This window comes from Lissotriton vulgaris, chromosome 5, assembly GCF_964263255.1.
Source record: "Lissotriton vulgaris chromosome 5, aLisVul1.2, whole genome shotgun sequence".
Lineage (NCBI taxonomy): Eukaryota > Metazoa > Chordata > Amphibia > Caudata > Salamandridae > Lissotriton > Lissotriton vulgaris.
In genome coordinates, this window is record NC_141693.1 from 1,205,547,132 (window position 1) to 1,205,835,489 (window position 288,358).

Below are 288,358 nucleotides of genomic sequence, written 5' to 3' on the forward strand. Positions count from 1 at the left end.
ACCTTTAATAGAAGGTTCAGGAGAAGTACAACAGTCTCAAAAAATACAAAAAAGAAAATGAGGGTTGGGCACCCAAAGGAGGTTGGTTGAATGGACCATCTGCCATGCGAAATAGGTCTGTCTGGCTATCCGCGAGGTAGGGAGGGCGATTGCGGTGTAGGGCATGGCCAGAGGCCTAGACCCGACTGACTGCGGCTGGGGTATAGGCTGCAGGATGCCCAACGGGGTTGGACACATGTAAAAGTCACTGAAAAAACACAAACGTTAAAGTGATGATGTAATTAGGTATAGTAATAAGGTTTTCACTTATGCAGAAGAGGAAGAAAAAAAGCTGAAAAAATGGTTCGTGACGTTATTAGGAGAACAGAAATAAAAACTAACATTTAAAAACAAAAAAATCAACTGAGTTATAGTTTAAACTGCCCGCCATGCACTGCTTATCAGCTCTAATATGACATCTCAAATGGCACCACCATAAAACACCAGTCATAAACAGGACAGTTTGTGTGTGTACACTTGCATTGCAGCATTTCTATAATGCTTACTACCCCTATGAGGGGCGCTTGCCTATGAGTAACTTGCTTCACCATGTAGAGTGCGTGTGGTTGTAAGGATGCTATTTTTGTTTTGTTCCTATGTGGGAAGTGTTTCCATGCCATGCATGATGACCACTGAACTGCAGTTATCGTGCTAAGGGACTCCGCGAGAAGCACTGTGTTGGCTGATGAAGTGTAAGAGACAGACATCCAATTTTATGGTTTACAGTGTGCTGTTAGCTTTGAGACTTTGCATGTCCTTCATGGCATTTCATATGATATGATATGCTTCGCTGATTACTGCACTGCACTCAGTTGTGCAATATGAAATGTGTTTACTTGTTGTCCTGAGCTTGCATGGTTGAAGGGAGAGAGAGAAGAAGAAAGATCTGTTTGGACAAGCATTTTTATTTTCACTCATTGCTGAGTGTCTATGTGAGATGTAAGGATGTACAGATATTTGGGACCTGCAGTGAATGGACTATATTAAAGAGTACATCAAAGTTGTCCACTGATGTGTGATAACATTCCATGCCTCTTCATATGCTGATGCCGCTTTTTTGGGCTGTACGGGCTGGTGATGGGCAACCCTCATAGCAGATCTGTATTATGAAATTTAAAAGGTATAAGTTACAATATGTTGCTGACTGGTGCATATTATGGTTTTAGTGTCATTGTAGGCCATAACTGTTATATATGAAGTACAAAGCATTTGGGGTGTATAGCATGAAAATAGTACAAGCCCTGGAGGCAAGCGTTGCTGTGCAAATTGAAAGATATATATTTCACCATTTACAAAGTGGAATTTGGGGTGCAAATATACTCCAAGTTAAACAAGGTCAAGGCGATGAGTTGCAGAGGTCTGTTTTAAAGCAGGTTGAGGCTTATAGCCAAAGTCTAAAATAAACCTGTGAGAAAACCCAAAGCTTCTGTTGACAGATTATCCATAGGGCCCCCGGTTTTATGGTACTTGTTTTTTTTTTTTACATTTCCATCTGTATTTATCCATATTTATTTTTGGGCCATTTTATCTGCATTTATCCACATTTATTTTGTGTTAAATGAAGTTGTAAAACTGTACAATTCCATATTTTTTAACTGCTAGACGAGCACTCCTACTTTGATGTCTGTCGTGTTTTAGCTATTTATGCGGCCAAATATTACATAGCAATACATCCACTGGGACATACTAGCATTATACCACAAATGTATATTGACACATGCCGTTATTTAAGGAACTTTCATCCTGGTATTTCATTTCCCAACCTGTCCATCTGCTTAGCTGTTGGGCTATAAACCTTTAAAGACCACACTGAGCCACTTAAATAGAGCAAAATTTTTTGTATTTATCCACTTTTAAAAATAAATGCCGACAGAAAACACATTGTTTTTCGTCTGTATTTATCTGTAAAAATCCATAAAAAACGCATAACAGGCAGCCTTAATGATTCACCAATGGATATCTGGGCATATGCATATGTTAAATAGTTGTACTACAGTGATATGGGCAAGCTCGGTATAACAAGGATGTTTAGAAAGTGGGGCTGTTCATTTCTAGAACTTCGCTGAAGATTTTGAGGCATTACACATTTTAGAATAATGTAGGGATATCCAATGTAGTGGTAGTTTATCTCACTCTGAGGTTGTAAGCACTGCTCTAGGTTTGTATACCACTCTGTCCATTTTAGGAATGGGTGTAATTTATTTTAGCAAACTATGGAGAGCTGGCCATAGGGCCTGGCAGAAGATGTCTTTTTATTGGCAATTGCATATCTGCCAACCTCTTCAGAGAAAATTGGTAGTCATTTGAAGTCTTTAAGAGGATCATCACATTAAGGTGAATTGTTATGTTATGACCATTTATTAATGCCACATATCACTCCGAAGGGTCTCATGATGCTGTATCGGGCCGATTAAGGAAGAATCCCAGACATAGGAAAATGGATTCAAATAACCAGGTTTTCAGCTGCTTTTGAAATAATTTGTGATCTGCAATGGCTCAGATATGTGTTAGAAACTTGTTCCAGTGTTGAGGAGCTAGGTGGGAGAAAGATCTACCTACATTTCTGGCAGTTCAAACCCTAAAGGGGGTCAGAAGGTGTTTTTTTCTCCAGACCCAAGATTCCTTTTTGGTAAATACCACTTGTCTTGCACGCATTAAGCTGTAGGTAGTTTATTTTCATCCAGTTGGTTATGTGAGTCATTCGCTTATAAATCTGGTTCTTGTATCATCGGGGTTTGGTCCCAGGATGATTCTCAACTGGGTATCATCTGCATATGAGATTACATCAAAGCCATACGTTCTGACTACCCTTGCCAGAGGTGCTACATTAAACAGGGCGGGGCAAAGCGCTGATAACTGGGGGACCCCTTTGTCAGCCCTTGAACGAAAGGAGACTAGGGATTCTATTTGGACAATGCTGGTATGTCCTTTTAAAAAGTTTCTCAGTCAGTTAAGGACTTTGCCTCCTACTCCTCTCTTCTGCCTCTGTATAAATATTGTGTGAAAGATGGTGTCAAAGGCAGCCGATAAGTCCAATAGGACCAGCATTGCTGACTGCCCATCATCTAAAGAGAGTTTTAGGTTATCCACTACCTCCACCAGGGCAGTTTCAGTGCTGAAACCAGCCCTGAAACCTGATTGGGAAAGGACAAACAATTGATGGCTTTCTAGATAGGCCATTAGTGGTTTGTTATCCAGGGATTCAATTACCTTCCCAAAGTATGGCAGCAGGGATTTTGGCTGATAGTTATTGAGTTCTTTCGGATCGGCCGATTGTTTTTTAAAAAAAATGGTTTAACCCTTGCTGATTTCAATTTGATAGGAACAGTCTCAGATTTAAATACATATTAGAAAGCTTGGTGAGACTATTAAGTAGTGCAGGAGACAGAACAGACAAAATGTGAGGTAGAGCTAGATTGTACGGGGAACCTGATTTGATCCTTTTAAGTGCAACTCCAACCTCCTCCTGAGTTAGTTCGGTAAACACATCAAAATGTGCTGTCCTATGAATGTTCATGCAGAAGTCCTCACTGTTTAGATCTACTACCCTGGGATTAGAAAAGGTGTTATAAATGTTGTCATCAAAAAAGATGGAGTTAGTCTACCCAGTTTTTTAAGGAGGGGCTGAAAGTCTGACAAGATGAGGGATTCGCGAATTCATTCATAATTCAGTATAGTTCCTTTTGGGAGTTGGATGCCGTGTCAATTCTGTTGACAATATAGGTTTTCCTGGCTTCCCTAATGTTATTTAAATAATAAATGTGGGTATATCTGTAGGCTTTTTTGTCCTCTGTCGTTTTTGTTGCCCCCCCCCTCCACTTACATTCCGCTCCTCTGTTTGCCTGCTTGTCCGCTTTCAGAGAGTCTGTGACAGTTTACTTTGCTAATGACTTTTGATATCGGTGCATTTCCGTCTAAGTGATTGATTTCTCCAAGGCATCTAGTGCGAGGTCTAGGCTATCTAGATCTTCCAATAAGGATAAACTAATATGGGTGGTAGAGGAAACGTGGCAGATTTTTCTCCATGGCCTCATCAATTTCTGTTCTGGATCCTTTTTTTCCTCGAGAGATTCATGCTTGTATGTGGAATTTCAATAGACTGTGGTCTGACCAGATCAGGGGGTGGGGAGGATCCACCATGACATTGGCTTAGTTTGTGAATACAAGGTCAAGTGTGTATCCTGCAACGTGTGTGGGCCCAGTCACCCTTTGCCTTAGCCCTAGTGTGTTGAAATTGGTAATTAGCTGACTGGTGTAAATTGAAATCTCCAATAAGAAGAAAATTATCAGCTGCAAGTATAGGGAGGGCAATAGTTTCAATCAGGTAGTTACTGGAATTAGTTTTTAGGATCCGGGGGTCTGTAAACAAGAGCACCTCTCCAGTATCAGGATCCCTTACCGGGTGTCTCAAATCTCAAAATACAGAGTTCAATCCAGTCAGAGATGAGAGATTCTGGTGTGCTGATCTTTGGTCTTGCACCAAAAGCTATCACTAGATCACCGCCTCTTTTCTTATTTCTATCTAGTCTAATTTGCTTGTATTCAGGGGGAAAGGCCATTGCCACGTCTGGAAGGGCTGTAGGGTGTAGCCATGTTTCTGTTATAAAACAGATATCCGGCTTCTCTGTGTCTAGCAGACTCCAGACCTCTAGTGCATGTTTAGGGATGGATCGTGCATTAAAATAAAACCCCAGTAGTTCTTTGTTAAGTCCCACTGCGTTCCTGCCTCCGCAGACAGTGGGAGAGGGCCTTTGGGAGAATATGAACTTACATTGATTACACTTGAAAGGGTATCTGCTGTGGGAAGCTTCCATAGAGGGATTTGCAATACAGTGTGTGTTTTTAAACACGTCTTTCTTATTCAGTTGTGAGTTCCTTTTTAGAATAGCGGTATGAGACCATTATTTGAGAGCACATAGAGGTTGCTCGAGTACCCTGATGGAAAAAGGAGTTACGGGGCAGGGGTCCTGCCGGCGGGCATGTACAGGTGCTGACAGGCTTGCCATTGGCCCGCCGGCGCCCATTTTCATCCTAAATAGGCAGGCCCTCTGGAAAGTAGGTGGTGATGGCAAATAAAGCTCTAGCCTCCCACCTGTGAGAGTGCTCTGCTTCCTGTCACGTGAGCTCGGTCCCTCCGTTCAAACAGCACAAGCCGCGACTGAACAGGGATGCTGGGTGATGTGGTAATGAAAATTCTGCACCCGCGTCATAAACATCGTCATATCATGACAATTTTGGTATCAGCCGACCGGTAATGGTTCGAATACTATGCACAAGCATTTCCGTCATGTTCGAGTGACGAAATCACCCTGTAATCGGAGTTTTCGTCCTGAACCCTTGGGTTCCATTTTGTGAACGGCAGCCATTTTGTGATTGCCCTCACATAGCCAAATAACTAAGACTAAATTCGATCTGAAAGGACACGTACACCTTTGCTGACTCTTCTGTGACCTGGGCAAGCTGACTCCACTGCCTGAAGCCAAACCTGTTCGGCCAGTTCCTTTCCCAGTGGCCGAATGAGATTAGCATCAAGGCACAACATGTCATAAACCGTTCATCGCACACAAACCATGTCTAATCTCACACATACCTGTCCCTGTTTCTTCTTTATGACCTGCTTTACGAGGAGGAGGTGCCCGTTTTTATTAGGGGTCCGTCAATATCTGATGAAAGTTCTGTGCCTTGCCGGGTAATAGATCATGGACTGGACAAACTGAAATGTGGGCTTGTCATCATGACTCTGCTTTTTCTTTGTAGTGAAAATATGTGAATGGTCAACTGTAAAATAAGGAATGTTTGCCTGAAGCATATTATTTTGTACAAAAGGAGAAGTCTGGCTTTGTAATTTGGAGCAGTCTCCTGAGAACATACATGCTGTTGTACTTCTAGGATACCTGTTACTGGCTGCAGCCAATAAGTACGATCTTTGACTTCACCAAGAAGACTCTGTGTTTCTGTAGTCTGAAACAGGAAGGACTCGAAGTCTTTAGGTGTTCTCCCTGGCACCGCTGGGTTCTTAAAAAACCTGGTACTTCAGTGAGGCAGTAAAATGATAAGTGAATTCTAACAGTACCCATTGGGAAGAAAAGGTAACAGTACTAGAGGCTAAAATATGGCTAAAAATGCCGTAACATATAAAGTAAGAAAGCTCACAGTTGAAACAATATGAAAGACATTCCAAACAAATTACACACAGTGTGGGGTGAAAGAGGAACAGAGTCCTCAACCACCACAACATTAACCTCCTGACTGGATATTCCGCTGCGCGTCAGCACACTTTCCTGTCCTAAATAGGCAGGTGCTGGGGCAAGTAGGTGGTAAGGTGGAAACTAGAGCGCTAACCTCCCACCGGTGAGAGTGCTCTGCTTCTTGTCCCGTGAGCTTGGTCCCTCCGCTCAAACAGCACAAGTTGCGACAGAACATCAACGCTGGGTGAGGCAGGAAAATGGGAAGTGAATTCTAATAGTACATGGTGGGTTGTAGATATGTTGAAGGAAAAGGTCAGTGTATCAGAGGCTGAAATATAGCTAAAGATGCCTTGATATATAAAGTAAGAAATCACAGTTAAAACAATGTGAGACACTACAAATAAAATACCTGTGGTGTGGGGTGAAGGAGGAACAGTCCTCAACCACCATAACACGAAACTCCTGACTGGAGATTCAGCAAACTCTTTATTGGAGGGTGTTCGAGGTTTAAAAAGGGGGTAATCTCCATTAATGTCTATATAGTTATTTTGTTTGTTATATGGAAAAATACAGTTAAAAAATAAAAAAATTAACATCCACCAAATGAGGATGACTTGAGAGATATGCTATGTCCAGCATGTGTTGAAGGTGTATGTCCATTATCACATGGCTGGTGATAGAAAACTGTCCACATGTGTGGCGCACTTGAGTGTTTCAAGTCAACAAACCCTACAGGACGTTGTCACAATGACAGGATGTCACCTGAGAAGCCATCGATTATATCGTTTGAGATGCCATCAATGATGTCATTTATCACTTCACTAGAAATATGTGTGTTAATAAGCGGTGCATTTGTGTATGTTAATTTTATCTCATTTCAACACCTAACTAAAAGATCACCTTAACCATTGTATTTTTTCAATGAATTAAAAAAAAATGTAAACAGAAGCTAAGATTTTATTACCATACCTAATTATAATGTCACTGTTTCTTTTGTGAATATACATATCTATATATTTTTTTCATTGGAAAATCACTACGGTTAAAGTGAATTTATAATGGGTACGGTGATGATAAAACTAGAAATTTACTGACAAATACCAAAGGTGACGTTTTAGTTTGGTGAAAAACTCAGTCATAACGTTGCATATTAAATGAAAAAGAAAACCACTGAAATTCAGCAGTTGTACTGAGCTAACTATAATATGCGGCCCAGCCATGCACTGCTTAGGACCTCACAAATCATACGACAAAGACTGTCCGCAGCACGAGCTTGGACACTTGTGTCTGGTTAATTGCCATGTGCTCAGCTATCTACAAAGTACTTGGTTCACCCAAGGAAGGCTGTGTGAGTAAATGGCAATTTGTGGTTTACATGATTCTGCATCAATTTATACTTAATTTCATATGTAAAATCCTTTACTATCATATACAGAGCGTGGAGGTGGCACAAGGTATTGTTTTTGCTCAGTAAACTTTAAGTAGTAAAAAATACCTAGTGAATTTTGGTGTTTTTGTAGTTAAAACGTGATAGTATGACTGACATTTTCATCTGAATAAAATGTCACTTAAACCTTTGTGTTTTTTTGTGAAGTTCAGGCTTTTCAAAATGTAAAGTTAGAAATTATTATTACCATAAAAACTATAACGTCACATTAACCTTTTTTAAATAGCAAATTTCCGGGTTTGCTTTTTTTTTTTTAACATGAAAGTAAGATGCTATTCCCATAAAGAACCTCTGCAGGCAGTCAACCCCCCGCTGCTCATGGCAAATAGTCACGCCCTGCAGGGATCCCCCACCCCCGTGTGCGCCTTTGGCCCCAACCCTCATTTTCTCTAGTCCCACAGAACCACACGGGGCCCACGCTGAACTCAAATTTGTCCCCTTTGGGGGGTCCTTCTTGCAACCCCACACAGTCTTTAGGGTTCGGGTATCCCTTACCCTGCTGCCTTCTGTATGCTTTAAACAATGTTTTCAGTACTCGGGGCTGGGTGGCTTCCCTATTATGGCAGCAATAAAAATATTCTTTATGTTTCAGCCGCCAATCACATTGATCAGTTCCAACCAATCCGAATTTATTTTTATTGTTTTTTGTTGAGTGAGTCCAGTAGCACCAGATATCTATAAATGGCGAACTTTAATCTCTATTAAATGGCTGAACAGAATTACGCCTAATCACAAAATGCATGCTTTCTGAGTAAAGAACTAGTTTTCCTCCACATTTGTTTTAATTCTTTCCAGCCATTTTTTCATATCTGTCTACTTTTATTTATGGAAACTGCACAAGGAAAAGCTTTTTGGGGACCCCCCTGCCATTTTTTTCTTGCCTCTGAAATTTTCCAGGAAGGAGATCAGATGGACTGACTTTTTGGGGGGACGGTTTTGTGAAGATGTTTCAAACACCAACGTTATTAGCAAAACCAAAAACACTCTTCCTATGGAAAGTGTGACCTAACTAGAACTACACAGTGTTGATCAACACGGGGTGTGTATTAATAATATATATATATTCATTATGCAACAATGTCACCAAGATCTGGTACCAATATGAACAATATGGGTTGTAAATATCAAATCCAAATGATTTATTGGACCATAGTATGCAATGTAACCCACTGTGTATTTTTTATATATCATTTATTTTGGTGTTGTCTGCGTGTAAAAGATGATTTTATTTCAAACAGGACTTTTTTAAACAATTAGTTAAATACTAGATTATACCATTTGGTTTTATGAAGTAAATTAAAAACAAGTTTAATTATGTTGTTTAGAACGTGGGGTTTTAGTGGATGTAGCATTTGTTGTGCTGTCCATAGTGAGAGGTTTTTGAAGCGTTCAGCTGCAAGTTACTGCTACAAATCGGCCATAAGTGCATACACAATGTTCAGGTTTTGTTTACCTTTCATGAATTCCATGCTAATTAAATAAAGGGCAACAGTGAAACTCAACAGCTTGGTTTTTGGGTGTCATTCTCCAAATTCATTATAATGTCAGGAGACTAATTAGAGAGGAATCCAAGTTAAAACATAGAGAGGATCCTTAGGAAAGTGCTTTGTCTGAGTCATTCTACTGTAGGCCTTATGTGGCCCAAGCCCGCTGTTTCCTTCCTGTGCAGCATATTCACACTCCACTGCTGAAGGGGTGCTGCCCTTGAGGAAAAGAATGGGCTCCAAACATTTCCAGGAAGAATTCACATTACTGGTTGGATATAGAAACACACAAGTGAGATTCCTGCAATCATGTGATTCAAAGGGCAAATAGGAAAACTACTGTTCTCCTATATGATCTAATGTGCGCACTGTGTATTAAAGATCCCTCTTTTGTGCTTTTTGTTGATCCTCACTCTCTCTCCTTTCATCTAAGCTAATGTAAAATCATGTCTTATTAACCAGCTGAGTTTCCTTTTTTTCCTATCTCAGATTCACACATTGAGATTACTATTCTAACCTTGAAGGTAAATTAACAATAATGAAGGAGACTGCTGCCTTGAATGGTTTCCTCTGGACCATTTGGGAAGACATACAGATTTTCTGGGGCTATATAAACTGCAGAATATGTGCTAAAGAAAGCAAAACCTAGTTTGCTTCTTATCTTATTGAATAACGACTCTTTAAAATAAAGTACAGTTCACGATGTTGGTATGAATTACCGGAAGGTACCTTAGGAAGACGCACAGAAAACTACCATCCATACATGCTTTGCGCAAGAGTTTAGATTATGGAATAGACATTTAATACTCTAGATCATTCCACCTTAACAAAAGATAACTGCTCAGGATGCAGAGACGACAGACTTAAAATTCTTAAATAGGAACGACAGACTAGAGACCCAGCAAAATATTGAAATAGCACTAAAACGTGCTTATAAATTTGGTGGCAATGATGAAAGGAGACAGCAATTAAGGGTCTTAAACTAACAGAAGAATGCAAATGTCATGCAGCACAGAGGGTGGTTTGAGGTAGTTACCTCAAGGGGTGGCATTGTTCATCATTTAGATGTATATTCTGGAACAAGGAGGGGCAGAGTGATTTCCAGGAGCAGAGTAAGAATCAGAGGCAGTTGACATGAAATAAAAATCTAGAAGAGTCCAAGAGGTACGATCCATTTCTGGAGGACTAAGCTCTTGTCCAGGGCAAAAGGTGCATTATCTAAAGACGCAGCTTGACTGTATTATCTACATGCCCACATAAGTGAAAAATAGGAATGTATGACCTCAACAACCTCATATCGAATAGTTTCAGTTATCAGGTAAGGTCTTTGTTATCGAATTGGCTACATTATTAAAACACTCTCAGGCCGTAGCTAGTGAACACAATTATACACATTGAGGCAAATCAAATACTCTGTGCCCATCACAGTGGTCTGCATTTACTTTATGAGAAGATAAGAATCCCAGATGAAGTGGTCCTACTGGTTAATAAATAAGAGACTTGCTTAGCTAGTCTCAGTTACTTTTCCACTAGGCCAACACACTCTTGGATCCTTAGGTGTTAGGCTACCAACAACCCTGCATTAAAATGAAGGGGAGAACCTTTTTTTCTCTCAAGTGTGGAGGGAAGATGGGGGGGGGGTTAGAAATGGTGACCTTAGGCTAAAGACCAATATGGTGAATGGTGTGTGCGGTGTTTAAAGTATTTAACTCAGACTTGCAAACTTCAGGCCAGGGGCAGCTTTATAAGTATTGAGTCCAGTGAAGTGGGATGCATTTGTGTGGAGGTCTTGTGTAAGGGGAGGGTACTTTTTACATTTTAAATGCCAGTCTCTGGAAACTTCTTGGCAGGAGCATGGGAGCAACCATGGATGTTTGAATTCCCATAGGTATGTGTAACAATGGAATGGGTGTTTACTTGCGTATGGAGCCTAAATCAAATGCTGTACTTGGGGGATTTACCAGCGTTGAGGTCAGACTGTTGGGTGGGTGAATTGGGGGTTGGGGGGTGCTTTCACAAATGTAAACCACATTATAACGAATATTCATATACTCACATACTAATTTGATTTGTCTGTAGGCACTTAAATAATTTAAATTATTATCCACCTGAATTACAGTTATCTGAAGAAAAGCTGAGTTGACCCTGCCAGAACTCAAACCTGTGACCACAAGGTCTCGGGACTTGTGCTCATTCGAATTGGAGGGAAACGTGTTAAGTCAAGATGCTAGCCTCGGAAACACAAGGAACATTAGGAGTGATAGTGGTGTAAACAGGGACTTTCCAAGTGCCAAGCAAATGCAGTTAAAGTCTCTACCTGAGATTGAGAACAAGCCAAATGGCTGTTGTATACAGAAAGTTCTTTCTTCGAACTGTCTGGCCCTTGCATTGACTTTCTTTTCTTGCCGTCTTCCATAATACACATACATGCCCCCCTCCTTAAGTGATGGCAGGTTTGGAAATAAATAAGATGTTAATGATTTGGGACAGTATGGTGGGGCAGAATTTAAAGGAGGGGGTCAAGGGAAGATGGACATCAGTCTGCTACAGAGGATGGAGACTGGCCATATGTTGAAGAAAGGTTGCACTGTCTGCGACTACAAGGATTTTTTGGAACAATATAAATTGTTTACAAGAAAGAAGAGATTATTTTCTATAACAGAATGTTAAATGTTTCTTAGAACCTTTTAGTTTGGGGTGAGTGAAGAGCTATCCCAAACACAAACATTCCCTAGAAGTTCCACTAAGAACATACTCTCTGCATACATTGTGCACTTTAACCTACAAAGAAAGTTATGTCTTTTCTTGCCATATCAGGTGGGTGGATGGTTAAATTCCCATCTCTATAATCTATATACTAGGAAAAGCAGGGCAAAAGCAGTATTCTGACACTAGGTGTGGAATCTCTTCAAACAAGGCCTTCTAAAAGTGTCCCACCACTGAATGTCATTTGCTTTATTTCTCCTTCGAGGACATTGCATAAACGCGGCACATTTCAAGTTTTCCTTTAATTGTTTTCTACCTGTTCAATGTCTAATTCTCATCTATATTAATTGTTTTCTATCTGTTCAATGTCTAATTCTCCATCTATGTGAAAGATACAGCTGCTAGTGCCTCCCTCAACCCAGGGTTCAGCCCCACGTAGAGCTCTGCCACTTCCCTGATCAGCACTCGCCCTGAGAAGTTCTTGGTCTTCCCAGCTCACTCTCCAGTCAGTGGTGCTTAGGCTCTGTCCTAGGCTTGGATGGGGCATTTGGGCAAGGCTATCTCTGTTGTTTCTGGGGTTTTCTGGAGCTTGAGTTCTTCTAAGGCTGTGCTTAAGCGCTGGTGCAGGAGTAGAGGTTGCTTCAGGGTTGGTGCGAGGCACTAGTGCATGACGCTCTGCAGTGCTGGTGAAAGTCTCTGGAACTGGACTGGAAGCTGGAGTGGCGCCTGGCATGACATACATGTCCCAGGAACGTGTTCGCCAAGAAGTGGTGCTGGTGGTACTACGTGGGAATGGGCTCTGCAGGCTACATTCATCCGTAGTGCTGTGAAGGCAGCTTAGGCTGTGGAACGTCAGAAGATCCTGTCAACGGAAAAACATTGATCAGTATAACTTCATAAGCAAGTACATTACACACTGCATGACTGAGTGACTTCCACTTTTCCTCAGAAAACAAGAGAGCACACTATAGGTGTGGTGTGATTGTTACCATTTACACCGTTATGACCTGTGATCCTTGCAATCTCCAGGGTGCTTGAAGGGAGGGGACATTAAACGTGTTACAGTTAACACAAGTTGAGGGTTTTTCAAAGAATTGTTCTATTTATTTTGCTGCCTTTTGCCTGCATAGAAAAATATTAAGTGGTAACTTGCTAATTAAGAAATATTATTAACTAAAAGCTTGATTAACTTCCTGTGAGCAACTGTCTAGATTCAGGGCACTGTGAGAACCTTTTCAGGAGTCCCAGGGAGATGGTGATTACTGGGGACAAACTGTGTCTATCAGAACGTATTACTATTGGAGTCCTGAGGCTAAACTTACTATGAAGCCCAAAACTGAGCACCAAAGACACCCCTTCAGGATTTGTCTTTTAGTGTAGCAAAATCGAGCAATCCAAAGCTTACTCATGGAGACTGAATGGGGTTGGAGACTCAGTACTGTGAAATAATGTATACAAGTTAGTAAGTCCAGCCAGTGCTTAATCCTTGAGAGAGAAAAAAGGAGTACTTTACTGAAATCAAACTTAAATGTACAACACAATACTGGACATAATGTGTGTGAAGCAGAACATTGAGTTGGGCATTAATAATACTCTTCAGAGATTACTGAGGAAGACAGTTTAGGCTACTCCTGCAGACAACCTCGTAAGATACTCTTGTGACAAAAATCCCAGAGATTTCCTGGAGGATCCCCTCTGCTAGAAAAGGAGGATTCATAAAGTCTTTGTAGAGCAAAATGGCTGGACCGCAGATCAGTTCTGCAATTTTCTTTTACATGCCAGATGTTCTAATTCAGAAACATCGCCAAATATCAATTGTGTGTCATTAACCCCTTCCGTGCTCGTGACGGAACCACCCAGTCACAAGCACAGCGCGCCCGTGGCTCGTGACGGGGTGGTTCCGTCACGAGCATGGCGACGGCGCGCGGCCCCCCCCCACACCCCAGCCACGCGGCGGAATTACCGCCACAGCCAAGGGGTTAATGTACATAAATAATTTTAATGCTGCTTATTTATGTTAAACAGAAGTGGGGTCAGGACTGAACCCTGTGGGACTCTAAACCGGAGGTCCTTAGGGCTAAGGAGAAAAAGAGGAGGTTGAACTAAGAGTTTCCAGTCAGTTAAAAAGATTAACCAAGATAAAGCTGGCCCCTTATACCCATCAAGAACAGACTTGTTAACAGAATGGAACGATCTGTAGATTTGAAAGCTGCTGAGTGTTCCAGATGCATTAGTGCTCCTGGACCTCTGGCATTATTCACCCTCCTAAGGTCTCCCAGCACCGGAATAACCAATTCGGTACTACAAGGACAAAATCCAGTTTGTTAGCAACCCAGAAAAGAGGGTCCTGCAACTGAGAAAAAAAATATTCTTTCTAAAATCTTGGACAATAATGATAGGAGAGAAATAGGACAGAAGTTTCGTGGGTCAGCAGTTTCCAAGAGGGAATTTGTTTTTGTAAACTAAGGATAGAACACCGCATCCTTCCAACAAGAAGCTGGCTCGTTTTAAGTGACGGACAGGATAGTCCCAATTGCGGTGTTGAAGAAAGGCAGCAATTGCTTAAAATATTTATCAGGACAAATGTCCAAAGGAGAGCCTGAGGGGTGGCTATGCTGAATCATTAAGTGTAGTATTGATTATGCAATAGGTGCAACTATTTCTAAACTAGGCATAGGGTCTTAAAAAACCAGGAGACTTGTATGTTTGCCTTCAGGAGAACATCTATCTGGTGCAGTAAAGCAACAGTTTATTCCTCAATAACAGCTCTGATGTTTGTCAATGTATCTATAAAAAACTAAGGGCTGTTTACAAAAGAATTTGGATGAATGTCCAGATTGCAAATAACTGGTTCTTGAAGTTCCTTTACAATTTTAAACCACTTTCAATAGATAGGGCAACACAATCATTTGTTTTAGCATTCGATGGAGAGGCAACATTAACAATTACATTTATAAAATTGTGGGGGGTTGCCCGACTGACGTTCTTTTGGAGTTCCTTTGTTAAGATAAGGATATGTTATATGCGTCATTTGTATGACCACTGGGCACCAATAGCTATGAAGACTGTAGACACTTTGTAAACACCCAGATGATTTAGCCTGCCAAAAGTGTTACAACCCGCTGACCTTATGAGGCAAACTGTGAGCAGGATTTGAACAATTATATTGTTAAACTGCCTGGACTTTCAAGCAATGCCTTCAGGAAGTACCCAGTTACTCGTGAAATAGTCATTGTTCAACCATTGGGCTTGTACTGTCTCTTGCCTTGTTATTTGTGTTTAGTATATATGCTCACTATTTGAGCACTGTGTCGTCTGCATTATGATCATATTGTGTATTTCTTACCTTGCTCTTAAGACAGTGTAAGAAATTGTGTCAATAAAAAAAAAGAGTGTACAGTACTTTTACAAATTATTTTCAATAAGGATTGAAATGTACAATTGAATTGGATATGTCTGAAGCACAAAAGAGGTTCCCTATCAAATGAGTCCCATAGAACAATTGTTGTATGATAGCATGTTATATCATCTGCTCCAGAGTGAAATCTTGCTTTACTTATGCTCATCTAACAAGCACTGGCGTTGCCAATAGGTCTCGCAGTAGGAAAGTTGGAGCTATTACAATTGCAAATAACAATGCCTTTTATTTTTGTTTTCATTTTAAAAACATAAAGGGCTTTGTCATTTACAAAACCAATAGCTCCAACTTTCCTACTGCGAGACCTATTGTGCACTGCACAGTGTGGGTGAAAGTGGCACTGCGTGGGTGTGAGTGGCTTTGAGAGAGTGGCGTTGCGTGGGTGAGTGGCGTTGCATGTGTGAGTGTTGTTGCGTGGGTGAGTGGCGTTGCGTGGGTGAGTGGCGTTGCGGGGGTGAGTGGCGTTGCGTGGGTGAGTGGCGTTGCGTGGGTGAGTGGCGATGCGTGGGTGAGTGGCGATGCGTGGGTGAGTGGCGATGCGTGGGTGAGTGGCGATGCGTGGGTGAGTGGCGATGCGTGGGTGAGTGGCGATGCGTGGGTGAGTGGCGATGCGTGGGTGAGTGGCGTTGCGTGGGTGAGTGGCGTTGCGTGGGTGAGTGGCGTTGCGTGGGTGAGTGGTGTTGCGTGGGTGAGTGGTGTTGCGTGGGTGAGTGGCATTGTGTGTGTGAGTGGCATTGTGTGTGTGAGTGGCGTTGTGTGTGTGAGTGGCGTTGTGTGTGTGAGTTGCGTTGCGTGCGTGAGTGGCATTGCATGTGTGAGTGTGGCGTTGCGTGTGTGAGAGTGGGCTTGCGTGTGTGAGAGTGGGCTTGCGTGGGTGTGAGTGTTGTGTGTCTGAAAGTGGTGCTGTGTGGGTAAAAGTGGCACTGCGTGGGTGTGAGTGGATTTGCGTGAGTGGCGTTGCGTGGGTGAGTGGAGTTGCGTGTGTGAGTGGAGTTGCGTGTGTGAGTGGCGTTGCGTGTGTGAGTGGCGTTGCGTGTGCGAGTGGCGTTGCGTGTGCGAGTGGCATTGCATGGGTGAGTGTGGCGTTGCGTGTGTGAGAGTGGGCTTGCGTGGGTGTGAGTGGCGTTGTGTGGGTGAGTGGCGTTGCATGTGTGAGTGGCGTTGCGTGGATGAGTGGCGTTGTGTGGATGAGTGGCGTTGTGTGGATGAGTGGCGTTGTGTGGATGAGTGGCGTTGCGTGGATGAGTGGCGTTGCGTGGATGAGTGGGGTTGCGTGGATGAGTTGCGTTGCGTGTGTGAGTGGTGTTGCGTGTGTGAGTGGCGTTGCGTGGGTGAGTGGTGTTGCGTGGGTGAGTGGTGTTGCGTGGGTGATAGTGGGCTTGCGTGGATGTGAGTGGCGTTGCGTGTCTGAAAGTGGTGCTGTGTGGGTGAAAGTGGCACAGAGTCTTTGATGTGGCCTGGCGCAGGAAAAGAGCACAACGGAAAGACAAAATCCAATACGAACTAAAACATATAAACTTGTTTTGGAGGTGAACTACAAACATAAAACAAAACACAAAGAAACCAATTTAGCATTGAGAAACGAAACGGCGTAATAACAAAATAGATCAGAAAAAACGTATCAACAAAACACATGACATGTTTTTAACAAACACAGCAGGCTCGAGGACTGGATACGTGTAAATCTGGGGTTCCTTCTGACGGCAGAGACTGGGATGGGATTTTTTGATAAAAAGATAATTGTTTATTAATCTGAGAGACGTGCCCAAGTGTAATGACGCGCGCCGTCTCTGTGGGGAGTTCCTCCTCTCTGGAGTCAGAAGAGGCATTGGTAAATATTCGAGCCACGCGAGGGGGCCTCGCCGCTGTTCGGCTGCACAGCAAAGCCACGCTACTTTAGCCACTCACAGGCGTGGCGGACGGGATGTCTGAGCAGGAGCGGGGGCGGTGCGAGCGAGACAGACTCGCGCGTTCCATGGAATGTGGTGTAGGGCAGCCAATGAGATGCCTTGGGACAGTAGCCCGTAACTACTGTTATTGTGTTGGGCTGTTCCTGGCGGAACCGCAACTGCATGACTTAGCTTACCTGCAGAGCCATGGACCTGAGTTAAGGGTAGCCAGGGACAGCAGCTGCAGCTATGCTTGGCTTGGGCACTGCCTGGTTGCAGACTTTCGAGGCTGCTGAAAGTATTTTGTGTTCAATTCAGCACATCCGCTGCCTGGTATAGGGTGGGGGGGAGGAGTGGGCAGGTAGGGGGTGGGTCTGAAAAATCACGGCGGGCCCCCAGGGTTCCCTTGCTGTGGAGGTGACTCCTCAACTCCTAAGCCATGATATTGCATGCCTGGGAGAACGTGTGCAATGGCAGGATAAGAAAAATCTAAATGCTCGGTAAAGCCACTCTGTTTATGAAAGTAGAAAAACAAGCATTCAATAAAAAAAATAAAAAACAAGCGTTGGCAAAGCAGGCAAGTCTTCCGTGCTGAAAGTGAAACCAGCCCTCGGCATTGCTGTGGTGGGGGAGGGGGTTGGGGGGGCGGGGGAGAGGCAAGCAGGGAACAAGTTTTAAAAGGAGACGAAACTGAAAGCCTTTGAAGAACACAGGCATGCTGTGACGGAGGTGTGAGAGGTCTGGCAGGGAACAGATGGCCTGGCCGTGAAGCAGGGGGCGCGGCAGCGCTGGGGAAGCCTGTGGGAGGGTGATTGATGACTTTGATGTGGGGAGGGAGGAGAGCCTTTTGCGAGCCTGCAGGAGAAATGCTGCCAATGCGCGTGCATGTTTAAATCACGTGATTCACGTGAACTGCATGAAAACCGCGGGGCTGAAAGCCCTTGGTTTGACGATGATTTTCGCCACTTGAATTCTCGCTCCGCTCGATGCGCTTGCGCGCATCGATAGGTCGCGAGACCTAAAAACCATGGGTGAGTTTATTCTGGCTGCCATAGGGAGATGCGTGGAGGGGCTTCTTGAAATACATTTCTAACCATCATACAGACAATATAGTACAGACTTTCAGTAAATGTAATAGATGTTAGGCACTTTCTTAATGTTCATATTACTAATAATGCTTTTGCTGATGTATAAGGATTTACTATTAACTCTATACGTTCCCTAGTGGCACAGTTCACTTTCAATAAAAATGTATGAACAGATGTATTATGATAGTTCAGAATGTCTCAGTGATTGGTGGTTACACCAATTCTGGCATGTTCTGAGGTAATCTGTATACTAATCTATCCTTGTGAACTATGGCCAAGAAAAGTCTGGTGAGACTCCCGTTTGTTCCCCTGATTTGCACATCACTAGGCTCCATACAGCACATGGGTTTGAGTAGTGAGGAAAATCTACCCGTAGAGTGTAGGTTGGCAAGTCAGAATTACTGCAACTCAATTTGCTATTACCAGTTCGTATATTAGCAGAAGCAGCATTTATGTGCATCTAATTGCTGTTATACGCTCTATTGGAAGATATGTAGCAAATGTAGCAAGTGTTACAAATGACAAAATACATATCATGCTAAGTGTGTCTCATCCAGCAAAGCTTTCTGACACGATTTGTCGGCATTTATGCTGCAGCCACAATTAAGACGCTTTAATAGTGCAATTCAGGCAGTAGGTCCAACTCAAACTGATTACTATGATAGTGTAATGTTAAAGATAATTATACATTGTAAGCGTGTATTGACCATTCCCTCAATTTTACTGTAACTACATTTTGTGAGCACAGTTTATTCTTGAGTCTGTCTGACCCTGCCTTTCAGCTGCGAATGAAGGCAGCCAAAGGTTACTTGCACACACATAATTGTTTATGTTTCTCACTTCACCTAGCATGAGAGATAAGCTGCTAGAACAGACAGTGTAGAATGTGTACATTATCCTAGAATGAGTAAGTGAAGATTTCTGCCTCAGCTCCCAACGGAGCCAGACCAGCTCCGTTTAGTGACCTAGACACAGCAAGTGTAGCCCGCACCTACAGCGCAGATGAAAGGAGGGGGTGGGCCTTTTAGAAATCTCTCTCCAAGTTAGTAAAGAGTATAAAGATGAAAAACTCTTGGGACTTTGACAGGTACTCTCATGGGAGTGGACGCGTTGCCCAGGGTTTTTGTGCCAGGATGAGAACTCCGACCTGAGACTGTCAACGGGTTCCCCAGAAATGCTGAAAAGGAGGATACTAAACGGACAGCCAGTTAAGTATTTCAAGTTGTAATTATTTAGTCTTGTGCACATAGTTATCTTTCTGGCATTTAATCTTGTATATACATTCACTATATGCATTTATTTTACATGTGCATTATTGCCATTTGATGTATGGGAACTTGCTGCAATAAAAAGTCCCCTTTATTTACCAAATGAGAGTTGAACTTTGTTTAGGTTGTATTTCAGCACTCTAGAGTCCTATTTTGAAGAGTGTCACGTTGTGTCCCGGTATTTTGAAGTCTTGCTCAGGTGTTCTGAAGAAACAGCAAGACATTTTGGCGTCACTTGCAGGATTCAAAGTGAAAGGGGCAGCACGTTTGGCAGAAAAACAAAAATGGTTAACACCTTGGCTGCTAGGTGTTTTCCCCCCCTGTGCTGGAAATTGCTCTTAGTATGTATTCATGACGAGCTCAGCTCGTCATCAGCACAGCTCAACTGTGCATCATGACGAGCTGAGCTCGTCATCAGCATCGAAAGGGTTAAAGTAGGTTCCCAGATACCAAATGAAATACCAGGATGGGAATTCAATTCATATAGTCAGCTGGCTCATGGTCGCATATTACTGGGTTGAGGGAGAATTGGAGTGAAGATGTATTAATTTGCCTGCAAAAGGTGCCAATTGAAAAAGGAAAATAATTTTGTACACTGGGTCAAAGAGGATGAACCCTCTTAAATGCTAACAGGAAAATGCAGAAAAAATATATTCAGTTAGAAAAGGAGAGTGAAGAATTGTAAAAAGGGTAGTGGAAGCCAAGAATATTTCTGTAATGCAGTCATTACAGAATTGATTGTTGAAATCTAAGTTGGAAACTTATCAGCCTATGATCAAAAAACGGCGATTCGTGTGGCACAATATAAATGAAAAAGTGTAGAGGATGGGTTAACAAGAGAAAAAAGCGCTTTTGGCTATTGCCAAGACTGGTTTCAAGTGGAATCCAGAGCAGTGGGATTGTAACATATGGATTCATCAGATTGTCAGTTTCTGGAGGAGTGTTTTTAGGATATTAGTCAGAATGATGATCGAAAAACCATCCAAGAACAGCCAATACACTGGCTAAAGTTACAGCAACACATACACAAAATCCACAGGGGGTTGTGCCGATATCCTTGGAGGATATCACACAGCAGATTAGAGATGTGATGTAGACAGAATTTGGCAGAGGTTGGGTGAAACATTAATTGCACGGATGGTGCGCTTGCTTAATTTAGTTGCACAGTGAGTGCATTTTAGATCATGAAGTTTTGTTTACTAAGCAGTGACCCTGTTGTGCAAGATTTTATTTATTTATTTATTTTGTGTTTTCTATAGCGCGAACATGACCCTGCGAGGGGTATCAGAGCGCTTTACAGAGGTGTTTCAACATTAGAACCATAGGTTGCAGAATACAAACTCTTAACAACAGTGCTCTTCAGGGAAGCGTATAACAAATATATCAGAAGCGCATTAAATCATACCACCATATGAGTTACAGATATACCCTCTCATGTGTGTGAAGTCAGATGCTGACGTATGACTGGAAGCAAAGCATGGAGAGATTATATCCATAGGCACTGCTGCCAGGACTTATTGTAGAAATTTTTTCATATAGAACAATTTCGCTTCTTTTTTTAATGCTGCGATGGATGGAATTCTTCTAAGTTTAAGAATTTCATTGAAATGCGCAGACCACTTTATTGCGGTTGGCAGCAGAAGGATGTTCACGCAAATACTCAACTGAATCAGATTGGCCGCCAACTGATAAGCCCTGGTTTACACTAAAGAATGTACTGCAGTGAATGAAAGAGGATGTAACGAAGATTGCAATTCTCATGGGTGCTCCTCATTATTTGATGAAAGGGTTGTTAGTGTGAAATGAGATAATTTGTTTAGCTCCCTTGGCCTACAAACAGGTTACAATGACGTTGTTTATTAATCAAACAGGCAAACCCTTGTCTCAGGTGCTTGAGGCAGTAGATGAATTGGGTGAGTTGAGGGGAAAGGAACAAGACCCAAGGGATCTCTTTTTTCATATGGCAATACATCATACACCAACATTCCAGCAAACCTGACTGGTGGACCACATGCCTTAACACACTTAGGACTTATGATGTTTACTTTGCATTAAGCTTTATGTTCTCGCTATGCCAGAGAGACATTTCAATTGTCTAAAAACGGATTCTGAAATTATTTTGTTATTCACAACTGAATATATTAGTCTAGCTACATCCATAGTAGGCGTTCCTGGGTTAACTCTGTATAACACCAGGATAATAAACAAGCTTGCACGTTTAATCGTGAATAATATAAATGAAACGTCTCCTCCTTTAGCCAAATTGCTACTGGATGTTCAGGGAATAAGAAAAGCAGCTTTCCAAAAAAAGACTGCTATTGACTGTTTATGTTTAAAACATAACCATGGATGTGCAGATTTTGATGGATCGAGTTTTTTTTCCAATGTATCTGACCATTCCAGGCCCATCCATTCGCATCTTAATGAATTGCATGAATTAGTCAAGGGAGTGAAAAAAAGATGTGGACAAGGGATAATGGGACTGGATATTTGGATCATTACCTGATTTTGGGCAACTTCGCTATATTTGGAGAACATTTTTATTATAATTTTGATAACTATTTGTTGTATGCAATGTGTGGCTAAACTTTATATCCTAGTGTCATCCTAGAGCTATAACTTTCACACCTATGAGTTATGCTAATTATTGGTCAATGGTCAAGCGGTGGTGTGTAATGCTACTGCACTGATACATTGTGAGATCGTTTATGCTACATTTTGTGAGCACGGTTTCACCTTGTGTCTGTTTAACCCTCCCTTTAAGCTGCGAACACAGGCAGGCCCAGGTTACAGGTGCACACAGAATTGTTTATGTTTTTCACTTCACCAAGAGGGATATAAATGTTAGAACAGACAGTGTGGGATGCGTACAGTGTCCACAGATGAGAAAGTGAAGAATTCTGCCTCAGCACTCATTGGAGCATGGCCAGCTCTGTTTAGTGACCTTGACGCAGAGAGTGTAGACAGCACCTACAGTGCAGATGAAGGGAGCCTCTAGAACTCACTCTCCTGTTAGTAAAAGACAGAGACCTCTTGGCGCTTTGACGGGAACTCTCCTGGGAGTGGACAAGTTGCCCATGGATTTTGTCCCTGGTTTAGACCTCCTGCTTGAGACTGTCAACTGGTTCCCCATGTCGTATTGGCAAGGATGATGCTAAACAGACAGCCAGTGAAGTATTTCAAGTTCTAATTATTTACTATTGTGCACATAGTTATCTTTCTATGCATGTATTCTTGTGTATATAGATTCACTATATGCATTTGTTTTACAAGTAAATTAAAGCCACTTGATATATAGGAACTGGCTGCAATAAATATTCTCCTTTATTTGGTAAAGGATTGTAAAGCTTTGTTTAGGTTGTATTTTGGCACTCTAAAGTGTGTAAAGTCGTATTGTGAAGAGTGTTCACGTTGTGTCCTGGTATGTTTAAGTCTTGCTCAGGTGTTCTGAAGAAAAAGCAAGACAGATCGCCTGCTATCAAGGTTAACAACACAGTGTAAAATAAGAGGCCAAGCACCCTATGGATTACAAGGGAAAAAAGGAAATAACGTCAGAGAGCACTAAAAAAATAAAATAAAGATAAGGCATCCTGGAAGTGAAGACTCCTTACAGCCCAGTGGCATAAAAGGAAATTAAAATTGGCTTAAACAAGAAGAATTTTTAAAGCAATGATTTAAACCTCGCTGGAAAAATACAGACAGTCAGGCAGGAGGTCTGAAACTCTGCCGAACTCTAGGTAAAAATACTTTCTTTAAAAAAAAAATGAAAAAAGCAGCATGTCCATTTAATGGACAAGGGCTTTCCCCATATGGGAATGAAAATGAAGGCATGGTGGTCTGTCGTCTTTTTGCAGGCCAAACACAAGGAGATGATGGACAGAGCGATGAAACTTTTCAGACTCTCCCTCTAGTCACAGATCTGGCTTGAATTCATCATCATTCTTTAGCTCACTTCGCTACCCCAGTTCAGACACAGCTATATGCAAATCAGTCTTGGTCCTGTGCCTCATGGGAACAGTCCAGCCAGAACTGCTAGGCCATGTCTTCCCTGGACCAGAAACAAGCATCCTGGGACCGGTTTTGGGCTAACAGCAGGTCGCCACACTAATTCATAGCCATTTGTAGTGGTCACAAACAACAACCTACCTAATCAACATTCATTAGGTAGGTGGCTTTGCGGCATCCTGTGCCTGGGAAGTTTGCAGTTCAGACACTTTGTACACAGATCTCACTGCAAACCTGTTCGTAAACCAATTTGCACATGCTACTTTTCAAACAGATATTGGCACATTGGACCCACAGTCTGCAATACAACCAATGAAATGCACACTAACCAATATTTGAGATCATTCTTCTTGACCACGAAGTGGAAGTATGCTGCCGGACACAGCTGACTAGAATTGCCAGAGATTGAGGCTGCAAATTACAATGTTTAACCTTTATTTTAGACAGTTGTTGGGATCTAGATTTTTTTTTCTTTCCTTTTTGTCTACCACAATATACTTAAGGTACACATCTCACAATTGTTAATGCTAGAGCACTTCTCTACTACAATCTTTGACAGAAAGGCTGCCAACTCCTTTTGGGGGTGCTATCAAGGAAGACCGAGAAAGCCTAATTTTGACTCACAAAAACTTTAGTACATATGAGCATATATGAGATATGTCCGCCAAAAAATTCTTTTGAAGAGAAAGGGTGCCTCTAGAAGATAAAAAAGCTTGTGTAAAACACAAAAGGTGCTCTTTGGACTTGCTCTATTGCATGTTAGAAAAGAACTAAGGTACAATGGATGTGCATATGGACCCTCAACCCAAACATCAGTTGTGGTCAATGTAAAAAAACTCATTGCAGTTCTGATGTATTTTTCTGTAATTATGCTTATTTATATGTTATTTGGTATAAGGAAAGGGTAGAAAATCATGTTATATATAAAGAAACTTGTTTTTCTCTGAGGAGCAGCTTTGCAGCTACAAATAATCGAACATTATGCGCCTGGGGGGGGGATCCTTTACTGGACAAATCCAGGCTTTTGAGAGTGGGTAGGGAAAGCCTTTGGGAGAATAGGAGTTTTTGGAGTACAGTGACCTTGGTTTTGACAGATTTGAGCATTAAGTTATGTAGCACCTCAGACTGAGACCTAGGCAAAAGGAAAGTGGTGACGTGAGCCCAGAGGCAAGGGAAGGAGTGATAGAATGTGTCACCAGAAAAAGAGAAAGCATACAAAACCGAATGATGACATGATGTCCAAAGGGAAGAGGTGCATAATGAGGGGGAAAGGCTGGATATCCAATCTGGTTTTAGAAAGGGATGCAGCACGGAAACTGCGATGCTCAACATTACCGATGACATCACCGCTCTCTGGACAGAGGCGAATCCTCCCTCCTCATCGTCCTTGACCTCTCCGCGGCATTTGATACTGTTAACCATCTCACCCGTATGAAAACTCTCAAAGACTGCTCCGGTTTAAATGGCATAGTCCTCAAATGGTTCACCTCCTATCTCCATAACAGAACCCAACAAATTAAACTGAATGGTTGCCTCTCCAAACCACTACCTGCAGGGAGGAGGAATTTGTATCGCCCGACGCCCGAGACATCTAGATTTATTACCAGGGCAAGAGGTTCAAATGTTTTTTTTGTCCAAAGGACAAGCAGACTTGATATTAGTTCAAATAGGGACAGAACTGCTACTTTCACCGGCTGACCGCTAATCATGAAATCCGAAGCAGATGCCTTCAGTAACTAAAATGATTTAAGGCCTATTTTTCGCTGAAAGCCTCTGACTGTAGTCACTATTTGTATGGGCTCGAGACTGCCGTTGTGAAATTAAGATTGTTGAAATGCAAAATCGAGCGGCTTTTTTTGCAGACTATTAATCACACGTCATGGAGCAGGATGCTTGCATCGGACTGCCAAATAAAAGAAAGGAAAGCAGGGGAGGAGAGGAATGGAGGCCCTCTCAGTTCTGCTCCTCAGTTTCTTGCCCGATTACCTTTGCTCCTCCTCATGCATTTCCTTGGGCCTTATCTCTTGCCCTTGCGCCCTCTGGGCCTTGTCGAATCATCAAAGTCTGCCAGGCGGGCATATCTCTGGCATTTTCCTCCCTGGGCCTCTTGGAGTCCACACAAGTCTGCTCATAGTGGGCATTTCCGTTATCTTTTACTTTCTGTGACTGTCACATCTGAGCTGATGTTGGAGGCAAACGCTACTGCTTCCCATTACCCTCTTGTGCTTCCTGCTTGCCTGCATTTTATTTAGTTAGTGTAATAAGTAGAAAACCAGGTGCTTTGTGAAAACGATTTGTTAGGCCGTACTTCACTCTAGCAGCATCTATAAACAAAAGGTATGCTAAAGAAAACATGAAAACATAGTGCATACTTTTGAAGATTTACCTGTAGACAGTTTTCCGATAGTACATTTTCCATTAATGCCATATATTGAACACACTGAACAGCTTTTGTAGGAGTTTCAGTGCAGGGCATACCTTTGCGGAGGCAGGATAGCAAAAAACAGCTGCTGTCAATATAGGCGACTCCCAATCCTCACAGGGACATAAGCTGGAAAACTTTAGGTCTCAGTAAGAAAACCATTTAAATAATGTTTTAAAAATGGTGGTGTTGTGTTCTCAAGTAGTTACGTAAGCTTATGTAAATGCCAAGCTGTTAAGCATAACACAAAGGCATTAGCCAAGTGCAAGCAGTTTTGACAGGTAAAGGAAGATTCCCAGTAGAATAGAACATTTGCCCAAGATCACACATTGTAGTTAAGTGGGCAGCATTAGAAAAGGAGCTCCCTCGTTTGATTGCTAATCTGGCAGCAAGGATACATACTGATATCCTCACTGTGACTACTTTTACACTTTAATAAGGCCTGGCTAACCAGAACAGAATGTATGGCAATCGTGTATTTGACTGCTTTTTTTAAAAGGATAGTACATCTTAACTGCAATATTCAAATGTTAAACATATAGAAATATTTAAACATTGCGAATGTATTAGAATAATCGTTAAAAACACTTGGGGGCCCGTTTTTATTTTTATTTTAAAGTTTGAAGACCATTGATAAAGGAAGAACCAACATTTCAATGCTCAGTATAGGAATTCAGTAAGATAGTAGCCAGAAAACAAAATGGATGCATTTACGTAGTGTTCTTTACAGAGGCTACCAGCTTTGGTAAAAAAAAAAAACAATGAATGCATCAAAAATAGCCCGTGCCCCTACCTAACACCTCCACTATATTTATCCACGTCTAACACATCTATCTACTCATGCATCATAGCAAATTCTTGAACCATCTCTATCCACATCTTTCCAGTCTCTTGCACACCATCAACCCCAACCCTTCTCCCATCTCTAGTTCCTAGTGTAACCCTTTCACCATGCCTTTAGGACTTCAACTTCCAACTCTTCTCTTTCTTCTTATCTAAAGCCTACTGCTATTTTGTAGTTCCCTGTTAAACGCCCCACCTTTCTCTAATTCTATGGCTAACCTCTCAATTATCCCTCACTCTTCTCCGGACACCAGCCTAACACCCCATGTAACCACAAAGCCATCAACAGCTTCTCAGGGACACTTAAGGCATTTTTAGCTGAGAATCCCTGGGCCACTACTGGCTCGCTTTATAAATCTTACTCTAGCACAGGCTGCCGGTGTAACTCCATCAAGACATCCCTGGCTTCATGCGTAACCCCTCAGTCCTGATTGGCTTCCAGTGGCTCTCCATGTATTCCCTTACCCATCTATAGAACCCCTCAAAACTGCCTCTCTTCACTGATTGTGATGTGAATGTCTTGAAGTGTCTTTGGTTTTGTCATACATTTTATGACATGAGTGTCACATGATTGTGTGTCAAGGCGTGCCTGGATCATATGATTTACTGGCAGAACCCATTTCTTGCATTTACCCTCCCTACTTTAGTGCGCAGGCTCTACAACAAAATCTCTGGTCTCTTGTACTTGTTCTTTAGCTGCTGTCCTCGGGAAGACACTGCCACAGTTTGAAAAGCTGAGGATGCAGTCACTTTTTGGATGTTGGAAGCTAGTGTAACCTCCTCATACAAATATGAGGACTACTATATGTGGCATATACAGTTACCTCCAACCCAGATACCTTCCTGTGTCATTTCCTGTCCTGTAAATTCCCTAAAACTCCCAATCTCCCCATCTCTACTTCTCCCCATATTAACTTCCTACCCTCCAACACACCATTATTTATTAAAGGTGTTTGTGGGGTCTTACATATACAATAACGTATCAAAATTCTTTCTGAGTTACCCAGTCTCCTGACATTCAAAGCTCAATGTAAAACAGATTCACAAGCCCATGTATGGCTGGTCTCTCCTTTCCCAACACCAAATCCAGGCCCACAACATGCCCCAGCATCCTCTCAATCACCTTCCGCTCAACAGCTGAGGAGTGTTTTGAGGACACATGATCTTTTAAGCTTTTTTGCTTAGAGATTTCTCCGACCAGCCACCTTCTTCATTCTTCTTCCTGGGCTCCTGCCTAAACCATAGTGTATCTGATTCTAGAAATGCCAGACTCTGGGTCAATTTCTTGTTAGCCTGCAGGTAAGCAAGTGGTCTTAGGGTCAGATCACCCTGCAGACGTGATCCCTGTTTGATTCCTTTGAAAGTAGATCAGGAAAACATGTCTATTGTTCTCTGTCTTATGTCTGACGAGGTTACAATTGACCTGGAGAAAGTGATCTGTATTTTCTTACCGGGCACACTACCCTCACTGGAGAATATAGGTTGTGGTAAATGCAGGCCACTCCTGCTAGGAGCTTACTAAAAATGACATTGAGTTGTCCATGCACACTAATTTTGCAGCTCTCCCTCTTGTGGAATTTTTGTGTTAAATTTGCTGCAGAATTTATGCCACTGCACTTTGGCAAGTATTGCTGGTGAAACCTCACAACTGAAACCACAGCTGTTTTGAAAGCGCTGCCATTTCTTCTAATATGTTATCCATAGTTATAACGAGATTTAGTCTGCTGTTCATCACGAGCACACCAAGGCATTTTCATAGACTAGATTCCTTGAAGTTTGTATAATGGGATATTACAATCCTGCCAGGACTGACAAGATTCACAAGAGAAGGATTTTTACATCCTTGGCCCTGATACTAGCTACTTGCATGGGTTTAGTCATTTCGGACTTCCATTGCTGCACAACCTGTTAGTGTGTACGTTTTACTTAGCTAACACAGGTAAGGTAAATGGTTCTGGAATCTACTGCAGCCTTCCAAGACTTTCCATCAACTGTTTCTTATGGGAAGACTTGGAAATCCTTTTTGTGAATCTGTAATACATATTGGGCTTTGTTCAAGAGCCTACTGACTCCTCACCAAGTTTAATGGTACACTGCCTCTCTTTGTGACTGCTAGTAAGACTGCCGTACCTTAGGCATAAACCTGAGCCTTCTTCCCTGGCGGCTTGCTCAACTGTGGGCCCAGGCCCAAGAGTTAGCTTTATTACTATTATGTGTTGCAATGTCACACTCACCCACATGAAAATCTTTCAAATCATGTGAGATGATCCTTGGATGTTAATTTGACTGAAATATGCAGAACTGTCTCCTAAGAAGAAAGGAATTCTTACTCCTGTCCGTCACTGATGAATTAGAAAAACTCTCCTTTCCTCTACTGAAGAAAACATAGCTCTGGTTGAGGCATACTGAAGAATGACATTTATGTCCATCTCTGACTTAGGGCTGGATCCCAGATGTTTTGTGGAGATCAGCTTGGGTCTACAATGTTTGTTACTGTATTTTATTTGCCAATACCTAGTGCAAAAAGTATATGTAATATCGTTTTTTTTCCAGTACATACACATCAAGTAAATGTATAACAGATACTGTTTTACCCCATCAAGTCAAAAGCGTCACAGTGTAAAGTTAATAGTGCCATAGTCTCCACTACAAATAATAGGCACTTTCTTTGGAAGCTCATCTAATTGAATTAAGCAATAAGCTGGGCAAGTTGGTTTCTTTTCAGGGCAAGTAGATTTCTGTAGCATGTTGTCCCTTGGACAAGTAAATTTTTTAAAAAATTCCACATCCCTGTACCTGTCTCTCTGGGTGTCCCACAAGGCTCTATCCTCTCTCCTACTCTTTTTAACCTCTTCATGGAACCCCTCACTACTATTCTCAAACAAGCTAAAATTAGCTACCACCTCTATGCCGACGACACGCAATTATACTACAAGATCAAATCACACAACGACATCCTACATCTTAATGATGCCTTGACCAAAATTCAAACCTGGTTCCATTTTAACCACCTCAAACTAAATCCCCCAAAAACTGAAATCATCCTTTTTGCTCCCCAAAACAACCCTCTGCCTATCCAACACTGGATTGCCGATATCAAAGCACTCAATTGCCCTCTCACCACTTCCAACTCTGTCAAATCCTTTGGCATCAGCGTCAACCAGAATCTCAATCTTATCCCACATATTAAAAACGCGGCTAAAGGTGCCCTCTTCACTCTACATCATTTAAAAAAAATCAAACCCTTTATTCCAATTGATGACTTTAAAACCATTGTGCAATCACTTGTCCTTTCCAGAATTGACTACGGCAACGCCACCCTTGCTGGCACCCCCAAAGTCCAACTTGACCCAATTAAATCTGTCCTCAACCTGGCGGCCAGACTGATCTCTGACAGTAAGCGTTATGAGCACATTTCTTCGGTCCTCAAAAATCTCAAATGGCTCCCAATTGAAGGAAGATCCACCTACAAGATTGCGTGTATTACTCACAAAGCCCTTCACCAAAACACCCCCTCGTACCTCTCTGACAAACTCCAAAAAGCAGGTTGTTCTAGATCTCTGAGGAGCACCAACGCCCTTGTCCTAATCCCCCCTCAGAGCAAAAAGACTCAATCATGTTCTTTCTCAGGAAATGCCCCATCTATTTGGAATTCTCTTCCCAAAGACCTGCGTTGCAACCCCTTCCTACCCCCTTTTCAAGAAAAACCTCATGCTGCTGCTTCGTAACTAATTTTGGGGTCCCGAATTCCTATTGTACTTTCTGTCCACTTACTCGTGGCAGTCTTCTACAATCCCTTTTCCTACCACTCCTCCTACTCTTGCTCTTGGAGGGCTTTTTCATCTAGTCTATGTTAAAATTTGCTGTTTGCTGGCTGACTTTCTCATGTTGTGTTAAGTACCCTGTAAAGCGCTCTAATATTCTTGGGTGCAGTAGCGCTATATAAAACCTTTTAAATAAATGAATCATATATACCAATATACCAGGTATTGCAAATGAAAAGTGTGTGCTGGCTAATGCAAAGATGCCAGGAAGTCAACAATAAGTAGGATGTAAGAAGGGTGATTTGATACAATTAAATATGTAGGCAAAAACAGCTTTCATAAAGGGCATTCTGCTATAGCAAGATTGCATGTGACCATATAGGCTCTTGGTAGGGATGTATGACGGTACAACGCGTGCTTTTACAACGCGTACCGTTACGACGCAGGATTTACAACGCAAGTCGTTACAAAGACTTGCGTTGGGGGACGCTGGATAGTGAATAGTTTAATTACTAATCCAACTCCAGTCCCCGTGGATAGTAGGGAAGGTGTTGGATAGTAAATTAAACTATTCCCTATCCTAGAGTGCCCTCCAGCGAAAGTCGTTGTAACGACTTTCGTTGTAAAACTTGCGTGGCAATGGTACCGCGTTGTAAAACATTCGTTGTAAAGGATGTTTCCCCTTGGCAGTTAGGTAGTGGGGAGCTGACTGAAGACAATCTCCTCAAAGACCTTGAGAAAAATGAGGGAAAAAATATTTATTGAAAGGATTAGAGCTGTTAAAAGCAGTGGTTTCATTTCGAGATAAATGGTAGCGGCCAGATAAATATCCCGAAATGCAGGCTTCTGTGTGTTGGGAATAAGGGTTGTTTTATCAAATGTCCGTAGGATGAACGATATTTGAATATTTCTTACGGTAACCACAGACCTTCACTTACAAAACAAGAGTTAGGATCAGGAGTTTACAGGCCAAATACAATTGTTTTAAGTACGGGCATGCGGTGGAATAAGTATTATCTCCTTGATGCAATACTATGTGCAAAGGGAGGAAAATGCATATGGCTGTGTGTTGTGTTGCAGTCCCCAGGGGTTGAGAGGAACACAACCTCTGCGCGAATTGTTTGAGGCCTCTGGGGCTTCATGAGCAATGTCCATGTTCTGGCTACAGTGTGATACATTATAGGCAGGAAAAGGTGGATGCACTGGGTATAGTACGATGGTGATGCCAATAGCTGGGAGAAGACGGCTATTCTAGAGCAGTTGTGAAACTTGCTGTGTATAAAAGAGTGAATATTCTAGCTGCCCTGTGAAAGGGCTTTAGCAAGAGAGTACATATTGTAGGTGAAGTGTGCCAATCACAGAGACTGAAAGGGTGTGGCTATTCTTGTAGTGAATGAAAATAGACTTTTCAAAAGAGGGCTAATATAATGGGTACAACCTAAACATACACAATGGAATGGTTGTGATATGCACAGCTGCACTCAAAGTTGGTCAAAGATCAAGGTACCCTCCTCCTCTTTGGCCTACCCGTTCCAACCCCTTTGTAGATAATCTCTAAACACTGTGAGAAGGAGCACCACAAGAATTACTAGTCATAGGATCAATTAAAAATACAGATAGGCCTCAAATTCATATTTCGATTCAAAATGTCCAAAAATGTCCAATAATGTATTTTTAAAAGCGCAAAAGTCACAGCAACAATTTGTGGAAGGAAGATTTATTTTATTTTATTCTGTCTGATCATTCCCTGTATCAGGTCAAATAAGTCTTATTTGCAAGCCAACAGAACACCATAATGTCGTACTGGGTTACTGTGAGGAGAACAGACCCTTATGTAATGCTGAGAACAAAATCCACTAAATGAATCGAAGGAGCATTGCATCATACCACACATACTGGGTTACTTACTTTATACAGCGGAATGAGCTGTTGGTATAAGGAACAAGACTAGATTTTGTTTACAACTCAATGCCCTGAAGAAGTCCCTTTGTCTATGGGACGAAACACGTTGGCTGTGTTTCATATCAGAAGTAACAAGAATAAAATTAAGAATTTCTTACACAGCAGGCGCCTCATATCTCAGGTTGTATAAGGCCATGAGGGCTGATGCGACTGGTCCTCTCCCAAGGGCATTTGCAGCACAGAACACTGGCACCTCTGGGAGACCGGGACTGGTAGATGGTGGGCACCCACACACACAATCTCAAGTAATGCCTGCATCTGGCTTATTCACTATAATTATGCACATTGTACATACATGATACCGGAGAGAATAAATTGCACGGCTCCAGATAAACCCAACTCATGTCCCAGGTGTCACGAGGAGGGGGCTAATTTCATGCAGCTGGCCTGGGAGTGGCACGGGTACTACGCTTTGGGACAGAGATAGTGGAGAGGGTCAGAAGCAGTGTTAGCCGCCGTGGTCAATTGACACCAACCAAATTCTTGCTGGGGTTAATACGCAAACATAAAAAACAAACCAAGATGGCCTATAAGCTTCAGCAACTACTAGAATTGCAATTGTCTAGATGACAGTGGGGATGCCGGAGGTCACAGCGTGGCTGAGGGATGAGCGTGAATGGACATTAGTGGAGGAGGTGCACATGAAAAGGTGTTGTAGAAAAGAGAAACTAGAAGAGGACTTTAGGAGCATGGAGGGAACTCAGACAGTGGCTTCTGGTTGGGGAGACACAGGCCACCCCTCATAGTACATCTGAGGGTAGCAGTTGCCCGAGCTCTGAAGAGGAAAGGAATTAGCTGGCTGGTGTGATTGGGAGGGACCCACATGGGATTGTTTATGTATGTCCAATAACCGGGAATGTAACTAATGTGGCTAATTCCAAGCTATTCATGAAGGCTCACTATGGAATGTACACCTGTATTAATTGTTATTCAAAATGAATAAATAAAGTTAATAAAAAAAGAAGGTCTTACACAAATTGTTCACGCAACTGTTTGACATTTTAAATACATAATTGGACATATTTGAATGCTTTACTTTGGAATTTGAATTATGAAGCTCATCTGTATTTTTAATTAGGCAAGGGGCCAGTAATTTGTCTGATGTGCCTCTCTCAAAGTGTATACCCATTGATATAATGGGTGTATTGTGATAAGATTTAGAATAGCCATTTGGGGGTAGTTTGAGACTCCAGCTGCTGGGAGAAAGTGAGCATTCGGTGAGCTATGTGATGCTCCAATAGTTAAGAAGATACTTATGCTCTGGGTGTAGTGTTTGTATGAAGCTGAAGACTTATGGTGCAATCACAGGAAAGGAAATGTGGCCATTAGTATTTGCTCCCCTGGCCTGGGGTCTCACCTGAGTCATCTTGGCAAGGTCCAAGGAAGGTCTTGGCTCTTGTGCTTGTGTTTTTTCTGGGTGCCGCCGCTTCATTGCTGCCTTTTTCTCATGAAGGACACAGGGCTGGGAACGGCTCCTAGCCAGCCCTCCCCCTGTCCGTCTCAGCAGCTCAGGGGTGGAGGCAGGTGTACTGCTCATGGAGGGTGGGCCATACTCCGAGGAGACCAGCTCCCTGGAGCAGGAAAACGACCTTTGCATATCACCCACCATTGGGTCATGGCACCAGATCTCGCCTGCTTGCCCATAGTTGCCAGACATCCTGAGGGAATGGTGTCCAAATCCAGATGGCTCGTATGATGGGGAAGTGGCAGCAGAGCTGGACGGGAGGCTGAAGCTTGAGCTGCGCTGCATGTGATTGGAATCACAGGAGTAGTGCTGGACGCTGCCCCCACTGTAACATCGCCTCTTTTCTACAGGTGTCCACACTCTGGAGCCATGGGGTCTCCAGGAAGTGCGGCCTGAAGATCTCTCATCTGAGAAGGAAAGAGACCGACACTGGCGCTTGCTAGGAGGTACAGATGGGGTGGTACATGAGTCACTGATGCTGAGGCCCTGGATCAAGCTAGTCACCCCACCTGCACCAAAGGACTCCGAGACCTGGGAAAGGTCATCTTTGTCATGTTTTGGAGGGCAGTCCCAGAGAGGGGGGCTTAACTCGTCCATCTGCAGAGGGCACTTCATGGTCAGACTTTCCCCATCACAAGGGTCCTTCTCCTAGAGGGGAATAAGAGTAAGGGGGAGTTATTTCTACATATGAAATACTGTAAAATGTTGCATAGCATAAAGCACCATTATACATAGCAGAACAGAGAAATAAATGCAACAGAGAACATATACAGAATGCTGTGTATGTTTAACTATATGGGTATTTGTATGGCGTGAACCTATCCAGGAAGCAATGGAGCGCTAAAAAGTTCCAAATTTACTGAAGAGATGCTATACCAAATCAATGCTGGGACTGGTGATTGAAACTGACGATATATTTGTTATATTTTAAATAGTGGGATACAGAACTCAATTTAGAAATCCCAGAAAGTATATGGGATATTATATAGATTAGTGCTGAAAAGTCCTCAATTTGCTCACAGTGCAAAGAAAACTCATAACTGCAATCAATTATGTGCAAAGCCATTACACATTTTCGGTTAGCAGTCAGGCAAATCTACATACTGTTTCGAGAAAATGGGTGAACGCCACAATATATCTTTGGTACCAAAATATGAACAACATATGCCATGGAGAACCTCAGATCTATTATAATAGAATGGAAGTTCATGAAGGTGTGGACTCCATTGAACACAGACGTAAAGAGGCGAGAATTGGGTGGAAATGTTACAGTCTATATTCTAATCGCAGTGAGACAATCTGATTTGTCTAGCATTTCCCAACACCTGATTACTAAACACTTGTGCCTATGATAACATTATAATCATATGGTGGCACACTTGAACAACTTTACTTCCAGTCATGCATAATTTTGATATTCTGAATTAGTGTGCAGCTATGAATGCCTGATAAAAGTGTGCTTATAACTTTGGGGCTGTTTAACTCCTGAAGGAAGAATTTGCAATAACTTCCATATTTAGATAATTATAACAATGTGCCAAAAAATTATAAAGGTTTATAGACGCCTATTATCCAGAAGTTCAACGCTGGGCTTAAGCTGAATGTTTAAATTTGAAAGCACACCAAATGTGACTGAGGCATGAACTGAGAAAGCAGTAAAGTCCAAAGCATCCAGTGGTGCCACACTAAAATAATAGATGAGCTTAAAGAATCACCTCTGGCATAACAATCTGAGGGTGTTTAGCTTAAATGAGGGGGGATGCAAAGCAAGCCTTTTCTAATTGGAAGTACTCAGTCTGAAATTACACAACACGCACAGTACTTCCCACACAAAAAAAAGTATTAAGAGGATGATAACCCTTACATGCGCTAAGAGTTGTTAACTTCCAACTGACCTATGAGCTATTATGTAATATTTTTAGCAATCTGCAAAACTAAATACAGAACTAATACCAGTTTTATACCAAAGCAACTGAATTTGTACTCTTATGGGTTTAACAAGTTTTCAAGGGATAAAGTGTTGTATGGCGTTTTAGATTCCGAATGAATTTTCCCAATTCATGCCCTTATAGAGGTACAATCTACGTAGCCCTTATATAGGCATAGAAATCAAGCCCTTATTTAGGCATAGCCCATGCTGCCCAAATACAGGCATGGCTACTTCCATCCGTTTATCAAACGTCACAATGATTTCTTGGAAAACCAGACTCTTAAGCCGAAGGGACTTCCCCTAGCCTGGATATTGATTTATCCAAGAAACTCATTATTATGCATGAACAACTATTCCTTAGGAGTTCATCCATGAGGTTCATATGCCCGACTTTACGTCAAAGCTGGCATTCCTAAACACCTTCAAGGTATAAATATACATTCACTTGCTATAGCAAAGCACGGTGTGGTTCGGTGCAGTTCGACGACCTACTTGCCCGACGCAGCTCGCTACAGCAAGTGCCGAACAGTGGTGTGGAATTTATTAAAATATCTACTTGTCCATGGGGCAAGTTGCTTCATAAATCTACTTGTCTTGTAACAAAATCCACTTGTTCCTTTGGTGCCATGTGGTTCGGCGACAAATTATGGCAGCAATCTCATTATATAAGAGCTCCTATATAGCCTCTCTGATTATGCCAGGGCTCATACCATAGTAGTTTTTGAATACTAGCAGTCCATTTATGTTGCCACGTTTCTGCAGATCTACATACTGGGACTAAAGGTAGTGGTAAGCAATAGTTCCAGGGTTGGAATGCCCTTTCAGTCTGTGCAAATCTACTAACTTGCATGTTTTAAGGGTTTTCCACATCTCTTCTCTAATCTTTTCCCATACTGAGAAATGTTCGAAATTTACTCCTGACAATGGCAGACGTAAACCTTCTACCAAAGTTGGGAAAAAAGTGGTTGATGGGAAAATGACCTTGCAAACACTCGGGTTTTCGCATGAGCAAATCTACACATGCATATTTGCTCATGATAAACTGCAGTTCACAAATATTTTCCAGGAGTACATTTCTTGCCCTACTTCTATAAATTCTTGTAAATTCACGAAAGCCATACAGCTGCACTTAATGCAAGGACATATACCAAGTGGGCACTTTTGAGACTTTCTTTAATAATAGGGCCCCTAATTTGGTCTGGCGTTAACCACAACCTTTTGTGTTTGTTAAAATTCTCTCCCCCCCTCTCTGTATCGGCTGGCTTCACTGTGAGGGGCGGCATTAAGCTCTTTCTCAAGGAGTATATTGACACGCAAAGTAGTTTTGTTCAGTGGCAGTAACTAATGTGGCAGTGTGTGCTTTTTTTAGACCAATTGTTTTTGTTACTTTTGCCAATATTTGTTATAATGGTGAGGGCCCGGCAGTTCTCACATCAAGAAGGCTTTACAAAAACCATGCCAAAACAAGTCACGTATTGGCAAAACTAAAAAGCTGATCACTAATTTCAGACCCACTGGCTTTGCCAATGCTTGTTTATTTTTATGTTTCTCATAATCTTATTGAAACTGGTTACACTGATTTTCCAATATGAATATTTTTGCGAAATACTAGCATGCATCAACACATTTTACTAAATGATGCTGCAAAAAAACGGTACCTGAAATTTCACAGTAGTTTAGCAAACTGTTTTTTTTCCTACTTTTATTTTTTTTAGGAACATTTTATATTGAAAGCAAAGAGTCATAAATCTTGCTCTCAAGCTTCTGCAAATATATGCATCTAATCAGAGAGCATTCTGGGAGCATTATGCATAGCCTCATATTGCTAAACTTTGAAACGGAGTAGACATTTTTATACTGTAACCACTGTCAGTAGTGCGATCAGAACTTACATTTACTCAGAGCACTCACCCTAATAATAGAGGCTTTCAATTAATGAACCATAAATACAAGTTTGAACAGCATTAGCATAGGCACACAAATAATAACTTAACTTCAGGCAGTGCCTTTCCCTGGCCCTTAATGTGCTACTGCAAATTGGCAGCCAAAGCGTTTGTTCTGCAGGGGGTTGGGCCTACTTGTCCCAAGGACAAAATACACATTAAAACTTGTTGCCCTTGACCCCAAACAATATGTCCTGGGCGTCTGGCTATAGGAATTCCACATCCCTGTGCCGAAGGAAGCGGACTCTCAAGCTGACGCACTGACAAGAAGCTGTCCTCCTCTGCCGAGAATCCAACTCCAGTGTTTCTGACTCCCCCTGCGGGATGTGGGGAAATCGAGTCCGAGGCAGAGATACCAACCTACTTCATTCTAAGGGTTGGAGCTGATTGGAACTAGAGAAACCTTTGGCAGTTCTTGGCAAAAACTAAACCTATGCTAAAGACCATACTTACTTCTTCCCTCGTACTAGAACTAGGTTAGGTACATTGGGGAAGGCGTATTTTAGAAGCACCAGTTGAGTATTTTAGCCTGTGTTATTTATGTATTTTTATGGCTTAGAAACCATACAATGCTATTACAGTATTATTTTATAATACTATTCTCGCTGTACGCATTATACTTTGAATTCTGTCTAACGATTGTAGCAGTTCGACTCTCTTGCATGAGAAAGACTGTTCAATAAACCTTTTATTGAAAACGCCCGTCTCACTATTTCTCTGCCACTCTGTAGAAACGAAGCATGCACGATTGACTGAGTAAAACAGTTATCTATTGTTTCTACGACTGAAGATATTTTCCAGTCCTAGGGAAACAAAGTTATCATGTTTATGCAGTTGTCAGAAACTAATCTCTTCTTGTGTATTCGAGAAAGTTTCTAGTAACCTCTGAGCTAGCTGGCACTCACAATTAAGTTTAGTATATTCGGAGGAGCTTCGCGCGTGACCAAGATGGCCGCGTGAGCACAAGGCTCCCGAGACCCTCGTAGCCTCCCACATCTATCCTGCCGTTTATCCTGTCCTTCATTGACATATCCGTGAAGATGAACCACGGGTGAGGCGAGATCTGCTTTCAGATTCCGAATCGGACCCCGGAGATCGGAGTTGTGGTGCTCTGAAGATTGCGGCCTACGCCTCCGTGATGCCCGGCTGTGGAGTTGGCTCAGTGCCCGAGCTGTAGTTGAACAACATCGGCCTGAGGTGGTGGGGTCGACCGGTCTGGTTGACTTTCACTTTCGATTTGGTCTTTCCCCGAGGGAGATTTGACGGCAAGCGGCCCCTTGGTGCCGAGGTCGGCTATTCTACTCCACTTCAGAGTGTACCTCCTCACCGCTTTGAGAATTTTGATAGGATACCTGGCGTGTGCCCTCCTGAGTAGGCTGGGCCGCGGCCCATAGGTCCTGGAACCGCCATCTTCCTACCTGGTCTATCTGCCTCACGTCGGTCTGTTCTCTGCAATGGCGGGGAAACCAGAGGGTGAAAAGCAGAAGCTCAAGACAACCCGGCGGGGCGGCTATACCCAGACTAACAATATGGACCGTTATGCCCAAACTAGGGGATCTCCTAGCGGACCGGGCAGATCGCTGGAGGACACTAGAGATGTTCCGACTTCGGCAACCGAACCGACCCTACAAGACGTTATGGCCGCCATAGATGGGATCAAGTCCTCCCTTGGGCAACAAATGGAGACCCTCGCCCATAAACTTGACACTGTGGCGATCGATGTTAATCTGATCCGTACAGACCTGACAAAAACTAACGAGAAAGTCAAGTCGTTGGACATTAAGACCTCCAGTTTGACGAGCGATGTTGCTCACCTGCAGACGGAGGTCCGCAATTTGAGGGCCTCCAATGATCTCTTCGTCCGTCATCTGGAGGATTTTGAAGGGAGGGCTCGGCGGAACAACGTTCGCATTATTGGTGTCCCGGAGAAGGCGGAAGATTCTGCAGCTGACCTCTTCTTCGAGAACATGGTTGTTAACCATCTTGCACCCAAGGGACTAAGTAATTTTTTCATGGTCGAGCGGGCCCATGGAGTTCCGAGTGGTAAGCCAAAGGTGGGGGCCCCACCGCGGCCTATGATCGAAAGGATTTTCAATATTCGTGACAGAGACGCTATCCTGCAGGCTTCGCGGATGAGTTGACCTATGAAGTTCAAGAACACTACTATCAACTTCTACCCGGACTTTACCCAAGCTGTTCAAAGGCAGAGACTTGGTTTCCTTGGAATAAAGAGGAGACTGCGTGATATGGGCCTTAAGTACGCTATGCTTTTTCCGGCCAAGTTGAGGATCGAACACGCCGAGCACACTCATTTTTTTGATCGGCCTGATGCGGTGGCCGACTGGCTTGACACTCTACCGAACCATCCTGCGCCAGAGGTACAATCCGGAGGGGCGGAAGGCGGACCCATGGAGCAGGAATAGACACCTTTGCCTGGTTTCTGGGGTCCCCAGTTGGCCTCGAAATGTGGTTCGCTAATCCTGCAATGTGAATGGTTGTGACATCCGGGGGGGGGGGGGGGGGGGGGGGTGTTGCAGGGCTATTGGTGGGTCTCTTTCCTCCTCCGACTTACTTTTTGTAGCTTAGTTGATGTGGGGGCGACGGGCACACTGCAAGTTGGGGTTGCTTTCTAGTCTTACGCAGGGGTGCAGGGTGGAGGGGGATTTTATTGGGGTGTGTGTTTGTTTTCCCGCAAGGCAATGTATTGTCAGACTTTCTGATTGAGGTGCTGGATTCTCGTTGCATCGATCTCCAATGGGAGATACCAACCCCCCTTGAGCCTGAGGAAAACCCGGCATGGGCGAACAGACGATACCCCTTCCTATTCATGGCATGATAAGTATTACCTATCAAGTGAGTCTCCTGAAGAAGGACTACATCTGGGGAAAGACGTTTCAATAATTGCAGCACTACCCCTCGTCTGTTCGCCCATGCCGGGTTTTCCTCAGGCTCAAGGGGGGTTGGTATCTCCCATTGGAGATCGATGCAACAGTCCTAGATGACAGGGGGCCCTATGTCGCTCTAACGGGTAGGTGGGAGGGTCGAACTCTTTCCCTGGTTTCTGTTTATGTCCCCTCTGGCTTACAGTCAACTACTTTCGCGGACTTGGGACGGGTGGTCCTCGCTCTCCCCGAAGGGTCATTGCTATTGGGTGGTGATTTTAACGCTGTGGCTTCTTGTATGGCTGATTGGCATCCACCTAGAGATCTTAAGGGGGCGCAGAACTGGCTTCATGATTTCATTGATACTCTGGGCTTGGTAGATTGTTGGAGGTTGTTGCATCCCGTTCAGCGGCAGTACACCTTTCAATCGGGCGCGCATGGTAGTCTTTCTAGAATTGATTATGTTTTGGTCCCGGCTGCACAGGCGCTTTCTGTTACGAGGTTAAGCATCTTACTCGGGGGATCTCTGATTATTCTCCAATATGGCTTTGTATGGGGTCCAGTCCTGGGACGGAGGGTCGGGTAGCCCCGATCAACCCATAATACCTCCAGAACCCTAAAACTCGTGCGGATCTGGTGAAATCTCTTGACCACTATTTTCTTGGGAATGAGGGTTCGGTTTCGTCGGCGGTGCCCCTTTTGGAGGCTTTAAAGACTGTTCTTAGGGGCCAGGCCCTGTCGTTAATCGCAGGTGTTAAGAAACGGAGAGACGAGGAGGTGGTTAAGATTAAAGCGGAGATAGCAGACCTTGAGCTCGGCCTGGAGCGAGAAGTTGCGCGTGCTAGGACGCATGTTTTGCGACTCAAGCAGTTGGAATATAGGGCGTTAGTTATTGACGCGGCTAAGGCAATGAGTAGAGAACAGCAGGGACGGCTCTATGACGTAGGAGATAAAGCTGGCAAATTGATAGCGTGGCTGGATAAGAAGGATAGGGCTAGTCGTGTGGTGCCTGTGATCGAGACGGCGAGCGGTTGTCGGGTTACTGACCCTGAGGAGATCGTTCAGTGTTTTGCAGATCACTTTCAGTCAGTATATGCCTCTGTGTTGGATAGGCCGGAGGAAGATTCACATCTATTGTTGCGTGATATTGCTCTACCACGTCTTTCTGATTTGGATAGGGAACAGATGGATGCTCCAATAACTGCAGACGAGGTGGCTCTCGCGATTCGCTCCTTGCCATCTGGAAAGGCTATGGGTCCTAACAGCCTGCCTATTGAACTTTACAAATTACGGCCTGACAAGATAGCGCCCTATGTAAGAGATATGTTTTTGGAGTCTCGTGAATGCGGCTCTCTACCCAGCGATCAACGTCTCGCGACCATTGTGGTGATCCATAAGGAAGGGAAACCAAGGGACAGGTGCACATCGTATAGGCCGATTTCTCTTTTGAACGCCGAACCTATGATTCTTGCAAAACTGCTGGCTAACCGCTTGATCACCGTTATCGGTGAACTGATACATCCGGATCAATCCGGTTTCATTCCGCATAGAAATACTGCCCTGAATCTCAGGCGGCTGCACGGCGTTCTCGCGAGAGCTGCGACGTTGCGTGAGCCAGCCGTCTTGGTGTCGTTAGATGCCACAATGGCTTTTGATACCGTAGAATGGCCATACTTATGGGCCGTGTTGGCTAAGTTCGGGTTTGGACCTGGTTTTATTGGCTGGGCGCGGCTTCTCCACGAGGACCCCCTTGAGCAAATTGTCGTGAATGGTCGTGTTTCTACTCAGTTTAGTCTTCGAATAGGCACTCGTCAGGGCTGTCCCTTGTCTCCGTTATTGTTTGCCCTAGCCCTAGAACCCCTTGCTGCGTGGGTCCGATGGGAACCCTCGATGAAGGGTATTCAATGGTCTTCTAAATTCGAGGATCGCATCTCGCTCTACGCGGATGATATCTTACTGTATTTGACCTCACCCCGGAAGTCATTGATGGTTCTGTGCAATGTCTTGGCCTCCTTTGGAAGGAACTCTGGTTTGATTATCAATTGTGCGAAATCCTACGTATACGTTCTCGCTGGTGATGTCCCTCTTCTCCCACGTACCTGCCCTATTCAGGTGAATGACGGGATTTAAGTACCTCTGTATCTTTATCTCGTTGGATCCGATGGCCCGTTATGAACAGAATCTTCTCCCACCTCTGGCTAGATTGAAACAGGACGTTGCGGGTTGGCGTAAACTTCCGCTTTCGCCGCTCGGTTGTGCGGCCCTATTTAAAATTATGTCTCTGCCTCGTTTTTTGTATGCTCTCCAGAACGCTCTTGATATTGTCCCTGCTAGCTATTTTCGTGCTGTCGAAGACCTGCAGAGGAAGTTGATATGGGACGGCAGACCTCGCATTGCTCTTGCCAAATTGACGCTCCCCTGGTATGACGGGGGAATTGCTCTCCCTGACAGCAAACGCTATTACTGGACTGCTCAATTGGGTGCCATCAACCATGGTATGTATGGTCCTGCATTGAATCCTGCTTTCGCTATGGATAGATGGCTGCTGCCCGGGGGTAATTATTATAGGGCGCTCTACTCAAAATCGGTGGTTAAGACTCTGTCGGGGACTACAAAGACGGCGGTGCGTACGTGGCAGGATGCTAATACTTCCCTGGGATGGAAAGATTGCTTGACTTTAGCGACCCCGCTCTTCGGTTCGGACAGGCTTGGGAAGTTGTGGAAAACCAAGGGGTTCGATAGATGGGACCTTATCGGTATTAGTAAGGTGGGCGACCTCTGGGTTAAGGGCCAGGTGAAATCATTTGAGATGTTAAGGACGGAGTTTGAATTGGGTGACACAGAGTACTTTCGCTACGTCCAGGTTCACCATGCCTTAATGTCGGTCTTCCCTTTGGGTGAGGTGATTCCGGAATCGTCCCCACTTGAGGATAGGCTGTTGGATGGCCATGTACCCGACAGTACCATCTCCCTTGTTTAAAAGAAATTAATTAATAATAGGCCTGATCTCTGGCTATATCTCCGGGATTTGTGGACCCGTGACGGCCTTGAATTGGATGACGAGGACTGGCAATCTGCGATCTCCTCTCCCAAGGAGGTTGCGATTCCAGCTCGACTCCGACTGGTACAACTTAAGATCCTCCACAGGATTTACGTCACGGGCCCCCGTTTAGTTCGAATACGCTTTTCTGAGGAGGGATTATGCAAGCGAGGATGTGGGCAGGTTGCTACTTTTCTTCATATTATTTGGGAATGTCGCGAGATTGCTGCTTTTTGGAGTGGGGTCCATGAGGTCATGAAGGAAGTGACTGGTGTTGCTCTCTTGCCGGAGGCCAGATGCTGCTTGTTGAACGTTTGGGAACCTACGGACTATAATGTAGCTCGGACTCAGTGGGCATCCCTGGGGGCCATGATCGCCAAGCGAGATATTGCTCAGTTGTGGGGGTCCCAGAGGCCTCCTACAGTAGACTTATGGAAGGAAAACATGGATTGTTGTATGTTCAGGGAAAAGACTGTGTACCTAGCCAGGGGCTGTCCCTGGAAGTGGTGTGGAGACATTGGAATAGTTATCGTGGAAACATATGTATACCGCATGCAGTTGATAACATTGATGTTCCACCTTCCCCCTGACCCATGCATTTTGACCATTCTATTGTATTTTATTACATCTGACCCCTGTCCCCCCCCCCCGCTCCCCTTTCTTTATACTGATTGCTGCTCATTGTATTTCTTCCTTCCTTGAATGGACTGGCACTTTGTACAACATGTTTTATGCCTTCCTTGTGTTTATATTTCAATAAAAAGAAACAAAACAAAACAAAAAGTTTAGTATATTCGATAGAGATCTACTGACCTAAGTCCTACGTCAAATCTATAGGATATATTATTCCAATGCGCTGAGCCTATTGGGAATATAGAAACTACACTACAATAGGGTAGAGGTTCTAGTGTTGCAATAACAGTAATAGTAGCAGTAAATGTATAAATGTGTGTACACAAATATACACAATGAAAGCAATTCGATATAACAATTTTGTTTTCATGTTGGAAGGTTTTCCACACACTGCTACATGTTTTGAAGGATAGGGTCTGGGGGGTTTTGGGGCAATAGTTTGCAGAACCAACAGTCTAATTTAATTTATGTTCAAATCATTCAACAACCTCATTTAGATAACAATGAACCTAACAAATGCCAAGACCACAAATTCAATGCATCATTGTGAGTACTAATTCATAACATATTAAAAGGCTGATGAATTTATTTCAAAATTCTTGGGAGTATAGATTGCTACTTATGCGCTAATGAATTGTTGTGCCATTGACTCATATGGCAGACTAAAATATTTAGAGTGGTCAGCTTTTGTGGAGCAAGCAAGGACAGAGTTTAGGTGTGAAAAGAGCTAAGAATAAAACTTGCTGTGACACCTTTTCATGTATGTACAGTAAGTGAGTGTAATACCCCATGAGTTGTGATTATGGTTAAGTTATTTCCCAAGGGAAAATATACAAACGTCAAGCTATGTGCAACTCATAGAGACTTTAAAGCAATCCTGCACTGCAGCATTTCAGGCACTATACTCCAGTTCTGCAAACTTTTAAATCCTGACTTAAGCACACAATGTGGTTACAGTACTAACTCCACACAAAGATCTACCTTTGCATCTTAATCCAAACCTGCATCACTCTGCTATTACACTACTAACAACAAATACACCACTATGTGAAGGTTCCACAATGGTGACTGTCAGCTATTCCAAAAGACACACACAACCACCCTTTGTCGAGGATTTTTGATCATGACTAAAGGCATACCATACTATTAGACTGGTAGCGCCATACAACCTGGTCTGTCAATGAATCTCAGTCCTGACCTGCAGCACCCAAGTATTGCTCCTTGGGCACAAGCAAAGCATTGCCTAAACACATCAGTTACAGGATCCAGGACACCCTGAATTACAGTATAACCCCCCCCCAAAGCTCTGTTCAATCAAGACCCGTTACACCATCCATTACTACTCAATAAGACAACCCCTTGGAGTTCTGATGACAAGTCCCAATCCCATCTTGCAGCATCATCTGTACCAGAAATTCAGCTATAACAAAGCTTCCCAAAAATGACTTAGTGCTTTTCCTGGCATTCCCCCAAAAAGCCCACACACACACAGCCACCATACATCTCACCATCTGCAATTCTATGCAACTGAATCTACAATATACTCGTCTAGTTCACATAGTTCCTGAGCAGCAGCCCCTCAGAGTACTACTTATTGAGGCATGTTGTAGAATCCTACCTCCGTGTCAGGCTTACAGCCTTGGCTTGGGAGACAGTCTGCTGCTGTGGCAAATTCTGAAGCACAATAGGAGTCATTGTGATCCTCATTTCTTGGTACTGAGCACAGGGCAGCCAAAGGTCATGAGGGTGAGTCTAGTGTGATACTGCTCGTCCAGCATTTCAAAGTACAGAAAATACTGCGGTAGGATCTGCACAGAGAGTTGTCGGGAATACGGATCTCACCTACAGAGAAAAGCGAAACATTATCAAAGCATGTTCTTAACCACACAGGCGTAAATAAAAGGTAAATAAGAGTAGGAACGGAATCTATGCACATTCACAACTCCATTGACACTGGGAAAGTAACAGAAAATAAAGGAGGATCAACAGAAGGAGGAAAATCACACCAACCTCACTTCCACGTCTCACCCGCACCCCCACTCAAAAAAAGAACAACAAAACAGAGCATTTTTCTTCTATCACTCTGAGCCCGTTCCAGCTGAACACACTTCGATGCAGCAGCACGTTAGTCTCCTCACTCTGCCTCAGTTCAACTCTGCTTCCGCTTCCGTTCCATCCAGGGGCGTCTGCGGCATGGTAGCCTGGATACTACCAAAATTGGCACAAAGGTAGCCTGTAGTGCTATTCTGAGGCAGATGGGGCTGGGGAAATTAATGCAGCCAGGAACTCTCGCCTGACCTCCCACATCAGAATCAGTGTGCAAAGGGACAAATTATGTCAACAATTCTTTATTCAATCAGTCCAATATTTTCAGCTTATTTATCTGCAAAAGGCAAAGACTCTCCCTAAAATGTTAATCAAGTATTATGTCATGAAAAACAGGTATCTATAATACAAACAGTGTTAAAACAAGCCTGGGTGCTGTAAATATCAGGACCAAACAGCACAAAAGGCAAGAAGTTTGATACTGTCTAAAATGCACCTTCCAATAAGCACTGAAATTGCAATCGGTTTCGCATTTGTTTGTTTTGGCGCTAATGACATTTTAATTGGTAATGTCTTTTACCTATGTGTTATGGGATGAGGAGTAAAGCAGAGTGGTGTTCAGTGAAGTAGAGTCAAGCAGAGTGGCGTAGAGCAGAGTGGAGAAAAGCAGATTTGCGTTGAGCAAAGTAGAGTGGCGTGGAGTGGAGTGGTGTAAAACAAAAAAATGTAGCTGAGCAGAGTGAGTTGAGTAAAGCAGAGTGGCATGGACTAAAGCAGAGTGGTGTTGAATGGAGTGGAGTAATTAGAGTGGAGTTGTGTGGAGTAAAGCTGAGTGGTGTACAGTGGAGTGGTGCTGAGTGGAGTAAATCAGAGTGGATTCAAACAGAGTGGAGAGGAGTAAAGCAGAGTGGTGTGGATTAAAACAAAGTGGCTTGGAGTGGAGTGATGCAGAGTAGCATTGAGGAAAGTGGAGTAAAGCAGATTGACATGGAGTAAAGCAGAGTGGCATTGAGTGGAGTAAAGCAGAGTGGGGTACAGCAGAGTGGTGTGGAGTAAAGCGAAGTGGTGTTGAGTGGAGTAAAGCGAAGTGGTGTTGAGTGGAGTAAAGCAAAGTGGCGTGGAGTAAAGCAGAGTTAAGTGAAGAGGAGTGGTGTTGAGTGGAGTGGCTATACTATTTGAGCTAGCACATATAAAAAGCAACTGTTTGAAAATAAACTGATTTTTAAAATTTATTTTTAATCGGCATAGCACCCAGGCCTTCTAGCGTTGAGGTCTCCACTAATACATGCACTGTAGGTATAATTGCAGAGTTGAAAATGCAGTAATGTTTAAATGGTGTTCATTATGCAGTAAAAAGGAGATTCTGAAATATTCCAACGGGTTGAATGTCTCTAAAAATAAACAAATGAACTAAAATGTTGGGCGTGTACCTGAAGCAATCAAATCATCCTAAAATGATCATGAACCATTCTTTTTAATTAGAAGACTGTGGTGCTAGTCAAGTAATCCGACAGTCATTTTCAAAAGATTCTAAAACCACCAGTATCAATGCATCTTGTGAAGTAATCATGGACTTAGTTTCAAGTGATCCTCAAATCATCAGGAACAGTCACACCTTGTGTAGTCGTCGGATAATCATTTTCAAGTCAGAGCTTGATGACGTCTGATAAAAAGAAAATGACTTCGAGAGTAGTTGGATGATCATCCAATGACTCTGGGATGGCTTCTAAACTAATCCTGTTTTATCTGGGCTGTTTTCAAAAAGCTGTCCCAGGTTAGCGTTGGGTGGTTCAGGAGAGACTAGTCTTTATTAGTCACAGAGCTATTGAGATACACGGATATGACAGCAACTTTTGTGCCCTTTTGAGATGTATCTTGGATTTTAAAATGTCGAGGTTCATATAATTTCTGGTACAACACAGCTGGTTGGGGGAAGATGGGAGGTGATTCTCCAGCTGCCATGATGGATAACCCTGGGATCCACGCAGCTAACTGGAAATCCATAGAGCTGCTCTGGAGCCAAAGACTATGCATGGGGTCATAAGGTTTTTTAAAGTGGAGGTGTTTTGGTGCTAAATAACTATCTCCAAGGCTTCCGTGGTTCACAGAGCTGCCACGTCGTCCCAGAGTCGCACTGGGAGCACACCTCTAGTCAGGTGACAAGCGATCTCGTCGGGACCCAAGGGGATCGCCGGGGTGTCACAAAACCACTCTAGGATCTATAGCGCTGGTGTAGGTCATGAAGTTGCCATGGGATCCCAGAGCGGTTCTATGGCTCTTTCCAATACTCTAGGAGTTAATGAGGTGACCTTTGAATTTAAGCCAACGTAATGGACATACAACTCCCCCAGCGGCCTATGGGGTTGGGCTTCTCAGTGGACCTGAGATACTGAGGTCATAGACCAACAACTAACACACTCACCAGCCCCTGGCTCGTTCTCTCTCTATGGCCGCTTCCTTTTCCGCATCCCGCCGCGGGCAGCGTCAATGTCTGAGACATAGAAGGAGGACTTCACCAGTCTCATAACAAACACAGAGGAGGGACTACATGGCTATTATAGAAGGCTCTATGATAGAACTAAACTACTAAGAATAACATTTACTAAACAAGGATGAAGACAGTTATGGATGCCGTCCTACGCATTCGCATAAATACAAAGAACACAGCACGGTAGTTCACTAGTAGAACTCTAGAGAGGTTAACGAAATACCGCGCACCGTGAATAAACAAAAAAATCACCTGCAACACCATGAGCACACGTGCAAAAAAGTGAGAATACTTCAAAAATATCTATTGTCAGTTCAAAACATTACGGCGCAACACAGAGTATACAGCTAGCGGGAGAATGGCCCGATCTGCTGCATTAACACAGAAGAGGGACTACAACATTACGAATCTGTATTTCCGGTATTTTAAGGTTGGCGCTTCTGTATAGATCAGTCGGTGAATTGCCCCGTGGATACCCAGTTTACTGTATCCACGCTTCCATCCGATATGAGTGCGAGAGAAGAGCCGGAGCTTGACTCAGAAGGCACGTTCTTACCTTCAAAGCTTGGCACCAAAGAACAGTGAGTATTTGCGCATGCGCGAGACTTACTGCGTACTGCCATGATGGAGCAGGCTAATAAAGCTGAAGTTATAGAAAATAAGCAGCGTGTCTACTTGATCGCATTCTACTATCTTACACATAGCGTGCGTGTCCGGGCGCACAGAACCATGAGCCATGTATATAGTATGTTGCAGGATCAGTGATATTTAAGTCTGCGAGTGCATTATTTTCAGCCAAACACTTTCTGATAAAATGTCTAAAGTATGATCGTCAGGGTTACCATCTTTCTCGGAGAAATATATTTACCTCCTGTAAAATATTGGTTAAGTGGCAGCCATAACAGTCATTGCCCGGTTAATCTTTCATAGCTGCCAAGGTTTCAGATTGCTATGTGTGATATTTTCATTATTTCAGTGCAAATATGAGTGACAATTCAACGACCATGAGTGACACTCACAAGCAAAATAAAGCAACGAAGAAGAGGGAAACGTGATATAAATAACATAATTTACATCAATTTAAGCAATTAGAAAAAGAAGATTTTAAAACTGCAGCAGAGCATCAGAAATTGAAGGGCACTTCCCTTGTAACCTTATCGTACTGTTAAGGTGGGAGGGACGCCCAGTTCTGCTAGAAATATCGCTGTATTGACCGGCACCGGGCACTATACTTGCATGCAGCATTAACCAACTAGCACAGCTCCTTATTACACCTCCCTCTGAGATAAACTACAGTAATGTCCGCTAGAGAGTCATTCCTCAAGCAAAGACAGACTGCTTGACTGCACAATTGCTTCAGTATAGGGGCAAGGAAGGCAGCTCAGAATGAAGCCATTTTTATACCATTTGAGAGTGCAACTATAGATACCAGGCAGGCACAGGACGTGAGAAACCTGTCCGTGCTGAACTAACTATAAAGGTGTGCACTGAGCAAACAGCAAGTGATTTTAAGTGCTTGTCTGTACTGCAACACCTGCTCATTCTCCTTGGAGTGAACAAGTTGTCATTGTGCACAGTCACAATTCGGTGTTCGGGCGTGGAAGCCTCCAGTCCTAGTCACAACAACTCTTCAAGCGGAGGCAAACCGTCAATGAATCACAGTCAGTGAATAAGTAGTGTACTGGCCTGCTCTGGACTCCATCGCTGCGGTCCCTGGAGTTCAGGCCCCAGTTGTCACTGGATCAAAATGTAGGATTTATTTTAAATTTGTTGCAGCTTCCTGATCGAGCTCTGTCATTCTTTATTTTAACTTAAGCTTACTGCGGCTGATACTTACTTGGGCCGGGGCTGGAAGCAGAGTCCCAAGGAGTGCAGCGATGAGGGCTCCCAATAATGACTAAGGCAGCATCTCTTTGCAAGGCAGTGGCTGCAGGCTCAATTAGGCCGTGAGCCACTGATGGCCACCGTAATTTGGGTCTGCCGGCCGCTTCAGTGATAGTTGCCCTCTAGGATAGCTCCAGTCCAGTGAGTCCCAGGAGCGGCCGTCCAGTGACACTCGGACCCAGGGCTATCGAACGTGCGGTTGGGTCTGCATCAATTTCAACGGATGCACCGGTTACTCACATACTAGTCTCAGTGCACTCACGGCCATGATTGACTGAGAGAGCTGCCGTTTGGGATACAACTCCAGGTAATATGCACAACGCAGGCAGGAGCGCACTCAGAGTTTATGCTGCGGATGCTGGGATGGACACGGACAGTCAAATCCCCCGCCGCTTCTGACAGACCTCACTTCCTTACTGTTCCAGGACACGAGGTCTCAACATCCCCCTGTGCATCGACAACCAGTACACGGCAACCACTTCTGAGGGCAGGCCCCTCCCTGGGTAAATAAGGATATTGGGCAGTGAAATGATGAAACACTAGTGTGACAGCCGCGCGGCGCAGCGGGCAGAAATTTCAGTGCCGCCAAGCAAAGCAGGGCTAAAGATTGTAACATTGTAGCAAGGCTGCACTCAGCCAACAAGTACATCAACTGTTTACTGAGCGAGCCTGAGTGCTGGCAAGTCACGGGTGCTGGCGCGCTCGCTAGCAGCCTGTAGCAGCCAGTGTCAGCGCTGGTACAGCTGGCAGAGTGAGACAGTGGCATTAAAATGCGTGACAATGCATTTCAGTGCGGTGGTGCGGAACACCACACTGAAATGCGGAAGTGTCACACCTGATGTGTGATACTTGGCAGGCCTGATCTTAGTCTCTATGTCCTCGTCACAGTCACTATCCTTACGTCCCACGTTCTCGTCCCAGTCATTACTTTTGAGGCTTAACCACACAAAAGCTGACCTTCACGACCAACCAAAATATCACTGGAAAACCAGTGGGCATTGTTGCCAGATTTTTTCACAACTTTCAAGCCCAAAAGCAATGGAAAGTAGACCAAAATAGCCCAATGTTGCCACTCCATTAACTTACGTGTAGCCTAACTACAACAGTCAAAAATATACTTCTATTTCAAGGATTATATGTTTAGTACTAAACATTAATCAGATTACCTATATTTTGTACACTAAAATCAAAGTTGGTCTGTCAGGAAAACTGTCACTCACTTGATATATAATTGTGTGGAGCAAGCTGCCCAAAAGTTTTCTGGGTCCAATTTTGAGGACTGCAACTGCGGAAATGTTCTTCTTGGGAAAGTGCTCCACAGCATGAAATTCCTTTTGCATACTCACGTCAGGCTCCCCCAGAGTAACAGCAAAATAGGCCAATGCTCCATGTTTTTTCAAATTTGTTTTAATGCTCCAAGAGCAATCCTGAACATCTTTTTATATATGTAAATTACTTATTTTTCGTACTTTTTGGTACTCCTCAGAAGCGAGCAGTCCATGGCATGGGGTGCAGAGCTTGCTGCTTGATGTTCCCATGAGCTAATACCCGATAAAGTGTAAGTGCATTCTGCAGACTCACAGAAGAATCTCCATCTCCTGTTCTTTGCCAGGCAACAGTATGGTGGATCCTTGTTCAGTCAGCGGACAGTTCCTTTTTGCACTAGGTGCATGTGAAAGGTAGCATGTATTTCCATACTTATCTATACTTTTAATTTGCAAACGTTGCATTCAAATTAAGAGGTAGAATTTGGAAAGAAATGGGAAGAAATTTAAAAAATGGTGTTGCATTTGTGAGATTTAGAGGTATTGGCGTTTTAAATAATTGGTCTTTATAGCAGGGTTCTGGGGGACATAGCTCTAACAATGATGCATGGTGTCAGCGGCAGCACAGCTAAGTTGAGCACTGCTCTCCATCTGTGCAGGGATATTGGGAACAAAGCTCTGATAGTGGTGCAGAGTATGAAAGACGACATACGAGGTCGGCCTTATCTTCCATGACAGCATGGATGTTGACAATGAAGCTCTGCTGGTAACGCTCTCCTCTGTGGACTCTTTGCAGCTCTGCTACCAGGACTCAAGCCTTATGAAGCAGCATGCTGTGCTAACCCTGGTGTGCACTGCACTCTGCCTGTGCACGAATGGAGGCACTCTTCGACAGAGCAAGGTTATGTGTGGCAACCTTTAACCTTGTACTGTAGGCTTGTAAAAATGGTATCTAAGAGGACACAGGACTTTGTTAATCACTTGAAGTGTATAAGAAGGAAAAGGCGCTTCTGACAACATTCAAGTGTCTGTGCAGAAATGGCTCAAAACTAACATGGTGCCTTTTCTCTTACCCAGCAGTCCTTGAGTGTGGAATGTCTTCAACACTTCTGTATTCCGTGTGATGCCAACTATCTGGGTGTACAGGTTTAATTTGTATTAATTTATTTCATTAGCACTTTGACCAACAAGTGATGTCACCCTTTTACACAGCATGGAAGGCAAAACATGTAACAAGTGACAGAGGATGCATCTTAGCAGTTGCAGTTCAAACACACAAAACCTCATGTATTTTTGTGGGACTAACCAATATAGCATGCGGAGGAGAGACAACACAGAATCCTTTGATCCCTTATAGATGTGCGGTTCAGGTGCCAGTATGCTACCATCCTTTCAAAGTGTACCAATTATACCATCTGTTTTACTTTTAGACTTACTCGTGCAAACCGTTCTGAAACATAATTTTTTTGCAGATTGCATATGTTTGCAAAAAATAAATGCATAAAACAATTGCATGCTTGCTCGTGCCAAGCCTGTTGGCTTTAACAATTCTTGCTTCAATTGCAGCTGAAAATGAGACAGCAAGATGAAACAAGCATTTGCAATGCAATGGTCTCGGCATCATTAAAGGTAGAGCTATTGGCATTGCTCATGACATTTCTTTTTTTTTCTTTAAATCATAAATAAATGGCATTGTCATTTACATTGCCAATACACACCACTCTGCACCTGCACACTCACTCTGCACTCACTACTCTGCACTCACTACTCTCCACTCACTACTCTGCACTCACTACTCTGCACTCACTACTCTGCATTCTGCACACTCACTCTTCACTCACTACTCTGCACTCTGTACTCACTACTCTGCACTCACTACTCTGCACTCACTACTCTGCACTCACTACTCTGCACTCACTACTCACTACTCTGCACTCACTACTCTGCACTCACTACTCACTACTCTGCACTCACTACTCACTACTCTGCACTCACTACTCTGCACTCACTACTCTGCACTCACTACTCTCCACTCACTACTCTGCACTCACTACTCTGCACTCACTACTCTGCACTCACTACTCACTACTCTGCACTCACTACTCTGCACTCACTACTCACTGCTCTGCACTCACTACTCTGCACTCACTACTCACTACGCTGCACTCACTACTCTGCACTCACTACTCTGCACTCACTACTCACTACTCTGCACTCACTACTCTGCACTCACTACTCTGCACTCACTACTCTGCACTCACTACTCACTACTCTGCACTCACTACTCTGCACTCACTACTCTGCACTCACTACTCTGCACTCTCTACTCACTACTCTGCACTCACTACTCTGCACTCACTACTCTTCACTCACTACTCACTACTCTGCACTCACTACTCACTACTCTGCACTCACTACTCACAACTCTGCACTCACTCCTCTGCACTCACTCCTCTGCACTCACTACTCTGCACTCACTACTCTGCACTCACTACTCACTACTCTGCACTCACTACACACTACGCTGCACTCACTACTCACTACTCTGCACTCACTACTCTGCACTCACTACTCTGCACTCACTACTCTGCACTCACGACTCACTACTCTGCACTCACTACTCACTACTCTGCACTCACTACTTACTACTCTGCACTCACTACTCTGCACTCACTACTCTGCACTCACTACTCTGCACTCACTACTCACTACTCTGCACTCACTACTCACTACTCTGCACTCACTACTCACTACTCTGCACTCACTACTCTGCACTCACTACGCTGCCCTCACTACGCTGCCCTCACTACTCTGCACTCACTACGCTGCACTCACTACTCTGCACTCACTACTCTGCACTCACTACTCTGCACTCACTACTCACTACTCTGCACTCACTACTCACTACTCTGCACTCACTACTCACTAATCTGCACTCACTACTCACTACTCTGCACTCACTACTCACTACTCTGCACTCACTACTCTGCACTCACTACTCTGCACTCACTACTCACTACTCTGCACTCATTACTCTGCACTCACTACTCACTACTCTGCACTCACTACTCTGCACTCACTACTCTGCACTCACTACTCTGCACTCACTAATCTGCACTCACTTATCTGCACTCACTACTCACTACTCTGCACTCACTACTCTGCACTCACTACTCACTACTCTGCACTAACTACTCTGCACTCACTACTCACTACTCTGCACTCACTACTCTGCACTCACTACTCTGCACTCACTACTCTGCACTCACTACTCTGCACTCACTACTCACTACTCTGCACTCACTACTCTGCACTCACTACTCACTACTCTGCACTCACTACTCTGCACTCACTACTCACTACTCTGCACTCACTACTCACTACTCTGCACTCACTACTCACTACTCTGCACTCACCATTCACTACTCTGCACTCACTACTCACTACTCTGCACTCACTACTCCGCACTCACTACTCACTACTCTGCACTCACTACTCTGCACTCACTACTCTGCACTCACTACTCTGCACTCACTACTCACTACTCTGCACTCACTACTCTGCACTCTACTCTGCACTCACTACTCCGCACTCACTACTCTGCACTCACTACTCTGCACTCACTACTCTGCACTCACTACTCACTACTCTGCACTCACTACTCACTACTCTGCACTCACTACTCTGCACTCTCTACTCACTACTCTGCACTCACTACTCTGCACTCACTACTCTGCACTCAATACTCTGCACTCACTACTCTGCACTCACTACTCACTACTCTGCACTCACTACTCTGCACTCACTACTCACTACTCTGCACTCACTACTCTGCACTCACTACTCTGCACTCACTACTCACTACTCTGCACTCACTACTCTGCACTCACTACTCTGCACTCACTACTCTGCACTCACTACTCTGCACTCACTGCTCACTACTCTGCACTCACTACTCTGCACTCACTACTCTGCACTCACTACTCTGCACTCACTACCCTGCACTCACTACTCACTACTCTGCACTCACTACTCTGCACTCACTACTCACTACTCTGCACTCACTACTCACTACTCTGCACTCACTACTCACTACTCTGCACTCACTACTCACTACTCTGCACTCACTACTCACTACTATGCACTCACTACTCTGCACTCACTACTCTGCACTCACTACTCTGCACTCACTTCTCTGCACTCACTTCTCTGCACTCACTACTCTGCACTCACTACTCACTACTCTGCACTCACTACTCTGCACTCACTACTCACTACTCTGCACTCACTACTGTGCACTCACTACTCACTACTCTGCACTCACTACTCTGCACTCACTACTCTGCACTCGCTACTCTGCACTCACTACTCTGCACTCACTACTCTGCACTCACTACTCACTACTCTGCACTCACTACTCTGCACTCACTACTCACTACTCTGCACTCACTACCCTGCACTCACTACTCTGCACTCACTACTCACTACTCTGCACCCACTACTCTGCACTCACTACTCACTACTCTGCACTCACTACTCTGCACTCACTACTCTCTACTCACTACTCTGCACTCACTTCTCACTACTCTGCACTCACTACTCTGCACTCACTACTCTGACTCACTACTCTGCACTCACTACTCTGCACTCACTACTCTGCACTCACTACTCACTACTCTGCACTCACTACTCACTACTCTGCACTCACTACTCTGCACTCACTACTCTGTACTCACTACTCTGCACTCACTACTCTGCACTCACTACGCACTACTCTGCACTCACTACTCTGCACTCACTACTCTGCACTCACTACTCTGCACTCACTACTCACTACTCTGCACTCACTACTCTGCACTCACTACTCTGCACTCACTACTCACTACTCTGCACTCACTACTCACCACTCACCATTCACTACTCTGCACTCACTACTCACTACTCTGCACTCACTACTCTGCACTCACTACTCTGCACTCACTAATCTGCACTCACTACTCACTACTCTGCACTCACTACTCTGCACTCACTACTCACTACTCTGCACTCACTACTCTGCACTCACTAATCTGCACTCACTAATCTGCACTCACTAATCTGCACTCACTACTCTGCACTCACTACTCCCTACTCTGCACTCACTACTCTGCACTCACTACTCTGCACTCACTACTCTGCACTCACTACTCTGCACTCACTACTCACTACTCTGCACTCACTACTCTGCACTCACTACTCTGCACTCACTACTCTGCACTCACTACTCACTACTCTGCACTCACTACTCTGCACTCACTACTCTTCACTCACTACTCAGCACTCACTATTCACTACTCTGCACTCACTACTCACTACTCTGCACTCACTACTTTGCACTCACTACTCTGCACTCACTACTCACTACTCTGCACTCACTACTCTGCACTCACTACTCACTGCCCTCACTACTCTGCACTCACTACTCACTACTCTGCACTCACTACTCACTACTCTGCACTCACTACTCTGCACTCACTACTCACTACTTTGCACTCACTACTCACTACTCTGCACTCACTACTCTGCACTCACTACTCACTACTCTGCACTCACTACTCACTACTCTGCACTCACTACTCTGAACTCACTACTCACTACTCTGCACTCACTACTCACTACTCTGCACTCACTACTCACTACTCTGCACTCACTACTCTGCACTCTCTACTCTGCATTCTCCCTTCCGTAGTGTAAATGCCCTTCACGGCCGGATGCAGTATGTAGGTACTCTCATATTTCTTGGCACCTACGATGTAAGACTGTGTGTTGGATCTAGGAGGACATATATAGCAGTTTTGTTTCACTCATTGCACTAGCACTGTGCTTTTATCCTCTCTTCTCCGTTTGATTAAACACATAAGCCAGCATGTAAACATTTGTATTAATGCTTCGCACGGACTGCATCCACAGGTAAACACTTGCTTTTCATTTTTTGGCTTTCATGCACATGTTATTTTTCAGGGTTTTTTCGGTACGTTATTATTTCACACATCAGTTTTAAGCTTTTCGATTTTTAGTGCCCATCACAGCTTTAGCATTCATGTTTAACTTCTTTTTATTCGTTCTGTCCACATAATTTTTACTTCCTTGAAGCATGGCACTGTATGAGCAAGTGCGTGCATGGGCGCTGGTATGTGTCTGTGTGAATGCACGACAGCAGCTGCCCACAGCGAGCGCGATCGCGTGCGCGTTTCAAATCGCCCTCCAAGGCGATGCGCGCGGCCAGGAGTGTCTCCTGGGAAGCACACTCGCTAACAATAAGTTCTCGGCGACAACGCGCTTCCGCGCGTTTAGCCGAGACCTAAAAACTAATTTTGAAATAGAAAATGGTGGATTTGGAGCAGGTCCAACTGCTTAAATTATGAAGGTACTATACCTAGGTCTAGCAGTAATTTGTGTGGCACAGTTTGGGACTTCCATAATGTGGAATAGGTAACGTAATGTAAGACTGTGGCACTCCGGTTGCAAGGCGTTGTTGTCAAAACAAAGGTCAATGCTGCGCTACATGAGAAAATATAGCACAGCTACCGATTGTGCTTAGTTTGCTGACAAAAAGACTGTCGTGCGGTTAATGAAAAGCTTCGCATCACATAGAAGCGCGGCCTCTGGATCATGAATAGTACATACAGGCAAATTCCAAGAGTAAAGTACGATGGCTGCACTCTCAGCAGCGCCATGACCTGAAAAGACAATGTCTTTCTTCGCTCCTGAAGTCTAGTGACATCACCTTAAATGTTTACTGCCTTAAAGACATATACTATCATTAGTGCAGTAGGTGCAGTGCCTCTGGGGTTCGTGGATGTGAGAGGCCTGCTTCACTCCAATTAGGGTAAGAAGCCTTTCCTCCATGAGTGCGTCCATCTCAAGGGCCACAGTGGTTGCAAGAACCTACTTACCTTTTGACCCTTCTGCTTACAGGAAAGGGTGTTTTAACACACAAACTCACCACAATGTGAAAGGAACACGATTTTTTAAAGTGTGCCCAGCTTAATACAAAAGATAAACCTCAAATGAAGGTCTGCGTGCATTACAAACCTGCCAAATAAGCTAGGAACTACAAAGGCACTGACAACGAATATGGACGAATTACACTTGGACATTCACATTACCAATAGCCCCAACTCAAACAAATGTGAGAACACTTGAATTCCAATGCTTGTTTCACACAGCTAGCACGGTTCTGTGTGCGAGGCAACATGAAGTCTTGTGGCCTGATCAAAGAAAAATGGAACAAAGGCAAAGAAAAATGGTACTAAGGTGCCTGCAGGCGATTCATAGCTGCCAAGGTTTCAGATTGCTTAAGTGTGACATTTTCAAATTTGTTGTGTAATTATGAGTGACGTTCAACTACTACGAGTGACACTCTCTCACAAACAAAAATCAAGTTAAGAAGATGAGGGAAACATATAAACATCAGAAATTACAGCCATTCCAGCAACAAGAAACTCTATGAAGATCTTAAAACTATTTCAAAGCACCAGAAATAGAAGGACACTATCCGATATGGAACATAGACTGCATAGTTGACATGTTTTAAGAGTGCTTAGGTGAGCCATTTTCAAGGTTTCAAGAGTACTTATAAATGACATAGAACTACGAATGGAATGACACTAAAAGTGACACTTAGAGCAAAATCAAAAAGTTAAGTACGTGGAAACAGATAAAGAAATTACACTTATTTGAGCAAGGCCAAACTATAACAAGCATTTGCAATGCAATAGGTCTCGCATTCATTTGAGCTATTGGCATTGCTAAATATTGCGACACCAATTGCAACAAAAGTCTATAAATTGTAGGCCCAAAAAATGTGTATTAATTTTTTTAGCAATGGTGGCATGCTGCGCTTTAGATGAATATGTTTAAAAGTAAAGTGTGATCACGAGATATAGAGGTACCCAACCATGTATGAATTGTTATAACGGTACCAACATCAGTAAAGGTAACTTGTTACTATCACCAGAATTCAAAGAAAAAATCAGTTTAAGGGTTAATGGTACTTGTGACACCACGAATGTTATGTAATAACAAAACACAACTCTTAAAAAGAGAGAACTTTTGGATTTATCGTTTAAAAACTTTAAGACCGGGGGGGCTTAATGAAAGAGTTGAATTCTTATGTTACCTGTAATTATATGTTAGCATATACCCTACTTTAGATCATGGAACCACAGGTTTATCGTTTTTCAATATACACATACCACTATGTCTTTTTTAGAATACAAGGACCAGAAACCTTAGCGAATACACACAACCTTGAACCCCACCCCCTAATTCTTTTATGTTTCCTGCTCAACACTTGAGCGAGTTTAAACGGAGCAACACGCAACGGTTGACAAATTGGCTAGCGATAAACTTCTGGCTACCGGTAAGCGGCACTCGGCGTAACTGCATCGAGTAAATACATTTTGGTTAACACGTTATACTCTGTTATTTATACAAAAACATGTTTGTAGCGGGCTTGCCAAACCTAATATCACCGACTTCGAGCAAGCTACTAACGGTCTTTGATTTGAACAACTCCGACCATAGAGCCGTAGTTTTTTAACACTTGTGCCGAGTATTTTCCTCATGTTTGTTTTCGTGTTTAAACACCACGTTAAAGCCACGACACGATATATGTTTTTGTTGCCTTTTGACCATCATTGTAACAGTTAAAATGAAACTATGTTTTTTTGATCACGGGGGATGTAGCCTGTTGGAAGGCGGTGACCCCAGGGGTCAAGATGACTCTCCTAACCACCCGGGACCTCCTCTCCCACAATTACTGCCGAGTCTTATCGAGGGGGAGTCCCCGCCGGGGAGGACTGATCGTACACACTGTTGACACACCACACTTACGAACGGATACCACACAGTGAATCTTTATCAAGTAAGAACTTTATCAAGATAAAAATAAGGAGCAATACAAAGCAATCGAGGGATCGCAAAAGTCTTGTAACAAGGGAACGGGGAAGCGGGACAGTTTTAGGGGGCCAGCTGGTATGCCACGCACCCTGCGCACAGTTCTCAATCCTCGAACTGGGGGGTACGGGGGGCTGGCGATGGGACTTGCTGTCCTACTCACTTCGGTTTCAGATGGTCGTGAGGGTAGCGTTGATGGTCCAGCCGGACCAGAGAGTTCTTCAAGCCGCGACGAGGTCAGCAGGGCTTGGTCAGGAGTACTTCGTCGTACTCGTAGACAGGAGGAGCCGCGACAGCGTCAGCAGGGCTCTGGATAGTAGCAAGTGTCTCTCGTTCTCAAGAGTTGGCCGCGACGAGGTCAACAGGGCTTCGATGGTTCAGGCCGTACTCTTCGAGAGGGAGCCGCGACAGCGTCAGCAGGGCCCGGTGGTTCAGTTCCGTAGTTTCGAGGATGAGCCACGACAATGTCAGCAGGGCTCAGTGGGTCAGAGTCTGTTCTCCTCAAGGTCAGCCGCGATCAGATCAGCAGGGCTTTCTTGCCCAAGATACAACTGCTGGCTAGATGGAAGGCAGGCTGTCTTATAGTCCAGGAGCTCCTTGATGTCCGGGACCCTCAGAGGCAGGAGGCCGGAGGTCCGAGGGCCAGGCGCCTGATTGTCTGGGCGGCTGTGTCTTTGATGCTTTTGGTCCATGCGTCCAGGGAATCCCAGACGCTCCTCAAGGCCTGGACCCAGCTCACTAGGAAGCCAAAAGGTGCGATCGAAACCAGCCGCCAGGGATGGTTCGGAGGTGTGAGGACAACCAGCTCCTCTGGAGGGGGCCGGAGGTGTGATGGGAGCCTTGGTTTTGGGTACTTGGTGAGTCGTTCACCCCCCTGGGCGAGTCGGGGCGCGCCGGACGCGCACGCCTAGCTACAGCCGGGAGCGGCCAGAGGCTGCCGAAAGGGAAGAAGGCGGCTGGCTGGCCGGGGTGGCCAAACATGGAGTCTGATGGTCACGTGCACGGGTGCAGGCACGCGGTCTGGAGGTCGTCTCAGGTCCGGTGTAGAAGTCTCATGTATAGTTCTGGGTGGACGGGAATCAGTTCCATCCGTCGTTCTGGGGTTAGGGGGATCAGCGAGGGCCACGCCACGAGGCCGAGTCCAACATAGCCCATCACCTAAAAAGCGAGGTTGTGAAGAGCAGAGCAATTTTAAGAATGCGCTTTATACCTTATAGTGTTTCTATGTTATGCAATTAGCTAGGTATAGCACTGTACGGATGGCGATAGTAAGTAGTACTAATGATTTAAACTTTGTTTCACAGATCCCTTGACAAAGGCGCTTCCGCGCCGAAATGCATTGGGAGGCTATCTAATGTCAATAATATAAAGAAAGTCAAGTTGCTGACCTATTGTGAAAATTGGATTGATGTGAATTAACATTATGAAACATGGAATATACTATGGATTACAATTAAAATGAAACTATAGAAATCAACTATGGATTTGTTGACTCACTAAACTATTGCTGGAGATCCAGCCTATACTTGTGCCCAGGGAGACAAGTTGATCAAAGACTTGCTTTATTTTTCATTATCTAACCACACCTGAGTGGGGAGTGGACCGTGGAGCACAGTAAACTAAAAGGAATACACACACGAATATAAGCAGTGCTCAATCCGTTCTACATATTTTTTGTTAAAAGTAAAGTGTGCCATACTGCGATTGCTACAATAGTTAATTGTGGATGCGTTAATAATTGATGTGTGCACTGGCTGGTAGTGTGTGTGCCTGTAGAAATTGTGTACTGATGGCTGGTGGTGTGTGTGTGTGCCTGGTGGAAGCGTGCACTGCCGGCTGGTGGTGTGTGTGCCTGGTGGAAGCGTGCACTGCCGGCTGGTGATGTGTGTCTGGTGGAAGCGTGCACTGATGGCTGGTGGTGTGTGCCTGGTGAAAGCGTGCACTGACAGCTTATGCTGTGTTTGTGCTTGTTGTATGTGTTGTTGTGTGTGGTTGTATGTGTGGTTGTGTGTGTTTTGTGTGCTTGTGGTTGTGTGTGGTTTGGTGTGGTTGTGGTTGTTTGTCAGTGTGGTTAAGTGTGGCTGTGTGTGTGTGTGGCTGTGTGTGTGTGTGTGTGGCTGTGTGTGTGTGGTTGGGTGTGGTTGGGTGTGTGCAGTTGTGTGTGTTTGTGTGGCTGGGTGTGTGTGTGGCAGGGTGTGTGTGTGGCTGGGTGTGTGTGTGGTTTGGTGTGTGTGTATGGTTGGGTGTGGTTGTGTGGCTGTATGTGTAGTTGGGTGTGTGTGTGTGGTTGAGTGTGGTGTGTGTGGTTGTGGTTGTGTGTGTGGTTGTGGTTGTGTGTGGTTGTGTGTAGTTGTGGTTGTGTGTGTGCTTCTGTGTGTGCTTGTGGTTGTATGTGTGGTTGTGTGTGGTTTTGTGTGTGTGTGTGTGGTTGGGTGTGGTTTTGTGTGTGTGTGTAGTTGTGTGTGATTGGATGTGTTTGTGGGTGTGGTTGTGTGTGGTTGTGTGTGCATGTGGAGGTGTGGTTGTGCGTGTGGTTGTGTGTGTGGTTGTGGTTGTCTGTGTGGTTGTGTGTGTGGTTGGTTGTGTGCTTGGTTGTGTGTGTGTGTTTTTGTGTGTGGTTGGGTGTGTTTTTGAGTGTGGTTGTGTGTGTGGTTGTGGTTGTATGTGTGGTTGTGTGTGGTGTGTGTGCTTGTTGTGTGTGGTTTTGTGTGTGTGTGGTTGTGTGTGTGGTTGTGGTTTTGGATGTGGTTGGGTATGGTTGTGTGTGTGGTTGGGTGTGTGTGTAGTTGTGTGTGTGTTGTGCTTGTGTGTGTGTTTGTGGTTGTGTGTGGGGTTGTGTGTGTAGTTGTGTGTGTGGTTGTGTGTGTTTGTGTGTGTGATTGGGTGTGGTTGTGTGTGGTTGTGTGTGGATGTGTGGTTGGTCGTGTTGTGGGTGTGTGTGTGGTTGTGTGTGGTTGTGTGTGTGGTTGGTTGTGTGGTTGGGTATGGTTGTGTGTGGTTGTGTGGGTATGTGTGTGGTTATGTGTGTGTTGGTGTGGTTGGGTGTGTGGTTGGTTGTGGTTGTGGTTGTGTGTGTGGTTGTGTGTTTGTGGTGTGGGTGTGTGTGTGGTTGGGTGTGGGTATGTGTGGTTTTGTCTGTGTGTGTGGTTGTGTGTGTGTGGTTGTGTGTGTAGTTGTGTGTGGTTGGGTGTGTTTGTGTGTGTGGTTGGGTGTGTTTGTGTGTGGTTTTGGTTGTGTGTGCGTGTGGATGTGTGGTTGTGCGTGGTTGTGTGTGTGGTTGTCTGTGTGTGGTTGTGTGTGTGGTTGTGTGTGTAGTCATGTGTGTGTTTGTGTCAGTGTGTTTTTGTGAGTGGTTGGGTGTGTTTTTGTGTGTGGTTGTGTGTGGTTGTGTGTGTGTTGTGGTTGTGTGTGTGTGTTTGTGTGTGTGTGGTTGTATATGTGTGGTTGTGTGTGCTTGAGTGTGTGTTTGTGGTTGTGTGTGTTGTGCTTGTGTGTGTGGTTGTGTGTGTGTGGTTGTATGTGTGGTTGTGTGTGCTTGAGTGTGTGGTTGTGTTTGTGGTTGTGTGTGCTTGTGGTTGTGTGTGTGGTTGTGTGTAGTTTTGTGTGTGTGTGGTTGTGTGTGGTTTTGTGTGTGATTTTGGATGTGGCTGTGTGTTTGGTTGTGCATGTGGTTGGGTGTGTGTGGTTGTGTGTGTAGTTGGGTGTGGTAGGGTGTGTTTGTGTGTGTGGTTGTGTGTGTGTGTGTGGATGTGTGGTTGTGGTTGTGTGTGTGGTTGTGTGTGTGGTTGTTTGTATGGTTGTGTGTGTAGTTGTGTGGTTGTGTGTTTGTGTGTGTGGTTGGGTGTGTTTGTGTGTGTGATTGGGTGTGGCTTTGTGTGTGTGGTTGTGTGGGTGGATGGTTGTGTGTGGTTGTGTGTGTGTGTGCTTGTGGGTGTGTGTGTGGTTGTGTGTGTGTGGTTCGGTGTGTGGTGTGTGTGATAATGTGTGTGTGTGTGATTGTGAGTGTGTGTGTGGTTTTGTGTGTGTGGCTGTGTGTGGCTGTGGTTGGCTGTTTGTGTGTGTGTGTGGTGTTGTGTGTGTGCGGTTGTGTGTGTGTGGTTGTATGTGTGCTTGTGGTTGGGGTGGTGTGTCAGTGTGGTTGGATGTGGTGTGTGTGATTGTGTGTGGTTGTGTGTGGTAATGTGTGGTTGTGTGTGTTTGTGGTTGTGTGTGTGGTTGTGTGTCAATGTGGTTGGTGTGGTGTGTGTGTGGGTGGTTGTGTGTGTGGTTAGGTGTGTGTGTGGTTGGGTGTGTTTGTGAGTGTGTGCTTGTATGTGTTGTGTGTGGTTGAGTGTGGTTGTGTGTGTTGTGGTTGTGTGTGTGTGTGCATGTGGTTGTGTGTGTGGCGGGGTGTGGTTGTGTGTCAGTGTGGTTGGGTGTGGTTGTCTGTGCGGTTGGGTGTGGTGTGTGTGGTTGGGTGTTGTGTCTGTGGTTGTGTGTGGTTGTGTTGTGTGTGTGGTTGGGTATGTGGTTGGTTGTGTGTGTGTAGTTGTGCGTGTGTGTGTGTAGTTGTGTGTGTGGTTGTTTGTGTAGTTGTGGGTTTTGGTTGTGTTGGTGTGTGTGTGGTTGTTTGTGTGGTTCGGTGTGGTTGTGTGTCAGTGTGGATGGGTGTGGTGTGTGTGTGGTTGTGTGTGTAGTTAGGTGTGTGTGGTCGGGTGTGTTTGTGAGGGTGTGGTTGTATGTGTGGTTGTGTGTGGTTGTGGTTGTCTGTGTGGTTGTGTGTGTGTGTGGTTGGTTGTGTGGTTGTGTGTGTGTGAGGTTATGTGTGTTTGTGTCAGTGTGTTTTTGTGTGTGGTTGTGTGTGTGGTTGTGGTTGTATGTCTGGTTGTGTGTGGTTGTGGTTGTGTGTGTGGTTGTGTGTGTGCTTGTGGTTGTGTGTGCTTGTTGTTGTGTTTGTGGTTGTGTGTGGTTTTGTGTGTGTGTGGTTGTGTGTGTGGTTGTGGTTTTGGATGTGGTTGGGTATGGTTGTGTGTGTGGTTGGGTGTGTGCTGACCTTGTCGCGGCCCACTCTTGGAAACGAGAGACACATGCTACCATCCAGAGCCCTGCTGACGCTGTCCCGGCTCCACCTGCCTACGAGTACGACGAAGTACTCCTGACCAAGCCCTGCTGACCTCGTCGCGGCTTGAAGAACTCTCCGGTCCGGCTGGACCATCGACGCTACCCTCACGACCATCTGAAACCGAAGTGAGTAGGACAGCCAGTCCCATCGCCAGCCCCCCGTACCCCCCAGTTCGAGGATTGAGAACTGTGCGCAGGGTGCGGGCGTGCCAGCTGGCCCTCTAAGACTGTCCCGCTTACCCGTTCCCTTGCTACGAGACTTTCGCGATCCCTTGATCGCCCTGTATTGATCCTCATTTTTTATCTTGATAAAAGTTCATACTTGATAAAGACTCACGGTGTGGTGTCCGTTCGTAAGTGTGGTGTGTCGACAGTGTGTACGATCAGTCCTCCCCGGCGGGGACTCCCCCTCGATAAGACTCGGCAGTACTTGTGGGAGAGGAGGTCCCGGGTGGTTAGGAGAGTCATCTTGACCCCTGGGGTCACCGCCTTCCAACATTGGTGGCAGCGACGCGATACGAACCTACGTCTAAAGATCGTACCACTGATACACTACCTGAACCCACACGCAGCAAACGCACGAGAAAGAAGGAGCAACAATGACGTCCACAGAATCTGGTGTGAAGACGACATTCGATAAAGACTTCTTGGAAGACTACACCCATAGAGAGCTAAAGCAGTTATGCAAAGAACTGAGTATTCCGAGTACCGGACTAAGTACTAAGGAAGATTTCCAGAAAGCGCTAACCGCTTGGGTAGAATCCGGAGCACCCCTCCCCCCGACCGAAGACGACGAGGGAGGGAGGCCACAGACCGAACCCGGTACACCGGCCGGTGAGAGAATCCAGCAACCAGGAGAGATCGGTCCTCGGAAGAGAGGGCCGACCGAGAACGTGACCGAAGCCATGAGCTCGAACTGGCGCGCCTCAAATTGGAGGGCGAACTGAAACTTGCAGAAAAGAAGTTGGCGGTTTAGCAGTTGCGGCTCCAGGGAGAGCTAGAGGAGAAGAAGCTCCAGAGGGAGCATGAAGGTCGGAAACTTCAGCTCGAGCACGAGCGCAGCCTCAAAGAACTCGAATTGAAAGCCAAAGCAGAAGCAACCGGATCACCGGGATTTGGAGAGCAGGTTGTCCCCAAAGAAACGAAGGTGCACATCCCCAAAGACGTCGTGAAGGAGTTTTACAAAGGAGACGACATCCAGCAGTGGTTCAAGGCCTAGGAGGTTGCCATGTCCGCCCACCGGGTCCCCGAGAAGGACTGGGGGGCCGGCCTGTGGAGCCGCTTCCTCAGCGAGGGAAGAGACGCCCTGCTGGACCTACCGACCGCACACATGAACGCCTACCCCCACATTTAAGACGCTCTCCTATTCCGCTACGGCCTAACGCCGGAAATGTATCGCCAGCGGTTTAGGGAGTGCAAGAAGATTCCTGGCACCACCTGGGTAGACTATGTGAACGCCTACACCCGGGCCCTCGATGGGTGGATCAAGGGCAGCAATGTGACCACCTTCGAAGGCCTAGTCGACCTAGTCGCTTACGAGCACCTGTCCGCCAATTGCTTTGTGGAACTAAGACAGCACCTCCTGGACAGCAAGCTCGCCAACCCACGGAAACTGGCTATTGAAGCCGATCGCTGGGTGGCCACCCGAGTCCAGAAGGGGCCCGGGGGAGACCCCCCATGGAACGACCAAGGATCTTCCCGCCAGCGAGGTGGGGGAGGTCGAGGCAAACAGCAAGAATCCCAGTCAGGGTCCCAGCGTAGTCCCCCCAGAAACCAGGCCCCATGCTCTCCTCCCGCGACGAGAGCCGCCAGAGTGCAGGACCCCCGGGGCTCCGCCCCAGCTCCACATGCTACAAGTGTCAGCAACCCGGACACTATGCCGGTGATCCCCCGATGTCCCATGACCCCGAAATCCACTCCCACGGGCCCCTCCACCAGACAGATATCCTCAGTGGCCCTAGAAGAGGAAGAGATAGAGGAACAGGGGGAGTGGGAGCCCGCAGCCATGGTCTTAGCCTCCCTGGGAAATAGCGAGATGATCCCTGGAGATTACCTGCCCGACAACACAGAAAAATATCGCCAGACAGTTAAGGTTAACGGGCGCAGCGTAGGAGCCCTCAGGGACACAGGAGCCAGCATCACGTCTGTTAGATACACGCTAGTCCCGAGTCCATGATCATCCCCCACACCTCCTGTAGAGTGATAGCAGCTGATAATTCCGTCCGCACCTACAGGATAGCACAGGTCCCGTTTGAGTGGGAGGGAGTTTCGGGCGATCTACGGGTAGCGGTCCACACGGACATGCCTGTAGACTGCCTCCTGGGGAATGACTTAGAGAGTTCCCAGTGGAAAGAGGTAGAAAGAAGGACCCATTTAGAAATGTTGGGTCTGCCCCAATGGGCCTGTGTGAGCACCCGAGCCATGACCACCAGAATGTCCAATCCCGGGAACGAAGAGCCCGAGTTCCCCAGTGCAGCCCCTGATGTACCCGAGGGAAGCGAGCACCCCACGGTCCTCGACCAGCCTTCCATCGAAGGAAGCGAATCCGACGAAGGTCCCCTCGGACCCGCCGTCGAGCCAGTCCCCACCCTAGCAGATATCCCCGAGTTGGCCCAGTGGCGCCAAGAAGGAGGACCGTCCCGAGAGGAGTTCTGCTGAGAGCAGACCTCCTGCCCTGCCCTTGAGGGGCTCCGGCAACAGGCCGCAGCCCAGGCCGCTGGAGACCAGTCCGGCTCCCATTACCTTTATTGGGAAAACTGCCTACTTTACAGTGAACAGAAGACCGCCGAACTAGGGTCAGCCCGCGTGCTGGTGGTACCCCTACGTTTCCGCAGCCTCCTCCTCAACCTGGCCCACGATGTGCCCCTGGCGGGACACCTGAGTCAAGATAAAACATTCCAACGGCTAGTGACCCATTTCTACTGGCCCCGCCAGTAGAAATGCCGATGTGGAACACCACTGTAAGTCCTGCCCCACGTGTCAGGCAAGCGGCAAAAGCAGAGGCAAGCACAAGACTCCGCTCCAGCCCTTTCCAGTTGTCAGTACCCCCTTCGAGAGGGTGCGGATCGACATCGTCGGACCTCTGGACCCCCGGACCTCCTTAGGTCACTGGTTCATTTTGGTTCTGGTCGATCACGCCACCCGATACCCCGAAGCCATCCCCCTCCGGACCGTGACGGCCCCGGTCGTGGGCCGGGCCCTCATGGGGATCTTCTCCCGGGTGGGATTCCCCCGGGAAGTGGTGAGCGACCTAGGCACAAACTTTATCTCCCGGTACATGAAGTCCCTTTGGCAACAGTGTGGGGTGTCGTACAGGTTCACCACCCCATACCATCCCCAGGGTAACGACCTGGTTGAGCAGTTCAACCGCACCCTGAAAGGGATGATCATGGGTCTCGAGGAGCCCTTGCGACGCAAGTGGGACGTCCTCCTGCCCGGCCTCTTGTTCGCATACCGAGAGGTTCCCCAGAAATCCTTGGGGCTCAGCCCTTTCGAGCTGCTCTATGGGCACCCCGTCCGGGGTCCCCTCAGCCTGGTCAAGGAAGGCTGGGAGACAGCCCCCCCGAGCACACCCACCGATGTGTTCTCCCACGTCCTGGCCCTCCGGAACCAGACACGGAAGTTTCGCAAGCTGGCCGAGGCCAACCTGGAGGCCAGCCAAGAGGAGATGAAACGCTGGTACGACCAGAATGCCACTCTGGTCGAGTTTCAACCAGGCCAACAGGTTTGGGTCATGTCCCCAGTGGAACCTTGTGCCTTGCAGGACAAGTGGACCGGACCCTTTAAGGTGATAGAGCGCAAGAGCCAGGTCACCTACCTCATTTATACGAAATCAGCCAGGAACACCCTGAAAGTCTTACACGTGAACGGCTCAAACCCCATTTTGTGCGTTCTAAGTTGGGATTACTCCTTGCCACCGACGACGGAGAGGAAGAGGAAACGGACCCTCTACCAGATCTCCTGTGTGCAAAGGATCAAGATGGCTCAGTAGAGGGAGTGAGTCTCTCCTCCTCCCTCACCCCCTTGCAGCGTGAAGAATGTTGCCACTTGCTGGGACAATTCTCAGACCTCTTCTCCCTCACCCCCGGCGTCACCAGTTGGTGCGTCCACGACGTGGACTCCGGGGACAGCCCTCCGGTACGACACAGAGCCTACCGAGTCCCTGACCGAGTTCGAGCCTCCATCAAGGCCGAAGTTGACAAAATGTTGGACCTAGGAGTGGTGGAAGCCTCCGACAGCCCATGGGCTAGCCCCGTGGTCCTGGTTCCGAAGGCAGCCGCCCCCGGCACCGTTCCTGAGCTGAGGTTCTGCGTAGACTACCGCGGACTCAACGCAGTCACCCGAACCGACGTACACCCCATCCCCCGAGCCGACGAACTCATTGACCGCCTAGGATCGGCTCAGTACCTCAGTACCTTCGATCTCACCAGTGGCTACTGGCAGATCGGCCTCACGGAGATGGCCCAAGAAAGGTCTGCTTTCTCCACTCCGGATGGCCATTTCCACTTCAGAGTGATGCCCTTCGGCATGAAAAACGACCCCGCCACCTTCCAGCGACTGGTCAATCAGGTCCTGGCCGGGTATGAAAGTTTTAGCGCAGCATATCTCGACGACATTGCGGTGTTCAGTGCTCACTGGCCCGAGCACCTGCACCACCTCTGGGAGGTGTTGGACGCCCTGCGTCGAGCCGGGCTCACCATTAAAGCTAGCAAGTGCCAAATAGGACAAAGGTCCGTGGTATACCTCGGGCACCAGGTCAGAAGCGGCCTCGTAGCCCCCCTCCAACCCAAGATAGACGCTATCACTGCCTGGGAGACCCCCACGACCCAGACCGAGGTGCGGGCCTTCCTAGGACTCACAGGGTACTACCGTAGATTCATCAAGGGGTACGGGAGTATTGTAGGCCCCCTCACAGAGTTGACAGCCAAGGCCAACCTCAAGAAGGTTAGTTGGACCCCCGCCTGTCAGAAGGCATTCGAGGAATTGAAACAGGCCATGTGCACCGCTCCAGTACTACAGGCCCCTGACTACTCCAGAGAGTTCATGGTCCAGACCGACGCCTCCCAACATGGCATTGGAGCCGTGCTCTCCCAGGTGGACGACCAGGGGATCGATCATCCAGTAGCCTTTATCAGCCGGAGGCTACTACCCCGGGAGCAGAGATGAAGCACCATCGAGCGAGAGGCCTTCGCCGTAGTCTGGGCCTTAAAGAAGCTGAGGCCCTACCTGTTCGGTACTCACTTCCTGGTCCAGATCGACCACCGTCCTCTCCGGTGGCTCATGCAGATGAGAGGAGAGAACCCTAAACTGCTACGCTGGTCCATCTCCCTCCAAGGGATGGGTTTTACTGTGGAACACAGGCCTGGTGCCGACCACGCCAACGCCAACGGGCTGTCCCGCTTCTTCCGCCTCAGCGAAGAGAACCCCCAAGAGGATGGGTAGTTCCCCTCGTCTTTCAGCTGGAGGGGACGCATGTTGGACCCGGCCTCGTGGCGTGGCCCTCGCTGACCCCCCATAACCCAGAACGACGGACAAAACTAATTCCCATCCAACCAGAACTATACACGAGACTCCTACATCGGACCTGAAACGACCTCCAGACCGTGTGCCTGCACCCCTGCACGTGACCGGCAGACTCCATGTTCGGCCACCCCAGCCAGCCGGCCGCCTTCTTCCCTTTCGGCAGCCTCTGGCCGCTCCCGGCTGCAGCTAGGCGTGCGCGTCCGGCACGCCCGACTCGCCCAGGGGGGTGAACGACTCACCAAGTACCCGAAACCAAGGCTTCCATCACACCTCCGGCCCCCTCCAGAGGAGCTGGATGTCCTCACACCTCCGAACCATCCCTGGGGGCTGGTTTCGATCGCACCTTTTAGCTTCCTAGTGAGCTGGCTCCAGGCCTTGATGGGCGTCTGGGATTCCCTGGACGCATGGTCCAAAAGCATCAAAGACACCGCCGCCCAGACAATCAGGCGCCTGGCCCTCGGACCACCGGCCTCCTGCCTCTGAGGGTCTGGACATCAAAGAGCTCCTGAACTATAAGACAGCCTGCCTTCCATCTAGTCGGCAGTTGTATCTTGGACAAGAAAGCCCTGCTGATCTGATCGCGGCTGACCTTGAGGAGAACAGACTCTGACCCACCGAGCCCTGCTGACGTCGTCGCAGCTCATCCTCGAATCTACGGAACGGAACCATCGGAGCCCTGCTGACGCTGTCGCGGCTCACTCTCGAAGAACAAGACCTGAACCATCGGAGCCCTGCTGACCTTGTGTGGTTGTGTGTCAATGTGGTTGGGTGTGGTGTGTGGTTGGGTGTGTGTGTGATTGGGTGTATTTGTGTGTAGTTGTGTGTGGTTGTGTGTGTGTGGTTGGGTGTGTGTGTTGTGTCTGTGTTTGTGTGGTTGTGTGGTTGTGTGTGTAGGTGTGTGTGTGTGGTTGTGTGGGTGTGGGTGTGGTTGTGGTTGTGTGTGGGTGTGGATGTGTTTGGGTGTGTGTTTGTGTGTGTGGTTGGGTGTGTTTGTGTGTGTGGTTGAGTGTGTTTGTGTGGTTGTGTGTGTGGGGGGGGGTTGTGTTTGTATGTGGGTGTGGTTGTGTGTGTGTGGTTGTGTGTGTGTGGTTGTGTGTGTGCTTGGGTGAGTGTATGTGTGTGTGGTTGTGTTTGGCTGTGGTTGTGTGTGTTTGGTTGTGTGTGTGTGGCTATGGGTGTGGGTGTGTGTGGTTGTGTGTGTGGGGTTGTGCATGTGTGGGGTTGTGTTGTGTTGTGTGTGGGTGTGTGTGTGGGTGTGGTTTTGTGTGTGGCTGTGTTTGTGTGTGGCTGTGTGGTTGTGTGTGTGATTGTGTGTATGGTTATGTGTGTGGCTGTAGTTGCATGTGTGGGTGTGTGGTTGGTTGTAGTTGTGGATGTGATTGTGTGATATTGTGTGTGGTGTGTGGTTGTGTTTGTGGTTGTAGTTTGTGTGTGGTTTTGCGTGTGTGTGGTCAGGTGTGGTTGTGTGTGTAGCTGTGCGTGTGGTTGTGCGTGTGGTTGTGTGTGTGGTTGTGTGTGTGGTTTTGGTTTGGTTGTGTGTGTGTGTGTGGTTGTGGGTGTGTGGTTGTGGGTGTGTGGTTGTGCATGTGGTGTGTGGTTGTGTGTGTGGTTGTGGTTATGTGTGTGTGTTTGTTTGTGGTTTTGTGTGTGGTTGTGTGTGTGTGTGCGTGTAGTTGTGCGTGGGGTTGTGTGTATGGTTGTGTGTCTGGTTCTGTGTGTGTGGTTGTGTGTTTGTGTGTTTGTGGTTGTGTGGTTGTGTGTGTGCGTGCATGGGGTTGTGTGTGGGGTTGTGTGTGTATTGTGTGTGTGTGTGTGGTTGTGTGTGTTTGGTTGTGTGTGTGGTTGTGTTTGTGTGTGTGTGGTTGTGTGTGTGTGGTTGTGTGTGGTTGTGTGTGGCTGTGGTTGTGTGTGTGGTTGTGTGTGTGTGGCTATGGGTGTGGCTGTGGGTGTGTGTGGGTGTGGTGTGTGTGGGGTTGTGCATGTGTGGGGTTGTGTTGTGTGTGGCTGTGGTTGTGTGTGTGGTGTGTGTGGTTGGTTGTGTGGGTGGTTGTGCGTGTGGTTGTGTGTGTGAATGTGTGGAGTTGTGGTTTGGTGTGTGTGGTTGTGGTTTTGTGTGTCTGGTTGTGTGTGGGGTTGTGCGTGTGGTTGTGTGTGGTTGGTTGTGTGTGGTTGTGTGTGTGTATGGTTGTGTGTGTGTATGGTTGTGTGTGTGTGGTTGGGTGGCTGTGGTTGTGTGGTTGTGGTTGTGTGTGTGGTTGTTTGTGGTTTTGCGTGTGGCTGTGGCTGTGTGCGTGGCTGTGGGTGTGGTTGTGTGTATGTGTCATGGAGATGGGCTTTGTCTTCTCACTGTGTTAAGTTAGCATGAGCTTGTTAGAAGTTTAAACACCGTTTTTCCTTTCTGCTGCATTTCTGCACACGGCACATATTGTTATTAATGCTTTGAGCCTAGTAGAATCTTTTGCTTCACACAAGAATATTATGTTTTCCTATTGTATCAGCTTTGCTTGGTTAGCTATGTCTGAACAGTGAGTGCCGAGGCCTTCAGACCGAACAACAACCACTGTGTTGAAATAACCTTGATCAGCGCACGTCCTAGACATAACACATATGCAGCTGTGGCCAACTCTGGTTTTGGCTCGTTTAATAATGCACTGCGCAGAGCATGCAAACACACTTGATGAACATTCACATGCAGAGAACTGGTGTAGAAGATGATATGATCCCTTTCTACCAAGACCAGAGGTGTGGGGCTGCCCTTCTAAAACCCAAAGAGACCTTCTGTAGATATAATATAATATACTAGCAAGGGAGAGTAAGATTGAGGTGTAATTTAGCCTTCTTCCCTTTAGCATTTTAACATGCTTTCTCCCTTTGTATTTTATGGAATAGTAACTATGCTGATAACTTTGTTGCTTATAATATGTTTGCTTGTATTAGCTAAGATACTGCACCTGAGAACAAGGCATTAGAAATAAATATTTCAAACTTGCACGTGTCTTCATTTACTCCTCGTTTTGGACTAGTATGATAGTATAATGAAAGAGTGTTCATGTGTTCCACGTTACCTGAGGTGTTCTAAGTTCATGTTCTGGGTTGTCTAATCATTGGGGGTATGGAAGACACTGATTGCTAGTCTGGCAGGGGATTTTGGCTACTAAGGTGAGTTTTGGCACCCCCTAATTCACTGAGGTTCCAAGTATCTATGCACAGTTCTGTGTAGGAGCAGAATCCCTGCGACATGGCATCCAATCGTTGGTGGTCTTATTACATGACACTCGAGTAGTACCTCTTCAGTCCTTATCCTCCTTCACTAGTGTTTCTGGAAGACAGTGGTGTCTTTTCAAACGGTTTCCTTTTGAGTTACTACCCAGTTGTGCTATGTACGCTTTTCATTGTACCACTTTCTTACTGCGTCGTTATGGCTGACGTTGACATACCGCAGCATAGTTGTATTGCGGTTCACAATCATTGGCAAGCTTATAACGTCGGATTAGAGGGCATGGCAGTTATTATGGTAGTGAGTGCGGAAGTAGCTTACCCTTTTGAGATTTTCTACTCGTGGGTGACCTTCCCTGCTATGAACGCAAATCCTGGTGTGTTCGACACTTCTGCTCCGACTGCTGTGCCGCAAGAATATGTTCCGCATAGGACACCAGAAGTTCCGATTAATGCTTGGCAGCTCCGAGTTTGGTTTAATGGTGCCCTACCCCACACTTTGTTAGTAACAAGGTTAGGTCCTTTGTCCATTCCAGGCACTACTTGGCCTGTTTTGGCTGGATTTACACCTCATCCTCGGCATGGAGCGGTTCCCGTTGCAGATTTACGGCTGCTACATACAGTCGCAATTAGTGTAATTCGGTCGTTAGTACAATACATTACTCGCAATCTCCCAGGCGGGGCCCCAGGTGTTGCGGCGCTTCCAGCCAGACCTAGCGGCATGAAGCTTAGTCCTGTGATGGTCAACACAGTGATGGGCACGCGCCCCCTGGATAAGGAGCCTTTCTGGCTTGCTGAGAAATTTGACCAGCTGGAAGCAGTATTTCCTAACACTACTCCTGTTAAAAAACACCGGATTCCGACAATTAGTTTGCCGAAAGACTTGATACCAGAGGCTGGTGACTGTGAGTCTTGGGGTAAGATTTTTGCGGCAGTGTATACGAGGTGCTTCGGCACTGCGTAAATGACTGTCCTTCCCTCGGTCATTAAACAGGTTCAAGATGAGCACGGACCTGAGGCAGCGGTTGAATTGGGTATGCGGCTATGTAGCAGTTTTGACGTAGTTTCTGAACTTGTACTTGCGAATGTCAAGGGAGATGCGGTAAGCTTTCAGGTATCTAATGCTTTTCAGGCTGTTACCGATGCCGATAAACCCCGACAGTTACCGAGAATTATTACGGCGGCTTATAAGACCATGGGCCGTAATAGTTTGGGTGTGAAGCCTTTCTCTACTAATGAGAAAAAGCAACCCCAAGGGTCGAAGTCAGAAACAGACGAACAGCCCAAGGCTAAGAAGCAAAATTGGCCTAAGAACAAAAAACAGGGTAAACAACAGCAGCAGAAGCAGGGGTCACGTCCTGCATCTCCAATGCCTACACCTACAGAAAGTGTTTATGACTTGCGCGATTGCACGACGATAAAATCACCTGATCGTTTTCAGGTTTCTGAACAACGCTCTCTTCGTTCTTTTCAGGACTCATCGGCCTCATCGACCGGTGGTGGAGGAGGCTGCAGAGGTCCGGGTGGCCAGCAGAGACGCGACCAGCCCCGCCCGAAAGACAGTAAAGGCAAGCAGGACGATTCAACACCGAAAATACCTCAGTTTCAGAAGAAGAAAGTTGCCGCTTTAACAGCGAGATATGCCACAGATAGTGAGAACGCAGCTTCAGAATCAGACATGGGTGCTGACGTTGTTGGACAGCGCGGCGGAGATTACCATAGTGCGAGAGGCCCCTGCGTCCACTACTAAAGGTGACCGCGACTGACCAATATGTTGTGGAGACATCTGATACCAGAGTAGCTCCCCCTGATAGACTTTATAACATAGTCCTTTTAATTGAAGGTTACATACAACGTACCATAAAAGGGGTATTTTGGGAAAATCTCACAACTACTTATGACATTTTGTTAGCAGAGGCTGACTGGCTCCCACCTTTTGTTCTCACGGCTCCGAGAGGGGAGGAGGTAATCCTCCCTAGTTTCACGCACACAGTCTTAGAAAGAGCATGCGCTGAATTTTGCAGAAGAGTGGGCTAAGGCCCTTGCACCGGCACTGTACTGTACACATTGTGGTTGGGATACATTTTCCCCATGCCGCGAGATTCCTTTACTGTTTATAATCCTACAGTCTCAACCTCACTATCCAATCCGACATGAAGCTAAGGCTTCCGTCGCGGAAATCCTTGAACAATTGGAATATCAAGGTGTAATTGAAACTTGTGTGTCACCGATGAATAACCCTCTTTTTACTGTGACCAAACCAGACGGGTGGTACCATTTGGTATTGGATTACCGGCATTTGAACTCGCATTGCCATAACCCGTGCAGTACAGAATACCCACGGCTATGCTCTAGTGGATGGTCTTGTGAGAAAACGGTTTAAAACCACACTTGACATTTCCAACTTTTTTTGCCCACAATTTGGATGGTCTAAGTTCCCAATGGACCAGTTTTACCTATGGTGGCAAACAACGCCAATTTAAATGACTGGCGATGGGCTATAACAATAGTCCAGGCTTGTTTGCTGCCCGTATTGTCTCTCTCTTGGAGAGAGAAGACACAGATGCGTGTTCATATGTGGATGAACTCTATCTCACAGACGTCGAGCTTTGGGCGCATCTGTGTCGCGTTGGCCGCATAATTTGTAACTTTGCGGACTTTGGTCACAAATTCAACTTTGCAAAGTCTCACAATGCAGAATACACAGTGTTGTTCCTGGGCTATGAGCTCAACAATGAAGGTCGAGGATTGGCTCCCCACTTCTTAGAGAAATGCGCACAACTGCCCGCTCCTACAACTCTGAAAAAATTACAGTCCTTGCTGGGATTTTTTAATTTCGGATGAACATATATTCCCGAATATGCCCAGCGTATCAAGCCTTTGTATGCTTTGATACAACCTACTTTTACCGAATCTTGCTGGCTGCCAGAACATTCAGCCATTTTGCAATCTTTGCAGGCTGATCTCCTTGAATCTAAATTCTTACTGACTTGTGATAACCACACCAACCTGGTGATAAGAATCATCAAGCGGTGGGTTTCACTTACCTTACTTTTAACGAAGGAGACACAGTACCTATTGCTTACAAGTCACACTTGTACACTTCGGCTAAAATGCGTTTTTTCACTGTGGAAAAAGTTTTGACAGCAGTGCAAATGGTGATTCTAAAAGAACGTGCACTGTCGCAGGGAAAACGCATGTTGGTTGTTACCCTGTATCCTGCACTAGAGGCAGTGACGAAAGCCAGTGTACCAAATTCTAAAGCTTTGCACCCCGGTGGATACAATGGGCAGCATCATTGACATCTCCGGATGTCACATTTATTTTTGATGCCTCCCTACAGTCGCAGGAGTTTTTGCATTATGAATTTGTTCATCTTGCGCCTTTGACTATGCTGCCTTTGGAGGATTTCCATTGCATCATATAAGCTGATGGTTCAGCGCAAGTTGCGCATGGGTCTAAGCACGCATACGTTTCAGCTTGCGCCATTGTGGTAGGTGCCATGGTGAATGATGAGTTCAAGTCCAGAGTCGTGCACACGCACACTTTAGAGGACTTCACCACACAATTGGCAGAGCTTCGTGCTCTGATGCTTGCATTGGAGTACGCTCATCCTAGTGTGACAACTCTTATTGTAAGTGATTCTTATTACTGTGTCCAGTCTTACAACGAAAACCTGTTCTTTTGGATTCAGAACGATTTTCGTGATTCCAAAGGTAGCACAATAAAACATAAAATTATCTGGGTCCGAGTGGCTGAGCTTAAAGAGCAGTTGCCACTCGTGTATGTAATTCACACTCTTGGTCATCAGCGCGTAGGAGTTCACTCTGTTGGCAATTCTTTGGCCGATGAGGCCGCAAAATCAGCAGTATCGACATATTTGGTTGCAGCAGTTACACGTTCCAAAAGTAAGATTGATGATGATATCTTGGCAGCCGTTGCTGCCACTGAGAAGGGAAGTAAATATCCTAAGGGATTCCCTTCTAAGTATTCATACCACTTAAGTCCTGATAAAGTTCCTTATGTGAAAATACCTGACGTTGGTGAACGATTAATTCCAAACGCGGATCGCAGGTCAAAGCTAATTACTGCTGCCCATGAAGGTGTTGCGTCTGAACATGCAGGCGTTTCGGCTACTGTAGCTCAGTTACAACAACGTTTCTGGTGGCGGGGCTGTACAAACAGACACGTGATTATGTCCTTCAATGTGACATTTGCCAGCAGATTAAGCCTTCGAATGCTACGCGTCCACTCCAAACACAGTTGTACATTTCTAATAAACCACTTGGATGTGTTTATTTAGATCACTGCAGTCCTTTTTCTTCCGATACTGCGTATAAGTACATCTTAGTAGCAGTTGATTCATGGACACGCTTTGTGTGGGTGTGGCCACACCGCAGCGCTGATTCACGAACTGTCATTAGAGACTTGCGTGTCTTTGTAGGGATTTTTGCCTGTGGTACCTTCCACTCAGATCAGGGTCCGGCTTTCGCCTCTAAGGCATATAAGGATGCCATGACTTCATTGGGGGTCCAAGTCAAGTTTTCGTCTCCGTACAGACCAGAGGGTAATAGTGTTGTGGAACGAATGAACCGAGATTTAAAGCAGTCTTTGACGGCTAGAGTTATAGGCACTGGCAGGAAATGGCTGGCCACCTCAATAGCGTGCAGCGTGCTCTTAATAATCTCCCTAGAAGACCCCATATGAAATGCTCTTTTGTATCAAGATGTTCGTACTGGACCTTGACGGTCTAGACCAGGCGGCTGTTGCTGCCTCCTTAGACGTAGATTATCTTGAATATGGGCTCCGATTTCCATGGTTGAAACTTATGAAAGAAGGGTTTCATTGGATTTGGAAATTTGAGTTTTACTGCTTCTGCCTACAAAAACTGAGTTGAAAGTTCTATTTGAATCTAAATCGAAGGGGGCCACAATTTTCTTCGCAGGTGTCCAAACCTATTGTCAGTTCCTATCCTCCAATTTCTGTGTCTGTGGATATCGAACTATATCTTGTGTTTATTACTAATTCTTATCACATATTTCTTTTAACCCGATTTCGGTTTCATCTTGTGCATTTTCTAGTGACTCTTCTTGTGAAGGGTCAGTGGAGGGGCTTGTTCTGTTGTCCCTTTAATAACTAGTCACTTCAATCAACCATTCACTTCATATTATTTTGTCGTTTTCACAAAGCACAAAAGAATATTTGTGTGTTACTGTTAGAAGGGGTGATCCCAGAGGTCGGGTTAAGTCTACCCAGCTCCTCTGTGACCCACCTCTCCGACCAATAATGCTGAGCCTTATGAGGGATCTCCACCGGGGAAGACCTCAAGTAGCGAATCGTACACACGAGGACCACACCACACATATGAACAGACACAGCACCGAAGGATTAGTTATCAACTTCTTTATAATCACGAAGAAAAGTAATATCACACTTATGTACAACGATCGAGGGATCGCAGAGAGTCTCAAGTCTATTTTTTTTTTTTGGAAAACCTTTATTGATACTTCAACCAGTTACAAGTATGGGCCTACAACCACCAGGGCTGGCCGCTAATCAATATCATTTCAATCAAGCAATTAGAACCAGACTCGGCCTTCCGGGAGGCGAATACAGCACGACTTCAATTAAAACTGGCAGCATAGCATACTATACGAATAGCAGGATAATAAAGGTTCCATTTTATAATATAAGATAGAAGGATCAGGTGCCATACAATATCACGAAGGTGCAGAAAGGGCGGGCAAAACAGTAGGAAGTCCACAGTTAGGTCGATATCATTCAAAACAGTGGCGCTGAGGCATACGATTCAAGATCAACAAGCATACAATTAATTTCGCACCAGTAGAGCGCCCGCCCGATGGTACTGAAGTACCGTGAAAGTATAGGCACAGATAAAAAGTCGATAATTGACAAAGGAATAGACCCACTACGCTTACCCAAAAAAGAAGAAACAAAAGAAAAGGCGAAGAAAGATAAGAAGAAAAAAGGCCATAGAAACAAATAGTAAAAACAAAATTCCCCCCTCCAACCCCCCACCCTGCACCCCTGCAGATGACTACAGCCTACCCCCCAAGCAGCGTGCCTGTCGCCCCGTAAAGGAACCCGAAATATAGAAGAACAAAGGGAAAAAAAAGAAAAGGGAAAGAAAGAGGGGACTAAAACCCTGCCCAAAAAGGGGAAATTGAGGAGGGCTGTGTCATACGCATTCCCGGACTCTCCCCCCGTCTTAACGAAGAATCCCCCGCAATGTTAACACAATCAAGCAGACCACAATAAAACAGTACATCAGAGGAAACCTGAAATCCCTCCCCGGACTCCAGTAACCAAATAAAGCAGTCCCGTTACCGATAAATCAATATTGTGAAACCTCAAACAATAGTCTCAGCCTTGGCCCCGTCGATCAAGTTTGCTGATCCCCTCCGATAAAGAGCGCCCCACCGTAAAATTGTCAAAGGTCAAACAGAAGTTGTCGAGACATAGTCTATTAGTCGAAGATAGGATGGCAAGTCCCAAAGTAGACGCTCAAGTCCAACGATGCCCCTTCCCGACTCTAAGACCAGGCACTATCCCATCCGCCATCTTGATGGACCAGCTGGGAATGGGGTGCGACACAGTCGCACACAGATCACAATTACAAGCAAACATCTCCAAATCGGGAAAAGCAGTGAAATGTTCCGCCAATTGCAGTTCCAAAGATTCCGACTTTGTAGGTGCATCGCCAATCTCCACATGTTCGAACCGTTCCACTTCTGTAGGGGCATAGAAAGCTCCAAGCACCGGGTCAAATGGCATTGCTGAGGTAGCAATAGGGAAAGGAACAGGCCACCGGGTCTCGGGCAGCAAGACAGAGTCCGGTCCCGATCCTCTAAGCCCGTCCACCGCCAACAGCAGATTCCAGGCCTGGGTCTCCATAGTCGCCTGAAGTGCCTCAAGGGCCGCCATCACTGACCGCAATGACGGGCCGCACTGGACCCGCTCCGTCGGGTTTCGCATAGCATCAAGCATATTGACCCCCACGGAGAGGCGCCTTCCCCGGGGTAAGATTAGGCGGAGCAGGAATGAACCGTGAGGGACTGATCGTCAGTAGGCGTTAGTGCGCACTGAGTCTCCGATCCAACGGCACCGGCGCTACGAACGCCAGGCCCCCGGGTCTCGGACCCCCATACTCACCACCTCGGGCATCACTCGTCTCCGCACCTCCGGTACAGTTCCAGGCAGCAGATCGGCAACAAATCAATCATAAAGATGTCGGAAGTTCCGTGGATCGGACCCTGCCGCTCTCTCCGGTCCGCTGTTGTTCAACTAGGACCCGGCTAGACCAAAACTTGAGACTCCGGCTTCCAGACTGGGCTAGGTCTCAAATTAAACCTCGACATAACTCCATTCCACCATGTCGGAAAATCCTTGGGATTGCGCCATCAGTTCACAGAGTAGTTCATGCACCCGGGTATGGGGCGAGAAACCAGGATATACGACAGGATCTTCGAGCGAGAGACGGGGGTCAGCGGAGCCGGGAAGCTATGCAGCCATCTTGCTTGCTGTCGTAGCTCCTCGAGTCTCCAGTCTTTAGGGAGGGGGTAGCAGGACAGTCTTAGTTTCGTAGGCCAGTACGTAGCGTACTCTGCGCACAGCTCTCAGTCCTCGAGCCGGGGGGATACGGAAGGTGATAGTCGCACTGGTGATCCTACTCACTGGAGGATGGTTTTCTCGGGTTGGTAACTTCGATAGTCCAGCCGGACTAGAATGTTCCTCGAGCCGCGACAGCGTCAGCAGGGCTCGCTCTGGAGAAAGTTCGGGAGGAGCCGCGACCACGTCAGCAGGGCTCAGAGAGTTCCGTAGATGTCTTCAAGGTTCAAGCTTGAGCCGCGACGAGGTCAGCAGGGCTTCCTTGTCCAAGATACAACTGCCCGCTAGTTCAGGGGCGACCCTTGATATAGTTCAGTGACCCTTTGAATTCCGGACCCTTGCAGGCGGGGGTCCGAGGCTGTGGGGGTGGTCCGTGGGTGAGGTCTGGCGGTTGGTTCTTTGATCCTTTTGAGGATGCGTCCAGGAATTCCCAGACGCCCAGCAGGTCTGGAGCCAGCACTCGGGGAGGCCAGAGGTGACATCGAAACTGGCCCTCAGAGGGGAGACCAGAGGTGTGATCGAAACCAGTCTTCCAGGGGAGGCCGGAGGTGCCATCGAAACTCCTCGCCTTCTCTCACTAGGGTAGCCCTCACCCTCCCAACGGGAGATGGTGCGTCTGAAGCCTATGCTGCGCTGGGGCTGGGGGTCATGTTAGGCCCACGGCATCAGGGATCTCGGGAAGGGAAAATGGCTGCCGATGGGCCTATGGGGCCTTGCGGGTTTGGGGCGGGCTGGAAGGGTGGCCGGGGACAGGTCGATGCGGGCAATGGGCGTTTGGTCGGACATGGGTAGGGCAGCTAGGGGTTTCTATGTACGGAGCTGGGCTAACGGGGAGCTGAGTCGCGGAGGGGGAACCACGCTACGAGGCCGGGTCCAACACGCGTCCCCCCCCCAGCTGAAAGGCGGAGAGAACTACCCATCCCCTTGGGGGTTCTCTACACTGAGGCGGAAGAAACGGGACAGGCCGTCAGCGTTGGCGTGGTCAACATCTGGCCGGTGCTCAACAGTGAAGTCCATCCCCTGGAGGGAGATGGACCATCGCAGCAATTTGGGATTCTCCCCTCTCATTTGCATTAGCCACCGGAGGGGTCGGTGGTCCGTTTGGACTCAGAAGTGAGTACCGAACAGGTAGGGCCTCAGCTTCTTCAGAGCCCAAACCACCGCGAAGGCCTCCCGCTCGATGGTGCTCCACCTTTGTTCTCGAAGGAGTAACCTCCGGCTAATAAAGGCCACTGGCTGATCCAGGCCTTTCTCATTCAACAGGACGGCGCCGATACCATGCTCGGAGGCGTCCGTTTGGACCACGAACTCTTTGGAGTAGTCGGGGGCCTGCAACACAGGGGCAGTGCACATGGCGTGCTTTAGAGCTTCAAACGCCTCTTGGCAGGTGGGGGTCCAGTTAACCTTCTTCAGCTGGTTTTTGGAGGTCAATTCTGTGAGGGGCACTACGATGCTACCATATCCCTTTATGAACCTGCGGTAGTACCCAGTGAGCCCGAGGAACGCCTGCATCTCCGTTTGGGTGGAGGGGGCCTCCCAGGCCACGATCGCATCGATCTTGGGTTGGAGAGGTGCCACGAGGCCGCTGCCGACCTGGTGCCCCAGGTAGACCACGGACCCCTGTCCGATTTGACACTTACTGGCCTTAATGGTGAGACCGGCCCTCTGTAGGGCTAACAAAACCTCCCGGAGGTGGAGGAGATGTTCAGGCCAGTGGGAGCTGAACACCGCAGTATCGTCCAGATATGCGGCGATGAATTCTTCCAATCCTGCCAGTACCTGGTTCACCAGTCTCTGGAAGGTGGCGGGGGCATTTTTCATGCCGAAGGGCATCACCCGGAAATGGTAGTGGCCATCCGGGGTGGAAAACGCGGACCTCTCTCGGGCCCCTTCGGTCAGGGCGATCTGCCGGTAGCCACTGGTCAGATCGAAGGTGCTGAGGTATCGAGCAGACCCTAGGCGGTCAATGAGCTCGTCTGCTCGGGGAATGGGGTGAGCGTCGGTTCGGGTGGCGGCGTTGAGCCCGCGGTAGTCTACGCAGAACCTCAGCTCTGGAACAGCGCCGGGGGCGGCCGCCTTCGGAACCAGGACCACGGGACTGGCCCATGGGCTGTCAGAGGCCTCGACCACTCCCAGGGCTAACATCTTGGATACTTCAGCCTTGATGCAGGCTCGGACTCTGTCGGGAACGCGGTAGGCCCTGTGCCGTACCGGAGGGCTGTCCCCGGTGTCCACATCGTGGACGCACCAACTGGTGACTCCGGGGATGAGGGAAAATAGGTCAAAGAACTGTCCCAACAACTGGCGACAGTCTTCGCGCTGCTCGGGGTGAGGGAGGGGGCTAGACTCACTCCCTCTACGGAGCCATCTTTTTCCTTCGCGCACAAGAGATCGGGGAGAGGATCAGTCTCTTCTTCGGCTCCGTCATCGGTGGCGAGGAGTAGACTCAACTCGGACCGCACGAAGTGGGGTTTCAGGCGGTTCACATGGAGGACCCGCAAGGGGTTCCTCTGGGACTGCACAACAACGAGGTAGGTAACCTGACTCTTCCACTCCACCACTTTGAAGGGACCTGTCCACTTGTCCTGCAGGGCACAGGGTTCCACAGGGGCCATCACCCAGACCTGCTGTCCGGGTTGAAACTCGACCAGAATGGCATTCTGGTCATACCACCTTTTCATTTCCTCTTGACTGGCTTTGAGGTTTGCCTCGGCCAGCTCGCGGAACTTCCGAGTCTGATTCCGAAGAGCCAGAATGTATCGAAACACATCTGGTGGGGGCTCCAAGGACGTCGTCTCCCACCCTTCCTGACCAGGCTGAGGGGTCCTCGGACGGGGTGCCCGTAGAGCAGCTTGAAAGGGCTGAACCCCAGGGACTTCTGGGGGGACTTCGCGGTATGCGAACAGGAGGCAGGGAAGGAGGACGTCCCACTTGCGTCTCAGGGATTCCTCAAGGCCCATGATCATCCCCTTGAGGGTGCAGTTGAACCGCTCGACCAGGCCATTTCCCTGGGGATGGTACTGGGTGGTGAACTTGTACGTCACCCCGCACTGTTGCCAGAGAGACTTCATGTACTTGGAGATGAAGTTCGCTCCTCTGTCGCTCACTACTTCTCGCGGGAACCCCACCCGGGAGAAGATCCCCATGAGGGCCCGCCCCACCACTGGGGCTGTCACCGTTTGGAGGGGGATGGCTTCGGGATATCGGGTGGCGTGATCCACCAGGACCAGAATGAACCGGTGTCCTAAGGACGTTCGGGGGTCAAGGGGCCCCACGATATCGATTCCCACCCTTTCAAAGGGGGTACTGACCACGGGGAAGGGTTGGAGGGGAGCCTTGCATCGCCCTCCGCTCTTTCCGCTGGCCTGACACGTGGGGCAGGACCTGCAGTGGGCCTCCACATCTGAGCGCATGTGTGGCCAGTAGAAATGGGCGACCAACCGGTGGTATGTTTTGTCTTGACCCAAGTGTCCCGCCAGGGGTACATCGTGGGCCAGGTTCAGTAGGAATCCGCGGAAACGTAGGGGTACCACCAGCACTCGGGCTGACCCTAGTTCGGCGGATTTCTGTTCGCTATATAGCAGGCCATTTTCCCAATAAATGTGGTGGGAGCCGGACTGGTCACCGGCGGCCTGCTGCCGCGACCTCAGTAGAGAGGGACAAGAAGTCTGTTCCAGGCAGAACCCCTCTTGGCGCCACTGGGCCAATTCAGGGAGGTCGTCCGAGCTCAGGGCTAGCTCACCAGCTTGGTCCAGGAGACCAGGGTCGGGGTCGCTGCTGACGCTGGGGAAGAGGTCCAGGCCTTCGGTCTGCCCGCTGTTCTCCGGCTCGGCGGGGACGGGGCAAGGGTTGTCAGGGGTCACCTCATCGGGGGCAGCGGCCCAGGCCGACATGGATCGGGTGGTCATGCAGGCCCACTCGGGTAGGCCCACCATCTCAAGGTGCGTCTTTCGCTCTACTTGCTTCCAGGGGGAGCTCTCCAGGTCGTTACCGAGGAGACAGTCCACGGGCATGTTGGTGCGGACCGCAACTCGTAACTCTCCGGAGACGCCCTCCCACTCGAATGGGACCTGAGCTATCCTACAGGTGCGGACGGAATTGTCAGCGGAGATCACTCTGCAGGAGGCACGGGGTACTATTTGGTCTGGGGTGACGAGGTGCTCTTTCACAGCAGTGATACTGGCCCCGGTATCTCGGAGAGCCCCTATGCGGAACCCGTTGACAGTCACCTGCTGTCGGTACTTTTCTGTGTTGTCTGGTGGGAAAGTTCCGGGGACCATATCTCTATCCCCCAGGGAAACTAAGGTCATGGCTGCTGGTTCCCACCCCTCGGGGTCCTCAATCTCCTCTTCCTCTTCTAGGGCTACGTTGGCGAGGTGGCGCGCAGGGGGACCTGCAGCAGGGGTCTTCTTGAGCAGGGGGCAGTTTGGGTCATTGGCGTAGTGCCCTGTTTGGTTACATCTGTAGCAGGCTGTGGCTATTCTGGGTCCTGATCTAACAGGAGGGAATCCGGCCCTGGCGTCTGGCGGAGAGGTCCCTGGCTGGTTCCTAGGGGGACTGCGAGGAGGCCCTGTCTGGGGACCCCTCTGTCTATTCGGATTCCCCCCGCCCCTCTGACGTGGCTTTTCTTGCTCACTTCGGTTGTAGTCTCCCACTGGGTTTCAGGGGACTCTGGTGTTCACCCATCGATCAGCCTCGACAGCCAATTTCCGGGGGTCGGCCAACTTGCTATCGAGAAGGTGCTGTCTCAGTTCTATAAAGCAATTGTTGGGTAGATGTTCATAGGCGATGAGGTCTATCAGACCTTCGAAGGTGGTCACTTTGCTGCCCTTAATCCAACCGTCCAAAGCTCGGCTGTAGAAATTCACATATTCCATCCATGTGGTGCCGGGTATCTTTTTGCAGTCTCGAAATCTCTGTATGTACATTTCTGGGGTGAGCCCATAGCGAGCCATGAGGGCGTCCTTCATATGGGTGTAGGAGTTCACGACGGCGGAGGGCAGATCCAGTAGGGTGTCTCTCCCTTTGCTGAGGAAGCGGCCCCATAATCCGGCCCCCCCATCCTTCTCAGGTACTCGGTGGGTGATCATGGCGACCTCGTACGCTTTGAACCACTCCTGGATATCGTCTTTCTTGTAGTATTCCTTCACCACATCCTTGGGGATGTGTACTTTCGGTTCGACCGGGGATCCAGGGTCTCTGTTCCCCGGGGTCGGGTCTCTTTGGTCCGGGCTTTAATTTCGAGCTCCTTCAAGCTGCGCTCGTGTTCGAGTTGGAGCTTCTTCCCCTCATGCTCTCGCTGCAGCTTCTTTTCTTCTAGCTCCTGTTGGAGCTTCTTTTCTTCCAGCTCCCGCTGGAGCTTCTTGTCTTCCAATTCCCCTTGCAGCCGTAACTGTCCGATGGCTAGTTTCTGTTCTGCCAGCTTGAGTTCACCTTCGATTTTAAGTCGGGCCAGTTCTAACTCGTGGTTTCGGTTGCGCTCTCGGTCAGCCATTTCTTCTATCGACAGACCTCTCTCCATGCTGGCATTTCGTGATATGGAGTCGGCTCCCTCTTCCCTCGGGCCGTCAGTTTTAGTCGGCGGCTCTTCCTCTCCATTGTTTCCTTCAGTCGTAGGGAGAGGGGCCCCGGCTTCTACCCAGGCCGTCAGGGCCTTCTGGAAGTCGTCTTTGGTGCTCAACCCAGTGGTAGCGATGCGGAAATCTTTACAGAATTGTTTTAATTCTTTGTGAGTATAATCTTCCAGCTTTTCTTTCTGAAATGCGTTTTTTTCGTTGGTTCCGATGAGACTCACGATTGGTCTTGTTCGGGTGGTGTGTCAGTCGCTTTACTGTACGATTCTAGGCGTAGGCTCTTATCTCGTCGCTTGCCACCAATGTTAGAAGGGGCGATCCCAGAGGTCGGGTTAAGTCTACCCAGCACCTCCGTGACCCACCTCTCCCACCAATAATGCCGAGCCTCATGAGGGATCTCCACCGGGGAAGACCTCAAGTAGCGAATCGTACACACGAGGACCACACCACACTTATGAACAGACACAGCACCGAAGGATTAGTTATCAACTTCTTTATAATCACGAAGAAAAGTAATATCACACTTATGTACAACGATCGAGGGATCGCAGAGAGTCTCAAGTCTTTAGGGAGGGGGTAGCGGGACAGTCTTAGTTTCGTAGGCCAGTACGTAGCGTACCCTGCGCACAGCTCTCAATCCTCGAGGCTGGGGGATACGGAAGGGGATAGTCGCACTGGTGATCCTACTCACAGGAGAATGGTTTTCTCGGGCTGGTAACTTCGATTGTCCAGCCGGACTAGAATGTTCCTCAAGCCGCGACAGCGTCAGCAGGGCTTGCTCTGGAGGAAGTTCGGGAGGAGCCGCGACCACGTCAGCAGGGCTCAGAGAGTTCTGTAGATGTCTTCAAGGTTCAAGCTTGAGCCGCGACGAGGTCAGCATGGCTTCTTTGTCCAAGATACAACTGCCCGCTAGTTCAGGGGCGACCCTTGATATAGTTCAGTGACCCTTTGATGTCCGGACCCTAGGGTAGCCCTCACCCTCCCAACGGGGGCTGGCGCGTCTGGAGCCTATGCTGCGCTGGGGGTCATGTTAGGCCCACAGCATCAGGGATCTCGGGAAGGGAAAATGGCTGCCGATGGGCCTATGGGGCCTTGCGGGTTTGGGGCGTGCGGGCTGGAAGGGTGGCCGGGGACAGGTCGATGCGGGCAATGGGCGTTTGGTCGGACATGGGTAGGGCAGCTAGGGGTTTCTATGTACGGAGCTGGGCTAACGGGGAGCTGAGTCGCGGGGGGGGAACCACGCCACGAGGCCGGGTCCAACAGTTACCCATGTTACGCAAGTGCAATTTTAGATATGACAAACATTTCTTTGTATTTTTACAACTTTCTAACCATTTTTTCATTCAACACAAACTTAGAAGTTTACTGATTTGACTGTAATGAATTAAATTATAAAATGTTCATCTATATTTATATTTTTAAATTGTCTCATTTTAATTATATGGGCAATTTTATTCTATTCCTAAATAATTTTTAGGTTTATTCATATTTTTTTAAATCTTTTATGGCAAATCAGCTGAATAAATATTACTTTATTGACTAGCGTATTAAAACATCTATCTATGTTGTTAATCGGGTTTCCCATGATCTCTGTATTGAATGCTCCCTAGCGAGCAGCTCTACGCACCGGCCCAAGAGGCCGGCTATCCCAGGCCAACGAGGCTCCATGGCACTGCGGTATCATTACGGTTTAGGGGGGATTCTGACTTAGATGCGTTCAGTCATAATCCCACAGGTGGTAGCTTCGCCCTATTAGCTCCTCAGCCAAGCACATACACCAAATGTCTGAACCTGCGGTTCCTCTTGTACTGAGCAGGATTACTATTGCAACAACAGATCATCAGTTGGGTAAACCAACCTGTCTCACAACGGTCTAATCCCAGCTCACGTTCCCTGCTTAGCTCAGAGGATGACTTTCAATAGATCACAGCTGCTCTGCTACTTACGAAATCCTGACCCAGAATCCGGTTGTCTACGAAAGATTTAGCACCGGGTGCCCCACGAACATGTGGTGCACTATGGACGATGGAGGCGGCCTCCATTGTCCACACTCCGGTTCCCAAGCGAGTGGCTCTACACACCGGCCCAAAAAAAACTGTGTGAGGGGGTGGGGGTTGGGGTCTGTGAGGCCCCCTGTTACAAAGAAATTAGCCCTGGTGTGGCACCCCTGATTTATTTAGTATTAGCCCTGGGGACCATTGGGGGGGGGGTCCGCTCAGCCCCCATTAAACAAAATAAGCCCAGGTGGTGGTGGAGTATCCCAGGGTTATACAAATACACAAGAAGGGGGCCTGTGCACCCCGGTCCATCAATTTTGTGTTAGTACTCCTGACCTCGGGACCTGGCCCACCTGGGGAGCCTGTGCCTTGAAAAAAATTATCGGCTGGAGCTAGGCGTCCAGCGCGACACCTACCGCTTTTTAGTAAGCATGGGCAAATTTTGCAAATTCGCGATGCGCGAATTTGCGGATTTGCAATCCGCGAAATTCGTGAATTCGCGCGAATTTGCGGATTTTTTATTTTTGCGTGTTCGCGGGGAACTTTGCGTTTTTTTTTTGCCTGGTTCATCACTGTCACCCCCTTTTCTTTTTTTTTGCCCTTCTGCCCTCTGTACCACTTGTTTTTGTGCCTTTCTGCTCTCTGCCCCACTCTTGTTTGTGCCCTTTTGCCCTCTGCCCCACTGGTTTCTGTGCCCTTCTGCCCTCTGCCTAACTCATGCCCTCTGTCCCACTTTGTACCCCTCTGCCCTCAGCCATAAGTCAGCTTCAACAGGAAGCACTAATAGATAAAGTAAAACAGGTGCTTGTGTTGAAGGTCCAATTAAGTTACACAGTCATTAATCACCCCAAATTTGTCCCACCTTGTGGGTATTCCATTCCCGTCCTGGCGTCTGCCCCAGCTACCCCTGCCCCTCTCTGCTGGCTGGCACACGGCTTCTTGTTCTATTGGCTTCCCTTCTAGAAGCTCGCACACTGCAGAAGGCAAGAGGCTCGCCTTGTAGGGATCGGAGCACTAACTGTGTGTATGTATATATATATATATATATATATATCTATATATATCTATATAGACATGTACATAGACAAATTGACAAGCAGTTTGTTTAGAAAAGCGACTGCTGTCATCCAAAGAACTTGATCAACAGCATACCTTATGGTGAGCTCTTAAGAGCTAAAAGAAATTGTAGCTCTGAACAGACCTTCCAACTTGCGCTGCTAAACATGAAAAGTAGATTTTTGTAAAGAGGTTACTCAATGAAAATTGTTAATCAAGCATGTAATAAAATAATGACCATCAATAGAGCAGACTCACTACAATCAAAGAATGCGGATGTGAGTGTGGAAGAACCCTTAAGAATCATAAACCTCGTACAGTAATCAATCATGGGAGGAAATACTGGCACATTCAAAACACTGATGTAACACTAATAAAATATGGAGGTGGGCAACCTAAAATAACGTACAGAAAATGTACTGCATTGAAGGATATACTTTGCAGCAACATATTACAAGATGATAAGGACCTCAGTCCCATACAAGGCTTTTTTCCTTCTAATTCATGCAAAGCCTGCAGAAATAGTTTCAAGCGTAAGGATATCAAATTGTCCCTTTGTTATAACTAAACATCTCACTTTGTTATAAACCTTTTGTTATAACTAAACATCTCACTTGCAAATCTGATTATTGTGTGTATGCACTAAGCTGTCCCTGTTCACTAATATACATAGGAGGTACTATCCATCAAGTGAAGAAGCGCATTTTGGAGCATGTCAGGGTGATTGTCAATAAGGATAGACCATATCCTGTTGTCAGACATTTTAAAGAGTTCCATAACAAGGACACAAGTCTCTTACGTTTCTGCGCCCTAGACAGAATTCTTAAATCTGAGAGAGGAGGGAACAGAGTGAGGAAACTAAGATGTCTGGAATGCAAAGTGATTATAAAATATGGTACAGGACACCCTAGGGGATTGAACAAGGATGAGGAGATGTGGGTCCATTTGGGTTAATATGTTTTATCAAAATGTGTAATGAACCAGGTCTGTTCCGTTGTTTATAGAAAGTGACCAGTATATTGTAAGCCATGTTCATATTTTTAACTCACATTTTCAACCATTGATTGGACCATGTTTTAAATCTTTTGTAGGAGACGGGTTTATCAGCTTGTCAGGTTGAAGAAATGCAACAGAGCTTTTTGATACTGCATTAAAGTATACATTTTGACTGAATTGATTTTTGTTGGACAGTGCAAGATATGTTACATTGCTTAACTGGGCAGGATTTGGCCAAAGTCATGATTAGAATCGAATAGATGAACTTTTTTGGATAAGGCCCACTGGGGCAGAATTATATGAGCAAAGTCGGGTGAATTTTCTGTCTAATACAATGAAGATTTTTTTCCCCAGTTATGGGCCCACTGGGGCAAAATTTAGAAATCATTTGATATATTCATTATGTTCGCCATGTATTCAAACACATTTATTGTTCAAGCACTTGAATATCTGATGTAACAACGTTCAGTCATATGATGATATGTGGTTGATTTGGTTAATGTTGCATTGAAAATTACCATTATATATATATTCACTGAAAAAAAACATAGGTTTGAGGGGTGTTATAGTTAGATGGACATTTCGTTCGTACAAAACCATTGAAATTACTCAGTATAATTTGCGCGACCGCAATCCACTGCTGATGATGTCACATATTACATCATTCATGACATGGTCAGGGACATCACTGATGACATCTCAAATGACATCACTGATTACATCACTGATGACATCATCCAGTGAATGTGGTTTGGTTTGATATTTAAATAAGTATTATATATATATATATATATATATATATATATATATATATATATATATATATATATATATAGCAATCTGCAATGAAGACTGAGTGGATGTATTAGTGTCTGAATGGAGGATTTTGTAGCAATGTGATTGACTGTTTAAGTGACTAATTTAAAGTGTCTCACTAAATATAGGGGATCGTGATTAAACTGTGTGAATACCTATATCACTCTATCTCTTGTTGTGTAAACTACTACATAAGTTGGTTACTAGCTATGTGAAAGTCTATATTAGTATTAATTAGTTAAGTGAGTATTTGTATGGGATATTGAATGTGTGTGTGGTTGGGTGGGAGGTGTGTGACTGTCCAAAGATGTGTAAATAGTTGATTTACTAGGTATATGAGGTTAAAACTGTATGTGGAAACAGTTGTTTGGGTGAATGAATCTTTTTATGGGTGTGGTGATGAGTAAATATATTTCTCAATGATACACTGACTTTTATATTTCTAGTTTGTTGAACATGTATGTGAGAGTTGTTTCTAAATAAGTAGACATAAGATTCAGTGATTGTATGAGTGACTGTATTGAAAACTGTATATCTGTAATAGTGATTTTATAACACAGTAAGTATGAGTTACTATATATACGAATAAATAAAGTGGTGTTTGTATAAGTGGGTAGCTTAGTAAATGTAAGTATGATCAATTGTTTGCATAAGTGAGTAGGATGACTGCATAAGTGAATAGGATGTGTGCTGGTGTGTAAGGTCGATGAAGGTGTATACCTATATTTAATAGTGTTCGATTGATCTTGTTATCATGTATCAGTGAATCTATAGGTAAGTGTTTAGATGTGTGTGTAGATGTAGGAATCACTGAGTGGGTTTTTAGAAATTGGTATTGGTGTGTCAATGGTTTCAAATATGGTACTCCATATTTTATAATGAGTGTTGAAAGGTTATACTAGTGTATGATAAGATGTATCAGATTGTCACATGGATGATGTCATCAGTGATGTCACTGACCATGTCATGAATGATGTAATATGTGACATCATCAGCAGTGGATTGCGGGCACGCGAGTTATACTTAGAACAACTAATTATAACAGAGGAATTTCAATGGTTTTGTACGAGTGAAGTGTCCAGCTAACTATAACACCCCTCAAACCTATGGTTTTTTCAGTGAATTTCTAAGGTTTTTTAAATGCTAATTCCTAACTATAACATGTCTGAAACCTATGTTTTTTTTTGAGTGAATTTTAAAGGTTATTTCAATGACAATTTTTAAATTTATTAATTGTTGAATTAATTTTTTTGATACTGATTTACTACATTTTTTTAAACTATTTATTTTTAGACATTTTATTTTTTAAATTACATTATAATTACATTATACGTTACATTACAAAATATACTTTCTCAGAATGAATTCCTTTAGTTTAAATACTTTGCAAATAGGCAATAGACTTTTAAGTACAGTAGTAGTTGTTGCAATGGGCAACACAATTTCAAACACAAAACAACATTGAGCTCAAGGTGAATTTCTAGTTAAATGCAATTAGTTACTTTATAGATTTCTTTTCTAACCACAAAACTGGATCCTAGATTCAGTCCTTGGACATCTCCTGTAAACAGTTGAGTAAAAGCTTTTTGGTTACAGTAGAGATTTTTAAGGGATATTATTTTATTTTAAAAGTTGACACTTAGACATTTTTAGGTCGAAGCCTGCTTTGCAGGGCATGCTCTGCTGCAGGCAAAGAGATATTGTGAACAGGGGATTTCAGTATGGCGCGAAGCCACGCCCCTTTTTTCCATTGGCAGGCCTCTGGAAATGGAGGCCTGCCATTGGAAAAAGCTCCTGTTTAGTAGATTTGTCTGCTCTGGATCCCGCCTCTCGAGGACTCCATGACCTGCCTTACGGTAGCACGACAATATTTTTAGAAATATTGCCTTGGCAACCATGAGGCAGGTCGGGGAGTCCTGGAGGGGCGGGATTCAGTATCCTGTTCCCGCCCCTTTTTTAGGTCTCGCACCTGCGAACCGGATCGCGAAAGCGATCCGTCGCAGCGAGACTCTATTGCAATCATTTCAGCTTTCAAGGACTCAAGGGGAACAGACAGGAGACAAAAGATGTGCAAGCACAGATTTTCGACTTGGATTAGGTCGCGCGCGTCAACTGTGAACAGCATGTCAGTTTCAGTTTTACACTCGCGCTTCTACAGTTTGTTACTTTGTTGCAGTTTTAAAGTTTTTGTTTTTGTTCTTACTGGTTCAGGGGCAGCTGGCTTTTTGATTAATAAAATAACATAACGTATCCATGTTACAAGTGCTTTTCAGCTTGCCAACTGTGTGCAAAGAGCTTGTGTAGAAAATATTTTTTTTATAGGTGTTTTTAATATAATGAGCGTGTTTTTAATACAATGAGTGCATTGGAAAGTGGGTGTTTTCGATATAATTAGTGCGTTAAAAAGGCTTTGTGGTTAACTACAATGATAATGTGTGTGTTTTCAATACAATGAGTGCGTTAGGAAGGCTTTGTGGTGAAGGCTTTGTGGTTAAGTACAATAAAAATGTTTATGTTTTCAATATAATACCGCGTTATAATATGCTGTTGTCTATGAGACCAGCATCAGGACTAGTATTAATGCACAATGGTTTCCCCATGAAATAGAGATTCAATATCAATATCAAGGCGTTTGGGGGATACTCGGTTGATTAAACGAATGAAAAACAAAGAATCATCAATATTTTGCAGTATGGCATGAAGTAATAGAGCCAGACGTCCAGTGAGTCGATAGGGATACCATCAGTGTATCTGCAATAGATATTTAATATCAAGGCGTCTGTGGGATACTCGGTTGATTAAATGAATGGAACACAAAGTATCGCCGATATTTGTGGTTTTATCGAAAATGCGGGCAGCGCTTCGCGGAGGCAAAACATCAGGGTCAATATGAGCCGGTTTTAAGGCTCTCTGGTGTTAGTTCACACACAGCTGACTTCAGGGGCTTTTAAGCAGTGAGAAATCTGTATATGTTTATCAAACAAGTACATCTTATATCCGTAACCCTTTATGTAATTGAGGGCGTCCAGTGGCACCACATCCTCCTTGTTCAGCTTCCTTGCCTTCAACTTCAGCTCGCAGGGCTCCTCTGACTTCTTACTCTTTTCGAGAATTTGCATACACAGCATTCCTGTACACTCTCAAGGAATTGTAACGTACGACATGCACCTTCCCTGACCCCGCTCACGTAGGCATCTACCACTGCAGGGGAATCCACCCAGCACCACTAGTGGCATATCTTTATTGTTTAACTAAGAGCGCATGTGCAGCAACTTTTAGCACCCGGAAGCATAACTAATATGGGAGCCGGTTTTGTTCTAACACAGACCTCAGGGCCAGCTTTAGCATTGGTGGCGCCCTGTGCGACAATGTTTGTTGGTGCCCTCGAGTGACCATCTCCACCACAGATTCCTATTCCCTCACTACCACCAGTTAACAGTGCCCCTCAAATCTCCATAACCAGTCTCTCAGATTTATTTCGTTTTATAGCGCCACTCATACCAGTGTGAGGTGTCAGAGCACTTTACATCATACACACATTTAAAAGAGACAATCACGCATGTAAATCAGTGTATAAGAAACATATCACATAAGACAGAGGATTACAAGATGTAAGAGTCACATGTCATCCATACTTTAATGATAGGCAGATATAGTGCTTGGTCTGGAAAAGCACAAATTCAGAATTTAAAACATAACCCTAATTGTTAGGGGTTTTCTTCAATAGTAATAATTCATTTCTACCCAAATGAACCTTTTTAGCTAGATCAGGTTAAGGAAAAGGCGGGCAAAAAAAACATGTAGGTCTAATATAAACCCTGCAGTTTGCATGCAGACCTTTGATGACAGTTAATACCTCTTTGTTCTCTATTAGGATTCTAACTTATAAACTGCAAAATAACAAAAATATCTCTCTGACAATAGCAGTAACCTATTTACCTATTAATATTACATGCACTTTGCAGTCTGCATGGCACATGTTTTTAGCAGCAGGCATAGTAACCCTCTGAGCTAACTTACAAGTAGTCAAACTTCCACTAGAAAAAACTGCTTCTCTCTCCAGGAAGAACATTAATCACCGGAGTAATCTTGACATTTTTATTGATATCCAAAAATTGCTGGAGGGAAGGAACGAGGCAGCAGGTGATTTTTAAGCCATAATATATTTGCAAACAGGGCGCCCTTTCCAAGTCAACGCCCGGTGCGGTGGCACTGATCGCACCGCCCTGACGGACCTTACAGATAAAGTGAGCAATAACGGTATTTCTTGACTTTTTGGCAGGGCAGGCTGGGGAGCTCAGAAAGACATGGCAAAAGTTTATTTTTGCAAATGCACTTGCAGGGTTAAATATGTGTGCAGATTAAAACAACGGAGGGGAGATTAAAACAACAGCACAAACTTTCTCACAGCTGCAGCCAGGCTTTTAGTTACCGTAATTACCTAAAAAAAAGGCGCATTCACTAAGATTGCATATTCCAATCGGATAATAACTGGTTTGGGATTATATTAGAGGCACAAGGGTTAAAGAGAATGTCTACTTGTCCGGAGGACTAAGCAGACAATAAAACTTCTTGTCCGCAACAAGAATACTCATGTCCAGGGCTTCGGGCGATACAAATTCCCCCACCCTTGGCCTAGGTCTGCCATAATGTTGTCGATTTGTTTGTTTATATCGCCGTGTTCCTCCCATGCATTTTCAATCAGAATTTCCATCATGCGTCTGGAGCAAGCGTTAGTGTTATCTGTCCAGTTTTGCAATACATGGGGTTTAGGCACCGCTAGTGTTGGAATAATGAAAATGCGTAAGCCTCGTGGGATGCGATTAACTTCCAAATAGTTTTTTAATGAGGTTGCCTCCCACCACCGACTGATCTCTCTCCTTTTTAATCTCTCCAGTGAGTTAATTTTGCTCATTCAGCTCTGGGGCACGTCGGGTTGAATTGTGGCAGTTGCTCCCGGTGGTGTAACAGACTTAGTGGGTTGAAAAATAGTCTGGGCTTATTTTTCTCGTTCCTTCTTCAATTCACCCGACATCTTGATTATGCCTCTGATGTGAAAGGCAGGAGATGCCGCGTTTGGTTGAACTTGCGTTTTACGGTTGCTTAAAGTAACCAACGCGCACTCTGGTCAGAAAGGAATCCGATGCTGCAGTTTCACTTTGTTGACCCAGAAGTCAAGCCGTATGCCTCTTGCAGGACCCGCTGTTACCGGTCCGTCGGCCGCCTCGGGAAAGTTGCCTGAACGGGCTTCAATCCCAGTGTTTCCCGATGGTTAACCGGATTGCAGATTCCTTGGTCTTCACGTCTCTCTTACTGATTGAGAGACCACTTGTATCGGCTCCGTTTTCCTGATCGGCGGGTGTCTTACGAGGCAAAACAACCAGAGATCCAATTTGGATGGAAAGGACACCCAGCCCGCGAGTGAGGGTTTCGTCAGGCGGACGCCGCCGCCCTTACATCCGAAAAGCAGAATTCAGGTCAGAGAATTCAGACGAGCCCGTAGTTCTTCCAAAATCATGTTTATTCGGCAAATCAAAGAGTCGAGGGATAACGCGTTTCGAACAACAAGTTGTTCTTGGTCACATGACCCGCGTTCGTCTCATACCACCTTTTAAAGGTGTAACCACACAAATCCCTAGAAATAGAAATCATCTTTTCATATATGCTCAATACTTCTTGATATATAATAATTCTAATATCGGTTACTGTCACTGATATTCTGTGAGACAATTGATTATATCCATGGTGATTTTATGCGTGCTTACATTATTTCATAAGTGAAAAAGTGCTAAAACCCAGCTTATTATTTTTAAACAATTCGGACTATTGCAAAATTCATTAGTTGGTCCAAGATGAAGGTTTAGTAATAATGCAAAATGTATGGCATTCGTTGTCAGAGCTCAAAAAAACACACATATATATATATATATATATATATATATATATATATATATATATATATTGCCACACACAAGTTGCCCTCGGGAGGGTTGAAACACAAATGCTGCCCGTGGCGCTGTGACAGTCTGCTCCACGCTATCCCTTTCAGCTTGCCAGACGCGTTTCGGGCGTGTCTGCCGCCCTTTCTCAATGGCTGCACAAATGGGAGACAAGACTTCTGTTCCACACCTGCATTTTATTGGAAGTAAGTCAGTCCCGCCCATGTGGGCTGTTGCAAGGCATCATGGTTAATGAAGTTCCTGCACAAAGACCACTGCAGGTTTAGCCCCAGTGGGCGTCTCGAACATCCACTTGTAAATGTCTGCCCCAGTGGGTGGAAAGGCATGAGGCATCGCTGGCACAAGTCCAATATATACAGGCAGCTCAGGCCTCTCTCGTTCGCTCTGCCGCTCGGATTTCATGAGCAGCGACGATCCGCCTAACCAGCGGCGGGGCTTCCCAGCGACCGGACCAGCCGCTAACTATTGCCACACACAAGTTGCCCTTGGTAGGGAAGCCACACTCGGGAGGGTTGAAACACAAATGCTGCCCGTTGCGCTGTGACAGTCTGCTCCACGCTATCCCTTTCAGCTTGCCAGACGCGTTTCGGGCGTGTCTGCCGCCCTTTCTCAATGGCTGCACAAATGGGAGACAAGACTATATATATATATATCCACAAAGTGCATACTAATTTAAGTATATATATATATATATATATATATATATATATATATATATATATATATATATATATATATATATACTGTCGCTCCAAGGTTGTCCACCTTTGAGTAGCACACGAGCAGCAGCTTGATTTATGTGTAGGTGAGGACGGGTATCCGCTTGTAGATGCCGCTCCGTAATGGATCTGCCCGACGCGTTTCGAAGCTCCATATGCTTCTCTTCCGGGGCTTTAACAGGAGCGGTGTGCGCAACCGCTAACCCACTTCTCCATTTTCCATATGACACACCCACCAATGGGAGGCTCAAATGAGACTGTGTATTATGGGAAGTGTGGTGCGGAAAGCACACAATCAAGTCCTGCATGGACCCCGCAAGTGAGCCCGTCCTCGATCCCGTGTACGGCTGCTGTTTCACTTCCGTGACCCCCAAGGATAACGGGGTGGTGCATACTCCGCGGCTGGACGGCTGCGTATAAATTGTCGCTCCAAGGTTGTCCACTTTTGAGTAGCACACGAGCAGCAGCTTGATTTATGTGTATGTGAGGACGGGGATCCGCTTGTAGATGCCGCTACGTAATGGATCTGCCCGACGCGTTTTGAAACTCCATATGCTTCTCTTCAGGGCCTTTAACGGAAGCGGTGTGCGCGACCGCTAACCGACTGCTCCATTTTCCATATGACACACCCACCATTCGGAGGCTCAAATGAGACTGTGTATTATGGGAAGTGTGGTGCGGAAAGCACACAATCAAGTCCTGTATGGACCCCGCAAGTGGGCCCATCCTCGATCCCGTGTACGGCTGCTGTTTCACTTCCGTGACCCCCAAGGATGAAAGGTGGTGCATACTCCACGGCTGGACGGCCGCGTATAAATTGTCGCTCCAAGGTTGTCCACTTTTGAGTAGCACACGAGCAGCAGCTTGATTTATGTGTATGTGAGGACGGGGATCCGCTTGTAGATGCCGCTCCGTAATGGATCTGCCCAACGCGTTTCGAAGCTCCATATGCTTCTCTTCAGGGGCTTTAACGGAAGCGGTGTGCGCAACCGCTAACCCACTTCTCCATTTTCCATATGACACATCCACCAATGGGAGGCTCAAATGAGACTGTGTATTATGGGAAGTGTGGTGCGGAAAGCACACAATCAAGTCCTGTATGGACCCCGCAAGTGGGGCCATCCCGATCCCGTGTACGACTGCTGTTTCACTTCTGTGACCCCCAAGGATGGGCGGGGTGGTGCATACTCCGCGGCTGGACGGCCGCGTATAAATTGTCGCTCCAAGGTTGTCCACCTTTGAGTAGCACACGAGCAGCAGCTTGATTTATGTGTAGGTGAGGACGGGGGATCCACTTGCAGTTGCCACTCCGTAATGGATCTGCCCGACGCATTTCGAAGCTCCATATGCTTCTATTCAGGGGCTTTAATGGAAGCTGTGTGGGCAATAATTTGAGATGTCATCAGTGATGTCATGAGTGATGTCACTGACCATGTCATGAGTGATGTAATATGTGACGTCATCAGCAGTGCATTGCCGGCGCGCGAGTTATAGTTAGCTGAACTAACTATAACGGGGGAATTTCAAAGGTTTTGTATGAGTAAAATGACCAGCTAACTATAACTGGTGTGAAACCTATGTTTTTTTCAGTGAATTTCAAAGGTTTTTAAAATGCTAATTTCTAACTATAACGTGTGTGAAACCTATGGTTTTTTCAGTGAATTTGCAAGGTTTTTTAAATGGTAATTCCTAACTATAACGTGGCTGAATCATATGGTTTTTTCAGTGAATTTCAATGGTTTTGTAAATGATAATTTTTAATTGTAATAATTGTTATATTTTTTATACTGATTTACTACATTATTATAAATTATTTATATTTAGATATATTTTATTTTAAATTACATTACAGATTTTTAATATAAATTGAAAAAAAAATGTTTGTACACCTCTCTGCAACGCAGCCCCCTGGCGTGTTTGCAGAGGGGGAACGAATTCCCCTTGCATACTGGGGGCCAACTAGCCCACCTGGAACCTCCAGTATGCGCCAGGGGGCTGCATTGCAGAGAGGTGTAATGAGGCCACGCCCGTTTTTACACCTCTCTGCAACGCAGCCCGGGGCGCGTTTGCAGAGGGGGAACTAATTGCCCTTGCATACTAGGAGACCCTGGGGGCCAACTAGCCCACCTGGAACCTCCAGTATGCGCCAGGGGGCTGCATTGCAGAGAGGTGTAATGAGGCTATGCCCCTTTTTACACCTCTCTGCAACGCAGCCCCCTGGCGTGTTTGCAGAGGGGGTACTAATTCCCCTTGCATACTGGGGGTCCCTGTGGGCCAACTAGCCCACCTGGAACCAGGCGGCAGACCCGAGAGCAGAGGACAGCCCGGGACCAGGGTTCGATTCCCGGCACGGCAGGTTTCTGGACCAGGGTCAGCGGACTCGATAATTCTCTCGCCTCGGTGCCCACTCTGATCAGCGATCACACTCGGCAACTCTGGGCATTAGCTTGCCTCATCCTCACTAACGGCCCCACCAGACCGCCGGGGATGCCTGGTCTCACCCTGGAGATACCCATTAAGGGACCATCTCTCAGGGAAGCCAGGAAGGGTTTCGCAGCGGTCGAAGCGCCTTGGGACCCTCCGTGTAAGTAGTGCGCTATATAAATGCCTATACATTTACATACATACATTGCAGAGAGGTGTAATGAGGCCACACCCTTTTTTACGCCTCTCTGCAACGCAGCCCCATGGCGCGTTTGCAGAGGGGAAACTAATTCCCCTTGCATACTGGGGGTCCCTGTGGGCCAGCTAGCCCACCTGGAACCTCCAGTATGTGCCAGTGGGCTGCATTGCAGAGAGGTGTAATGAGGCCACACCCCTTTTTACACCTCTCTGCAATGCAGTCCCCGGGCGTGTTTGCAGAGGAGAAAATAATTCCCCTTGCTTACTGGGGGTCCCTGGGGGCCAACTAGCCCACCTGGAACCTTCAGTATGCGCCAGGGGGCTGCATTGCAGAGAGGTGTACTGAGGCCACACCCTTTTTTACACCTCTCTGCAACGCAGCCCCCGGGCGCGTTTGCCGAGGGGGAACTAATTCCCCTTGCATACTAGGGGTCCTTGGGGGCCAACTACCCCACCTGGAACCTCCAGTATGCGCCAGGGGGCTGCATTGCAGAAAGGTGTAATGAGGCTATGCCTCTTTTTACACCTCTCTGCAACGCAGCCCCCGGGCGCGTTTGCAGAGGGGAAACTAATTCTCCTTGCATATTGGGGGTCCCTGGGGGCCAACTAGCCCATCAGGAGCCTCCAGTATGCGCCAGGGGGCTGCGTTGCTTTGCCCTGGGGGGCGGTGGTCCCTGGGGCAGTGTGGGGGGGATTGGGCACCCCCCACACTTCTTTATCACTATGCCCCCCCGATTTGGTGCCCCGGGGGGTAATTTGAAAAAAAACATACCAGGTTTTTTGAAAAGAAAATTGGGCCTTGGGGGTCCTTGTGGGACCACCTGGGCAAGCCTAGGGGTCAGGGTGTTTCTACCCTGCCCCCTTTTTGTGTTCTACACGTTTTGTTTTTATGCTTTCTTGTGCCTCTGTCTACTGAGCACGAGATGGCTGCCAACACTTCCTGGTTTGGAGTGTTGACAGCCAATGAGCATGCAGCTTTCTCGAAAAGGTACGCGTACCGTAGGCGTACGTACGCGTACCCGTGCGCGCACGGTACGCGCACCCCACGATTTCCCGAAGAAAAAAGAAATGGGGGGCCTTGGGGGTCCTTGTGGGACCCCCTTAGCAGGCCTAGGGGGTCAGGGTGCTTCTACCCAGCCCCCTTTTTGAGTTCTACACGTTTGTTTTTCTGCTTTCTTTGGCCTCAGTCTACCAAGGCACAAGATGGCTGCCAACAATTTCTGTTTTGGAGTGTTGACAGACATTGGCAGCCAATCAGCATGCACCTCGCGCACGCGAAGGTCCACGCACGCACGTACGTGTACGTACGCGTACGGTACGTGGACCCGTGCACGCACGTACATGGACCCGTGCGCGTACGGTGCACGTTTATAGATATATATATATATTTTTTTACTTTTGATTTTCTCAGGAACTACTGGAGGGATTTGCACCATTTAAGCAAAAGGGCGATCTGCGAACCGAACTCTACCTCTCTGCCAAATTTGGTGTAATTCCGTTCAGCCGTTCGGGCAGTAGCCGTGTCTAATCGTCCTATGGAAAATAACATGGAGAAAACACGTTTTGGGACCCCCCTTTTTTCTCAGCCCCCACTCGACGAATCTCCCCAAAACTTTCAGGGAAGGATCGGAGCGGAGCGGGCCATCTTCTTTGAGAAAAATTTGCGAAGATTCATCAACCAGGGCCAAAGTTATTCCCAATAGAATGTTGCGGATTTCCTATGGAAACTAGGTCCTAACTATAACTACCTACTGGCGACCGCCATTAGGTAATATATATATATATATATATATATATATATATATATACTTAAATGTGTATGTACTTTGTGGGCTAGAATGCTCGACCTACAAAGCACTCTTTCTGGACCAAAAGCCCACTTTCTACCAACTTTGGTGTAATTCTAGCAGTTCAAGCTGTAGTCGTGTTCAAAATTCCCTATGGAAATTAACATTGGAAAAAGCCTTTTTTGCCTCCCCCTTTTTCTCTGTCCCCACTTGACGGATCACCCCAAAACTTTTCATGCGCAATGCGAATCACCTGCACACTTTTTAGGGGGAAAGTCAGTGAAGATTTGTCAAACGGGGCTAAAGATATAGGCAAGTCAAAAAACGCTTTTTCTATGGAAACATGGTTCTAACTATAACTACCTACTGGCGACTGCCAGCAGGTAATATCTATCTATAACTGCAAACATTCGAACATTTTCATTGTATAGGCATGCGTGGTAAAGGCATATACGTTGCAAAATGTTGTGTTGTAAAGGCATGTAAGGGAAGGGCATGCATGGTTCCGTCATACATCCTAACCCACATGGATACTTTCAGGATAAGAATTGAACCTGCTGATCAGCCAGCTTTAGAACTATTGTGAGATCCAGAAGGACAAGACAGTCAGACTATTTCCCATCACCTCAATGCAGAGTTTACCAACTGTATTGTTTAGCGTGGAGTTTTTTTTTTTATTTCTTTTTATTAATACAAGGCATTTCAATAAGTGCACAGAACAGAGATTAAACATTCCCATTCATCATTACACATTTCAAGAATACTTTGGGGGAAATGAAAAGAAGGGGGGGGGGCGCAAAATACTTTTACATACAAGGGTCACGGGGATGCAAGTATGTCCGGCATTGAGTCAACTGGAGGTACGCAAATCTTCCCCGTATATCGATTCCATAGCCCCCAAACAGTCGTCCATTTATGAGGTCGGCCTCTGGCCAAATAGACGGTCTTCTCCCGGAACATACACCAGTCCATACTTTCCCTCCACTCCTCAAGCGTGGGTGGCCTCCTGGATCCCCACTGCTGCGCTATATTACGTTTTACTATCATTGCCCCTAGGGTGGCCCACCTGGTCTGCGCTGTGTTCACATCTGTAGGTTCCCAAATATTAAGGAGGCATCTCCTCGCCTCTGGTGACCCCGTTACCCCCAATACTTCTCGCATAACATCATGTATCGAGCTCCAATAATCCACCATACAATGCTCCAAGTCTGCCTCAATCCTAGTGATTTCAGATTCTATTTTCACCACTTCTTCATTCCGATCCTTCTTTGCCCCTGTGATTAATGACAAAGCCTGGCCCCTCATGAACACCTTAAAAGCCTCCCACAGTGAAAGCGGAGACGATACTGAGCCCACATTCTCCTGGAAATAATGCTCTAACGCCTTTAGCAAGCCCTTACGGATTTTTGGATTGCGCATGTACCAGGGATTAATGGGGGCTATCCTGCCGCCCAATTCCAAATTGATGTCGAACCTCAACCAGTTTGGCGAATGATCTGATATGCCTCTAGCAAGGTGTGTAGCCTCGGTAATGCAACATGCCTGAGCCACCGGCACTAAACAATGATCTATATGTGAAAGACTACCGTGTGCACCGGAGTGGAAGGTGAACTGCTGCTGGTCCGGATGAAGCAGTCTCCAACTATCAATCAAACCCAACGCATCCATGAACTCGGGAAGACATCTTTGCGCTCGCCCCGTATCCCTAGGGGGATATCTGTCCATAGTGCTGGAGATCACCGCATTAAAGTCACCTCCCAAAGTCAAAAGACCACTCGGGAAGTCTAGAAGGGCTTTGCCTAAATCTACAAATGTGGTTGCCTGCATACCTGGGGGGACGTACACTGACCTTAAGGAGAGGATGTGTCCCTCCCAACGGCCCGACACTCCAATATATATGCCCCTATCATCTTCAGTAACTGAATCAATGACCATCAGGAGCGTTTTCTTAATCAGAATCCCCACCCCCCTGAACCCCGAAGTGAATCCTGCGTGTGCAACCAATCGGTACCCCATTCTGTGCATTGCCCTGCATGAGTTACCCACTAAATGCGTCTACTGAAGTAGGACCACATCCAGGGCGTGACGTCTAAGAAACTGAAGAACCACACTACGTTTAATTTTGTCCCCTAACCCATTCACATTCCAACTTAGCACCTTCAGCCCCCTACCCCCATCATAAAACATGAAATGGGTCAGTCTCCTCTCCAGTTCCTGCACCTTGAACATGCTACAATTCTGAATGAAGCCTTGAAATATAATGCCTACAACAAACACTACTAAAAGATAAGAAAAAAATTCACCCCAAAACAAACCCCGTTCACCACCCCCCACCCTGCACCCCTGCTCACGGTGTCCATCCGCCCCCAACTCTGTGTGCCTGTCGCCCCATAATCTATCTACTAAACTATCGGAGAGTAACTCTGAGGAGGAGTACGGCCCCCAGTTTCCCACCCAGCCCCTACAATACCATCAGGCCCATCTAAACAGGTTAGACAATCGACTAATTACTACACTCACCAACATGCACCCATCCCCCACCCATTCCAACCACACCTGAAGCAATATTAGTCCTTATTCTTTTTATTGAGTTCCTTCCTCTTCATCTCCGCTCCGCCGCTGTCGCTCGTCCCGAGGATAAACCGTGTCCAACCAGTCCGCTGCAACCTCAGGAATGTCAAAGAAAGCCTTCCCCGCGTGTTCAACTCGCAACGTGGCAGGATACATCATGGCATACTTCAATCCTTTCTCCCGGAGACTCCTCTTGATGCCCATGAAAGTTTGCCGTTGTTTTTGTACTGCCTGCGTAAAGTCCGGGAAAAAACAGAAAGCAGAGTTTTCATATTGGAGAGGACCGTCATTCCTGGATGCCTGCAGGATAGCGTCTCTGTCCCTAAAGTTAAGCACCCTCGTGATTATCGGCCTCGGTGGGACCCAGGGCGCGGTCTCCCTCCCGGAACCCTGTGTGCTCTTTCCACCATGAAAAAATTCCCAAGGCCTCGGGGCTTCAAATGATTGAGAATTATATCTTCAACAAAAAGGTCAGCGGCCTGTCCCTCAGCCTTTTCAGGCACACCAATAATATGCACATTGTTTCTACGGGCCCTCCCTTCATATTTGTCCAACTTGCGACTGGCGGTTTTGAGATCACGAACCTCTTGCTGCAGCGAGGCCACATTATCTGTAAGACTGGTCGTTTTGATGTCCAGGGATTTCACCTTTTCCCTGGTTTTGGTGAGGTCCTCACGGATTAAGTTAACCTCTATCGTGACCGTGTCAAGCTTATGATCCAAGGACTCCATCTTCTTACCTAGTGAGGTTCGCACCCCCTCAATCGCGGCCATCACGTCCTGCAGCGTGGGCTCCACCGTGGCGGTCGACATCTCTGCACCTCCATCTTGAGACTTCCCGGACCCAGATGGCGATCCCCTAGGCTGGGTATAACTATCCAACTTGTTGGCTTGGGTATATCTAGCTCCCCTGGGCTCCTTTGATTGCTGTTTTTCCGTCTCGAGATTCGTCACCATTCCGTAACCTGTGGAAAGTGATCCAAGCCTCCCCAATGCTCCCACCACAGAAATCGTAATCTCGGGAGAGCCACACGGTATTCACACCCGGGTAGCCAATGCAATGGGACAGCCCTTGTCTGATCCAATGACTCTGGACGGCAACGATCACTCAGGCTTCATCGATTCCCTAATCCTGGGGCAAAGTACCCAGTCCTGAGCCCAATCCAGTGCGCGGCACACCCAAGGATGACCAGGCCCTCGCTGGCGCCAATCCGAGTCTTGCGGGAGCCAAAACTGATCGGACAAATATCAGTAGAGGGGTCCAGGAAAATGCACGGTGTCACCAATAACCATTCAGGTTATGCCACATGCCTAATCATTGCCCCCTACCGGGTCTCGCCGCAGCAGCCAAAACAGGAGACATGGGCACCATTAAACTCCAGGCGCTCAGTGTAATAACAACCTCAGCAAATGTAAATAAGGGGGGGTGGGCCAAAAGATTCTGCCCGACGGGCTCACCCAATACAGCAGCAACTCCCAGTCTCACAGGAGAGGCGAGAGTCTATACAAGCTGGCTGCAGCAGATATCAGGACCAGGATCACCAGGCCCCAGCGCGCCTAAGTTAAAATCAGCCAAGTCCTTGGTGTGTCTATTTTCCCCCAGCTGCAGTGCAGCAACGATCACACAAAAAAAGGGGGGGGGGCTGCCTCAACCAAAGCGCGCTACTGCGCTAGTCCACCACTGGCTCCGCACCCGTTCTCCTTCCCCTCCAGGGGAGGCCGCATCAGATAACAGTCCAGGGGGCACCGGGAGCGAGGCTGTATCCTTTCACGGGGCCGAGTCGGAGACTTCCGGTTTCAGCCCCGTTGTTGATCAACTACAGCCGGGGCTCAACTTTCACTCGAGGCCCCGGCTTCCAATTTATTAGGCTGCAGTCTTCAATGGCCTCGCTCTTCCTCACCCCTTGGCCGATTGGAACGCCGATCGAAGCGCCCAGTACCGCTTCACAGCCGCTATTCAAGCCCACGGCCTGAGCCCAGGATATGTGGCAGGATAAACCCCGGGGCGGCGGGGGTCTCGGGAGCCCAAGACTCACGCGGCCATATTGGACGCGATCGTAGCTCCTCCTCCTAGCGTGGTGGTTTTGATGCTACTGCCATGTCAGAAAACGCAATAGTGAGGAGCTAGACTATTGTATTCAGAAATGGGTTAGGAGAGTTGAAGAGTCATGTATTTGAATGTGACTATAACCTAATAACTTAGAAAGTTAATTTGGCAATAGCCTGTTTGTGCTTCTGAAATTCCATGGTCCAAAGTAGTTTGTGTCGAGTCGCTCAACACTCCCAACTTCGAAAACATCTTTGAAAGTAACGAAGAGTAGCAATGATTTTTTTTTTTTTTTACCACATATGGACTAGAATGTTGGAAGGTTTCACCTTGGTAGAGGGAAGATCACTAATGAAGTACTACATCTGTTAATAGATTTAAGTCTTCTTTTAATATTTTCATTAAGACCACATCATTGTTAGATGAATTTTCATTTGGTTTTGGAATGACTCGATGTAGACGGGTGAATTGTTCTGGTGTTTTATTTCCCTGTGGTTACTTTCCATTTTAGTGGTTTTACTTGTTGCCAAAAATGCTTCAGCTATGGGAGTTTTTTCTTTATTAAAGTTCAGCATTTTAATCGTTCTTACAGTTTTGATGATTTGTTTTAGTTTTAATAATCTACTAACATGTTGCCATCAAATAAGAAGTTTGTGTGGCAAAGACTAAAGAATGGGTGGCTGCAGACTTTACAGGAAGATTTTAGTCTGACTAGTCCACTACAATTGCGGTTTTGTAAATAGATATGGTGTAACTTGATCATGCCTAATATTTTTGGGCCTTTTGGAATTAGTGGTTGTAAATTAGGCAAGATAATTTGAAGCATGATTTATGCACATGCACAGCAAGTATTTCTTGGTTTATCTAAAGTAATGTCCGAGAGAGATAATTTGTTGTTGAAGGGAATCTAGATCTGACTTCTTAATTTATAACTGGCTTTAACTGGAATTTGTGTTTGTTATATTCTGTGACTGTTACCATATGCCAAACTTTTAAAGTCGAGGGCTTTGTTCGTTTACATAAGAGTTCATTTCTTCATTGCCGAATAGGCTGTTGTGTTATCTTAGAAGATAATCAAAGCTCTTTTTCAAATTGTCTTGTGTTTAATCCCACTGTCAAAGATCTTTGTTCTGGTTTGTGCTTTCTATCGGCATGCAATTTCTATATTCATCATTAAATTTATAATGTATCCTACCTAGAATGCACCTGAATATTGATAGCAATAATTACAAATTAATCTTTGTTGATTGATTGGTTTTTTTTTTTGATTGATTTTTTTTTTTGGTGAAGAATTTCCAAAGATAATTAAGGGTTATCAGTATTATATAGCTTCCTGTTTGGAGAGAGTAGTGTTGGAAATGTGTTAAAAGATGAGCCTGGAAGCATATGCTGCTTTTCTTCTTTTATTGGTTTACCAACGCACCACCAGCTAGGAAGCCACAATCTCCTACTGACTTCATGGAACTTTCTTCCCTGGAGACAGGTTTCTAGACTCCGACTGTGCGGGTGCACTTAAAGGAGAAAAATCCACACAAGATTTCATAAATAAATACATATGAGATCATAACACATCCCCCTTACAAAGGAAAGAAAGAAAGAAGGAATGAAAGAGAGACAGAACAAAAGAATAATGCATCAACATTGTCATAAGGAACAATGGAACAATACAGCATAACGTGCTTCTCACTTTAACACAAAATCCTTAAAGAGAACTGGGACACCCCTATGCCTCTTTGGAAGGCTCCAGGATCTTCTTTCATCAACCACTTTCTCCCCAGTACCTCCACTGGAATCACTGGACTCACAGGGGACCCCACCAAGATATCTCACCAGCCTGGACATGCTCCACTTGCATCCAGTGTGAACTGTCAGTACGTTTTTCCTAATGTGTGTAATGGTAAAGGGACCCACGAATTCAGTCGCGCCCTTTTTTTCCATCTCGGTTTCCTAACCAACACAACATCACCTACACACCATTTTTTCTCCCTCACAGAATTCTTCACATCATATCTTAGTTTATATTTTCTTTGATAGTCTGCCACCTTCTCATGAACCTCTCCATCACTCAGCTTGGGCAACTCATTTGCAGGCAACCACACAGGATTCAATTTGAAGTAGCAGTTCTACACCTAAAAAAACTCAAAACGGTGACCTTTGAGTCACACAATTGAGTGTGGTATGATGCGCCCACCACATGTCCCTTAACATCCCTTTGAGAGGCATCCTGGATTCTACTGCAGTCTGCACACAAACCTTTACTACTCTATTCATGAGTTCAGCAAAGCCATTCGCTTGCGGTGAATATAAGGCCGTTCTCTGGTGTATTATGCCAAATTGCTTAAGAAAGTCGCCCATTTCATGTGAGACAAACTGCACCCCACTGTCAGTGATAAGATATTCAGACACACCTTCGCTTGCAAATTCATCTTTCAAAAACTCGATCACTGTCCTGGTAGAAACCGCACTCACACACCTAGTAGCCACCACACTTGGATGTGTAGTCCACCAATAACAGCACATACTGTTCGGCTGCCGACAGTAACTTAAAAGGAAGCATAATGTCTAGGCCCAACTAAGTCCACACTTTGTCTGGTACTGACACTGGAGACAAAGGAGCCTTGCTCAGATTATGTGACTTATCATTGGAAGCACACAAATGACACTCTTTCACTGCTTGCTCCTCTTGACAATCCATGGCCGGCCACCAGTATCTTTTCCCTGACACGGGCCTTAGTTAAACTTCTACCCAGGTGTCCCTCATGACCAAGAGTCATCACCACCTGTCTCATGTTTATTGGAGGAATCGACCCCCCCCCCCCCCCAAAATGGGTGCCTTGGCAAATAGTGAGTCCATCCTTTACAGACCAGAAAGGTTTGAGTTCTGGCTCAAGTTGACTGTGAACAGGTCAACCACCCACCACATAATCCTTTATGTTGGGAAACCATACGTCTTCCATCATACTTTTCTCCCACTCGTCCTTAGAAATAGAGGATTCCATCACCCAAGTCACACACTCAGATACACTTCCATCCTCAAGTTCTTCCCCCACATTTCTCAATGGTAGACGTGACAAACAGTCAGCAGCCTTATTTACTGTACCTGGTAGATATTGAACCAGGAAATTGAATTCTTCTAACCCCTCACTCCACGTCTTAAGCCTCGGAGTTGCCCTTTCACTTTGACCACAGAAAAATACTTGGACCTATGGTTTGTGGTCCATTCTCACAAGAAAGCGAATTCCCCATAAGTAAAACTTGAAGTGTTTAACCGCCCATGTTATGGCTAGAGCTTCTCTTTAAATGCACGAGTAATGCTCTGGGCACTTTTTGAGAGCTCAACATGCAAACACCACCACCTTTTCCTCTCCCTCTTCTGCCTGAGAGAGGGCCGCTCCTTACCCCGTCTGTAGTGAGGATGGTTTTTCTCATGGTGTCAAAATGACCTAGTGTAGGCTGATTGACATTCATCCGTCCATGCAAAATGAAAAATTCACAAAATAAATGCAAATAAATCTGTACATTTTTGCAAAAAGGTGTAGTGATCCTTAGGACCATCTTCAGGACAGAAAAGTTGCACAGGAGTATATGTCCCTTTAAATGGACCCACTGGTCGTGTTCACATTCTGTCGGGTTCCGAGGACCGAGTACAGCCGGTTTCGAATGCCGCCCAAGTTATAAAGTGGCTTTTTGAGACATGACCAGTCTGGCTTGTTGTGAACACGACCAGTGGGTCCATTTAAAGGGACATATACTCCTGTGCAACTTTTCTGTCCTGAAGATGGTCCTAAGGATCTGCCAGACCAACGAGGACCGAAACGTCGACGCACTACGCCTTTTTGCAAACATTTACAGATTTATTTGCATTTATTTTGTGAATTTCACTGTATTAATGTACTTGTATGTGGTTATTGATTTGTCCACATTGTATGCAAAAGGTGTTTCTGTACTACCACTGTACCGAGTGTGACTATTTTGGTAGTATTTCAGTTGCCAGACTTTTATTTTTGTGAAAAGCTACACATATATGAAAAATCAAAATAAATATATATTTTTGATACAATTCAAGTGTTATGACTCAACCCCTAAGGTCACTTTGACTTAGTGTTCACTTTGGTGACTCATAAAACATCGAATTCATATTTAAATGATTCCTTCCTGGACATTGTGCTTATACTGTTTATGATACCCAGTCCCGGGGGGATTATTGGGTGGCTCTGTTCTATTGCCACTGTTGTTTAAAGCGCCCCCTTTTTGATCTTGATATACTGACTTTCAGGCCATATAAAGCATGTTTTACCTCTTGAAGATTAGCACAAGGTAAAACTTCATCATACATGATTGAATAATTGGACAACCTGATCTCAGTCTGAATTCGCAGTTACATCTTCATAGTACAAACCTCCTGTCAATTGAAGAACTCTGTGATAACTGTCAGGCATGCCTGAAAATCTAGTAGTAAATTGATTTCAAAATGAAAGGATTAAAAATGTGAACCGTAGTTTTTGTAGTGCTCTTGGGAGTGTAAGGCATTATAGTGTAACAGTGTCTCATTTTTCTCTCATTGCAGTTGGGACACGGAGTACAGACGAGAGTTACAGACGTTCTTAGAATTTGGTGACCCTGGAGAAGTGTGGTGAGCTCTGGGAAAAACATATGTAGCAATTGTTTTGATTCTGAGTTTTCTGTTGCTATGGATTATCTGGGGATAGTGGGTGTGTGCTTAGGATTCTGTGATGCTGCCAGTTCATATGATGTGCTGATGTTAGGAATGTTTGCAGACTGCAGAGTATGTGGCGATTCTGAAAAAGCTTAGTATGTAGTAACTGATGCTGGCGAAGAATGACGAGTAACAACATGAGCATGCACAATGAAGGCAGTGGTAATACTAAGGCTACTGGTGCTTGCAGAGGATCTGGTGATATGCTGCAAATGATGCGAGGCTGGCCATAGTAACAATATGATTGTGCTCAAAGTGTGTGCTGGGGAACTGGTGATTTGATTGTGTGATGAGACATGTCAATGCTAAAGCAGTGTGGTAGAGTTTGTGATTCTGGTGGTGAATAGCTAGTGATATTTGAGTCTAGTGAAGATTTGATTTAGTTGGAAAATTATAGGACTCAATCAGTGCCTCACTGATGAGATTAGTGAGGCAAATTAGAACAAAACCAGTCTGGGATTGCTAATGTTTCCATCCAAAGGCCCACACTTCGGCACTGCGTGAAAAACTGAACACCACTACACATTACAAGGACCTGCTATATATGTAAACAAACAATAGTGATAGAGTACCAATTTGCACCCTCTCCACCATAAGTACACCAGTTTGTTACACTGCCACGCAGATGAGGGTCACTCGCATCCATGATCAGTGATAATCGAACAGGAAAACTAAATCCAGGCCCTGTCCTATTTGCAGGAGTGGGGTGCATCCCACATGGACTGCGCTGAGAACTGGTCTATGTAGGGACACCACATCAGCCAGCATTGGCCGCATAAACTCTTTAAAACTAAGGGCTTTACCATGCATGCCCCTACCCTGTGGGTATTACAATGCATTGACCCTTGCGATACCACACTGGCTTTACAATTTATGGCTTTATACCACAATGCAGTTGTATATTTTATTTTAACATATATTTTCGTGTATGGGGGTACTCTCCCAGGACCTCCTTCCCTCCTTCGTTTTTTTTTCCTTCTTTCAAACCCTACCCTTCCTTTACCTCTTCGGCTGCCTCAAACCTATTACCTCCCTTTACCTCTACCCACCCCTGAAACCTAAAAACCCAGTATCTCCTTTGAGCACAAAACTCCCCATAACCCTAAAAAAAAAACTTGTGCCCCTTTACATCTTTTATAGGTTGAACCTAGAGCCAGCGCGCATGCGCTGCTCTGCAAGGCATTTTGTAATCCTTCTGGGTACTTTGAAGACTCCCACCACTTTTAATTGGCTCCTTGGTATGCCTTTACAAATGCCATACTTTTTGTTGGGGAATACAGTATTGTTGACCCGCCTTGTGGTTGTCTTTTCCCTCCCTAGCGACCGCCCCTGCCACATGGATCCTTTTGAAATTCGCCATATGTTGTAGTAACTCACTACTTTTTATTTTATGTGGGCTTATTTCCAAATTTCCTGATTTACTTTGCTCCTTCCATCCTTCCTGCCTCCTATTCACTATGCTCCCGCCCCCCTTCCCACCGTGTTCACCATGCTCCCGCCCCCCTCCCATTGTCTGCATTTCCTTTGCTCCCGCCACCTCCCGCTGTACGTTCGGTTGCAATTTTCTGCGTTGACGATCATAGCCGGTCAAAATCGGGTGGTCCACAGGTGCAGCCACCGGCTCGGAGGAGCAGCGGCCGAGTCTGCTGCTCTCACCCTTTCCCTTGCAGAGGCCTATGAGCCACCTCCCACCCCAACTCCACGCCACTGTTTATATTGAACTATGGCAGACCGTGCCCTGCCCTTCATCTGGCATGCTCTCTCACAGCATGCCCCTGTTTATTGTTTACGGCGGCCAGTAGTGCTTTTAATGAGACAGTCCCAGCAGTTTTATGGCACTGGCATCAAAGGCTTGCACGGTGCTTTGAATGTGTGCGAGAGGCACTTCATTACAGGGTGGGCCTAGTATAAAGTTCACAGGAGGGGTTGGGGCTCGTGAATAGCATTCTCTTTGCAAGAAGTTCTGAAGAACTACTCGGCTTCCGGCCACGTGACCCCCCTCTCCCGCCACACACACACACACACACACTTGATTGCCCAGGTTGCCAAGGGAGTGTTGCATGTTTTTCGCCGCCTCCTGTGTAGGGCCTGGTGGGTCACTGTGTGGCCGGACTGCAGTGCAGACCCTCTAGTCATCCGGGAACATCAGGCGATGTCCCAGAAATGTGCTGTGTGTGGGAGGCAGGTAGTGGCCACTTATCATGCCACTGTTTGTTTATGGCGGCAGTAGTGCTTTTAATGGGACAGTACCAGCACTTTTCATCATTATATTTAGCGGAGACGCTTAGAGCTCTCTCAACTGTTGACAGTGTGGATGGCGATGGAGAAAAAAAAACGCAGGTTGAACCCATGTTGCAGGGCGGACAGTGCTGTGTTTTCACAGGATACACGGATCTTCACTTGTAAGAGGGCCACTTTTGTGAGGAATAATTAGGGTTGTATGGGGAAAGCGGTGGTCTCCTGTGAGACTGCTGCATCTGTGCTGCTTGGTATTAAAACTTCCGGCCCGTTGGGGGGCGTGGCTTGGATGGCAAGAGGAGTAGCTGCCTTAGTCCGGAGCTCCGTCAGTGTCAGAAGGTTCAAGAATCACTGGAGTCGACATAGGTTCCTATGCCCCACCACCTCTGAAAGGAATTACTTAATGTATTCACACTCTAAACATTTCATGTATATTTACTAGGTATAACAATTGAAGTTTCTTACCCCCAATGTGCTCTGGACTGTGCCTCTCTTATGTGGTAGCTGACGTATTCCTCACAGTTCCTGCTTATGAACCAATGTTAGTGCGTAGTTCTATTCGGAATTTCACTTAATGAATCTTGGATAAGAGGGATTGCCTGAATGTAATAGTCTCAAGAAATGTTCACTGGAAGTCTGTACAGATATGCTCAGGTAACGAACTAAAACTTGCTATGAGTAAGCTAAATACTGTCCTTGAAACGGTATGCAAATTACTAAGGTGAGTAACTAACCCTACTCTAGTTCTACTGAATACCTAACTTGAATTCTATGAAGTAGCACTAAAACGAAATGCTAAATACTACAAAGTTTTCCACAAAGTCACTTGCCGGAATCCCACGTTGCGCATGCGATAAGAAACAACCAAGAACAAGACGCGCTGACAGGAATTTTCGGAACAAGAACTTCACACGAGAGCCGCGCTATGTCTCCGGTGAAGAAGCCAGTTGAAGTGCGCAGATTCCAGAGCTGCCGTGCGCTTCATCTCCACAGCTGCTCGCGCGCTCTTGAAGACTAGAACGCTTCCCCAGCACTGTTCGTGACTCTCCTCTGCGGCCATGTTGGGGTACTCGCTTTCCAAGGTTCTGAACGCAGCGCTGCAGGAATAAGGTGGTCACTCTGTGCTGTCTCCTCCAACGTGGATATTTTGAGACCTGCTTTAGTGACCGCTGAGTTTTTGCTTGCACTGACCTAATGCTAGCTATTGTGCCTGGAGTCTTGACAGTACCCCCCTTCAAGGAAGGTCCTCCCAGAGAGGGTTTGTTGGGGTACGTTTTATGAAAGGCTTCAACTAGTCGTGGGGCATGTACATTAACTGATGGTTCCCACGACCGCTCTTCAGGTCCGTAACCTTTCCACTCTATCAAGTAAAACAGTTTATTCTTAGTGATTTTGGAATCTAAGATCCTGCTGACCTCGTACTCTTCGCTAGATTCAATTACAATAGCTGGTGGGGAGTCTTTTAATCTGACCTGGTCTGGACTTTTCTTCAGAAGGGAAATGTGGAAAGTCGGATGAATTTTCAATGATTTGGGTAGTTGTAGTTTAACCACTACAGGATTGATGATTTTCAGGATTTTAAATGGCCCTATGAATCTAGGCTGAAACTTCCGATTACCCTTCAATCTCAAATGTTTTGTGGATAGCCATACCTGATCACCTACTTCAAACTGGGGACCCTGTCTTCTCTTTTTATCTGCCTGTTTCTTATAGGATTGTTTTGCCTTTTTTAAATTCCTCAACGCTCTTTTGTAAGAACCCTGTAGCTCTTCCATTACACTAGTAATGGCTGGGACATCTCCATTCTGTTTTCCTAGTGTGATTGTCGGGTGCCTGCCTGTATTCAAATAAAATGGAGTAAACCCCGTGGAGTCATGAGTTGCGTTATTGTATGCAAATTCTGCAGTCCACAATAATTCAGACCATTCAACATCCTGCTCCAACAGATAGAGACGCAAATATTGCTCCAAATCTTGGTTCAACCTCTCGGTCTGACCGTCTGTTTCAGGATGATAACTAGTCGAATAGCGTGTATCAATGCCTAAATTGTGCATAAAGGCCTTCCAAAATCTAGACATGAACTGTGATCCCCTATCTGATATGATTACCTGAGGAATCCCGTGTGCCCGAATTATGTGTTGGTTAAAGGTCTGCACTAATTGAGAAGCTGTGGGTACTGCCTTAAAAGGAATGAAATGTCCCATTTTAGTAAATGAGTCCACCACCACCAAGATCACTGTATTACCTTGACTAGAGGGCAGATCCACTATCAGATCTAGTGTCACTGTGTGCCATGGGTATGGTGCATTAGGTAAGGGTTGCAGTAAACCCTGTGGGGCCTGTCGACTAGGCTTCCCCTTTATGCAAATTTCACAGGTCGAAACATATTGTCTTACTTGAGCTGCCAAGTCTGGCCACCAAAAATGTCGCCTGACCAGTTCTTCGGTCTTCTTAATTCCTTTGTGACCCGCCAACCGATCATCGTGGCAACCCTTCATGGCCTCTTCTTGAAGTTTTCTGGTCGGAAAATATATAGTCTACCTTCATGATAAGGAAGTCCACTGACAAGAGTTCTTTTTACATCCGACTCTACCCATTTACGGAGATCCTCTTCTGAGCAAACTTGCTGAATTTGTTCATCGAACTCTTTCAATTGCATGGCACCAATGATTTGTTTCAACGGAACTATTGGTTCCTCGACTGAGGGTTTCTCTTCGGCTGCTGGGTTCATGCGTGAAAGGGCATCGGCCTTCCCATTTTTCGCACCTGGTTTGTACGTGATCACAAAGTCGAACTCTGAGAAATACAGGGACTATCTCAATTGACGTGGCGAAAGTGTTTTTGCAGACTTAAGAAACTGGAGATTACGATGGTCTGTAAATACTGTGAGAGTATGCTTGGCCCCCAGTAGGTAGTGTCGCCAGTCTTGGAATGCCTCTGGGACAGCCAACAACTCCTTGTCGGCGATGGAGTAATTACGCTCCGTGTCAGACAGTTTCCTGGATCGGTAGGCCACCGGATGTAGTTGTCCCGTAGTTTTGTTTCTCTGCGATAATATTCCACCGGTTGCAAAGTCTGACGTATCTGTCTCAACAAAAAATGCTTGTTCCGGGTCGGGGTGCATTAGAATAGGGGCGCTAATGAATGCAGTCTTCAAATCTTGGAAGGCTTGTTCTGCATTTGCGGTCCACTCAAATTTTTGCTCCTTCTTTAGCAGATGAGTGATGGGAGTGACTTTAGACGAGAAATTTGGAATAAACCTCCGGTAAAAATTGGCAAAACCAATAAAACTTTGGATTTCCTTCACACTCCCCGGTGATGACCACTCCTGATTGTACGAACTTTTGAATTATCCATCTCGACCCCAGCTGCGGACAACATGAATCCCAAGAACTCCACCTTCTCGGCATGAAATGAACACTTTTCCAACTTCACGTACAAGTGGTTATCCAAAAGCTTCTGGAGAATGGCTCGCACGTGCCTGACGTGATCCTCCATATTGTCGGAAAAAATCAGTATGTCATCAATATACACTACAGCCACTCGATCCAAGAATTCTCGTACAACATCGTTTACGAAGTTTTGAAATGCTGCCGGGGCATTGCTCAACCCATAAGGCATCACTTGATACTCAAACAATCCATACTTGGTCCGGAAGGCTGTTTTCCATTCATCACCCTCGGCAACTCTCACCAAATGGTAAGCCCCACGTAGATCAAGCTTGGTGTAAATTTTAGCTCCTTTAACTTGGTCCAATAGTTGATTGATGAAAGGTAATGGATACCGTTTTTTTACAGTGACTTGATTCAGGGCTCTATAATCAATACACGTCCGAAGGGTCCCATCCTTTTTGGGCCGGAAGAAGAGCGGAGAAGAAACTGGGGATGGTGATGGCCTTATGAATCCCATTTTAGTGTACTCTTCCAAATATTCTTTGAGATAGATGTTTTCCTTTTCAGTGAGCGCATAAACTCGGCTACAGGGCAGGTTGGCACCGGCTTCCAACTCAATTTTACAATCGTAGTTCCTGTGTGGCGGTAGTTTTTCTGCATTTCTTTTATCGAACACACTTGCCAAATCTTGGTATTCTTTTGGTATTTCTTCAGCACTAACAGTGCAAATGTGAAGCGACAATTGAGCCAACTCAGTGGCCGGTGATCCCTCGCATTCCTCCGGCTTTTTAGCAAGACAATTCTTCTGACAAAATTCTGAGTTCATCTTGACCGTCCTCCTCTCCCAATCAATCATCGGGTTATGAGCAGTCAACCACGGCAACCCCAAGATCAGCTGGAACTGGGGTGCATCTATAAGGTTAAATCTGATAAATTCTCGATGACCCTGTAACCCCACCAATTCCAAGGTTTCTGTTTCTTCTACTATAGGACCTGAAGTTAAATTGGAACCATCGACCGCCTTCACCACTTCAAGGTTCTTCTTCTTAATCGCCTTTATGCCCATCTCTTGCGCATATTTTTGGTCGCAGAAGTTCCCTGTAGCCCCCGAATCAATCATGACTGAAACTTCTCGCAACTTCTGGGGTCCGAATTTGACTGTAAAAAACACTGTAAGGTGAGGGGCTGCTGACTGTAATGTGTTAATCAATTGCTGATGTTCATGAGTTGACTGTTCGGAACATCCCACCAGGGCAACTCCCTTTACTGGTGGGATCGGTCTTTTAACCCCTGGTTATTTTTGTTTCTCTTCAGACACTCACAAAATGCCCCGAGGTACCACAATACAGACACAACTGATTTGCTCGTCTCTTGTCTTTTTCCTCCTGCGAGAGAGGTCCTCTGATGGAACCTATTTGCATTGGTTCTTCTCCGGTACCTGTATCGGGTTTCGAGGGTTCAGATCTCATACGTTCTAGGCGTGGCACAAACGACTTGTAATCTCGCTTCTTTTCTGACCTTCTTTCAAACAATCGATGTTCAATTTGAAGAACTAAGTCTATCAGCTCTGATATCTCCTGAGGACGTTTAGGGATCTGTGCTAAGGCATCTTTTATTTCATCTTTAAGACCTCGATAGAATATCGCCGCACGTTTACTGTCGGGCCAATCTGTTTCGACGATTAGTTTGTTGAACTGGGCTATATACGCTACCAATTCTCGATTGCCTTGTTTGAGATCTAGGAGTTCATTGTCTGTAGCTTGGTTAGCTGTTCTTCTATCGAATATTCGTAGAAATTCTTTCTTGAAACGGTTAAAATCATATAATGCTGCGTCATTTCGAGTGACCAACGGCATAGTCCAGGCAGCGGCGTCTCCGCTCAAATAAGACAACATGAATGCGACCTTGGCTTGATCCTCCTTGAAGACCACTGATCTGCACAAGAAATGCAAGGAGCATTGAGTGAGGAAAATTTGGGCCTTATGGGGGTCCCCACTAAAGCGTTCAGGGTTGGCTAAAGGAACTATTGGGGCCACTGAATGAATCACTTGCGTGGCCACTTCTGAACCGGAGTTGTGAGAGGAATTGAAACTAGGCAAAGGAGTAGTTCCCGCTATGAGTTCCTCTAATTTCTGTTGGACGTGACGAGTTTCTTGTTGGGACCTTTTTACCTCATCCCTAAGGACCCTATTCTCTTCTGTAGAGCGTGTAAGCTGAGCCTGTAACCAATCTAAGATTCCCGCCAAAGAATTCATATCAAATCCCTCAGCCATATCGACTCGAGTGAAAAGTTGGCACTTCAATCTGTCAGAAGGTTCAAGAATCACTGGAGTCGACGTAGGTTCCTATGCCCCACCACCTCTGAAAGGAATTACTTAATGTATTCACACTCTAAACATTTCATGTATATTTACTAGGTATAACAATTGAAGTCTCTTACCCCCAATGTGCTCTGGACTGTGCCTGTCTTATGTGGTAGCTGACGTATTCCTCACAGTTCCTGCTTATGAACCAATGTTAGTGCGTAGTTCTATTTGTTATTTCACTTAATGAATCTTGGATAAGAGGGATTGCCTGAATGTAATAGTCTCAAGAAATGTTCACTGGAAGTCTGTACAGATATGCTCAGGTAACGAACTAAAACTTGCTATGAGTAAGCTAAATACTGTCCTTGAAACGGTATGCAAATTACTAAGGTGAGTAACTAACCCTACTCTAGTTCTACTGAATACCTAACTTGAATTCTATGAAGTGGCACTAAAACGAAATGCTAAATACTACAAAGTTTTCCACAAAGTCACTTGCCGGAATCCCAGGTTGCGCATGCGATAAGAAACAACCAAGAACAAGACGCGCTGACAGGAATTTTCGGAACAAGAACTTCACACGAGAGCCGCGCTATGTCTCCCGCGAAGAAGCCAGTTGAAGTGCGCAGATTCCAGAGCTGCCGTGCGCTTCATCTCCACAGCTGCTCGCGCGCTCTTGAAGACTAGAACGCTTCCCCAGCACTGTTCGTGACTCTCCTCTGCGGCCATGTTGGGGTACTCGCTTTCCAAGGTTCTGAACGCAGCGCTGCAGGAATAAGGTGGTCACTCTGTGCTGTCTCCTCCAACGTGGATATTTTGAGACCTGCTTTAGTGACCGCTGAGTTTTTGCTTGCACTGACCTAATGCTAGCTATTGTGCCTGGAGTCTTGACAGTCAGACCCCGGGACTCTAACAAAACAAACAGCGTGCAGCCGACATCGTCAAGCAGATGGAACAGCGCTAAGGATATCGGAACAGAGCAGGAGTAAGCAGAAAGCAGTGAGAACAAGGAAGGGATATAAACACTAAATTTCTGTCTTCGTAACGGACCAAGGAACACTCAAGAAACAAGATGGCGCCGGGTGGAGATACCTCTGAGTAAAGAACAAGGAGGCAAATGTACCGCTGGAAAAGTCAAAAACCACACAGAAGGTCAGTGGGCATTTAGATGCATAGCAAACGCTAACGTTAACGCGCCGCACTCCCCCACCAAAACAAGCACGACGAGCACCGCTGAGCAAAACCGAAAGCGGAAACACATTCTGGGCGCTGCCATATTGATAGAGGAAAAAGAGAAGAGAAACGCTCTGGCCGATGCCATCAGAAGGCAGCAGTGGAGAAACAGACAGTAGACACCAAACACCGACGACACCATTCTGGGAGAAGGTAGCTAAGGAACTAGAATCCAACAGTTCACACAACATGACGGTAGTAGCGGGCAACTTCAACATGGCTCTAGACCAAACCCTAGATAGGCAATCAAAAACCAAAGCACGTACCCCGGCGGCCCATAAGACGCTGATGAACTTATGCAACAGATTCAACCTAGTGGACCCGTGGCGACTACAACATCCCAATACCAGAGACTACACCTTCTATTCAAACCCACACAACTCATACAGCAGAATAGATTACATTCTCATCTTAGGAACCCACATGCACCTAATCGAACACACAGGCATCGCTGCCAGAACAATATCAGACCACTTCTGCATCAGCCTACACCTCACAGGGAGACACAACGAACATACAACCGCAGATGGCTACTCAATTTCACAACAGTCGCCAAACAAGAAGATAAGAGTAGAATCCAGGAAGCCATTGCTGACTACATCAAAGACAATCACACACCGGACGTAGACCCCAAAACTATGTGGGAAGCCCTCAAAGCAACCATCAGTGGTGTACTAATAGAAATCAAGGCCAGGAGGGACAGGGAGGCGAAGGCCCAGCTATCACAGCTAGAAAAAGACTTCAAACTGCTAGAAACACGCCACATCGGAGACATCGCAAACCAACACATACTAACAGAACTCACAATGAGAAAATACGAATTCAACAGAATCCTGGCGAACGGGCAGGGCTATGGATAAAAAAATATAAACAAATCCACTTATACCTCAAACACAAGCAAAGGCAACACCGCATCACATCAATCACAGACACTAACAACAAAACACACACCCATCACAAGGACATCCTACACACCTTCACGGAATTCTACAAGGTGTTCTACAACATAGACAATGATCTAGACTCAGAGGGAACAAAAAGCTACCTTGAGAACCTAAACTTACCAAAGATATCGACAGAAGAAGTTCTGGCGCTAGGCGAAGACATCAAAACTCATGAAGTCAGGACAGCAATTAAGGCCCTAAAAGACAACCAGGCCCCAGGACCAGACGGATACACAGCTCCATTCTACAAATCTTTCCAAGACCAGCTAGCACCAACCCTAACGAAAGTTTTCAATCACTGCAGGGGAGAAGGAAAAGTAACTGAGACGATGTCACAGGCCAATATCATAGTCATCCCCACGGAAGGCAAAGACCCGCAGTGGCCGAAAAACTACAGGCCAATATCACTCATAAACCTAGACTGCAAAATATATGCCAATATCCTAGCAACAAGACTCAACAGAATGCTCCCACAGCTAATAGGGAACACACAGGTAGGATATATGAAAACCTGAATGTCAAGTGACAACACAAGACTCCTATCTCAAGTCATCGAACACTGCTCGAATTCATACAATCACAATCACGCTGGATGCAGAAAAGGCCTTCGACAGAGTCTCCTGGCACATCCTAGAGAAATGCATGCAGGTCTACAACATAGGTGACAGCTTCATCAGGAAGGTCATGGCCCTTTACAAGAATTTTAAAGCACAGATCGCTATCAACGGAACGACCTCAACCCCTTTTAACCTCCAAAGAGGGACCAGACAAGCCTGCCCACTGTCAATCAATCAATCAATCAATCAATCAATCACGGCATTTGTAAAGAGCGCTACTCACCCGGGAGGGTCTCAAGGCGCTGGGAGAGGGGGAAGTTACTGCTCGAACAGCCAGGTCTTGAGCTGCTTCCTGAAGGAGAGATGGTCTTGGGTTCCCCGAAGGTGGGTGGGGAGGGAGTTCCAAGTCTTGGCTGCCAGGTAGGAGAAGGATCTTCCTCCGGCGGTGGCTCTGCGGATGCGTGGTACGGTGGCGAGTGCGTGGCTGGTCGATCCAGGCGGGCGTGTAGAAGGTCATGCGGTTGTTGAGGTATTTGGGTCCCAGGTCGTGGAGAGCCTTGTGTGCGTGGGTGAGGAGTCTGAACGTGATTCTCTTGCTGACGGGGAGCCAGTGCAGGTCTCTCAGGTGTCCGGTGATGTGGCTGTGTCGGGGGATGTCCAGGATGAGTCGTGCGGAGGCGTTCTGGATGCGTTGGAGTCTTTTTTGAAGTTTGGCTGTGGTTCCGGCGTAGAGGGTGTTCCCATAGTCCAGTCGGCTGGTGACGAGTGCCTGGGTGCTGGTCTTCCTGGTTTCAGTGGGGATCCATCTGAAGATCTTGCGGAGCATGCGCAGAGTGTTGAAGCACGAGGATGAGACGGCGTTGACTTGTCTGGTCATTGACAGGGAGGAGTCCAGGATGAAGCCCAGGTTGCGTGCGTGGTCCATTGGTTTGGGAGCGGTGCCCAGGGCCGGGGGGCCACCAGGTGTCATCAAGCTTACTGGACACCAGCTCGACTGGCGAAGCTAGGTCTTAGAGAGAACAACCGCTGCTGGAACTGTGAGAGAGAGAAAGGAGACCTAGCCCACCTAATCTTCTATTGCAACAAGGTCAGCAAATTTTGGGAGAAGGTGTTTGACTTCACTAACAAGGTCCTAGGCTGCACCCTGAAACAAGAATTTGGCACTTTAATCACAGCACGCTTCAACACAGACATTACCTCACAAGACAGAAACGTTCTCGACTTCCTCTTGACTAGTGCAACAAAGACAGTGCTAGCCAAGTGGAAAGACACCACCAAGGCCACATTCAAAGGGTGGCTTAATTGGGTAATGTACCTAAGAGGAGCCAACAGCACTGCACTAAGACACACACCTTGGAGAAAGCCCAACAGAGAGATGTGGTCATCATTAGACAGCTTCCTGGACCCGTAGAAACCACCCTAGACAGCCGAGAGAAAGCAAAATAGCGAAAACCAACCACAAGTGTTCGACGGTCGATCTACAGCCAGCCGCCAAACGCCTGTATGTTATATGTTATATGTTATACGTTATATGTTAAAACTAGACACAGGAATGGAAGATAAGGGGTCCTTCGCAACCGAGCCATAATGGCCGCTAGCTCACCAGGACTTCCGAACAACCACTCATCAACCATCCACCAAACGCTTTTGTGCAACTAATGTACACTAACGATAGAGCTAATTGTTCTAATGGCCTTAATCGTTATATGTATATCTGTATCTTGTCAAGGAAAAACAATAAAAAAAATATTTTTTAAAAACAAACTTCCGGGCCGTTTTTGGGTATCAGGCACCCTAGGTGAGGGACCAAACTTCCTATTTGGAACTTCCATCCAGCACTGCCTTTTTGCTCTATTGTGAGTAAATGTTAGGGCAAGCTGGGTGCTGTGATGCCGGCATAAGCATGAGGTGATGACTAACGCACGTCGACGATGATCGGAATTCTTGTGCAACTGTGCCTAGAGACCTGGGCATTAGATAATGGGGAGTGCTGCTTTGGCTCCACTGCATCTCACCTGTCTGTACCTGTATGCTGGTCTCTGGTCCATCAAAGTATATGCAGTATGACGTGTGGTACTGCTCTCATGTGTAAATTGTACTTTGATTTATAGTTATTGCGTTAAATAGGTAGAGCTTTCTCATTCTATCTATAAAGATAACCATGAAGGAGTGCTTGTTCTATCCATGATGCTCTGAAGCTGCCTTGAACTTCTGTTCGGTCCAGTGACTAAAACTGATATGTGCAATGTGGAGTTTTCTTTTTTTTAAGTTCAAGTTTATTGAAACCAAGCATGAAAAACATACGGAAGCATTACATCGAAGATATATGAATATATATAAAAAAATCATAACAATATAATGCATAAGTATAATGAAGCGGAATCAATAAACACTTAGCTCTAAATCAGGAAAAAAGAGAGAAAAGGGGAAGAAACGAAATCACAAAGTGAAGTAAAATAACAAAAGCAAGTATAAATACAACATTGTATGCAATAAATAAAGCAATAATAGGAGTATCATGAAGAATAAATAGCAATTAAGGGTTAAAATGACAAAAAGCTATGTAAAAAAGACAACAAAAGAGACTCAAGGAGGTTTACGGACTTTGTCAGAAGAGGTGGGACTAGTGCTAATGATCGGGGGGCAAGGAGGGGACATTGAGGATAAATAAGTTGTAAGAGGAATCCAAAGTAGATCTCTCTTAATGGCGAGGGAAATAGGGGAAACATAGTTGGTGTCTAGTCTGTGATTAAAGCAAATAGCATTCCACCAGGCAGAATAATTAAGTTTTGAGGAATCTTTCCAGTTGGAGATAATCAAGTGGAAGGCCACAGCTATAAAAAGGTCTAGTAACTTATAATGAGAGGGAGATTGGGGTAGATCCGGAGAAAGGGAACCAAGTAGGACATTGGAGGGGGAAAAAGGGAGCTGAAGATTGAAGATGATATTTATACACGACCAAATAGAACGCCAAAAGGAGTCAATAGATGGGCAGTGGAAAAGCATATCGAGTAAGTCAGCAGAAGGGGAGGAACAAGACCAGCAGTTAGAAGAGAGAAGGAAGCTAATTTTGTTGGGGAAAATAATAACCTCTGATAAATAAAATAGAGGGTCTGAGTAGTATTGGCTGCACGTGATGTTTTGTGAATTTTTAGCCACATTTTATCCCATAAAGAAACTGGCCAGGAGACTGATAAATTCTGCTCCCAAGCCAATTCATTTTTCGTTTTAAGTCGTTCAGAGGGCGTTAGTAAACAAGAGTAAATGCAACAGGCCGAAGGAGAGGAAAGCAACAGTGGAGAAAGATGCAAATAAAGGGGAGGAAAATCAAGAGAGGGGGGAGAGAATGAAGATATTGAAGGAGTGCAGGAAGTAAAAGATCATATTGTTTCTTAAAATTATTGGGAAGAAGAAATTGAGACTGAAGGTCAGCAAAGGTAAGGGGAACTTTATCAAGAAGAAGCTGGGAAATCCACATTAAACCCTTAGACCTCTAAGACTTCCAGAAAAAAAGAGCGATTTTTAATTCGGAGTGACTTATTGTGCCAAATCGGTTGTTGGGATAGAGAAGACCAGAAAGGATACGTAGAGGATATGAAAGGAGTCAAGAGGTGACGGGAATGAGCAATGACAAGAGAATGCAAAGAAGAGACGTTAGCAGAAAAATCTAGAATCTCAGAGAAGTCAAAAGGTGAAATAAGAGATTTTTCCATGGACAACCAGATTGGAGGGTAAGTAGGAGTCTCCGTAGATAACCAACGAGAAGCTTGTTTAAGGATAAAGGAATAATGGTAGGATTTAAAATCAGGAAATTTAAGACCTCTAAGAGATTTGTCTTTTTTAAGGAAAGACGGAGCAACCCGTGGAGGCTTATTCTTCCAAAGAAACTTTGAAAGAATCGAGTCTAGTTTTTTTAAATAATATCCAGGTATTCGGATAGGTATCATTGAAAGAGAGGATAAAATGATAGGTGCCAACATCATTTTGATTGAGTTGAGTCTTCCCCACCAGGAGAGGAAAAGAGGATGCCATTTGGTGATAGAATCAGATAATTTTTTTATAATATATTCAAAATTGGCTTTTAATGTGTCTGAGATAGAAGGGGAAAACATAATCCTAAATATTTGATTTTAGTTGAGTTCCAGGAAAAACCAGTTTGATCAAAATAATGACGAAGGTATAAGACATTAGAGGCAAAACTTCACACCTATCACGATTAAGGCGGTAACCGGAAACTAATGAGAAAGGATCAACTTGGCGCAGAAAAGAGGGTATGGTGGATTCAGGGTTGGAACAATAAAAAAGGATATCGTCCGCATAGACCGATAATTTGACTTGATTGGGACCTGGATTATAACCAGTGATTTGAGGGTCCTGTCAAATTTTTGTCAGAAAGGGTTCTAGTGCTACAATAAATAATAAAGGTGATAAAGGGCAACCCTGTCGAACGCCCCTGGAGAGGGAGAAATAATCAGAAATAGTTCCATTGGCAAAGATGGAAGCTCTAGGGCCGGAATACAAAAGGGAAATGAGGGAGATCAATTTAGGGGGAAAGCCAATCCAATTAAGGGCACGAAACATAAAATCCCAACTAATCATATTAAACCCCTTCTCGGCATCTAAGGCTATGGCCGCTAATGGATATTGTAAAGAGGAGGCTCTGCTAAGAACGTTAAAGAAAACCCTTGAGTTGTCGGAGGACAGACGACCTTTGACGAAGCCAGATTGTTCAGGGCCGATAAGTTCAGGTAAAATGGGGTCGATACGTAAAGCAAGCAATTTGGCGAAGATCTTATAATCCGTATTTACAAGGGAAATGGGGCAGTAGTTTTTATAAAAAACACGGGGTCCTTGTTGTCTATGCGGATCAAGCAAATCATTGCTTCTTGAAAAGTGCCCTGGGAAGAACCATTAGTAATAAAATAATTAAAAAATAAAAGCATATGTGGAAGGAGAAGTTTAGAGAAGTGATTATAAAACTCAATAGTGAAGCCATCCGGACCTGGGGCTTTACCTCGTCAGAGGACCGAAACTGCATGAGAGATTTCTGATAAAGTTATATCTGAATCAAGTGAGGTAAAATCAATATGGTAAGAGGGAGGAGAAGCGAGTGACTGAAAATAAGAGGACAGGTCGGAAGGAAGAGGGACGGATTCAGGAGTATAAAGTTGTTTATAAAAAGCAACAAATTCCTGTAAGATATCAGCATCTTTGAAATGGGAATCGCCAGCCGAATCTGTTATCGACGCGATTCGAGTTCTATCCTGACGAGTCTTCAAGTAATTAGTCAAGAGCTTTTCCATTTTATTTTGACCCCCATAATAGCGAGCGCTACTCTTTAATAAATAGGAGGCCGCAGCATCAGTGGAGGATTTATTGAAGGCAACTTTGGCCGTAATAAGATCTTTCAGAGAAGATTCAGAAGGTGAATTATAGTAGGAATACCCTAATTTTTTAATCTTGGTAAGAAGAAGAGAGGATTGTTGCTCAAAACCTTTTTTGTTTTGAGAAACGTAATTAATTATAAAACCCCTAGCGGTAGCTTTAAATAAATCCCAAATCACAACTGGAGAAGAAACAGGAGTAGTGTTAGTAGTGAAAAAGTCAGCAACGGAAGAACTGAATTGGCTAGAGAATTTGGAATCAGCTAGAAGGGAGTTATTAAACCGCCATCTACCAGAGGAGGGAGAGAAGGGGATCAGGTCAAAATCAACAATAACAGGGGCATGATCAGAAATCAGGATGGAACCAATCTCAGAGGAAAGAGCACAGTGGGTGAGGGACTTACTAAGAAAGAGATAGTCAATACGGGATAGTGTCCTATGGGGGGGAGAGAAATAACTGTATTCTCGGAGGTCCGGATGGCAGAGCCTCCAGATATCCGTTAGAGATTTACGTTGTATGGTAGAGGTAAATTGAGTGTGCATCTTGGACCTAATAAAAGTAACTGGGGAGTGCCTATCAAGGAAGGGATCATGAACTTGATTACAATCACCACCAAAAATGATATAGTTGTCATCTAGAGAGACTAATTTGTCCAAAATAAGAGGCCAGAAAGTAGAGTCAACAGATACTGGAGCATAAACATTGAAAATAGTAATAGGTATATTATCAACTGACAATTTTAAGATCACCCAGCGACCATCAGAGTCAATTTCGTTATGAATAACAGAAACGTTAAACTTTTTGTGGACTAATATAACAACACCATTCTTTTTCCCTACAGCTGGGGAGGAGAAAACATGACCGACCCAAAGCCGTTTTAATTTAGAAGCTTCAGCATCATTAAGATGGGTCTCTTGTAACATAGCAATGTCAGATTTTAATCTAGCCAAGTGAGATAGCACTCGTCGTCTTTTAATGGGACTATTCAAACCTTTAACGTTCCATGAGGTAACTCTGAATGTAACACAATAAAAATATACATTTTATACAAAAAGCATACAATGCATGAAACATGTTTAAAACGATATATTGGTGCAATTGAAAGAAGCAAATTAGAACTCGTAGAAAGAAGAAAAAGTATGAGAGAAAAGGATGTTCGAGATAAAAAGAGAAGTGCAAGAAAAGGGAGAAGATGAAAGAAAGGAAGAGAGAGCAAAGAAGGAAGAGAGGAGATAAGGAAGAAATAGGAAGGCTGAAAGTATAAAAAGAAAAAAGAGAGAAATAGGGTGAGTTCAGGAAACAGCAAAGAGAACAATAAGGGAAGAATACGAGTGAACAACAAAAAGTGAATATGAACTGACAACATACCTTACAGGAGGAGAATTCAAGGAGATGAGGGAAGGGAAGGAACCAGACGGGGCGGACTGGATAACCGTGGCCAAGCAGAACGAGGGGCCGGGTAAAATCACGTCAAGAGGAGGAAAGAACTATGGGAAGAAAAAACAATAAGGATACATAGTACATGAATATATAGACGAACCACAAGGGAATAAAAAAACAATCAATAAAGACGACAAGGGGTAAAAAACCACATCATAAAGGAAAAAACGAATAGTTAGCCAGTATTTGAAGAGGAGGCATCCATTGGGTCATTGTGATGAGAGTTTATTGAAACTCTGAAGGCGGAGCGGGTCCTCATAAGTCGTTGTCCTGCTGTTATAGGTGACTCTGAAGAGACAGGGATGAAAAAGTCCATATTGAGCGCCCATAGCGCGAAGCACAGTTCTCATGTTGTAGAAAGCCTTCCGTCTGCTCGCTGTATCTTTAGCATAGTCCTGGGCGAAAAACAAGGTAGAACCAGACCAGGTAACACGCTGAGAAGACTTGGCAGCAGAAAGAACTTTTAATAAGTCCGTGTATTCTAAGAAATATAGGATCACCCCTCGTGGTTCCTGTGAGGGAGAAGCAGATGATGAAAGGCGCCCCAATCTGTGCGCTCTTTGGATGTTAAGCACGGTGCCCTCCGGCAGGTGAAGAACTTTAGGAATGAACGACTTGAAAAATGTTAGGGGGTCAGACCCCTCCTGTCCGTCTGCAAGTCCGTGAATACGGAGATTATTGTGTCTATTACGATTTTCAAGCTCCTCTACTTGGTGCTGAAGAGTAGACACTTGAGATTGCAGAGGAGAAAGCTTGTCTCAAGTAGCAGTAATGGAGGAGATAGATTGCTCGACTGCAGTGACTCTATTATCAAGTTGTGTCCAAGTGTCTGTGAGGACCTGAAGTTTCGTATTAGTTTCTTCCATAAAAGGGCGTAATGTCCTAATCTCTTCTAATAGGATCTCCAATGAAACAGGTGACGATGCTTTAGGCGGAGATGGTGGATTCTGCTTAATACATTTAGTCTTGGATTTCCCTGAAGACGTCGAAGCGGGGTCGGAAGCAGCCATATCGTCTGCTGGAAGAGACGTAGAAGAGTCTTTTAGATGAGAGAATTCTGTAAAGATCTTCGAATTCTTAATGAAGATGTGTTTAGTAGAAGGCTTCGAAGGAAGAGTGCCTTTAGTTCTTCCCATAAAGAAAAATAATAAAAGAGCGAGGCCAAAAAATGAAAGGATTGTGAAGAGGAGGGAAACTCAAAATGGCCGCCGCAATTAAGTCAGTCAGAAAGGCACAGAGAAAAATCCGGAGACATGCAAGGAAAAAACTAGACGATATCCATGAGAAAGCAGACAACCAGAAAAAATAAAAAGCGTAGAAGCAAAAGTACCATAGTCCTTCAGAGGTGTATCCAATTTGGCGAGTCAGCGCTGGTGAAGAAACAAAATGGCGGTCGCGAAGCAGCGACAATGACCAAAGAATTCACATCGCCTATAAAGTTGATTTTTCACATCCAAAAAAGACCTCAATAGTCCGAAGAGGAGGAGATAATGTTCCGACAATCTTACATTGCGGTTTCAGCGCTGAAACAGCACGGGAAGATAGTAGTCGCCCGGAGTCCCTGAGGAGCTTCACCCAGGCACCGCCATTCCCTTCGGGCGCCAAGCCTCGCCCCCGTGCAATGTGAAGTTTTCTATACCTTTATTTTCCCCGGAGCTGGTGATATGGTGTATTTGGCAGAGTTGGCCTTTACAGAGTCAGCAGACCTCTTATAATCTCGGGCTTCAGACCAGGGTTAGTTTTGTGGTCTTGGACATATTTATTTATCTTACTTTGCTTTCTCAAAATAGCAGGATCCTAGAAACAAGTACTCGTTTTTATAGCGTTCTATTAGAAGGTAGATAGTTTTCAGACTCCAAGTAATAACCATTTGGCTTCAAACCCACAATATAAAACAATACCCTTTTACCTGTTCTTTCACTTATTGTTCTTCCATGTGTCCTGGCATTCTCCTGTCTTTTGAGTTTGATCAGTTTTTCCTACTACTATGGTTGTCCTAAAAAAAAAAAAGTTTTCTTTTTCTTGCTTCCCCCCTCTGCCTCTACTGAGGCTGATCAATGCAGCTTTTGCCTCATTTAAGCTAAACATGTGTCCTTTGCATAGCGCGCCGCCCTGGCATTTTGCTTCTTTTGTCCATACATTACACCTACAATAAGCCAGAACTATTGTCTTTGTCAACGGTTGTAAGTTTCATAGCAGAATTAAGCAACAACTATGGCTTAATTGTATATAATATAGAAAATGCTTTCTTCCTGTGGGCAAGGTTGTGGTGTAAGGTTAAAGCTGCTGACTTTCCCGCTGCAAGAGCAGGTTCGAGCCTGATGGCGCAACAGCCTGTGAGTCAAACAGTGAATATATCATTGTGTATTGTAACTGGTGCTTATGTAAAGAGCATCAATATCTTAGGCCGAGTTTGCGCAATATAAAAGAGAAGAAAGTGTCTCTTTGAAGTTGCATAAAAAACAGTGTAGAGTGGTACTACTGCAGGTAAGTTGTTTATCTTTTTTCATCCTGAGGGTGAGGGCAAAAATGGAGAGCCCGATGGGGACCCGTCTCAGCGCCTACTTTTAAAAACTGCAGGTTACTGAGCACAGGCAGGAATGACCAGGCCCGCTTAAAGCCCTGCCCAGGAGAATCAGGAAGGCTGTGATTGATCAATTAAACAGGCATGTTGTCAAAATTGATCTTCCGCTCCCTTGGACTAAACTGTGAAGTAGAACCAAATCCTTTATTATTAATTTCAAATAAACATGCTCACTCCATCCGTCATGGTTTAAAAGAACTTCTACTGTGTCTTTTCCCTTAAAACTCGCCCTGTGGCAGGTTTTCTGTCAACTCCTACGCGTGGCCTTGTTCGGCTGCGCCATACGGGTCGGGCCTGCGCCAACCTAGCTCTTGCCAAACACTTATAATGTCCCAAAGGCGAGGCCTATTGGCTATGCCAATGCTTGTCCTTCCTTGCACAACATGTACAACCGACCCCACGACCCACCCATTCTTCTTGACCGAACATGCAGAATAACAAGCCAATGTCAAGATGCATCCCCAGACTTACTAACGCATGTGTATTTCTATGATAAGAACATGCAAACCACAGCTCTGACATGCTCCAAACACTCCATCACGTTTGAGAACCTTACAGTTGTTCCAACTTCCACGGCATAGCAGCATCACCTTGAAAAGGCTGTAAGACGTCCGACAGATAACGGACTATTATGTCTGCAAGCACGCACCCTGTACCCACCCCCCCTGCCCCACCTCCCCCTTAAGACTCACATTCATCCCGAGTGGTGAGAAGCCCTTTGTGAGGATGCTGGAAGACGCCAGCTCAGTATTAGGCATCCGACCGGAGGGAAGGCAGGACGAGGGACAGAGCGATCTCTATGTTCCAGGGAGGCCCGGGACAGGTTGGAAAACTGCACGACGCCTCAACTTAGACTCTCTCAATTTTTTTCTCTGACAGAGAACTCCTAAGACAATGCCCTGTGGGAAGTAACTTAATGGCCATCGGGGTGAAGCCCCTGTACCCAGCCAGCTGAGAGAGAACACAGACACCACATTAAAGGGTCTCCCCCAGGACAACCTGAATCTGAAGTTGGACTCAGTTCCTCGATCCACTAACCACATGCTATATTTAACATTATAGGCCTAAATGCCTAGGCAGGGCCGTTTCTACCATTAGGCAGGACTAGGCAGCCGCCTAGGGCGGCAAAAAGGGGGAGGGCGGCAAAGGGATGACCCGGAACGATAATGGCGCAGCCAGACAAGAATGTTTTTGAAAATATTTCGGGCTCCGGTAAAGCAATCGCTGTGCACCAGCAGGAGGGGATGCACAAGCTAAGCGGCTCGCGTGGAGGTGGTGGGGATGTGAGACAAGGGACATGATCTAGCGCTGGGTGGAGGTTAGATTGGGGACTCTGCATTTGGAGACTGCTTCCTGTCTTGTTCTCCCCCTGAGAAAATAAGCTCACCAACTTCTGTGGCACCCAGCTCATGAACGGCATCCATGCGGATGCGAAGAGATGTTATGTTATCTTATCTCTGTACAGCAAAGACGTGACGAAATGTAACATTTGAATAGCATATAGAGGAGAGGAAATGCAGGATGATGGTGCTGCCTTTCGTTTATAGGCTTGAATGATGCAAATTCAGATTTAGGGGTGTGTGGCTAGAGTTTCCTGTAGAGAGTAATAAATACCAGTACTTCACCTTTGGTGTGGGATAATTCATTAGCTTTCTCTGGTTGGGGGTGTCTACTTTACTTAGCTTGTTTTAGAACCTACAAGCAGATTCTAAGTCTGTGTCCATAGACCCGCGCCCAGACTTTTGCCTTTGTTTAGGAATACTTAGCCCGTCTGTGCCTGTGGGTAGGTGGGGGCACTAGTCAAAACTTTGCTTAATTTAAATGACACCTAATCAGAATAAACCTTGGCTTGAGGATATATGCTTAGATTTAGCCCCATAGTGTAACGCAAAACAATGCCTCCCCCTGCAGAATGTGGTGAGGGGCCACTGCACTGAGATTCCCATATTCATTGGTGTTGTCTCTAAAGGGGGCCCAAGGAGTTCGAGACCGTCCCTCAATCTGTGAGATATGGGAGACTCATGGGCCCTCTTCAAATTCTGCCTGTTGGCCCCACCATTTTCCATTGCGTCATTGAGTGTAATGCGCGGTTGGGCAGAAGGTGGATGTGTGTATATTTCCTTGTCGAGATCTAGATATTCCCCAATACTTCCCGGTAAATCAGTTCTTGTCGGAGGAGCAAGTGTCACCGAACAGGATGTAAGGCAGGGGTATAGGAGCGAGGGGATTCAGAAACGCTATCATGGAAGGGCCTTTAATGGTGCAGGTGTGATGATAGAATACCTTTCTGAATGTACATTGCTTAGGGAAATGTGATCCCCGTGCTTTCCAGTGAGGAGGGTCGAGTGCACAGTGTAGTACAGAAAAATGGACATGCATCCCCAGATCAGATTGTGGCAGCTAGAGATGCAGCAGAGGTTCGTGTTCACTTGCTTCCATTTCTGCACATTTATGCACATTGGAACGAAAAACATACGCTTGTCCCTAATGTAGGTACAAAAGGGGGTGATGATGGACGGAGCATCTGAATCAATCAAACACTCACACCCAGTCAAAAGATCTGGGATTAATCCATCACCGTTCTTTAGCCCACTCTGCCATCCCAGTTCAGACATGGCTATATGCAAATCAGTCTGACCCTGTGCCTCATGGGAACAGTCCAGCCCGAACTGCCAAGCCATGTCTTCCCTGGACTGGAAACAAGCTTTCCAGGACCGGTTTCTGGCATTCCAGCCGTCTTCAGCCCGGCTTGCTTGAATCCAGTGGCAAAGTGAGCAAGGGACTCACGTCTGAGCATACCCTGCCACACTTATGGCGGCCAAAAGCGGTACAAAAGGGGGTGGTGATGGACGGAGCATCTGAATCAATCAAACACTCACACCCAGTCAAAAGATCTGGGATTAATCCATCACCGTTCTTTAGCCCACTCTGCCACCCCAGTTCAGACATGGCTATATGCAAATCAGTCTGACCCTGTGCCTCATGGGAACAGTCCAGCCCGAACTGCCAAGCCATCTCTTCCCTGGACCGGAAACAAGCTTCCGAGGACCGGTTTCTGGCATTCCAGCCGTCTTCAGCCCGGCTTGCTTGAATCAAGTGGCAAAGTGCGCCAGGGACTCACGTCTGAGCATACCCTGCCACACTTATGGCGGCCAAAAGCGGTACAAAAGGGGGTGGTGATGGACGGAGCATCTGAATCAATCAAACACTCACACCCAGTCAAAAGATCTGGGATTAATCCATCACCGTTCTTTAGCCCACTCTGCCACCCCAGTTCAGACATGGCTATATGCAAATCAGTCTGACCCTGTGCCTCATGGGAACAGTCCAGCCCGAACTGCCAAGCCATCTCTTCCCTGGACCGGAAACAAGCTTCCGAGGACCGGTTTCTGGCATTCCAGCCGTCTTCAGCCCGGCTTGCTTGAATCCAGTGGCAAAGTGAGCAAGGGACTCACGTCTGAGCATACCCTGCCACACTTATGGCGGCCAAAAGCGGTACAAAAGGGGGTGGTGATGGACGGAGCATCTGAATCAATCAAACACTTACACCCAGTCAAAAGATCTGGGATTAATCCATCACCGTTCTTTAGCCCACTCTGCCACCCCAGTTCAGACATGGCTATATGCAAATCAGTCTGACCCTGTGCCTCATGGGAACAGTCCAGCCCGAACTGCCAAGCCATGTCTTCCCTGGACCGGAAAGACGCTTCCGAGGACCAGTTTCTGGCATTTCAGCCGTCTTTAGTCCCTAACGTAGTCAGCGCGAGGCCAGGTGCTGCAGCAACTGTACTCCATTCATCCAGGTTTAAACCTTCTCTAATCTCAGTTCCTTCGTTAATCGGATGCACCGACCAGAGCCGTAGCCTCCATTAGTGCAGCAAGATTATTGGCGCCGGGATTCAGAGGGCCTTTATAGACACCCAAACACACACAGACTATCTCCCTATCTAGACACACGTAATTCAAACACACACACACAACCTCCCTATAGACATCCGAACACACAAGACTCCCCAGAGACACCTAAACAAACCACATGCACACAACCTTTCTGTAGACACCTAAGCACACATTCATACAGACACACCCACAAATACGCACCCACCCCCACACATACACAAACTCTTTTACAGACACTGCCCACACGCGCACACACACACAACACACTGACAGATACACTGGTCCAAATTGCAAATAAAGTAAAAGGGAGGGGGAGGCATTTTTCAATTCTCTCCTAGGGCGGCAAAACACCTAGAAACGGACGTAATGCCCCAGCCAAAAGACTGGCGATTATTAACCTTTTGATGTCACAGGGAGGTGAGATCTGTCTATTTCAAGATACTACTTTAGCTTAATTGGGCTAAATCTATGTGCAGGTGATTTCCTATACAACATTTATAATTGCGTGGGGGGCGTGGCTAGCAGGCCAGCATGGCGGACGGAGTTTGCTAGTGCTCCGGTGCCGCTGGGGGAGGTCCGATCCTGTAGCCCACGCCGAGGGGCCGCTCACACTAAAAATCGGCTGCATACCGAAGCTCCTGACCCCCGCCTGCCCCGCTGAAACTCCTGAAGCCCTGGCGGCAGGGACCTCGGAGCTGCGCCGTGATTGACGGTGGGACCTGGTGCCGCGCTGCAGACCGGGACCTCGGGTGATAGCAGCACCCGGTGGACGTGGGCCAAGAGGGGGCGGCGCGCCGGAGGCCCCGAGACCGGAAGTGGACCCCTGGGCCGCAGACCCCTGACCCCGCGGCGGTTGAGAGGAACGGACGATGCCCTGGGACCCCGAGAGCTGAGTGGGGGTCGGGAGCTGCAGACAGGGGCGCCGGAGCGCGGACGCTGTGGCCCGGATCTTCCCGCCGCCGGCGGCGCCATTGGATGCGGTGCCCCACCGCCTGATCTGCCCCCTGCCTGCGAAGGTTGCTGGTGAGAGGTCCGTGGGAGAAGGGAGAGACCCCTGGAAGCCCTGAACGGAGCGGAGATCCGAGGATTGGGACAGCGCTACGGCCCCATTGCCTGCAGGGGGCAGACTGAGAAGGACGGAGACCCCTGGGGTAGGAGCCGGGACCGGATGGGACGTCCTGCCTGCCCGGCTGTGACACCGTGGGACTGAAGGGGTGTGAGCCTGCCCCACGAGACATACTAGAGGTCGGAGCGCCGGAGGGGCCTGGACCGGGGCTGGTGGAACCCCCAGGGCACCTAACCTGCTCCATTATCGGCACGGCCCCGGCTACGTTTCGCCCATACAGTGCTGGAGACTTAGGCAGGGAGGCACCCACTTGCTCCTGTTACCGCTTTTGGCCCCTGCAGAACGCTGGGTAGGGGGTACGACATCGCGCCTCGAGGCTAGGTGATTGGCGCTGCGGAGGGCCCCAACGCCCTTATACGCTGAACGGAGCCACGGCATCCTGCAACAGATACCCCGGGACGTGAGTGCTGAGAGAGGCCAACGAGGGGGCTACTAGCACAATAGTCCCGCCCTGAACGGCTGGGGTTTGCGCCCCTGCCGCCGCCTGGACTCCTGGCGCTTTCAATGGGGCGCAAAGGCGTGAGGAACACGGAGGGCAAGGAAGGACCAGTCACGGGCCCTACTCGGGATGCGGACCCCGGGGGCTCTGCGCCACTGACGTTAGCTTCCACTCTCTCGGGGAGTCAGCAAGGTGATAAGCTGGACCTTATTCTTAAGGAGATCAGAGACTCCAGAGCTGTAATGGAGGCGCAGATGGGCACCCTCACCACTAACCTCTCCCTGCTTAAGGCGGACCACGAGAAGCTAGCGGACAAAGTTAAGGACCAAGGTCTCTCGCTGGCTGAAGTTGCCCCGGCAGTGGCAGAACACACGGACTCCATCCAGCTGATTCAGCGTCAAGTCAAAACCCTGATGGAACGCGTGGAGGATGCAGAAGGGCGCAATCGACGCAATAACATTCGCGTTATTGGCCTACCGGAAAGAAGCGAGGGATCACGCCCGGCAGAGTTCATGGAACAGTGGTTCCGAGATAATGTTGCCCCTGAAGGTCTATCGCCGTTCTTTTGTGTGGAGAGGGCCCATAGGATCCCAACTGGCCAGCCCAAGCCGGGACGGACGCCACGGCCCCTCATTGTCCGGATCCTAAATTACCGGGACAGAGACATGCTGTTAAATCAGGCCAGAATAAAATCGGTCATACCGTGGGAGAATAAAAGAATATCGCTGTATCCGGATTACACCACTCAAGTGCAAAAACAACGATCGTCGTATTATGAGGTGAAACAGAAACTCCAAAAGGCGAAATTACGCTATGCCTTACTGTTCCCTGCGCGACTGAAGGTAATCCATGACAAGAAGACCCACTTTTTTGAAAGCCCCACAGATGTGGAAGAATGGATGGAGGTGATGGACATTGAGGAAAGACTGGACCCGACACAGACCTCCGAGGACAGCAGGTCCAAGGACAGCCAGCCTCAGGAGGAGGACGGGAGCGGCGCCCGACGCAATCATCCAAGACAGCGTAAACCGACTGCCCATCAGCAGAAGCAGGGTCAGGTGGAGGCAGTGGCAACAGTGGGCTCCTTCAGAGACGACCGAGAGACAATCAACACTGACACTGAGGAAAGCACCGTCCACTCGGACTCTGACAACAGTATAGTCCTGTTCCCGACGGTGACACCTAGAGCCGCGGACGAACTCCTAGACAATGCCCAAGAGTAAGACCTCCTATGGACCAGACCTGAAGATTGACTACACTACGATATCCTTTTGTATTGTGTGTGTGGACTACAAAGGGGGGGGGGCGTGGGGGGGCTTGCTCCGTAAATGTGTTTGGCCCCTTTTTGTTGGCGACCATTACGTGGCCTACCCATGGGTGGGGAAAGAAACTTAGATGCGGGGACTGCGAGACGAGATTCCTGCATCTCCTGAGGTCCTAAGGCACTTGGCCGCTGGCTGCTAACTGTAACAGAGTGAGACTGGCCTTGTTTCCTCTCCCCTCCCCTGCCCCTTCCTCTCCCCCCCTCCCTCCCACGAGACGTGGGCACATATAATGAACAATCCCAAAAGAACTCTCCCGGCGGCGCCGTTGAGCCGGCGACTTGACCAGGCATGGCACTATGGACACGGCCAGAGCTTGGCCCACCCCCCACTAGCGTATGCAACGTTACCTGTTTAATCACGTTACGATGTTTATGGTTCGGCACAGCAGAGTTCAGAGGCTGCGCCTCCACAGTTGGGGTTTGGGATAGGGAGGGTACTGTCTCCTGGTTGACACGGGCGAATCACTCACTAAGACATATGGGAATACTCCTTGCGACACCTACATGGGGTTATGGCTGAAACACAAGGCAAGTATAGGCTGGTCACCTGGAATGTGAGAGGGCTGGGGGCAGTGCAGAAGAGACACAGGGTGCATGCCTTCCTGCTACGACAAAAGGCACAGATAGTGTTCCTACAGGAGTCGCACATGACACACTCCGAAGCACTCCTGCTACGGAAGAAATGGCGAGGTACTATCTTCTCTACCACATACTCTGCCTTCTCCAGAGGGGCCACGATATGGATACGCCACGGCACTCCATTTGTAGAACTGGAGAGACGAACAGACGAACAGGGGCGCTATGTACTGGTGAGGGGCACCCTAGACGGGGAGGTGGTAGTGTTGGGCAGCATCTATGCCCCGAATTTCGACCAGGATAAGTTCCTAGCTGCAGTGGGACGGGCATTGACGGACTGGGTGGACGTCCCCTGGATCTTGGGAGGTGACTGGAACTTGATCTTAGATGTGGCCCTTGATAGATCGCACCCCCCCCTTCAGGCGGCGGGAATACATAAACTGTCTGAACTGTTTGGGACGTGGCTTCGGGGCTGGGGGCTGGCTGACATATGGCGCACACTGCACCCAACACATAAGGAATACTCATACTACTCCCCTGTACCCAATCTACATACCAGACTAGATAGATTTGTATGCTCCACCACAGTCGCGACTAGATGCGACTCGTCAGATTACCTTGCTAAAACGTTCTCAGACCACCGGCCGCTAACGCTGGACCTACACTGGGGTAGAGTGCCCTCACCTGTCCCTACCTGGAGGCTTCACCCTAAGTTACTCGAGGATGGCCCGTTTCGGGCACACATAGCTGAAGCTTTAACTGGCTACTTCGACACAAACTGGGACTCTGCGTCCTCGAACCTAGTGGTGTGGGACGCAATGAAAACTGTGATACGGGGGGCTGCTATAGGCCGCCTAGTGGGAGCCAGACAGGAGATCCACAATGGGCTGTGTGAGGTAGAGCAGCGCTTGCGTGACCTTGAACAGGCGGTAGGGCTGGACCCTGTCCGGCAGGCTGATCTGCAGCAGTGTAATATCGAACACGCTGAACTGTTAGAGACCCTGAGAGTGATAGACTACGGGGCCTACTTGAAACGACAACAGTCGGAGGCGGACAGGTCCGGTGCTCTACTTGCCCGGCTGGTCCGAGATGCCCCTGAGAGCCCTACAATAACGTCTATCCGGAACGCGACGGGTGACTTGATACACACTCAGTTGGGGATCAACAATGTCTTTAAGACTCACCTGGAGACCCTCTATGCTCCCCCCCCTGTAGTGGATGGGGACGAACTGACGGACTTTCTGGACGAACTGACGCTCCCAGTGTTGGCCCCTGGAATCCAGGCGGCTCTAGCCGGGCCTATAACACTGCAGGAAATAAAGGTGGCAATCCACTCGCTTAACCGGGGCAAAACCCCGGGCATGGATGGCCTGTCAGGGGAGTTTTATCAAACATATGCTGATGTGCTGGCCCCTGTCCTGGAGAAAATATATATCACGGCGTACGAGGCTGGCCATCTCCCGGCCACCACCATGCAGGCCCTGGTGATCTCGATCCCGAAACCCGGCAGGGACACCCAGGATGTAGGTAATTACAGGCCCCTCTCCATGCTCTCCACGGAGTATAAGATCCTCAGTAAAGCTATTGCCATGAGGATCCAGCACCACCTCCCTGGCCTGATCCATACTGACCAATGCGGCTTCCTCCCAGAGAGGAGTACCTCCCAGAACTCGAGGCGACTCCATGCCCTTATGACAACTACGCCCCACAACCTACCACACGCCGGCTGCATAGCACTAGACCTCCGTCAGGCGTTTGATTCCCTGACGTGGGACTTCATGTTCGAAGTCCTGCATCGCTTTGGCTTCCCGGACGGCCTTATCAAATGGATCCGCCTATTATACACGGGCCCGATGGCTAGGGCACGCACGGGGAGACACACATCGGACAGCTATGAAGTCCATAGGGGCACCCGACAGGGTTGCCCACTGTCGCCACTACTGTTTGTGCTGACGCTGGAACCCCTGGCTATTGCGCTTCGCAATAGAGCTGCGGAGGACGGCATACCGGTGGAGGGCACAGACCACATGATCTCAATATATACCGACGACATCTTGGTTTTCCTCCGGAACCTGCGGGGGGACCACTCGGTCCTGGCGACTATCTTTAGACGGTTTGAGGTCATATCTGGGCTGGCTATAAATCCAGGGAAGTCCCTGGGCTTCTTCTTTCGGGATGGCCAACAGCCCCCCCTCATACAGTTCGGGGCCTACGAAATCCAGGTGGCGCCGACCACGTTTAAATATCTCGGAATACAGGTCTACCGGGACCCGGAGGCCCAGATTGACGGTAATATCCGTAAGGCCATTACTGGCCTGCGAGGTAGCATAGGCTTCTGGACGTCCTTACCCCTATCGGTGATGGGACGAGTGGCGGTCTCGAAGATGGTCCTGCTTCCCCGCATACTGTATTATTTCGTGAACCTGCCGGTTATGCTCCCGCGCCAGATCTTTACCACGCTAAATACATTACTGGTTAACCTCATATGGGGCTCGGGGAGAAGACGGATCAGCCTTAAAAAACTGCAACTGAACACCAGACAGGGCGGCCTGGGTGTGCCAGACCTGCGTAGTTACTACTATGCCAGCCAACTCCAATGGCTGACCCGGTGGGTGGCGGGCAGGGACCTGCATGAAATAGCTTACACGGCGGATAAATTAGCGCGTGGAGACCTGCACTCCCTCCTCGTGCCCAATGCTAGGATCCCTGGGGACTGTCACCCCCTCCTACACGTGGCCTTGACCTGTTGGAAGAAAGCACTATCATACTCGGCTGGGACCTCCCCATATGCGGACAATATACCACTACTGGGACTCCCGACACCACAGGGGGCCCTGACACTGCGCAGATTACGACCCTGGACGGAGTCTGGGGTGGACAGGGTGGGAGACCTGTTCGGCGATGACACCATGCTGGACCACGCCTCGTTTGTACACGCCACGGGAGCACCCGCACGCTCATACCTACTACACGCCTCGGTGACATACTACGTGCGACGGGCTTGGGCCCCACAACGTGCAAAACCGGAGCAACACGAATTAGTACATCTCCTATACTACATGGGCACGGGGGGACACTTAGTGAAATGGCTATATGTTGGCATTAGGGAACATGTGCCATCGCCGATTGCTACAGTCAGGGAGGCCTGGGCTACAGACACGGGCGAAAACATAACGGACTGGGAGTGGAAAATTATCCTAGGCCATCATAGACGGGTATCCAGGAACGTTAAGTTTCAGTTCATACAGGCCATGGTTCTCCACAGGGCTTACCTTACACCCCAGAGGTTGCACCGGATGTTCCCTGACACCGCACACTGCTGCCCCAGATGTTACCACGACGAAGCACATATTCTCCACATGCTGTGGTCATGCCCAAAGTTGCACGCTTATTGGGGAACAGTCAAACATACGTTACACTCCATAACAACACTTCAGATCCCTGAGGGAGCGTCACCATGCCTACTCGGGAACAGGAAACGGCCCAAGACATGCAAGGCACAGCTGAAACTTATAGACCTGGCACTAGTGCTGGCGATCAGGGTGCTTACCATGCGATGGAAGTCGCCCAGGGCCCCACAAATAGCAATATGGCGCAGCGACTTACTGAAATGGGGCAAAGCAGAATCCGCGGCGCTGCGAGAAGAGGAGAGCAAGGGCCTGCGCAAATATCCCATAGCTCAGGAGTGGGACGTAATGCTGCTGGAGCTGGAAGAGGCAGAACCAGATAGTCCGGGAAGCCCGGCGGAGTGACCTCACATGGACAATGGGAGGGGGACGGGAACCACGAGCACCATTCCGACTCACAAGGGCTAGATCAGACCTAGAGCTTTTACCCATCACAAATGGACAGAGCCATTATGACCCTGGATAGGGGATGCACGAGTGAGAACGACCAGGAGACAGCGGGTGGGTGGACGGGTGGGAAGGGAGGGACAGTTGGGGTGTGACACTTATACAAGACACGATTCTGGAGTTTACAGAGTATATATGGGATGTATCCGGGGAGCTCTCTGACAAGCAACTTATATCTGTAATGTACTGCTCCCACAAATTAATGGTTATGAAAACGGAAAAGACTGTTGTACGCTGAGATAAGAAAATGTACAGAAATGTATGGTATCCTGTGACAGTCACGAATAAAGAGTTTAAAAAAAAAAAAACATTTATAATTGCGCCTTCACGCAAAAGAAGGGACTTGAAATCTTATGTACAAAACACTTTCAAAGAATGGTCAAGAAGGTTTTGCAAGACGAGACCAGCAGGACCTTGACAGTGATCGACAGATAGGGCTCCCAATCTCTGACAGTGACGTACCTTACAGCCCAAACTGAAACAAAGAAGCTTTCTTGAAATTTGCCATTCCAGACATACTCATGGTATCAGAGAGGGAAATAATCCTAAGGGGTGACTCAGAACTTGTGATAGGTGGATGGGTGGTACAAGAGACTGCAGCACGCAAAGATACAGGCGCTTAGGCATCGTTTCAACCCACTTATGGGAGGGGTTTGCCTCGCTGGGCTTAAGGACTATATGGAGGACGCGCTACTCAACTGACGTTGACTACTTACTTATATTACTCTCATCTCGCCCAGAAGATGTAAAGCATTCCTCTGCACTATAAATTGTTTCCACTGTGCTATTGACTGGAAATTTAACAATACCTATTATTTGATTTAAAGAGAACAACCAGTGAAGTGTAGTTCTGTAACAATATTCCCATTTGTTACCAGCTTCACTAGTTGGGCTCATTGCCTAAACTCGAGCTTCTCTGGATGGAACATACAGAGCTACAGCTCTTCACAGTCGGCTGTATGTCAAGTTGCCTGCCGAGGAATGCCTATCGAGGAATGCCTTACACCTTCTACGTAGGGTTTGAATGGGGTTCAAACATGTTGACCCGTGCATTACGATAGGGTTAAAATGCCTCCAACCCAATCTCCTGGGAACACGCAATATCTTGTCAGTTCACCTAGCGGTAGCTTTAATTTCAACATGTATATTTGCAACCTGCATCACCCACCCACACCTCCAGCCGATACAGGGCACCTCAGTCTATACCATCCTGTAAAGTGCTCCTTCCCCTACACCCCAGCATTCGCAAATGGGTTGAGGAGGAACCCTATGATGAATCCACCTTGACAGTGGAATCAGCTGGTAAATTAACTAGTGAGAGAGATGCTTGAACGAGCCATTCATTGTGGTCAGCAGTCGGATCCCCAGACCACAAGCATTCTTGTGTTTGTGATATAATTGAGAGCTTTGCACGTTGCGACACCCTTGTGTGTTTTTGACACCTACCTTCATGCCATTCAAACATGTTCCACCATGAGCTAATGAATTTGCTTAGTACTGCATTCAACAGCAAACCGCTTTTGTAGAAGAATGTACTGTGCCCGGCTGATGGCCATAACTTCTGTCGCATTTCTCAGTCATCACTCTAGCTAAACCGCCAGCGAGCACAGTCACCTTAAAACCGCAGACCTCTGCAGAAAAGCATAATATCTTGTATCCGTCTAGATCCTGCTCCAGCCCTTGACTGAGAATAGATAGAACTGGTCCTTCTCTCTGCTCTGGATTGGCAGAGGATAAGGGTGGATGGTGTGAGTGTTGGTGCTCTGATCCCATGGCATCTCTCTCCTGCCTTGTCTACCTCCGGACTGTCTGAGTATGATGTTAGTGGCTGTCACTACATCTAGCTAGTGTGATTACAAACTGTGACTCTTCCACCTTCGGAGTGAGCACTTTGCACCATGAATTTTCATGTGTGGCCTTGGTGTTGCAAACCAGCCACAGCTGCTGACATCCACTTATAAAGCGATGCCAAGCTTGTGCTACAGCAACGAATGCAACTAAGCCTCAAACAACTGTTTGCACCACCTGCGGCTACCAAGGCATATGGTTCCACACGTAGACTACACAGTAATACTTATCTTCAGCCCTTATAGATAGTGGAATCCGTATCTGTTTTTAGGTCCCAGCTAAACTCATTCACATTCAACACCCGACCGTGGACTGCCCAGGGAGGTCAAGGCTTGTCTCTTTTTTTTTTTTTGTATCCTCATTTGCATGCATAGCTCCAATCTATCAAAACAAAAACTGCCACAGAGCAGGAAATCAGGCTGCGCCTATGTACTGTCTCAGCGTCAGCTGGCAGGGATAACATAGGGGAGGGTGGCGGCCAAATCCCAGCAGTAAATACTCGCAAGCCTTGAAAACTCAAGCATAAGGGCAATTTTGTTGGTAGATAGTGCCCGAGGTGCCGGAGCCCCACAGGCGCCACGGCGTCTTGCCATAGAACCAAGGGTGAGCGATGTCTGCATTAATCATAGGACCTGGGGGAAAAAAAAAAAAAAAAACCCAGGCTCAACATGACTGCTCCAACTGTGTCCAAAAAGCTCTCCTACCCTGGTTCCCACCCCTTGCCAGGTCGAGTTTTGAGATCTGGAGGATTGAAGAATGCCATTCGTGGAAGGTGGGCGGCAAGGCATCCTTCCAGTGCCTACATATTTCCCTGCGCGCCGCCAGAATGGAATAAAACACCAGATTGGAGGCAGCGCTGCGAGATTTACCGCTCAGACCGAAGATGACAAGGCCGAGATCAATAGAGATGTGAGAGTCCAGTAACGAAGACAGTTTGCTGCCTATGGAATCCCAAAATGAGGTTATTTGTGGGCATTCATAAAACATGTGAATGTCAGATGCTGCCACTAGTCCGCACCTTGGGCATGAGACCGGGCCTGTCAGAGAAAACTTTGACAGCCTCTGCGAGGAATAGTAAGCCCTGTGCATTGTAAATAGATGGTTCCTTCGGAGCCAGGCTGGTTTGACCAGGTCCCACAACACCCCGCAAGAAGCTGACCAAAGCTCCTACACGTCTGTACCTGGCATTGAGTCAGCCCACAATAATGTTGGGTGGCAACATTTTCCGTCTGCTTCCTCTAAGATCTTATTGTACCAAAGCGATATTTCCTTCTTTGCAGGGGGATTATCCAGCAGGCGCGTCACTAATTCACTACATCCACCTATAGGTAAACTGCTGTTCCGGACTGACTGTGTGCAGTATGCCTGAGCCCAGCTTGATATTTGTATATATTTGAATCTTGACAGGCTTGACCGACTTTGTTGGTCAAATAATCCCAAGGGAGTAGAGAACCTTCCATAAACAGGTCGCCCCAGGAGGTAATTTCAGCCTCTTTTAGTGGTAGTGTTAGTGCATCTTCTGCCCAGGCTGGGGGTGCGGGTAAATCCCATATAGGAGCTCTGTTTGAGTAATAACCTAGTTTGATCATGTGCCTCACTTTATGCCACATAGTGGCCATCCCCTGTAGTACCTTCAATGTTATTTTTTTTTTTAATTTGGGATCTCCAAATTTAAACAAAAAGCTGCCCTGTCCAACTCCCTCGCAATTCAGCAAAGTAGAAAACATATGACCTACCCCTGTTTCTGTTGGTGTTTTTAGTAACATTCGTGCATGTGAAAGCTGAAATGCCCATGCGTAAACCTGGAGATCTGGACCCGCCAGCCCGCCCTTCTCCCTCCGACGTCTTATTTTTTTCCAGGAGATTCTTGGATTCTTATTGTTCCAAATGAAACTAGAAATCGCGCTCTGCAGCTTAGAAATTAATTTGGGATTAAAAAAAAGCGGAATTGAGTTAAATAAAAACGAAACCTTTGGCAGAATAGACATTTTTACAAGATTAACCTTACCTAGGATAGTAAGCGGAATGTGTGACCAGTCCCTCATATGTTTTCGGCACTGCGCAGCTACTTTAGCAAAATTTGAAGAGGCGATCAGATTAATATCTTTAGCTATATTTATCCCCAGATATCGTAGGTGAGCTCTTGATGTTTCATTATGTATAATTGAGTTGACATTCCAAGACATTGACTCTGTTTTAGAGGCATTCACCTCGTAGCCTGAAATTTTACCAAATTTAAGAGCTAGATCTATGACCTCTGGAAATGCTGTGTTGATATCTGTCGAAAAAATCATAATGTCGTCCGCATAAAGTGCCACATTTTTTTTCCCAGTCGCCGAAAACAAAAGGTGTTATCAGTATGTTATCTCTTAGTTTTTGCGCAAACGGCTCTATGTATAAATCGAATAGGAGAGGAGACAGGGGGCAACCCTGTCTAGTTCCCCTAGTTACCCTAAATGGCTCAGAAAGGCCCCCGTTAATCAAGATTGAGGCTGAAGGGCTACGATATAGCAAGTTGATTGCTCTACGAAATTTGTCCCCGACGTTGAATTTTTGCAGGGCCTCCGACAGGTATAGCCAATTCACCCTGTCGAAGGCCTTGGTAGCGTCCAGCGTGAGAACCGATAGGGGGGGAGCTTCCTTTATGGCCACGTCTATGGCTCCTACTAGATCATAAGTGAGCTCATATAGCTGTCTCCCCTTTACAAAACTTTTTTGGTTGGGATGCAGTATGTCAGGAGCTACCTGGCCAAGCCTTTTGGCCAGTATGGTAGCAAAAATGTTGTAATCGCCATTTATAATTGAAATTGGCCGATACGAGCCGCAATCAGAAGGAGGCTTTCCTGGCTTCAAGATAAGTGTTATTGAGGCATTGTCCCAGGAGGCGGGAGGTGCATCTCCATCCCTCATTATTTGGTTGAATAAGGCCGCTAGAATTGGAGACACCTCTGATATCAAGTTTTTATAGATTTCATTCGGTAAACCATCGGTTCCTGCAGCCTTGCAGCCCTTGGCTCCCCTTATGGCCTGCTCTACTTCAGCCTTAGTTATTTCCTTTTCCAGAAACCTGCTCTGTTCAAATGACAAGGATGGTAGAGAAATAACCTCTAGCCATCTCGTAAAATCGTTAGGTGTAACACTAAGATCTTCCTGATATATTGATTGAAAAAAGATTTTGAAAGTCTCCCTAATTTCTGCATCACTTGTAAAAGTGCCTTTATCTGATGTAACTGAGACAATGTTATTTCGGACCCGGTCAGATTTAACTTTCCAGGCCAGCAATCTACCAGCCCCTTCCCCATATTGAAAATGAGAGAGTTTGCTTGCCTCCCATCTCTGTAAGACACGCTTATCTAGGACCGATGACAATTTATTCTTCAGTTCGTCTAATTCTGCGAGTTTCAGAGATAAATCATGACTATCTTCAGCCCTGCAGGTATCAATATCTAACTGAACTTCAGACATTCTAGTCTCAATAGAAGACACCTCTTCCATATACTGCCTTCTTCTATATACAGCCCTGTTCTTAATAATACCTCTTAATGAGCACTTAAAAGCGTCCCAAACTGTGCCTGCTGGAGCAGTGCCAGTGTTGGTAATGAAAAACTCACGCGCTTCTGATTGAAGAAACTCTATATCATCCGTAGAGGTGAGAAGAGATCTATCAAAGGACCACAATCGGGTGGGAGGCTTACCACCCATCTCCAGTTCCAGCTTCACAGCGGAGTGGTCGGAGAGGTGCGAAGGGATATAGTCTGCACCGGTGATGGAGTCAACCAAAGCTCGGCTGGTTAGGATAAAATCTATCCTTGATCGATGTCGATATTTATGGTTTCTAAACGAGAAACCTTGCCTCTGGCCCTCTCTAACCCTCCAGATGTCAACGTATCCGTATTGGTTCATACAGCCTAATAGGCAGTTTCTAGATTTGGAGAAGGCCTGCTGTCTGCTATTAGGGGACTTGTCCAATAGAGGGTTCAAAGTGATGTTAAAATCGCCGGTTATTATAACTGGCTCTGGAAATCTTAGAAGGTGTAGAAATAATGATTCTAGTGTAGTAGGATCGTCGCAGTTGGGCCCGTAGTAGCTTGCTAGTGTTAAAACAGTACCCCCTATCTCAACTGCTGCAATGGCCCATCTCCCTCCGGAGTCTGCCTTCTGCTGTAAGATTTTCATGTTCTTGGGTTTTTTGAAAAGAATAGAAACACCCCGTGTATTCAGTGATTGAGATGTAGAGACTGACGTTTCTATCCACCTGTTCTTCTTAACTAGCTCAAGCATTTCACTTTCAATTAAATGTGTCTCCTGGAGTATAATGATCCCCGCATCAGCGTCCCGAAGGTACTGCAAAATTTTATTAGCACGGGGTTTGGTGCGGAGACCATTAACATTCCAGGATAGAATCCTGAGCCTACTCATAACTCTGAGAATAGGAGTTACAAGGGAAAACTGCCAGTTTGTGCAATTCCGCGTTTATCTGCCAATTAGAAATGAGGAAAAGCTCACAAGAGTACAGTGATTGGAGCTCGATCGAGAGTGGATATTTTTTTCCATTTTTATTGTGTCCCTTCCCCCCCCCAGTGACCCCCCAACCCCCCCCCTCCCATGGGAAACCCTTGAACTCACTATCCGGAAGTTTCCCGGAAGTAAGTGTAGGCCCACTGAATAATAGATCACCCTGTTTGTCCCAATCAGCTGCCCCCCTTCTCCTTCCTACTGCCTAGAGACATTAACAGCTCGTCTGCAGCCTGCACTGATCGAATATTGTGCATTTTGTTGTCAAACATTATTTTAAGAGATGTGGGGAAACCCATCTGCACCGTAGCACCCAGCCTTCGAAAAGCATCCATTCTACCTAGCTCCCACTGTTTGTCAAGAGTAAATCTAGACAAGTCGGAGCGTATTTGGAAATTAAATCCTTTGCCTGCTAGTGATTTTTGCTTTAAGGCAAGGTTCAAAATGTGTTCTTTCAAAGAGTAAGTGTGAAAGTTGACAAGGATTTTCCTCGGCTTGGTCCTCTGCGGGTTGCGCCTGAATGGATCCCTATGGATACGTTGTATATCCGTTGCAAGGTCCTCGTTAGAGTGCTGGAGGTTAAGAAATTCTTTTAGCAGCGAGATAATGAAGCTCTTGATGTCTGTGCCTTCGCTGCCTTCTGGAACATTCAGGATGCGAATATTGCTTCGCCTAGCATTATTCTCCACAACCTCCATTCTCTCTGATAAGGCCATATCATCCCTTTTTAACTTCAGTATATCTTCCTGAGTGCCCTCTGCGCGCATAGAGATTTGTCCCACCGTCTCTTCTAAGACTTGAGTTCTTACCGATAGGCTAACAATCTTTTCGTCTAAGGACTCACAGAAATTTCTTATTTCTCTTTGGTTTGAGGCTGACTCCTCAAATCCTTGCTTAATCTCGGCTGATAGCGCTGCAAACATCTGCTGCAATGAGGCGACAGAGATAGGAACGGAATCAGGATCCAAGGCTCCATTTACCTCAAAGCAGGAAAAAAGACCGACGTCGCCGGGATTAGTAGCCAAAAGAGGCTCAGAAGGTACATCGGTTTCCAGGCTATTTTCAGTATTTACCAAGTCTATCCTTTTAGGAAGATCTTCACCTCTATTTTCTTCTTGTGAAAGTGGGGATGCAGGAGACGATGTTATAGCATGAGCTGCCACTGACCCCGATGCAGTAGTTTCAAAAACTGAACCTGCGGGCGCCGTCTGACTATTGAATAGGTCTGGGACCGATGGGGCTGGTAAGTCTCCACCTGCCCCTGAACAGGGATGCAGCAAAGCATCGGAGTCGAATTCCTTAGACTGAGCCAGAATGACGCTGGAGTGGGCTGGCGCTGGATCGTGTTCAATCAATGCCATTTCATTAACCTCAGTGATTGATTTGATAGAGATGTTATCCCTCAATAAGCGTTCTTGTCCTATTTCCAGCACCTGTGGGATGACCTTAAAGTATGAGCGCAGCGAAGGAGTAATCTTAGGGGTAGGGGCTGGGGGAGGGGGAGGTTTTGCCTTACCGCATTTTCTTCCCCTCTTTGCTTTCACTTCAACAGAGAGATATGAAGATGTTTTCCTAGGATTCAGGTCAGAGGGTAGTTGGATGGACGCTTGATGGCTCTCTAAAACTTCTGGTGCCTCCCTTGAGAGCTTCTCTCCTGAAGCTGACTCCCCTCCTTTACCCCTCCTTTTACGGGAATTTCTAACCTTCTCCAGGCCCTTAGCTGAGCTTTTGCTTTTATTTCCCTTAACTATTTCTGCTGCATTCATAAACGAGGGGGATAAATCCGAGGCTCTCAACACGCACCCTCCTTTCTTCCCTTTTACCTTATCGGTGCAGTCAGCTTCGTCTTCTTCTTCAAGCGAACCACTTACGTGAAACCCGGTGACAAAATCCGCATTTGGGAGGTTTAATGCGGTGCTGGAAGCTAACGTGCTCTCTCTGCTTCGGCTTGTGTGGGAGTCCTTACGGAGGCTCCGTATGCGCCTGTTCTTCCGGAGCTCTAGGGCGGCCTGCCTCCAATGCAGCAGCTTAGGTGTACGCTGCTCACTCGCTGGGCGTCTACCACTGCCGGTTCCGAAGCCCTCTGCCTCTACGCTGTGGTCTACGCTGTGGTCAAAACACATTGAAGCGGAGCCGAAGCCTCGTGATAAAATCCGCATTTGGGAGGTTTAATACGGTGCTGGAAGCTAACGTGCTCTCTCTGCTTTGGCTTGTGTGGGAGTCCTTACGGAGGCTCCGTATGCGCGTGTTCTTCCGGAGCTCCAGGGCGGCCTGCCTCCAATGCAGCAGCTCAGGTGTACGCTGCTCACTCGCTGGGCGTCTACCACTGCCGGTTCCGGAGCCCTCTGCCTCTACGCTGTGGTCTACGCTGTGGTCAAAACACATTGAAGCGGAGCCGAAACCTCAGTGAGTACAAAAGCAAAAATGTGAAGGAATGGCCACAATTCTTTTCTTTGCCAAAATTGCAGCTCGCTAGGTCCTTTGAATTACATAATTAGCGAGCTGTCACAAGCTTACTCGGGGAAAACGCCGGCACTCGTAGCGGGGACGGAGAGGAGCACTACGGCAGTCAGCCGGCTGCCGCCATGTTTCCACTACTTTACACATGAGGTCAAGGCCTGTCTCGCCAACTGCCCCTCCCTCCCACGCCATGCAGGCGATATCTGGTTCTCGATAACCACCCATGCTTGGGACTTGATGTTCCTTACTGAAACATGGGTTAAAGACTCTTCTAATCTGGATATAGCGTTAGCAATCCCCCCTGATTACTACTTTGTAGGGATTAATCGACCAGGAACTAAAGTGGGAGGGGGAGTGGCTATCATTTCCCGATCCCGATGGAAAATTACTTCCAGGAAACTGCCTAACTCAGGCCCCATTGAGGCAATGTATTTCAGCATCACGGACCCCAGTCATCTGGTCCTGGCGGGCGCCCTAATCTAAAACCCTCCTGGCACTCAGCCCTTGCACCTCAATGAGTTATTGGCCACCCTGGCCGACCTTTCCCTAAAACACCCACATTTTACCATCTTAGGTGACTTTAACCTACATGTGGATGATCCTCACTGTCCCAAAGCAAGGGCCCTTGTAGAAACCCTAGCCGGTATAAACTTGGACCTGAGAGTTCATAGTCCCACCCATTCGGCTGGCCACACCCTAGACCTGATCTTTTCAAACCTGTGAGGCCTTTCTACTCTTACCTCGAGCCCGCTGGCATGGTCCGACCACTCACTCATCCCTTTTACCCTATCTATTCTCCCCCTAGTAATCACGAATAGTGTAAACCCTATCCTGGGCAGGAAATGGCACAAGGTCACCTATGACGCCCTTGAGCCATTACTCGCTGATATGGAGTGGCTCCCGTCTATGGATTTAGGCGCAGATGTGGAAAAACTCAATACCACTCTTATTACAGTGATCAATACGATCGCCACCCTACTCCCCCTTACCTCGGCTAGATCGAAGCCCCCCGCCCCATGGTTTTCCCCAGAGCTCCTTACGGAAAAATGTAAATGTAAAAAACTTGAGCGCCTATGGCGCCGCACTTATGACTCGACCAAAAAAGCATTTATAGATCTGTGCTAAAAAGGTTTCACAAATTAAAACGAGCCGCTATGAAAGAGTACTTCTCCAACAAAATCAACTCCACTGATAATTCGGCCAAAACCCTCTTTCAAATTGTGAAAGACTTCACAAAGCCTCTTGCTCTTACCCGTCTTTCCTCTCCTAGCCAGGAACTTTGTGACAACCTTTCTCGTTTTTTTCATCATAAGATTGTGGATATTTTCTCCTCTTTTACTCCGTCCATAGGGCTTGGTGAGGCGTCATCAGGCATACCCTCTCTCCCGGTCTGTACCACCACATTTGAAGCATTCAAACCTATGGTAAGAGATTCAGTCCAACACAGAATGCAAAAATGTAAATCTGGCTCTCACCTGGACCCCGTCCCAGCTCAAATATTCACGCAGCTGGGTCCACTCATCACCACCCCCTTAACTTCCATCTGGAACACCTCCCTCTCCACTGGCCAGTTCCCGTCGGAGTGGAAACAGGCAATGCTAATCGCCATATTGAAGAAAGGGGATGCTGACCCGACGGTACTTAGCAACTACCGTCCCATTTCACTCCTCCCTAAACCTGCCAAAATTCTGGAAAAAATAGTACAGGAGCAACTGTGAGAATATCTGGAATCCAACACCCTCTTACATGATTCGCAATCCGGATACCGATCCGGATATAGTGCAGAGACGGCCCTTCTGGAAGCATCAGAGACCATCAGAGAGAGCGTGGACAGAGATGAGGTGGCCATGCTGGTCCTCCTCGATCTGTCCACGGCGTTTGACACCGTGACCCACTCCATTTTTTGCATGACCTAGGAATACAAGGCACTCCTCTGGCTTGGATATAGTCATTCCTGTCAGGTAGAACGCAACAGGTATGGTGTCGCCCCTACTTGTCGAAAGATAAGATGCCTTTGAACTGTGGAGTCCCCCAGGGGTCGGCCTCAGTCCTCTCTTTTTTAATTTTTACATGTCTCCATTGGCAAAAGTGGTTGAGGATTGTGGTGTCAGAGTGGTCTCTTACGCTGATGATACTCAGCTAATCTTCTCCTTCAGAGACCACTCTGACAAAGGACTCGACAACTTTAAATCCTGCCTCACCAACATTGTACAATGGATGACATCTAACACATTAAAACTGAACACTGAGAAAACTGAGGTGCTATTTTTTAATCTTAAAACCCCCCTGCTGTCTTCCGCATGGTGGCCAACTGAGTTGAACCCACCTCCCATCCCCACCAACTCAGCCCTGAGCCTAGGGTTTCATTTTGACAATGAACTCTCATGCAAAACACAAATCCAGAAGGTTACTTCCACCTGTTTTGGCAAACTAAAAATGATTAAAAAAATGTCCCCCTATTTGTCTAGGGACTCGATGAGGACTGTCGTGCATGCCCTCATAACTTCATACCTGACTACTCCAATAGTCTTTATGTAGGGGCTCCTGCATACTTACGTCACCGTCTACAAATTGTCCAGAACGCGGCGGCTAGATTGATCTGCCTCGTTCCCTATCGTCACTCCATTTCCCCGTACCTAAAGAACTTGCATTGGCTTCAAATCTCTCACCGCATCCAGTTCAACGCCCTGGTCCTGGCCTTCAGAGCTCTCAATGGGTATGGACCAGGCTATCTCAGAGACAGACTGCAGCAGGTCCAATCAGTCCGTTCCCTTAGATCCAACCATCTCCGTCTCCTACTACCTCCCCGCTTCAGCGCTCGAGAAGAGGAGGCAGAGCTTTTGCGGTGGTCACTGCTAAGCTGTGGAACTCCCTACCGCTGGACCTTAGACTCATTGAATTGGAACCCCTTTTTAGATCCAAATTGAAAACATACCTGTTCTCTTGCTACTAGCCGCCTTGAGCACTACCGCTGCTGTCCACAGGGCCGGGACACCCCCGGGGGGGTGTAGCCGTGCGCTTAATCAAATTCCATAAATAAATCTGTTTTTAGGTCCCAGCTAAACTCATTCACATTCAACAATAGACAAAGAATTCTACAAGAGTTGTTTTGATGCCCACTGGGAATAACCTTGTCACTAGCCTTCCTTCACTGGCTCCCTGAAGCCAGGTGATGTTTATCCAGGTGCCGTGCCTTGATGTTTGCATGACAAACCACCATTGTCCCTGGGAGAAAAAAAAAATAGGGGGAATTTTGCAAGCGACTGAGATTCTGGGTTCGGATGGGTGCACGTGGAAGAAGCAGAACTGTGTTCTGGCAAAGCAACATGAAATCCCAGCAACCTCACATTATTCTGAATTTGCCCTGACCGTTCCATCTGCTCCTACAGGTGATTTTGCCTGAAAGGAATACTTATTTGGTGACGTCGAAGGAGTGAGGCAAGGATGTGGTTCTGTCGGATGAGGTTCTTGAGAATATGGTGATGCTGGGTGCTCTAAGATAGCATCCCTTGACATAGAGCCTAGTCTTTTATGTCTTTAGTGAGATATCCTCCCTTGTATTCCAGGCTCTGAATATATTGATCAACATCATATTGTTACCTTAGCTGACAAGATGGCTGATTGAACGTGTCACTCACTGCTAACAACAAGTACTACCTGCATGTAATCATGATGAACCCCAGCCGTACCACCTCAGCTGGTCATCCTTCTGATGTTGATCGAGTACCATCACGTCGTATAATAGTGACATCTGTTAGTTATTCCACTACAAAACAGCAAAAACATAGGTTGCAAGGGCTGTATAATATCATGTACGCATTATTGGCTTCTGCTGTGGGTATTAATAAATGTTAATCGCCTCTGCCGAGTGTGTTCCCCAAACCAGTTACTGACCTTAGCCAAAGGTGAGGGTGCGTGAAGGAAAGGGCAATTAACTGTGATGCCTACTAACAGCATGTGGGTAATAAGGCTGCTAGCCCTCTACCCCTTAAACTCAACTGACATTTTGGGAAATCTGTGTGTCCAGTGCTTCAGTGGGCATCCTGGCTCTACCGGTATCCAAGAACGCAAGCACACCGTAATTCTATAAGGCTGAACCCTTCTCAGTACTCCCTATGGTGTACCCCACTACATCGAGGGCACAACTTCGGCAGACACTATATCTCAGGAAGCATTACATTGCAGGTATTTATATCTAAATATTGTTGTTCAGGATATTGTTGAGGGGTACATAACAGGTAACTGTGTAATACCGTCCAATATATCATCTAGGGCTTCTAGTGACATCATAAACCAAAATGGCACCAGAATCGAAAGATGGCATTATATGACCATATCACTGATGTTAACTGCTGTTTATATTTTATATTACCTGCATTATTCTGGGTATTTAGCTTGAAACACCTTGTCTCTTCAAAATGCAGCTACCAAGGAGCATTGGTTACCATGTTTAGGCTTGGTTTACTCTAAAGATATTCAAGAACAGACCGTATAATTTGTTAAATCCGACATTAAGAGAAAGATTTCCCCTATATTTCTGCCTGCTCTTGTTGTATTCAAACCAACAGTATGACAACGTATAGAACTCCAAAAGGTAAAAGTAACAAGCATGGGCAAAGCAAATAGGTCTTGCCTATACAAGAGTTATTGGCAAAAGCAATGTGTTTTAGCCATGTTGAACACAAGTGTGGCTGCTATTCAGCTTGGCTAAAAGTTAGTGGCACAGTGGAGACTGGAGTAGAGTCATAGAGTGGAGTGGCAGAGAGTGGAGAAGAGTATCAAGTAGTCTCATAGAGTGGAGTGTTATAGAGTAGAGTGGTGTGGAGTGGAGTTCAATGGTATAGAGTGGTGTGGCGAAGGGTCCTGTGACGTAGAGTAGAGTGGAGTGTTATGGCGTTCCATTGACTGTGATGGTGTAGGATGGAATAGTATGTCATAGAGTAGAATGGAATGGAATGGAGTGGCGTGAAGTGGCATAGAGGGAGTTGCTTGTAGTAGAGTGTTGTGGAGTGGCATACAGTAGAATGGAGAAGCGTAGAGGGGATTGTCATGGATTAGAGGGGAGTGTCATGAAGTAGAATGAATTGTCTTTGTGTAGAGCGAGTGGTGTGTAGCGGAGTAGAGTGGAAGAGCATTGAGCGGAGTAGCATGGAGTGTTGTAGACTGAGGTGGCGCAGAAAGAAGTGGAGTAGTGTCATAGATTTGAGTGGTGTATAGTAATGTAAAGTGCAATCACTTAGAGAGTGTTACGTAGAGTGGAGAGGAATGTTGTAGAGTGGAGTAGCGTTCAGTGTCGTGGAGAGGTGTAGAGTGGAGTGGCATGTAGTGTCACAGAGTAGAGTGGAGGGTCGTAGAGTGGAGTAGGGTGGAGTAGAATAGGGTAGAGTGGAATGCTGTGGAGTGGCGTGGAGTAGAGTTCCATAGTGTGTCATAGAGTGGAGTACAGTGGAGTGGTGTAGCGTAGAGTGGAGTAAAATGCCATTGTGTTGGGTAGAGCAGAGTGTCGTTGAGTAGATTGGACTATCGTAGAGTGGATTGTCATGGGGTGGAATAGAGCAGAGTGGCATAGTGTTGTGGAGGGGACTATTATGGAGTAAACTGTCGCAGAGGGGTGTCGTGTGGAGTAAATTGCCAGAGTGGAGAGTTGTAGAATCGGGCGGAGTGTCGTCGAGTGGAGTATTAAAGAATGGAGTGTTGTAGAGTGGCCTACAGTTAAGTCGTGTAGAGTGGAGTAGAATGTCTTAGTGTGGAGTAGCGTAGAGTGGAGTATAGTGTCTTAGAGTGGGGTAAAGTGTCAGAGTAGAGTGGCCTAGAGAGAAGTGGTGTAGACTGTTATAAAGTACAGTGGCATGAAGTAGAGTGTCGTAGAGTGGAATAAGTGCAGTGGAGTAGAGTAGTCTGGTGTAGAAGTCTAGTCACGTAGAGTGGAGTAGCTTAGAGGTATCTACCACTACCACACACGGTGAGGAAGTGTACTGCCATTTCAGACAACACATTTTCAATTGAAATGACCATACATTTGCACCGACATACAATTTTACTGATAAAATTATACAGTGCACAAACGATAATGTGTGGAAATGGCATCACCTTGTGGATAGTTTTTTGTTGTTGTTGATCGTATTCAAATATTTGTTTACAGCACACTTCACAATTACAAAAAAAGCACTTCATTTGTGCTTTCCTGATTCTGAAATATTTGCACAGTCATTTTCAGACATCTAAATTTGCTAGTAAAAAAGCCTTTAGTAAGTAAGTAAAATAGATTTGTAGAGCACAGAGTACCCAGAGGTGTCATGGTGCGAGTAAAACCTAGTAGCTGTGACAGAGACCGAGAAAGCAAATGAAAAAGATGAGAAAACCCTACAAAGAATCAAAGGGGAAAGAAAGGCACCTCCCTTCACAACGCCAAATTGTTATATAAAGCCTTTCACTTTGAAGTCAGAGAAAGAAACGTAAATACCAAGTTCCCTTCAGGACACAGCCCGATATTCGACCTCTGTCTTTGAACGCACCACAAATGTGGCATGATAAGAACAAACATAAAAGGCCTGTTTACAGAAAGGGAGCTCTGCGAAAGAATACAGTAAACAGACTATGCTCCATGGAATGGACTAACTCAGACTGAGCAGTTTAAATGAAATAAAGCCAACAAATAAAAAACAAGTTAATGTGAGTTACAAACCACTAAGGCAATGGTAGGCAATGGGCGGAAGGTACTCCTAGGTTAACTTTCCAAATGTCCCCAAAATGTCTTTTTCACACCAGAGAGCTGCACTGTCCGGGAGGCTTTGATATTAAAAAAAGAGGGGGAATTTTGTTTCTTTAACCTGCCTCCTCCAAAAAACAGACAAGAATATATTTTATATAAGTTGATGTCCTCAATGAGAAATGCAAGATCTGGATGGATGATTACTACTATCAGCAGTCCACTTGGGCATGAGTCTCAGTTTGTTCTGGCATAGGTGATCCACTTGGTCTTCCCTACTGGAACAGAGATGATCCACTTGGCCTTCCCCATGGAATATGATTGTTGGAAACGATGTGCCCATGGATGTGATGGAAGACATGTAGTATCTGGGTTCTTCAGATGCTGTAAATGTAAGGCACACCGGTACAATGCTAATATAAGGGAGCACACAATTCCCCACAGTCAGAGGGCCCCTCTCCTGCGGTCAAAATAAAATAACAAATTGGCAATATTTGCAGCGATCCCGCTGGACTTTTACATTTCGGCCCAGGGGATGGGGCCCCTGGGATCAAATTAGGCTCAGGAAGGAGGCCACACACACCCTTCCTGTATTATTGACTCTGTCCCGAGGATGGGGTCCTAAGGGCCTAATATGGCTAGGAGAGGGGGCGGTACATCCCTCCTCTTTTGTTTTTAAAATTTGGCCCCGGGAGATAGGGTCCCCGGGGCCTAAAAAGGCTCTGGGAGGGTGGCCACGCGCCCCCTACCTTTTTAAATTGGCTTTAGCCCAGGGGGACGGGATCCCTGTGGCATGATTAACCTCTTCGAGGGCGGTTGTGCAGCCCCCCACTCCCCTTTTAAACAAAACAATGGCCCTAGAGTATGAGGTCCCCAGGGCCTTTGAAGAATCGGGAGGGCGAGCCACATTTTCCCTTTTTTATTGGTTTGGTACTAGGGGGTAGAATCCCCAGGGCCTAAAAGGAGTTGGGATTAGGGGGAACGGCTTACCTCCCCTCTTTTTTATCATATTTTGCCCTAGGGGATGGGAACCCAAAAAGGCTGCGGGCCCCACTCCTATTTTTGTATTGTATTTGGGCCCGGGGGATTAGGTCCCTGGCACCAATTAATGGTAAAGGAGGGGGCTGCACATCCACCTCCCCTTGATATATATGTTTTGATCCCAGGGGATGGGGTCCCCTTGGCCTGAAGGTCAACCCTAAGCTGCACACGCAAAGACTGTGCGCGGTATGGGGTTGGCAGCCTGCTGGGGGTTTTGAGTGCCTGAGGGGAGCTGGAAGCAGGGCCTGGCTGCAACATAGGCCCTGTGACTAACCCCAAGCCATGCACAAACCAAGCCTGTGCACTGCGAGGGTTTGACTGCCTCCGGGTGGCTGATTGTGAGGAGTTGGACATTGGGTGTGATGAAAGGATTTGCACAGCATGAAATTGGCTGCCTGCGAGGAGTTGTCTGTTTCGGGGTGGGTTGGACAAAGTGTCTGGCCACAGGCCTTGTCCTGTTGCTAACCCCGTACTGCGCACAGCCAAAGTGTGCAGTGTGGGGTTGGCTGCCTGTGGGGCAGGAGTTGCTACAGGGCCTGGTTACAGGAAAACGTTAGAAGACTTAGAAGACTGTGTACACCAGGTACAAACCTATGTAAATGTGCTTGTTTTTCTTTAGAAGATGGGTTATCTGTAAATTGTTTATCACAGTATGAAGGCTGCAGGTAGTATGATCTTTAGCACCTTCAAACCTTTGGTATTTTAAGTGACTAGACTCTCTTTAGACAAGTTTTGCATGGAGTGTACACTGTTCTTAGTAAACAGTTTTCGGTGATCTTTGCATTATTGCTCATGAGAGTTTCACTGTCTTCAAACAGTATAGTGCAAAGTAAACTCTCTCCATCAGGTAAACGGTGTTAACAATTCACACTTCTCTACTCATTATTATTCTCAATGTTGGTTCAGTGACTGTCAGGGGTTTGATACAGGTAAAGACTGTCCATAGTAGGGCATTAGTTCTGTAACAGGGCTTGAGTATCTGGAAACACTTAGTTTTCCGTGACCAGTTACATACAGATTGAACACAGTGTGTAGTACCGGTTATTGTTTTACCTGTGGTTCACAGTCAACATGTACTCCTCTACCCATGAAGTGTATGGTATAGGGTCAATGTTGCACATAAAACAAGCTTGCTTCCACCGGGAAGAGGGGGTTGTATGTAGGATAGCAGTAATGTCACTTCATATTATTATGAGCTATTTTGCACTTACTTCAATAGCTCTAATGCCATACCCGTTTATAGACCAATGTGTACAAGAGAAGCTTGGACGATGTCATCAGTAATGCTGTTGGACTTGGCCCTCTTGGCAGGGTCACCCCTGAACTTTTTGCCTTCCTCCAATATTCTCTCTGACCTGTTTTTGTTGGTTTAATGACTCTGGGCACTTTACCACTGCTGACCAGTGCTAAAGTGCATATGCTCTCCCAATGTAAAGTGTATATGTGATTGATTTCCATGATTGGTTCATTGGATTTACTGTCAGTCCCCAGTAAAGTGCACCAGGAGTGCCAGCGCTAGTAAATGCCAATACTGCTAGTGGGCCTGCAGCGCTGGTTGCGCCACCCACAGAAGCAGCCTTTTAAAATGTGTCTAGGGTCTGCCATTGCAGAACCTGCGTGCAGTCTGGTACTGTCATGCTGGATGGGCAAGTGCACACACTTGCCAGCCTCTAAACCTTCCCTTAACTTCATATTAAGCACCCCTATGGTAGGCCCTAGGGCAGGGTGCATTGTAAGTGTAAGGTAGGACAAGCTCTGAAGTGTGTGGCATGTCCTAATAGTGAATTACAGCCAATTTCGTTTTTCACTATTGTAAGGCTACCTGTTCTCTTAGGCCAAGATGAGCTGCTGGAATTATTACACCCTATAATCCCAGCAGGCTCAGGGAACATGGTAGAAAGTCAAGTTTAGTATGCCAGAACTCAGATTAATAAAATACATCTTTTAGTAAAGTTTATTTTAATAGCCTGTGTTTGCAAATGCTACTTTTAGAAAGCTAGCATTTGCTTGCCTAACCATTTCAGCCCGCCTCTGCTAGGATGTGTATCTGACTGTCTGGGTTATGTGAGTGACAGGGTTGGTGGATGACAGGTGGTGAATGCAAGGATTACACCTTGGTGGGAGGTGGGAGTGCCCCTGGACTCTGAATAGGGCTGTGCTCTGCCACCACAATGCTGGCTCCGCCCCCTGGGGAGCGACTGATGACTCAGCCGACACCTAGCCCAGGAAAGGAGAAGCACCGTCAACAAGGTACTCCTGGCTGCCCCTGTCCACACAATGCTAGCTCCACCTCCTGTGGAGCGTCTGATGTGCCTGCCCCTCACACTGAAAGCAGAAGCCAGAGTACACCCAACAAAGTGCTCAGAGACTGAATTAAGTTATGCAGAGGCCCCCCTGGCCTGTGAGAACAAAGAAAATGCTGTATAAAAGTAGGAGCCCTGCTCCTTGTAAATTAGAATCCTGTTTCCCACAGCGAACCTCTGCCCAACTAGAAGGAGAAGAAGAAGCTGGAAGGACTGGCCTGCTGTCTGCCTTGCTGAGGAAGGAGAGGAGAAGACTTATTGAAAAGACTTTGCTGACTTGTGCTAGAAACTTTCTCCAAGGGCTTGTCTGAGCTTGCCCCCTGATCTGAACCCCAGGACTAGTGGGTTCTCTGTGCCTTGGCTTGTCTGTGATTGAGCCGTGTGTTTCCTCCCGCCGGAGGCAAGAATGCACCCCCCTTGCCCCCTCCTAGAACTGTGTCACTCGGGAGCTTGCCTGCCCTTTCACCCGTTGAGAGCCTCGCTTTGCCTGAGCCGCTCTATGCCCCTCGGGGCAGGCCGCCTGCTCCTCTGCCACTGTTCGCTAATGGAGGACTTGAAGGGTTCATCTGCCCCCTCCCGCATGAATCCTGGTCTCCTGAGGGCATATCCATAGCCTGGACGGCCGCCCGTGCGTTGTGATCGCACCCGGCCGCCCCGCTGTGCCCTCTGACCTGTGGAGAGGCCGCGCCGCATAACCAAAGGACTCGCCACCTCTACTGGCCGTATTGGAGGTCTCCGTGCCGCGCCCCGCCTTCGGAAGCATCCTGCCATTCTTCAGATCCCAAGGTACATCTGCTCTTCCAAGCGCACCAAGAGCCTGACCCGTCCCCGTGCATCGACGGACATTTGCCGCTCGCGGTGTCAGTGCATCTCAAGCAAGAAATCGACAACGGGCTCGGGCCTGCACCGTTCTTATTTCCCCGTCAGCCTGTAACTGTGTACTAAGACCTTCCCTGTGCGCTTGGCCCGAGGAGCCTCTCATCGCCTCCCTGCTCCTCACTGCAGCCGAGATTCCCCACCTCCGGAAAAGGCCCTGGGTTCCTCGAGGCTCCTCTCATCGCCTCCCTGCTCCTCACTGCAGCCAGGAGCCCCCACCTCTGGAAAAGGCCCTGGGTTCCTCGAGGCTCCTCTCATCGCCTGCTTGCTGCTCCTCAGCTCAGCCTCCACCGTGGGAATCTGAGTCCGCCTGCTCACGCGAGATGCGTGAGTCTTGGTAGGGCCCGGGGTTGCGGGCTGCGAAGCACACAGAGGCGCTTGGGAGCGCTGTAACTTCCAGGAACGGGGCAAGAGGCCCCAAATATTGCATAACAAGAACTGTGGCATTATCCTTTCTAAAAGAGTAACTGAACTGCCACAAAAAGAACTATTATAAGCAAAAGAGACTAAAAGGAAGCAACTATTAATTCAAAAGAACACTTGCCATTTTTCTATGATCTTGTGGACTAACAAAAATCGATATATTGGTCTTGTGATAAGTCTTGCCTGAACATATATATTTTTATATAAAGGAACCGTATTTTTATATATCTACAGCCTGGTGTCCATTTGTGGGGGGATTGGTAAATTTACTGTGCGTGTTATTACAAATGCTTAACTCAGAAACGCCTGCAGAATAGCCTTGGCTGCTCACGCCACGCACCTAGAGGGTGAGCAAGGGTAATTCTAAGGGGTCATCCTTCGCCATGACTTAGAGGAGAGGGTCCCTGCTTGTCACACGTAAATGCTTGCGCCAACCAGAGACCCCCAATTCTAACATTGGACGCAGCAGTAAGGATTTGCGAATTTGCATTTGTAGTTTACATACAGTGAATTGCTGATCACCACATAGTGAGAGCAGACCTATAACGCAGCCACAGATTTCCATTTTTATAATTTTGCTGGGAGATCTCCATGTGTTTTTGAAAACGTCATGCCTGGTTCAGTGAGGATAGAAAAAGCAGCAACCAGATACCTGTCGCCAGAGGAGCTGGCAGACAGGGCGGCAGACAGGGCACATGCAATGGAGATGGCAAAGTTAGCTGGACAAATAGAATTGGAAAATCAGAAATTGGCAATGGAAGCGCAAAAACGCCAAAGAGCTCACTACTTGAGGATGAGAGAACTTGATTTGGATCTTGAAGCCAGGAGGGCTTCAGCCCAACATCCAGAGATTTGTGTAGCTCACAACTTGAGCTTTGCTGAGTTGGAGGTGGAGTCCAGCTCAGCTGGTGGCAGCAACATTCAGGTATCTAGTGCTGACAGCATAGTGCGCGCACCTAGAGATATGGCACCTGACTTGGAGGGGGTTAACTTACACCAGGAGGTTCAAGGGCATGAGGGAGCTTCAGTAGTGCGCAGCGTCCCTGAGGGGAATAGGGTAGCTGGCGTAGGAGTACATGGTCCTAGTGGTGGGAGGGATTCCCCCATGGTTGAGGCCCTGGTAGGTGAGTGTAAAGACCGCCCAGAAGAGTGTGGGTTGTGTGACAGAGACAGTCCGCTACTGTCGGGCCAGTCTCAGAAGAATGGTGTGGGGTATGTGTGTGAGGCACTGGATAGAGAGGTGAAGGATAGTTTGGTTAACCCTGCTAGGGGGCTGTGTAATCCAATCCAATTGTGGGAGAGCATACTTTAAGTCTCAGTTTTCCAGAGCTATGCCAACACCTGTTTGAGAGTGAGTTCTCTGACCCCAGGAAGCTCACGTTAGAGGCAGACCTTCTGGTGGATTCCAGAGGGTCTGGAGAGGCATTGGGGTGTGATCCTGTGGGGAGTGGCTCAGGTATCTTCCAGCCCAGAGTGGTGGAAGTGTCGCAGAGTAGACCAGCTAGGTCCTGTAGTAGTGAGAGGGGTGTAGGGCTTCATGTCCTGTCCTTAAGGGGAAGGAGTGAGAATGGGTTTTGTCCCGGTAGTGCCCAACCTCAGTCTCAGAGCCTGGATGGTTCTTTAAGGGAACACCAGGTGGGGAGCCTAGGCTGTCCGGATGAGTCACCCTCTGAGGGGGATCCCCCAGTGGCTAGAGAACATGGAGGCTCTGTAAACAGAGGTCCAGTAGTTCTGGTATCTGGCAGTACCCCTCCAGTTGGGAGGGTGCAGAAGTCCAGAAAGAGGGGCGAGAGGGGGAAAGAGTCCCCAGTGGAAGAACCAGTGGGTCAGGGGCCAGCCAGCAGGGCTGCGTCCCCAGTGAATGACCATGGGGACACCACTTCTGTCCTGGGGGATCTTCCTGCACTGTCAGATGGACAGGGGTTAGGAGATATGCGCCAGGCAGACTGTCGCACTACACATGAGCTATGTGCCACCCTCAGGAGGGGCATGCGTGTTCCCCGGGAAGTCCTGGTGCGCCAGGCAAGTGTTCGACTGCAGGGTTGGGTCCCTGAGTTGAGAAGCCAGGTTCAGGGGTTGTCTGACCTGGAGGGCAGGGCCACTGTAATCAGTGTCCTGGCCCATGTCGCTTCTAGGGGTACCACTCCAGTTGGGAGTGGGCAGTACTCTGGACGGGGGTGCAGAGGGAAGGAGTTCTCGCCTCTGACCCCGGTTCAACTAGAAGATTTAGACCCTAGGTTTAAGGGCCAGGTGCAGGGTGTCTCCCCTGACCTGGTGCCCCAGTTGCAGGATAGCACCCCTGAACTGGTGGGGGAATTGTGCAGGGCACCTGCCACAGGTGCCCTGACAATTCTGGAAGGGGGTACCACTCCAGGTGGGAGGGTACAAAGCCCCAAGAAGGAGGACTGGGTGTTGGAGAGGCCACCCCAGTGTTTGGTCCAGCCGCCAGGTACAGGCCTGGGGCTGGTGGGTCAGTGCCAAGATGTCATACCTCACCTGACCGGAGGGAGAGTGGACAAAGGGTGCCAAGCACCTGGGGCTACTGCTCCCGCTCTTTAACGCCACAGAGGTTTGAGAGCCCTGAGAGTCATAAGGCCTGGGTCTCAGCCCTGACTACTGTCAGTGGCCACGGTAATTTGATGATTGTCTGTTGGGACACACCTGTGAGCAGGTTAAGGTTAGATGCTGCACAGGTGGTGTCCACAGAGGAAGAGAAGGGTGCCCCATGGAGTAGCTGGGTGGACCCTGAGAGTATGGACAGAGGATTTGAAATAGGTTCAGATTGGCGTAGAACTGTTGCGTGCCAGGTCCATGTTCTATCGCCCAAAGCAGGGAAGCCCATCACAGTGGTGATTGGTCTACCCTGCGTTTTGGCTGGAAGGGGGTTGTGTTGGACTTGACCCTCTTGGCAGGGTCACCCCTGAACTTTTTGCCTTCCTCCAATATTCTCTCTGACCTGTTTTTGTTGGTTTAATGACTCTGGGCACTTTACCACTGCTGACCAGTGCTAAAGTGCATATGCTTTCCCAATGTAAAGTGTATATGTGATTGATTTCCATGATTGGTTCATTGGATTTACTGTCAGTCCCCAGTAAAGTGCACCAGGAGTGCCAGGGCTTGTAAATGCCAATACTGCTAGTGGGCCTGCAGCGCTTGTTGCGCCACCCACAGAAGCAGACTTTTAAAATGTGTCTAGGGTCTGCCATTGCAGAACCTGCGTGCTGGTACTGTCATGCTGGCTGGGCAAGTGCACACACTTGCCAGCCTCTAAACCTTCCCTTAACTTCATATTAGTCACCCCTATGGTAGGCCCTAGGGCAGGGTGCATTGTAAGTGTAAGGTAGGACAAGCCCTGATGTGTGTGGCATGTCCTAATAGTGAATTACAGCCAATTTCGTCGTTCACTATTGTAAGGCTACCTGTTCCCTTAGGCCAAAATGAGCTGCTGGAATTATTACACCCTATAATGCCAGCAGGCTCAGGGAACATGGTAGAAAGTCAAGTTTTGTATGCCAGAACTCAGAATAATAAAGTATATCTTTTAGTAAAGTTTATTTTAATATCCTGTGTTTGCAAATGCTACTTTTAGAAAGCTAGCATTTGCTTGCCTAACCATTTCAGCCCGCCTCTGCTAGGATGTAATCCTGAATGTCTGGGTTATGTGAGTGACAGGGTTGGTGGATGACCGGTGGTAAATGCAAGGATTACACCTTGGTGGGAGGTGGGAGTGCCCCTGGACTCTGAATAGGGCTGTGCTCTGCCACCACAATGCTGGCTCCGCCCCCTGGGGAGCGACTGATGACTCAGCTGACACCTGGCCCAGGAAAGGAGAAGCACCGTCAACAAGGTACTCCTGGCTGCCCCTGTCCACACAATGCTGGCTCCACCTCCTGTGGAGCGTCTGATGTGCCTTCCCCTCACACTGAAAGCAGAAGCCAGAGTACACCCAACAAAGTGCTCAGAGACTGAATTAAGTTATGCAGAGGCCCCCCTGGCCTGTGAGAACAAAGAAAATGCTGTATAAAAGTTGGAGCCCTGCTCCTTGTAAATTGGAATACTGTTTCCCACAACGAACCTCTGCCCAACTAGAAGGAGAAGAAGAACCTGGAAGGACTGGCCTGCTGTCTGCCTTGCTGAGGAAGGAGAGGAGAAGACTTATTGAAAGGTCTTTGCTGACTTGTGCTAGAAACTTTCTCCAAGGGCTTGTCTGAGCTTGCCCCCTGATCTGAACCCCAGGACTAGTGGGTTCTCTGTGCCTTGGCTCGTCTGGGATTGAGCTGTGTGTTTCCTCCCGCTGGAGGCAAGACTGCGCCCCCCTCATCCCCTCCTAGAACTGTGTCACTCGGGAGCTTGCCTGCCCTTTCACCCGTTGAGAGCCTCGCTCTGCCTGAGCCGCTCTCTGCCCCTCGGGTCCGGTCGCCTGCTCCTCTGCCACTGTTCGCTACTGGAGGACTTGGAGGGTTCATCTGCCCCCTCCCGCCGGAACCCTGGTCTCCTGAGCGCACATCCATAGTCTGGACGGCCGCCTGTGCGTTGTGATCGCACCCGGCCGCCCCGCTGTGCCCTCTGACCTGTGGAGAGGCCGCGCCGCATAACCAAAGGACTCGCCACCTCTACTAGCCGTATTGGAGGTCTCCGTGCCGCGCCGCGCCTTCGGAAGCATCCTGCCATTCTTCAGATCCCAAGGTATATCTGCGCTTCCAAGCGCACCAAGAGCCTGACCCGTTCCCCTGCATCGAGGGACATTTGCCGCTCGCGGTGTCAGTGCGCCTCAAGCAAGAAATCGACAACGGGCTCGGGCCGCACCGTTCTTATTTCCCCGTCAGCCTGTAACTGTGTACTAAGACCTTCCCTGTTCGCTTGGCCCGAGGAGCCTCTCATCGCCTCCCTGCTCCTCACTGAAGCCGAGAGCCCCCACCTCCAGAAATGGCCCTGGGTTCCTGGAGGCTCCTCTCATGGCCTCCCTGCTCCTCACTGCAGCCAGGAGCCCCCACCTCCGGAAAAGGCCCTGGATTCCTCTCATTGCCTGCTTGCTGCTCCTCAGCTCAGCCCCCACCGTGGGAATCCGAGTCCGCCTGCTCACGCGAGATGCGTGAGTCTTGGTAGGGCCAGGGGTTTTCTTCCGTGTGGAGCACAGAGGAGCGCTGCAAAGCACACAAAGGCGCTTGGGAGCGCCGTACCTTCCACGAACGGGGCAAGAGGCCCCAAATATTGCATAACAAGAACTGTGGCATTATCCTTTCTAAAAGAGTAACTGAACTGCCACAAAAAGAACTATTTTAAGCAAAAGAACCTAAAAGGAAGCAACTATTAATTCAAAAGAGCCATTTCCATTTTTCTATGATCTTGTGGCCTAACAAAAATCGTTATATTGGTCTTGTGATAAGTCTTGCCTGAACACATATATTTTTATATAAAGGAACCGTATTTTTATATATCTACAGCCTGGTGTCCATTTGTGGGGGGATTGGTAAATTTACTGTGTGTGTTATTACAAATGCTTAACTCAGAAACGCCTGGAGAATAGCCTTGGCTGCTCACGCCACGCACCTAGAGGGTGAGCAAGGGTAATTCTAAGGGGTCATCCTTCGCCCTGACTTAAAGGAGAGGGTCCCTGCTTGTCACAAGTAAATACTTGCGCCAACCAGAGACCCCCAATTCTAACAAATGCCATCAATTATGTCATTTGAGATATCAACGATGTTCTAAATAAAGTCACATATATATGTGACTCACAATCTTTCGCAAAGGGTGCTTAAAAATATATATATTTGGGAATCCTAAGTAGTATTTACAGAACATTAGGTAGGAGGTTTAGTGGTTGTGATATGAATTTAAAAAGGGTCTTTATTATTACAACATTCACTGAGCACCAGGGTGAGGAAGGTTCTTGATCAAATTGTTAAATAACCATTTAACACGACTTAAAACCAGATGTTGGTAACCCCCAAAACCAAATTCCTGCTAGTGCTTTCCCCTTAAACCAGACCTACTGAATTCCTTGATGAAGGCTGACCCCACGCACTTGATCATTAGATCTCCAGGTGCTTTTGGCTGCATATCATCTATTTTTAGCTCCAGCGATCCTCGGGGTTGGGCTCCGGTAAATGACTGTGTGCTGTGTCAAAGCCTGTTTCTGTCTGGTTGCTAGATTTTTACTTGATGTATTTGAGTTTTGGTGTCCATGATTTTTGTATTTCTGCTTCATGTAGATTTGACTTTCACAGGTTTGGAGAAGAAAGTACGGCTCGATTGCTGAGGTGGCTACAAAAGCAGAAGGTGCCATTAGATGCCTCGATACTGGATATTGGAACTGGTAATGGCCTGTTACTGGTTGAAATGGTTAGTAATGAAAGACAAAGCGGGTTAGGGGACATGAAGAAAGTGTTCTATTTTTTACATGGCCTGTCGCAGCCTATTTTACTTTGGTTCATTGGAATTATACTGCAGGCGAAGACTAAAATATGCAGTGGCGGCAGGCACGCACCGGAGGTATTGGAGATGGGGTGGGGGGTAATATAAAAAAAAGCTTACCTTATCACCGTGTCTCTCCTCCGTGGGATGCAACAAGAAGCAGAAAGCACCCCGGCTCCCCTGACCAATCCCAACGCTACAATGCAGCATTGTGATTGGTCTGAGCCCCGCGGGTCGGCGCGGAGACGGGGACTGGGAGCACGGGCACGTGCTCCACCCAGTCTGTATCGCAGCTGTGTGGAGAACATGCAAAGTGTGCAAGATTGTTTGGCTGGCCAAGAGGGTCAGCCAAAGCGCTATGTGCACTTGGAGTGAGCAAGTGAAACCACTCCTCCCGATAGTCCCATCCACCCCGGCGCAAAGCAGCAGAAACAAATAAAATGATAATAAAATTGAGTTATCATTTTATTTTTCCTTTAGTTACACTGTTTAAAAGCAGTGGGCGATGCTCCTCCACCTTAGCGGAGGAGTCACGACTGAAATTAGGTGGCAGGATTCACTAAATTGTGCAGCAAGAAAAAGCTAATTATGCAGTGTAATGCAGCACATTTTGAATCAATAATACATCCCTGTCTTGCCATGTTTACCTATGTAAACACTGAATTGTCAAATGTTTAGTCTCATTATTATCTGTTTATCGCCTAAATACAGCTATCAACACATGAAAGGCGAACTGCTTCTGAACAACCAAAGGCTCAGCAACCTTTGTAAAAGCGTTTTTAGTAACTTTTGATCCATTTGAGCAAGAAACAATTTTTTGTAGTTAAAATCTGCAAATTATGCAGGAGATGATGAATTATGTTACAAGTAAGGTAAATCCATAATTATGCAGAAAAAACAGCAGCAGCCGAATCACATAATTCCAGTGGCCCTGCTTATACTACATAAGTATAGAAGTCCTAGCCAGAGGAGACCATCTGTAGTCCGTATTGAGAGATTCCCTGGGCCATAATTTGTGGGTGTGTTTGCCTGCCCTGACAAATTTCTGCAGCGCAGCGTGTATGTTTCACTTTGCATCTAAGCCCATGTTTTGGCGCCAACCTGCTGTGTGTTGAAAGCCATTTCTGGTTTCTGTGATTGGCTTCGCATCCTGCACCAGAAACAATTTTTGTCGTGTTAGGGGAAGGAGCATAAAGATTCAAATGTGACCACGATACTCAGTGGTAAGGAAAGCTGAACCAAAGTAGATTATAAAACAGTGATTAAACTCCCCATTTTTAGGTCAAGCTGAGCGGCAGCATGCATGTACTGCTCGCTCTGCAAGGCATGCTGCATTAGGTATGCACTATAGCCCCGCTCACTCTCCGCCCATTTTTTTATTGGATTGTGCCATTGTCTTTCATGTACTGGGCTTGAGGCTTGTTAGTCCCTCATTGCTACTGACTTGTCTTCTTTTGTTACCGCCCAGAATGACTGGACCTTTTACTGGTGTTGTGACATGCTCTGCTTTATAAGTTGGTGAGCACTATTTTCCTTAATGTTCTTCCCCTATTCCACACATGACATCGCAGCACGCCTACTACTGTATTTATTTAAATTACTACGTGGTCTGCTTTAACTATATTGGTCGCACTTATTTAATTTACGGCGCAGTCCGCTTCCAGTTTAGAGGCTGCTCTTATTTACTTCATTAATTAAGTAATAGCACTGGCCACTTTCACTGCAGCGGCTGCTCACAACGTTTCTTAATTAATGAATTTTTACTTTGTGTGAAAGCGCACCATATGCGCTTTCACTTTAATATTGCTCGTGCCCCTTTGTTTAGACGCTGCTCACTGTAACCTGAATACCGTGAGCGTCTAAATAAATAGGCGTGGCCAACATTAAAGTGCTCTCGCGTTTGTGAGAGTATGAGCTATTGGCATTACAAATAACCATGCCTTTTATATATGTGTTTGGTTTAAAACACATAAATAAAAGGCATTGTCATCATGTACAATGCTAATCACTTAAATGCTCGCAAAAGTGAGCCCTATTGCATTGAAAAAAAAAATTCTTACTCTTCTTTCTTACTCTTCTTTCAGTTCTGTATCTTACTTTCTCAGCGCCGTCATCCATTGTATGGCCTTCTGCTCCTTTATAATACCACTTCTAAATCTGAGGTCTTGTACTTTCCTGCCTCAGCATCACCTGTCACTTTAACTGACTCACAGGAAAATTGAGTCCTCTTTAGTCCATCCAGCTGTTTCAGCAAGATAACAAATACATTTTGTGGCATGCAGACAGAAATCACTCACAATACTGCCAAAAAATTCATTCACTTATACTAGTAAATGTCCAGGGCTACTAGTAGGTTACCCCCAATATCCCTTCGCACCATTTTACCAAGTTTTTAACCTTGCCCCTAGAGCTCTTTATAAACTTCTGAGACATACTCTTGCTTCCTCATATCACCAAACTGGCTGTCTCCCAGCCAGAAATAAGCCATACTCATGTTTTTGATGATCAATTGGAAACTCGTGAAAGGCAGCGCCCCTAAATAATTCACTTGCATCATATGCCCTATGCTCCAACCAGTGGTGTTTCACAGAATAATGGGGCTCCTGACAGAATGTGGTAAGAGGCCTCTTAGAACCCCTTTCTCTCAAATATATGGCTGGGTGGGGACCCCAGGGGCTGCAGTGGTCTGTGTTACTTCTCTGACTCCAACCTGGATCCCCAAGACCTGCTAACAGGAATCGCCTAGTTACATCCAAACTGTCCTCTGTCGCTGCCACGTTCCGGTCCTATTGTCTACCAACTTCACTGCAACTATCTACCACGTTTGTGCTGCCATCTTTCCAGAAATTAAAAAAAAATCACGTTTCATCTAATTCAACTAGAAAGACAAGAATGATCACATCCATGCTCACCCCACTCTGTTTTAAATATGTATTTTTATATGCCTGTATTTCTCACTAGTTACAGTCGTGCACAAATGTAGATACATGTCCATCTTCGACATCATATTATTTTAATTTAAATGACACATTTAAGCCATATCACAAATAAGGACCTTGGCCTAAAGTTAAGTACCCTAACCTTGTATGTGCAGTCCTTTGCTTGCTGACCGTGTCTAGTCTAATTTATCACTATTGTTTTCTTTTTTTAAAAACTTTTTATTAGACATCATCAACAAAATTCACCATGTACAATCACGAGCAAGGAACCACACAATGCTGCAGATTTCAATATGGGACACAATATATCAAATCACAGTGTACTATTTAGAGTATTTCAAGGGGTTTCAGGTGTTACAGTACCTTGTATTGGAGCTGGTGGGGTACAGATATCTCCTCTGTAATGATTCCATGACCCCCACACTCTGTTCAATTTCCCAGGGCATCCCTTTGCCGCATAGACTAATTTGTCCCAGAACATGCACCAGTCAAGACCCGCCTCCCATTGTCTCAGTGTAGGTGATTGACGTGCCCCCAGGTAAGATGCATAGGTTCCCAGATATTTAGGAAGCATCTGCGGGCCTCCGGCTGTATGTCGATGTTCAGAACCTCCCGTAAAGTTTGATGTACGGCTTGCCAATAGGACTGTATATGTACACAGTCCCATATGATGTGTATAAATGTACCAACCTCCCCGCACCCACGCCTACACTTCCCTGTTTCTGCTCTACCCATTCGAACCAAGCTCGGCCCCGTATAATAAATCCTGTGCAGAATTTTGAACTGTACCAGTCTCAGTCGTAAAAACCACAGTAGATGGACAGAATGCAGAACATTGTCATACATTCACCTCAGTTGAGACATGGCCATATGCAAATCAGTCTGACCCTGTGTCTCATGGGAACAGTCCAGCCCGAACTGCCGAGCCATGCCTTCCCTGGACCGGAAACAAGCTTCTGAGGACCGGTTTCTGGCATTCCAGCCATCTTCAGCCTGGCTTGCCTAAATTCAGTGGTGTGGAGAGCATGGTACTGAGTCTGAGCATACCCATCCCACTCGGGGTGACAATTGCAAAAACCAAATTAGATGGACAGAATGCAGAACAATGTCATACATTTACCCCAGTACAGAGATATGGGCCTAAATCCATCGTTTTTGTTTTTTTTCGTCGTGCCTGGATTGCCAAGTTTCTCGGAAACCGCCTCCTGCCAATCTTCCTCATCTAGTTCTATACAGTCGCTAACCCATTTCTCCTTCAGCGATTGTAAGGGATCCCCCATGTTATTTTTCAGCTTTTTATAAATCAGGGAAATGGTTTTCTCCAGCAGGTGGCCATCGAGTATCCTGACCTCCAGTGGAGATGCCTCCGGTAGTGTGGATTTGCTCGTAACTTGTGTGAGTAGGGCATGCCACACTTGGAAATACCGAAAATAGTCAGTATCTGCCAGACGGTATTGCTGTTGGAGGGAGGAAAACGTCTTTGATCCACGAAAGTCCTATCAGATCCCATTTGTTGAAGCCCTTGGATTGTCACAGGCTTCCGAGCCTCTTGGATTTCCACAGCGGAGTTGACCGGGTACGTCTGCGGTCCCATCCCAGCTGCTTGTTAGCCACATGCCAAATATGAACCGAATGTGCAGTGGGTCCTGTGAGGGGGGTATCTGCGGGGTCTGGCATAGAGTGCTCTGGTGTATTCAGGGAGCAGCCATTTGTCCATGGCGTACCCGGGGTCATCCGGTCGACCATAGATCCCGTGATTAATGGCCGCCAAATAGGATGCCCAAAAATATTTTTTAACGTCTGTCAGGCTAATGCCCCCATCATACCAATTAAGGGTCAATTTAGTTAAGGCTATGCAAGGTTTACCATCCCATAGGAGATCTCTTTGCAGACTCTCTATTTCTTTGAAATAAGAAGGGGGAACTGGGCCCATTGAATTCTGGAGGGCATATAGGAAGCGAGGCAGGGCCATCATTTTAAAGAGTACCGCTTTATCTAACATGAAAGGGTTAGAGACTTCCAGCGCTTGACATCACTCTTGAGCCTCTGCATAGGTAGCCCCAGGTTACGGGAAAAGCGGAGGTCCGCATTCAGCGTAATGAAAATGCTGAGATAGCGAAAGCTGCCTGTCACTATTTGAATCGGGCAGTCCCTTGGAAGGTTAGACGGTACACCCTGTAGGACATACACTACGGATTTTGACCAGTTAATGTGAATCTAGAGAATCTCCCATACACCACGAGTATGTCAAGGAGTCTAATCATGGAGACCATTAGGGAGGTCAGGTACAGCAAAACTTTGTCTGCATATAGTGATATCTTATCTTTCCAATCTGGTGACCACCGCATCCTGCGAATCACTTGATCTCTACGGATCCATGCCGCCAGGGGCTCCAAGCCCAATGCAAATAGGAGTGGGGATAGGGGGCATCCCTGGCGCGTGCCACGGCTCAGTTGGAAGGCTGGTGACTTGCAGTTGTTTACTACGACCTGGGTCATGGGAGTAGAATACAGCAGACGGACCCAGCTCTTAAAGTTAGGCCCAAAACCTAGCTTGTCTAATACGGCAAAGAGGTAGGGCCATTAGACCATATCGAATGTCATGGTGGCATCCAGGTATACTGCATGGCGGGTTCTTGGATTGTTGATACTCTTCTCAAAACACTGTGTAAGTGGCGCAAATTGAGAGCGGTGTTTCGGTGTAGCATGAAGCCTGACTGGTTAAGGTGTAATAGTGTGTCAATTACTTTAATCAAGCGTGTAGCTAATAGTTTAGCTAGAATTTTAGGTTCTGCATTCAGCAGCGATATGGGTCTACAGGACGCGCAGCTGCTCTTGGATTTACCCTCCTTGTGAATGACTGCAATATTTGCAACTCGTTGGTCAAATGGGAGTATCCCCTCGTCTCTGCTCTCTAAGAACATCAAACGGAGGTATGGAGCTATCTTGTATGGTCTTAATTTGTACAGTTCATTCGGAATGCCATTGGGACCTGACGCCTTTTTCCGAATTCACCCTGTATTGCCTGTGCCACCTCATCATCTGTGAGAGATGACTCGAGATATTCGTTATCTTCCTCTGAGAGGACTGGGAGCCTAATTTCCCTAATCAATTCACTATTGTCATTGTTTGTGTATCTGCCAGCAGTGCGATACACTGTTTGAAAATATTTTGCAAATTAGTTACCTATTTCCCGCGGGTCGGTTATGGGGAAGCGTCTTATACGTGTAGCTCGGGCACCAGCCGGGCCACCCACTCCCTCCTGTCCACCCATGCAATAAGCTTCCCCGCTTTAGCCCCCTGTTCATAGATTCTGCTCTGTGTCTCTCTGCTCTGCGCCTTGGTTCTATCCTCAGCTATACTTTTGAATTCGTCTTGTTTCAAATTTAGGAGATGTAACTTTTCGGTGGTCACGGCTCGGGCTAATTCCTCCTCCACTCTCAGTATTTCTTTTTCCGCTCGCACTAACTCGACCTGCCTATTTTTCTTCTTTCCCACTACCAGTGACAGGGTTTCCCCACGAATAACTGTTTTGTAGGCTTCCCATAGCGTTCGAACAGAGTCAACCATCCCCTCATTATCTTGGAAGTAGTTGTCTATGGCTTGAGCTATTTTCTTCTGGGTTTCCGGGTCTCTCAGGTACCATGAATTAATGGGGGCTATTTTCACAGCATTTCTTTGAACCGGGACTATCTTCATCCAGACCGGCGAGTGGTCTGAGATACCTCTACCCAGGTGGTGAAACTCACAGATATTGAACGCCTGTGCCGCCGGAACTAAGATATAGTCAGTACGGGAGAGGCTATGATGGGCACCCGACAAGAACGTGTATTGAGTTTCTTCGGGGTGGCTGGTCCTCCAACCGTCCACTAGTCCCATGGACTCTAGCAAGTCCGATAGCCACTTCTGTGAGGGTCTAAGTTCCCGTGGCGGATGACGATCAAGTGTTACGGATAGCACTGCGTTGAAGTCACCCCCTATTACAAGGAGACCTACAGGAAGTGACAAAGGGATATTACCCAGGTCCTTGAATGTGTCGCTTTGAAGACCAAGGGGGAACATACACTGAAACAAACTTGGCCGTCTTGCCCTCCCACATGCCCAAGACCCCGCTATATCTACCCCGAGCGTCAGACCATGTGTTTTGCATAGTGAAAGGGAACACGTTTTTAGTTAATATGCCCACCCCTCGCGACCCCGTAGTAAAGCCGGCATGTTCCACCAACCTTGATCCTCCCTTGTCCAGAGCCCGACAAGTATTCCCTATCAGGTGCGTTTCCTATAGGAGGATGACATCCGGGGCCTGTCGCCTGAAATATTGGTTGACCATACCACGTTTAATCTGGTCACCCAGGTAAGAACTCTAACCCCTATATCCCTTTGTGTACCCATCTCTATTTAGACTTTGAAACCGCTCCTGCTCGGTGGTTGATGTCTGTGGTGTTAAAAAAGCAATCTCTATATACAGTTCAAACCTTAAGAACATAAACTTCCCTTCCCCATTCCCACGACCCATGCTCGGAATCTTCGGTCGGAGTGAGTCTGCAAAAGAATTGTTGTGATCAAACAACAGAAACAACCCCTCCCCACCATCCCCCACCCTGTTCCCCTGCACTCTGGGCTTCAAACTGCCCATGACTAGAATTGCAGAGTGCCTGTCGCCCCACCAACGTGACTAAAAGTAGAAAATGTGGGTATGTGGTGCCCCCCTCTCGTTACTCCTCCACAAAATTATCAAAGCTTAATCATCTATAACTAACTCAAAAGTACACCCAGCGATATTCTGTGGGAAGGGTTCAACATAAAAATTGAATCTCATAGACTAACCCATATTGCTGGTCCATCTTCCAATATGACCCGTCGGACATGAACACTCAGATTAACGCTTCCCCCTACCCTCTAATACCCCCTCCGCCCTCCCATTAACTTTACCACTCCATCCAGCAGAATGTCTTTCAGCGATTCTCCAACTACTCCGCCGCCGACTCCGGCTGCTCAAAAAAACAGGCTCGACCTTCCGCCTTCACCCAGAGTCTAACGGGGAAGAGCATGGCGTATTTGAAGCCTTTCTCCCTCATCGCTTTTTTAACTCCAAGAAACGAACGTCTCCGTTTCTGTAACATCTGAGTGAAGTCAGGGAAGAACGGTATCTCGTCATTCTCGTACTTCAAGGGGGGGCCCGTTCTAGCATGCTGAAGGAGAACATCCAGGTCTTGGAAGTTGAGGACTCTTGCCAGGATCGGGCGAGGGGGGGGCCCAGGCCTCGGCCGACCCCCAGGAACCCTATGTGCCCGCTCAATGACAAAGAATTTCCCCAACCCCTTGGGTTGCAGATGTTTGAGGATAAGGTCCTCTACAAATAGATCAGTTGCCTTTCCCTCTGCTTTTTCCGGAACACCTAGAATTTGAAAGTTGTTGCTGCGCAGGCGACCTTCATCATAGTCTATCTTGAATTCGGCGAATTTCCCCTTGAGATAATTTGTCTCTTCTCCCTTTTCCTTCCTCCTGTTTAATCCCACAGGCTTTTATACAAACAATCAGGCAAAAAGTAAATTTGATAGTCCTGAAGATGCTCCCAAATAATTTTTGGAGATAGAGATCGAAACGTCACGTCGACTGTTTTAATAGTACTGCTTCTTTTTGATTGTGTAACGTGTTGCAGTTACTGTTGGTTTGAGTTTACACAAGATTACATTGTATTGTAAGCCACCTCTTGCTCCAATCTGTTTGCCTGTTATTCTTTCCCCCATGTAAATGTTTTTTCTCTTCTGACTAGGTACAGGCTTGTGCCCAGTTATTATTTTGTGGTTTGTTTCACTAAATCTCTGAATTCTTTTACTCAATCTTAAGAAATAAATATCCCTCTGTCCGGCTGGACATTGGAGAAAAAAGATACACAGTTCTTATTTTAAGTCTGTGCTCATTATTTTGTTCTGCATCAAAAAGTTTAGGACCTTTGTCTCTTCCAAAATCTCCAAAAATTCCAGGCAGCAAGGACACAACACCAGGATCCCGGGGGGGAGAAAGAAGAAACCAACTCTCCCAGGCCCCACTCTGTGCCCGCAGTAGATGTAGGAGGACTGTCAACCCCCCTGCGCACTTGCCTCCAGAACGTGTATTGTCGTGCACTGTGAGGGCTGCGTAGGGTTTGCACCAGCTGCATCCAAGCTTCAAGCATGTGTGGCTCACTATTTATAGGCATGCACCGTAAGTCTCAGGGGTGTCTCAGTATACCGCAGTCGGCAGGTCTTTGTGACTCCTGCAGGCCACACCAGGCTGAAACAATGTTGACAGGTTATTTCCCCCAGTGCTGGGCATGTAGATCCTGGCTCCTCTGTTGTGTGCTAGCGGCTCAAGGGTCTCGCACCCCTGCCCCTCAGGCCTGATTTAGACGTTGGCTCTTGGCTGGCCCCAGGATACGTGCACTGGTGAGCTGCTCCACGGGTCCTGCGAGCCGCTGCTGCCACTCCAGGAGCTCATCAAGGGGGGCCTCAACCGCTGCAGTAATGATCACTGTGGGGCACTCCTGCGCCGCATCCAGCGCACCCGGGGTCGATCGCCAGTGATAGAGTCCTCGGGTGTCCACTCCGTCACCAGGCACTGGGGGATTCCCGGCCGCCCCAGGTCCACAGGTCAAATCCGCACGTTATGCACTGCAGCTGTTCCGGTCCCAGAGTACAGGCGTCAGGGCCACTGAATCGATGTCTGCTTGCCGATCTGCTGCTACTCGAGGCCCCATGTTTCACACCAAGACCAGGCCTCACTACGATATCGGCTTGCACTCAGTCCCGGATCCCTGCATGGCGGTCGGGGGGTATGGGTGATATACCGGGCACCTTCCCCGCAATAAATCCTGTGATTAGGCCCCGATAATTGGGACTGATAGACGTGAGACAAGAGGGATCGGCGGAGCTCCGCTAAGCTGCGGCGATCGCGCTCAGCGGCTGAGCCACACCCCCCCACTATTGTTTTCTTAATGAAGAAAAGACATGTCGAAATAGAGCACAGTGTATGATAACACAAAGCCTTAAACACCTCCCAGTAGGTCATCCACCAAATAAAAGCAATTAATACCAAGTTTTGTAGATGGCTTTTATGCAAACAATTATATTATATTGATCTGTAAGGCAGTCAATGATTAATATTAAAACTCCCAATGTGAATGTATTTTCAATGTTTATCATCGAGTTCATTGACTTGCACAATTCTTCTGAGGAGGACACACTTCCCATTCATCGGTGCGGGCTAGTAAAGTTCTAGCCACCTAGGGGATCAAAACGATTAAGGTTTAGTCACTGTTATCCTTGCCAACTCTCATGATGGCCCTCCATGCATAGTCTTAGAATTTAATTTGACCAGAGTTGTTTTGTGTTTACCTTAATGGCTTAATGTCAGTCATCACTTGCTGCAGATAACCGATTCTGTGTTAACGCAACAGGCCCTCGGGGAAATCATTCAGTGTTGCGATGGGCAGGTGTGCTGAGGGATTAATCATACTAAATCAGTTAGGTTGTTGAGGATCCCGAGACCATGCACAATTTGTGGTTGATGTTGTGTGGAGATATCATTCCAGACACACGCTGAAATCCCATTAAAGACACACAAGTCGTTAGCAGTTTGTATGAGAAAGACACTGGGGCACTTAACCAGCTTAAGGGAGTCATCAGGCTGTGGGATTAAAGTGAGTTTTCCTCCAAGGAGGTTTAAGCCAACAACATCCTCTGGGTGCCTACCTTGAAGGGCAGTCTACCCTCTCAGTGAGGATTGCTCTGACCCCAGGGTCCACATTACAACCTCATTGTACCTACACATTCCCTTTCAATTCTGTGGTGGACATATGTTTCAGACATGGCCCTGATTGCATTTTAGATCCTGTCTGCCCATGTTTACAATTTGAACTTACACTTTTCTTTACATAAACAAGGGACTGTTTAACTTATGGTAAGGAACAGTTTAAAGATGTGGTGGAATAGGATATGCAAGTTCTTTTATTATTTAAAAATGTTTTAGTTCATTAGTGTACAAACCCATTGACCGATGAATACATTTATGATGTTATAGTGGTAATGAACAAGATTCCCATAGGTTAACAATCCTGATCTAAAATACATAAAAGATACCCTCTCAACTGGTTTAAGTGTAAACATCAAATAAAGGGGAACAAGTCTATAATTCTACGCATCACATCCCATACCATTTGTCCTGCTGTTAGTAAACCCACACAAATCTAATCCCCTTGCTAATTCTTTTTGACATATTTACAAAGTCCTCCTGAATTAGATTGTGATAACTGACTGTTGTAGAAATGAACATCGAGAAACAGACTGGACAACCACTCTTAGCACAGTTGTAGAGTACATTTCTAGTCATTAACCAATGGCTTGTACTGGTTGTCCTTATTAATGCAAAATAAACAAGCATTTGCAATGCAATAGTTCTCGCCGTTACACAAGCTTAAGCTATTGGAATTGTGAATGACAATGCCTACTATTTATGTTTTTATTTTATTTTTATTTGCAATGTCAATAGCTCAAACTCACGTGATTGCAAAACCTATTCCATTGCAAGCAAGGTATCTTGAAAGGACTCCTCTTCGGGCCCTTTGAAAGGCCCTTGGACACAAGCAAAGAGGTGTGGGTCCATGTCCCGTTCATACACGCTTTAAGCCGCTTGCTGTCAACATGGGGTTATTTTTCTCATAAAGGGACAGACCCTGTGTCAGGTGATGACCAGGTATGGTGGGGAAAGGGTGAAAGAGGTACAGGAGAAAACCTGCTACTCAGAGCAGCTGCTGTCATTGTACTTCCAGGAGGGTGTGGGGCTCAAATCAACCCCAATTATGGAACACTGTGAAGAAATGTAGTCTAGTGGGATGCAGATGAAATAAAGATTCACACCTTTTATTCCACAGCAGTACAGGCATTTATGAAATAGATTTTGACAAAAAAATGGATGTTAAGAGGAAAAAAAAGAATGCATTAATGATGAAAACTTGTTGGTAATCTGATAGTTAAATGAGTGTAAGGAGTGGTTATGTACAAAGCCAGATAGGTCAGTTTATTGAGTACCCCAGTTTTCTAGCATGAATCACCGACTTCAAATAATTTCACATGAAACGTGCAGCGAGGATGCTTCTGCTATTATCGTGGAATGCTTCCAGGATTCTCTCCCGGACACGGGGAGGATTTATTCGTTACAGCCTGGGTGCAGGAGGGTAGGGTTGCTTGTACTGTTCTCATGTAGCGAAAAAGGAATGGTTTGGGTGGCTTCCACTGCTTTGATACACTGTCTGTGCACGTGGATATCCTATCAGGTGATAGTGTGTTCTACAAATCTGTATAAGATAACATGGAGATTGAGGCACATGAACAGAGTAAAAAGTGGACTATATTGTACAGACAGTGCTAAGGCTTTGGGCCTTTACAGTGTGATGAGCTTGGGGGAACCATGAACAGGCCGTGTGAGGTGAGACTGATTGTCCTACGTGTTCCAGGGCATTCAACATATTGCCTTTCAGGGTCATGTTACTGAAGTGGCTAGAAGCCACTCTGCTAAAATTGACCTCTATAATGTTATGGGCTAGTAATAAAGTGCATCATCTTGCCATACACTAGTCTGGTGATACCACTAACAAAAGTGCCCCGTCTCTTATTGTATGTATAACCTTCAATGGCATTTAGTATCATGAGGTGAAAAGTTACTGTACTGTGATTGCAGAATGTGTATGGAGCTTCACATCCCTGAAGAGGCTGGTGGACCAGTTTCCGCCAGTTTATGTTGCAAGGATGCTGGTTATAGTATCTCCTAAATGGGATATGGTAAACTATACACACAAGGCTCAAAGACATGTGTCAAACACTTATGATGCTGAGAACACTCTGCCCTTACCTGGTGGGGGCGGTGACAATCACGGTGCCCTTTACAGAGGCAAGAGTGACAGCACCCACAGCTGCGCTGCAGACAATGAGATGTGGCACCCGCACGAGTAATTCAGGTAGCTATAGATGCCAGCGGCGGCGGCCACCCCGGTGCTGCTGGTCACCTGCAGCTTCCCACCGGAGCTTGTAGATGTCTGCCCTCTCTGCCCTGGCCGCCAGGGAGCTGTTAACCTGCACCACGAAGTCAGCCGCCTGGCCCCCGATTATCCGCCGCAGCAGCAGCTCCAGCGCAGCCTGGCTCTGCGTGGCTTCAGCCGCCTGGGCATTCAGGTGCACCAGGGGCAAACTCCATGCCCACGGCGGCTGCCGCCAGTGCCAGCAGGGCGTGGGCAAAGATGAGGAAACTGCGCATCTTCCTCGGGCTGAGCGGTCTCACTTGCACCAACTACCACAATCCTGATTACCGCCGGTGCAGGACGCCCCGAACAGAGCCGTATTGACAAGAAATTTACACTAAATTGATCTAGACCATTTTACAAGATGGTAGCGCCACCTAGCAGCATCCTAGTTACCAGCCGCTTGGACCGGGGCTTCAAGGCACTCTGAGCCGAACAGCTGCGACAGGCTCTGGGACCTGAAGCTGTGGAGATCCCTGGAGTTACAAAGTTAAGCCTCATCCTTTATCTACGGCGGCTTGTGATTGGCTGGGGCAAGCAAAGTATGGGCTGCCTCTGAGAAGCGTGATCTGATTGACTCCAGAGACAGGCTTTAAGCTCACCGTTTGAAGGATAAACTGCGCTTCTGAGGAGGTGTATAATTCCTTTTATTAAATTGTTTCAAAACTTAACTTCGTCCCTTCCTCGTGCACAAAGTATATAATAAACTGTCTTAACTACACTTCTTAAACATGTGGTAAGGAACGCGAATGGCACCCGGTTCTCTGATGCAATACCAATTGCAAACTTATTCAAAAGCCACTTAGAGTTTTGCCAGGTGGTACGGCTGGTACACTGAGCGCACACACAAGAAGTGACGGTCTGCTCGTAAAGTAAAAGCGCGCCATGCCCGTTGTGCGTGCCTGCATCACAGACTAACACACGCCTCCTTGAGATAAGAAATAGCCTCATGACAGACGTTAAGCAAACAATCCTGTCAGTATGGGCCGTCCGAAAAGGAGACAGGGCGGCAACTAAAAAAACCTCATTTCCAATGGCAGGCCATCGTTTAGCATAAACGGTGATGCGAGCCAATGAAAATGAGAGGCGGGACTTCAAGTCCCCTTCTGAAATATCCTGACCACATTACCTCTCACAGAGCGAGTAGCACATGTACGCTGCAACGCTAGGCGAGACCTAAAAATATAGGCAGCACTGTAAAGATTGTATTGGAACATGATAACAGTAGTTTAGGATTTAGGATGAATCCACTCCAGCTGCTAGCTTAATGACCTCAGTCAGTTCCTAGTCTCAACACAGACTTTTGCACTTTGAATTTGGGAATCTTGAAGGTGCCCCTTCAGTTATAATTCTGTTTTCTTGGTAGATAGCTTAGTGGGTGGCTGGCACTACACTCCTCATCGGTACTTGGCAGGACTGAATTCCCAAGAATACCTCCTTAGCCTTTCTTCTTTTAGGGGATCATTACAATACGTGTATTTAAATTGGATAATAACATCTTGCTGTGAGAGTCTCGTAATGGCAATCCATTTTGTGATGTGTTTTATATACATTGTGCTGTTCTAGTTATTATTATTGAGTTGTGCACTATTATTGGTACTCAGGTTCTCAAACTCTGGGGTGTCTCTTTTTTCAAGGCAAAGTCTGGTTACACAAACCTCACTGGAATTGACTACTCTGAAGCTGCAATCGAGCTCTCCCAGAGTATCTTGGAGAAAGAAGATAGCTGCAGACGTATCAAACTGAAGGTACTGATCGAGAGTGGAAAGGCCTCTGTATGCTGTTGGTAAAGGCAAAGGGATGGAAGCAATGGATAGGTGCAATTTCTACTAATGGGTACGGATTACATAGTACGTTAAGGGCAGATGCCCAGGCAGTTCATAGAGATGAGTGTATGTGAACAATATATTATTCACCCTGAAATGAGCCTTCTCTAAACCCAGAGTCCAAAGGAGACAAAAGTAAAACTAGTTGGGCTGTTTTTGCAGAGAGTTGTTTAAGAGCTTTCCTAAGGACTGTTTATTAGGGGGTTTGCTTGAATGCTGTTGTACCTTGATCAGCAAGATAAACATTTATGAACCAACCAACATGCTCTTTTCTTCAACAGATATGCTCAGTAAAAGCAACAGACAAGTCCAGTTGAAACAAGTGACTTGCTCTGTGATTCCAATAGACACAGTCAGTATGGCAAACATGCAGACTCTTCAGAATTTACAGATGCATGGTACAATTCCCTGGCACTTTTGTGATTTATATTGATGGCTCCTCCTCCCCCAAGTGTCTCGTGAGCATCTCCTTTCTCAGTTGGTGGCTGATGACTGGCAGTGGCCCCTTCCCATTTAGGCGGATATCCTTTTTTTGTCTTTATTTTTAAATTATGTCCCTTCTTCATCGTTGATGCCAGCCACGGGGTCTGATGGGGTGTCTCTTACTAGGTAAAGTTGTTCCCCATATCTGTTACTGGAGATGAAGCACAGTAAGGCTTAGTCCAACTAAGTCTCACTGTGCAGGCCATACGTAGATGACATCTGAGTTTCTTTTGTATAGCACATTGCACACAAGCAGTGATGCCAGCACCCTATCCAGAAGGGTTGTTTGACAAGAGTTACTGTTCAGTTACTGTTTGAGTATTATCAGCTCTTCACTGATTTAATCAGTAATACCCAAAGGTAGGAATATTACCTTGGTTGGACCTTAGACTGAACCTTGAGAATTTCATTGCAAACTTTTTGGCTTCGGGGGCCCTAGAAATATATCGGCCCATGGTCCACAGTTCTGCAATTTATTAGGAATTGGTGTTTTTTAAGAAAAAGGCTACAAAGGGAAGACTACTGTGAAATATACTCAATTTACTGGGTTAATATAAAAATTTCACATTGCAGTTTTCTGACACACAAATGCAGTGCAAACTGCTAAATTCTAGATTTAGTGCAAGAATGCACCAATATAAGAATTGAACATCACTTAGGTATGTTATTTATCAGAAAGGCATGACTAAATGAAGGACATTATTCTGCCATTTCTGGATCGATGCTTAAACATTTCAAAATTCATCTATTCAACTGGAAATGTAAGAGGTGCACTGATTTTAGTGCTCACAGGTGCTTCTATTGTTTCAGGCTTTGCCACAATACCGGATTGGGAGTATTTGCTGCGTAAGTAAATTTGCCGTAAAGTTTCACCCTCCGGGATAGTGTTCGGCTTAAAAAAGTGACTCATTCAAATGATTGCATATTATTGTGTAAATGTGTGGGTAGAAACTATTGAGAGTAGAATTACATTCGAAATATTACTAATTAAAATGGGACCCTTCTTTGTATGTACACACGCTGAATTATTAGCGAATCCCGACTGAATAATTACTTGATAATTGAAGCAGGAGACCCAGTCCTGTGACCACACGTTACAAACTACTGATCTAGCACATCAAACTGAAGTTTTGTAATTTCTCAGGAGTGTAAATACCAAGTGATATCCCTACTGAATGATACCCCAAATGGCGCTCACATCTGAATCAAAGGAAGCAAGTACTATCTAGGAATTGCCTTACCAAGAAATACATTGAATTGGGGCTGACAATAAATTATACTTTCAATGTACGGGCTAACCCCCAGTTGTTGTACACCTAAAGAAACATTCAAGGCCAAATAAAGGGAGAAATATAGAGTGTAAAAAAATAAATCATTATTTGGGGTGAGTGACCACCTCAAGGAACATTCACAACCTTGTCAGTCACTAAATTACCCTGAGTGCAGCCCTCTGGTAGCTACAGGACAAAGCAGACAGGCTTAACTTAAGGCACTGTGTAAAGTATTTAAACAGTACCAAAACAGTAATAGTGTCAAAATACACAAACATAAACTCCGAAACCAAATTACAAAAATAAAGTAAAATTGAATAAACAAAATGACACAAATCCATTAAGAGTAATTTTTAAAGTTTTTTTAAGTTGGAGAGGCGCCAGGAAGCATAAAGTGCCAATGCTAGTCAATGGTCAAAGTAGATCGGGACCTACGCAGTTTTAGGCAGGCTGAGATGTAATGGGGCCATACACAACAACCAGGTTCGTCCTGGTCAAAGGTTTTACATTCTTACTTTAGTCCTTTAAATCCCAATCCACCACAGGAGTACACTTCTAAAGCCCCCCAGGACCTCAGGCAGGGTAGTCACTTAAGAACTCAAGGGATGTTTGGCAGAGGTAAACTGCAGAATCCAATCCAGTTGCCACTTGCCAGAAAGGCAGTTTCATAAAAGGCCTCTTGTAGCTTGTATTCCTGTAGCTTAAACATGAGGTCAGCCTTATGAGCCATGGAGTTCACTTTGTCTTGGGCAGCAGGTCGTTCAGGGCTCCTCTCATGTCACAGATAGCAGGGCCCACCCTCTTCTGTTCTTCCTCAGGTCCAGCAGTGTTCTGAGGTGGGCGCCTGGAGGTGCCAGATTTATGCCTGGCACTACCTAGTGGGTGGGAATAACTCCTGGGCACACATTCCCGGGGTAAACGTTCCCAGGGTCAACAATACCCACTTTAGTCATTATCAAAATGGTGAAAGCTTTGGTCATACTAAACTTGGAGTCTGAGAGCTAGGGGTGTGGAGAGGGTGTACTGTGGAACTCCTAGTGGCCTCTCATATCTAACACCAAGCTCCAGTTTGAAGTAGCTACTGTACCCCCTCAGTAAGACCAGAGACAAAAGTCTGGTAGAACAACAGCAGGGTTTTCCAGCAACAAGACGCTGGATACCCAAGAATAGCACTGGCATCCTGTTTCCTACCTTTCAAGTGTGCCTCCAGTGTTATATGCAAATCCATCAGACCTGTAAGCCAGCATTTGACACTCCAGCAGGATTTGACACTAGTGTGTCAAAAAGGATGCCTCCAGCCCCACCCACCCTGCATATTCTGTGAGGTTCAGAGGAGTAAATCTCTGCCCATTCAAGTCTGCCTAATGTTTGCTTCTGAGAGGCAATTTACACCTTTTTCACACCAATTCAAAGTCAAATTACTGGCTGGGAGAAGTTGGAAAGCAAATTCAAATTAGTCTCCAGGAACTTAAAGGGAAAATGTAGCTTTGTAAAAGGTATATTTCCTTAAAATTCATTAAAAATCGAGTTCACTATTGAATTAGATTTTTAATAAATATAAAAATTATTTGTGTAATTCTTTTTCTACTTAGTCCCATCCCGAGATACGGTATTGGGGTTTTTAATCTGTACCCTACCACAGTGAAAAATAGTATTTGGGTGCTAGTCACACTAAGTGCATGTTATCATTAATTTTCTACATGTATTACTTTTAGAATACCATTCAAACTGAGTTGTGGGCCACATGGGCTACACCGGTGTGACTTCTTAATATTTAAAAGAGAGGTTATGACCTGTCAAAAGGATTTATTTTGATAGGTCAAATTGTAGCTACGATGATAAGTCTGAAGCCAAGTTTTACCTGTCACTGTACTGTATGGCACAATAGCTGCTGTTGACCACTAGTGACATTTAACTTACTGGCCGTTGGGAATATATACTAGGGACTCATAGGTAACTTAAATATACGAATTATGAGTATGCTAATTTGACCATGTTTAAAGTGTTAGCAAAGGCACTTTACCACTGGTTAGAAGTGTTAAAGTACACAGAATTTTAATGCAAAAATATAGAGTCCAGCAAAGGGCGAAAAATATGGGCTGAACACACAGAAATAACAGATTTCCTACAGAGAGGAAGCGTGGACAATAATCAGAAATCTGCTTATGTGTATCACTTTTTAAAAAAAAAAAAAATTTATTGAGTTGTTTCAAGTATATAGGGTAAAAAAAAGGGTTCATTACAGATTTGAATTCATTACATAATCATTACATAATCAGAATAAATAATCAAAAATAAATAGAGACAAAATCAGCAATAGACAAGCAGCATAAAAAAGCAGTGCCTAAGGAGAGGCAGACATGATTAAAACACGCATTATAATAGACAGGAGGTGTGAGAGGCCCCACCCTCCTATACACATTCAACTTTCATTTAGTGTCTAGATTCCCTCCATTTTCTAACAGGTGCCCATATATTCTTGCCCATATCCCATTTTTTCCTCCCCTTAAAATCATATAGACACTCCTCGATGTTATGTATTCCTAAAAACCTTGAAAGCCATTGTTGGAAGGTGGGTGCTGTGGTATCTTTCCAACCGGCTGAGATTAATAGCCGTAGTATAGCTGCAGAAATAAAAACTAGGGCTTCCTCCCCACCTTCTGCCTTCAGTTTTCCATCCATGCCCACTAAGATCACCGTCGGGGATAGAACGATGTTTTGTCCTAGCAGCCCCTCCAGAAATAACTGTATTTCCTTGATAATTGGTATTAGGTTCGGGCAATTGTAAAACATATGGAGTAGATCTGCTGGGCCCACATTACACCTAGGGCATCTGTCATTATCCCTTACTCCCCAAGCAAACAGTTTTGATGGAGTAAAATATAAATTGAATAGTGTTTTAAAATGCTGAGCCCTTAAATTTGAGTAGCGAAAAACTTTTTATTTAATACTAAGGCTCGATCTATATCCACGTCTGGGTCACCCAATTTTTGAGCTATAGTGGTTTCTGTCTTTTCAATATCATCATCTAGCTCCTGTAATAAATTATTGTAACATATTCTAATTTTGCTGCCTCCTTTTTTCAAATATTCCACTATTGGATGACTTGTCGAGATAGATAGCCTAGGCCTGAGAGATCTAATAGTTTGGGTCAGTTGTGTATATAACAGCCATTGACTAGGAGGGAGCCCAAATTTTTGTTGCAGGATATTAAAGGCAAGAATCTCGTCACCTACTATAACGTCACCCAAGCATTTAACTCCCAGCTCCTTCCAGAAACGACTATTTATATTTTGGCCTAAATGGGCAAAGATGTTTGATTTCCATATGTCAATGTAAGCATGAATTTTTGGAATGTTTAAAAATTTCATTAACAACTTCCAAGTTCCCCATGCACCCATCAGAATCTTGTACCTGGATCTTTTATAGTATCTTCTTTCAAACTCACACATCAGCAGTCCTATTGCCTTCCTTCCTACTAGAAGCTCAAATATAGTGGGGAGAACTTGAGTGTCTATCGGGGCTTCTACTGTTCCTGAATCACACTGAAACAAAACATTCATTTGTACTAACAAGCATGACCAATGGTATAATCTGATGTTGGGCATCGCGAGGCCACCCCTCTCAAGTGGTAAAGACATATGTGCAATCGACCTTCTAACTTTCCCATACTGCCAAATAAATCGGATAAATGTTCTTTCGATCTTCCTAATTGTCCCCTCTTCCAAAAGCAATGGTATGGCACGGAACAAGTAGAGCAATTTAGGGAACATAGTCATTTTCAGGACATTTACCCTACCGATCAATGAAAGATGCAGCACGTCTACCCTCTTAAGCTCCTTTTCAATTGACTCTATCAATGGGAGATAATTATCCGAGATAATTTTGTTAACATTGGCGTTCACCCTTATCCCCAGATACACTGCTGAGTCCACATATCTTTGATCTAATTTGATAATTTTTTTCGTACAAATGATCTGAGTTTTTTCCTCATTCAGGCGATACCCTGACCTAGCTCCAAAATCCTTGGCTAACTGACAAATCTCAATCATTGCTTGTTGTGGGGCGGATGTTATAATTGGCAGATCGTCAGCGTATGCCAGGAGTTTGGTAGTATGTCCATTAAGCATCACCGGAATAATCTGTTCCGGATTCAGGATTTTTTGAATTAGAGGATCTATATATAGCAAGAATAATATCGGGGAACAAGGGCAGCCTTGGCGGGTTCCCCTTCTGATTATTATCTTATCCGAGCTTTGACCCATAACCATAACCCTAGCAATCGGATCACTATACATTGCCTGTAATTGTAATTTTACCTGTAATTGTAAAGGTTCTTCTATAGCGCATGGCTACTCGGGAGCATCCCAGCGCTTAGTACTAACCAGAGGGAGAAAGATATCAGAGGGTGCAGAGGCCTAACTCATCTAGATCTTGGGGAACAGTACAGTTTTTAGTTTTTTGCAAAAAGTGAGTAAGTTAGGCTCTTGCCGGAGAGGTGGGGGAGAGCATTCCATAACTTAGCCGCATTTTGCGAGAAAAGGCGGCCCCCTGTACGGGCCCTATTAATCCTGGGGATTATTAGCAGGTTTGCTGGTTTGAGCGAAGATTCCTGGGTGGTTTGTATGGCCTGATCATTTCATTTAGGATGGGAGGGCCCTTCCCATAAAGAGTTTTATGGACCAGACAAAGGGTTTTAAAGTGAACTCGCTCCCTTATTGGAAGCCAGTGCAAGGTACTCAGCGAGGGTACTGCTGATGTATGGCGGCTGGTACCCGTAAGTAGCCTCGCTGCGGAGTTCTGGGCAGTCTGGAGTTGCCGAGTAACCGAGGCGGGGGCTCCCAGGTAGAGCGCATTTCCATAGTCCAGGATGGATAGAATAAGGGACTGGACTATGGTTTTCTTGGCTGCTTCGGGTAGTTGAGGGAGGATTTTACGAATTGTCTTCAATAGGCCAAAGCAGGTGGCCACTGTCTTTCTTGCCTGGGTTTTGAAAGACAACTCCATATCCAGCCAGAAGCCGAGGCTTTTTATCTCGGACTTTGGAGTGGGCCCAAGCCCCATACAGGAGGGCCATAGTGTGGAATTATTGAATGTGGCTTTTTTTCCTAGTAGCATCAGCTCGGTTTTCCCCCCATTCAACTTCAGATGGGACGCATCCATCCATTTAGCAACCGCCTCCAGGCAACTGCAGAGGTTAGTCGGAAGGGGTTCCTCCTGATTTAAGGAGACAACTAGCTGGGTATCATCAGCATAACTTACTAACTGGATTCCAAAGGGGGCCACTACCTCTGCCAAAGGCGCCATGTACACATTAAACAGTGTGGGGCTAAGGTAAGAACCCTGTGGTACCCCACACTGTAATGGCACTGGAAGGGAGCAGCTGTTCTCTGAGAAAACCTTAAAGACTCTGTCGCTAAGAAAGGACCCGAGCCACATAAGGGCCTTGCTCGTGATCCCAATCCTTTCCAGGCGAGATAAAAGCACACAGTGGTTAACCGTGTCGAAGGCGGCACTTTTCGGTGAGCTTACTAATGCCAGGGAGAAGGGAGATGGGGCGGTAGTTGGAAAAATCGTTGGGGTCAAGATTTGGTTTTTTCAACAGGGCCTTAACCATGGCCAACTTCCAATCTTGAGGTACCATACCTGACTCCAGCGAGGTGTTAACTAAATTGATAATGTGGTTGCTGATGTGGGGCAGAGCCAGGTTTAAAATGGTCATAGGAGCAGGATCGAGCGGGGAACCGCTCTTTATAGAGTTAAAGAGAGGAGGCAAAAGTTCTGCACTAAGCGGGGAAAAGGATGAGAGGTGAGGCGGAGTGAGATCAATGTCACCTACCAGAAAGGGGGTTGGGTCAGCCATAGGTCGGGGGGAAGAGAGAGAAGGATATTTTGAATTTTTGTGGCAAAGAAGCTTGCTAGTTTATTACAGCGGACACCAGATTCCTCGGAGGAAAGTGCTGATGATGGCGGGTCCTGGGCTTTTAGCAGAGTTTTAATTATCTTGAACATCTCTCTAGGGGCATTAGCAGAATTATCAATTTTTTCTGCATAAAAGGTAGATTTTGCTGTGTTTAGGGCAGATTTATATTTCTTTATAGTAGATCTGTATTTTTTTTTCTTCTCCTCATCGAAATGTTTTCGCCACTGCCTCTCCTCCCGTTTACATTCCTGTTTAAGGGACCTTAGGTCTGCATTGAACCATGGTTGTTTATTGGGGCCTTTTTTATTTGTGATACATTTTTATGGGAGCACACTATCCAGTGATTGTTCAATCCATTGGTTGAAGTCTTTATTTGCCCTATCGATGTCCTGGTTGGCCGAAGGCTCGCTCTGCTTCAGCGTTTCTAGCCAATCATTCAGTTCTAGTTTCGTCCAGCGCCTACCTAAAGCTTTATGAGGAGGTTTGGTATAGCTGGGTCTGCTTATCTTTCATGTAAAAGGGATTACCATGTGATCCGACCAAGGAATCGAATATGGTTCAGCTGAGGTCAATTCTGCAACATTTGAGAATATGGGGTCCAACAGATTCCCTTTAGAATGAGTGGGGTGCTGAACAAGTAAGTCCAATTCGCAAGCTGCCAAATCTTTAGTCAATTCCATTGCAATGGTATCTAAAGGATTATTAAAATGGAGGTTCAGGTCTCCTAGCACTATAAAATTAGAAACCATACTAGCTAGCTCCAAGGTGGTTTCAATTAGTCCTTCCACAAATTGTCTTATTGGGCCAGGTGGACGGTAAATTAAGAGGCCAGAGAGTGACCGTTCTGAGGATAATGTAATAGAGAACTGTATACTCTCACAGTCTGGGGTAGAACTATCAGTCATACAACAGATTAAATGTTCCCTATAGAGAATAGCAATCCCTCCTCCAACCTTAGGTCCTCTATCCCTGTGTTGTATCAGGTATCCAGGGGGGAGAGCTCGGACAATGTCTGGGCCAGAGGTGGATCCAAGCCATGTTTCTGTTAAAAAAAAGAATGTCCAGGTCCAGATCTTGAATTAGTAGGGAGATTTCAGTGGCATGTTTTGGTAAGGAGCGGCAATTTACCAATGCCATTTTCAGAGCAGCCTCTGCTTTCCTTATTTTGGTAATTACCTCGGTTGCCCTAAAAGGACAATGTTGACAAGAGAAGCAGCCAAGCGCAGGGTCCACAGAGTGGCTACCGGAAAGTGAAAGTACCCCCTTTAGGGTAAGAAGTGTCGAGCGGGAGTATGTTAAATGGGGATAAGGCTGGTGAGGCAGGGGTCCTGGGCCCAGGGCCCAACTGGGCGCAAAGGGGCAGGACTCTGGCAAGACTCCGGCGCAGGTCCGACGCGTCCGCAATACGCGTCCGCCACGCGGAGCCATGCCTGTTCTTTTAATGGCCCTGCTAGAGCGCGTGATCTGCGTGTCCCACAACCAATATGGCCGCCAAGATCACAATCCCAGCCCTCGGCTTCGATACTCGGCCAAGGGTCTAAGGGGGGTCTCTAATCTATGGCGCTTAATTATTCAAGCGCGGTCGAAATACACCAAATAAAGTGCGAAATACACAAAATTAAAAAATTTCAGCGGAATGGTTAAAAACTGCAAAGTAAAGACAGAGACCTCCCGGCTTCCGCCTCAGGAGGGAAAGGTTGTCTGAAGCCTCAGGAGGGACTATCTGGTCTGACACTTTAAAACTGATACCCCTTAATCAAACAGGGTTCAGAAAAGGATGTGGGACAATCACAAACATACTGTCGCTTTTGATGATCGCCGACAAATATATTCGGAGGAAACAAAAGCTTCACCTCTGTTTTCTCGACTTAAAGGCGGCATTTGATAGTGTGGACCGTCACATCTTATAGGGAAAACTGCACAAGTGGAACATCCCGGAAAACTTAACATGGTAATTACCAACTATAAAACACTTACCCCAGCGCCGTAATTAAATATCACATTTTTGGCCTACCGGAAGCTACAACTAATGGCCCTGCAGGGATCCCACAAGGCTTTTAGTCAGAAAAGCAACCGGGTGCACAGCCTAAGTGAGCGCACTGGATAAAAATAAGCTATAATTAGGTGGTGCAGATGGGCGAGTGGAGAGCCCTTAGAACCACTCAAATTTCAGTAGACTAAGCTACCAAATGTAGAGATTACGGGTTTACCCAATGCACTCAAACAATAGTGAAACATATATTATGTGACATGTAAACATATAATTCAAGGAACAAAGCGACAGAAGTATCTTGGAAGCTCCAGAGGGAGAGTAGTCCGTTGGAGTCCTTTATTATGTCAAACAGCCAGCCGACATGTGTTTCATCGCTATTGTGAATCCTCAGGGCTATATTGGCTGTGTCAAAACCAGAAGGCTGCGCAGCTGGTGATAATTCCGACCCAGCCGGGCCCGTGACAGTCCGTGTCGAGATGAGGAAGGATCAGGGAACTGGTCTCCAAACAGTATGAGGAGGTTGTATGCAAAATTGTCCCGTATTGAAGTAAACGTCGAAAGACTGGGTGGTTTGTTGGATAGTTGGTTTATGTTATTTGTAATCAGAGCGGTCTCAAGGAGTTTAATTGTTAAAAACACCCCAGCTTGGAGTCGGGTACTACTTCAATAATAATCAAGAGGACGCCAGAGTCTCCGTGTATCCGAGACTGGGTTGCAGCGTGTTCTCTATCCGGGCCGTGTTCCTGTTATTGCCTGAATTGCCTTCATACTCTTATTTCCAAACCCTCTTCCGGCCAAGATCCCCCATAGGCATTCCCAGGTCACGCGGTCAAATGCTTTCTCGGCATCGAGAAGGATCATGGCCATATCCTTTCCCTTGGCAACATGGGCATCAAAGAGGGCTATTGCACATCTTATATGGTCTCTGGTGTCGCGTCCTTGTACAAACCCATGCTGCCAAGGGGAAACCAACCGACCAATGATCCCTCCCAGCCTCTTTGCCCATACCTTAGAATATAATGTTGTATCTGAATTAATTAGGGATATCGGACGATATGATCCCGGGTTATTCTTGGGTTTGCCCTTTTTATGGAATATAGCAATGTTAGTTTCCTTCCAAGTTTCCGGAATTGACCCTGAACATACTATACCACTAAATAAATCTAGCAAAATTGGGGCTATTTCCCAGCTAGTTCCTGAAGCGCTGTCTTAACCTCTGACAGAGTCAGATCTTGTTCCAATATTTCCCTACTTCTTTCATCTATTTTCGGGCCATCATCTTTAAGAGTTGGGCTCTGTACTGGCCCCTCACCTTCTTCATTATATAGTTTCTGGTAGAAGGTCTGGAATACTTTGAGAATCTCCTCCGGTTCAGTATATTCGGTCCCATTTTCCTGTATACTGGATATCAAATTATTGGATCTTTCCTGTCTAATTCGGAGTGAAATTTCTCATTAAAAAAAAAGAAAGAGGGGAGGAGCCAAGATGGCGGCCGGGACGGACGTTTGAGCTCCCGGCTCCGTGGACCGTCCGGCTTTCTTCGTCTATCCTGAACGATTCTCCTGTACTGCGCCACCCTCTCACCGTGGATTTCCGGCGCTGAAGCGACCGGCGTTCTTTTGACACCTTGATCGGCTGGATTGGTGGCGGACTCGGCGTTTTACCTCGACCTCCGGCGCCTTCCTTTGTCCCCACGGAATTGGTCGCCACCGGATGCCGCAGGCTGTGGACGGTATGCTGGGCTGAAGTACGGTGGGTGATCGCGGAGGCGGCCGCGCTGGCTGCACGACTGCTTTCGTACCCTTCCACCCGGGACGGACCCCCCTGCCGGCGGTGGCATAGACGGCGCTGGAGTCCTCTGATGCTCACTCTCCTCCGCCACCCCGTCGAAAGGCGAGCGGACTCCATTTTGGGATATCCCCTGCGGTCGCTGCTGGCTTACATGTACCCGGGGGGCGCTCTCGCCCTGTACATCGTTTAGGGGGCGCGCGGACATTTCTTGGGGACTGCACTTCACTGTCTCCGGAACAAGTGGCTTTCTTGCTCGCCATTACTTGCCCGCATCGGAGATGACAATGGCGCCTGCCCATTCTGCTGGGACGGGGACTGCCCCTGGTCTCGTAGTGCCTGCGCGCCCTTGTGCCCCGGAGCTGCTTGCTGTATCGAAGGAACAGAGGGAGCGTGCGGATCGCAGCTCGACGCTGCGGGATCCGACCTGCGGAGAGGTGTTGACTGCCCTCCTTGCCTTGAAAGCGGAGATGCAGATTACTGGCCGGGTGCTGTCTCGGAGCCTCGATGAGGCACTGTTTGCAACGGGCCGTCCCCGACTGGAGGGTCCCCCGCCGCCCATGCATTCTATTGGGGGTGAGATACTGTTGCGGAGCGGAGAGATGGTTGTGCGGAGCCCTCCTGGCTACATTGTGTCGCGTCACCCTGTCGACACGGAAACTGTTGCAGAGACACCCTTTGTTCTGGATGCTGTGCCCTTGCCTCTCCAACACTTGTCGAGTTCTGACTTTCCACGCCACTTGCCTGATGTTGCCCTGGCTGCACCTACTGGTGGAACTTCAGTGACATGCTACCGCTGTGTCTGGGGCCCAGGGGAGCGACACGTATTCTTTGTTCCCCTCCCTCGAGAGCGGCCATCTTGCCTCTTTGTTCTGGCCGGAGGAGGCTTGCAGCAATGGACGGACCTACATCACATCTGCCGGTCCGGACAGGGGTGATGATATGACCGGTGTCGCTGTGATTGGACTGGCTTGCGGAGAATTGGACTGGCACACGGTTTGCAATATGGGCTGAGTAGTGTTACGATATCCTGGGTTTTACTACATGTTGTTGATCTCCTCTCCTGTTTCCTATTCCTGATGGGTCGGGGATCTGTGCAGAGCGATGGTGTTGAGTGGTATTAACTCGGAATCACCGGGTCCACGGGGGTCACTTGTTGCTGTATTGTGCTTGGCGCAGGGTGTATGGGCGGCGTGGGAGTCCGGGAGTTCGATTGTTGGGTGGGCTCCTCCCCGCTTTTCCCCTTTCCCTTTTCCCTTTTCCTGGGAGTAGTAGGGTACTGTACTCTTTCTTTCTCCCTGGGTTCAATCGTGATTTTATGGTCCTTTTTCTTTCCTTTTCTTACTCCTACATTTCGGGTTTTTCTGGGGCGACAGACACGTAGCTAGGGGGGGGGGTAGGCCATAGCCTCGGCATGCGTGTAGGGTGGGGGGTCTTTTTAGTAAGTTTTTCTTTCTATGGGCCTTCTTTTTCTTTCTTCGTCCTTTTCTTCTATCTTTTCCAGGGTCAGTGGTGGGGATTGGTGTTAGAAGGGTAGTGGCTGGGAGGCACATCTTGCTGCGTATTTCTATCCTGATGTTACTGTATCGTGCCGCCATTTTAACTGTGTTTCTTGTTATTTGACTCTCCTGTTGGCTGTTACCCATATGTCATTTTATCGTCTGTACTGTACACTGATCCGTAACTTTTATTTCTCCTTACATACAAAACCTTTTAAAAATTAACCTTAATGTCTCCTGCCACTCGGTGCACGTAGATTTGGTGTAAAGTGGATCGTCTGCTGTATTGTGCTGCCGTGCCACCGAGCGGGCGTATACTTGGCTATCAAGCTTCAGAAGTGCTGTGGCCGGCCGGATGGTTGTGGGCCCGTATTTGTATTGTATTAAGAGCTTAATAAAGGTTTTCAAAAAAAAAAAAAAAAAAAAAAAAAAAAAAAAAAGAAAGAATATTCCATGCCCTGGATAGTAGACTGCCATTGCTAGGTAGCTTCATTGCCGAATGCCTTACAATAACCACAAACCATACTCCAAATAACAGTAGTAACAGTAATACCAACAGTTCACAGAGGGGGAATAGCAGATTAACCTAGTGGTCGTCTAATCGAGACTTATCGGTATATCAGACCACATTGTTATTCTACATGCTTAGGTCCCTTGAGAATCCAGATATTCCTTAGCTTTCACCTCCGACGTGAAATACAGTGTTTTGCCAGCGTTAATTATTTTTAATTGTGCCGGATTGATCAGATAAGCCTGCATCTTTTTAGCTTGAAAGGGTAGAATCAGCTGTCTCAGCCTCCAGCGTCTTTCCACTGTTATATGGCAGAAGTCTGGTCTGACAAAAAACGATATCTCCTCAACTGTTTTTCTTGCGTCTGGTCTCGCTCTTTCCGATATTGCTTGTCTCAAGAGAAAGTTGCCCAGGAATATCAATATAGCTCTATGTTTGTCCGCTTCTTTTGCATGTTTTTTTGGTTTGAACGGAGTCCGATGTGCTCGCTGTATTTCCTCTGCCCAGTTCCAACCTGGTAGATCAACAAAAGCTTGCTCGAAAAGCCTAATGGCAAAAGCTCTCGTATCAGACCCTTCCGCCCCCTCCTGTATTCCCAGGACTCGTAGGTTATTCCTCCTTTGCCGATTCTCCAAGTCCTCCAGCTTCCCCTGTATGTCCGTTATCTGGGCGTTATGGGCATCCACCTTAGTAATCGCTGCTGCCGACTCAGCCTCCTTTGAGACCACTCTTTCTTCCAAGTTTGATATTAGATCTCCTAGGTTGACACACACTTTAGATAGTTTCCTTACAGCGCCTTGCATCTTTCTGACAGCTGCCTGTGCCTTACGGCTGTCCTGGCGAGTCTCTTCTCTATGAGCAAGGATCTCCTTTTGTATCACCTCTAATAGGGACATCTGTGCGGTTCCCCCATGCGGGCTCCCAAGTAAAGGAGAATCTGACGAGTGATCCCAGCTAAGCTCCTGGATTTTGACCCCCGGAGGCGGTCTAGCTTTGATTACATAAGGGTCAGGACCATGTTCGCTTTCTGAATCCAGATTACTTCCTTCCTGTGATGAGCTGTCATCTGACCACTCGCCACCCTCTGAGACAGAAAAAAAAAAACATTCGCTAGGAGGCTTTTCCTTCTCCTTATCAGTTGGCTTTTCGTGACCGGGATAGTTCATCAGATTATCTACATTATCAGCAATTCCCTCTTGATTAGCTGCCGATTTCATATCCATTGACTTATTTGCATTTAGGCTCGAGATTTCAATCTCTAAATTTTCTCCAGCCTTTTCCTGAGCCTCTCTTGCTTCCTTTTTCCAGCCTGAGCCGCTAATTTCCAATGCGCTATCAACAAGTTCCATGCTTACGTCTGGTGATATAGGGGGTATGGCCACTCCCGCTCCCCCCTCCTCCTCCGCATTCACTTCTGTAGTGACCTCTGCGACCGCCTTTTCCTGCTTTACAGTCTTTCTCTTTCTCTTTACCCATTTTCGCAAACAGATCAGTGATAGGGGTTGCTGCCAGCTTAACTTTCCCCCCCATGTTGATGTCTCCTTACCGGGGGCGTCTGCGTCTGCTTCATCTGATGCATATCTTCATCCTGCATCTCCGCCGCGGCTTCAGCTGCTGCTTTCCTTTTTGCTGCCACTTTTGCTGCAGTATTCAATTTCGGCGCCATTACTCGTCCTCCCTTTCCCTTTCTTTTGGTCTTACAGACTCCCCAGCTTCTATAACCTCCTCTTGGAGCAGGGATCTCTTGAGCGCCCCGCTGACTTCGCGGTTTTCGAGCCCCCGTGCAGTTCTCCTCCAGAGAGACTTTCGAGGACGCTTCACTTTTCGGTGTTACAGGAGGCGTTTGGCTGCTTCGTTGACTCCACTGAATCCGCAAACTTTGTGCCTCCAGGCACCTCCCCTCTACGTAGAATTTTCCTCTAACAGCTCTAGCGGCTAGCGTTACCTCCCGGAGCAGACGTCCAATGGACCCGCGGCAGGTAAGGAGCAGGAGCATTAGTTGAGCGCTGTTCACCGTATTTCACCATGGTACACGAACTCTTGAAAAACAAGCTTCCGACGTGTTTCCATGCCGTATTAGGGCTTCCCTCCGGCATTCAGCATTCGGCATTTGCGGTCACATCCAGGATTAAACGTTCATCCCCACCACCTCATCGCACACAGCCGTTCTACACAGCCGCCATCTTGCCCCTACGCTTCTGTGTATCACAAGGATATTTTGTAAGTTGAACCACTTACTAAAGCAAAAGGACAGTGAAAGCATCTAACTCATCAAAGGAATCATTAAAAGTTCTGAATATCTCCTGATCATATCCATAATAGCCCAGCTCCCTCCACCGAGCGTTGTAATAAAACTCTCTGCTTCTTGAGTTACCAAAGTGGAAAATGTAGGGAAATGTATGTATAGAAAGTAGTGAAGTCGATTTCGCCAGAAGCCAGCACAGAATTAGGGCTAAGCAATGTAGTCACTTTCCAATATGCTGCTGCTTTAGATATGTAAAGAGAGATTTTGAAAAACGATGACAAAAATATGAATTTTATGGAAACTCTGACGGATAGGCACATGGAGGATAGAAAGACCCTTTGTGGCTGGCCGTTAGCTACGTCCTTACACGTTCAAGTGAAGAATATCAGGAGGTAGATGTGGAAATAGTGCTTTCAGGGTAACAGTGGCATATTGAGGAATAAAGCCTAGGCCACGTGATAATAATGATTGGTAACAGTGGCTGCTTTCCTACTTCATTTCAGCTCGAACCTGAATTGTGTCCTTACACCTTTTTAGGTTTCGCCTGGGGAACGGAGCGTAAGCTCCGCCCCCATAGAAATCTCTAGTCTTCAGTAAGGGACTCTTGGAATATGCCCTCTGTTCCATTGGCTAGCTCCATAAATGGAGGCTAGCCATTGGAACAGAGATCTGTCTGTCATTCACGGACCAGATTCGGGGGCGTTCCCGAGATTTTTTCCATGGGCGTTCCCTCTGTGTAGTCATGCGGCGGTGGGCGGGGTTATTTCGGCGGTGGGCGGAGTTTCGGTTTTCGACCACGGCCGCCGGAGGAAGCCCTGGTGAGTGCGTGTTAAATCTTGCCTTCCCGCCCCCTCCCCGTGTGTCCGTTCCGCCCCCCTCCCCGTGTGAAAGTGATTTGTTTCTGGAGCTCGGCTCGGGTCCATTCCCGCCCCCCCTCCCGCTTCCTGCCCCCCCTTCCGCTCGGAAGTGCGTGTGCAGTTGCTCATCTTGCCTTCCCGCCCCCTCCTCCCCGTGTGTCCGTTCCGCCCCCCTCCACGTGTGAAAGTGATTTGTTTCTGGAGCTCGGCTCGAGTCCATTCCCGCCCCCCCCCTGTCCTGTGCCCGTTCCCGCCCCCCTCCCTCCCTGTGCTCGTGGTGCTTGTTATATCCATGAAAGACGTGCCTGCAGTAGCTTCACTAGCGTCTTACTTTCCAATTGTACGAGTTTCTGGGTTGATTGACGGCAACGCACTGGGCCTTCGTGCTGTGACTCCCCCTCCTGGGACTTCCGAGGCAGAGAGATGCAGGTAAGTGCGAATCGATTCTTTTTATGTTTGGTGCATGCGTGTATATTTGAATTTTTGGGAAGGAGTGTTGTGAATGATGTGTGTGTGCGCACGAGTGTAAATGTATGGGTGTGAATGAGTGTATGTGTGCGTGTGTGTCCCGTCCACCCTCCTCTCTGCTAAAATTACCAGCCACCACTGGCTTTCCCTAATATGCTGAGAGGCTGAAGTCTGTGGACTTTGTGTTTCAATTTAGCATCGCACCAGTGGCATGACGGGTAAAATTAGAGATATGGTTGCATTTTGCCCCAGTAATGTGCAGGTTGTATTGACATTGGTAACCGGATATGTCTTTGAATCGAGATTCTTAACATAGGAAGAGAATCCCAACAGTAGCAAACGAGAGGGAAGAGCAGTGGCTGGAGGGATGGGGCAAGGGAGTAGCATCAACCAGGCAGGCGGGTTGGTCTGAAGGTGGTGTCAGGAACTAGGCATCTATCCTTCAAAGCCCAAACGGCTGGAGGCGAGGGTCAATGGAAAAAGCCAAGTTTGCGCTGGAAAAGGCCAGAAATGCGCTTGGAGCAGCTTATGTAGTTGCAGTAGGGAGAGGGTCCCGTAACCACTGTGTCATCATTTTAATATTTAGCAGAGAGCTCTGTCAAAGAGAGACACAATGAGACCCCACCCTGACACAGATCCCCACTCCAGTAAAGTAGAGGACACCAACATGTTTATTCACACACTTACATGGAATGGCGATTAACAGGCAGACCTTCAAACCTCTTTCTCCGACACAAGCCCCTCTCTTGCCGGCTTTGGGGCACTCACCCTAAAGCTGCGCTTCGAACCCACTCTTACCAACCACAGGGTGATGCATATTGTTTCCCTCCCACGTATATGCGAGCAAGTGAGCCGACCCATCAAAACACAACTTCAGTAAAGCCTCTGCTGGATACAATGAACGGACCCCTCCCAGCGTCATTGACCCAACAGACCCGGGGGGGGGGGGGGGGCGACCCTCCCTGGTCCCTGATCTAAATACTGGCTAGGGAGTGTAGTAGGGAAGACTGTTGCCCTAGGCTGTTGTAGAATCCTGGTTGGACCTGAAAGCAAGCGGTGTGCTTGACACTTCAAGGCACTAGTCCATAGCTGCACGCCTTCGAGCGGAATTCAGGACGGCGCCTGTCTATTGGGATAGGAATTTACATGAATAATTCTCTGTCTCACTGACTCCGCCTCTCATCATTCACTACACACTTGCTTACAAGCTGCAGCGACTCAGCCTCTCATCATTCACTACACACCTGCTTACAAACTGCAGCGACTCAGCCTCTCATCATTCACTACACACCTGCTTACAAGCTGCAGCGACTCCGCCTCTCATCATTCACTACACACCTGCTTACAATTTGCACATCCGACCCGGCATTCGTTCTGCTGGGTAAAAAAGGAGCCAGGTTCCCTCCCCCTCCCCCCCTAGGTCACAGCTTTATTGAGGCAAGTTGCCAAGCGTGATCTCCTGGACCCAGAACAATATATTACTTTTGTTTAGTAGGAATCAAACAGCGCTGGACATCCAAGCTGTTCCATCCGCAATGTATAGGGTACAGACAAAGTCCAAATAATTTCAAAGAATAACAGAAATAATAAATAAATTTGATTGATTGACGGCAACGCACTGGGCCTTCGTGCTGTGACTCGCGGCTGCTGACGGCCTGTGATTTGTCACAAGCTCATAGTATATAGTTGCTGGAGGCGGCGCGGCCGCTCTCTTTCTTTCACGCAGTCCTTGTCTGAGGTTAGTTGGGGAGGCACTGAACGGGGCTACACATTAAAAATTTTCTAATGACTATTACCCGGTTTCCGTTGAATCGTGCGGGAGCCTCCCCGGCAGCCGTTCGTGCATGTTTAATGGCTCCCTCGCGGCTCACTTTTAAGTTGCTTTTAAGTGAGGCCTGTTCTGCGTTCTCATGTGGGCTCCTGGCGGGGTTTAGTGATACGTTGTTGGTAGATATCGTAGGCAGGTCATTCTTCTTGCTTGAGTTGTGCAGCGGGAGCTGTTATTTTGCGGGTGTCAACTTGCAGTTTATGACCGGCTTCTTTTCCTTAGTGACTGTGTAGGTAACGTTTGGCACGTTGTTTCTGGGCGAGGCTTTCTTTTGACAACCTGGTGAATTCTGGCAATTGTAATGTTACTTTGCTCACATCAAACTAAACCGATCTAACACCATGTAACTTTAATTTGTAACACAAAATTACACGGACGTATACTCTGGCATCTGACGTGGAGAGCAATTAGCAAATTTACACATTTCTAACGCCGGCTTTTGAGAGTATTAGCATTGAGCTGTGTGTAGTTCCATCAACTCACAGCTTTGTCCTCATATCTATAATTTGGGGTAATCACGAGGGCAATATGTATTTTAATAAATGTTCAGCTGGTTTTCTACCCAGGTTAGTTTGCCTTTCCACCATGAATGCCGCTCATACATTTTGGGGATTGGTTCAGGACCTCCCCATCTCTATATTCGGAGTGGAAACTTTCAATTTCTCTCCACTGAACGTTCCTACAGAACTCTCCATTCAAACAGTCGTAGGTCAATGTGTCTGTTAAAAGCCTACGGTTATTTGTCCACTTGGTTAGTGCCGTTCCTTTTCGAGACCAATGTATGGTGGAGGGTCACGGAGAGTTGGGGAGGGTTCACTGACCTAGCGTTTAGATCCGAATTAGCCATACAATTAGGAGATCCTTAACTATTCTAACATGTTTGGCTGAACTGCAACTTTGATATGTGTGGCTCTGGGTGTGTGTGTGTGTGTGTGTTGGGCTCTGGGTGGGTGTGTGTGGCTCTGGGTGTGTGTGTGTGTGGCTCTGGGTGGGTGTGTGTGTGTGGCTCTGGGTGGGTGGGTGTGTGTGGCTCTGGGTGTGTGTGTGGGTGGGTGTGTGTGTGTGTGTGTGTGTGTGTGTGTGGCTGTGGGTGTGTGTGTGTGTGGGGCTCTGGGTGGGTGGGTGTGTGTGGGGCTCTGGGTGGGTGGGTGTGTGTGGGGCTCTGTGTGTGTGGGGCTCTGGGTGGGTGGGTGTGTGTGTGTGTGGGGCTCTGGGTGGGTGTGTGTGTGTGTGGGGCTCTGGGTGGGTGTGTGTGTGTGTGTGGGGCTCTGGGTGGTTGTGTGTGTGTGTGTGTGTGGCTCTGTGTGTGTGTGTGTGGGGCTCTGGGTGGGTGTGTGTGTGGGGCTCTGGGTGGGTGTGTGTGTGTGGGGGGCTCTGGGTGGGTGGGTGTGTGTGTGGGGCTCTGGGTGGGTGTGTGTGTGTGGCTCTGGGTGTGGTAGTAATTGCTGTCTGTTGAGCTCGTCCGTAGGGTACAATAGGTCTCACATTTCGAGAGATTAAGCTAATGGCAATGTAAATGACAAAACCCAACACATAAATACAAATTGTGTCATTTACAATGCCAATAGCTCAAACTTTTCAAGTACAGCTGGCGAGCATGACCCCTGTGGGGGGGGGTCTCCCTCCAAGAAAATTTGGGGGGAAAAAGGCAAAAATTGTGCATTTTACAACACTTACTTCATTACATATTTAAAAGTATAAACTTTTAAAGCATAGTAAATGATGACTTTAACAGTGCACCAGGTTACCCAGTTATAGTCATAGACATTCTTGCAGAGAACACCAAAAAGAAAGATTGACCAGAGAGTAGATTAACAGAAAACACAAAAAATAAGAAAGACCGGTCCCAATACAGTGCAAAGCGAGCAAGCTTAACCCTTAAACCAGCGGGGGAGAAGATGGGAGGAATGGTTCATTTTACAACACAATTTCATTATTTTAGGTTATTATTGAAAGTGTGAACTGCAAGAACATAAAAGGCTAATTTTAGGCCAATGCAATACAAGGTGCATGTGTGAGTGACATCGGCAAGCACCTCTTTTATGGGGTCCTCACAAAAAGGTCACTTTGCCAATTAAAAAAATCTCGGTGCCGAAACCTGCCTTCAGTCGGGCTGATGAATTTACTCAGAAAAACAAGGCATATAAACACCTGAAAGGACAGGCAGCAAAAAGTACCTCAAGATTTGTGACACACGTTGCAAACGTAGCCAACATGAGTATGTCGACTGAAACTATAATATTTATTTCTGACGCTAAAAACATCCTTGCGTAATTGAAATCCCTACTCAAGGCTTGACTAGCAAACGAATACACGCACTTTTTTTTAGCAGTGCGCCATAAGCAAGTGTGTGACATTAGACAGGGACATAAGCAGAGAATTTCTCGTCTAAAGCCTGCCCTTCCCAAACTAAATAAACTGCTTCTTATCTACTGTTGCTTTCGACAGTCACGCATGCTGGTGAAGTAAACCAAGATGCTATGTGTTTTCCAGGTTGTTTTAGAATGAGGTACACATTTAAAGACTAGAGAAGAGAAAGGCTCCTCTTAAAGAATAAAGGAAGCTGTATTTCTACCCAATTTATTTCCAGCATCAGTCTACACTCCTATTCGGCCTACTACACCTCCCCCCTAAAGCACTGTCTCCCTATCCCTCCCTCTCCACGCAAGCATTTTCCTTTTTCTCGTTGACTTCTGACGAACCCCTTTTCTTAGCAGTAATTAAGAAATTACTAGGGGAGTTTATAAATGATCAGGGACTGAAACAAATACCTGTCCCTTCTGTCAAGAAAAGTGCTCACACATTGGGCCCCGCTCAAAGTGCCCTGGGTTCTGCCATCGGAAGCAGTATGAGGCCGAGGTATAGGGGCACATGCAGACTGCCTCAAGTGTCACGTCCCATAGCCAAAGACAGTGACATTAATATCATGCCGAGGAAGTGCACAGCTGTTTTAACTGACTTGCATGCGCTTCTACAACCTTTCTCTGATGCCTCCTGTGCTCGTTCGCTCTGTTATTGTGGCTGGTGTCAAGATATCTGTGGGTAAGTGTGATCAGGGGGCTTGTCTTGGAGTAGAGCCGGACATCCCTCCTTGCAGAGGTAAACAGAATCCGCTGGGCTGTAATTCAGTGATGTAGATACCTCGCAGTGTCAGCTGAGTGCTCCTCTGATCTAAACAAGGAAGCGGAGAAGTGTGGCTCAATGATTAGAGTGGCAGACCCTGATGCAGAGGTCTAGCCCGGGACCAGCGTTCAATTCCCTGCCTCAGCGGGTCTTGGGCTCAAAAATTCCACGGACCTGATAATTCTCGCCTCGGTGCCTATTCCAATCATGAAGTCCCACTCTGCAACTCTGGGCAATAGCTTGCTTAATCTCTACAACGGCCCCCACAACGCTAAGGATGCCTGGCCTCCACCTTGGGGGTGCCCAGGAGTGGAAGCCTCACTGGGAAAGCCAAGATGGGTTCCACAGTGGTATTCGTACAAGCGCCTTGAGAACCTTGCGGGTGAGTAGTGCGCTATACAAGTATCAATTTACAATTTACTCTGTCTGTATAATAAACAGTACCAATGCTGTTGTGTTGAAGCCCCAGTCAGGCTGCATCCTGTTTATTCTAGTTCAATAGCTCCGTCGCCCATCGGACAGTAACAATGATGACATTTGCGCGGTGACCCTTATCCCTTGTACTGAATGTTTAAGGTGTCATGATTGGGTGCCTATGACATTGAAATGTAAGCAGTGCAGTTTCAGATAATGTTATCCTACATGGACACTCATGCAAATGTGTGTTGAAAGTCAATGTGTTTGGAAAAAAAGGCAACATAAGAAGCGGGAGCATATAAAATGTGCTGTTTCTAACCAGCCTGTCATGAACACGACACTGGGAAAATCCAGTGCTAGATCTTAAAGGAAAAATTTAGGTTGCATTACAGTAGAAAAGTGTGGTGTTCCTGTGCTGGAACATGGTATCAGAATGTTACCTGCATTCTATTCTAGGAAGGTTCCACACGGGCAGTTGGGCATTATAGAAAGGTTTCTGCCAGTTGTGGTTGTTTAAGCTGTCCTCTCCTAATAAACCTGCTTTCGTGATCCAAACTGTGTCTAGAAGTTACTTCATGATTTGGCGACAACTGGGAACAAGGAGGAAGACAACGCTCACATGCTTGTTAGTGAATTTACCAACAGGTACCTCATTTTAATATTTTATGTGCGTTGACTGTACCAGCGGCTTTTTTGACTTTATTAGTGCACTGATTGCACCCGCAGGAGAATTTGTGAATTCGTCTGAAGTGCGAGAGTGTGACTGGATTCGTCTGAGGTACGGATTTTTTTTTTTGTTTTACAAATGTGGATTGGACTATAGTGCTTTGATTGCACCAGCGGCTGTTGTTCCAGTTATTGTGTGCTAATTGCACCTGCGGCTGTTCGGCGCATCTATGTGGAACTATTGTGTCGTGGTTTTCTCTTTGCTTAATTGGAAGTCTTTCATGTTTGCCTATTTCCAATTTTAATTTAGTTGAGCGGAAAGATTTCAAATAATACACTCACTCAATTCTGGCGCTCGCTTTTTGTTCCGTCATTTGGATTTCTTCAATCTGGAGATTCGGACATCTGTCCCTGTGTTCTTCCTTTTTGCTTGACGTGTGCACTACATGCAGTCTGCCGCTGATCATTGTGTGAAGCATTGTGACGTCCTACGCATGACGGCCATCTTGGGAGTGTCGATTTAGAGCTTGTTTCTTCCAATATTCCCACACAACATTTCACTCTTTTTGCTGGATATTTCGATCAGTCTTCGACATTGTACTTTTAGACTTGCTTTCAGAAGACTTTCTCCGTTGTTGTGTGCGACGCCTCGATTAGTGATTCACACACCTGGTTACTTATTCTTTTGGAAAGTGAGTTAATTGTTTACTCTACGGTGACTCACACACCCATATAGTGTGAATTTTTTACTAGCCCGTTGGATTATATGCTGACAGGCACAGCTTTGTATTCTTCCATTGTTCTATCATTTTAGTCATGACTAACATTTCAGCACCACCACATTTTTTGCCAGTGGCTGGTGAACCAAAGATGGAATGGGAGCTATGGTATCCCATGTTTTTAGCTTATGCTCAGGTTTTAGAAGAGGATGGCTGTTCTCACAAGAAGAAACCTGCTTTATTAAGACATAGTTTAGGGGGTGCAGGTTTGAAGGAGTTTGCGAATCTTCCACCCATTGAAGGTTAGGGTGATACAAATGTTTTTGAAGTAGCTATTAAACAAATGAACATTAGATTCGGTAGGAAAATTCATATTGTTATGGAAAGGTTTAAATTGTATTAATGTGCTCAAGAAGACAAGTCTATGGAGACTATGTTTTTGTTTTACTCATTTTAGCTGGATCTTGTGCTTTTGAAACTATTAGTTATGAGCATGTATTAAGGGATTAGATTATGATGAAAACTAAAAGCAGAAAAATTCAAGAAAGGTTCTGGATGGGTTCCAAATTTTCTTTAAGTGCTGTAGTAAACATTGCTAAAGGCATTGAACAATCTGAGAAATGTGTTAGTGAAATTAGAGGACCAGCAGTTGAAGTAAATGATACTGTGTCTGAAGTTTCTTTTACTAAAAGATCAAACAGTTTCTAAAAAGACTCCTTCTTTTCCTCCTAAGAAAGACACTGGGGTAAAGGACAACACATTTGTTGGGAAAAGAACCCAAATAATTTGTTACAGGTTTAGTAGCTTTGATCATGTTGGAAGTTACAAGGGGTGTCCAGCGTGAAATAAAATTTGTATTAAATGCAAGAAAACAGGTCATTTTGGTAAAGTTTTCAAGTCACCTCAGAACATTCATTACATGACACATGAAGAGGATGAATCCCCCCAGAGTTTAATTCTATATTGTGCGTGGCCATCACTAATTGCAAGGGTTTTCCAACATGTACAGTGTTAATTGATGGTACAGACGTTTTAATGATGGTGGATTCATGTGCTTGGTACAGCATCATTGGTAAGAGTGTATTTAATTGATTGTGGGGGAGAAAGAGTTACTACCACCTGATATTCAACCTGGTGGTTACTCCGATCATAAAATTGATCTCAAGGATTTCATGTGGGCAGATTTAGAATTTAAGGGAAGGAGACCCAGAGGCAAAGTGTACATGGCTTCCAAGGGTGTAACTATACTAGGGTGGCCTCGCCAACAAGAGATGGGTATAAAGTTAGATCTGAATGCCTCTCCATCTGTTTATGTTGTTGCGTCTAACAATGAGGAGTTAGTGATAGGAATCAAAAACAGGTTTCCTAAACTTTTCAATGATTCACTGGGGAAATATGTGGATTTTAAACATTGAATTATTCTCAAAGATGGTGCAGTTCCTGTTAGACACAGAGAAAGAAATGTACCTTTGGCATATTGTGATAAACTTAAGGATATCTTAGCAGATTTGGTCGCTAAAAACATCATTGAACCCATTGAATCTTCGTGGGTTTCTCCGGTCGTTTTATCCCTTAAGAGCAACTGAGATCTTCGTTTGTGTGTTGATCTTCGTAGTCTAAATAAAGAAATTTGGATTGACAGACAATCCTTACCCAACATACATGAGTTAATTCCCACACTTTCGGGTGCTTGTGCCTTCTCAGCAGTCGATTTAGCCTGTGCTTATCATCAAGTGGTTCTACATGAAGAGTCCAAATGTTTGACGGGAATGTATCAATTTTCACGTATTCCTTTTGGTCTAGCCAGCGCTGCTTCTGTTTTTAAAAGACTCATGAAGGAGGTCTTGGAGGATGTTCAGGAGCAATTGCTTTCCAAGATGACATTTACATTTTTGGAAAAGACTTTGAGGAACACAACAAGAACTTGGAAAATGTGCTAAACTTTATACAAAATAAAGGGTTAACTCTGAAATATTCAAAAAGCAAGTTCAGGCAGAGTAAGGTGGAATATTTGGGTCATGAGATCTCTAGTGAGGGTATCAAGTCCAAATTCAATCATGTTCAAAGTATTTCTAATGCACCTGTAACCAAAGAACAACTGTCCTCCTTCTATGGCTTGACAGAATTTTATAGTAAATTTGTGCAAGATTATTCCTTCAAGGTACATCCCTTAAGAATATTATTGAAAAAGAATGTAAAGTTCAATTGGAACAAGGATCAACAATTGGCTTTTGATATTTTAAAAAAAGAAACTGTTTGTGCACCATTTTTTAGATCTTTTGTAATTGGCAAGGAATGCATTGTAGCTGTAGAAGCTAGCAGTATAGGTTTGGGCGCTGTGTTGATGCAAAGGAACAATGGTGATGAATATGTTGTGTCCTATGCCTCTAGGATGTTACGTGGAGCTGAATGTAATTATTCCACTATTGAAAAGGAACTACTAGCATGTACCTGTGCATCCCAACATTTTCGCCAATTTCTGTGGGGTTCTAAATTTAGTTGAAGAACAGACCATAAGCCTTTGATTAATATGTAAGCAGCTGGTGGCGGCATGACATTAACACCTCGTCTAAGCAAGATTGACTGCTAAACTACAAGAGTATTAATGTATTGTAGAGTATGTTCCAGGGCGTCTAAATGTTAATGCATATTGCATGTCATGGTTACCTTTGTCAGATGTATCCGAACCTAACAACAATAGTGAAGACTGTGATGTAGCTTATACTGTTGACAATGTTAACTGCGGGTGTGCGGATGCATTTTTATTTGAAGTTATTTCTGAAAAAGTATGGAAGGATGCTATGTGCGAGGAAAGTAATTTGACTAATCTGGTGAAGTCTTTGCAAAAAGGTTGGATCAAAGAAAGGAAATTAAGTGGTGAATTGAGTTCATTTTTTAAACTTGAACTTATGTTTTTACAGGGTATCATTACCAAAGGGGATAAAATTGTTCCTCCATGTAAACTTAGAGCGAGAATTTAGACTATGGGTCATGAGGGCCACATGGGCATGTCCAACACCAAAAGACAGATAAGGAAATTTTACTGGTGGCCTGGTGTCGATAGTATGGTTGACAAATGGGTCAGACAGTGTCTTCCTTGTTTCAAGAGTGACAAGTCAGTCAAACCCTTGTCTGCAGAGGTAACGCCTATTGAGAACGTTTAAGGACTCTGGAGAAAACTTGGAATTGACATTATTGGTCCACTAGGTCTTTCCTCTAATAAAGATGTTTATGCTTTAGTTCTAATAGATTATTTCTCAAAAGGGCCTGAGTTGAAGATTGTGGACAAGATTACTTCAACCCAGGTAACTGAGTTTTTGGAAGATATTTTCTGTCATGAAGGATTGCCTACGGAACTTATTTCTGACAATGGTCCCCAATTTATTAGCAAGGAGCTTGATTTGTTTCTTGAAAGATGTGGTGCTTTGCACAAAATCGTGTCCAATTACAATCCGCAAGCAAATGGTCAAGTAGAACACTTGAATAGGTTTGTGAAAGAATCAATTCAGCTGGCCATTAAGAGTGGTATTGAGTGGAAAAAAGCTTTACGAGCTACCTTGTTGTCATATCATACATCTCCTAATTCTGTTACTGGTCTGTCTCCGTTCGAGATGTTACGAGGTAGAAAACCTGGTTCCAAGCTCACGCCTTGGTAGTTGAAAGTGAACAATTCTTATGACTCTGCTATGGATTTGTCTCAAGTTAGGGAGCATGTCCAGAAATACCAGGACAAAATGAAGGATAGTTTCTCTAGGCATCAGCTCTCGGAATCTAAAATTTAAGTGGGAGATTTTGCCTGTGTCAAGTTTGGTGGTTTCTCCAATAGAAAGTGGTCTAAATGGTCAGATCCTGTTAAGGTGGTGCAAGTCTTCAGCAAGGCGGTGAGAGTTGATGGAGATAAAATTAGGAATTTTTAGACTCGTATTTTGTGCAAATACTGTCTCTAGATTCAATGAAGAGGAATATAGTTTTCCAAGTTTTTTTAGACACACATCTGAATTCTGGTTTGAATGTTTCTAATTTGTGTTCCAGTAACACTGGTGTTGAACATAGTATGGTTCCAATTATCACCCATGATAATACAACTGAACAATGTGGTGGTATTCCTGAGTTCGATGGTCATGTGATTGAATTAAGGAAAAGTTCTCGTACCAAGCATGCACCTGTTAAAATAAAAGATTTTGTACAATTTTAATTGTTTTACATTTGTTTTGCTTTATTACTGTGTTATATCTCATTTATTATTAATCTTTTTTAATTTCTAGGGGGAAGGTGCGTGGTGTCCCCATGCTGGAACATGGTATCCAAATGTTATCTGCATTATATTCTAGGGGGGTTCCAAACGGGCGGTTGGGCATTATAGAAAGGTGGTTGTTTAAGCTATCTTCTAATAAACCTGCTTTCGTGATCCAAACTGTGTCTAGAAGTTACTTCAAAAAGCAGTTTGTCTCTCAAAACAAACATTTCTAGGTAAAAGCTGAAATACTTGCCAAGATTTTGGCATGAATAGATTGTGGGGCATATGGTTGTTTTATGAATTTGACTTCTCAACAACAATAGAGCATGTCCTGTGATAACTTCTCTTTATCCAACGTAATGGATTTTTTTTAAAGTATCCAGCCAATTCGAAAATGTCATTGCCTCTTGTACATTACCTTGCCATATCATAAGGATATCTTCTATATATAAATATCATATGTTTCATGAAGTGATAAGAAGTATGATTAATGTACGCGGTCTACAACGCATGTACATGTAAACATGCTAAACTTGGGGCAAATGTACTTGCCATAGACATCTCATGTACCCGAAGAAAGAAATCTCCTTCAAATTAAAAATAATTTCGTGTCAAGGCATGTGTGCACGATCCAACACAAAGTCCTTTGGTGTTAGCAAACTCACTTTTTTGTTTTTTTAGTAAATGTGTTTATTGGCGTCTAGCAATAAATATGAATACAGCACTACACAAGAAATCCCTGGGTAGGAGTTACAAGTTTGAGTAATAAGCATGCAGTACTTCAATACATAACGTTTGCTGAGCATAGCTGAGCCTACTCATGGCTAGTGGCGCAAGAGCAGTCCTGCCGGATATTAATGTATGTCAAACTCAGCGATTTATAAGTACGATAGGGGGTTAAGAATCAAGCCTATTACCGAAACTATGGGGCGTCCTGGTTGGGGTGGGGGGTATCTTTGTTTGTGAACTATTTAAAAGTATGGGATAGGAAGTTCTTTTTAAATAGGAACATCAACCTTGTGTGTAGTCATATACCTACTATCAATGCCTGTACCCAACAGAAATGCAATTTCATCGTGTGCGTCGGATGTGGGATCCTTTGAAAGATGTTTGTAGTTTGGTGTATCATTCAGAAGTTGTAAGCATTCATTGTTATACATCATTTTTGAAAAAATGAAAATGACAATTGCACTACCCTTATCAGCAGGTTATCTTGCTATTGTATCACCTGTGGCTAATTGGCTTAAGTCAATTCTTTCTTCCTTAGTGATGTTATTAAAGGTTGTGCATTGCTCTGTGCTTAAAGAATCTATTTCTAGATTCACTGCGTTTTCAAAGCCAAGAACTTCTGGTGGCATTTCAAAGGAGGGGCGATTAAAAGGTGACTTCAGTGTAAGCACTGTGATCATGTCAGTAGGTTCGCACATGGCCTCTTTACCAAAGAAAACTTTCAATCTAATCTTTCATAAAAGTTTTGCTATTTACAGTTTAGGTTGAAAGAGGTTATTCCTTTGTTGAGGGTTCAAGACCCAGACCCAGATATTAAGTACACTGTTTTGGGCCCTGATGAGGGTTTTTCCACTGTACTTAATTGTAATGTTGGGCATAGATACTAAGACTTGCTTGTCCCCGGTGTTGTATCCTCATTATAGGGGCCCTTTGTGATGTCTCTGTGTTTTGCCAGGTTACTTGATACTATTTCTATTACCAGCAGCATTTATTAAGCGCATGGCTACCCGTAATGGGTGTCCCATCGCTACCCATCCTTGCCAGAACAATCCCCCTTACATAAACAAGTGAGTTTTCAGTTGCTTTCTAAAGCTAGACAGGTTGTCATCCAGTCTTAGATTGACAGCCAGAGAGTTCCACAACTTGGGAGACAGGTAGGCAAAGGGCCGGCATCCACATCTGATCTTTTTAAGTCTTGGAACGGCAAGACCTAGCTTGGCAGACCTAAGATCTCTATTTGCCTTGTAGGGTTTGAAAAGATGATGAAGAATCTGTGGACCAGATCCATATTTCTCATAGTGCCTTGAATTGTACTCTTCAGAGAGGTGACTGGAATCTAGGTATGCCCAATCCCAGTCGGGCTCCTGAGTTCTGCATGATTTGCAGCATGGTGGTCACTGAAGTAGGGCTGCCTAAAACAGAGAGTTGCCATAATAAAGGCACAATAATATAAGTCCCTGTACCACAACTCTACGTAGCTCCATAGGGAGCCATTTGATGGTTTTCCTCAAAGTTCTAAGGAGACCAAAGCAGGTGACTGTTTTTTTTGTTTGCAAAGCAATGGAGAGTCGGCTGTCCAAAATAACACCCAGCCTTTTTCCCTCTGATTTAGGGGGAAGGACGATCACCTTAGGGTGGAGCCATGTAGGCTTGTCCCATAAAGAAGAGTTATTTCCAACCACCATGACCTCCATTTTTCTCCCCATTTAACTTGAGGCAACTCTCTACCATCCACTTGGTGACTCGCTCTAAGCAGCCGTTAAGTTTGTGGCAAATGGGCTTACCATTAGGTGAGAGAGAGACAATTATCTGGTTGTCATCAACTTAAGATAGCATACCGAAACCAAAATAACATATAATGTCTGATAGTGGATGGGCATATACTTTAAAAAGTGTGGGGCTAAGGGAGGACCCTTGTGGCACACCACACTTTAACTGATACATGCTGGAGCAAAATGGTCCTTCACTAACTTGAAATGTTCTATTGGTTAAGAAGGATGCTAGCCATTTTAAAGCAATGCTTGTGATGCCAATCTTTTCCAGTCTGTGAAAGATAACAGAGTGTGACACAGTGTCAAAGACTGCACTTAAATCTAACCCACCCTGATCTAGGGATTGCTTTAGATCTTCTGTTGCCATTAGCAATGCAGTTCCCGTACTATGACTCTTGACAGAAACCTGTTTGCATGGGGTGCAAATTGTTGTTCACTTCCAGAAAATCTGCAAGATATCTATTAATCGCTTTCTTCAGAATTTTACTAATCCCTGGAAGTAGTAAGATAGCTCTATAATTATCTATCTGTTCCGGGTCTAACAATGTTTTATATATTTTTTTTAGCAATGGGGATATAGTAGCATGCTTCCAAGCATCCAGGACTATCCCTCTGTCCAGGGATGCGCTTTGGATTGCTGCCATAGCTGTAACAATGGCATCACCTTCTTTCAGAGGATGTCTAATGGGGCATGGTTCTGCGGGGAGCCTGCTTTGATCAGCCCAGCAATTACAAAGATATCTTTTATCCCCATTGGATGAAACATTTTAAGCTTAGAATTTGCTTGACTGACACTGGTGCTAGCAGAATTCATATTGTCAGACTCCACTACATCCGAAAAAGCATTTTTAATAACTTTACCTAAAAAATTATTGGCCAATGGCTCACAACAAAACTCTAATGGGGTTGGGCCTGTCGCTGAGATTGCAGGTTTTAAAAACAAATTCACAATCGTATAGAGTTTCTTTGAGGAGTTCTCACCCTGACTGATACTGCTAGAAAATTATTCAGACGATAGCTCTCCGTATAACATATTGATATGTTTTCAGTGCCTGTCTATAGGTCTGCTTATCAATATCGCTATAGTGGCTTGTCCACTTCCTTTCAGATCTCTTACATTGTTTTCTTTGAAGGACTACCGCCATTTCCGCTTCGAGGAGTCTCTTCTTTTTCTCCACCTCGAGGGCCTTTTAGGCATCTGAGTCAAGGGAGATCCTCTTTTTAGGAGTGGTGGTTTCTGGCTTCAAAGTTGATGTCTTTCCCATTGTGGCCTATCATTCAGCAGTTGTCTTAGGCACTTTCGACAATCTTCTCTTGTCGGTATCCCTGGGGTGGGATCCGTGAGGTTCTTTTGATCGTGGCTGACCCTCAATTGTCATTTTTTTACTCCTGGGCTGCCTTCTTTTTGTGGCTCTTGGATTCTAATGGTTCAGAGTTTCTTACCTTTGTCCATCTTTTTCTTGGCGTCCTTTGTCACTTTATTTTCGGTATGCCTCTTCTTGGCGTCCTCTTAGAGTATTTCGACTATCCAGGCGTCCGTGTGTTGATTCTGCAGGCACCCTCTGGTCGTCCTCGTCGCTTGAGAGGCCTAAGTCCCTCAACAAAGGTTGTTTCTGGCTCTGTTGCATGGCTGTGTAGTGGTGTCTTCTCTGCTTTCAGCATACCTTGAGTGTCTTCAACACGAACACCGCGCAGGCTTCGCAGTCCTTATCCATGTGATCCTCTGGGAGGCAGAGGTTACAGACGTCGTGAGGATCGCGTTGGGTAAACATGTGGTGGCACTTAAGGCAGAATTTGAAAGGGGTATTTTCCACGGCCCCTACCTCGTCCTCTGTTGAGCCACGCTGTTACGTCGGAGTTACTCAACGAAAAGTGATATCTGGAGGTTCCTTCTATTCTCCGGTGTTTTTGTACTCCATGATCAGTGGTATTTGTAGTCAAATGTTTGATTCTTTCGGGGATTTTGTCCAACTCTTCGGAGAATCTTCCTTTGCTTCCAGAACCAATGGCGGAAAAAAGGATCTGTAAATGCTTACCACGCACAGGAACCTCCGGTGCGCCGTCTGATGTCACACAAGGGATGGACCTAGCACCATATGGTGGTCGATGAAGCCCCAAAGAGAGAAAAAAATAAGACTATTTCAGACCCAACCACTAGATGGCGGAATAATGCACAGCATGTGAATCTAGAAAAGATTTCAGGCTGCAAAACAAGTGTTCCTAAAAAAGAAGTAATATATACATGTTAGCAACATTCCATTATGATTGATGAAATTGTACATGTATAACACTCAAGTTATAGTTGGCATGCAAAGCGATAATATACAATTAACAATGGTGCAGTATACTGTGTGGCACTGCAATCAAGGTAAAACACACTTGTGTTGGGTGGACACATGCTTGATCATCCTATTAAAACTAAAGAAGGGACTGCCCACAAGGTTGTCATTTTTGCTCGTATTGATAAATCATAGAAAAGTGTTAATCTATAGTCTTGATATGTTGATTTCAATGGGGTGTCTTTTCTTGATTGAATTTGTAACATTTAGCAGGCATTTCATCATACACAAAGTAGTGCGTATAAATTAAAAAAAAAAGATTGGGGATGAAAAATAAAAAGAGATCAACAATTAAACAAAAAGAAGGTGTGAAAAAATACATACTACTGAACAGCTACCTCAAACACCTATATGGAAGCTCAAACAGAAGTCAACTATTATTACTCAAGGGATTCTTTTTTATGAGCAAACCCGCTCTCATTGGTTACAGTGGGGACACTCTCTCTCACATATCCCTCTAAGGCCCCCCATACACTGGTGGCTGTGGGGGCCTCAAACACACTCCTTTTACACATCAGAGAAAATGTGATATGTCCCCGGTCTAAAAATAGTAAAGGAGTTACTTCTACAAGAGGTATATTAGCAAAGGACCTAAATCATCCCTGTCACTCAGCTACTCGATACCCAAATGGAGAGCCGGTATCCTTAAATTGAAAGAATGGCATCCAACGTTATTGACTTGATGTGGATCAGACCCGCATACGCATGGCCGATTGGAAATGTAGTTCACTGGGCAGCCGGTGACCACTTCAGACCAAAACAACTACCCTGTTATATCCAGGGTCTGCAGGCTCCCAAAAGTCATACAGACCCTTACATATAACGGGGTGGGGAGGAAGGAAAACAGAATGAATTTAAAATCATTTGTACATCTGATCCCAACTACTGTTCAGTCCACTATTCCTGCAGCTAATTCCCTCCTGTAGACCCTTAAAAAGGCACACCTTTTACCTGTCTGCTGTTCAACCCTTAGGCAAACTAATGAAGCTTAACTGAAGTTTGCAGACCCTCAGACAGTCTCATCCCCAGTACGATTTAGTGTGGTTAATACCGTTCCATTTCAGGCTCATGACCTAATGTTGCCCCTCGTATTGTAGTACTATTAAAGAATGTTCAATTGATACGGTCAAGAGCAGTATAATTGATACTTATATCTCATTAGCACATTGATTTTCTGGTACATGTCTCATAGGCAAGGGGGCTTCCACTCCAGCCTGAGTTCCTCCTCCAGCTATCCTCGTAAATGGGTATCCAGAATTAAAAGTAAGAGCAGTGCTTTGTTTTTAAATCAAAGAGTGCAGATGCTACAAGCTACTACTCAGAAGTCCACGGGTGGTGCAGTTACATGCCGGCCTCTTTTATTCAATACCAGACACTTCCTGTGTCTTTATCTCACTCTGGCAATGTCCTACTTTTTTCCCTTTTTGAAGTTTTTTCCGTCTTTGTCTTCTTCCGTCTTCCCTATGTGTGTGTTTTTCTATCTTTTGCTCTCGGGGAACATCTGGTGTGGAAAAATAAGTGCAGGTGGCCCCCACCAGCAACCACCGGCTCAACTCAAGCACTGAGTAAAACAGACAGAATCATCTCTTTCATGGCAATTGTGGCAGAGTAGGGAATAAAGCCCTGGAGATGTGAGAACAATGCTTGGCAACCATTGTTACTTTATCGCTTTGTCTCCGTTCACAACTAAATTGTGTCCATTCAACTTTACAGTTTTTAGGTCAAGCCTAGGCAGCGCATGCGCTGTCTCTTCGAGGTCTGTTTGTATGCTTTGTGGGCTTACAGCCTGCCCATTGCTTTTCATTTGATTCTTTGAGTGTCCTTTAAAAAGCCTTGCTTCCTAGTGGCTATTCTTTCCTATTTGTCCTTCCTTTTGTGGGTTGGTCCCTCCCAGGGCGTCATGCTCGATTACTTGTAGACTTACGCTTGTCTCATTTATGAACTGTTTTCGGGCTACTTTTTTTCTTTGATTAACAGCGCTTTTCACGAACGCTCATGTTTTCAATTGTTTCTTTATCTTTGCACCATCCTTGTGACTGCATTTCGCCAGCCTGCTGTATTTTATTGGTATTCGAACCTCTCTTTAGCAGTTATCAGCTGAGCAGGGTCCATGTGGTTTAGGGTAGTTCAATTGTAAGTATTGCTTTTGTTTACGCCTAACCGCTGCTACCATTTTGGAACATCTGACCCAGCTGGGCATGGGTTCTAATCCGGCTCCGGTTCCATGAGCTATATTCATACTTTTGCTCCTAGCTTCCAGGTCGTTTGGCTTTGTAAATTTGGAGGTTAGAGCCTGAAAGTGCAGGAAGTCGCAGCAAACAAGTTTACATCTACGAGATGTTCAAGAGAGCTGCCACCATCGTAATTAAGGTACCAGGTGGGAATAATGGCCTTAACTCAATATTTTGTGATGCGAGATACGGTACTCGACACTTCGCGGTAAACAGTTGAGCAAATGTTTAAAATGTAATGTTTAGAGCTTGCGTGATAACAGTGTAGTTGTATTGCGAAGCACTGAAATGCCCCGTACAGAGTGTACGCTATATGGAATTGCAGATTACATCCTTAAGCATCCTATGTGCCTATCTTTCTTAAAGCCACAACATTATTTTGGACCAAGCTCTAGTTACAGTATTGAGTTGAACTAAAAAAAAAGTATTTATTAGTGCGACACTCCTCGCTACCAATGGATCCTAGGCAACTTATCTGTTTGCTTATCGGCATGAGACATTGGTGCAAAACTCACTGGGGACAAAATGTGGCATTATTGCCAGAGCTCCCTACTATAGAGCTGGTGAACTAGGTTTGAGTCTCAGCATTTGCTCACCATCCGGGGATTCTGGGCAAATCACTTCATATTCCCATGCTTAAAATAAAATGTACCTAGTGCACTAAACACTAACTCAATTGCCATTTCGTCTACTGCAGTTCTGTATAAGCAGAGATTGCCATAAACTTATTTAGCTCCAAAGGGTGAAAAATGCTGCAGTATAATTGGTTACTGGGTTAGGCAGAAAATGACATGTCAAGCCAGTGGTCCTCTGCACACGTTACCAGATTCAACTAATCAAAGCGTGGTTAATTGATGCATTTGGGGTTAAGACCCAAAATGTCAATTTCTGGAAGCCCCTTTCATGCACTAGGTAGGGTTGTAATGTCTAGTTGGTAGGGTTGTAATGTCTAGTTGTGGTAGACACTTTACCATCCCAAAGTTTTGTTGCATTGTGCTAGGAGTCGGGGTGTTTTCCAAATGAGAAGGAGGAATAGCCTCAACCTCACACTTTAGAACGAGAGTGAACTTGTCTCTACGAAAAGCGAATGGTAGCCATCATTCCTTCAGATTATTACCAACATTTAGAAGCATTCAATAAATGCCATCACAATGCCACCACTCAATCGCTCACTCTTGTGCAGATATTTTGTCCATTCTGGTTTGAGGTATTCATTGTCATCTGTTTGTGTTCCTTCTTTGGCTAATGTCTAATGCTGGGTTCCAATGTTGTGCTCTTATTGTGTCTACACAATATTTGTTAGGTTGTGGACTTTCTCAGGGCCCCTGAAGAGCTTCTGGGCTTTGATCTTTGTGTGGACAAGGGGACGCTTGACGCCATTAGTCTGGATCCTGACTGTGCAGCTGAGAAGCGACGGGAGTACCTGGCCTCTCTCCGCCGCGTCCTAAAAGACAATGGACATTTTGTAATCACTTCCTGTAACTGGACCCGTGAGGAGCTGATCTGCCAGTTTGCAGAAGGTGAGAAAGCATGTATATTCTGAGTTTGTATGTGCCAGGACAGATGCTAGCTGGGGTTGATAGAATGTAGTGGGCGTCCTCTAATTAGAATTCCTTAAAAGTGTCACTAAAAATATGCAAATTTCCCAAACCATTTAAAGAAGCACTGTTTGAAAGAAAATCTCGTGGGAGATAGTTTGTTCCCAAATCAAAAGGGGGCTCTGGAATCGTGAAGGCTCTTCCTCCATCCAAGATTGAAAATCTTTACTATTACAAAGGCAAAAGTTAAGCTGCGTTATATTTCTTTTAACCAAATGGTCTCGTATTCTCAAGTGTCCGAGAGATTTATGGGTGAAAGACAGAGAATGCCCAGATGTGTCAAGTAATGCATTGTACAAAACATCTGCTGTGCTTCTCCTGTATCCACAATTCTGTTATATAGGACACTGTAAGAGCATTGTGCCAGCTCCACACTATACCTCGGGAAAATAACTATACATAATTGTATATCGAAAGATCGGTACAGCTTAGCTGGGATCTTGCAAAAAGGAATCCATAAATATTTCTTTGAAGATGGCATCCCTGTGGTTTTACAATAAAATAACAGTGGAACAGCATTGTGTAAGCTCACGCCCAAACCCTACTTCAAGTGAAGGCTTCGACTCAGCATAGAGATGCAAATTTCCTGATCCAGGGTCAGACATGCCTACTCCGTAGCTATAAAAAAAACCTCTGTTCTCAGAGTCTGTGATGCCTACTATCTAGACAGATATATGTGTTCTGCCTGTTTGCTGGGTGTCTTCTGCCTGCTTCTGATGTCCCCGCTATATGCTCCTTGGTGTCTCTGCGGTCTGTTAACTTGGCATGTGTATCTTTTTTCTAGGGTCTGTACTCGTGTGAGGACTAATGTGCTCCCTTGGGTACATGTTGTCTGCTACCTGTGTGTATGCAGTCTTTGCTTCAATGGAGTGTACATTGTGTAGTCTCTGGAGTCTGCTTTCTGTAGTCTCTGGGTGTGTGCAGTCTCTGCTATCTGAAAATTTGATACCTGCTGTCTTGTTGTTAGCTGCCTCATGTGTCTCTTTTTGCCTTCTTGTTTGACAGGGTTTACATTCCTGGAGGAACTTCCTACCCCAAAATTCAGCTTTGGAGGCCAGACTGGAAGTAGTGTCACTGCGTTGGTTTTTCAAAAGAAGTATTCACTCTCGGATGATAGGAGCAAAAAAGCGGTGAACGTTTGAGGCTTTCCAACCTTTACCTCCACCTTTTTGGGATCTTACTCAATATTCTCAACCACTTTACTCCTGCTTCCAGAATGTATTCTTTGACAAAATACTCCTTCCTCGCCTCCCTGGCCAAAGTCTCCTTTTTTGGGTTGCCCAGCATTTTCTGAGCTACGCTTCCAGTGTTTCCCCTGCTCTATCATCCTGTGTATTCTATCCTTCAGCCTCCATGCCTCCGTCCCTTCTCCATGGGGTGCCCTTCCCTGTCATCCGGCTTCTGGGGGTCCCTGACCTCCAGCTTTCAGGGCTTATTTTCCCACCTTCTAATAGGATCAGGTCCCTCCATCCATCTTCCAAACTGAAGCCTCCAGCTTTCAGGTCTCTCCCTACCCCGGAGCCCATTTTATCAGTTCTGGTTCTTGGAGCTAGAGTTTATCTGCTGTTTTATAAGCAACCAGTGAAGCTCTTGCACCGCTGTGAGAAGTGCTCTTTCTTAGCCCTTCTGGTGCCAGCTGCAATTGGAGACTTATCATTGTCCAGTTTCAGGACTTACCACCCAGGAATTGAAGGAGGACTGATTCTACTACCTAGTTGCATTACATTTTCTGTTCCCCATGTTCTCTTCTAGAAAAGGTCTAAATACTTATGTGTGTTTGCTCTACGCTGTCCCTTAGGGCCTGATTGAGAGTTTGGCAGAGGGTTTCTCCATTGCAGACTTGACGATTGTTCTGTCCAGTGTATTCCAAGTGCCGTATGATATAATGCACTTGTTTTTAGGTGGATGGGATTTTCGCCATGTTTGTCACAGAACAACCCGTCCACCAAACTTTGAATCAGACCCTTTATTTCCTTTCTGTTGGTGTGCACTATAACCATAGCTCATCACCTCGTCCTGTTTTTTCTTCGATTAGCCTTCTTTACCAGTATAACGATTGCTGGCCCATCATTGTTTACTACATAGATTTCTTTCCCATGCAACCCCTAAGTACGCTTACCTTGACATCCTGATACCCTTAAACCATCATTCTTCACTTTCATTGCTAATTCTTCTTTTTCCTTTCCTCATGGTGGATCGAACAGACATTCAGCATGCTATCACAATCATTGTAAAGCTCTCCTGCCTGATGGGTCCCAAGGACCCTCTCCTACAATAACACCCTCTGCTTTTCGCTGCTCCTTGATGGCAAGTGAACCTCAGTTCTGCCACTTGCATTCCTTAATATCCCGATCCTTTTCGCGCAAGGATGTGCTCCTCCACAGTGCTCCTTTCACGTACCCCTTCACAACTTTCCTCTTCACTCTCAGGTCATTCTCGTTCAAGTCCGGACTCATTCATCTCATCTCTTTTTTCCATGCACTGTAACTGAAGTGGCTAGTGCTCAGTAATCAGCCTCTCCTTCCTTTCATACTGTGACTTCTCATGACTTATCACCGAACGCATCGTGCTGCAATACCTCCCCCTTCACTTCACCGCCAAACTTGGTGCAGCCTAAGTGTCCAGGAACGATGTTGCCTCTGGTACCCTTCCTTTGGCCTCTCTTAACCTTTTCTTAACCTCTTCACCAGAATTTTCTTGACCATTTCCCACTTCTATGCTTTGCTTGAGCCTCCACTTGTCTATTATGTGGTTCTTTTCCCCCCTTTTTGACACAGGCAGCAAAAGCAAGCACTAGCTGAGAAATGCCTGTTAAGTACTTTCTTCGTTTCTAATGAGGACCCTGTGCTTTGTTACCAATAATCCAATAAATCCTAACTCCAGCCCTTAGAACCCATATGGGATCCTCCATGCCACGTTTTCTATCGATGACAATCCATTTGAGTGCCTCTTATTCCAGCCTTACCCAGAACATACTAAAACATAGCAGTCTGTTATAGTTTCTTGAGTCTCTTTTCCCAACCATTTTGTTCCTATAATCCCCCTTTTGTCTCTCCTTTTACAAGGCTTCCTACTCCTACGACTCAGATTCTGTGCTCCATATTGGTCACTGCAAAAACTGTCTACAGCACTACTGGCTATGGGAGCCTGTTACTGTCATTGTTGTGCTACAAGTGCATCCCTCTTAGCCCATCCATAGAGGCTCCTGGGTGCTGCACACTGTCATATCCCTGAAGAATGCACTAAACACTCAGTATATGTATTCCATGAGAAGCACAGTGCTTCAGCTCTTCCTATACTGCTTCTACTTCATGTGAGGCAAACGCCTCACAGGTGTCCCTGCACTCCTACTGCCCACTTCATGGAAAGGCATGACTCGAAAGCTACCTCTACATACTACTTCTACATCCGCATAAAGGCAGCACTTCACCGCTTACTATGAACTCATTTTACGTCACTTCATTTGAGGTAACTACCAATGGTGCTCTCTTCGACGCACAGCTCCAGTTCGATATTAGGTAGCACCCTACAACTCTTCCTTCACCCCCACTCACCAAGTAACACCAGGCAGCTATCTGTACCCTCCAATACAGGAAACACCTCACATCTATGTCTTCAGTCATCTCCCCCTTCAAAGTAATACCCCACCAAGGATGTATGACATTACAACGCATGCTTTTACCACGCATGCTTTTACATCGCAACTTTTACAACGCATGCCTTTACAACGCATAGTGTTGAGGGGTGCTGGATAGTGAATAGTTTAATTTACTATTCCAACTCCAGTCCCCGTGGATAGTAGGGAAGGTGTTAGATAAATCTATTCCCTATCCTAGAGCGCCTCCCAGCGCAATGCGTTGTAATGATTTGCGTTGTAAAAGTTGCGATGTAAAAGCACTGTGTGGTAAAAGTTGCGTTGTAAAGGATGTTTCCCCCCCACCAATGTCTCTTCTCTTCCCATGGAGATCACAACCCACAGCTATGCCTACTATTTCCTTTAATAGGTAACCCCCCCCCCCCCTTTTGTTTCCCCTGCCTGGCTCCTATTACATAGGGGGTAATATTCCAAACTTCTACAAGAGAGTGAGCAGCCTGTATCTTTCACTGTTAAGCGCACCCTCCCTCAGAGGCAATAAAGCACATCTCTCACTGCTTCTGTTCTAACTTCTTAGAATGCAATGTTCCAGAGGTCTGCCTTTAAAGCTTCAACTCCAACTAAGGCCACTCAATTCCTCATGCACAGTCCACAGTGTGGTAGGCAACAACAGATATCTGTGATAAACAACACAGTACATCTATGTCTGTGACTACTTGCCAAAGAAGAACCCCTCAGCACCTCTCCCGGCAGACATTAACCACCCCTCCAAAGGCAGAAGATACCAATTTCTCTCTCTGCAGGCACAGCTTCTGCGCTGTAGAATGTAACAATCCAACGATTCCTTGACTTCATTCTGACAGGCATCACCTCAGTAATCCCTACCACCGCTCTATCCTATAAGTAATATCTGACAGCTCACCTTACACTGTTTCCATTCCATTGGAGGCCCCATTGCATAGGTCACCCTACTCAGCTTTCTTTCCATGGAAGGCAGCCATCTACATCTCTCTTTCCACAGGTACAATCGAATAAAAGGCAACAAATCTCTGCTCTCTCTAAACAGTGTTTCTGTTGACACCCCTGCCAACGGGGGTTTATACCTCTTAGCTATCCCATTACAAGTTCTCTTTCTGAAAAGTTTTGCCTCAAACTCTCCTGGTCTCTGAAAAGGAGTTGGTCATTGAATATTTATTTCAGTACTATGTAAATTGATATGTTATTTTGCTTTCATTAAAAACGTTATTCTCTGCAGGCCGCTTATTGATTTTTTAAAAATAATGTATATAAAAAACGAACTTGGAGAGTTTGGAATGAGTGAGACTCCACATAAATATTTGGGGTCAGTAATGCAGGAACTGATGACCCTATTTTAAAGTGTTTGAAGTAAGTGAGTGAAGCTTTATAGGGCGAGTGAGGAATGAAGGAGTATCTAATAAAGAGCATAGAACCAGAAAGGAAATGGGGGGTTAAATGAGGTGTATGGCGCCTATAGCATGATTCCAGTTAGGTGCATGTGGATAAGGTGAAATGGTGAGCTTCAGCTAAAGTGCATGGATGCTTGTCTATTGATTGCCGAGGGCAATGGGTGAACTGCCATTCAAATCTGTGTGGCCACTAAGGAATCTGATGTTCCCCTTACGCACACTGAGCCAGTGTGGAATGAGAAGTGAAGACTGAAAGTGCAACGGGGCAGTGACTTGGTAGAAGATGAGTGAAACTCTATTGAACTTTTTGGGACCAGTGATTGAAAATGAGTGAGAATGTATTGGGTATTAGTGAGGTACGATTGAGCTTCTATGGAACTGTATGGCACTGCAATAGGAAACAAGCATTAGAAATGCAATAGGTCTCGCATTAGAAAAGTTGGAGCTATTGGTCTTGTAAATGACACATATTTTATTTATGTGTTGGTTTTAAAATAGCTAAATTGATATCTTTGTCATTTACAATGCCAATAGTTATAACTTTTGCAAATGTGACACCTATCGCATTTGTAATGCAATATGTTTTATTTACGTGACTTAGATGTATTCATATTACAAATAACAATGGCCTTTTTTTTGTAATTAATACTTAAATAAAAAGTTATTGTAATTTATAATGGCAATAGCTTAAACTTTTGTAAATAACTTTTGTGAAGATTATGTTCAGTGTATTTTATTGTGACGAAAATCCAAGAACAGATGTGAAATATTAACATCTTTTTGTGACATTTGTAATAAACCTTGAAACATTGAGAGACCATATTTGAACCAGTTGTTGTTGAATGGTTGCACAGACTGATGCTCTGGTGGCGCTGAGTGATGTTGTGGTGGCGACGAGTGATGCTCTGGCGTTCAGTAATGCTGTGGTACTGCATAGTGATGTTGTGGTGCCCCTGAGTGATGCTGTGGTGATGCTGAGGGATGCTGTGGTGGTGCTGAGTGATGCTGTGGTCATGCGATAGACAGATAGATAGAGTGAGTGTGATAGATAGAGTGAGGGTGATTGATAGAGAGAGGGAGAGCGATAGATAGAGGGAGGGCGAAAGATAGAGGGAAGGCGAAAGATAGAGGGAGGGCGAAAGATAGAGTAAGGGCAATAGATAGATAGAGTGAGGGTGATAGATAGATAGATAGATAGATAGATAGATAGATAGATAGATAGATAGATAGATAGATTGAGTGAGGGCGATAGAGGTGTAGAGAGTGGTAGAGAGAGGGGTATGTAGAGAGAGAGAGGTGTAGAGAGAGAGGTGTAGAGAGAGAGAGGGGTGTAGAGAGAGCGGTGTAGAGAGGGGTGTAAGAGTGGTGTAGAGAGAGGGGTGTAGAGAGAGGGGTGTAGAGAGAGGGGTGTAGAGAGAGGGGTGTAGAGAGAGGGGTGTAGAGAGGGGTGTAGAGAGAGGGGTGAAAGCGTGGTGTAGAGAGAGAGGGGTGTAGTGAGAGAGAGGTGTAGAGAGAGAGGGGTGTAGAGAGAGAGGGGTGTAGAGAGAGAGGGGTGTAGAGAGAGGGGTGAAGAGAGGGGTGTAGAGAGAGGGGTGTAAGCGTGGTGTGGAGAGAGAGGGGTGTAGTGAGAGAGGGGTGTAGAGAGAGGGGTGTAGAGAGAGAGAGGGGTGTAGACAGAGTGGTGGGTGTAGCGAGAGAGAGGGGTGTAGAGAGAGAGAGGGGTGTAGAGAGAGTGGGGATGTAGCGAGAGAGGGGGTTGTAGCGAGAGTGGGGGGTGTAGAGAGAGTGGGGGGTGTAGCGAGAGAGAGGGGTGTAGAGAGAGTGGGGTTGTAGCGAGAGAGAGGGGTGTACAGAGAGGGGTGTAGAGAGGGGTTGGCGCCACATCCTCTCCTTGATTTGAGAGATTTTGAATTCTGAGACTTTTGAGCATCCACACAGCAGCCCGGCAGGCCCAGTGATCGGACAAGGGGATTATCCAAACTCAGACCCTTGTTCTCCTAAGAGAATAGACCCAATGTGGTGCAGAATTCTTCTTCTGTCTTTATTAATTAGGGGTTGGAGGTAAAGCAGACTGCACGAGGTAAACAGTGAAGCTTTTACCACCATGGAAGCCCGTCCCCTCCCTCTTGTTCCGGCCTATAGACATTTGGGGTGCCTGGAGTGCTTTTATTTTGTTGTTAACACTCACCTGACAGGCCCTCCTGCAAAGCCCACAAATCTGTCAAGACAGTCAAGTGGGAGCCCTTCTCTGAGCTGCGACCCGCATACAGGCCAGAGCCTAGCAATTAGAATCATACCACGGGTACTTTCCCATTTGTGGGTGAAATAGCATAAATCATGGGTCATAATTCGCCTCGTGGTAATCTAATTACCGCCATGGGTATTACCGCTGCCAGCCGGGCGCTCTCATGAGGCCTTTCAAAGTAAAAATCAAAAACTCCGGGAGTGTCTTACTGTGCACAAAGAAAAATGCTATTGATGCTGACTGACCAAAGTTTACTGTTCAAACCCAAATCCTATAACTCATTTTATTGGAACCGATTTAACAAGGAAAAATGTATACACGTAGCATACAAACGTATGGAAAAGAAAAATGATGTTGGGGGCGGGGAAGTGGCGGATTGCATATCATGTTGAGGGATGATTATTCACACCTCCCAGGAAGAATTAACACATGTTTAAGGACCTGGAATGAAATTTAAGAATTCGTTTTTGCACAAGAAATAATCCCAGTTTTGCAAAGTGGAGGCAACATAGGTCTGGAATCCACATTTCTTACCTGATAGCAAAGACGTGATTTTAGTTCTGCTAGCTGTTGAGTTCCAGCAGGTTCCTGCTGCCATGAAGAGGCTGCAATGCGCTTTGTGAGCTCGAGATTTTTTCCGCCTGAATAGTGAATGCAGTGGAGTATTTTAGCTGTGAATAATGAGATTTAAGGTACAGCCAGTAAAAGTCATCAGCTGTGCTAAATTAAACAAGCATTGCTAGCACTTTGCTGCTCGAAACATGAAGGGTGGTGTCGGAGTTTACTGCGTTTCAAATTTTGGACAGCAAAATGCCTGTTTATCTTAACCAAACTGTGCTAACATTTACCAGCATTGTTAGCAACACCGTGCTGTTCAAAAGGAAAAGAATGTGCCGAAGGAGTGAGGTGAACCACTGCTGTAGGGGCGGTGTGAGAGCATGGGCGAGGGTTCTCTTGGTCAATATGCTAATCTTGATCTGCTTACTCTGGGGACACGAATGCCTGTCTTTATTGGGAGACCTAGGACAATACGAAGCGTAGGTAACCACTTTTAAGACCAAACAGAGAAACAATATTACCAACTCTGTATACAAAGTTGGTTGACATCATTACATTATTATTATTTTAGTTTTAAGTCGTGGAACTAACAAAGCCAGCCTTTGCTGTAAAGCTTATAGTTTACCTCGACATGTCGTTTCCTTATGCACTTATGTGGCTGTATGAAGTGATTGTGATATACTTTCCCTTTTGAAGGCAAACTAATAGACTATAGCTACACTCAACGTTTTAAGAGTGCCAGATTGATAGGACGTTATAGTATCTGTACATTATCTCATTGCCTAGCTGACCAGTTATTTAGTGAACTGGGAGAGAGCAACTGTGAAAACTAAGAAAGCAGTGTTGGGAAGGGTGAACAGAAATGTTTTTCCCGTGTAATTTATTTGTTTGAGTTATTAAATGTAGAGTAAATGAAATGTTACTAAAGTATATATAAACTAATTTGTACATTTTTGTTTTGAGTATAGTCATTTTTAGTCTTTCCCCAATAATGGAGTACATATATTTATTGTTGAGTTTCTTACGTGACAGATCATGAAACATATATATTTTCTCATATTGAATATATAGTAAAGAGCCCCAAATATAAAGGTGTAAAACGTATTTTTTAAAGAAATCTAAATTCAGCTTTATGGATATAAATCTGGAAATGCTTCCAACAATATTCTGCACGAGGAAAGAGGGCGTATGGTGGAACTTAGAACAATTACTATCCCTCTGAACATCTCATCAACACTGTAATGCACTCTTATTAATACGCTGTAATGAAAGGGTGTTGTGACCATAGTCTGCTAAATGTAGTTGATGCTTGCAAGGCTCAGCAGGCCCTTCCCAACCCGCAACTTGGCTGACTGTGGCATCCTTAAATAAACGAGTGCAGTGAAGTGAAATCACCCAGCAGAGTCAACGTGTATTGCATAGTAACATCTATTCTAGCTCCTGGAAATATTAAAATGTATTTACAATGTTGGCATAGGCTTGATAGGCGACAAGCATATGCCACTAAAAGGTAAGAGGACTACATAGTTTTAGCACAGGGCCCCGCGACCAAACCCCCCTTCTAGATAAGGCCAAGGGATTTGTTTCAGTCTTTAAGCAATCATAATTAGGAAGATACTCACGTGCAGTGAGAGCACTCTAGGTGTTCGTGGAATTGGTAGTGCGCTGTGGTGCCTACCAAGGGGTTATGTTTGGAAAAGCATTTATTATAACACTATTTTGTTTTAATGATTTGTCATAAGGATCAAGAAATATCTGCCAGAAGGTAAATAAACCCTACACACAATATGCTGTAATTGGTGCATTTCATTCCATGTGTAAATTTCGGCCCACATGTTCCTTTAAAATCCACATCCCAATTGGCTCTTTTAGATCTAGATTAAATCTGTTTACAGTAGAGAACAAATGTGTAAAAGAAAGGCCACTGGGCCCATAAAACTTTAGAGCGTTTCCTTTTACACCTTGCTGAACAATGGCACGATTTCCTCGAGAGGGAAACAAACGTTGGTGTGTGTGTGGTTGTGGTAAGGAGAGTTTAAAGGTCACACGGTACCTTCACACTAGAGACGTTTCAACTCTACAGAACCACGCAAAAACGAATCCTGACAATTCATTTTAAAAAAGAGCGCTTAAATTGGGCGGGCGGTCGAAGCCACCACACTGTGGACGATGTTCGGTTTGGGGTCTAACCTTTTCTGTTAACTGCTTTCGAAATATTGAGCAACTGATTGATATTTGTTAGTTAACTGAGAAAATGGTGCTTCTTCATGTTCCTAAATGGCTAATAATTTACCCATCTGTCTTTAGCACAAGACTTGATAATTAGTCATAATGTAAAGAACGTGAATTACGTGAAAGGTTATTTCCAGTCTATAACGCAATATCGTGTGCACCTCTCCGTTTTTTCAAAGTAAACTGAAACAAATGCATCACGGTTGAAAAAAAAGCTCACTGATGACAGTGGTCTACCTTTTGAAAGCTTCGGCAATTGCTGGGCCCTAAACATGTGGAATGGGTATCCGCAAGCCCTCGGGAAAAGCTAAGGTAACGAGAATGTTGTCAAAAGGTAATGAGTCCAGTGGCTTGAGTTTTTTTTTCTAACAGTCGCTGCTTTAAAAAAAATGTGTTGTCCCTGATTAGCCGAGGATGTGCTCTAAGGTGGGGTGGGGCCCTGATATCAAATGTGCATGGAGGTTTAACCTGTACTGTATGCAGGGGGCGGAGCAGGGAGAGCGGCCTTTGAAGTGCCTATGGATCGGGCTATGCAAGAAACGCATTTCCAAAAGACGGAGGGAAGGTAGAGAAGGGGATGGGGGAGGGGGGAGGGGGGAGGAGAAATGCGACACGGCGGGCAGGGGAGGGGGCGGAGCGGGGAGAGCGGCGATGAGGGTGTGAAGCAGCAGGGGCCTTTGAAGTCAATCTAAGCTTCACTTCAAAGGTGTGGGAGGAGTGCTGCCGGGCGATTGACTGGCGATTTGATGATGTGCACGCGCATTTTAGGTCAATGCGCTTGCGCATTGACCTAAAAGCGCACGGGCACAGCATGAAATCGCCAGTCAATCGCCAGTATAGGTAAACCTTATTTAAGCCCCTTTAGTCTCGCTCAATGCGCATGCGCATTGAGAGGCGAGACCTAAAAAAGGAGACATGGCCAAGCATGGAATTCAGATCCCCTGTTCGTTTTTTGAATAACCAAGGGCCAGATGTATTGGAAAACAGCCTTTATAATGAGGTTTTTACCACGTTGTGCCTTTACCACGCATGTTTTTAGCACGCATATGCCTTTACAACGAATGTCTTTAGCATGCATTTCAGGTAAGTTGGGGGGAGTCCCCTCAAATAGATTTATATATATAAACAATGCATGGTAATGGCATGCATTGTAAAAGCATATGCGTTCTAAAGAAATGCGAGGTAAAAAAATACATTATAAAGGCATGCAAAGTATTTCCCTGTGCCTTTCCGTCATACTGATGTATCATGCTATTTTGAAGTTGCAGATGGGCCAATTCGCAGAATTGCCACATTTATGACGACAAAAAAGCTTTTTTAGTAGATATCAAACCCAAACTGTGATTCGGTAGAACGTTACTGAATCGTAATTGCGGTTTGCAACCAAATACCGATTTAGCATTTGGAAGGGGCGTGCCTTCTAAATACCGAATTGGAATAGTATGTATTAATTTTTTGCAACCAAATTCCAGTCCCAAAATATTTATAATATACTGATTACAGAAGTGTAGTGGTAAGGCATTCGCCTTTGTAAATGTAAAAAAAAAAGCTTGTTTAAAAGAACGCATTTGGTCCACAAGAAAAAAAAATATTTTCCCTTTAAATAAAAACAATCACAGACATGGTGGTCTGCTGACATCAGCAGGACACCATCCCTGTGATGGCGTCAACTCCTATTGGGTCGCAAATTGCAACCTACCTCATTAATATTCATGAGGTTGGTCGATTTGTGACCCACTAGGAATTGATATTTTAAAAATAAAAGTTTCAAACATTAGTATTTGCAATTTCTAAATTGTGATTTGGTAATAATCGCAATTTTGAAATCGCAATTACTAATTTTTTGTTTGAATATCTTTTATTAGTTTTCAATACATATTCACAATACATGCCTTCATGATAAACATAAAACGCAGCAAACCATCCCTTATTCGTACAAAGACAGTCAGGAGCAATAACAGTGCATTTTGGGACATTGGTCACGCATCATGTCCAATAAGGTAAAAGAAAAAAGAAATCAACTTTCTGGAAGGGCATGTTATTCCCAAGGATAAATCACAGTCTCACGAAGCAATAGGCCCGTAATGGAAAGGGATAATACATCAGGCAACGAGAAATCATAATAATTCCTGAGGCCTTACCTGTACAAAGGAAAGTGGTATGTGTGGTAGAAAGACTTCAGAGAGTGCACAGTCGCGTGATCAGGTATGAATGCAACCCAGGGTCCGTGTACAGGATGTGTCTCCTTCCATCCTGATCCATCAACAGGTAAGGGGCGTGCCGCCTAAGGTGGTCCTGTAAGTAGATGGTGTGAAATAAAAACGATGGACTTATAATTCTATATTCTAAACATCTTAACAAGCGTGTCAAGCGAAAGAACCATAATGACACTGTAACGTGACCAACTGAGGAGAGGGGAAAAGAATAAAGAAAGAAAACGAAGGACTATAAAACTGAGAAGAAAAGCAAAAGCAAAGAAATAAGAAAGTGAGAAGTGCATCCATGTGGATTCATGGATATGTGTCTTCGGCACCAGGGAAAGGCCAGCGCGGGGGCCCGGGAGGCAGGAGTCCGATGTGATATAGGTCCCTCAATAGGAGGGGGTTGGGGTTAACCCGTCCTAGGAAATAAGCTTCAGGCCCACTGTACCGAGGGGGGGGGGGGGGGGGGTTGTCGTCATGCGGGATAGGAGCAGCATCACGCGGTGCAGTCACGGTACCTCACAGGCAGGCACCAGGCATGAAGGAAACGCGGGGGTGCGCAGCCCTCCATCTTGAAATCGCAATTACTAATATGGATACATTTGGCCCATAGTAATTAAATAGCATTCAGCTGAATTGAACTAAGAAAGTTATCAGTGCTTATAGGTAATTTTCAGTTTTGAGGCACACAAGCAAGACAAGGATAAATTGTAATGTTGACAATAATTGTTCAAAAAGAGAGCGGTTTTACAGTTAGCTGAAGTATCTGTGTGTCGAAATTTGAATTATCTTGTGTATACAAAAATACAATTTTTACAGAATTAGTGATATTTGCTCTCCGGTTATAGTTTAAACTTGGAAATAGTTTTTTGGTTTTCTAATAACTTTGTTGCTGTTTGACATATCTTGTTTGGAAGTAAGTTGACCCATCCAGCTTAGGTTTTCCAGTCAACATGAAACAACATTATTTGGATTAATCTAAATCAGCATTTCCCATTTTAAATCCAATATGACATTTTGTTCACGACCACAGCTAATTTGTTAAGGTAATTACAATAAACTGACGTGGAAAACAGATATTTACTATGAATAGACAGTTTCCAATACTTACTATAAATCAGAGGTTGGCAAAATATTTGCATTATGAAAAGTACTGGACAGGCTTTGGCTGATTATTATGTTTATGTTTGAACTGTTGTTTCATGATTCTGCATCCACTGAGAATCCTCCAGAAAGTTTCACATCCAGTTTGCCTGAAGCAGTATTTTCTGCCATCTGCAATTTTGGTATCTATGAATCTCTGCGATCTGATCAGATGTTTGCAAAAAGAAATGTTTAATGCGGTCACCTTACATATTGCACGGGATCAGTAAATATTTTTAGCTCATGCATCACAGATATAAATTTAGGCGCAGAACTAGAAAGAGACTGGGAGTCGATTTTCCTGAGCCTAGGGGGAAGGAGAGTAGCATCACAAAAGTTGAGAGGCTAACCCCAAAAGTTTTTTTTTTTTTAATATGTTACGTTGGAGGATTAATAGATCCCAGAAAGCATTGTAGTTGTATTCTTGGATCCACAGAGCATATTTGAGCTACATCGATTTGAAAAAAAAGTCTTAAATGCTCAAAGGGGCAGCGGCTGCATAAAGGTAGGGTGTTCCTCAAAGGACGATCTGCTACGGACAGCTGAAGCCCATACACAGTAAGTCCTGGGGGCTAAGTAAAAGGTGAGTCTGGAAGCCACACTCATCACCCACTGGGTTTGGGTGCACAGTGGCTTGGAAAAGGGTCTAACTAGTAAGCACACCCTGCACACAGAGGATCGTTTGCATGGCAGAATGCTTTGGTCAGCTAGTTCTTGGAAAATTGGGACTGGGTTTGGCACAGGTGAATGGTATTGCCATTGACCAGATGCTCATTAATGTTATGGTTCAGTGGGTTGTGAGATTGGCTAGGGGCCAAAGAGTATAATTTAGAATTATTATTATTTATTTTTTTGTTTAGAACATCTTTCACCCAGTGGGCATCTTGGCACTAGTCAGTTGATGATTGAAGAAACATCTTATCAGTTTTAGTTGTTGAGTCATTTCAGATATTCATTAATTTCCAGGGGTAGAGACAGGTTTTCAGTTTTTTTCTAAAACTGAGTAAATTAGTGTTTGTTCTTAGAGAGGGGGCGGGGCTTCTTCCAGAGTTGAGCTGCTTGGACCTGAAAAGTTCTGCCTCTGTATCACAGTTTTTTAAATGGTGGAATTGAAATATGACCTACCTTACATGACCGTAAGGTTCATGCCGGTACATGTAGTTTAATTATTTGTTGAAGAGCTTTTGGTCCATTTTTATTTATGAACCTGTGTGTAATACATAGGGCCTTTAAGATGCCCCTTTCCTTGAATGACAGCCAATGTAGTTCTTTTAAGGTTTTCGTAGCGGAGTCCCTTCTCCCTTTAGAGCAAGTTTGGCCACAAGTACTGTGGAAACTTAATACGGTTTGGTGAACATTATCTGCGCCATCTTCCCTTTTGCCCCGATGCCACACTCTTCGCCGCACACGCCCACCACATTAGCTGCCTTGACCAGAACCACCCTCTGCACACCCCTGACCCCCAGCACGGCTCTCCACCTACACAAGCACCCCCACACACTGATCACTCCCGCTTTCACATGCCTTGCGCGTAAGCGGCAGTCATTTTGAGCACCATGGCCCCTCTACCCCTTGCTGATAGCCAGCGCGTCTCTCTCTCTCTCTCTCTCTCTCTCTCTCTCTCTCTCTCTCTCTCTCTCTCTCTCTCCCTCTCTCCTAACCTCGCAGGCATCTCCCGCACGCTGACAACCCCCTCGCTCTCCTTGGGCCATAAACCCCTCTTCAGCGCAGATCTGCCTCAGAATCCCATCCTGTTCCCAGCGCGACACCTCCCTTCATTCCTTTCATAGTTTCAGGCCCTTTGACGCAAACCTCCCTTTCCTGTGTGCCCGTCTGTCTTCCTTGTTCCCAAGCCACCACCTGGCCCTGCGGATACCGTTTATTACCCCGTACAGTAGGAAGCCTCCCCTCCCCATCAAAAGACCCTCGAGCCGATCAAAGCCCCCCACCCTACGAGATCCGATCAAACTTCACACATTCCGTGAATCGGCGGAATGTCCTGCTGCGCAATAATCATCACCTGTTGTGACCGGGGTGGGGAATTCAACTGTAAATGTATGTGGGAACGGGCCTGAGGGGGAGATTACGAGGATGTTCTTTCATATATCAAAGTGTTGCAAGAATGTGTTATGTGCAATAAAGATGGTAAACCTGAGTATAAGAGGCCAGGCCTCAGAGATGCAGGCAGAGCACCTCGTGACGATACTTGCTGTCTGAATTGATGTGTTCTCCTCCGGAGAGAATAAACCCTCGTTTCCTGCCTTTCAGTCTCCAGCGCCTGCTTCTTCATTGAGTAAATATCGGTGGGTCATAGAGGCGATACCGCCGGGCAACACAAAAAGGGTCTTTGGTTACTGGTTGTCTAGAACCCCTTTTACAATTGGCGTCCCAAGCGTGGGGCCCATCAGCGACTCGTGGATCCAGTGGGAGAGGTCCTGACGACAGAGTGAACGACTGCAACGATCGGAAGGTACCCTGTCCGATAGACCCTCGTCTGACAGCCGATCATCCGAACTTCACTGGTTCTGAACAGACCTCTCTCGAGTGATCTACGGTCCTGACTGGGAACCATCAGGAGTGCCACGAGGAGTACGAAGGAAAGAGGACGATCGGGCGCTGGATTCGGAAGACAAGAAACTGTCCATACGGTCCGGGTAAGGTCGTGTAAACACGACGAATTGCGGAATGATTGATGATTGATGGAAAATACTAGTATTTGTTCTTTGTTAATTTATTTGGAGTTTCACTGTCGGCAAACGGAGAAACAACAGGCTCTCTCTTTGCAAGCAGTGAAGGATAGGTAACGCACCCGTCGTGCCTATCTTTCTCCCCCACTGATCAATTGCCCCTCCCCATTGATTAACTGTTACGGATTGTTTTCTGGAGACTCTCTGTCTGCAAACAGGAAAGAATAGGTCCCCTCTTTGCAGATAGTGAAAGGGTAGGTGACGCAAACCTTTGCGGGCCTACTTATTCTCCCCATTGACCATTTTTTTATTTTTTATTGACCAAACACTGATTGCCCGATATTGGTTCTTGAGGTATTCACTGCCTGCAAACAACGTAGAATAGAAATATTCTGTCTAGTCTTTGCACGCAGTGATAAGATAGGTAGTGCTGACTATTATCCCCATTGTGATCCGTCATGCCTGTCTTCTCCCCACTGATGGATAGCTGGTTCAGCCCGGACCGTTTATTAGAGGTGGACCATCTAGCTCCGCTGGAAGGCACCCCTAATAAAGAAATGTTCACAAAATATGGATTAATTACCATAGCCTATAGTAAGCTATGGCACAAGTATACCAAAACAAACCAAGAGAAACAGTGGCCACTGATAGGATCCTTCGATTTAGACAAAATAGAAACGGTGGAAATAGCCCTTCGGAATAACAAGACAACGCCTATTATGCTCGATAGTCTCGGTATGTGGCGCAAAGAGGCTACGCAACGAAAAGAAAGAGACAAAGTCAAAATAGTTAAAGAAACGCGACAGGCAATCCTCCAAACGTCTGGTAGGCAAAAGGAAGGGCCAAGGACGACACAGTTCCGAGGATTAGACACAAAAAGAGAACGGTGCAAAGGGATGTGCCGATGGGACAACCCCGAGACACAACGACCCAAAAGTAATCCCCCGACACTATGCACAGGACGAACAGATTTAAGGCAAAACCAATGTGCTTTCTGTAAATGTCTCGGGCACTGGAAAGCCCAATGCCCGACTCTACAGAACATAAGTAAGAGCGGAGGGTCGACAGAAATAACAGGCCGGCAGAAAGGGAAAAGGCGCGAGACAAAAACAAATCAGACTAACACGGACAGGACGGATAGAACCACCACGTTCGATTATGCTCGATGGCACAAATTTCGTCAGACCAATTTTAGCGACATGTTAGAGTTCTGGGACTGATCGCCCCCCTGTTGCCCCCCCACTCTGAAAAACAAAAGCAATTACAGGCCTGCGTAGGCAATCCCCCGTTAGAAAAAGGACTCAAGGAAACCAAGCGTCTGTTGTATAATTTAGGATTTAATTACGATAAAGATAACGCACAACCAACGATAAATAGAAAAACTAGTAAAACATTCTTTAAAGTAAACTGTACTAATAGGAACAATACAAAACATATTACGCTCACTCTGGAAGTTCTCAAAATGTAACCAGTCAACGGTCCCGCCCATCCGGAAGGTGAAACACACAGCACGTGTGGGGCGGGGCCAGCCATCAGCCATAGACCAAAAGAAATCGCCGACGAGAAGGTACAGGAGACTCCATGGGCCGACATGAAATGGTCTTCCCATACTCTCCTTCCTGGGGTGACGTCCCCCGGGCCACGAGTAGGGAGGGGGCGGATGCAGGTGACCCCCTCCCTCGTATCTCCTGGTCCGGCCATCACGAATTCCTCCATCGAACTGGTGCAGGGGGGACTGGGAGGGAGAGGCGACGCGGACGAGCCTCTCCCACCTCCACAGATAGGAGGCTTCCCAGCCCCGGCCCGGCGCCGAAATCCTCCAGCCGGGCCCCGGATATACTTGTGCAGCACAGAGCGTACAATGTTCAACGGGCCTATTTTCGCAGCACAGAACATACAATGTCCGACGGGCATACTTGCGCAGCACCGGACATGCAATGGTCCCCCAAGAGTCGGAGTCAGGGGTGTAGGGTGGTCATCATGTGCACCCCTGATTCAAAGGGACGGCGTGGGATGCGCCGGGAGAGGAAGGCGGCACGGACGAGCCTCCCTCACCTCCCCAGGTGAAGGCTCCACAGCTGCACCCTGGCGCCCCGAACCAAATGTCCTGCTCCAACAGCATGGTGTTCTGTCTTTGTCGCCACAAGAAGTTTCTTCCACTCCTGAAAGTCACGACGAAGGGCGGCGGCTGCAGGATCTCAAAATGGCGTCTGGGCCCTCTGGAAGGCGGGTCTAGGCCGCTGGAGTAACTTTGTCCGGTATTGCAACTCGGGCACTTGCCCACCTGAGCACGAGCCTCCACCTCCGACAACATCCCCACAGCTTTGAAGATTCTACCAGAGTCCCAGAAGCCCTCGGCCCCTACAGGCTTCCGGTAGGGAACCACTGGAACAACCACGACATAGCAACAAGATGGTGGTGCTCTCGTGTCTGCACCAGTTTCAGTCTGAACCACCCCGGAACATTATGGGCTAACGAACTTGAGTAAGTTTCGGCTGAGCATCGACGTGACCCGGTAAGAAAGATTTTACCCTCCCCCTTTTGATTGACGGTCCACACCACCAGCCCCTCTGTTAGCACAGGTTTTTGAACTGCCGAAAGGGACTCTGGTCCAACCGCCAATCGTCGGAGACATTTTGCCCCTGATGCTACTTCCGGACTAAACCGGCCTCGTCCAAAATGGCGCCGGTATCAAATAGGAACTAACGGACACCTCGTGGTGTTCTTTAGCTAATGAGACTTGAAGTACTAAGATATATGTGAACCTTTGCGCACTTGACGAAAAGGAGAGGAGGGTTCGCTTGGCGAACATTTGAAAGGGGTCCTGTCAAAATGTTGATTTCAATGAACGATTTATTTTGATATTTATTGTAACTGGTACATAATGTCGCTTATGATCCACCCCCACGGTATACATCTAGGAAATGTGATTACAATGAGCTTGACTGTGTTCCCATTCATGAACTAAAATACCCCTGATCCCTCATCACTTAACGAGACGTTTTTAGTTACTTGCAAATAATTAATTAGGCCTTTTTAACATGTTCTTATGCGACAAACCCCCTACTGTGCGTGCTTCCACCATCGCCACGTCCAGCCAAAATATGATTGCACTCTCACATTTTACGTACTGAACGATTATGCGAATAAAGGTTTTCCAAACTATGAATGGGTATCACATACTTTTGTAAATGTGGGAATCGGCGGGAGGGCTATTTTTTTGCACAACCATTTTGCTCTCTCTTTAAGGTTATTAGAAAAATGGCTGTTCGGCCCCGGATTTATGATCGAATCTAAGGTATGATACGCTGCCTCCAAAATATGCGACTAAGCTCAGGAATTAACGCATGAAGAAGGACCCCGACTTCGGAGAATGGGTAAAAGCAAAACGGTATGAATGTTAGAATGTCATAAGGGTATGATGATCGAAGGTACTAAGGGACAGGGTTAGCCGAAGAACTGATATGCCTTAAAACATCACAGCATTGAGAATGATTTAAGGGTCTCGATAGCTGGATACACCTCCAAAAACCAAATACCTTGCGCCAGGCGCCCCTGGTTTCTTCTTAGCGTTTTCCTACACACGATCTAAAATACCACGCTCGGACCGTCTCCCCCCCCCCATGAACAACCTATCGCTCGCCACCCTTACCACACTGCCCACCCCCTTTGACTTCGGAAACCGAGACCCCAGGGATTATATCCTGAGGGGATAAGACGAGTATGTGGTAAGTAAAGGACTTTCGTGCCCGTACATTTGATATGCTCGAATGTTGTGCCCCCTCCCTTTCCCTCTTTTTCTCCCTCTGCAGGTTACAATGGAATCACGATTAGGGTATCGTAACAGAACTGGAGCCACGTCACGTCCGATACATGAAACGGACTAACGCTGCAAGATGACACCAAAAGGCGCCCAACTCAATGCACGTCCTTCTTGTACCTGACCAAATGCTCTTCCGTCCCAAAACTGCATGCTTTCTACATCCTAACACAGACCCGAAACGTCTCATATTGGGCAATGCACTGAATAGCCTAAATGGTACACAGTCACTCTCCAGGACACATGTGTATCATTTAGCCTATCGTTGCACATCTCTCTCTCTCTCTCTCTTTCTCTCTCTCTCTCTCTATCTCTCTATCTTTCTCTCTCTCACTCTCTCTCTCTGTCTCTCCCTAACGACTGGCACCTAATTGGCGAACCTGGTGTACCACCCAATTGGCTCCAAATACCACAAGTATTTGCACAAAATTTGTTTTTAATAAAATTGCATTTGATGCCATGTTAATACCTCTCCTTTTCTGCTAAATATTGATGAAAACTAGATTGGCCGAAAAGAAAGGGATAGGTAAGACGACTACGGTTCCCTAATCTGACCCGTAATGAGGGAGCTACTTGTCAGTGGCTTCTATGATAAAATATCTCTGGTAACGCAACCTTCCCCGTCCCAAATTGTCTCAATGCCCAAATCAGTAAAAACGATCGAGACATACCTGCCTTCCCAGGACACCATCAGTTTTGTATCGGCTGCCCCAGACGAGAATTTGAAAAATGTCCCTTGCTCCAATTCACTGTGTTCCTAGTTGTTTTCCATAAGACCCCACTCACCCAAAGATGAGTTTAATGGTTATCGCAAGCCCCCCCGAGTTTTTGACGAAGTAGCCAGGTTGTAAGAAACGATGTAGAAATTAGAATGATGTTTACAAAGTTAAAATCAGATCGAAAAATGAAAGAACTTGTTGCAGTAAACCTTGTTGAAAATAAGATGTTTAGCTAAAAGATAGGACGCATTGATGTAATAGAGAATCGTTTAGCCTATGTTCATTCCTCAGAAGGATGCCTATCAGACTATGGTGAATAACACGTTGCACTTTTCCGTAAAATACAAGGCCCTGAAGACCGGCCTAGCCTTGCAAGACTCGTACTAGGGAAACGGGTCTCTACCAGAAGAACTGACATGACTGTAATAAACGAATGCAATGAATGGGTATCAGACCTCGTACCACGACAAAATGAATGTAATAAACCGACAAAACGCCAAAGAAATAACCACAAAGGGAAGTTGTTGGGAATCCAGCAAACCCATCATCAATTGTTTATACGTTGGCTGCAAACCTCAATGTAGCGGATGTTTACCCCAGTTGCTTGGTGTTGGGAGAGAAATAGATTTACGTAATTACCTTCCTCTGCAAAATCTCTAAAGACTGTCTTTTCAAACTCATTTAAGGGTACCACTGTCGGAGGAGAAAGAGACCGGATGTGGGAGCACGTGGCCTGACTGCAGACCGTGGAACCTCAGCGACGGAGGCCAAGGCGAGACCACAACAGTAAGGAGTCGCAGGACAAGGCACTGTTTCCGACAAACCTAAAGGAAAGGGCTGACCTGAGGCCCCTGCTCTATGATCGACGCGTGCCGAAAGGTCCCTGCTCTCTGAACGTGATTATGGACCCGCCTGTCTAAAACTTTCCGTCTCTCTGGCCTGTTCCCGACCTGGCCCTGCTCCATCCCCTCCTCCTCCGACCTGCCATAAAGACTATTCACCCACACACCCTCCCTCCACCTGAACTTCCAAAATCCTCTAAATCCTGCTGTGCCATCCGGAGAAGGGCATTTCCTGCGTCAAAGAGGAGGGAGCCCTGACTAAGTAGACCACGAACTGTGTTGAATCTCAGAACGGTGACCTAAAACACCACCAAGGGTCACCCCAAAGAGGAGCTAAACGAAGTATGAGGTTCTGCCCGGTACCGAGCACCTTGAAGATGATGGAAGCAACAGGAAATACCCACCACAGAAACCCAAGAACAGACAGACTCCACAACTCAAAGACAATTGCACCCTTCACCACAATCCTTTTCTGTCTCCTTCTAATGACCACTCTCTGGATTATGGAAGAAAATGCATCTGCTCCAAAACCGTAACGCATTTCTCTCATGAGGCCTGGCGAAACAGTACAAAGGCACTCTCCTGCCCGCAGACCTCCAACGGCTCAACCCTCATGAACATTCCTGCTAACGAACAAATTGTAATACAGGTGTTCAACAGTGCCAACAGAAGACGACCAAGAATGCCGAGAACTGACTAACAATGGTCCACGACCATAAGACACTGGGAACACTGATTATTGTTTTTACTACGTCTCATTTCTCTCCCAACCACCATTGAATTGACTATGCTCCAGCCAAGCACAAAAAGAACCTACTTACTTGGTAACCTATCGGCTCCTATTCCGAATGACTACCAGCTTACGATGATCTGTACCCAACGCTCTCACTGCATAATTTTTGTCTGATATTGCATTACTATGACTTTCCTGCAACAAAGCTTAACGATGAGCCCGCCCACTGGATGAAAAGATTTTAAAAATGTGATGTTTATGTACAGTTCCTTCACCTGGGTTATCACTTCCTTACTTATGACCACAACAGTAGACATAGATAGGAAATAGGCCAGCAAGATGTCTTAGAAATGTTAAAGGGAGGACTGTGGAAACTTAATACGGTTTGGTGAACATTATCTGCGCCATCTTCCCTTTTGCCCCGATGCCACACTCTTCGCCGCACACGCCCACCACATTAGCTGCCTTGACCAGAACCACCCTCTGCACACCCCTGACCCCCAGCACGGCTCTCCACCTACACAAGCACCCCCACACACTGATCACTCCCGCTTTCACATGCCTTGCGCGTAAGCGGCAGTCATTTTGAGCACCATGGCCCCTCTACCCCTCGCTGATAGCCAGCGCGTCTCTCTCTCTCTCTCTCTCTCTCTCTCTCTCTCTCTCTCTCCCTCTCTCCTAACCTCGCAGGCATCTCCCGCACGCTGACAACCCCCTCGCTCTCCTTGGGCCATAAACCCCTCTTCAGCGCAGATCTGCCTCAGAATCCCATCCTGTTCCCAGCGCGACACCTCCCTTCATTCCTTTCATAGTTTCAGGCCCTTTGACGCAAACCTCCCTTTCCTGTGTGCCCGTCTGTCTTCCTTGTTCCCAAGCCACCACCTGGCCCTGCGGATACTGTTTATTACCCCGTACAGTAGGAAGCCTCCCCTCCCCATCAAAAGACCCTCGAGCCGATCAAAGCCCCCCACCCTACGAGATCCGATCAAACTTCACACATTCCGTGAATCGGCGGAATGTCCTGCTGCGCAATAATCATCACCTGTTGTGACCGGGGTGGGGAATTCAACTGTAAATGTATGTGGGAACGGGCCTGAGGGGGAGATTACGAGGATGTTCTTTCATATATCAAAGTGTTGCAAGAATGTGTTATGTGCAATAAAGATGGTAAACCTGAGTATAAGAGGCCAGGCCTCAGAGATGCAGGCAGAGCACCTCGTGACGATACTTGCTGTCTGAATTGATGTGTTCTCCTCCGGAGAGAATAAACCCTCGTTTCCTGCCTTTCAGTCTCCAGCGCCTGCTTCTTCATTGAGTAAATATTGGTGGGTCATAGAGGCGATACCGCCGGGCAACACAAAAAGGGTCTTTGGTTACTGGTTGTCTAGAACCCCTTTTACAGTACTTGGATCCTTTGGAGTCATTTAAAAAGATAGTCTGGGCTACCTAGTAACAGTGAGTTACAGTAGTCCAGTCTGTTCAATATTGGGGCTTGTATCACCAGTTTCCTTTGGGGTAGGGGGAGCAGAGGGACTATGTTTTTTTTTTAGATTCCGGAGTCCATGGCATACACCTACTGCTTTGTTGCCCTGTTATTCCATTGAAAGTGTATTGTCGAACTGGCTACCCAGGTTCAGAACTGGACTCAGTGTGTCCGGGTTGTTTGCCATGGCCAGAAGCTGCTTAGCTGTTGTTGTTGTATATTTGCTGGGGCACAGCATAGGAATTCAGTTTTGTCCCCATAAAATGTCTAGCATGTTGTCAACAAACCATTCAGACACTTGTTTAAGGCAGGCGTGGAGATTATTCAATTGGGTAGGATAGGATTTGTCCAAGGATTTTATTAATTGTGTGTCATCTGCATAGTTTACCACTGATATTCCAAACGGCTTTATCAGTGTTAACAGTGGTTTTAGATCTATTTTAAACATTATGGGGCTCAGGGCCGAACCCTGGGTACCCCCATGCTCATATTTTTATGGTCCAAGGTAAATGGGGGAAGGGAAATTGCCTATAGTCTATTGGCTAGTTAGGATTTCATCCAGTTAAGCACAGTACCTCTCACACCTGTCTCTTTCAGGCGTGTGATCAGGGTTTGGTGGTTGGTAGTGTCGAGCACTGCGGATAGACCTAGCAGGATTAGTATTGTAGTTTGACTGTTGTCAACTCTTATTCTTATTTCGTTTGTGGCCATAAGCAGTGCAGTCACTGTTCCATGGCCAGGTCTAAGCCCAATTGTTCTGGTTCTAATAGATTTTTTGATTCAAGGAGGTTAGCTAAGGTCTTGCTAAGGTATTTTTCTAATATTGTGATTGGGAAGGGGAGCCTTGTGATGTGGCGATATTAGCTTGGCTCTAGACTATCTGCCAGGGGCTTCTTCAGGAGCAGAGATACCAGTACCTAATTCCAGGCTGCTGGCACCACCTTGGTACTGAGTGATTGACTGCAGATTAGTCGCACAGTGGGCAAAAGTTTGTTCCCCTCAATTTTTCCATATCCCTACTGGAATGGGGTCTAGGGGGGGATCGTCTGGAGATTGAGAAGGCCAAATCTCTGAATTTTATTTCGTCTAACAGGGCAACTGTTTGCAGCCTTCTTTTATATTGGGCCAGTTGTGGTTTAGATCTGGCTTTCTGAACGTTACATCAGGTTTTTTATTTTGGTTAAGTTTATTTTTGTTTTGTATTTCTGCTATAATCCAATTGATTTTGTCGTGGAAATAATCTGAGAGGCTATCACATAGAAAGCACTATAAAATCAGTTTCAATGTAAAGTTGTGGTTCTTCACTCAAATGACAAAATATCATTGGTTATAAAAAAGACTTGCAAATACCCTAATAAAGTATAGCTCGCGGGACATCATGGTTACAATCCAAAACCTACAAACATTGAAATTCACTAGCTGTGGTGAGCAATGCAGCCTTCTATCGCCTCCTGTCCAGTGCACTGTTAATGACTTCACACATGATGTAACGATCCTTAGGAATCCTGTGAAGAAATTGCAGACATTTTGCCAGCAGTTTGAAATGTTAGTAACCACATGAAGGAGAATGCTTAACCTGGTGCTGGTCTGCATCCATCATTTCTTGTATCAATGGATGCTTCTCATAATTTTACTAGGGCACACCCCTGTAACACCCCCATTTCATGTATCTGCTGTTACACTAGCCAACATCCTTTACGTGTTTATAGGGCCATACAAGGGGTTTTGCTTGTAGTGACCTTAAACTTCCCTATCTCCTTCATCCCTAGTACGATAGTTCTTTGTGCCAGAATATTTGACACTACTCTCCATACATGCACAACCTCTGGATCCAAAAAGTGTGATGATTTAGTGTTGGTGAAGGAAGATCATTTTGTTAGTTGTTGAGATTTGGCACCACTGATGCGGTCTGTGGTTGCCTGGGGGTCAACCATCAAGGCATTGCTATTACTCATTTTCTTTTTCTGTGACAAATGAAGATATCCTAATCTGCCGATCAATACAACTGGGATTGCTAAAAAAAATGCAGCCTGGTAATGGTATCACCAGCAAAAATGACCCCACCTCTGATGTATGATTGATGTAACCGAATACTGCCATATATCAATCTGGCTAATAGATCACAAAATATTCATTGAATTTTCTAGTTGATAATTTTGTAAATTCTATAAATGTGAACGGTTTCATTGTTATACATGCAAATGAAAAAAAACGTAGACTATGTACATATGTTTTTGTAACACTGCTATGAAGACAGTACTGGAGTATACCTTACCCTCAGAACATATGGTACTAATGGAATCTGAGGGAATGGTGTAGTCCAGTATGGGCTTCATAGCAGCTAGGAAGTCTAAACAAAATGGGTTGCTCTGTGGGCAATTCCACCATATGTGCTTAAAGTCCACTACCAGCCACATTCCCTGCAGCATAAGGCTGTGGTTTGGGGATAAACTTTGTTCAGTTTGTTCAAGTATCTGTGGTTGTTCCTGTTAAATGTATTTTTAAACAATAATACATTTTATATTCTGTTGACAATAAACCATCTCAGCATGTCACAATTTTTTTAAGAATTTACTTAGATGTGTTTAAGGTGACTTGAAATTTGATACATTTGGAAGGAGATCTGCATCTGGAAGAAATTTTGAAGGAGATGTTATGTTCAAAATGTTTCAAAGCTGCAGGCCTCAATGGTCTGTTCATTTAATTTTCTCTACTTACTTTTTAATCTTGTGTCTCCTATATCATTATAGCTTTTTAATTATTCCGTGTCTAATTCGGATGCTTGGGAGATTTTCATGTGGTATAAATCTTGTTTTCAATTAACCATATAAAGGCCATCAACTTTGCAAACATTATTAATTTTGTTAAATAACTAAAGAATGCAAAATTGTTGCTACGGTTTTCGTTAATTGACTACAATTAAGCCTTACCAGTCTAGTTTAGTAAAGCTTAGATTAACATCAAATAATACTAGAATGTTTTCAAAATGTTATTCTTAACGGTATTCATAAAAAATTCCTCCTTCTGCTCTGTGATTAAAAGCTGAAAAGGCATTTGATGAAAATAGGTGGTAAATTTTATTTAAAACTTTATCATGGTTTAGGTTTAAAATATATTAGCTTGATATTACATTCTAGGCGTTAAGCCAGTATCTTTACCACCATACTTCACAATAGAGCATGGTACAAGAAAGGGATATCTTTTATTTCTTCTACTTTATATCTTGTGTCTCTAGTAGTCCTTTAGCAGATGTAACCAATTACTTGAAGTATTAAATTTGCTAATGAAGAAATTGTTACTTTATATTATGAACCCTGAATTCAAAGTCAATTAAAACTGAAGTTCTTGCACTTTGTATGAAACATATTTTATGGTACTGTATTTCCTTGTGGTACAACGAAAATGTATTCTTTAGGTATTGAATTTGCATTTGTTCAAGCTACCATAAATAATTTAATCATTGCACTATTGACATATATTTATGTGATGAACGGGTGTCCACAGGACACTCTTATGAAGTATGTGTAAACTGAGTTAATCTCCCCTGCCATAGCAGTTTTTTCTCTCAATTTTTCAGTACCCATGATAAGAGACAACACTCTTCACTTTCTGAGAGGGAGGGGGCGGTAGGAAGGACTTTTTTTTAGTGCATAATCCTTTCTGGATGCCCCCAAGCCCCATAAGCTCTTAAATGCTGAGGTTTTTTCACCCCAGTGATAGCCCTTTTTTGTCTATTTTAGGTACTTACGTCTCCATTACTCTTTTCCACATAAAGTATCAATGCAAAATTTGCATCCTTGGTTTCCAGCTTCATATGGATCCTACGGGGATGCCGTATTTGTGGATTCCCCTGGAGGGGACTGCAAATATAGCCAAAATATAGCTAAAGTGTAGGTTTTGGGAAAGAAATGCTCCTGAAAAAAAAGTGGCATCAACAAAGAGTTTGCTATGCTAAAATCCCTGTCTTCCCAGCTTTCAGGAACATGTAGAGTTGTATCAAAAAACATGTTTTTATCGGATTTTTGGCAATTTTCTACGAGGTAGCCTAGTTTTCCGAATGTTTTTCCTTTTAACCTACTTCCAGTGTGGGTGATGCACGAAAGCTATATATATTTGAAGAGAAGACTAAAATTTGAATTCAATAAAGAGTTGTTTGGTAAAGATCCCTCAAGGTTATCCCAAAAAAACACAGTGAAAATTAAAAATATAACAAAATTAGTAGGAAAAATAAGTTTTTTTGACAACATTTTCATCAACTTCTTGTCACAATGGCAGATTTACAAAGTGGCATGAGTAGCCAGCCAACATGGCGGACGCTAGCTGCTAGAGCTCCATCAGTAAACCCTTGATTATCCTGCCAAACCCCATAATCTCACACCATCCTAGCACAGTCAAGACGCAAATGTGCTGCTGAATCTGCGGTAGCCCACAAATGCAGTCCCACAGAGACGGAAAAGACACAGCTAGCAGAATTAGCAGATGCCCTGGGGCCTGGCAGCAGCCCTACCACAGGGTGCACAGTGCCGGAACACACCAGCACAGCACAGAAGCTGCAGGCTCGTGACACAGAGCTACCCGGAGAAGGAGTGTGCCGCAAACGTGCAATCGTCGTGGGGACAACACCCCCTCATCCAGGCCCTGAAAAAGTGACCGCCAAAGCAGGGCGGCATAGGCCTGTGGCCCGCATGCATCCAACAAGCCTGCATTGTAAGGGAGGCCACGGCCCAGCACTTCTGAGCCCGCGAAGTGCCACTGCCTGCTGAATAAGGAAGGCAGCGCAGCGAGGAAGAATGCCTGTCTGCCGCAGAAAAGAACACCGCATCAGGTACAAGGTGAAGGGCATCTCCCTGTCCCCTCCCCTCCTTATCTTGCCGGCGGTGTGTGTGATCGGCCTGACCGGGGTGTGGAGACCGGGGGAGGTTGCACACGCAAGCGGGCAGAAGAAACACTGTGGTGAGACCTGAGGGTGACACGGAACTGCCGCGTGCCGGGCTCGGGCCCATTCCTCAGTTGCAGGAAGCAGAGTGTACGATTGCCCCCTCCCTCCCCGGCCTGCACCGCGGCGGACATGACCCGCTAGACCGGCAAGTAGAGGCCCAAGGCGCCCACCGATATAGCACTTCAGGGAAGCAGGGAAACAGCGCAGGACCATCCCGCGCTGGGCACAGGGGTTGGATCGGGCCCAGGGTACGGTATCAGGGGGTAGAGGAAGCATCCCAAAGAGCAGCCGGCACGCACAGAGGGCGCGGCCAGCCCTGCAGGCCACGGAGCAGCACAAGACACATGATTCCTCCCACCCAGCGCAAGCATGACCCACCAGACTGGCGAGTAGAGGCCTGCGGTGCCCGCAAGCACGCAGGCAAACTGAAACAGTACCTTAGGGAAGCAGAGAGGTGGCGCAGGCCCACCCCGCACCAGGTGCGGGGGTCGGATCAAGCCCAGGTTGTGGTAGTGAAGGGTGGAGGAAGTGACCAAAGGAGTGGTGAGCACGCACAGAGGATGCTACCAACCTTGCAGGCCCCTGCACAACACAATCACTCTTCCGGGAAGCACAGTGTCCGGGGGTCAATTTGGGCCCAGGCCGCAGTCACGCAATGGAGAGCACAGTCCTCAACACGTTGAGGAGCTAACATAAAGGCGGAATGTGCCCTTCATCCCTTTTCTTCTCGCCCTCTCACGTACAAGTGGCAAGAATCCCGCAGTGCAAGGACAAGCCCTGACTACAACTGCAAGGAGTAGGAGACGAGGCCGTCGACACAACAGGAGCACACAGGCAATGCAGCAGCCCCCTGCTGACTCAAACGCAACGCACCCACTCGCCTAGGTGACAGTGCCCTAGAAGCCATCAAGCTTGAGATCTCAGTTGGACCTAGGCTAAGGCCCTGAGGTGCAGTAGACAGAATCTTGACACGCTACAGCGAGGCACAGCAGGCGCAGCTCCTCCAGGACGGGCCCAAACACAGTGTGCCCCTCCTCCACGTGGCACCCAAACTTCTCTGCTTCTGAAAGGGGGAAAGGCAGGCCCCCCACAAAGCGTCATCGACCCCACATCCCCACAGGTGGGCACATTCATACTAAAGGATCGCCAAGGACTGCAAACCCACTGTAGAGTGTGGTGTGAATGCAACAAATGTAAAATAACTGCATCTCCTGTCAGAACTACACGCCCTGCGGCAAGGAATCCGCCGCTGAGGAAAGTAGGTGGTGCCCGTACCCACCCAAGCTGTTAATCACCCACAGCTGCGGATACACAGCAATCCTGCAGTTCGGTGCGACTGCATTCAAGAGACCATACCCCAAGTAACCTGTGCGGCTATCACGTTTTACCAACGAATTCCGACAGCACAACAACTAGCAATGAGCCACCTATGCACAACCCCGCAGCAGCCCAACACACGAAATGGCAACTCGGAGCAGGTAATCGCGGAAGGCGGGAACACAGGTGGGGAAGATTAGATCTGCTCTGGATCAAACTTGCTTCTCGCTGGAGTCCAAGATCGACGAAGTCACTTCGGATTTCACGCTTTTACACACCGATCATCACATATTAGGGGAAAAAGTGCGCCTCCAAGAGCAATCACTCGTGGAGCTGAACCCCACCATGCAAAGTCACACCGCAGCCCTACAAGACCTAGTACAGCGCATACATGCATTGGAAGAGTGGAGGATGCAGAAGGGCGCTCGTGCCGAAATAACATCTGCGTAGTACACAGAGTGCTGGATCAGAGAACTGCTACCCTCTGGCATGCTATCGCCCATGCACAAGGTGTCCTCTTCTGGGTGAGAGCTAGTATCCCATTCATAAGTGAAGAAGTATTGATTGATCCCGAAGGCAGATATGCATTAGTTAGTGGGCGAGTCAATGGCCGACTGATACTGATCGGCTTTATCTATGCCCCAAACGTAAATCAGCCCTCCTTTTTAGATAGCCTAAATGGGGTGTTAACTAAATTGAACAGAACTCCATGGCTCCTTGGAGGGGACTTTAATGCTGTGCTTAGCATGGGCTTGGACAGGTCTTTCCCGCAGTAGCATCCAATGCACAGGCCCTCGCAGACTGGCTCACTCACTGGGCACTAATAGATATATGGCGCACCCTCAAGCCTGACACCCGGGTCTACTCGTATTACTCAGCGGTACATAAGCTACAAGTGTGCCTGGACCGAATAGCGGGTTCCCCCACTGTACTTCCTCTAGTTCGACGGATACAATATCTAGGCCGGACATACTCCGACCATAACCCCCAAGCACTGCAACTCACTGGGTAGTCGGAGCGTGCCCCAGCCCCCTCGCGGAGACTCCAAACTGCAGCACTCATCACTAGGAACGTCGCTCCGTGAATATTTTGAGATCAACAAAGGCACAGTAGGAGACACACTAGGGGAATGGGAAGCATTCAAAGAAGCAATGAGGGGACACTGCTTGGGACCCACCAGGAACATACGTAGATAGCCTTCCGCTGCCTTAGTAAAATAGAAGTATTGTTCCTGTGGTACGAAAACAGACAGGGAGGGGAGGGGGAGAAGAGCACATCGCCTTGAGACACTGCGCGTGAGCACTCCAAACTGATAGAACGCCTCCGTTGTCACAACTACACCACCCATACGGCCTGTACTCATGCCACCGCCGATCGGGCAGGCTGACTCCTGTCCTGGCTAATTCATCAGGAACATGCCTGCAAACTGATAGGCACACTGCGCATCGACACAGGGCTCCTAATACACACACAGCGCAACATCCACACAGCCATGTCACAACACTACACTCGGGTGTATTATTCCCAAGGCCGCCACGATACACAATCTCTAACAGCCTTTCTAGACCGTATACAACTACCTGAAGCGACACCAGCACATAGTGAGATGCTAAACGAGCCAATCTCGCTAGAGGAGATCAAGGAGGCAATATTGTCTCTGGCCACGGGGAAGACTCAGAGATTCGACGGACTCCCGCCGGAGTACTACAAGGCCAAGCAGGAATCGCTTCAGTCACAAGCCCTCTATGAAGCTGCGTAGAAGCGGGACAGCTCCCTCCTTCACTACGCGAGGCACACTTGAAATCTCTACTCAAGCCTGACAGGGACCCTGCGGACATGAGCTCCTATAGGCCCCTTGCCCTACTCAACACAGACTATATATTATTAGCAAAAGGCCTAGTCCCCACCCTGGTCCACGCAGACCAAAGCTGCTTTGTGCCATCCTGTAACACCACACTCAACCTGCACTGCTTCTTTCGGGTTGCAGCCTATTCCAAATGCACATGGGCAAGGACGGGCTGCCTCATACTCTATCTTGAGAAGGCCTTCGACTCCTTAGGGTGGGACTACATGTTCGCAACCCTCGGAAAATACAAACTAGGCCACACTTTCTTAAAGCTGACCCACCTGCTCTACACAGAACCGGTTGTAAGAGTAAAGATGGGTCCGTATGTATCTGAAATAATGCCAGTGCGATGAGGGACGGGGCAGGGCTGCCCACTGTCGCCCCCTCCGCTTCGCGCTGGCAATAGAGCCACTTGTGAAGTCGATAAGGACGCAATTAAATGATGGCATACCATTAGGTAATTGCACACAAAAGGTGTCCTATACGCAGAGGCCCTTCTGTTCTATCTAAGGGACATAAATGACTTGCAATGACAACTGGCCCAGATCCTATGGGACTTTGCGGCCATATAAGGGCTGAAGGTGAATGTAGGCAAATCTAAACTATACGCCTTCGCAAAGGAAACCGCAACCAGGGCCTTGTACTTAACGGGTAAAGGGTGCAGTGGAGTGCAGATAGATTCCGATACCAAGGCATATGAATATATCGCCAACCACCGGACCTATTTGATGGGAACCTAGGCAGGGCGCTGACTGCCACCAGGCCCCAGAGGCAATTCTGGAGCACGCTCCCACTTGCCGTAACGAGGCAGAGTAGCACTCGTAGAAATGGGGGCCTTGCCAAGATTCCTTTATTACTTTGCTAACTTGCCCCTATATGTGCCCCCACCCATTCTTTGCCACTCTAGAGAGGATGCCCAGAGACTTCATATGGGGTTCTGGTTGACATAGAGTGGCGGCGAAGAAGTTATACTTGCCTATGGACCAGGCAGGCGTAGCAGCCCCGTTCTTCGAACACTACTACCTGGCAGCCCAACTTCAGCGGATAGCCAGATGGATGGCAGACAGCCAACGTGACGACACGGCGACCGCATGCCCACCATACACACTACACCAGCTCCTCAGGCTTTTCAATCCCAGTGCAAAGACACGACCCCCAGAATCCCTGATGTTAAATGTGGCTTTCAGATGCTACCGCAGGAGCCTCTACATAACCCGACGCATAACACCCTACGCCATCACGCTGGTACGAAGCAGGCATGCAGTCCCTTGGAGACCTATGTCGTATGTGTCCCCTATAGGACACTGATAGAAGATGAGGGGGTCCCCCCCAAGTCCATTCCTTCTGCATCGTTCACTAGTGGCTGTACTCACGGTGAAGTTGAGTGTCTGCGTACCAGCAAAAAGCCAGATGATGTTTCAATTTTTTTCTTATTCTAGGAAAAAAATCTAAACATTGTTTGGCTTCTTTCTGAGGTGCTGACAAACAAGTTTCTTACCTTCGTTATGTCTTATTTGGTAGACACTCTATCTAGCCACATATTGCGTACCTTAGAATATTCCCCAGCATAAGACTGGAACTCAACTTTTTCTGAGCAGTCCCTTTGCGTGCTCATATGTAGCGTCGATCGGCTCTGTATTGCCATCGTAGGCATTGTCTGCCCTCAGACTGACGTGCAGTGCCTAAAAAGGCGCCACCTCAGCACACTGGTCGCTGTTTCGTGAATACTTTCCACTCCAGAAGCACCCAGCCATACTGAGGTATCATGACCAGTGTGCCTAAGTGAGGTCTTCCAGTATCTCTTAAAATAGGAATCACAGTTAGCAGAACAGGGAGTATGGGAGGGGCATTAAGGAATCTGCAGCTAGCTAGAGACCCTACCACATAAGGTGTTATCAAAGGTAAGTATTTTGTTCATATGACAGAGACTTCTAGCTGCAGGATCCTTACCTTGGAAAAGATTCCCAAACATTACATCCCAGTAGGAGGGTCTGGGAACTGGTTAAACTAGAAAATCCTGGAGGACCAAACTGGTGAAATGCCCGTCATGTCAGACCTGACTGTTGAGACAGTAGTGTTTGGCAAACATTTGCAGTGATGGCCACGTGGCTGTCTAATAGATGTCCAGGACTGGGACTCTGCAAGTTTGGGCAGTGGTTGCATCCTTTGCTCTGATGGAATGAGCCCACAAGTCCTCAAAGGGTTGCTTCTTTGCCAGTGCGTAGCAGATTTTGATGCTGAGTACAAGCCATCTGGAGTTGATTTTCCTTTGCACTGCTTTCCTGCTTTCTTTGCTCCAGGAAACCCCACAAAAAGTTGATTAGCATTCTAGATATCTGTGGTACGATCAATATAGAACCACAACCAATGTTCCCTCTAATTTTTTTCCTCTGTGTGCGGCAGTGGAGGGTCTCTGTGCACTGCAACCATGGCTATGTGCGCCAGGAACAAACCGCGTGTGTCTGCGGCACCAAATGGCACTCAAAACGTTTACTTTAAAAAGTGAAAAGATGGTGCATTTTCAAACATACAGCGCCACAATAAGGGTCTTAAGGGCAGTTTGCAAATTGGATAAGCACGCCAAGTTGTGCAGGAAGCCTTTACAGAAAAAGTACAAAGTTAAAGCAAAGTAGGTTGCTTTATTTTAATGTTAACATCACTGACTTCCCCGGCGTATCATAGCGCCCGATTTTAGGAGAGGCTGACCAGAGCAGTGTGTGTTTACTGAAATGCTATGCATGCATTTAAGTATCCGGAAATGCCTCATCCATTCCTGTTTGGAAGCCGGGGACCCCCACGCAATTTGTACAACTTAAATTTATTTTTCAAAACGCCTTTTGAAGCAGAGGCAATTTCAAGAGGGAGACAGCCTGAATTAGTTCTATTGGCATGGACATGAATGCATACAGCAGTTTATTATTTATTGGTACGCAAGGGCTTGTGGAAAGTGAGCAATCAGACAGCACGAAAATCCGTGCCCTTTTTCTTCCCTCTGTTCCCCTCGCTGTCCCCATGCTCTCTCTGCCAGGTCTTTCCTTCTGTACCCCTCGCTGCCCGTGTCTCTGCCCAGTTTTCCCTTCTGTTCCCCTCGCTGCCCCCGTATCTCTCAGCCCGGTCTGCCTTCTGTTCTTAGCTGCCCCTATATTTCTGTATTCTTCCTCCTTGCCATTAGTTTTTTGTGCCCGTCTGACCTCTGTGCCACTCGTTTTTCTGCCCCTTTTACCTTCTGTTCCACTCGTTTTTCCCCTCGCTTTTTGTGCCTTTCTGCCCTCTGTTCCACTCGTTTTTAGTGCCCTTATGCCCTCTGTCCCACTCGTTTTTTGTGCCTTTCTGCCCTCTGTCCCACTCGTTTTTTGTGTCTTTCTGCCCTCTGTCCTACTCGTTTTTTGTGCCTTTCTGCCCTCTGTCCCACTCGTTTTTTGTGTCTTTCTGCCCTCTGTCCTCCTCGTTTTTTGTGTCTTTCTGCCCTCTGTCCCACTCGTTTTTGTGCCTTTCTGTCCTGTGTTCTGTGATGAGCTATGTTTACTGTATATGTGTTATAATTTTATGCTTTGCATATAGAACCTTTTCTGGAAGAGGTTTTTAAGAGAGAGAGTTTTCCTAACTCAATTCTCTGTGATAATGGTCCTCAATTTTGCTCTAGTAGATTCAAACTGTTTCTTGATATGTGTGGTATCAGGCACAAGAGATGCTCTATTTATCGGTACACTGTCAAAATATAGATTTTGTTATTTCGACTTACACTTATATCGAGTTGCTAATATCGATGGGACAGAATATCGATGTCCAGAATATCGATGGCCAGAATATCGACCCTAAGGTAAGTAATATCGAAATTACTTATATCAATAGCATATATATCGATGTAAGTAATATCGACATTACTTATATCGATAGCATATATATCGATGTAAGTAATTTCGATTTACTAATATGTGTTAGAAATATTAGTTAAGTATTTAAATTAATTGTTATAATATGTGTTTAATATGTTTTTATAAATAAAAAATATATAAATGTAAATAATATGTTTTACTACCAGAGCGGGTTGTGGGTTTATAGGGGAATAGGGTGGGAAGTAATTTATTTGTAATTAAATAATTATTTTTTAATGATTAATTTATTTTGCAATTCAATAGTAATTGGCAATGAATTATTTTAATTGATTAATTGATTGCTAATTTATGTATTTTTTTAAGTAAATTATATGTTTTACTACTGGAGCGGGTTGTGGGTTTTTAGGGGAATAGGGTGGGAGGTAATTTATTTGTAATTAAATAATTTTTTTTAATGATTAATTTATTTTGCAATTCAATATTAATTGGCAATGAATTATTTTCATTGATTAATTGATTAATTAATTGCTAATTTATGTATTTTTTTAAGTAAATTATATGTTTTACTACTGGAGCGGGTTGTGGGTTTATAGGGGAATAGGGTGGGAAGTAATTTAATTGTAATATTAATTTATTTTGGGTAAATGAGTATTTTTAGGGTTCAGGGTCAGTTTTGGGTTTTTGGGTAAAGGGGTACTTTTAGTGTTCTGGGTCAGTTTTGGTTTTTGGGGTAAAGGGGTATTTTTAGGATTCAGGGTCAGTTTTCAGTTTTTGGGTAAAGGGGTATTTTTAGGGTTCAGGGTCAGTTTTCAGTTTGTGGGTAAAGAGGTTTTTTAAGGGTTCAGGGTCAGTTTTCAGTTCTTGGGTAAAGGTGTATTTTTAGGGTTCAGGGTCAGTTTTCAGTTTTTGGGTAAAGGGGTATTTTTGGGGTTCAGGGTCAGTTTTCAGTTTTTGGGTAAAGGGGTATTTTTAGGGTTCAGGGTCAGTTTTTAGTTTTTGGGTAAAGGGGTATTTTTAGGGTTCAGGGTCAGTTTTCAGTTTTTGGGTAAAGGGGTATTTTTAGGGTTCAGGGTCAGTTTTCAGTTTTTGGGTAAAGTGGTATTTTTAGGGTTCAGGGTCAGTTTTCAGTTTTTGGGTAAAGGGGTATTTTTAGGGTTCAGGGTCAGTTTTAGGTTTTTGGGTAAAGGGGTATTTTTAGGGTTCAGGGTCAGTTTTTCCTACTGTTGCACCCACTGGAGTGGGAATAGTAATTATTGTTAAGTAATTATATATTATATATGATTTTTAAATTTTTTTTAAATTAAATATGTATTATTATTTTTTTTCTCCATTATTACATATATTTAAATATGTTTAAGTAATTAATAAGTATTATTTACAGTATTTTTTGTTATTTTAAATAAAAAAAATCGATATATTTAACAACGTTATTTTTAACATCGATATTATTTTTTCGATATTTTGGTACTTACCATGTTGTACATAAGGCGTCGATATTTTTGCTATCGATATAATTACGCCGATATTTGTGTAGGTCGAAATTCTGTCTGTCGAAATTCTGTCATAGATTCCTATTTATCATCCGGAGACTAATGGTGCCATTAAGAGAGTCAAAAAAACTCTTAAGGAGTGCATTCAGCTGGCTAGAGTGAATGGATTAAAGTGGAAGGATGCTTTACAAGAGAGAATAATGTCCTATTGCATCTCTCCTCATTCTACCACAGCTAAGGCTCCCTTTGAGCTTTTCAAGGGTAGAATTCCCAACACCAAATTATGTCCTGGGTGGATGAATCTCAACAAGGGGTTAGGGGACAACCGTTTGGGAGATTGGAGAGTCAGGGAACTAGACAAGCAAGAGAAGAGGAAAGCCTATTTTGATGCAAAGAAGTCTGTTCAGTTTCAAAATGTCTGTGTTGGTGACTTGGTTAGGATTAAGGCTCCTGTAGGTTGCAGACCCTGGTCCAGGTACACAGCTATTAAAGTCTTCAAAAATGCCATTAAGACCAAGGATGGAAGGATATGGAATAAGAGTTGTGTTGTAGTTGTGAAATCCCAGGTGCAGTCTTCTGACGAGACAAATTCTAAACTGGACTCTTTTTCTGGTTTGTCTTCGATTTCTCCTCCTGTACCTCATGTTAGAGAGAGAAGTCATAGAATTCGCAGACTTCCTGTGTACATGAAAGACTATGTTTAATGCTTTTCTCTCTTTGTGTTTTTTTTGTTGTTAGATTTGTTGGGAAGGGAGATGTGTGATAAGCTATGTTTACTGTATATGTTTTATAATGTTATGCTTTGCATATAGAACCTTCTGCCCTGTGTCACTCTTACCTGGAATGTTGTAATTAGATTCTTCACCAGGTGTTCTGCTCTGGCCGTTGGTCCCTAGCTGTTGTTGGATGAGGTCAATAAAGTACCCACTTCCTTTTTCATCGTGGTTTGTTGTGTTATTCTTCTTTAATTAATTTGGAAGACACCATATGTTCCACTCGTTTTTATGCCTTTATTCCCTCTGTCCCACTCTTTCTGTCCTGTGTTCCACTCGTTTTGTGTGCCTTTCTGTCCAGTGTTCCACTCGTTTTTGTGCCTTTATGCCCTCTGTCCCACTCGTTTTTGTGCCTTTCTGTCCTGTGTCCCACTCGTTTTTGTGCCTTTCTGTCCTGTGCTCCACTCGTTTTTGTGCCTTTCTGCCCTCTTGCCTTCTGTTCCGCTCGTTTCCCCAACCGCTGTGGCTTTTTGTTTAAATATTGCTGATAATCAGAGCCCCTTCACAGGCTCTGATTATCAGCAATATTTAAACAAAAGGCCACAGTCTGCCACGCTCCCACACAGCCGCAAGCGCCATAATCCCGACAATCCCCACCAACCCCCCCGCCTCCTTACCTGCACTCCTCACGACCACTCCGCCGCCACCGCCACCACTGGAAAAGTGCCTCATGTACACGCCGCTCGCTTTTTAAAAGCGGCCGGCGGAACGACTCTCTAGCGACATCCTGTGTGCGCGCTCCACACTAGGTGGTGCGCGCTGACGTCAGGGAAGGTGCGCACGCGCGGCCTAGAGGGAACGGTGACAACAACTCTCTTTATTTGGATCTAGGCTGTGGAGTCTCTCCTCTTCCTATGATGGGGTGTGATGGAGCAAAGAAGGTCAGCAGGGTGTTGTTTTGGTCGATGTGAAAGGGTGTCATAATCTTGGGGAGGAATGAAGCTTAGGTCCAATGGACCAGTTTATCCAGAAGTAAAGTGGTTTACAGAGCATTAACTTTTTTGAAGGATGAAACACCACTAGAAAGTGTTTTACTAGTGAGTAGTCTGAGAGTACTGCTGTGCATGGGCTGAAAAGGTGAACACATCAACACGGTTAGGACTCAATTAAGGTCCCATTAGGGTATAATGAAAGATGCAGGGGTGAACATGTGTTGTAAACCTTTTAAGAATAGTGTCACAATGGGTGACTTGAACAGGGAGTGTGGATCCGCAACCACAAGAAAGCAGAGATGGCTGACAGGAACCCTTTAACTGTGCACGAGACAAGGCATTGCTGGGTAAGGGACAATGCAAACAAAAGACCTTCAAATAATGGTGCTGACCGATGGTCAATCAATTTAGCAGCATGTCAGTTCAGAAATGTGTCCAATCAGCAGCTGTACACAATCTTCATCAAAGGATGTTTGTCTGCTAAGATGGCAGATCAAAAACTCTTAGCTGTCACTACTCAATCTCCACTCATGCAGGTGGAGAATGTGCAAGTGTAGAACTCTGCCCAGCCCTGATGCTCTATTAGGAAATCCTCCTGAATAGGCAGCCCGATCGGAGACCTGAGACACATGCTTATGAGTTCAGGATACCATACTCTCTCTGCCCAGTCCTAGGCCACTAAGATGACTTGAGCCCGGTCAATTCTGATCTTCATGAGTACTCTGGGAAGGAGTGGTATCGGATAGAAGGCATACAGGAGTCATGTTATATTAATAGGAGCTTGTAAAGCGCACGGTCACCAAAGGTTTCATGGCGCTAATCGTATGTAATGTTACTGCGGGAGACCAGGTTAGCATGATTGCCCAAACAGCCATGTTTTCAAGGCCCTTCTGAAGCCCAGTAGGTTGTCACAGCTCCTAGTTGAGAGTGGAAAGGAATTCCATAGCCTAGATGCCAGGTAAGAGAACCTGCATCCACCCTGCCTTTTCAGTTTGATGGTGGGAATGGTGAGTAAATGAAGGTGAGCTGAATGAAGATTACGCCTAGGAATGTGCTTAGTAATCAGGTTATTGAGAAATTTAGGGCTGTTACAGTGCAACGCTTTGAAAACAAGGCAACCTGTCTTGACAGCAGCAAGTTGCGCTATGGTCAGCCAATGAAGTTTTGACAGCAGGGGCCTAGCCAATTGCCATCTCGGCTGTTTGTAAATAAGTCTCGCCGCCTGATTCTGAATTATTTGAAGGAGGTTGAGCAGACCCTGGGGAAGACCAGTGTATAAAGTGTTAGAGAAATCTAGGCATGAGAGCACCAGTGCTATTACCACCTGGACCAGGGCTGAGTGGGACAGCAGATGAGCAATTTCCCTAATTTTACGTAATTGTAAGAGACCACAGACCCCACGTGTCCTCTAAATCAGAGATCGGTTTCTATTTTTACCCCTAGACTTTTCACTGATAGGGAAGGGGTGGGAGGGGAGCCTAATTCACTTGGCCAGAAGTGAGGTCCCCAGCAAGTAGAGCTCTTCCCGCGTAACACCAGTTCCGTCTTGCCTGGGTTGAATTTTAGCTGATTAAGATCCATCCTACGCTGGATGTGCAGCATCGTGGATTGAAATTCAGCGGCGGCATTGGGGAAATTCAGAGGAAAAGCAAGCTGGAGGTCATCAGCGTAGTTAAAGACAGTTATTCTCCTGGCTTTGAGTGAATGGATCAGGGGTCTGATATAAAGATTGAACAACAGTGGGAAAAGGGACGAGCCCAGCAGGACCCCACAGGAAGCGGACAGATTGGGGTCAGTGAAGGTACGAGGCGTACTGCTTGGGTTCTGCCTGTGAGGAAGGACTCTATCCACTTAAAGGCGGCGCTGTGTACACCTGCTTGTTTGACACGGTGCAACAAGATGTTGTGGTCGACCGTGTCGAATGCAGCCGACAAATCCAGAAGCACAAGTGCCTGAGGGGTCCCCATGTCAGCATTCGCTCTCAGTGTGTCCATTACCGCCAAAATAACTGACTCCGTCGAGTGAGCTGCCCGGAATCCGGCTTGATTAGGCTCAAGGTACTCTGATTTTTCAATGAAGTTAGAAAGGCACCTAGCCACATGGGCCTCCAAGATTTTCGCCAGGAAGGGAAGGAGGGAAATAGGGAGGTAGTTAGAGGAATTCGAGGGATCTGCCCCTGGTTTCTTTAGGAGAGGAACTAACGTAGCATTTTTGAAAGCTCTAGGTACTTCGCCCTTGCTGAGGGATTCATTGAGGAAAGGGAGGATACTGTGTGGTAGGGCCGAGAAGGTATCCCTCAGGACAGAGGGAGGGCAGCAGTCCTTGGGAGAGCCCGACTTGACACGGGACATTAGCTCAGATAGAGTGTTAGGACATATGGCTATGAAATGGTTCATAGTGGATGAATTACTAGAGATGTCATCTAGAGGCTCCAAGTGGGCAGTGGAGGGGATGCTGGCCCTAATGGTTTCGATTTTTTCCACGAAAAATGTGTTCAAGGAGTTGCACAGCTCTTGGGTGGGGGATTGACTAGGTGAGATTCTATCATCACTGCTAAGGTCATTTACAATCCTAAACATTTCTCTAGGTTTGTTAAAAGCAGTGAGTATTCTTGCTGAGAAATACGCAGCTTTAGCAGTCAGAAAGGATTTCTTGTAATCCCTGCGAGCTGACAAATAGTTGTCTATCCTCACTGGCATAACAGTGCCTCCATTTCCTCTCTAATTGGCAGAGCATAGGTTTCTGGGCTTTAAGTTCACTAGTGAACCAATTGTGGGCATCCGAATGTCTAGCACGCGAGAATTTAATAAGGGGGGGCGTGTGTGTCACTGGCCACCAATAGCCAGTTCACGATATCTTTTTCCATGGAATCGACATTGGCGTAGGAATTAGCAGTGGCAAGGGAACTGGCTAAAGAATGAATGAATCCCTTGGTATCAAGGGTTCTCCACTTTCTTGTCAGACCTACCGCCACCTTGGGAGTGTTGACCCTGCCATTAAAGGTGGTTGTGAATTCAATCATATGGTGGTCAGACCATATACAGGGGGAGATTAAAGGTAGTGAGAGTTCAATTTTATGAGACCAAATTTGGTCAAGGGTATGACCCTTGATGTGGGTGGGGGCAGTAAGGTGTTGGACCAGATTGAAATTAGATAGCAGTTCAGAGAGTTCTGCCGCCTGAGGCCCACCAAATGCATCATTGAACCAATAATTTAGGTCCCCAATAAGTAGGACTCTAGCATGGTTCATGATGAGGTTCGCTATTTGTTCACTGAGGGAAAGGGGGAAGGAAAGCATGGACTGGGTTGGGCGATAAATAAGCACCAGTGCCAGTGATCCCGAGTTAGTATCAAGATTAATGACGATGTTCTCTTCTTCTGGTAAGACCAGAGAGGTCAACATGACAAACTTATGGTTTTTGTATATGATGGCAGCAACTCCCCCGGCCATCTTCCCTGGAGGCAAGTTAACCGGAAAGATGTGATAGTCTTAAGGGAGTGCCGCTAAGATGTCTGGTGTGGAGTCCAGAGTAAGCCAGGTCTCTGTGAGTAGTAGAACGTCTGGTTTGTCTGACAATAGCAGCATGAATATGTCTTATTGGTGCTTCCACAAGGAGAGGGTATTGAGATACAAGACCCGGAGAGAGGTCAAGTTACCTGTGGTGGGGCCATCAGTGAGGTCAGGTCAGGGACAATAGTCCAATTCACACTTTTAAAGTAACATAAGCCCCACTTGATGTGAAATGCATCTCCTAACAAGAGAGACCTGGGAAACTCTAATACGCAGAAGTGCAGACATTACGTGCTCGCGGTGATGGCAAACAGATTAACAAAGCTTCTTCCCAGTCACGGAAAAGACATTGCACCCCCAAGTGAAGATGCCACTCATGATCTGCAAGTCATAGATGACTGAGTTTGTCCGCTCTTGTATTCAGAGATCCCCCCAAGTGTTGTGTTTACCAGGAACATGTCCTGAATGGCGGTTTCAACCCATGAGTGACACGTCTGTAACCACTATGTGTTCTGGACGGATATAGAAGAGGTATATGCAGCTGGGCCAAACTCGGTTTGTCAGCCTTCCTTGCCGGTCGTTTGCATTTCCCTCTGATATCTGAACCAAGGCAGAAAAATTCCACTGATGCTGAATACATTTGAATTTCAGTCCCACTGCAGAACCCACATATTCCAACAGCCATGCAGGACGCAAGGGGGCATGAGGCCCAGCAGCCTCAGAAGCAGTCTCACCATAAAGCAGGATAGAGGCTGAAACATCTGTATCATAGACTAAATATCCTGGACTCCCTTCAGAGAATAGGTGTGGAACTGCACTGTACCCAGACTGACTCTAATGAAAGGGAGCGCTTAGAGGGTGGCAGGTGCGACTTCAGCACATTGATCGAGAACCTGAGCGAATGCAGGAGTTATGCAATAATCTGGAGGTGGGTGGCAAATGCCTGTAGCGAGCTTGCTTTCAACAGCCAGTCATCAAGGTATGGGATGACTGGAGCCTCCAACCTCCACAGGTGGGCTTTGACCACCACCATCACTTTTGTGACTACCTGAGGGGCACTGGTAAGGCTGAAAAGAAGCACAGTGAATTGGAAATGCTTTTGACCCACCATAAAACTGTGGGCTGGCAGGACGGGAATATGAAAGTATGCGTCCTGTAAGCCCAGTGCTACCATTCAGTCTCCAGGATCCATGGCAGACAGGACCTGAGCCAGAGTGAGCATTTTTAATCCATATCCGCGCTGATAGCGCGGAAAAGAAGCAACTGAGGTCAGCATACTAGGGTAATGCCTACATACGCATTTTGCACTTCACTTCCGCCACAGATGACACCCACTCAGAGCTGATCCATGTCACCTACCGGCGTGCACAGAAACTGCTCAGAAAAATTTCCGAATCCAGTCTGATGCCTGGGTTATATTCAAAGTGTAAGAAAAGGAATCTGGTTAGAAGTCTCAATCGGAGGCGCATGTCCTTCCCTCAATGAGGAGGCTGCATGCTGTTTGGATATTTTTTCCTGAGAATAAGAAAAAAATCCAAACAGCACCCATCTTGTTGGCTGGAATGGAGATAGACACACACACTGACATACACTCACTTGACCACCCACCCATGGCGTACAACCCCACATCTGAAAGACCTAGGAAACACAGACTTAAGTCAAGTCATGGGAGGGATATGTTCCTGTGCAAAGGAGACTGGAGGGAATGATCATGTATTGGGAAAAATGCTAAAAAGGACAGACAAATATCATATGCAGCCAATCATTAGAGAATTAACACACAGCAATAGAAACCATAGGATGTATAAATGTTACAAATATTTTATTGTGGTATGTTTCCAGACACACCAGGGGTGATATCTGTGGCTAAGAGATAAACAGGAGTTTTACTTGAAGCTGCATTCCAAATTCCAAAATGTACTAGACCCAGTTTGCCTGGTCGCCTATTGAACCTACAGAAAACCCACAGACCCATGCTAAAAATCTGACAAACATTGTTTTCGGTGTTCTTCAATTGACAGTTGATCACTGTAAGGAAGATCTGGCTTACAGCAACAGATGTTTATTCATACCAAATTAGAGAATGTATAGAGGCCAATTCACAATCTGCATTTTGTTGTATGTTTAGTAGTGCTACAATAGAACTTCTAACATACAAAATTCTATCCACTAACCTACATGTGGAGATCTACAACTTCTACTCTTCAACCTTTTACACACAGAGATCTCCGCACACATATACATTTTAGTAGTAAATGTGGGAGGGACAGGGAAGTGGTTAGATAGTAGGCAATATGTTTGGATAAATGAGAGGAGTTTAGGCAGGACATACACCCAACGTCAAAAGAGTGACCCATTCTCATTCGAAAACTGCACTTCTATTGTAAATACAATCTAAGAGATCCAAAACGGTTGTAAATGTACTCCAGCTCAGTGTCATGATCAGCCGGTCTGAGCAAACGGCGAACCAGAATCTGCGCTTTTCAGTGCATTGGACTACATTTCCCGTCAGGCCGTGGGACAGGCGCGTAGTAGATGCACGGTGCGTGCGCAGCGCGTAATCAAAAGGAGCCGAAGAGACTTTGGCGTTGCCGATAATTCCTTTCACTGCCTGGAGGACGGTTTGTTTGCAAGACGTAGCGGTAAGAAAGCAGATCTTACCCGCGACCTTCCTGTTTACTGTTGCACACTGTGTGGAACAGTGTGAGCCACGCCGTTTGCGTGGAGTCCTGTGGTGATATCGAGTTCCTCTCGGCTGAGGGGGAAAACAAAGGCGAAATCCTTGGCTGACTGTACACCATGGTGAAACCCTATATATCGTAGGGAACATGGTGTCTTGTTGAAGTACTGATTTCCTCGCTGCTGTTGGGGCAATACGTGTATGTTTCGAGTGCAAGTAAACCTGAAACCTATCCAGAGACTAGAGGCGCAAAACCTCAGAGAAACAGTTTGTATAAGTATTATTTGAAGTTGCTTTAACCCGGGTGTGTTATTGAACACCCACAAGCAAAGACACGCATTTGAAGGGAAACGGATCTGAGAACCCTTTGCCGTTTCTGTTGGTGTATTCACTGCATTTTCTTCCACAACCTTGTTTATTATATTTTCCTACATAGGAGTCACAAGAGGGGTACTATTTACAGAGGGAATTCTCCCACCCATAGAGGACAGATATTACATGATTTAGGTAGGTGTGGCAGCCCTCCCTTTATACAGCGTAGTCCTCAGAGGTTAGGGCTTTCATGAGTTGTTTCTCTGTTTGTCGTTTTACAGCTGGGTAGAGTGTCTGGTACCACCTCGCTTCGTGTCTCCTAGAAAGAAACAGTCATTTGTATTTTCTTTTACAGGTACGAGTGTGGTTTATGGTACAATCTGCTTTGAACTAAAGGGATACAGAGAAGTGGGTGGGTTAGAACTGCACGCTCGGGAGGGTCTTCTAAACGCATTGTTCTTTGTCGTTACAGATCTCCCTCCCTGCTGTCCCCTTCCTTTCCCTCCCCGGTTGGACTCCTTTAGCAGTCTGTGTTATCTAATTCAGACTCTGAGGCCGTTCATAGGGGAAGTTATAGGTTTAGCAACACAGCCCCGAAGAGGCCAGAAAGCAGAGCCTGACACTCAGATATGGAGTAAGTCCAGCACCACAGATGGCCAACCACTGGCAATTTAAAACCCTCTGTTAGATAACAGAGGAGACAGTAAATGCCTATAGTATCTAATGTTAAATTAATATATTTACATTTTTAGAAAAATATTACTTGATTTAATGTTAAAATATTTAAATAAAATCTAAACATTAGTTATGCGAATAACCTTTTTAAGTTTAAACATTAAGTTAATTTTATTTTGTAGATTACATTTAAGTTAAGTCAATACATAATTTTAATATTTTCTAATTAATAATGGATATACGTTAGGTGGAATTTTGTCAATTGTTTAATTAAAATCTTAAATATTGTAAAATTAATATATTAAAAATAAATATTACATTAGAAAGGAAGTTAATGCTGTAGCAGTTTTATTTTGTTCTACATTTACAATATTATTTTTAATTTATTTACAATAGTATTAAACATTAAAATATTTTTAGTAATTTATTTTTAAGTTTCAATAACTTTTAAACTTCTCCTTTTATTTTACCATAGCAAGGTCTTTGCCCCGTGGCCGAGACCTCCCCTACATTTAAAAAGTTACACGTAATTACAATTATACAGCACTTAGTATCCATGACAAAGGATTGAAGTGCTTTACGTTATGTAGCTCGCTGTTCTAGAAATACAAGGTTGGTGGTAAGGCAAGTGTTATTAGGATTAGTCTTATGCCCTCAAGTAAAGCATTCCATGCTTTCACTTCAGTTTCTTGGTGGTAGATTAAAAATGAATAGGCGTTAAGAGTGATCATTAGGAGGGAAGGGGAGATATGTGGATTCATTTATTTTATAGAGTGTTATATAGCGCGAACTTGCCCTGAAGTTACCAGGTATTAGAGCGCTTTACACTAGCATTATTTGCATTACATGAGGACACAGCGTTGTTTAGTGAGGCTAGCAGATGTGCTTGAGAAGATTAGGCAATGCTAGGATGCAGGGGGATCTCTTTTCCAAAAAGGAGAGGTTGTGATCTTTGAAATGAGTTTTTATTGGCAATTTTCAGAATACATTAATAGAGATTAAGGCAAACGTTCATGTGACCTAGAGAAGATAAGGCTGTTCTCGGAAACAATGCAGACAATTGAAAGGAAGCAGCAAGCCATTTAAAATAACAAGCATTTGCAATGCAATAGGTCTTGCATTAATTAAGTTTGAGCTATTGGCATTGCTAAATATTGCAACACCAATTGCAACAAAAGTCTTTAAATTGTAGCCAACAAAAATGTGTATTTACTTTTGTAGCAATGGTGGCATGCTGCGCTTTAGATGAATGTGTTTAAAAGTGAAGTGCACCTTACTGCGATTGCTACACTAGTTAATTGTGGATGCGTTAACAATTAATGCGTGCACTGATGGCTGGTGGTGTGTGTGCCTTGTGGAAGTGTGCACTGCCGGCTGGTTGTATAAGTGCCTGGTGAAAGCGTGCACTGACGGCTGGTGGTGTGTGCCTGGTGAAAGCATGCCCTGACGGCTGGTGGTGTGTGTGTGCCTGGTGAAAGCGTGCACTGACGTCTGGTGGTGTGTGCCTGGTGGAATAATGCACTGACGGCAGATTGTGTTTGTTCCCGGTGAAAGTGTGCACTGATGACCGATGGTGTCTGTGTCTGGTGAAAGTGTGCACTGATGGTATGGTTGTGTGTGTGGTTGTGGTGTGTGTGGTTGTGTGTATGTGGTTGTGTGTGTGTGGTTGTGTGATTGTGTGTGTATGTTTGTTTGTGTGTGTGGTTGTGTGTGTGTGTGTGTTGTGTTTGTGGTTGTGTGTGTGGGGTTATGTGTGTGGTTGTGTGTGCGGTTGTGTGGGTGTGTGGCTGTGTGGGTGTGTGGTTGTGTGGGTGTGTAGTTGTGTGTGTTGTGTTGGTTGTGGATGTGTGTGTGTGTGTGGTTGTGTGTGGCTGTGGGTGTGGTTGTGTGTGTAGTTGTGTGGTTGTGTGTGTGGTTGGTGTGCCTGTGGTTGTGTGTGTAGTTGTGTGGTTGTGTGTGGGTGTGTGTGGTTGTGTGTGGCTGTGTGTGTGTGGTTGTGCGTGTGGTTGTGGATGTGTGTCATTGTGGATGTGTGTGGTTGTGTGTGTGTTAGATTTGGGGGTCTCTGGTTGGCACTGGTAGGTGCTTGTGACAAACAGGGACCCTCTCCTCTAGTCAGGGAAGGGGGATTACACACCTGAAATAACCCCTGCTCACCCTCTAGGTTGCGTGGCGTAAGCAGTCAAGGCTTATTTCAGAGGCGTTGTAAGTTAAGCAGTTGTGACCACATACAGTAACCCAGTGACAACACTACAAATGGACACCACACAGGTTTTATATCAAAAATAAGTAGACTTTATATAGAGTTACCACAAGACCATAAACAACAAAAATGCACACTATGATTACTTTAAGATGGTAGATTTAAGTTTAGTTCAGTTCAGTTCTTAGACGGACACTCTGCGTCAATGTACTTTAAGTTGCGCTTCCACAACAAACAATGTCGCAGCGATGGGAAATGCGGCAAAGTTAGGATACAAAAGAAATAAAGATGTGAAGATCTTCCAGATGCGGCACGCTTCTCGGAGATGCAAGAAGTCCTCGGTTCGATGCGTGGACTGCAGCGGCGACAACCTTACAATGCGACGGCAACAGCTCCAGCGGTGACGCTCTTCTCCACAATGTGTGATGCTTCCACTCGATGCGACAACTACAGCGGCGACATCTAAGATGCGACGGCAGCAGCTCCGGCGGTGCACTTCTCGGGGATGCGAGGTGCTCTTGGTCGATGCTGTTCAATGCGACAGTTCCAGCGGCGACACCCTCCTTTCTCCAGAGTTACGACGGCAGGCACAGCTATGGCGACACGCACCGACCTCGTTATGAGATTCTTCTTCTGATGCAGTGCACTGCGACAGCTCCAGCGGCGACACCCGCCTTTCTCCGTAGTTGCGACGGCAGCAGCAGCGACGGCAACCCGCTTCCTCTTCGTTGCGGGACGCTTCTCTTCGATGCGGTGCAGTGCGACCGTTCCAGCGGCGACACCCTCCTTTCTCCGGAGTTGCGACGGCAGGCACAGCGATGGCGACACGCTTCTTCTCGTTGAGTCGCGTGTCCAGCTCCTTGCGACACGCAGTTCCTCAGATGGCCCAAAACAGCAGCAGGCACTTCCAAACAAACTCTGGGAAGCTGGGGGGTGAAGTCTGTTGTCTCTGAGACTTCAGCAGGAGGTAAGCTCTTTTCCAAGCCCTTGGAGATCCTTCACAAGTTGAAAGCAAAGTACACAAATTTCCTTTCTTTTTCGTTTGGCAGTAAGGCAACCACTGCAGGCCAATCCCCCAAGCAGCACTTCAGCTTGGGAATAGTCTCTCCTCAGTTTCTTCAGGTTCCTCTCCTCAGTAAAGGTTTCTTCTTGTAGTCCAAAGTGATCTAATTTCATGGGATCAGGATCCCAATATTTATACCCAGAAATCCTTTGTTCTCTGAGGGGAGAGGGGCCTTTGCCCAGTCCAAACCATTTCTGAAGCACTCTGTTTACCAGACTTCTCCTTTCCTTTCACCGTGCAGGGCATGCACATCAGACGCCCCACAGGAGGTGGAGCCAGCATTCTGGAAGGCAAGTACAGTCCTGGAGCACTCTGTTTACAGGACTCCTTATCTTCTTTCAGTGTGCAGGGCAAAGACATCAGCCGCTCCCCAGGGGGTGGAGCCATCATTGTGGAAGGCAGGCTGTTAAAAGTAGAAAACTGAGGCATCTGGTAAATAACTGCCTTTATTCACTGCTCCACTCTCCAGCAAAGAACCTCTCCTCACATGAACATTCTAAGGCCAGCTTCACAGGAAGCTACCAAGTGCGCTATCACCATGGGGGTGGATGGAACATACCAAGGTGGACACGTTGTAAATAGCTGTATATAATAATACATCTCATTGTAAATAGGCGTATATATATATAACATAAGATTGTAACACATCTTCCCCCCTATAACCATTGCAATAAATAACTTCCCTCAATACAGTCTAACATAACATATCTTCCGAAGAAAGTTCATTTGTAAACAATAAAGTCTTTGTGCCAACCTGGTGTCTTGCGTGTTCTTTGGGTAGGGGAGACGTCAGATAAGTGCTAAGAACTGGGAAGGTTTTGGGTCTGACTATTTTGTTCAAGTTGAGCCCTTACTAGTCTGTCCATGCTCCACATTTGATCATCATCTAAAATGACCGTGTTTCTTTTGATTGCTGTTATGCACCTAGGTTTGGAAAACTTGCTTTCAGAATTGCTACGAAGCTATCAAGTGCGCAATCACCATGGGGGTGGATGGAACATACCAAGGTGGGCACGTTGTAAATAGGTGTATACAATAATACATCACATTGTAAATAAGTGTAAATATATAACATAAGATTGTAACACATTTTTCCCCTTATAACCATTGCAATAATTTCTTCCCTCCGTACAGTTTAACATAACATATATCCCGGAGGAAGTTCATTTGTAAACAATAAAGTCCTTATGTCAACAGGTGTCCTGCGTGTTATTTTGCCATTTACTCTGCCGGCCTAAAACTTTAGTTCTTCTTTATTGGTCGATGCAGGGGCATCTTTTACAGCCTCAACTGGATTTTATGTTGATAGACTTTAAGCAGTCCTAACTTTTCCAAGAAGACTTCCTAGACTTCTTTAACAACATGTTCATAGTCATTTCCCGGGTTGGGGCACAGTACTAGCTCCGGATGATTGGGGTCCAATTCAATTCCCAATTCCTTCTGGTGTCGCCACCCTAGTAACTTAGATCCCTTTTCCACAATGTAAACTTTGCCTACTATGATGCGGTCCTTGAAGGTGATTATAGATTTGAGCAGTCCCTTCATTGGAATAGGATCTTTGTTATATCCGCTAAGATTTATGTCTGCTTTTGTTAAATTCTTTTGTTCCTGGCCCATTATGGCAATGAAATCAGAGTAGTTCACTAGGGTGTATGGAGAGCAAGAGTCTGCAAACATTTTAATCTTTCTTCCATCAATGTTGACTTCACATTCTGGATATTCTTGTTTCTCCTCCCCCACTTCCTTGACTTGTAGAATTATTTCCTTCACGTGGGCCTTGTCTTCTCCTTTATTGCTCAGCGATCTCTCTGGAAAGCAACCACACAAACTTGCCAGGTGCCCTTTCTTATTACATTTCCTGCACCACGCCGACTTTGCTAGACAATTGGGGTCATTTGCTAAGTGATTGCTGCTTCCACAGCGGTAGCATTTTAACTTGGAACCTTCTGAATCACTTGTTTTGCTTCGTCCAAAATCCTTCTTGTTTTGTGGTTTGTAGGTATCACCCTTAATTTTGCATACTTCATTTTCTTCCTCTGTGTTACTTATTTCCGCTACTTTGTTCTCTGTGTTGTTCATTTCTTTTATCCACACGTCAGTATGTTCAATGGACTTAGCAATTTTAATTGCCTCCTGCAGGTCTGGTTGTTTATGCAAAAGCTTCTTTTGTATTTCTTTGTTGTTTGTACAACGTACCAGCTGGTCTCTAATTAAGGAGTCGTTTAAGTCCTTGCAGTCACACAATGTGCTGAGACCCCTTAATATACCTACGTATGTAGAGACACTCTCCTGCTTTCCCTGTATGCGGCTGAAGAATTTGTGCCTCTCTAACACTATGTTAATTTTATCACCAAAATGAGTTCTTAGTTTTATCAATGCGATGTTGTAAACTTCCTCATCATCATCTTCATCTTCCGGTTCTGGGAGTTATTCAAACCCCTTTCTGCCTGTTAGACCCAAGTTGTGCAATAAAATATGTTGCTTCCTAAACTCACTGAATTTTTCTCCACCAATTGCCACCAGATATGACTCAAAAACTTTTTCCCATTCTTCCCAAAGCATACTGGGTTCCCCACATTCATTCAAGAATGATGCAGGTTGTGTCATACTTGCGGCTGCCATGGTGATCTAACAGAATAGATTGAGTAAGGTTCTGTGACAGAGGGTATTCCGATGACCTGAGAATTCCTTGGAAAACTGATGTAAAAAAAATATTAAACCACACTCCTAACCGGTAATGGTACACTAATACTCACAACGCAGATAAGCTGCTTAGGTAAGGTCCCGAGAAGGCTTTATCCTGGCGACTTTCGATGCTCTTCTTAGAAGTCCTTTTACTTTACTAGCTGCCGGAGTACAATCAAAAGGGGAGGAGCAGGAACATCTGTCCCCTTGCACAGAACGTCGCCACTGTTAAAAGTAGAAAACTGAGGCATCTGGTAAATAACTGCCTTTATTCACTGCTCCACTCTCCAGCAAAGAACCTCTCCTCACATGAACATTCTAAGGCCAGCTTCACAGGAAGCTACCAAGTGCGGGATCACCATGGGGGTGGATAGAACATACCAAGGTGGACACGTTGTAAATAGTTGTATATAATAATACATCTCATTGTAAATAGCGTATATATATAACATAAGATTGTAACACAGTCACAACCCTATTCAGAATTCAGGTGCACTCCTCCCTCCCATCAAGATGCAGATCTCTATTCACCACTGGATGACTCAGCCTGTCTCCTGGAATTCCCCAGCCCTGTCACTCCCAGAAACCAAACATAGGAATACACTTCCTAGCAGAGGCAGGTTTGAATGGTTAGACAAGCAAATACCTACTTTCTAAAAGTGGTATTTGCAAACACAGAATATTAAAATAAACTTTACTAAAAGATGTATTTTATTATTCTGAGTTAAGGCATACTAAACTCGTATTTCTACCATGTTCTCTGAGCCTGTTAGGATTATAAAGTGTAACAATTCTAACAACCCATTCTGGCCTATGGAGAACAGGTAGCCTTGCAATAGTGAAAAACGAACATGGCTGTAATTCACTATTAGGACATGCAACACACACCAGGGCTTGTCCCACCTTAGACTTACAATGCACCCTGCCCTTGGGCCAACCATAGGGGTGACTGATATGAAGAAAAGGGAAGGTTTAGGTACTGGGAAGTGGGTGCACTTGCCCAGTCAGCATGACAGTGCCAGACTGCACGCAGGCTCTTCAATGGCCGACCTTAGACACATTTTACAAGGCTGCTTCTGTGGGTGGCACAACCAGTGCTGCAGACCCACCAGCAGTATTTGGATTACACGCCCTGGCACACTCAGTGCACTAGACTCGGGTCTGACAAGTAAACCAAAGTAGCCAAACATGGAATCACTAATCCATACACCAATTTACAATAGGGAGCACTTGCACTGTGGCACTGGATAGCAGTGGCACAGCGCCCAAAGCATCTAACACAGAAACACATGAGGCAACAGCAAAAATGGAAGGGAGACCCACGCCAATGGTGCCAGGTCTAACAGTGTGTGTGTGTGGTTGTGTGGTTGTGTGTGTGGTTGTGGTTGTGTGTGTGGTTGTGGTTGTGTGTGTGAGTGGTTGTGTGTGGGGTTGTGTGTGTGTGTGGTTGTGTGTGGCTGTGGGTGTGGTTGTGTGTGTGTGTGTGGTTGTGTGCGTGTGTGTGGTTGTGTGTGTGGAAAAGATATGGGAATATTGAAAGGAAGCGTATGAGGAACAAACCACAGACGGGATAAGAAAGCTTTTTTTAAATTTGTTTTTGAGAGAGAGGAAGAGAAATCGAGAAGCTTACACTGGAGTGATCGGACAATGGTAGAGGGGAATTGTAAATGTTTGTTATGCTATTGAAATTAGAAAATAGCAAGTCTAAGGTATGACGTGTGAGGGTGTAAGGCAGCTAATTTCTTTAGTAATTTTCAGGCTTAGCATATCAATTTCTAGTTGTGTGGAAAGTGAGTCTTTAATTTTTTTGTATGTAAGTTAAAGTCACCAATTACCATGTACATGTCATGTTTTAACATGGGTGGTGTGAGCAAAATAGCTTGGCAGCGCAGTGAGTGTTATAGCCCGGTGGTCTATGGACAATAGTATCATTCATCAGCCTCTGTTCAGTGAGGGATAGTTGAAATACTAACATTCCCCATCAGCAGATGATGAACAGCATTCTTTTTAACAGATGCTCATATCTTTAAAGGTTATGCCATGCACCAGCTCCGGCATCCTACTCCTTTGCATTATAATTTATTATAGTTATTATAGTGGTCTTCTGAAGGGGTAATTCTTACCAAAACAAATGCATTTCATGAGAGGGAAGCTGCAAGGTCTGGCTCAGCTAAAGTATCCCTTTGGAGAAGTCCAAAGATGCCATCTTTATTGATGGGTGGATGCAAGATGTAGCCATGCTAATGAAGGCTGTATATGGTATTGCTCAAACTGGATAAGAGAGTGCTTGTGTGGCTACATGCTCATGCTGAATGTGAGAGATTGGTGAATGAGTCAATGCTTATGTTTGGATCATTTTGTGCATGTGTTTGGTGTGCTTGCTCTTGCGAGGTAACCATTAAGAAAATGGGGTAACCCAAGAGTCGTGGACCTGGGTGTATTGAGGTATTGAAAACAGTGGTCCTTGACCTTTTACTTTATATAGCAGAGTCAATCAGTACATAATTTGTTAGTCACACAACTTTTCAGAGCATGTCTCTTAGTTCAGCTCTAGCTAATATGCCAGATTTTTGTGCAAATATCAGTGAACTAAATGTCCATTCTGCTGAACTTTTGTAAAAAACGTGTGAATAATTAACTCTTGTGGCCAGGTCAACGAGGACGGTGATTTATTGAACCGTTCCCTTATACATAATTACTGAAAATATTTTATGTCACTATCCCATTGAATTTCTTCTATCTCCCATTCACTTTACACATCTTAAATCACTTACCCTTCTTTTGCACGCCTTCCTTGGGGCAACCTACACGTTTATATGAATTTATAATTGTGAAGTACTGCGCTTAACCTAGATGCAATGAATTAAATTGTTTCTAGTTTTTGAATCAGGCCTGTTGCAATTCTTTCCTTTGATTGGTGCATTTATGAGCTAGTGCTGAACTAAGAGACATGCTCTGAAATGTTGTGTGACTAACAAATTATGTACTGATTGACTCTGCTGTATAATGTAAAAGGTCAAGGACCACTGTTTTCAATACCTCTGCTCTTGCGAGGTGGCAGTGTTGGGCTTGGCTTCAAATGATTAATGTGAGACTGCGTTGTGACTGAAAGGTGAGTTTGTGACAATATTCTCCTGATGGATATGGGCATGAGTGCTGGTGGTTTGAATGCGAAGGTGCTGGTTTTAAGCGAGTAGAGAAGCAACTCTTGGGAAGGAAGCAGTACAGGGTGTGTGTGATCACTTTCGCGGCCACTCTCATGTTCTCAGTGGCCGTGCAGTTGACTGAGAACATCAAAGCGTCCGCGAAAGTGATCACGCAGGCTGACAAATGGTGCACGTGCCCGGCGCACATGCACTGTATCCGATCTGCCTGCAGCCTTTGGGAACATTTTCAAAAGCCCCATACTAAATATCTCGCAGAGCATCGCTTACGCAATAGCTGGGCGAGACCTAAAAAGGTGAGGTGACCAACAGAAGTTTTAAGTAAAGGTAAGTTTTTGATTTCATGCCAGATTTTAGGAATATAGAGGACGTTTTTTTGAGGTAGAATACCCTTTGGGGATGCAAGAATGCAGAAAGAACAGCATTATTTGCATAAGAAGATAGTGTTATATTAGGTATTTTGAAAGTGGTTAGTGTAAGTCGAGCAGTCCGTCCACTGTTAGGTTACCATTAGACTACCACTTCAGCAAGAAGAGCTGATCAGCTCATGGGATGGTAGTGTAAAGTAACGGCTGGGCACAAACCGTGAAAGTTGATTTTCCAAATACTGGAGTGAATGTTACTGATGTTCAGCATCACATTTGGCTAACAGTATCAATTATAACGCATAGTGTGATCCATTTAGGATGCCTCTGTTTTGACATGGCATAAGATAAAAATGTCAGGTCAGCTCCCGCGACAGTGGATGTCTATTGTCCTAATTCCTGTGGGTGGAGATTCAGAGACTGAGGTAAGGAGGTTCGCTTTTAAACTTCAATGAAGACTTTATTTGCAAGAGGGTATTAGTTAGATTTCCTGTAGCATTGCCTTTTAATAGGTGGTAGAGTGGAGGGGTGGAACTGCAGATTCTGCTTAGATGTGGTCCAGCATTTTGTCTTTCTTGATCATACTTTCAGTTTGACGGATGACAGGGAAGTGCTGAAACTTAATACCTCTTTGTTGAAGTTGTACACGCTCCAGACTGGAAACTACCCTGCTGTGATGAGCATCATTACACAAAGGCTGTGTCTGGAGAGCAGCTGGGCAAGGTCATCTGAAAGGAGAACCAACTAAATTGGTTCCGTAGAATATACCCTTTAGAAGCATTGATGACTGGGAGTGGAAAAAATAAATGTATTAATTTTCAATTTGTGAGAAGTCATGCCAAACCTCTAAATGCACTCTGAAAATAGATACAATGAAGAATGTAAACACCTGGTGTAAGCATCCGTTACTTAAGTTATCAATTTTTATTTTACTAATGCTGTTTTGGTTTCGTTTTCACCTCTCTCATCAGTGGAGTTCTCTGATAAAGTGACTGGACAGCATTTCATGTTCAGATGTTGAGATGGGCACCTTCAAAAAGGCATCTTTAAGTACAGCTTTCTCCCTTAACCCAAACTCCCTTTGACGACAATGTCTCCCACTGCCAATAGCTACCACCAAGGAACCATGCAAGAGGATTTTTTTAGTAACTTTATACTCACAAATTGTGCTCCACACCCTAAATTCAGTGGTGTGGCCATGTAGTTCGAAAGTTTAGGGAAGCTTTACACTTGTAAATGGTGAATAGGCAAAAAAAATAAAGTTATTCAAAACGGTTCTAAGTCTGATATCAAATGAACACTGCAACATAAACAGTGATTTTGCCACAGTTTTGTGACAAACGTTTGTGATACTATTAAATATTGACTGCACAGAATGCATTCCCCAGGAAAACACACACATATTTGGAATTGCTGCACTCCAGGCATTCAGGGGAACATTTCTTTGATTAGTGTTTCAGGATTCAGGTTTGTCCATTTGAGAGATGCAACAAAATATTAAACACATTTGTAAACCCAAGAAGAGTATCTCCACATTTTTCATTATCTGTATGCTGAAATGAGACATTGATATGGAGTTGAACTAATACACACTTCTGAATGTGCTAAACAAACATATAGATTGTATAGGTGTACAAAGCGGTACATGTGCAATTTTGTGTTTTTTTAAAGCTCCAGCACTGAGGTGTGCAAACACCCTTGCAGTGAAAGAGTTAACAGAAGATTGTTTTCCTTTATACTTCACCTTAAGATGATTCTAGTCCCAAAAATATCATCCTCTTCATTTTAGCACTTGAAATTCCTACATTTCTTTATTAGTATTGACCATATGATATCCAGCTCCCCATGAAAAATGGCACTAGATCAGCTTATCAGTTTTTTTTAAACAAAACAAAAGCTAAGATAGAAAGTGGAATTGCATTCCAAGATGTTTAACTTTATCAGTTTCTTTTTTGTTAGATAGGACAGTACCTTATTTCACAAATCTGATATAAAGATTTGTTCTTGCTGGGTGAATGATGAGAAGATCTTTCTGTCCTCTTTGAGTTTTAAAAATACTATATATGTCGAATTGGCTACCTGTGAAAGGAATCCCCATTCTAAACAATATATATTATTTTGTTCCATTATTTTTTATCTTAGAATATTTCATGAAATACCTTTTCCATTCATCTCTTATTTGGTATAATAGACGAACGCTAGGAGAAATTGATGTATAAGAAAGAGTAGTATGACAGGGATACCTCCTGCATTTCAGAACATTTTAAAGTAAATGACATAATACCTTTTTAACATTGTTGATTATCTTTTGATTTACTTGATACTTTTCATTATAAGTATACTCATTTGAAAGCCATCCATATTTCAATCGATTATTATTTCATATGACAAGGATTCCAGCAGTAATTTGTCAGTAAATATTTTGAATATAATGTGGTTTCCTAGAGTTGCACTGATTGTGTGTTGGTTTGAATGTTATACATCAGTTATTGAGTATCACTGGGATTCTGACCTACGGGTTTAGTGGCTTACTAGATTATGAAACAAAATCTGGGTTAAATTATTTATAACATATAAAGTTAAAATATAACTCAAACCTTACTTTTCTTTATAAAAGTCAATTGCTGGACACAACAGTGGCACCTTCTTATCCTTGTTCAAGTAAGGACAACTGGTTTCTGTATCCAAAGTGTTGCTAAACGCTACTGAGCATAACAAGGAAGTAGGAAGGGTCAATAATTGAAGGAAATGGCTATTGCCTGCTGGAAAGTACAACAGGGTGCTTTACTGCAAACCACTAAGATATCCTCTGACTGGGCCAACCAAGCACTCAGTGCAGATTTGGCATGCGGCAAATAAAAGCATGGGCTGGGACCAGAAACTTACACTAGCCACCCCTCTGGGGGACTCAGAAAAACTAGGTATGTTGAGAACCTCAGAGGGTTTTGACAAATGGGACTTAATTGAGATCTCGAAGATAGGGGACTTGTGGGAGAAAGGCAAAGTAGTGACATTTGCATCGCTCCAACGAGACCACGAATTGGCGCCAACAGAATACTTCCGATACCTACAGGTCCGGCATGCACTACAGTCGAACATATTAACAGGCTCCTCCCCACCGGAGTCGTCCCCATTAGAGGACACATGACAGACAAAGCAATATCCTAGACTTATAAAAAGCTGGTCGATAACACGCCAGATCCTCTTAGACAGATAAATGAGAGGTGGGAGGGGGACGGGCTGATACTAGATGATGAGGAATGGCAAGAGGCGGTGGCCTCCTCTCGAGAGGTAGCAATCTCTTCAAGACTGCGTCTTGTCCAACAAAATTTTTTGCATAGGGTTTAAATCTCAGGCCCAGATTGGTGCGCATGGGGAGAGTAGATGATGGCGCCTGTAGAAGGAGGTGTGGTCAGATAGGTACATTTATGTACATAATATGGGAATGTGGAGAAATCCAGATATGCTTGAAGAAGATGCAGGACTGCATGAGTGAGGTGCTGGATGTAGAGATACAATCTGAAGCCAAAAGATGCTTACTAAATGTATGGGAACCCACTGACCTCAATAGAGCAGATAAACTGTGGGTCACTCTGGGGCTAATGGTGGCAAAAAGAAACATTGCACAGCTGTGGGGGGCAGAGACAGTGCGGATATGGATTGGAGTAGCTCAGGGAAAAAAACATGTAGCACATGGATGTCCTAGAAAGTGGTCTATGATGTGGAACAGATGGAATGAATATCGGGGAAACATATGTGCTCCCCAAGTAGTCCCCTCCTTTGACGAACCAACAACACCATAAATGCCATAATTTACTGTTGCCTGAGTTTGTACGAAGTGAACAAATGTATGTCTTCTCTCGTAAGCTGAAACGAATCTTTAATGTTTAAGATGTAATGCCAAAATTCATATGTTTAATAATAATATAATAATAATTATCCACATTTGTAAAGTGCGAAGACCCACCCATAAGGGTCTCTAGGCGCTGGGTGCTGTTGGGAAGATTAAGCAAGCTATTGCCCAGAGTCACATGGTGCTGGGCAAATCTGCCGCCGGCGCTGGGGATCGAACCGTGATCATCAGATTCCAAGGTCAGTCGCCCTGACTGTGGCGCCACACCTCTCCCCAGTTACAAAAGTTACAAAAAAATAATTGAAGGAAAAAACTAAGCAGCATAAAAGCAGTCTAGGGGCAGATAATATCCAAGGGTGAGAACTGTAGTGGAGCCTTCATTGGCAAACCCTTTAGATGAGTACTGTATCCAACTGAAGAAGTGTAAGAAATTGGCTCTGTATATACTGGACCAAAGTAAGGTACAGTGTGCACAGAGTCCACAGTCCCCAGAGGTTTGGCAGAGGCTAAAGTTAGATATAACCTTATTCTCTACAGTGGTAGCTTGGTTGAGCAGTAAGGCAGTATCAGTTTCATGTTCAGATGTTGAGATGGGCACCTTCAAAAAGGCATCTTTAAGTACAGCTTTCTCCCTTAACCCAAACTCCCTTTGACGACAATGTCTCCCACTGCCAATAGCTACCACCAAGGAACCATGCAAGAGGATTTTTTTAGTAACTTTATACTCACAAATTGTGCTCCACACCCTAAATTCAGTGGTGTGGCCATGTAGTTCGAAAGTTTAGGGAAGCTTTACACTTGTAAATGGTGAATAGGCAAAAAAAATAAAGTTATTCAAAACGGTTCTAAGTCTGATATCAAATGAACACTGCAACATAAACAGTGATTTTGCCACAGTTTTGTGACAAACGTTTGTGATACTATTAAATATTGACTGCACAGAATGCATTCCCCAGGAAAACACACACATATTTGGAATTGCTGCACTCCAGGCATTCAGGGGAACATTTCTTTGATTAGTGTTTCAGGATTCAGGTTTGTCCATTTGAGAGATGCAACAAAATATTAAACACATTTGTAAACCCAAGAAGAGTATCTCCACATTTTTCATTATCTGTATGCTGAAATGAGACATTGATATGGAGTTGAACTAATACACACTTCTGAATGTGCTAAACAAACATATAGATTGTATAGGTGTACAAAGCGGTACATGTGCAATTTTGTGTTTTTTTAAAGCTCCAGCACTGAGGTGTGCAAACACCCTTGCAGTGAAAGAGTTAACAGAAGATTGTTTTCCTTTATACTTCACCTTAAGATGATTCTAGTCCCAAAAATATCATCCTCTTCATTTTAGCACTTGAAATGCCTACATTTCTTTATTAGTATTGACCATATGATATCCAGCTCCCCATGAAAAATGGCACTAGATCAGCTTATCAGTTTTTTTTAAACAAAACAAAAGCTAAGATAGAAAGTGGAATTGCATTCCAAGATGTTTAACTTTATCAGTTTCTTTTTTGTTAGATAGGACAGTACCTTATTTCACAAATCTGATATAAAGATTTGTTCTTGCTGGGTGAATGATGAGAAGATCTTTCTGTCCTCTTTGAGTTTTAAAAATACTATATATGTCGAATTGGCTACCTGTGAAAGGAATCCCCATTCTAAACAATATATATTATTTTGTTCCATTATTTTTTATCTTAGAATATTTCATGAAATACCTTTTCCATTCATCTCTTATTTGGTATAATAGACGAAAGCTAGGAGAAATTGATGTATAAGAAAGAGTACTATGACAGGGATACCTCCTGCATTTCAGAACATTTTAAAGTAAATGACATAATACCTTTTTAACATTGTTGATTATCTTTTGATTTACTTGATACTTTTCATTATAAGTATACTCATTTGAAAGCCATCCATATTTCAATCGATTATTATTTCATATGACAAGGATTCCAGCAGTAATTTGTCAGTAAATATTTTGAATATAATGTGGTTTCCTAGAGTTGCACTGATTGTGTGTTGGTTTGAATGTTATACATCAGTTATTGAGTATCACTGGGATTCTGACCTATGGGTTTAGTGGCTTACTAGATTATGAAACAAAATCTGGGTTAAATTATTTATAACATATAAAGTTAAAATATAACTTAAACCTTACTTTTCTTTATAAAAGTCAATTGCTGGACACAACAGTGGCACCTTCTTATCCTTGTTCAAGTAAGGACAACTGGTTTCTGTATCCAAAGTGTTGCTAAACGCTACTGAGCATAACAAGGAAGTAGGAAGGGTCAATAATTGAAGGAAATGGCTATTGCCTGGTGGAAAGTACAACAGGGTGCTTTACTGCAAACCACTAAGATATCCTCTGACTGGGCCAACCAAGCACTCAGTGCAGATTTGGCATGCGGCAAATAAAAGCATGGGCTGGGACCAGAAACTTACACTAGCCACCCCTCTGGGGGACTCAGAAAAACTAGGTATGTTGAGAACCTCAGAGGGTTTTGACAAATGGGACTTAATTGAGATCTCGAAGATAGGGGACTTGTGGGAGAAAGGCAAAGTAGTGACATTTGCATCGCTCCAACGAGACCACGAATTGGCGCCAACAGAATACTTCCGATACCTACAGGTCCGGCATGCACTACAGTCGAACATATTAACAGGCTCCTCCCCACCGGAGTCGTCCCCATTAGAGGACACATGACAGACAAAGCAATATCCTAGACTTATAAAAAGCTGGTCGATGACACGCCAGATCCTCTTAGACAGATAAATGAGAGGTGGGAGGGGGACGGGCTGATACTAGATGATGAGGAATGGCAAGAGGCGGTGGCCTCCTCTCGAGAGGTAGCAATCTCTTCAAGACTGCGTCTTGTCCAACAAAAAATTTTGCATAGGGTTTAAATCTCAGGCCCCAGATTGGTGCACATGGGGAGAGTAGATGATGGCGCCTGTAGAAGGAGGTGTGGTCAGATAGGTACATTTATGTACATAATATGGGAATGTGGAGAAATCCAGATATGCTTGAAGAAGATGCAGGACTGCATGAGTGAGGTGCTGGATGTAGAGATACAATCTGAAGCCAAAAGATGCTTACTAAATGTATGGGAACCCACTGACCTCAATAGAGCAGATAAACTGTGGGTCACTCTGGGGCTAATGGTGGCAAAAAGAAACATTGCACAGCTGTGGGGGGCAGAGACAGTGCGGATATGGATTGGAGTAGCTCAGGGAAAAAAACATGTAGCACATGGATGTCCTAGAAAGTGGTCTATGATGTGGAACAGATGGAATGAATATCGGGGAAACATATGTGCTCCCCAAGTAGTCCCCTCCTTTGACGAACCAACAACACCATAAATGCCATAATTTACTGTTGCCTGAGTTTGTACGAAGTGAACAAATGTATGTCTTCTCTCGTAAGCTGAAACGAATCTTTAATGTTTAAGATGTAATGCCAAAATTCATATGTTTAATAATAATATAATAATAATTATCCACATTTGTAAAGTGCGAAGACCCACCCATAAGGGTCTCTAGGCGCTGGGTGCTGTTGGGAAGATTAAGCAAGCTATTGCCCAGAGTCACATGGTGCTGGGCAAATCTGCCGCCGGCGCTGGGGATCGAACCGTGATCATCAGATTCCAAGGTCAGTCGCCCTGACTGTGGCGCCACACCTCTCCCCAGTTACAAAAGTTACAAAAAAATAATTGAAGGAAAAAACTAGGCAGCATAAAAGCAGTCTAGGGGCAGATAATATCCAAGGGTGAGAACTGTAGTGGAGCCTTCATTGGCAAACCCTTTAGATGAGTACTGTATCCAACTGAAGAAGTGTAAGAAATTGGCTCTGTATATACTGTATATACTGGACCAAAGTAAGGTACAGTGTGCACAGAGTCCACAGTCCCCAGAGGTTTGGCAGAGGCTAAAGTTAGATATAACCTTATTCTCTAAAGTGGTAGCTTGGTTGAGCAGTAAGGCAGTATCAGAGGACAGTGTAAAGCATTTGTTGTACACACTCAGTCAGCAAATGGTCTCACACACTCAAGAACTGAACTCTAGGCCAATTGTGCGTATAAATACATATATTTGTTTAATTTTAGAACCAACAATAGGTATCAAAATATACTTTCTCAGAATGAGATACTTTAGTTAAATACTTTTGAAATAGGCAATAGACTTTTGAGTACAATAGCTACAGTTGTTGCAATGGGCAACACAATTTCAAACACAATGTTACATTGAGCTCAATGGGAATTTCTAGTTGAATGCAATTAGTTACTTTATAGATTACTTTTCTAACCACAGGACTGGATCCTAGGTTAAGTCTTGGGACATCTTCTGTAAACAATTGAGTAAAAACGTTTTGGTTACAGTAGTGATTTTTAAGGAATATTATTGTATTTTAAAAGTTAACACTTAGAAACTTTTCCACATAGAATCACCAATGTTATCCTATGGGAGGCAATTCACTTAGCAGGTAAGTAATGTTATCATTACTTTTTCTTACTCCGTGTTGGATCCTGGATCCAGCAGTCATGTATCTCCTGTAAACATTTGAAATAATGCGTTTGAGTCCTACAGGCGGTTTTTAAGGAATATTTGTAGTTTTTGAAAATCGACACTTAGAAACTTTTCTGGTGAAAACCAGACAATAAATTCCTACGGAAGGAAATTCAAGTTACTAGTAAGTATGGTTAAAATTCATTTTCAGGGTCAGTGCTTGGCTAAAAGATGCAGCACTGGGTTCTCTCCTGATAACAGGTGAGTAAATCGGAATTCGTAGTTCGGCTAATTTTATGTTGAAAGTATTTTATTCATCATGACACACCAAGACAAATACACATCATCATAAAATTTCCAGCAGCACCTAAGGATTTAACAAGTACAGGAGCCAACAATCACGGGCCACGATGGTGGTCCAACCAGGCAGGTGAAAGAGTGCATAGGTCCGGTGCGACACAATATTTCCATATAAACACCTCCCCCCCCCCCTCCCCCAACTGTCCCAACTCAACTCCCCCCCACCCTCCCCACCCGTCGTCCAGTGCATTATCATCGCCCCGTGTGTATAACAAGATCAAAAGTCCTGAGGAAAGGGGGAGCCCCACGCCAGCTCATCGGTCCGGTATCGGTGGGCTCGTGAGCCGCAGGAGGCGGAGATATCTGGGGCAAGTAAGTTCTCTGAACTCCGTAAGCAACAGAGCATGGAACGGTTGCCAAAGCTCATTGAATTGGGCTATGTCCCCAGCCACCATAAGGGACATTTTTTCCATACCCAGCACATGCCACAACCTATGGAGCCAACCCGTGACAGTGGGCGGTGTGGCCGTGCGCCAGTGAATCAAAACATTCTGGACCGCAGAGCCTAAGGCAATAGCGATCTGCCTACCCCTCCTGGACTTCAGGGGATACATCAAGTCGTTCGGGAGCCCCAAGAGGGTATATGCAGGGAAGCGCAGAAGCTCAATATCGAAGTGAGAGTCTATTGCATCCAACACTTCTGTCCAATAGGCGGCTAAAAGAGGGCAGTCCCATAGGATGTGTGTGAGTGTACCACGATGTCCACACCCCCGCCAGCATGTGTCTGCTTTACTGTGATCAAATTCGTGAATTCACTCCGGCGTGTAATACCAATAGGTAGTGACTTTAGTGAAGGTGTCAGTAAGGCCCACATGATATGCTGAGTGGCGTGCCCTGTAGGAAATCTGGTCCCAATCCTTAGGACTCAGCGTCCTCCCAAGCTCCCGCTCCCATCTCTCCCTCCCCGGGTTGTAAAAGTGTGTGGAGGGTAGCTGCAGAAACCTGTATAAATCCGTGATTAGCTTTGAATCTGACGCACGGGACACCAGCCATCTCTCACATGGCGAGAAAAGCCTGTCCGCTGCTTCTCTGACCTGTGGCTGAAGGGCCCAATGTCGGGCTTGCATATAACGGTGCCTCTCAGTCTCAGGGAGAGAAAACTCCTGACTGAACTGCGTGAAGGGAATAACCCCCTCAGGACCATACATGTGGCACAAAGCTCTACAACCTGCTTGTCGCCAATGTGCGAAGGCGCCCTTCTCCATTCCAGGAGTAAAAGCCGGGTTATCTACCAATGGGGAGAGAGGCGACGGAAACGAGGTAAGATCATATTTAAGGTAAGTAGCGTCCCAAACTCGTAAAGGCACCCTAGTGATGAAAGAAGCATACAGGTTCTTAGGCCGATGGGAGCGGTGCAAAAACGGAATCTCCTGCAGAGGCCTACC

General features: G+C 45.7%; 2 protein-coding genes across 3 annotated transcripts; one reads left to right on the forward strand and one right to left on the reverse strand.

The window, feature by feature from the left end:
• Positions 1 to 8,848: 8,848 nt before the first annotated feature.
• Positions 8,849 to 49,573, reverse strand: FAM53B (family with sequence similarity 53 member B). 2 transcript variants are annotated; one of them, XM_086923001.1, is made up of 4 exons: positions 49,507 to 49,573; positions 46,035 to 46,258; positions 33,881 to 34,636; positions 8,849 to 12,726 (listed from the first exon to the last, which is right to left on the reverse strand). In XM_086923001.1, the coding sequence occupies exons 3-4, from the start codon at positions 34,601 to 34,603 to the stop codon at positions 12,208 to 12,210; spliced, it is 1,242 nt and encodes a 413-aa protein (XP_086779127.1). In that variant the 5' UTR covers positions 34,604 to 34,636; positions 46,035 to 46,258; positions 49,507 to 49,573; the 3' UTR covers positions 8,849 to 12,207. The 2 variants fall into 2 exon arrangements, with proteins under 2 accessions (XP_086779127.1, XP_086779126.1); XM_086923000.1 differs by lacking the exon at positions 49,507 to 49,573 and adding an exon at positions 48,885 to 48,971.
• Positions 49,324 to 227,618, forward strand: EEF1AKMT2 (EEF1A lysine methyltransferase 2). The gene is made up of 6 exons (XM_086923002.1): positions 49,324 to 49,531; positions 113,218 to 113,283; positions 171,068 to 171,182; positions 185,884 to 185,994; positions 222,475 to 222,691; positions 223,775 to 227,618. Exons 1-6 carry the CDS (start codon positions 49,458 to 49,460, stop codon positions 223,909 to 223,911), a joined length of 720 nt encoding a protein of 239 aa, XP_086779128.1. The 5' UTR covers positions 49,324 to 49,457; the 3' UTR covers positions 223,912 to 227,618.
• Positions 227,619 to 288,358: the final 60,740 nt, after the last annotated feature.

What these genes read in the sequence shown, in the direction of transcription:
- FAM53B (XM_086923001.1), bottom strand. Translation starts at nt 34,603, where the DNA reads ATGAAGTGCCCTCTGCAGATGGACGAGTTAAGCCCCCCTCTCTGGGAC. An exon ending in ACCTTGCCAAGATGACTCAG is followed by an intron (nt 12,727 to 33,880) that starts GTGAGACCCCAG and finishes TTCCGTTGACAG; the next exon opens with GATCTTCTGACGTTCCACAG.
- EEF1AKMT2 (XM_086923002.1), top strand. Translation starts at nt 49,458, where the DNA reads ATGAGTGCGAGAGAAGAGCCGGAGCTTGACTCAGAAGGCACGTTCTTA. An exon ending in GGTGACCCTGGAGAAGTGTG is followed by an intron (nt 113,284 to 171,067) that starts GTGAGCTCTGGG and finishes TGACTTTCACAG; the next exon opens with GTTTGGAGAAGAAAGTACGG. An exon ending in GCAGACGTATCAAACTGAAG is followed by an intron (nt 185,995 to 222,474) that starts GTACTGATCGAG and finishes AATATTTGTTAG; the next exon opens with GTTGTGGACTTTCTCAGGGC.